This window comes from Haemorhous mexicanus, chromosome 3, assembly GCF_027477595.1.
Source record: "Haemorhous mexicanus isolate bHaeMex1 chromosome 3, bHaeMex1.pri, whole genome shotgun sequence".
Taxonomy (NCBI): domain Eukaryota; kingdom Metazoa; phylum Chordata; class Aves; order Passeriformes; family Fringillidae; genus Haemorhous; species Haemorhous mexicanus.
The window spans coordinates 62,742,301-63,016,112 of record NC_082343.1 but is presented as its reverse complement, the minus strand read 5'-3'; the positions used below and the strand labels follow the sequence as shown (position 1 = coordinate 63,016,112).

Sequence of the window (273,812 nt, the reverse complement as noted above, 5' to 3'; positions counted from 1 at the left end):
GCCACCTTGACTGTCTTGACTGTTATCAATTAGTCACATGCAAATTGCTCAAGTGGGACACTTTATTTTTGTTCCAGCAACAGCCAGGTTTGTCATATTCAAAAGTACTCTTTTGGTACCTCAGTTAGGAATCAGACAGTATTAGATATTATATCTGAAGGCTTCTAACCAGGTAACGGCCACACAGATACAGCTCATGTTCTCATATGTTAAGATTTATTTGCACAATATGGAATTTGCCTACACTTTCGCATTAGGTGTAATATTTATCATTGGATGCAACACAGAAGTGATGGAAAAGATGAAATAAATAATGTTGAAATTGTCTCACAATTCCATATCTGAAAGTAATGCAAAAACCTAATGACCCTTTAGTAGCTGGTCTAATGCTTTTAATCCTTGACAGAAGTCTTGCTGTGGTTGATTTTCTAACACTGGCTTAGTTGTATGTGCTTTGAAGAAATACTGGGACTAATTCACTCTTCATATTAGTCAGAAGATATTTCTTGCTGGTGATTTAAAATTTTAAATAGAAAATAAAAGACAAAAATGTTAAGACTGGGCAGTAGAGCAACTAAAAGCTACAGCTGGGCTGACACACATAGAGGAAAATCCTGCCAGGTTAAAAACAGAAACATGTTCCACCATGGATTAACTTTATATCTAATCCACTCATGTTGTGCCACATGGCACACTACCTATACACACAAACTCTGTGAGGAAAAGAACAAGGGTACAAATTGATGGCAAACCTTACTTCCTTCCCATCCATTTCTATAATTCTGAAGTTAAACAAAGTGCCCAAACATTTTCCAAACTATAGTATCAGTTATCTGCACAGTCATGTTTCTGAAGATTTGCAAGTCAGTTTATTCACTCTCCACAATTATCCCTTCTGACTTCAGTATGCAGCATATGATGCTGAAAATCTTCTGAAGTCTACATCTGTTCAGTGCTATGGATTTACATATTGGGTTTCTCTCTAAAATGACACACATGTATCATTCATGAGAAACAAACTCCTTCTTTTGGGAGTCTTCTGAATGGTACTTCCCACTGTACATGTACTTTCAGTACTGAAACTTAATTGAAAATGTCAAAACTTGCAATAAATTTAAGAATTTGATTAGATCAACAGGGGTCTGGTTCTTCAGAGGCATTATCTATTGAGTGAGATTAAGGCAAATTCAACATTTAGCACTCCTGTGCAAACAGCAATTTATTTTTCCTCTTCTGAACAAACTGCAGTTGAAATCCAATCACTGGATGTCATATTTAAGACTAAGTTGCCTTCTCACGATTTTTCTGTTACAACTTTATTATGATTAAAGACATAAAGAGTAAATTGAAGCCACTACTCCAGTTTGTTTGTTGTTTTTAATTACCACTACCCATAAACTCCCACTTTGGCCACCGGGAGCTGGGGAAAAAAGAAGGGTATGTAGAAAAGTGTGTCAGTAGCATTTGCCTTTCGCCCTTTCAGCACAGCCAGACCTAAATGGGTCAATAGTGGAAGTGAGAATAGCCTGAAGCTTTTGTAGAAAATATTTGCCTGCAGCACCCCTGGAAGCAAAAAGGGTGAACCCAACATTAGGGATTTCATCTCTGCCTCCCGTTGGCTTGGGCAGCTTCTGAGTGCGAGCTTTAAAACGGAATGAGGTGCAGAGATGTGTGCTGTCCAACCATTCTCCTTTGCCAGGAGTTTATCAGTAAAGACTGCTTTAAACCTACACTGATTTATGCCAGATAAGGTGACTTTAAAGTTTTTCAGTGCTTGTGAGAGGTCAGACAGCAGCCTAAGTTAGAGTCAGCATTCCACAAAATACAGCAGATAACAAGCACCCTGAAAGCATTACATTCAAATAAATGTTTTCCTTCTACTTGTAGGATTTTGCAGGAATGTTGCACCATTGCTCTAATCCTCCTTATGGCTTCTTGGTTTTTAAAAAAGAGACAGTGTATCTAATTACTTGATTAATGAAAAATGTACATACAAAGCTGAAAGTGATGAAATTGCCAAAAAACATAAGATACAAGAGGTCTGGTAAGCTAAATATTTACCTTTCAATTAGACAGTTGCTGACTTCGTTTTAATTGCATTCATTAATGAAACAATAGAATTCACATAGATATAAAGTCAAGTTCTAATACTCCTTTTCAAAAGTCATCTAGAATTGGGTAAATGAAGTTGTCTTTGAACAAGCAATATGCCAAAATCTGTCCTCCACAAATCATTGAAATTACTCCAGATCCTGAAAGAAAAGATATGGTTGTTTTGTATTAATTTTTATAGTGGAATACAAACTTTATGATAAAACTTTCAACTGACATTCATTTTATCTTCCATTAAAAAAAAAAAAAACAAAACAGTCCTCCTACTTAAATGTTTTACCCAAGGCTTTAACTACTTACAAAGATATCAGCCTCCTCAACTGGTAATGCAAAATCTGTTGTAGGACAAGGAATTTATTTATCTCTCCCCATCACTTGGGAATTTATTGCAGTGGTTGATCCTTGTTATCCATAATATAAGAAAGAGGAACAGAAGCCAGTCCCTTACTCCATTTTTCCTTAACCATTGTTTTTCAAGATAATCTACTTTTACCCTTTTTCAAGATAATCTACTTTTACCCTTTTCCCTTAACTACTGTTTTTCAAGATAATCTACTTTTCATGTAAAAATCTATGCTTCTAATTTTACAGAAAATTAAACATTCAGAAATGGAGTTTTGCCATTCACTTTGAGGAAATGTGATGACTGAAATTCATCTCATCTTTCATAAGTACTTGTACATAATGTTTCTAAATCTTGCCTCTGAAGGTACCTGGTTTTCTTCATTGATTTTAAAGGGTATCAAGAAAGGCTACGACTTTGGACAACTGTCTTTCTGACACCTGAATTGAGATACATTTCAACTTATTACAAGTTAAATAAGTCATGATTAAGTCCTGACTAATTGAGATTAGTCAGGACTTAATCATGACTTATTTCAAGTCTGCTGTTTTTTTGCAAGACTAATGTAAGATGTGCATATTCTGGCCTTAAAAGAGAAGATTTTTCTAAGGTGAGGCAAATCCTAGTACAGCTTTATTTACCACTGTTATTAAAAGAATTATGAACAAAATGCCTGTACTTCTTCTTTAAATGTTGACAATTCTCAAATTAGTGAGGCAACAATTCATACTAAAAACACTAATTTTCTACACAGATTTTAGCAACATAAACTTTAAAAAAAGAAATTATACCTAATGCCAGCCACCAGTGTAACATCAGGGGAAATTCAGACATAACTGCGAGAAGAAGAAAAGTAGAAATGTAAATTTTAAAACAGTAAGAATGGGGACAAGTAAGCAATGCACTGTGGTATCAAAGGTCTGCTTAGTTATGCTTCATAGATTATATTTTTTACATATATTGAAATGACAAGTGCTTTAGGTCCTGACCAGCACCTGTCCTGGCCACACCCAAGCTGACCCACATCCCCACTGTGGGGTAACTGCAGGGCCATTCTCTGACCCCATATTTCCCCCCAAAGAAAGCTGGCAGGGGCATTAAAGGGGGATGAGAAGCACACTGCATATGCTGGCAGTACTTTAAATTCCAGAAAACCAAATTTAGTAGATGAGAAATTATGCTTAATTTTTTAAGATAAAGTCTCTGTTGGTCTCTAGCTTAATTTGTTAGGGAACTGGGGAATCTCCCACCTCTATAAAGTGCTAAAAGACAAATGGGCAAAGCAATGGAAAATGAAAAATTAATCTCTATACAGTAGGGAGGGTGTCCTAATTTGTCAAAAATATTTTCCTTTTTCTGCATTCTAGAATAAACATATTAACCTCATTGTTTTAGGAGAAAAGAATCTTGTCTGACCCTACATAGGGTATGGCAAGGATGGAGTTAAAATATATTTCCTAATTAGCCATAGAAGCATTCTGCTAAACAGCATGAGAAGAGGGAGCAGATTACTAGGTGCTGGCAAAAAGAGATGATGGGTCTCATTTACAGCAGCTAATTCTTTTCTTTTTCTTTCCTTTAAGGGGTAGAGTGTCATGGGGGAAATGCGTTGCTGTGGTAAAATGCTTCATTTTCCTCGTTGAGATTTAGTTCAAATGATCTGACTTAAAACCTTTGCACTGACTTTGCTGAAGAAACACTCTGTTTTTACTCTGAAGTTGAGCTAAAGTGTTAATGAGTAGTTCTTAAAATATCCTGACATGAACAACTATTAATGTCTTGTTTAGAAAAAAAAACCCCACATCTCCCAGATGCAGAAATTGTATCTAGCCTGGATCTGTTTGATACGAATTGTTAGAATATGAACTAAACCTCTGATTTTTTCATAAGAATATAATGGTTTAAAATTCTGCAACAGATCCAGAATTAAGTTTAAAATGGGAGAATTTAAATAGAGGCCTGAGTCAAATGGATGGAAAATAGAGATACATATGCATTTAGCTTTAGGGAAAATTAAGTTAGTCCAGTAATACATTGGATGAATTCTAGTAGATTTGTCCTTTAACTTGTGATACTAAGCAAATCTTTAGCAGTAAACCTACTTACCGACTGAAGTTATGATGATATGAATAACAGTAACTGTTACAGCATAGTCCCAAACCCATTCTTCCACAACCAGAGCAAACAGCAGACCACAAAGGAAGAAAGTTATTTCCAAGGATATCACAAGAACTGTAAAGGAAAATAGGATATTTTCACCAAACACGGTTTTGAAAGACTTCTTCTTTTATTGCAAACAATAGCAATGAGAAGATAAAATTCCTGAGACAGCCATGCATTTTCATGGATGGACAGAAAGGAGGATGCAATACTAATTGGTGGTGTGAAATAGCTGCTGGCTTTCAGATATAAACATGCTGCATCAAACTAATAAAATTTGGGGGAAAAAAATCCTGTTGAGATACAGTAATTACATTTGGCCCTGAAAAGTAATTCTAATGGAATATGCTTTAATTTTTTTTCCACTGGCATAACATAAATGTTCTTTCTCCATCTGAAATCAGTATTAACACTGTACAAACTTCCATGCATTTTTATTACTCTTTTAAGCTTTGAACCAATTTACTTTTGAGCTTTTTTGAGCTTTTTTGAGCTTATGTATTTTACTGACAGATTATGAGGTTTGCCTTTGTAAAATAGATTACAAATCTGGTAAATTTTTATGTATGCATGTAATTTTTTAGGAATTGCTGTTTAGGAAAAAGAATATATTTTGAGAGCTTCAGAAAAATTACAGAAAATTTTATTGGGATATATAAAGATACTTTTAGGGATTGAGCTACAATCAAATTCTGATATTTTAATGTCCACTGTATTCAAGCATTACCAAAGCAAAATTGCCATTAGTTGAATGTGACCCATTTCTCTGATCTGAATCCAGTGATTCATAAGAAATTTGCTGCAGAAGGAAAATTAAATTAAATGACTTTGTAAAGGAACTTGATGGAGAATAGGTAATTGTTCTGCAATGAAAATGAAGCATCCTGGCAAAGCAGGACATTTTCTTCTGATGATGCAAGATCAGAAGAAGAACTCAACAAAAAGCCTAAAAATCACTCGAATTTAAAATAGCAGTACAGAAATGAGAAGTGCTGGCAAGATGCATAAACATTTAATTGCAGTGTAGTTAAAATACAGAAATCATTACTGAAACAGCTTTAAAATACTATCCATTGGAAGACAAGTTTACATTCATATGCAATATAGTTTCTTGAGTGAGAGGGAAAAAAAAGGTAAAGAAACTTCACTTGCCTAAATAATATGGGTTAATCCATGAGGGATTTGTTTTAAAATCAAAAGGTGCCAAACCATCCAACATTTTAATCCTGTGGAAACAAAATGAATAAATTTAAACAGAGAGTTTTAGTATTTAGTATTTAAAGTTTAGATTACATGACATATTACGAGTGTTTTTAAATAGGATAAATGGAATACTCTGGGTTTTTGCAAGCTCTCCAAGTCCCATTCTGAGTTTTGGTTTTGCCCTTGCTCACTTCGATTTGGTGCTATGCATGATAATCAATAACTTCCTGGGGGGATATAATTTGTGTTTTTCATTGGCTATAAAATCTTTATTTTCCTGTCATTTTTTCATGTCATCTTTTCTCTTACATTCATTAATTTACATGGTGTAACTGCAAGGACAAATATTAGAACCAATATTTTATATTAGTTTTGAGTCTCCACTTGCCAATTTGAAAGAAGGTTCAGCTACAACAATTTGACTGAATTTGAAAAATAATGTTCCTCAGTCTGGATGCTTCCTTCAAACAGGCACATCTCCATCCATGAGTTCCAGTACACCAGCATATAGGACTAAAGACAGGGAAATCTTACCTGAATACTGCAAAGCACACAGAGAGGACCACATAGTACACAGTGTAGAAAACTATTATGCATATCAACAGGTTCACCAGAACAACCTGCAAAAGGGAATGAAACAGTAAAACTTAAAGCCATTTTAACATCAGGCATTCTCAGAAAATAATTCGAGATTTCTATCAAGCATAATATGAAAAAGGTTTGTAAAATAAAATATTTAGGGAGAATTTTTGCTCTTGCTGATTATATATATGTGCTAAAAGCTCTTTGGTAGATTTCAGCTCCTAATGTGTGGCTGTAATGTATGGCTTTTTTTCTATCATATGTTGTTATATACCCACAATATATACAATTTACAAGTGTTCCTAAAAGGAGAAGGACATTTTTTGATGGTGATTAAGAAATTAAGAAGGTACAGAGAAGAGACTCAAAAGGGAGCTGTAGCTAGAAATGTTTGGGGCTTTTCTTCATTAGGGCTACAGCCCTAAAGAGGTCAATCTGTTTAGCTCCAAGGGATGATTTGATTATGATGGATAAGTACCTTCACAGAAAATACCAGATACTTAAGGGGTCTTTAATCTATCAGAGAAGACACAAGAAATAAACAGCTACAAGTTCTAGCTAGACAAATTCGAAAGATGCAGGAAGGACATCTTGACTTGTAAAGGGAACAAACTCCCTTCTGAAATAAGAGATCTTACTAAGCAGTAGTAGATGCTTCTGAGGATGAAACTTCAACTCTAACATTGATTTCTGGCCTTAGTTCTTTGAGTGGTTGTGTGGTAGGTAATGTATTTACAGAAGCATCCAACATTGACAGAAGTGGGAACACTGTGAATATATCAAACCACCTATTTTTATATTGCTAAATGTTGTAAAGTGCTCAATATTGAATACTGCATCTATCTCCCACAAAGTGAGAGACCAAAGAGCTTTAGTTTCTAATGCAACAGGAGATAAACCCATCATGCCTGTACAAACTGATATTTGTCAATAACAAAAAGTTCAGGACAGTCTTAATCTTTTTTTTTTTCCCCCTACATCAAAACAAAGCCAAGCAAAAACTGAGAGCTAAAATCTCTTCAGCCACGTTGGCTGTGGGCTAAGTACAGCTCCTTTGCTCTGTCTGTATTCTTATTCTAAATGAAAATTGGCCAAATAACCTATTTGATTCCTTCCTTTCCACAGCACACACCATGACTGTGGCAATGGTAATCAACTACAATGTCACATGTAAGTTTGGCAGCCATGCTGCCTCCTACTCCCCTGAGCATAACTTCAAGCATTGGAAGTTTAATGTCTGGCACATTTTTGGTGAGAATTTTTTCGTTTCATTGCTCTGGGCAACTGCACTTTTCCTGTGATTGTCCTTTTTTCATTGTCCTTCCTCTTGCAACTGCCTCTGTGACGCCTTATCTGCCCTAGATGGAGATTGGTACAGTAGTAAAAGTGGGGAGAGACGACTGAAGGGAGAATCCCAGAGCTGAAGGAGTGCTGTGAGATGATGACCTATTGACCTGTAATTACAGTAGGTGAATTCCCTGCCTTGAAGTCAGCGACCAACTTTGTTTGGCCTCAAAGGCACAGTGTTTTTCTCTTGGTGCCCAGAATATTCCTAGTCCCTGTCTTAGCCATGTGGTGAGGCATTAGCTATATGTTTGCTTACTTGTAAGCCAAGAAAATGCACACAACATGAAAATAAAAACACTGAAAATTTTCCAGTTTTATCACATTCTACCTATTTTTTTTAATTTGACCTTGCCACAGAAATTTAAACATACTTTTTTTTTAACCTGAGAATGCTTTTTATTTTCAATCTATTTTTCCCTTTCTAGATCTTCTGGTATTTCAAAGCAAAAAACTCACAAGTTAAAATCTACAGGATTATTCATTATATGTCAAAATAACTTGAAAGAAGAATCTTAGGAAATCACTGGTGACATCAAATGTAAAATTTTATGACACTTCCAAGAATTTTATCTCATAAGTGGAACAACATCACATATTTTGAAATCCTTTTTATAAGATGTACTTTGCAGTACTTTCTGCCAGCACGATAGGATAAAGTATCTTTTTAATCTGGGAGGTTTTTTAGGAAGAGAACATTGGAGAACAGTCTGTAAGAATGAAAGCAACAGCTCATTCAAGCCCCACAGCAGTTGTCTAATTCTCTAATACTATCTGCTGACATATACAACACTAAAAAACTCAATTCCCTTTACCTTGGTTTCAGCAGTTTTGACCTTGAGAGCCATGGACACATGATGAGTGAAAGGAAGTGCTCTTGCTATATTCCATATGCCAACTTTAGCAGGAAGAAGCAGCTGGTTTTCACCCCAAAAAACATTCTAACGGGTAAGTATAGGACAGGGTGGGGTGAGGTGAGTTGATTGGATTAAACTGAATTGAGACAGAAGACATCTGTGAGCTACATGTAAGCCGCTAAAGAGCAAAGAGAAAATCCTGCTTGCTCATGCAATGTTCATGCTTTTGGAGCTACAGTCAGCCAAAGCACATCTAAAACATAACTTGCTATTTAGACACAATATTATTATTCTTTTCCTCCTTTTAATTGCTTTTTTTTCAGCATTCATGTGATCACAGTTCCTTGGGGTTATTATAACTTCCTACTTTTAATTATCTTTTACATTTTTCTAGCATTAATTCTATTGACTATAGATGTGGAGTGGTACATTCTTCACAATGTTCTTTGCTAACATTTTTCTTCTGACTATCACTTCATTACATCAAGTATAATTCACATTAAATTAGGTATAATTAAGTTAAGAAATTCCAGACTTGTGTTATGACTCTTTTTTTCCTGAACCGTATTTTGTTCCTTCAGTAGAATGAAATTTAGTGTGCTTTAGAGCACATCCAGCTTCTAGTGAGCAACTCCTTAATGGATTCAAATTTGACTTTTTACAGGCACATTATGATTCAGTATGCTGTATTATTTGGAAAAAGAAGATGGTTCTGAAACTAAACCAAGAATGAACTTCTTCTTTTTCTGCTGACACTAACATAGTATGTGCAAATTTCATTAGGGTTTTTTATGCCTTTCTAGTCATACAAAATAAATGTTATCTGCTCTAAAATGCAGTCTGCACTCGGCAAACAAGAGCTTTCACTCATAGATTTGATAGCTCCAGATTGTGAATACTGCCAGGGAAATTACTGGTAGTATTGTGTGAAATTCCTTTCTGTGCAAAAATGCTAGCATGAAAATCTGTACATCAGTAAAGTCCTATTTTGGGGGCTAAAGTGATGACAAAGGAACATACTGAAACAAAATAAAAAACCCTAAACTAAGTTGCTTCAACAGTTGCAATAGCCAGAGGTAAAAAATGAATGAAGAAATATTTGCTTTAATAATTAAAAAATATTTGGAAAGGAACAAAATGATTCATTCAAAAAGCAGACTATCTACCCCAAAGAATCAGCTGAAAACAGCCATGACCTAAAATTAATCTGCAGAAACGTTTTCAGTGGCTATAATTAGCAAGATAATTGAAAAAGTAATGGATTGCATTAATCTCAGATAACTATTAAACACAACAAGAGTTTACATTCACTGACTTCTTCACAAAGGATGTATTTAACCAGAGACTGATGATAGAAACAAAATCAAAAAGTTTGACTGAAATGTAATTGAAGCTGTAGGCATGGATTTGTTTGGCAGACTGAGTTCTTCCCATTCCTCTTGCACAGTTGAAAACTTTAAATACTCTGAGAGAATAGATAACATTTCTGTCACACCTTTGCTTCAAGATCATAAACACTTAAATTGTGGTAGCCCAGGGAACAGGAGTAAATCAAATTTGGAAGCGGCAGAAAGTGTGTGTGACCCAAAATACTAAGTGACTGAATAGTGAATGTTAACTATAAAGATGATGCTGTTAGCTACATGCTGAAATAATGGAATAATGACTTCTTGTATTTCTTCTTTTCTTAAAATTTACTGGATCAGCTGCAGGAAAAAATGGCAACTCCCATTCAGCAGAGAGAGACAAAAGAGAAGTTTCAATGGAAGTTAAAAATAATTGTCTAATCTGGTTTCGACAAGCCCTACTTTTAAACGCATAGGTTTTTTTTATTCATTACACAATAGAATTTTATTAGGGCTGTGAGGAAAAAGAGTACTCCATTACTTTTGAGCCCCTGGAGTTGGTGCTAGTTTGCTTTGTGGAAACCTACAGGAAACAGTTCCTTAGATAGGATATCAATACCTGACCCTCACATGCTTGACAATTGTTAGTAAAAACTATTTTTTGACATTGGCTCTACACAGATACTCTCTTTGTAGTGATATGTATTGGACAATATCCAAGATACATCCAAAAAACCCTAACAGCAGAAAATCACTGAATGGAGCACACCTTCTGAAAGTAAAATTAAGGATACTTCTATAGGGCAGTAATTCTTTTTAAGAATATGATAATGGCAACTAATAGTACCAAGGCAGTACCTAGTTCCTATCTGCTACCTGTATCTAAACAAAAAGTCAAATGTAATAATGAACCATGAGGAAAATTTTGTAAAGCTTACAGCTAAGTTTGCTGCCCAAGCTTATTGTTTAGGATTTGTTTATCTGGTTTTTGAAGATAAACAAAAATAAATGGTAAAGAATGTTACCATTTACACCCACAATTTGTGATGCTGTCAAATAGTATTACCAAAAAAAAAAAAATTAACAACAAACTGAAGAACTGTATCATACAGCAATATTACAGGAATATCTCATGGAAAAGAACAGGTAATTGTGTTACTGTTAAGATGATTGTTTGCACTACAGCTCTGGGCCTTAAAAAGTAATGCTAGACCAGGAATCACATTTCTTAGGTAATTCCAAAACTTGAAAAAAGTCTTAAAAATCAGAGAAATTAATAAATGCCAAGTTTTAGATTAGTTTAGTTTAGATTTATTATCCTGAAATCTTTAAAAAAATAGAGAGCTCAACCAAATGGTTGCAGACTGGATTGTGTGGTAAGAAATTTTTAGTTTATTGGAGGATGGCATCAAAACACGTGTACTCTGTCTCCATCTGCTGATAGGGAAGAACTACACTTACATTGTGTATGAGGATAGAAGAGCTTGGGAAAACAAATGGTGGCCACTATTTTTGTGTCTGGAAGTGATTGGCAGAATCTGTCAATGCAGGGAATGGAACTACCATTTCTTCACTTGGTGTCAGGGCTAAAAGCAGCTTATCTGTGTCCTACGAAGGACAGCCCCTACAGTTTGGCACTGGTCACATATGCATTGTATGGCCTCAGTAGGACAGCTTGACTCCCACATGGCAGGAGACAGAACCGTGTGAGGTCTAGACTCTACCACCACTAGGATTAAAGCAATTCGCTTCTTTCCTTCTTCAACCTCTGTTGCAGATGGATACATTTTAAGGGGTGAGACATCTGAGAATTAGGTGCAAGCAGGAATGTTCTTTGTATGTTCTATTTTTACTTTCAAATTTGGTTGAATTGCTTTTAACAATGCCCTTATTCCTGGTAATATTATCTGAAAGAACTTACAATATAATTGATTAAATAAGAAGTGAATTTTAGGAACTTTCAGCTTCTGAAAAGTTGTCTCCTTGAATTTCTCTGTTAAAGCTTACAAATTCTAAAATGTTGATAGCACTAAAAGAATTAAACTCAAAAACTGGTATAATTCCTTCTGACTAGCAAACTGAAAATGAATTGGATTCTTTTTAGAAATAATTAACCCCAATGAGCTACTTGTATCTAAGGAGTTGACTTAATTAATAGCAAAAATAGTAAACATCTTTTGTTTTGCTAACTGACACTGTTGGCTTCATGAACAAGTTCAATATAAAGCTTGAAAGTATTGGCAAAGAAACCAATTTAATAGGATTTATTTATTCAAACTAGAAATTAATTTTATTGTTTGTGAATGGTGTGGGATTGATAGAACTGAAAATGAAGTCTTCTATTTATCCAGAGAGAAGCTATAACACAATTGCAGCAATGTAAACTTTCCACTCTGGCCCCACTGTATGTCTAAGAAGAAAGTTTAATTGTCTGTATTAAAAAAAAAAAAAAAAAAAAAAAAAAAAAAAAAAAAATCATCAATATTTGTCCTTTTTGCTGAGAAGCTAAACCTGCTGACAAGCCTATATTTTGAAGATATTCTGGCATTTCCACTAGTGTTAGTGGGAATTTTTGATAAGTACAGTGAAGCACTGAAAAATCCCTTTAGGACTAAGCCCACAAAAACTGAGGAGCTGTGAAATTGCTGGAAAATGCATGATGTGGGATCAAACACTTGCAGTAGGAAAGGCTACTGCACCTCCATGCTTCTAAGATCAAACAGCAGCCAGGCTGTGTGTAAGCACACACACACACACAGAGAGCACATACATATGTGACTACACATCACATGCATGCACATATGTACATGTATACATGGTTACCACAGGGCTCACACACACAGACAACACCCATGGTCTCATTCTGCTCCCACTGTTGTCTGAGTAGGTTGGGAGCTCATCAGTGAGAAGATTGATACATATTTTTACCCACAAAAAGGCATTTGTGACCCAGCTCCAGAACTACTGGATCAGCACACTGTCTGCCCAGTAGCTGGCATCTTGATCCCAGTTTGTCCACTTGCTGAGACCAGGACATACTCCTGTGACTGCAGCCCCACTCCAGTTTCTGGCCCAGACTCTCACAGACAAATACACTTTGCCACACTTCCTCCTTTCCCAATCACCTAAACCCCTCCTTTTCCAGCCTTTGGTTTCACCCTTAAGCACCTCATTACAAATACTGGACAAACCCAAAAACCACTCTTCCCCTGCCTCCCATACTGTGTCCCACCGCTTCAACCTGAAAGGTGATTCAGAGAGAAGCTCCAGGTAACTCATCTTGATGGGTTTCACACCTGGGCAAAGGGGCTGAAGTTCTCTTGACAAAAACCTGGAAGGTGTTTGCTCCTCACAGCTGTGATTTGTGTTCCCACCTGCCACTGAATGTCAGAGCTCCCCTGAACTTGCAGAGATGGGTCAGTGGCTCTCCTTGATGGGCCTGGGATTAGCCCACCATGGTTCTGTTTGAGCTTCCTCTCTGGCACTGACTTTCCCTGCTCTCTCACAGGTATGCCAACAGGCTGCTACCACATCATCTAACAGCTGCCAAGCCTGGTTTTCCACCATTGAAAAAAGCCGAAATCTAGCTGACAGGATATTGCAGGTGATTTTGGAATGGCTCAGCACTTAATGGGACTATCAGCTGTATGTCTGATTCAAGCATGAATTGTGTACTTTACAAAAATCTCAGCAAGTAGCCACCCCCTCTGTGTATACTGGGAACACACCAGTGCCATGGATGCTCCTGGGCCATGAGGCATGGCATGAGTGGTGTGCCCTCACTCCAGCAGATAGAGTGGCTGCCCTCAAGCCACGTGGGAAGCGTGACCAGGGCCTGGGCCATCCTCCCCAGCTGTGCTAGCCAGCAGGGACAAGAACCTTTCCTGTTGCTATTTAATTCAATGTGCCATCCCATTTCTATGCCCATGAATGTTCCCAGTCACTGATTCAATTTACTGTGGTGGATGTAACTGTCAAAGATGTCACTGTTTTAATTTACTGAGGTAGATGTAACTGTAGAGCCTCTACAACATGACCTGTCTCATTTTCATTTGTTGTAGGAAGGTGTCCCCGGCATAGCAATATGTGGAACTAATAAATGATCTCTTTTTGGTGCTCTTAGGAGGCATACTGGGATTGATTGGGCATGGAAACTGAACTCCTTTCTTCATTTGCAAAAGTGTACCTTGTGATTGAAGGGCTGATTCCAGCATGGGCAAGGTAGCAGAAAGAAATTTGCACTGCCAATAGCTATCATAAACCTGTTAATTTACAGCTGGGGTATTCCTGGGGAAAGACTATTGGGACCCCTACATGATCACACATTTCCCTTTGCTCTCTTAAGATGGAGTTCAAATACCCCTCCCTCAGTGCTTTTGCACTGAGCTTCTTAGGATTATGCAGGAAATTGTTGCGCATGCATTTTGTCCTGTTGGTGGAGTATGCTTTTTCTGTTTATCAGTACCTGGGGAAAGTGATAGTTTTAGAAGGAGCAAGCTTGTGAGAAAGAGATATGTGTATAGAGGAGTCAGGATAAATGATGTATTTTCCTATTACATTGAAAATGCCACAAATTTGTGATTTTTGTTATTTGCCATCTTTAGTTTGAACTCATCCTTCTAATATGAGAAAATAGAGGAATTCTAAAACTGATCTGATGTGGAATAAACAACATCTAGGGTGAATTTCCACCTGCACAATTTTCTCATTTATCTTGATTTTTCTGCAGTCATATTTGCACTGCATTTGCCTAGAAAATAAAAATGTGTGCTGTTGAAACAACTGCATTACTCACTCGCTTGAGTTTAGCAGGTTTGAAAATGAGAGTAGAGATGGTGCTGGGGCATTGTCTCATTCTAGAGAGAAATTTCTTCCATTTACAAGTAAAAAGGTACTTTTCCCAACCTTTTACTCCAAAAGCAATTTTGGATCTTCAGGTCAAGCACTTTAATACATCAGACGGCTTCTGCTCTCTGATGTTAGGTTACACCTGTTGCATTTCATTATCATCTGTTCAGCCCTAATTACATATAGACAAACTCATTCACTTGACCCTGTTGACCCTGCCATTAGAACTTTAATTAACTCTTGTGACCATGATTCATGACCCAGAACAGAATGCAAGTCACTTTATCACAACTAGATTGGTAAATGGGGCTAGAGTCTATTTTCAATGAATTGAGCATTTGTCTGTGATCACTGAATAGGAGATTGAGTACAGATGCATACAGTAACCCAATGAAACTTCCATGTATATTTATATTTTTGACAACTACAGTGTAAGCAGACATATCATTAAGCTCTAAAACATGATAAATGTTGTCATCTAAAGAATTTTTACTCAATTTCAGTGCTCCTCTGACATTAAATACAGCTGATATTTGTCAGAAAACAAACAAACAAAATTGTATTTATGACATCTCCAAAATGCACGTCAACAGCTCTTTAGTACAACTCCAGTTTAATAGAATTCATTATTAAATGGTTTTCTGCTTGATAATAGCTAATGACATCCTAATATGAATTTCAGCAGCCTAAAATCTTCCCTGAATCCAATTTTTTACACCACGTTACTCAAATTTCCAGCAGTTTGGGGATTCCCCTGCCAATTCAGGATATTCTAAAACTGGAGGACCTGTGTTCATAGCTGACCTTTTGTCACTCTTTGGTTCCTGCCACTCACTGGGGCTAGGTACTGCTAGCTATTGGCATGCCTTCTAGACAGACTGACATCAGCTGGTTCTTGAGTATTAAATCTCCATCATTATGGAATAGGCTCCCAACAGAGGTTAGACATGCAGGACTTGTATCTTTTCACTATCCTAAAATCAGGTCTAGGAACATTGTATTCTGACACCGGTTTTAATGGTTTTTTTAAAGTTTCTTATTAAATTTATGGAAATCCTTGTGCAGAAAGAAGGGCAGAAGTCTTTGTCACTTCAAGTTTGAAGCAATTGTAAAAGGATAATAGCATTTTTCTATGTCAGGTACATTTCCTATGTCACAATACATATGGTATTAATAGTCAAGGAATAGTACAGAAACAAAGGTCATTAAAGTACTACAAGCAGATAAATGTCCAGTCACTTTTAAGAACAACTGAATTAACATTAAAAGTAGGGAAAATAAACCCACTTACATAAATGCAAAAGTACTACCAGACCACCCACCACCAAAAAGTACATCTTTTTTGCATTTCCTGAGCAGACTCTGGTAGCTGCTTTGGGTTTGGAGGTATGGCATTTGATCTCTAGCTGTGACTAGTCTTTCTATTAGTAACTCATAACCTTAATACAAACAGTCTGACTTGGCCATGTCATTGCTTTTCTCACGTAAGCAGCTGCAGCTCCATCACTGAGACTACTCAGGTAGGGCCAGTTTGACAGTGAAAATTTTCAGGAACAGCATTTTTTTAATCCCAGAGAGACATTGACAGGAGCAGGAGATGGGTGAATTAGAAGGTGTCTAATTATCAGTATGTTGTTCCATCTTCTTTTATGTAAAATGCTACAGGTGATCTATATCCAGTCACATTGTGCAGAAAGTATTAGCACAACTGGAAATGCTTTTGTTAGACAACTTGAGTCAGGATATTTTTCCTGTCTGAATGTACAATTCTGGGTATGCATGCAGTTACCCTTTGAGGCTTCAAAATATGCATTTTTACCTGAAAATGCATATTTTCATTCACCTCGGTTGATTTAACACATCCCGTTATTTAAAGTAATCACATTCCGGTTTAAATTGCTGTCTGTGCTCAAAATAGCTGCCACTAGATGGCAAACTGATTGTGTGCAGCCTTCCACACAAAGGGAACGTCTCTGCTGTGTGCTAGGTGACCAGGTGAACGTATTGCATCGAATTTATCCTGCCCTGATTCCGTTGAAACCAGTGGAATTACACCAGAGAAACAGATGGCTCTTTAACCTTAGGTACTGAAATCGCCTACAGTAAGTAAATATGGTATTTGCTTCTGTTTGCTTCTTTAAATTAAGTCTATTGTACTAAACCTTTTAACTTCACATCACACAGGAAAAATGCCAGAGTTCAGGCCCATCATTCAGTATTAGATACCAGGTATGTTCCATGGGACTCAAGAGATAGTGAGTGGCACATGCCAACAGAGACAAAAGAGACTTGAAAACCAAAATCCCTTTTCATATGTTCCCAGCTGTACAGGACCAGTGCAAATGCTCACATTTTACAGTGCCCAATCCTTCATGTGCCACGAATTTCTGATTTAGAGAGTTTTGTATCCATTGCTTCACACAGAGCCTCAGCTAGGGGCAGAACCCCTTATGGTGTTATCCTTTCCTTTTCCCTCATAATTTTGCAATAGTGGATGGTTTTTCTAAGCAGCTGCTGCACATTTCCATACACAAGTGCTATTTGTGGTCACTTATAAAAACTCATTAACACATTAACATACTCAAGATCTTGTTTATATCCATTTCACACCGGTGACACTTCACTGTTGCTATCATAATGCAAGGAAATAAATATTCTGTGATCTTACATTAGAGACGATTGGCATAGGCCTTGTGTCTGTTAGTGCACTTCTCTATTGTTCATTGGTCTAACATCAAGTGTCAGAGACAGAGATCCCTTTTAAAAGCAGGAGCTAGACAAATACTATCTTGCTTGCCTATTTTACTTTCCTAAAATTCAGATGTGTATATATAAATGTATATCTAAATATTGTGTTCTTGCAGTGACACAAACTGGTGTTGGTATCCCTCCTTGATAAATTTTATTTGAAATCTGAGTTTTCACAAGTTATTTTGTGGATTAGCTTATTTGAGATTTAATGGTTCTTAAGAGCAAAGGATCAACAGCGGTACTGTCATTTTTAAGGAAATAGGCTGGCAATTCTGACTTGGGATATCTTTTAAATGATAGTGTAGCTTACTTGTGCCACAATATCAAAAATAAAATTTGGGTTCTAAATTAATTTTTATTGGTATGGCAAACTGGCAGTTTTAAAAAATATGCAGAGGGTTTAGGACACATCAGAACCTCAAGCAAAATTCATACTAAAAAGATTTGCTTTAACCCAGTTCCTGAGGAGAAGTGTAGTAGGTCCACTGGGCTAGGACTGAATAGGTGTGCAGGTCCCTCTGGTTTTGCTAGGTCTGTGTCCAGTGAAGTGGTGTTTATTGCCACCCTCCAGAGGCCTCAGGGATATGGTAGGCATCGCCCTCTGTGTGCCTGTTAAACTTCAACTGTGCAGTAAAGCAATCATTGCAATGGGATCTCTTGCACAGGGCCAGTAGTTATAAGCCAGAAAGAGCCAGCATGGCATTTTCTGCCTCATGAACAATTAGCAATGTGCAAACAAGCTATCCCAAATTTCTTGATAGTCCTCTAAGTCCAGAGATCAACCACATTGGGATATGGGACCCCAGGCAGAACCAATTCATGCTTGGAGGCATTGTGCAGGATCTCCACTTTTCTTGTCCTCCGTAATATGTCCCCCTTATACATGCAGATTTTACCAGATTTGGAGGTGGAAAAGAGTTAAGTTTGCCAAACACTACAGAGGATTTTTTCTCCCTGTGTTGAGTAAAGTGTGGCTCATCTTCTGAGATCACATCACCTATTGGGCTCTCAGATCTTGCCAAAGCCTTGGGCACAAGTGTTACCTTCCATGTCCTGTTTTTTTACTGTGGCCAACAAATCTCTTACTCTTTTGGGCACTGCAACCTTGTTCATCTAACTTAATAGCTCAATTTTGAACATAATGCAGTAACAGGTCTGGCTTAAACCTAATTGTATCCTACAGGAGCTAAAGCTACAGGGTCTAATGGCTCCTTCTGGCTGTAGGCTGTGAAAACAAAAGATCTTACCTGCTGGAACTTGCAACGTCACCTTATTGCAATGCCATAACCAATGTTTTCAGAGTTTTTTAGCCAAAATGTCAGACCATTGACCTGACTATACAGTTATGAGTTTTTCCCTTGCAAATGAACTACTCTTGAAAATTTAGCCCCTTCATAGGCTTTCCTTTCATGTAGAAGGTAAGGGAATCCAGTTCTTGCACTAAATCACTAAATCATCCCTTTTATGGTTTGAATGGGCTCTTTTAAATAAAATTAAATGAATGCTTAAAAATATATTTAGTGTCTCAGATTTTTTTTTAATTTCATGAACTTGTTTTCAGTACAAGACATTGTCTTGCTCAAAGGAAAATTGCTTGGAGTAAACTCCTGCAGTATTTCAGATCTGTAATTCAAATGCAGTGGCATTCTTACAGTGTAGAAGGTTGAAGTCATTTTTCTGTAACAGATTGTTAACCTTTCTGATGAAAAAGAAAATTTTTTTGAGGTTGTAAGCATACATTCTCATACACTTTTAAAATTTAAAAAAATCCTTATTTTTGAGTGACCTTTTTAAAAGGGGAAGGATTGTCTCTTTTATGCTAACATTTGTATTAAGAAACAGAGCAGGGTCTCAGGAGTTTTCTTATTTCTTGCTTAAACTTTCTCTGTGGAATTTAGGAGGCCTTAGATTTCCAATGCATCTGCCATCAGTCTACATTTATGTGGGAGAATAATATTTCCTGTAGTATGAAGTTTTTTGGCTGTTTGGGGCAGAGGAAGGTGATATGAGACCTGTTAATGCAAGGTGCCACATTGCATATGTTCACAATGGGAAAAAAAAAAAGAAAAAGGAAAAAAAATAGACTTTAGCAAATGACAGGTTCTAGGTTAAGTTTCCACCATTTAATACCCTGAGTGAGTATTATGTTTAAATTCTTCTGTGCTATTTGCAGTTCTGATGCACTCAGTGAATTTCTTTTTGTTTTGCCTTTTTTTCTTTTGTGTGTGTGTGTGTGTGTGTGTGTGTGTGTGTGTGTATTTTTTTTTTTTTTCTAATTGCAGCATCATGAACTGTAAACATCACTTCAGGACTAGGGGTGCCCTGAGTTTGATTTCAGCTGATCTGGGCACACTTATCATTTCCGTCATGCAATTCTTTGCTTTCAGCCCTCTAGCCTGAGAATTTGCACTGCAAACTGTTGTGCTGTTAGGCACTCATCTGAGTGTGCAATACCTGAGTCACTAAAAGATATAAAAGGCTCTTCTGAGTTTCATCCTCCCATGCTACTACAAAAAATATTCCTTTTCTAACCCACGTTTTTGGCTCTGTATCTTCCTCCATTATCTGTCATTTGATGAACTCTGCTTGGGTATGAAAGCATCATAATCTGTGTTTCTTGAGCTTGAAAATAAAATAAATACAATGCTTCAAACTATTGTTCTGTTGAAATTAATTTGTCTACATGATATTCTACTGTAACTCCAAACTGTACTCTGGTTTCTGTCCAAAAGTGGAGGTTCTATTTTAGTTACAAAGCTTAACCACATAGGTTTTTATTCAGTAAATCCAAGATACAGTGATTTTCTCATTCCAAAGCTGTTTATTTTTTTCTCCTTTCGTATTTAATTCAAGAGCACAGTTGACCCTTTGAGATGAATCACAAGCTAATCAAAAAAGTGCCAAAAGCCCTGTAGGACTGAAGTAGATGTGCAAGTTGAAGCAAACAAATCCATGTAGTTTTGCATAAATAAGAGAGTTTTTATTGAAATATTCAACTTGAAATATCTTGGAATACACAAATTAAATTACGTTTCTCTATTTGGAGAATTATCTGGACCTGAAGAACAGTTTGAGGTGAGAAGCATTAACTGCTGTAGAATGGGACAGCCAAAACTTAAACTCAAAACTATTCTGTAATATCCAATGTCCAATGTGCCAAGGACACACCTTCTCAATCCTTTATGTCTGAAGCATTGTTCCAGTAGAATTCAGCTATGATTAGCCCACAGTATTTGAAACTAGTTCTCAGATCTTTGGGTGGCTCTCTGAAAATGAACAATTAGTCACCAGCTGGAAATTACTTGTTTGGTATTATACAAAAACTGTCAGAGGCAAAGAAAGAACCTAATTTTCAGCATCTCCATGCAGGTGGCTTTCCTTCTAGCAATCACTGCTTAATGCATTTCACACCTTCTGACTGCCAGACTCAATGAAGCAGGAGCTCTGTAACCCTCAATATATAACCTTGAGGAGACCCAGCAGAGATTTCTTATAATGGGGTTCCCTGAGTAAGGCTGGGTTTCTGTACAAGAAACTGTCTATCATCATGCCATAGGAGTGTATCATTATGCTTGCGCCCAAGGGTTCAAATTAAAGTTTCAAAAGCAGTGTCAATGCCCACATTTCTTATGTGCTAAAAGTTTACACTTAACCTTGCATTGCAGCTTTTAAATGCTGTTTTGTTTTGTTTGAATCTTATTCTTTGTGCCTGTTACAACACTGTCCTCTTGCCTACCCAATTAGTTCAACTTAACCATTGACCAGCTTCCAAACCACAGGTTAGCCCTCTTGCACCATTTAATCCCTGGTAGAACTGTGTTAATTTTTGACCTTTTCCCTTGGAACCTGCATCTAATTCTCTTCACCAATTTGTCTGGTCCTTTGTTCAGCTAACCTCATTCCCTCCTTTGTGCACCATGATTGTTTGTCATCCTTTAAACCTCATCTTCCACACGAGCTCCCAGTCCCAGTCTCCTGTATATATACTTGGCAATTCATTGTCCCACCCTCTTGCTCATCACACTCCTTCCATTTCTTTCTGCACATATATAACCACTAACTCCTAAATTTCATTTTTGTCTACACTGCATTCAAAGAAATTTGTTTTCTCCTTTGTACCTTGTCAACAGAGAGGTCCCTGAGAGGCACAAACTTTTGTGGAGCTTGGCTGTAATCAGAGGAAGAATTAAGTTACTGCAGCCTTGTGTGGGTCCACAGCAGACAGACTTTTCAGAATTTTCAGCTAAATATCTAGCTAGTATTTTCTGAACACTTGCATAATGAAATTTTTCAAACGTGAACAGATTTAAAGAGGAGCAGCATGAATAATTCTCTAGCATAAAGCTTGTCAAATTTAATATTTTTACCTCAATAACGGAATGGAGTAAAAATTTTAATGTAAAAACCCAGAACATTTTCAACATGGGCAACACGACACACTTTTTGTGTACCCCCTTCCTCATAAAAGCTTACATTATTATATCTGTAAATTGAGAAACAAACAAGAAAATAATAAAGCTAAGAAAAAGCAACTAGCAAGAAATTTTTCAGCTCAAAACTCATTTGACAAAGTAACTCTAAGAGCTGTTTAGAAGTGAACAATGTTGGGACATCTTCACTACAGACTGTGCCATCTGATTCAGTAATACTATATACAGTTGGAAGTATAGTGTATTCATTGTCTCCAGTGGAATATATTCCAAGGTGACCAGCCTCAAAGCAACGGCAAGGTTTTGTGTTTAAAAATATTAATAATATTAAAACAAAAATGTATGCCTAAAAAGTGCCTTCCAAATACCTTTTTACCATCCTCACAGAATTACTCAAGGCAAAGGCCAACCTTTCCAGCAGTTTCCAAAAAATACAGTGTTTATGCTATAAAAGAAAACTGTTACATATTTTGATATATGTAATATTTATATGCATAATAATGATGAAGTCATACTCCTATCTGTTTTAATTTAGGCTGCTCCTCACTCACTTAGATCCAGGTTTCTTAGTAGCTATTCCAGACAGGTCAAAGTGGACTCTTTTTTTCATTCAGCTTCTATTCTTAGGAATGAATAATAATTGCATTGAAGAAGCAAAATGTTTTCTCACCTTGAAGATCAGAACTGCTGATTTTTAAGTGACTTGACAAGACTTAGTATGACTTTTATTTTTTACCTCAAGATATCTGAATGATATAATCTCTAAATTTTCAAAGAATCTAATCACTTGCCATCCAGTGCATGTCACCACAAAATGTCCTGTGACTCCTTTGATGTATTTTCCTATCACAGCAGTGAAGAGCTGGCTGGAAAAGCTCACTGCTCAGGCTCTGCTGAGTCCAAGAGCACCAATACTTCCTGCTTGGATCTGTGGGTATCAGACTTTACTCTTTTTTTTTTTTTTTTTTTTTTTTTTTTGCTTGTAAAAGACCAGGTGATTTATATAATATCCTCACACTCAAGGCAGCATGTGTTTGGACTGCCAGAGGGGTATGAGAGATGTTTGGAAGTGATTCCCACCAATGGGTTTATCAAAAACTAATTTTGTATTTGCTTGTTGGAAATAGTTACTAAGCACTCCTGAACTGCTGGGTTCAGGAGTCAAAAAGGCAGATCTTAGAACAAGCTACTTATTTACCCATGCCCAATGAGCTATCTGTGGCCCACAGCAGCTTTTATACATGGATGACAGAGACATTTTAAGTTTGCCGTCTGAGTCTACAGGCTCTCTTCAGTTACGTGTGATTGGAGTGACTGGGGAGGGTGAGTGGGGATGGGAGCATTACTGGAGCTGGGGAAATCTCCCAGCTGTGCATTCCTGACCTGGGTAAAATTCAGCTGCTCTCTCACAAGCTCCACAGTTGTGCAAAGTCTCTGCAAGTTGCCTGGGCTGACATTATGCTGCATCACACTGGGTGAGCTTTGAGGGATGACCAGCAAGGGAACATTTGAGCTGACATGGTCCCCCAGAACATTTGGAAGTTGAGAACAGATATAGCCAAGGAAATTAAACTTTTGTTATGTGATCTGCAACTTAATACCCCTGCTGTTAAATGGCCATCCTTACATTAAAAAAACCAACATGTGAACACCTATTAAGACTTTGATTCAATTGATTCATTCCTTTCTGCAGTTTGAAAACTATATTTCAAACTAGATTTCCTATGTTTTCCAGTTTCCAGATATGGGATTAATTGCAGGTAAGTTTTAAATCAGCGCAGTGAATGGTGTGTCCTGGTAAGATGAATCTGTCAACAGGGTTCTTACTTCGCTTATAGGTCAGTTTTTGAAATGTTTCCTTTTAGGAAGTTGTTAGTTAAGGTTTCACAAAGCTATTGATAGGAAGTCTAATAGGAAAGATCTGTGTAAGATCAGATGAATCTCTATTGATTGCTGGGGTCTGTAGAGAGAGCTACACTCACCAGTTTTGTATAAACACTACAGTGACTTTGTTTAATGGCTTCAATTCACATAGCTCTGGTCTCAGAGATCAGTCTTTCCAGATGCCAAGTCTATGTAAAACATAATGACTTTTATTTTTCTGAACATTCAATGTCAGAGATATTTCCTCGAGTTCCAGGAGGATGCACTAAGCACATGACATTTTGGCTACAGAAAAAATCTCTTGTGTTTAGACTTGGGCAAAATTTTCAAAATGATGTAAAGGTTTTTGAGCCCAGTTCACATTGCAAACTACTGCCCTATTGATCTCTGTGGGCTTTTGACTGACCAGTCACTGAGTGGATTTAGAAGTGCATTTTATCTTCTGAATTTTATTTTAATTGTAAAAAAATATATAAAACCCACACCATTGCAATCTCACACAGATACACAAAGAATAAGGCAATCACTTTGTCAGAGGGATCAGTGCCCTACTGATTGTAGTGTTGCACTTCTTTTAAAACATCAGCATTGCTATCTAACCCACTAAGCCCCTGAAATATTGGTGTGATTTCCCAATCTGTCTGATCTTATGTGCTAGCAGGACTAATCATCTGTTGTTATGCAAAACTGATCTGCTAAATATCTTACTGATCTTGAACTACTGCAAATTTCTGATGTAAAATTCTTTTTTAATTCAGTCCACTTTGGAACAGAAGCAAGAAAAAAATTGTTTGGATGGTACCAGTGCAAGATTACCTTGTGCTCTTGGTGAATTTAAAGAGATGTGGGTTCTACACCATGGAGAGTTGTTGGGTTTGGCTCTTATTAACAGTCAGCTGAAATAAGTTTGAGTCAATGCATGCTGAAATGAAACTCTCAGCTAAGCTCAGGTAGCAACTGGAGCCTAAGTTTGCCTCAAGTGGCTACTTTTACATCTGTGTTAATGCAGAGAAGCTAAGCAGTGTAAAAAAAGCCCCAGTTTTTGCTCATTCTGTGCTGTACTTGACTGGTTAGATTTATGTGTTATTGGTTAAGCTACCAGGTCTAGGCTGCAGAAACATACACACACACCCTTGGTATTGTGAACTCTATATTTGAGCTAGAAGGAGGCAAATGCAACAAGGTTAGAAATGGTTTTCATTCTAATTCCCGATTTTCAGTGACTTATTACTTAAAGAAGTATTTTAGGCTGAAATTTTCCACACTTAGCTTCTACAAACATTTATTTTTCACCTGTTAGAATATTAGGGAGCAGTTATGAAAGAATAGTGGAGAGACTTTCTCTGTTATGAAAGAATTCTTGTGACATTAATAAATAAATAAATGCTATAGACAATAAAATTAAGAATTTAAAATAGAAATGGAAATATTCATTACCTCAGAGTATATCAGGCTCTTACTGTGAAGGAAAATAATTCTGAGTTAACTAAGCATTAAGGATTCGTAAGTTGGCTTTGAGCACCAGTAATGCCAGCTATAGTTAAAGGAAGTTCTTGCTGTACACAGTCTGTTGGTTTAGGAACAGATATTGCTTGATAAAACTAGTCTGTGAGAATTGTGAAGTATTAAATATTCACAATTACCATGTTATGCTTCCGTCTTTTAGCTTTGAAGAGAACTACAACCTAAAATATTTGGAATATACCGTGTCAGCTTGTGAATTTGCAAGCTGCGCAAGAGAGGGGTGGCAACAGCAGATGTAAATACACATTGGTTTGAATTCCAGCCGAGCACCTACCTTGTCTGCCATGCACATATGCATGTGTCTGTTTCTATAAGCATGTCTTGACATATTAGCTACTACAACAGGAGAAGAAGCATGTGCAGTAAGTTTATATAATGTTTCTTATCCTATTTAAATCTGCAGCTGCTGATTCCCTGATGTGTGCAGAACTGTGCTCAGTAGAGCCTTATTCTGATAGGTTGTAGTAACCTAAACGAAACTGTACAGAACCGTGGCCTATTCCAGAAAAAAAAAATCCTAATTTTGCGTAGAATTACTTGCATGCAGCTTCTTCTTCTTCTCAGACCGTATGATCTTATACCAATCTTCTGATACTAATGCAAATCATGATACTCAGGCCTGAATTCTCATCTTCACTATAGAACAGAACTGCACCAAAAGAGAAACAGTTCATGTTTTGGCTCATATGAATGTAAACCAGCATATAAGCCAAATATAACATGGCATTCCTTATATGAGTCCATTTATATAGGTGATTTCTGCCTTCAGGAAATGATACAAGAAATAGCATTTTATTATAATATGATCCTGTTGTTATAGATGTGGGTCAGTCTATTTTTATGTGTCCTTACATAATGCAATTATTTGTCCCCAACTGAAACTTGGCTTACATTCCATAGAGAAGAACAACCCTACTAGTTACCAAAAGATTAAGTAGTTTAATATATATATATATAGAGAGAGAGAGAGAAAGAGAGAGACAGAGAGAGAGAGAGAGAGAGAGAGAGAGAGAGAGAGAGAATATATACTGTTCTTGCTCATTAAGATATATTTAGGTGGTATCTCTTTTTCACTGGATTGATGCTTACAATTATCTCATCCAAAACAGAAGAAGTCAGGAATATTACAAATGGAAAGATATCATCATAATATGTAGGAGACAGTTTTTGACCAATATTTCTGAACTGAGAATTGCAATTCAGATATTCACATAGGCTGTAATGTAAGGTGCATATCTGAATTCACTGTACATTTAATAAAAGCAATAAACCTTTCATCTACATCTTTGAGTCCCACTCTAAAGGACATTCTTGACAGCACTGGCTTTCTCTAAAGCCTTAGCTCCAAACTCAGCACATAAGAGCGGTGCCATAAGTTAGCCATGGATAACAGCTCCAGGTGAGATTTGTGCCTAGCAGTACACTTACACAACACCATCACTGTGATTATTTCTGTAAGGTGAAGAATATGCATGGTGCTTTCAGGATGAACAAAAATATATTCATGAAACTGCTACTTACATCCATGCTTCCCTGGATGAGTGGTGAGAGGGCAAGAGACTTTCTCTTTGGAGCCAGAAAGGTCTGTTACCCAGTTTTAGCCAATGATCCTAAAGTCTTCTGTGTTTTCCTGGAACTTTTAAATGTTCCCTGAGAACTCATCAGCACCCCCGAATGCAGCATTTGTGCGCTGCAAATCTAAAAGTCCTTCAGTTTAAACTTCATTTTTCCAGTTTAAATACTTGGAGGTTATGTAAAGAAGGGCAGATGTGCTTCCCAGTACAGTATTCTAATGATATTAATGATTATACAGTTGATGTTCCCATGCTGCATCATTTTCTTTCTAAAATTTAAGGCACAGAGGATTTCGATTTGCAAGAATTCCCCGGGGGGTAAGAAGCTAGGAGGGCTTGATGTAAAGTGCCACGCAAAGCTTATCTTGAACATGTGAAAATGAACTCATTTCAGCAAAAGTATCTTTTCTGAAGTTCAGTTCCTCTTGAACGCTTAAGAGCATGCATCAGTTCTGTTATCAGTGAATATTGAAATCAAATCATGTTGTGGGAAACTGCAAATGTAAACCAACATGAGTTGGTTCTTCCACAAATAGGCATCAGCCTGCACAGACTACTAACGTATACAGTTCTGTGCTCAAAGCAAAAAGAATATCCTGCCTGCTTTGTTGTGGTAGCCAGGAGACCGAGTTCTCCATTGAAACGTGTTTGTCGAACCTTGAATTCTACAGCAAACAGGTACTCCCACCTCTTCCTATTGTCTGCAATTATTTTACTAAGAATTTTAGTTCGCACTTGCCATTATTTCCTAGATAATAAATGAGATTTCGGCAGATTGATTTCCTAGCATGACGAGTTAGCACATAGCTTTAAAGTCCAGAACAAAAACTCCCTTTTACTGACTGAAGCTACTCTTTACATTTACATTTACATTTACATATTCACTTACATATATAGATCAATGAGAGTACAATGCCCACTATGCCAGCACAGGAAATGTATGAGTTGACTCCACAAAGCCTGATGACTCAGGATCATTGGCAATGGAATATAAATTTCTCAGAATCTGAATAGTCCATTCCTTGTCAGTTGCAGAAAAAGGCTCCATTAATATTCTCTGTTGCTTGTCAAAGAGGGGAATGCTATTGCTGTGTGTCCACATGACAGAACAGCACTGGAAAAATGTTATAAAGGACTCACTTCTTGTTGTTCTACATGGGTTGGTGGACCTCACAGCAAACAGGAGATGCTTTGTCTGTTGCTTTAATTGCAGTCATGTTTGGCGGGCCTAGTGGATACCTGTTCTGCTGCAATCATAATTCTGAATTCTCAGGTAAGGAAAAACTCTTATCAACGTCCAAAAAAGCTTTGTTCAATGTTTGCTGCATTTCTGGTTTCCTTCTACTGCCTTTAACTGTGGGCATCAGGTTTTTGCATTAGCCTCTACAAGGAGAGATCTGTTTGCTCAGAGAAAACCTCTGCATTATCCCACATACATCAAGCATGTATTGCCTGGTATTTGCAATCTGACACCACCAATACTAAAAAATACAGAAAAAAGGGTGTTATTTACTTGTTTGAACACACTAATAGATAAAAAGTTTTGAAAATAAAGAAAGAAGAGTCCTCATGCATACTTTGAGTCATTTGCTCTTATGTCTAATACAAGCAATATTTGGGATTCTTTCCTCTTCATCTACTGCTGGACCAATTTATATTTTACTAGGAATGTCCACATGTGGCTGTGAGTCACTAAGTCTGACACATGTTGCTCTGAAAACTGTTCTATTGCTCTCCAGGGAGAGCAAGTTAGAGCAAGTTCTCACCCTGCCATTGTGTTTTAAGGACCTTGGATGGGACTTCCTCCTCTTTTCCCCATGCTGTCAGGCTTTGCCATCCAAGCAGATCCACAGGATGAGCTATTTATTCACTTCCAGATATTTTTCAGCAGCAGCTATAGATCTAAAAATTCTACAAACAATTATTAAAATAACCCCTGCTTTTGTTGCCTATTTCAACAGAATTGTTTTCCACCTAAGAAGTGAAGACTGCAACCCTGTCTCATTCAGCTTCTGTTCCCGAGAGTGATGTTTATTTTGTGCTGCCTCATCAACTTGCCTTCTTTGTGCATATTAAAAATACAGCCTTAGCTCTCAGAGTGACTACTAGCTTTTGGATGACAGGTCTGGAGTATCCAGCCTGAACAGTGTCCAAAGTAATGTTCTGCTGCAAGGCTGTTATAATCTTATGCGCAGTTGGAGTCAAAGCCTTCTACTATGCTACTATGGGAAATGATAATGGCCCTCATATGCAGAGTGTGCCCATATACCTTAGGAAAGAGCATGCATGAATACAGTTCTGTGCCAAAAAAAGCCATGTGGTGGTTACCCTCTTACCCACTCATAACCACGATATTACTCATTATTATCCCTTAAAACTACATCAAGGAAACTCCATTTTTAAAGACTGCAAATCTCCTGTTACTTCCAGCTTTGCCTGGTACAGGCTCCCTCCCTTCTTCCCCCTTTCTTTTCTTGACCCACTTACACTCTGCCCCTTTCCATACCACTTCTCCTCTGTGGTGTGTCTCTTTTCCTACTACCCCCTCCATTCCTCTCCCTCAGAACTTTTGATCTTAGCCATTTCTTTTGGCCTATCATCCACTCCAGACCACACAATCTCCGCTGTATCTTCATACCTCTTGTCTCTGGGGCCACCTCCTGCTTCCTTCAACTCATTTAAGATCTGCCAGTGCTCCAAGCTCTCCCCTAAAGAACAACTCACCTGTCCAAGCTTCTAACTTCAGCCTTCTTCTGGTTCAAGAGTCCTCATCAATATTCCTAATTTGCATTTGGTTCACTCTTGCAAATTACTTTTTCTGCTTTTACAACTCATTATTCTGGCCCAATGCTCCCCAAACCCTTAATATGCAACATGGCTCTGATTCATTCCTGAACTGGCAAACCCATAACTTCCCTATCTGCCTTTGAATTTCTTTAGGATGAAGACCAACTCTGGAAAGCTCTGTAGTCTTGCAACTTTATGAAAGAAGGAATTTTCAAAGGCTTCATCAATGTCTCCAGAAATAAGCTCTCCCAGGCTGTTCCTACACCTACAGCCAGGGCACATTGGGTTGAAACCTCTCTAGAAAACACTGCAGTTTCTTTCAAGTACTCATGCTCAAGTTTTCTTCCCAGGAAAAAAGACTTGCTCACCCAAGCCTCACTCTGGTAGGGAGTTGGGAGGCAGACACACAGATCTGAAAGCTAGCAGGTATTACTGGCTCTCCAGTTTAGCATGACATTTGAATCAACTTTGATAAATATTCTGGGATGAGTGGAAAAATCAGTTGATTCAATTGATAATAAGTCAGTCATTATTTCTTAACATCAGTGTGGACATCAAGTTCTCTGGACAGGGTGACAGTACTGCTGGAATCACCATGGACCACAAAATGCTTGCTTCAACAGGAAATAACCACATACACCTTCTCTCTTCATTCCCAACTTCTTAAAGCTTTCAGACTTCCATTTTCCTGGCTTAGAGCTTTAAATAGCGTATACAATTTTTTTTTCCCAGTGATTGCCCTCAAACCCTCTTTTCTCTCCTCCAGGTTGGGGAAGAATCACATGACAGTCTGATGACTGTCACTGGTGGGAAAGGTCACACAATGAGCTGCACAGGTTATTAGAAATGTGATAAAAAGTCCCATTCAGTCTATTTTTGATCAACAAGGCCATCTTTAAGGCATATTAATCTGTATCATAGGAATCAAGATCTCAGAAATGTCAAATTATTTGGTAAAATGTAAATACTGATTCTCTTTTTCTCGGTTTATGTAGATACTTGCTGAGGAGCCATTAGATCACACAAACCCAATATGCAAACTGAATGGATAATGTACATTACTTTACTCTCACCCTCTCAAATGGTACTCAAGATTTGGATTTTGGAAGCCATGGATGTTCATGCACATGCTCTTAGAAAAATAATCAGTATTTGGCTACAGCACAAACACCTATTCAACGAGTTACAAGAATACTCAGAGAGAGACCAAATTTAGCTACTCCAAAATCTGTCATTAAACATACTGCCAAAATCATATTAAATGCCATACTTACATATAGAAAACAAGTGTTCTAAATTCTCTGCCTTTGGAATACAGATGGAATTCTAGTATTAAATAAAATGGCAACAGAACTAATGTTTAAAGAGCATATGTGAATAATGTTTAATCTATTTTTACTCAATAAATTTTTATTGACAAAATAACGGGTTTATTATACATCACGAGCTGACACACTATGATTAGGACAAGGATCGAAGAAGAGACAGAGAACAGAAGGTACCTTTATTAATTTCATATGTCCTTTTATTTTAATCAAAGAGTTATCCATTTGATCCAATTAGGCAGCTATGTGCTGTTTCAAATCCTTGGTTTCAGTTACTACTTCCAATATGCAACCTTCAAGGAGCTTTTCCACCTGTGTCATTGTTTTCTGTAAGGGGCTACACTCTTACAGTCACACATATGACTATGTTTCCCTTTAAGATTTTCAGAAGAAAGGGACAAAGTCTTTCAAGCATAAATAAAATAATGGCAGATTACTAGTTCAGTTGTACTCTTAGAAATGTATTTTCTTAACAGGGTATGTTATACCATCCCCCAAAACATCAATATCATCTGGAGAATAATCAGTACAGGTCAAGCATCCGAAAGAGTTCGAAAGAACACCAAATTGCACCATTCTTTGACCATCTTCTACAGAGCCCAGCTAATTTAATGTTACAATAGAATAATCTAGTTCTTTGGCAACTGTCTGACTTAAAACATTTCAACAACATTGAACATTGGGAACATTGGGAAATAATTTTCAAAAAAGCGCTGAATGACTTCAGTTACAGTTTATTCTTTGTTTCTAACACATAAATTTCTTCAAGTAAGAGTTCACTGGTGGAAAGTAGGAATTTTCTCATCCTTTACTATTTTTTGCATCTGTGTTTTAGAAGAGTTAAAATGTATGTTATCACTAATTATTACAATTAGGTTAATACTGTTTTCTGTAATTAGTTTCTAATGAACATATGTTTATTGATGAAAACTGCAGCCTATATGCAATGCCATTTGAGCTGAAGGGGTGTGAGAAGTCTCATCATTGCTCATAATAAAACAACTATAATATATTTTGCTTAGGCACCAATTCTACAAATACTTAATTATGAGCTCCTTTTTACTGCTGTGAAAAAAAAATCATTTAAATAGACAGAAACTGTCAAGATAGTATGGTAAAAGCCTGATTGTCTGAACTGTTTGAACATGGGCTTAGTTTAAAGGAGCAGAGTTGTCAAGCTTGTTTCTTAAATATTCTAACAGATGATCTAAAGTAAATACTCCACTGAGCAGAAGCTAAGGCTAGCAAGTCTTGTCAGAGATGAAGCATCTCTGTCTCGTGTCCGGTGCAATAATGTCCCCATCATGGGCATCAGAGGGTAACACAGTATGCATCCATTATACCTAAAAGGTAGTACTTAGTCTTGTTATTTGTATTTATTTCTATTGATACTCAACTGACACTTATTACTGGCTGCCTATTAGTATTTATCATTATTTCTGTTCTCGTAATTTGGGCCAAAGTTGGAAGTGTAATTGTAGAAGGGAGCATATATAAAAGCAAGACAAAACTTGATCAGGGATCATTACTGGGATTAACAAAAGATGTATTGAATTTTTAGAGTTATTTTAAGAGATATATAATTATATGCCAAACTATCAAAAATTCAGAATTTACTTTGTCATTTTTTGCCTTTAGGACAGAATGACTTTAGGGAGATGCTGTGTGGTCTGAAAAAAAATAAGGATTAGTATAATTAAGATTGTGTTCTGTGTTCTTTTATACTTTGCCTCAAACTGCACATGCATACACAGTTTTGAAAATATCATATTTGCATCTGATCACAACCCTCCATCCTCCCACTTTCCCAGTACACTTAGGCCTCATACAGGTCCATGTGGTGCAATGTTCTTTTGCTGACATATCTCCTTGCAGCTGAAGTCCATCCTGGCCATTCCCATGAAATAACAAGGGCCTTCGGTTTTCACTGTTTTCTGAACCAGGGACAGAAAATGAATGAAGACGATATTTGTCTTTAGGAATACAGGGCACCGATGGAGAGTATTCAAGCAGGTGGCACATCTGAGACTAGTTTTATTTTGTGAGCTGGCTAGGTTGTAAACGAGACGAGGCCCATCACCAGGAATGTGTCCATACCGAACGCACCCCGTATTTCGGAAGTGCAGGAGGAGCCTGGCTGAGCGATGCCTGGCTCAGACCATCTCCTCGGGGATTCCCTCGCCGGCCGCGGCGAAGGGCAGCCCCTCTCCCGCAGGACCCGCACTTTCCTCACTGGCGCCCAGCTGTTCTGCCTCTGCCCCAGGTCTGTTCTGCGCAGAGGACGGGGCCAAGAGCCACAGACAGGCTTTCCCGGGTTCCCCGGCGCCCACCACCCAACCTCGGCAGCACCTGGCGGGACCCTCGAGGACCGGACCTCCCCCTCCCCGAAAAGTGCAAGGCGTTATTTTTGAAAGCGCCCAAAATAGCACGCGACTGCTGCACAAGTCTCCTTATTATTCCTCCAGCGTCGGCAGTAAATCAGGGGGAGGATGCACCTCCGCCGGAGCCCTTGTCGGCAGCCGCGTTTTCGGTGAGGGCGATGCCCGCCGCCGGTGCCGGCTGCCGGGTGCCGGCTGCGGGCGGCCGGGGCGCAGCGGCAGCGCAGGCGAGGGAGGAAGAGGAGCCGCGGCGGCGGCGGCGGCGGCAGTTTCCCCTTTCCCCAGCCCTGGCTCCGCGGGCGCATGCTCACTGTGCCCGCAGCCCTGGACCATATTTGTCAGGACTACTCGAGAGACGGAGAAAGAGAGAATTTGGGGGGGTAAGGAGCGGCGGGTTCCGATCTGATCCGCAAGCCGTTTAGGGAGCCGCGATGGCAAAGGCTGGTGACGGGTTTTAATTTTCCCCCTAGGTGAGGATGAAAGTTAGAGAGAGCGCGAGAGATAAAGGGAGAGACGCACCTCCTCTCCCTCCCTTACGAAACGTATCTGGGGAAGGGGAGGGGGGCTTCTCCCCGACCACCTCGAGCAGAAAGGATGGAAGTTAATGCCGGGTAAAGTGGGCAAGTGACTCGCAAGTGGCTGGGGAGCGGCCGGGGCACCGGGGATCTCACTAAATCATAAGTGTACGAGTGTGAAAGAGGAACAAAAGAAAGAGAGAGGTGCCTGGTATTTCTTTTTCTCTTCCCAAACACATGAAGGGAGTACATGTATATATATATGCGCTGTATATTTATATACATACACAGGCACGCACGCACGTATGTGTATGTGCATATATATATACACGGGGGAGGGAGCTGTGGAAATGTGTTTGGGGGGGCCTTTTTTTGGGGGGGGGTGGGTAGTGGGTTCCGAAGGGAGGGGGAAGGGAAGGGGAGAGACATTTTGCAGACTTGCCCCACCAATGAGCTTGTCAGTTGGCTCCATTTAATGACACTTACGGGGCACCGCCGTGCTGTTGGGAACAATGTGATGCGGGTGCCGCGGCCGGGCGGCGGGGGGAGAAGGTGGGGGGGCACGGGTGTGCGTGTGAGCGCCGGGCGGGGAGGGAGCGGAGCGGAGCGGAGGGAGGGGGCTCGCTGCCACTCGAGCCCCCCCTCCGCAGCCCCGGCTCTTTGTTCGCACAGGCTGAAGGACGGGGAGAAGTGCGGGCTGCGAGGGGGCAATGCGCAGCGGAGAGGGGTGCGAAAAAGGGTTTTTTGGTCGGAAGCGGCGAGAGGTGGCGGCTGCCGGGATATACCGGTTGAATGTGCCGTGGGTCCCCGTGTGCGAAGGCCTCTACCAGCGCGCAGCAGAGAGTTTGTATTTTCCGTCGCTCCTGCACTTTGTGTGATTGTGTGCGAGAGATATTTAAAATATAATCATCTCCCAATTTCCGCCATTTTGGGGAAAGTTTGCACACACATACACATACAAAAAAAAAAAAAAAGGCAAGCTTGTAGCAATTTTTTTTTTTTTTTTAAGAGACGAAAAAAAAAAGTCTTTTGCTCGAGTGCTCAGTTCCTGCCTCTGTGCGGTGCGTGCGCCGCGCTCGCTGCGGCAGACATGTGAGGCGGCGGGGGAACGGCCCCTGCCCGCTTCGGGCTGCGTGCGGCGGCGGGGGCCGGCGCCTGTCACCGCCGCCGGCTCCGCGGGCCGGCCTCAGGGGGCTGCCGGGGGCTGGCCCCGGGGTGCCGGCGGTGTGTGTGAGCGCACATACACGTGAGTGCGTATTTTGCCGACGACGGGGGCAGGGAGCGGGGGGGGCAGGCAGGGGCAGGGAATAGGACGCGGCTTTTCTGTTAAGTTGCGCGCTCTCGCCTGAAGTGCGGCCGGGGTGGGGGAGCGGCCCCCCGCGCACACGCCCGTCTCTCCCTCCCCGTCTCCGCAGCCGGTGCATATAACAACAGGATATAGGCACACTTGTTCTCGCTAGCGCGTGTGGGGCGGTGTTTTTTCGGTGGGGTGGGGGGGAGGCGGAAAGCGATTTTTTTTTTTTTTCGGGGGGGGGGGAAGGGAGCGGCGGCCGACGGGAAGGCGCTCCAGCGGAGCGGCCGCCCGCCCCCGGCCGGGGCTTCGGAGAGGCTGCCGGGGCTACAGCGCCCGGGGCGGAGGGCGCCGCGTCGGGGCGGCAGCGGCGCCCGCTCCCCACCCCCATGGTTTTCCCCCCTCCCCGTCGGAGCGGGCGCACGCGAGAGCGTGAGAGAAAAAGTTGCAGCGCGGGGCCGGGCGCTGGCGGCTGCGGAGCCGGGCGGGGGCGAGCCCTCCGGGGAGGCGGCGTGTGCCGGCCCCTCCCGCGGGAAGGGGTGACTTCTCTGCCGAGGGATGCCCGAAGATCGGCTGCGAGCGGCCGAGGAGCGAGCCCCCGCAGCCCCCTAGGAAAAAAGAGAGCTCGCCCTCCTCCTCCTCCTCCTCCTTCTCCTCCGCGCTGGGGGAGGGGAGGAGGGAGGAGAAGGTAACATTTTTTTAATTTTTTTTTCCTTTCTACTCAGAGGCAACCTCCTTTTCCCGGATCCCGGTCCCGGGGGGTGGAGGCGAAAGGGGGGGGTGGGAATTAAAAAAAAAAAAAAAAAAAAGCGAGGGACCCGGTAAACAAGCAGAGTCCCTCTCTCGTTGTGCAACTTCCTCAGGAACACTTAACACCCAGTTCCTCTCCCACTCCCGCCCGCACCGCGCTCGCCCCCACCGCCGCCCCCTCGCCGGGGCAGGGGGGCACTCTTCCCCCGCTCTGTTTAATTGCCCGGGGCGGGGGCGAAGGATAAAAAGGCAAATTCGAGAGGGAAACGGAGAGACTCGAGAACCGCTTTCCCCGAGCGCTCCTCCCGAGAAGCCGGGCGGGCGCTTTTGTCTCGGCGGTTCTGCCCGAGCCTGGGGAAGACGCGGACCTGAGCCCGGGTTTTCTCCAGAAAGTTTCAAGTGCAGCAAAAACACGCCGCAAAACTGGCCAAGGAGGGACCTCTGCTGGTAGGCCGCGGGCTGCCGGCGCGGGGAGCGGCGGCCGCGCCCGCCGGGCCTCGCTGCAGCGTTCCGGCCGCCGCCGCGCTCCGCCGCGCCGGGCGCAGGGACAGCGGGCGGGGAGCGGTCCGGGCGGCTCCGGGCGGGCCCCGCCGGGGGCACGGCCTGCGCGGGAGCGGCGGGGGGCGCGCCCTGCAGCCGTGCCGCTTGTCCCACTCGAGAGCGCGGCTGGAGCCCCCGCGGTTTTGAGGCTAGAGGAGCGGTGCGCGCGTTAGGAGGCCCCTGGAGATGCGGCAGCCTCCCCCGGGGCGTGAGGGTCACGGCCTCTTCCGTGTCTTTTAATTACCTGTGCTTTAGCAGCGCGGTGTAAAAGCTTTACAGCGAAAGGCAGCAGGAGTTACGTTTTTAGTTTTGTTCTATTTTCTTTATTTCTTCCGTATAGTTGAGTGGCACTGGACCGATAATTTTTGCTGTTTCTACTCATGAATGGATGCTCGGTCGTGGGTGCTAAAAATCAGGTGGTGAGCATAAATAAAGCTCATGATATAAAAAGTTCAGCCTGTGTCATTTTAGGAAATAGTCTGTGCTCAGGACTGTAACACAGTTTTCTTAGTGCAAATCTTAAAGCTGTTCAGGAACCAGTGCTTTTTACCAAGAAAGTTACCACGTTCCCAGAAGTCTGTGTGATGAACATCTGTATGAGAGAAACTCCCTGAAAGTAGTGGCTGAAGGCAGCAGAGCTTTCTGCTTTTATCTGGGTGGTGCCGGGCAGGCGTGATTTCCCGGTGAGACTTCAGCAGCTTTGGCTGTGGTCCAGTTGGTCTCCTGAACTGGTGCTCTAGTGAAGGTGGATGAAGCAATCATCTTGGATGGTCCTTGTTGTCAGTTGGGCCATGGTAATAAATGCTGGTTTAGTTTGTGGTGTGTGTTTTCCCTTCAGTTTACTGAGGTTTTTTAGAGTATTACTTTAAATGTTTGAATAACTTGTGATGACTTTTCCTCTAACTTGTTGAGGATTTTTTGGCATCACCTGTTCTGTGTAGAGAGATGGTTGAATTTTAGTGGTCTGTTCAATTTAGTCTCATTTGTTTTTTGATACTGCTGGTAAGGAAGATGATGGATTGTGAGTGATGGGTGTGAGGAATCAGTGATGAGCTGGCATGAGGCTTACTGAAGAAAGTGGTAGCGTGTGTGTAGTCATAGCTTGTTAGTGCTCCAGTAGTAGGATCGCTCATCACAATGGGAGATGCCACAGCTCTTTATGAATGGGGGAGAAGGGAAAGTCCATAAATGCAGTAACCTGCTGCATGTGTTTGGGAGCTAGAAAAGGTGAACTAATTGTTTATGAACAGCAGAGCTTATGGGAGTTGATAGTAACTGGCAGCTGAGGAAGAGGAGAACATGAGTCAGACAAAAGGGATGCTCAGACGTATATTGAATTAACTTTGGGTAGGAAATAACAATTTAAAACTGGTCAGGTGATAGGAGGTGTGAAGATTCAGTGCAGGCAGTGTCTTCATAGGGGAAGGAAGAAGGAACAAATAAACAGAGAAGTTTTTTGTAACTTTCTGTGCCTGGTTCAAGCACTTAAGATAATTTCAGGCATAGGATTTAAAGTTGTTGTGTACAACTCTTACTATCTGAGTAGGTTAAATCTCCACTCAGGCTGCATTGACAATAGCAGAAACAAGGGAACCGTGAAAGCTTTGCAGAGGAAATACTTTTCTAGTGTGCGGTACAGGCTGTTTGTAAACAAGGAACGGCTGTCAGTGGTAAGTTTTATTAGATGACAGAATAGCTTTGGTATTGGGTAACTATTGTTGTAGAGTCTCGTGGATATTTGAAAATGAGGCACTAGATGAAGGCTGTGTGTAATTGTTACCCAGTCTCCAGCAATGGTACAGCAATAAGTGTGTTACCTTGCTGACAGAGACCAGACTTGGATGAGGACAGCATAAACCTCCTTTAAGCGCTGGTGCAGACCCAGGCTTCATAGTATTTTTTAATGCTTTTGTGGTCATATTCTTCCTAGGGAAAACAGGTTTAAAGTCAAAATATTGGGAAGCAGGAGTGAACATACCCAATAGCCGTGGAGCATCTAGTAGTCAGAAGAGTAACAACAGATGAAATAAGAGTAAATAATGCTAAGGGGACATCATCAATAGGAACTCTGGTCGTTTTCCTGTTACAGCCTTTGAGAGGCAAAGAATTTTAAGCTGTGTCCCTTTGTGAATACATGTAAAAGCTATATCTCATTTTTAAAATACCTTGCTTGTAATAAACTTCATGAGCAACAGGCAAAATAGTGAAATTTACTCAAACAACTTTTCAATATGGAGAACAGAAACATGGCAGAGCTAGTAGTTTCCAAACAATGAAAAATAAGATTTTTGAAGAAAATGGGTATCTGAAAATACTTCTTTTAGTGAAATATTAAAATAATTGAACCTTTAAACAGTACAAGAAAAAACACATATTAAAATGTGGTGGGTAGCATCAAAGAATTTTACCATTTCCTGCACTGTTCCTGTTGTGGTTGTTTTTCTGTAAGTCTGGTGCAAAAATATGAAGGGTGACAAAGAGGCAAGTGTGAGATGTGCCTAGCTCAAAGACAGGACTGTGAAGAGAGAAGCAGGGCTCACCCCAGTGGGTTTACAGTCAATTGGCTTTGCTTTTGCTGTCATGAAGCTCGAACTCACTACTGTTGTCGAATATAGGGAACTTATATTGCAAGGAGTAATTCTGCTTCATGTGGCTTTAAGAGTGTGACAAGTCAGTGCTGGTAATATTCACATTCTAATATGTTAAATAAAACTAAGCTGAGTATCCACTTGTCCCTGGTGTCTAGAAGTTGGTGCATTTGCATCTCTAGTTCACAGAGTTGTTCCCTTCAGATCCACTTTGTTTTCCTTATTTACTGGGTATGGAAAAATGTGTCTTTTTAGCTCATGAGTGCTACGCCAGTCAGCCTTGGAGATGTCCAAAGTAAATGCATACAATATTAGGACAAAAATGCAAGCCTCTTGCCTTTGTTTCTGAACATCCATCAATGCTGGTGTCAGCCAGTCCAGTGGGGAAGAGGGACTATGGCTTGCCTGTAGAAGGATATTGTCTCTCTTGGGATCTCTTTTTCCATTGAAAACACTCTTGGTGTCACTTGCTGTGATTTCCTCTGGCTCTGTGTTCCCAGTTTTGGGTCTCCTCATAGGAGCTATCAGCTGGGGAGAGGATTTGTATGGGGCAAATCTGCTAGGCTGTCTTGTCATGGCAGCTACAGAAATCCTCAAAAGTACAAACAGAAATACACAGAGATGCATAAGAAGAAATGGCACATTACTGCAGACATGTTATACCAGTCTCGCAGTGATGACTGGTGGCTTTACTGCTGAACTCTTTCTGCTGCCCAGTGACCACTATTGAGTTGACCCCACTGGTTATAAATCATACAAGTATTTCACAGTTAGCATCTTAGATGTTAAAAATTCGGGTAGGGGTCAGGTAGTTTTACAAGGAATGACTAGAAGGAAGACTCCTGTTACTACTTTCTGATGTATTCACTACGTAACCCTATAATTACTTCAAAAACTACTTGTAAGTCTAATTGGGATGTTCTGTCCTGCTTCTTTGCTTTATATCTTTAGACAGTCTCTCACCAGATGAAACTATCTAATTTTTATTGCTGTTATTCTCAGTATCTCCTCTGTGAGGTACACATTAACTGTTGAACTTGTTGGTAAAAATGAAGGTTTTTCTAAAGGATGTGTCTTAATCTTATTAAATGTGCTTGTTTATTGTAGTGGCTTTATTACATATGTCTGAAACAAAGTTAATGTTGAAATATTAATATGCAGCACACTTCTCCTACGGCTGTGAGAACTGAGATAGTTACATCCCTAAAGGCAGATTTTGGAGATGCTTTTGGAAGATGACTGCTCCAAGTACTTGCTATTATGTCCTTTCCTTCACATTAGGTGGCATTCACTGACAGGCCCCTTATTCGTCTGGTATTTTACTACTTTTCTGGCAGTGCAGCAGCAGAAATGATACCAGATGAAATCATTATAGAAGGAGTTATACTAGTTCAAAGAACTACATCAGAGCACTAAAAACAAAAAAATTAAAGGTGCAGATAAGACATTCTTTAGTTTTCTTTGTTCTGAGATTTAGATGTAGCTGTTGCAATGAGTTCTTCCTTTTTTAGTACCTCGGTGCTGTAACAATTTTACTGGTCTGTATCTTGTTTCTTGCTATCATTAGTGGAGGGATATAGGCCTATCTTTCATCTGTTCAAAGTCAGCAAAGCTGGAAATAGATACTTTGTTAAAAGTGATTCATTTTTGTAAATTAATTTCTATCTGCGTTGCCCTGTGACCTTTTTATTCCCACCAAGAACACTTCAGAAGGCTGCAGAATGTGAAGCATACACAGATTATGCCTTTGACGTTGAGTTAATTTCAAAAGGAAAGCAATAATGAATGTCTTTAGACATCTCCAGAATGTATCATTATTGCTGCTTGTTACCTGAGGAAAGTTTCTTAAGTGCAATTAAGTCAGAATTTGTATGTTTTTTCGAGACAAGTATGCCCTGAACATTTCTGTTACCAGTTTTTCATTACCTTTCATGGTTTGCTCCCTGCCTAAGTAGGCTAGCCTCTTTCAGTTTCTCAGCCCCCAAGTAATTTTCGTGTCTGCAATGGGATTGGCACTCTGGGAGATGGCAGCATCCGATGGAGCAGCTGTGCTGTCTGATGCTCCTTGCTCTGTGGTACAGCAGCTGCTGAGAGGTAGCATATCTCCACAGCCTTCCGAGTCTTTTCCCAACTTCTGTCATACCTTCTGCAGAAATCATTGGAGCATGTTTTCCGTAATAAACCACAGGAGAGTTGAGTGAAGGGTCCTCTAGATAGAATGATAATTTAAGATTACTTAGACACTTCAGTCAATGCAGAACACAGCTTTGTGTTTGCTTAGCCGGGCTAATCCTGGGGAGCTTGTTCCACCAACGTGCTTGAACCAGCGTGTTTTGTGTCCTTAAAACTTCACGGGTGCCTGGAGAGATCCCATTTTTTAGCTACTCCTTAGCAGCTTGGGTCTTGTGTTCTTGGGGGAAGGCCTGTGCCTCTGCCACTGTGCTGCACTTCAGTTTGCTCAAGCCTGCTTGAATTGTTTTGCAGTGGTACCTGGTACTCAGATCAAGCAGAGATCCCAAGTTGTGTTAGAGGAGCTTGCCCTGAGGTAGGGTGGTGTATTTGCCTGGGATTATAAAGGATGAGATCTATGGCTTTGGGAAATTTCTCAGTTTGCACTGAATTTGTTTGGATTTATTGATTTCTTTTTAATGAATTTTTGTACGTTTTTGTTATGGTTTTCAATACTTTCTCGCAGAGAATTACCTCAAGATGGGAAAGACACATTCAATCATTTGGTTCTTCTTACTTCAAACTTGTCATGTGAAAAACATGAAGTTTGCTCAAAAAGCATTCTGTGAACCCTGCCTGCCATATGAAATGAAGGGGAATGCAAAGGCTTTTACTCTTAGCAGTGGATACTGACTGAGGTCCAGCTTCTGTTATCTTGTTGATAACTGTGTAGTTGCTGTAGTGTAATGAAAGAACTCATGGAGTAAGGTGTTGCTCAGGATTTTAAAGACTTCTGCTAGAAATGAAGAGGAAACCAAGGAGAAATGAAAGGTAGTTCAAAATGTGTACCCCAAACCAAACCAGTATGTGTCTGTAGTGGTGATATTGCAGTGATTGATACTATTTTTCTGATTAATACAGTGTAAATTCAATTGTTTTTCATGCAGCTAAGTTAAGTACGTGTTTTTCTCCTCAACCTTTCAATAAAATGCTTCTAGATGACCAGAGTTTACTTCTGCTTGGTTTGCATCTTTTTCTGGTATTGGAGTGAACAAATAGTACCTTTTTGGTTGTTTGTTTGTTTGACTTTTTGTTTGTTTGGGTTTTTTGGTTTTTTTTTGGTGAAAAGTCAAGATCTGTGCCTCCATGAAAACTCAAGATCTCCAGAGAGTATTTGCAGATTCAGAGTGGGACCTAAGTTAGAAATTAGGTTTTAGAAAACAAGGTTAAACTTTGAGGATGTTCTCTGTCTGTTTGAATTTCAAATACTGATACTTGCAGCAAAAGTTTGCAGATGGGGTATGGGGCTTAGAAGGTGTTCATTTAAAAATGCAGAGAGTCTAATTCCAAAAAGTTCAGAAAATGCGAATTTTAAAAGTGGTGAGATTTTGCTAATAGTTCACAAGCTAATTGTGCCACAGATTATTTCAGCTGCTAGGCATAGTGCAGCCATTCTTCAGAAACAGGATTAATAAGTCAGATTCCACATTGCACAAATAGTAAATTAGGTGCCAGGCCACAGATTTAAAGATTGCTGGGTTTGTGAGAAGTGGAAAGGAAGAAGTTGGTGGCACTCACAACTGGCTGCTAGAAACACTTGCAGTTCAGTGCAACTGATGGTGTGTTTGTGGTAGTGACAAGTGGTGAGCTGAAGCCAGGGGTCAGAGGCAAGTGCAATGTACTTCTGTTGCTTGTGCAAATTTTTTAACGCAGAATGGGATGTCCAGATGCAGTATTTCTGAAGGTAAATATTATCTTCTCTCCACTCACTGTTCTGGAACAGAGGGATCCAGTAAAGTCAAGTCTTGCAAAGCAGTAGGTTTCTCTGGTGTGCTTCTCTAACATGGAAATAAGTTTTAAGAAATGCAGTTCAAAATTTATCAATATGGAAACAGATAAAGAATAATCAAGTGTCCTGAGTCAAATTAGGAAACTGACAGTTTCAAATTAATTTTGAAATTTTAATTTGAACTTGGGTAAAGCATTCACATCAGCATGCTATCCAGTATTAAGGAAATCCAGTTCTGTTAATCAGTGCTTAATGTATTTATTAGAGGCATGCAGTCATGTCTTGCCTTTCCTAGAACAGATGTTTTTAAGTGTACTTGACATGTTTTCCTCATGTCAATTTATTTGCAGTTTGAAATTTTTCTTTTCTCTCCAGTACAGCCCCATTGCCTCCTAGTGTGTGAAACAGGTATTATTTTCAAAGTTTCAGAAAGATTTCCCCTTACTTTTATTACATAATGTATATTATCAGCCTTGTCTTCAGTTGTCCACGTTGCCAGTGTGCAGAGGGAAGCATTTGATACAAATCTATGAAATGCATTAGAAGAAAGACCTGGTGATATAAGCATTAAACCACTTACAGAATTTTCAGATAACCTTTTTCTTTTTTTTCCCAGTACATGCATCATGAATGAATCTGCGTCTAGTGGAAATGGTCAGGAGTTTGATGTATTTAGTGCAATGGACTGGAAGGATGGCATAGGTACTTTGCCAGGAAGTGACCTAAAGGTAAGATATGTAATTTTTTCAATAAAAATGTTAAATGACAAGAGGATGCATTTGAAAAGCTGGTGTGTAGGTATCTGCTTTTATGAATAAAACATGAATCTGCAGTTCTGAGTTAAGAGACTGTAGCCTGTTAGGTTTTAGCTCTGGAGTTTCTTGATTCAGTTTGTGGTGCTGGCACAGACAGCCGTCATCCCCGTAGGAAGGCATAAATTAGCACTGCCTCACTATACAGACAGAATTAATCAAATGCACAAAATCCCAAAGAAATCTCAAAAGTGTGAAAATGCAGTCCACTTACAGCATTATATTACTGTATCACTAAGAATTTTCATACTGTCATTGACTCTCACAGTCTTACATTCTTAGGTATTTTTATTTCTAAAAATAGTTTATTTTTGCTATGCTTTTGTCATGTGGGTGCCTAGAAAGATGAATAAAGTGAATTCTGAGCCAGTTTCAGTTTAGAAATTTGAATTATATCAGAGTAGCAATTTTGCTTGCATTTCTCACACTGGTTGAGTTTCCTGAAGTAAATCACAACTCTTTTGTTTTCAGTTTCTTTTTATTTATCTGTCGTCAGAAGGTATCCTTTGCTGTGCTTGCAATTTTGATATTAGAGACTGTCTTGTACCTATTTCCTCTTGATTAAAGTCAATATTTTTGTATAATTCAAACAAATGTGTTTTGCTTGTAGTTTATGTTTTGAAAGGAATCTCACAAGAAAATGTGTGGCATTTAAAAGAAATTTTTATCTTTTGTTGCCTGATAAGATTTCTATTGTTGAAGTTAAAAAAAATGTTTGAAATTTGGGACATATATGTTGTGAATGTGTTTTTGTGTTGGTGTTTAGGTGGTTTGTTTGTTTGTTTGGTGTTTGTGGGTTTGTCTGAATTTTTTATTTTAGTCACAGAAAAGTGACTAAAAATTTACAGAATAATTTTCTTTGTAGAGGACTTCAGGCGACCACCCAGACTCAGCATCCCAGACCTCAGGTCGGGTTAGATCAGGTTGCTCAGGATTTGGTTATCTGCAGGGCTGGAGATACCACAGTCTCTCTGGGCAACTTGTTCCAGCATTTGTCTACACTCATAGTAATTTTTTTTCCTTTTATGGATACTTTGTTGGAATTTCTCCTTCTGTAGCTTATGCCTGCTGCCTCTTGTCCTTCTCCCGTGCACATCTGAGAAGAACCTGGCTCTATCCCCTCTATATCCTCCCATTAACTGCTGGAAGACTGCAGTAAAGTCTCTCCTGTTCTTAAGACTGAGCAAACAGATTCACTCAGCTTCTTGCATCTGCCACAGCCCATACCTGCTTTGCTGGACTTGCTGCAGTGTGAGAGTGCCTTTCTTCTAGCAGACACAGCAGCCTGCATGTGCTCTCATCAGTATTCACTGGAGGAGAATGGTGTGTTCCCCTGTCCTGCTCAGGCAGCCTGGGGTGTTCCTGGCCACCTTTGCTGCCAGGGCATATTGCTGACTCATGTTCAGCTCACAGGTTTTCAGCTCACAGGTTTTTTCAGATAGTCTGCCCCTGGTCTGAACTAGTGCACAGAGATGCTCTATTCCAGGTGCCTAGTGCCTGCTTTGGTGGACCTTCATGGCTTCTCATTAGCCCATCTTCTTCAGCTTATTGAGGTCTAGATAGATGAGCAGCCCTGCCCTTCAGTATGTCAAGGTTTCATAGTTTGCTTTTCCTGCCTGTACTCATAGCGAAGTCTTTCTTGTTCCCTTTGCTAGTTTACTCTCTGGCTGAGTTTTGGATTTCCTAATTCCATGACTGTACACTACAGCAATATCACTATGTACCTTGTCTGTGAAGTTTCCTTTTCCACATTCTGCTTACCTCCTTTTCATTTTTGAACAAAGTCGGGAGTCCCTTTTTCATTCAAGTTGGTCTTCATCCACATTTGCCTAACTTCTTGCGCATTGACATGCCTCATTCTCCTGGTGAGAGAGAGAGATTTCTTGGGCCTATTTACCCTTTAAAACAGTCTCCTGTATGATCCTGCCAAGCTCTGAACAAGCCAACATACGCCTCTTCTGAAGTCCAGGGCTGCTGTTTCATTATTTGTTTTTAGCTTCTTTCAGGATTTCAGACTTCATCATGTCATAGTGATGATAATAGCCAAGGCTACGATGACCTTCCACATCCCTGAACAGTTCTGTATTTTTGAGTCCAGGCTTTCAAAATTTCTTTCCATTTTAAAATGCAACATTGTGTGAAAGAGAACCATAGTGTTGCAGTATTTGAGCCATACAAAAGGGAACAGTGCAGGAATATATAATAATCTCATTTAAATCACTGGTTTGTGCTTTTTTCAGTTGTGGTTACCCTGTGTTGTGCAAAACGGAAGCAAAGTTAGAGTCACTAATGAGTAGAGGAACCGAAAAGTTTCCTTGGGAAGAAGTGAGGGAGAGGAGCTGGGAGGTAGCTCAGGATTACTTCAAGAAATCATGTAGATGATTCTTAACTATGTCCTTTTCAGGAAAGCATGAGCTTCATTTTAAGGCTGCTCTTTTGGTTTTTGGGTTTTGTTTGTTTTTTTATAAATTTAGTTTTTATAATTTGGAAACAAACATATTTGATTTTTGGACAGAGTTTCTTTCTTTGGTCCAAACATTAGGGGAGGTGCATTCAGAGGTGCAATAGTAGTCTACCCAGAGTGGTGAAAGATACAGAGTATTGGCCAGTCCAACCCTTTTTGGGTTATTATTTCAGGGTTGGTTTGCTTGTTTGCATTTTGTTAGCTACAAAAGCAAGGGGTTGAAGGGATGAAAGGGATGAAATTGAAATGGAGCTATTTTAAGGCTGACTGAAGGAAGAGTATTTTCTAACAATGCAGAATTATTCCAAGAAGGTCACTGTACTGGGGAACATCAAGATTCAGTGAGAGACTAGGTGTTCACACAGATACCAAAACCAATTTGAGCTGTTAAAATAGTAAGGACTTTTAAGCTTTTATGATAATTGTAGGGACTCATATTTCAGGACTGCTTCTAAATAGTGATGGTTAAAATGGTGACTAATCACTTGAAATTGTAAATGTGATCGTGAAAGATGTGTTATGCTCTATGTGGAATTCTCAGAATAGGTTTACTGAGGATTATTTACCTGAACTCTCCTGGTCACAGAGTATTTTACTATTGTGTCCTGAACCTAAGGAAAATGACCTTATGTAGCAGTAACTTATTGTAAGCTTGTGTGTGTCTTTCAAAAATTGTAACAGACTTGTTCCACTAAAGGTCTCTAACCATTGTTATATTTACATTGAAATGCACTTGAAAAATGTGGTGAAAACACTGTAATAGCAAGATACTTAAACATAAATGTTCTGGTTTTTCAGCTTGGCAATAGATTAGAGTGTCTGAGTCATTTTATAACAAATAATAAGCGATAGCTTAAATATCCATTGTAGACAATGTATTGCTTAATTTCTCACATTTAATCTTTTCTCTTCTTAAAATGTTAGGGGAAATTGAACAGTCAGATTTGATAAACTGTTTTGTATCATCATATTAAGTTAAACATATACCAAAATATTGAAATGCTGCTTTTTAATAGCAACATTTTAGGGAGTTACCTAAATGAAGTCCTTATTTTTAGTTGTATAAATAATATAGCATTTGCTTGTCTTTACTACTTGCATGATGAAGTGTCATGCTTATTTTAATGTATGCATGTTTTAAGAAATCTCTTTTCTTGTATGCTTTATAAAAATCCAGCCTGGGGTTATCAGGCAAGTATATCTGAGCAACCATTCTTTTTAGAACCACTTAATTTTTGTGAATATGAGTTCCTGAATGGTGAAAAGTTGGTAAAACACTATTGTAAGTAGAGCAAAATGTTTTTGAAACATTTAAAAATAACTTTTCTCAATGTTTTCTTAAAATTTCTTAAATCTAACTTTTCTTATGGTACAGAGGAACATCTAAAGCAGGAATAGATACTTGGATTATTTCTTTTTGTTGTTTCCCAGTCTAATCAAAACGAGGGAGCAAATCAGATGCCAAGCTTTCGTTCTCAGCCATGCCACAGTCTCTTATTCCTGAATCTGTTTCTATACCAGTAAAATGCTGAAAATGTTATTTTCCTACGACTTCGGGCACTCTTAATTCTCAGAGTTTTGTCACTTGTAGTTGGAGAAAGCTGTGGAAATACATTCTTATACAGATTTTGTTAAAAAAAATCTTCAGCAAAAATAGTTAACACTCCTTGAACACTGCTTTGAGCATGCTGTGTGACAGATAAGTAGTGAGTAGTTGTGGAAAATGCTAGAATTTCAAATTACATAGGGAATAGGGAGAATTAAAAATTGTACAGTATGATGCACTGAAGACTGTGAACAAAAATTTTAGCATTGTATATTACTTCTTTCAATATGTTTAAATAAAACAGAAAACTTGAATTCCAGTAGAATTTAAAATAGTTTACAAATTACAGAATGCCTTCATGTGGCAGGCAAAGTAATGTATGCTCATCCTAAAAACATCAGTGCTTACCAGTTACTCTGCATGGTGTGAATGTAAATGTGAAACACTCCTCTTTTTTCTCTTGTTTTTTTTTTCTTTTTTCTTTTTTTTTTTAAATCTCTGTGCTGAGTGCACACAGTAACACTATGGCTTCAAGATTTAAATATACTCATTAAATTGGAAAAGCTGCAATAATTTACAGTCACTTCCTACCGCAGTGACAGAAGTTTATGAAGTACTTCTTAATGCATTTTCTAGTGCTGTGTTTGGAAAGTGAGCAGTTATAAACTGCGTGGACAGAATTTTGGTTATTTCCAGATTGCAAATTGTGCTTGAACATTAAGGAAGAAAAAAGATTTAAATTTAATGATGAAGAAATTAACCTGTAAATAAAGTTGGGCAGCAAATGTTGTAGGAAACCTGATAGAGTAGTGGATAGTGACCAGTGGTGTCTGGTATTTCTGGCAGTGCTGTAAAGAAGGTTAGTGTGTTTTGGCTTGCTGTGTTTCTGAATGTAGGGGTGCTGCAGCATCTCAAGGCAGTAAAGTGCATCCTTCCACCTGCCTGTTCTGAAGTTGTGTTCCAGCCTGCCTGGGATAATTAATGATTTTAGAAGAACTGATTTTCTCCCACTGTTTTGGAAACATGGGTAGCATCTCGGGTGGTAACTTTGTACAGTGCTTTTACAGTGCAGCGCTGTTCCTGTTCTCTCATGGTGGCATGGGCTGCACTTGGAATCTGGAGAGGCAGGGAGGGTCCGTGAGAGTGGTGTCCGTGGGAAACATCACTGGTGACTGGTTAAATCACTGCCAGCACTGGGAAGGTGCTGCTCCAGAGAGAGGATGGATTCCCTTCAGGGAAGGTGGTAAGGAGTAGCGTAGGGAGCAGAAAGCAAGGTAGATGGGGACTTCCTCTTACCACGTGCAAGCCCCAGCAGTTCTACCTCATAGCCTGGATTAAATTAACTTTATTCTGTTGCAATCTAATGTAATTAATTAGCTCTTGCTCTACTTCATTGCCATAGATTTCTAGTTAAAACTTTGCAATGTCATAAAACGAGTGAACCTTATGTAAAGAAAAGAAAGACCAAAAAAGGAAATTTCACTATTAAAATTGTTAAAACTGCAAAGGCAAGAAATGCTGCATTTAGGTTTGCCTTTGGATCTCTGTTTGGGTTCCCTCACGTGTATTCATGTTAGTCTTCCCTTAAGTGATCACGTGATATTTTACCACAAAATCTTCTGTGCTGTTTGCTGTAGATGCTGTTAAATTTGCGAACAACTGGGCAGGGGGTTCCAGGAAGAAGAGGAATAGTTTTGTGGCTGTTGCAGGTAAACCCCACACAGGAACACTTAGCACCCCACTCGTTTCTACCACAGCCTTTCTGCGCAATGCTGAACAACTCACTGGAACCAAATTTTTGGCAGGTAGCCATTTTTTATTTGTTTGGCAGCTTGGGCTTCCCATGAGATATTAGTGGTTTGTATCTAGAAATATTCTGGCCAAAATAATACAGAGCCAGGGTTGCCTTGTAGGTCAGCTTCTGGATCAATAAGCATCATCTTGGCAGGCCTTGACTTCTGGCTCTGTTGCTGATTTATGTGTCACCTTAAGAAAGTCTGTTTAGCTGCAATTTCCTACTCAAGTGGAGATAATAAGGCAGACTGAGTTTGCAGTGTAGAGAAATCAGTGGGAAGCCCTCTGGTACTGAGATAATTCTTGAGCACTTGAAGTGGGATGGAAGGGGGTTTGGAGGAGCCTGAGGAGTGTCTAAGAATAAAGTAGATAAACATTACTGCAGACAGGACTGAGGTATTGGTATATACTGGGAAAATGTCAGTCTCTCTTGCTAAAGTGTTATGTTTTCTGATGGTACCTTAGCTTTCTGTTCAGCAGTGATGAGAGAATGCTCCTATTATTTTTATTTTTGGAAGGATATGATTTGATAGCAATTCCTTCCTGCTTGTGCCTGCCCAGATAGGAAAAAACCCTTTCTTTTTGGATGCAAATTGTTCCCTCTTCTTTGTTACTTCAGGATTAGCCTATTGCAGTGTTACTGAAACATCTTAAAATCAGTCTTAAGACTGGTGGAAGTGCCTGCCTCTCTTGCTGACAGCATCTTTCCAGTCGGAGTGGGTCTGGCCTTGCCCCTTGGTGGTGGCAAGGAATTTAATTTCTGCTGATTTGATTTAGGGAGCCTAGATACCCTGTGATCCTGCTTTAGTTTGTCTTTTGCCATACTTGCAGAGTAGCAGTGTGCAGGCAGGATCCCTTCTCATGATTGAAGAAGCAGAATTGGCAGGTGCAGGAACAGCACATTTCCCCAATATTCTCCATCCCTAAAAGAGTCAGAATTTTGTGACGAGGCAAGTGTAAGGGGTCACGTGCTTACTGAGTGCTTTAAAATAAGCTGGGAGCAGAGTACTCAGAAGGATGAAGAGCTACCAAGGGAGGTTTTTTTCTTTTGTAAGTGGCTGAGAACAGAGATTTTGTTTCAGGAGTTACTTTACACTGCATTGTAACAGTAATTGCTAGAGTGCCTAAAGCTTTTTTAGATATGTGTTCTTTGTTGTACATAGGGGTTTTTTAACAAAGAAAATAAACAGTCATTCTGCTTTCAAACCATGTAGAGTAAATAAGACTGGCTTTACTGCTTGAAGAAAGAGTATAAAAATACCAACAGCTGCCTCATTTTTCTGAATGCTATTCAGCCCTCGCCTGGGGCAGGGGTTCTGTGGAAAAAGTAGTATGTGATTGTGCATGTAAAGAGTGTATCACAGACACAGGGAAGAGGGGTCTGGTTAAATGGACAAGCTCTGGCATTTAATAACTTATTCAACTTCAGTAATACGTTATAAATAGTTTGGCGTGTAGCAGGATGTGGTTGGACAATTCAATGGTGACAGGCAATTCCTTCACTTTTAAAAGACAGTGAAATGCCAGGAAAGCTCTGATTTATTTGAGGAGTTCCACTGAAACCACTGTGACTAAATAGGGATTAACATCAAGAATGATGATAACTTTTTGCTAGCTAGAGATCAGAGTGTAGTTCTTGTATCACTGAAGTCCCAGGTGTCAGTCCTCTTGACAAACTGCTGTGGAATTCTGCTGCTTAAAGCTTAGCTACTTCACAGGCATTAAGAGTATTGAACATTTACTCAATTTTCTTGCGTTTTGGTTATTAAAAACTTTGCAGATTTCTTCTGAGAGTGTCCTCAATCACTGTTGTGGTGTCAAGATATGTTTTGTTGCTGAAGTTCCTGTCAGAATGCAGTAGCAATTGTCTTTATTGCAATGAACTCTTTGTCCTTGTCTTGCCCAGTAGATGGTGGTGTTGGCTGATTTTTCTAATTTATTTTAAAGTGGTGCATTAACATATGTGGGGGTTTTGTTCTTTTTTTTTTTTCCTTTGCACCTTTGCACTTCAGTTGTTCTTCCTTTTTTTTTTTTTTTTTTTTTTTTTTTTGGTCTGTCCTCCTAAATAATAATTTTACCATATATAAAACAATAGCAACTTTTATTCTGATTTGATACCTGTGCGAACTGATGAGATCTTTTACATTCTTAAGAGGGCACAAGTAACAGCAAACATTGATAGTTTGATCTGTGTTGCTCTGAACTGGACACATGTAACAGTGGGGGCTTAATTTGAAACTAGATTGTATGCATTTGTTCCCAACAGGTTTGAGTTTTTAAGAATTAATCTACAATATGATAGACATTTTGCATTGTTTGCAATTTTTGTTCGTTCCACAGAGATAGAAATGCTCAAGAGTACTTTCATGAAATGTGGAAAAGAGAGCTGAAAGCCCTTTTAGCATTCAATTAGCCCTATATAAAACTACAGTGTCTTCCAGCCAGCAGGATAAGGCAAAGAACTGCCATTAGAAATGGAAATTTACAGCTATGTAATCCATAGGGTAATGTGGCTTAAGAAAAAATGGGTACAAACTGACAATGAATACTTGGAAATTAAAATATAAAAGGAACTTTTTCAAGAAAGAAATTCAGGACTTTCAGCTCACTGGTGATAGAAAACCTGTCTTTTTCTGAAACATTTATGAAATACTTTGTGTGATACTATTGCTTGTAGTAGACAAAGGCTTCATACCAGTGGCTTATGATACTTGTTTCAGTCCTGTAAATTTTAATATAATTTAAAATTTTAAAAAAATATTTATTAATTTTGGTCCCAGTAGAAAAACTCAGCATATAGATGGACAGAAATGGTTCAGAAAGTATTGATAATGTTTGATTATTATTTATTTAAGCCTTGGATTCCCCCTGTATGTTCATTATCTATTGAATGAATATTAAAATTTTCCTGGGGATAAAATAACAGTCATAAAACCTGAAGTTTTAGCATATCAAGGCATCATTTCCCAAAAACGTGAAAATGTATCTCAGCTCTGAGTGGAAGGAATCTCTAATAATGTTTAAATGGAAGCTACTCTTCTTGATCCTTGTGGAAACTGCAGACAAGGCAGCTGAGTAAGTTCTGTGTTGTATACTAACCTGTTAGCAGCTGGACTCTCCCTGCCCACTCAGTTACAATATGTCTGCATTAGAAGAACTGCAGTTACTTGAGTATTTTCGCCCTCATTGCTTGCCTGTACATGAAACTTTGGAAGTTAAATTTGCTATCCAGATGCTATATTTATTCCTGTTTAACTTCATGTGAATTTGTTCAGGAAAGCTGTTGAGGTTTCTTTCTCTGTTGCTGTCTGATCTTTTAAGACCATTGGCTTCATAGCATGGGACAGAGAATAACCTTAAGAGATTACTTAAAATTTGCCAACAGGCATTTGACAAAAGTCAAGTGGATTGAATTTATACACAATATGCCTTATAATTTATTCTCTTTAAAACATTGAAGTGACAAAAATCAGTTTATTTGTTAAGTGCTTGGTTATGGCCTTTGTTTCCATCAAGGGGATTTTCACTGTTTGATGCAGTGAAGGCAGATTGAAGGGAAATCCCTTTATCCAGTGCAAATTTCTATATTTACTTCAGGAGTTTTGTGACTTGAAAACAAATTTTTACTTCTTAGAAAGCTATGGATCAATCCTCAGAAGTTGGCTGCATGGCACTGTCACCTGCTGTGACATTTCAAAATGTCAAGGTACCTAGGGAAGTGCCTGGGAGGACTGCCCTTAGTGTATTTTGGCTTGGAGGAAATATTGTGATGAAACCTTTACTCTTAGGTTTTCTGTTGCATACACTCTAAGTAGAAGAGGCTTACAAATGTGTTGAATTTTTTTTCATAGGCTCATAAACCACCATTAATCTAGATCCTTTTGTCATGCTTCCAGCGGTATACACTAGTTGGCGTGTTGCTCTGGCAGCTCTTATCCTGTGATGACTTTGTGCAGCATGCTGCTTGGTACACCTATTTATCCTGTTTTTAAGCAGTTAACCTTGTCACAAGCTGTTCATGTCTTTTCCTCCCCAGCTAAAACCAGAGTATTACTTCCCAGGTCTGAGGTGTTGTTCTGGTTAGCCACAAAGGGCTTGGTGTGTACATTAGTGCTGATGCTGTCGCTGGGGAAATAGGGAGTGAGAGCAGTCATGAATTCAAGTTTGCCTCCAAACAGGAGCTGAAGGCCTCTGACACTGGTAAAGGCAAGGCTGCAGGCAAAACCAGGAGTTACAGTGATCAGTGAGGCAGTGCCCATTTGGGCTGTTGTGCCCTCCCCTGTGACAATGTTTGCAAGGGTCCCAGGATGAGGGAAGAGAAGAGAAAGTTGACTCCATGTTTCAGAAGGCTTGGTTTATTATTTTATGATATATAATATATTAAAAACTATACTAAAAGAATAGAAGAAAGGATTTCAGTAGAAGGCTAGCTAAGAATAGAAAAGGAGTGAATAACAAAGGTTTGTCTCTGACCGAGACAGTCTGGACAGCTGGACTGTGATTGGCCATTAATTAGAAACAACCAGATGAGACCAATCCCAGATCCACCTGTTGCATTCCACAGGAGCAGATAAGAATTGTTTACATTTTGTTCCTGAGGCCTCTCAGCCACTCAGGAGGAAAAATCCTAAGGAAAGGATTTTTCATAAAACATGTCGGTGACACTCCCGCCTGCTAAAGCAGTGGCAAGTTGTCACTCCCCATCACTGAGACCATCTTAGCGTGGTTGCCTGGCTTTGAGGAGCTCCTTGAGGAGCTTTTCTTTAATGGTTCAGCTCTTGTGCTGTTAACAGCCTCCAGGGAAAGAGTGGCTGAGAGCTGCCTTCCCTGCAGTCATCTGTCTTCCTTTGTTTGGTGCCTATCAGTCAGCAGTGAGCCCTCTGGAGCCAGAAGGGCTGGCAGGTCACTGCACTGCCTGGGGGGATGTCCTTGCATTCCATGTGGAGGAGGAACATGTGTGTGCTGTCAGGGCTGGCCATTGACTGGACCATGCAGAAACATCCCAGGTATTTAGGTATCCCAGGACTGCTCAGAAATACCTTTGGTGCATGGGTCTTCCAGCTGACACTGTATGAAGGTGTGGGAGAGTGTTTTGAAGAGCTGCTCAGTAACCTCCCTGTGTCCAGCCTGCTGGTAGGCTGCAGCGACCTGCAGGTGTCTTGGCTCATGTTCACAGCTTGCCTGCTGTGAGACAGCTCTTGCAGTGTTGGAGCTCTTGAAAGCAAGGAAGGTTTTCCTTCTGACATCCACCTGTTGCAGAGGCAGCAAAGCACAAATGAGCTTAACCAAAATAGGAACAAGACTGAGTGTGTAAGTCAGCTGTAAGACACTTCTGAATAGTAACTCTACTGCTTTTCTGTGGTTGGAACAGCATGAATGTCTCTCCACACACTGAAGCATCAGCACGTGGTGTTTAGTGCATTTGGTTGCCTTTCAAAGTTGAACTCATGGTGTTTCAGTCCAGATGAATTTATCAGCAGTTTGTCCATGCTTTCATATCTGTTGTGAGCACAGCTCACAACAAGCAAAAATCTTAGCTCCAGACATCTTATGATTGCGTGAGAGCCTCTTCTTCCTTTCCTACCCGCCCCCTGCCCTGCTTATTTCTTAGCTGCTCTCATTCCTTGGGGCTGGAAGGACTGTATATGTGTGTGTATATGGGGGTCACCTTTATATGTGTGTGTATATGGGGGTCACCTTTGCTTGCAGCCAGAATGGCTTATTTTCACTACTGTACCATGGCAGGGTCCAAAGTGAGGGGGTGTGATGTGTTCAGCAGCCTCTGGAGGCACAGAAAGGGTCAGTGCCTGGCAATTGTTCCCATTCTCATTTGCCCGAGGTAAAGTAGCCTGACCAGAGAAACAGAAATAGGCTTCATGCTATGGACTTGAAGGAATATCCTCTCTGGTGGATGCCAGGGAGCTTTGAAGGACTCTCTCAGATGTAATTTTCCATGTAGAAAGCTGTTGGTAAGAGCACCACACTGATAAAGACCTGTTCTCTGTGGCAAAGGCACCCCTTCACTGTTCCTGTCCCTGAGCAGGCGTCAGGGACAAAACACTGCCTTGAGCTAAGCCCAGGTGACCAGCTGGGCCTGCAAACCACGAGTGGCTGGGAAGCAGAATTATTTTCGTGTGGTAGTGCTGTAATCACTACAGCATTGGGAAGAAACTTTTCTTCTGGCAGCAGGACGGCTGTAACTCGCAGTGCTCCAGTGTAAGCACAGCATGTGGGGCATTGTTGAGCCTTGCGTCTGGCTGACAGTAATATCACATTCAGCGTGTAATTAAACACCTCATAAACTGCCTTGAGATGTTTGTTTATGTGTGCTTTTTAGTGGAGAAGTACTGTGTTTTCAGGGGATGCTGAAATTTCTGTACTCTGTGAAGCATTTGGTGTGTGATGTTCATTCAGCTCCCTTGTCCTCAGAAAGAATACTCGGTGCCTGGAGTGTGTTATTTTGCTGGCAGTGAAAAACATATGGTATGGGGATGTGCCCATGAATTTCTGTTACTGGTTGTTTTTCAATATGTGTGTGTTAAGTTAGATATTGGAGGCATCTGTATCAGTATCTATTGCAAATTAATATTTATAGATATCAAAATGAATTCACATTTGGCTTGATCAAAACAAGAATGGCTTGTTTTGAATTCTGTGGGGATAAGCAGAAACACATAGGAAACAGGCAATGTGATGAGGAGACCGTGTAAAAACCATTTTGAATAGAAGATACTTCAATAGACTTCCAGTAAATTTTTACTATGCTCTGTGCCATTTGTTTTGTCTTACAGTTTAGAGTCAATGAATTTGGGGCCCTGGAAGTAATTACAGATGAAACTGAGATGGAAAGTGTTAAAAAGGCAACTGCTACCACAACCTGGATGGTTCCAACTGCTCAAGAAGGTCGGTTAAGAAGCAGTAAACATTTTCTGTGGTAGACTATAGTTTCTTTAATGCATCAACTTTCCTTAAAGCTTGCATCCAAAGTAAAAAAACCCCAAAACTATTTTTTCTTTAATGGACAAAGTATCTCTGATGAAGTAACCTGTTTCTTGGGATGTAAATTAGTATGAAAATAAATTAATTTCAAGTTGAAAGGAATAATTCCGCTGTTAAATATCTGAAGTTCAATTACAGCCACACTTTTTCCTTACAGTAATTTTCTCTAAATTTAGATTTGGTATTTTCCCTCTATTTAATATGCAAAATAGTACATTTCTTTTAATTATTGAGGATTTAAAATTTTAAGTTATTGAATTTTTTGTTGAGCTGGTTCTCCCAGACTGCCCACAGACTTTGCCAACAGCCTAAAGTTGATTTGTGCACTGCAAACTGCCTTGGTATGGCCAGCACAGCTGCCATCACCGATGTAAGTGTTAGATGTGTAGTGTGTACCCCCACAGTGTGCTCCTGCCAACCATGCTTTTCTTGCAGTATTGAAAACAGACTGCAGTAACAGCTAATGTTTATCTTGAATGGTGAAATTCTTAAGAGTTGTAGTATCTATCTACCAGATAAAGTGTTTCCTGGATTTAAAATTCTGAAGTAAGAAACACCTGTTTTCTTCAAGGAAAGTTGGTTTACATGGTCATAAATTACTGAAATCTTTTTACACTGACTCCAGTAATGATGGAGTAGTGTGAAAGAGAATATCACAACTGGTTTTGGGATGATTTACAAGTACCTAGATTTTTTCCTTGTTGGTATTACATTTTATCAAATTTCTTTTAAAATATGTATTCTGTAAGTCCTTTGAAAAGCAGACAGCACAATTTTTGTTTCATAATCTTTTCTGTAAGCACAAGAAGTCAGTGAGAGCTTTCCTGTGCTGCTCCCTCACAGTTAGTTCATAATTGTCATGTGGGACATTAACACTGGTAGGAAAGTGGTTTGGGCCCCCCTGAAGCTGCAGACCACTGTTCATGTGTTCTCTAGCAAGGCAGTGGTAGTTAATTCAGGTTTCAAATCTGTGATGAGAGTAGCATCATTGTAAGAGTGTAGTAGCACAACAGGTTCTCTGCTTAGACTGAGAGATCAGTTGCAGCAAAGGACGCAGCAGCATCCCCTCCAGTCTGACAAACCTAAACAAAAGCTTGTGTTTCTACTGAATTAAACTCTGTTCATGGACATATAGACCTATCAAGTAAGCATTCTGCTACTGCCTTACATCCTCCTTGATTAATTTAGTGCTCCCTAAAAGTAAAAACACTGCTAAAATTTTCTGCTGTGAGAATAAATAGTTATTTTGAACCGCTTATGATGCTGGTGTGTAAATATAACATACATTATATATTCTTCTGGGGGAAATAGCCTGCATGCAAGAGTTCATTTGACTCTGCTTTCAAAGCCAGTAGAGTGCTTAACCAACGTCAATAGTCTGTGACTTGAAGTTTGCCTTTTGGGGAGGTAAAAAGACAACAACATGCACTAGAGGCTGGAGTACTTGACAGTGCTTCATACATGCTTGTGAGGGAAAGTAAGTGCACTCTCTCCTACATATAGCTTCTCCTAGGCTCTGTGCCTCTTGTGGGGAAATTGCAGCTTAGGATCAGTGAGTAACAAGTATTTGAAGGTTGCTTTGTTACAAGTTGAGTGATATTTCACTTCTGGTGGACCCCAGGCAGGTTGAGCAGTAGCTGCTGCTAGAGACTGCAGACTGTAGTCAGCTGTTTGCTTCCAGAAATAATTTCACCTAATGAAAAGATAACTCACCCCAACCCTTTTCTCCAAAATTTTGGTATAGGCATATCAGCAAGAGATGAAGTCATTGATTCTAAACAGTGATGGCTCTGTGAGCAGTCAGTGCCTGTCACAAAATTCAGTCCTTCCACAAGTAGCCACATCACGCCGTGACAGAACCATAGAATAGTGAGTTCCTCTCTCCTGTTGCAGTGTGAAAACCTGACTTGCTTGTCAGCAATCTGGACCTCATACAAACCCTAATTCCTCGTTCTTCATTCTGACAAGAGTCGTGTGACTGATGTTCTTCTGTTTGCTTGGCAAGGCCTGCTAAGGATGTTTAGGAATGTATCACCTCTGCCTAAGTGAAGTTAACTTTTGTCATTGTGCAGCCTTTTCAGAAAAGACAGGGATTCCCACAAGGTTGAAGGAAACTGCAAAAGTGGATGGACTTGTTTTCTGTGAAAACTGTTACCGCTATGGTACCATAGAAGAATTTGTTCCTGAAGGGAAATTTTGCAGCCAGAAATGTGCCCAGCAAATGAAAAACAAGTAGGTACTATAACAGAGCATGGAAACAAAGAATTTGGCATAAATGCAGTATGAGAGTGAAGTGATGGGATAAAATGTTCATGGTGGGGCAGAGGGAGGTAATAAGCAGACAAGTTTCAGTCACCATTGGTTTATAATGTTCTTTCACTGTTTTTTGTGTAAATGCCTTAACAACATTTGGTTTTGTCTAACACTGACATTGAAGGCAGTCTTTTTTACTCAGTGTGCTGTGTTCTGCTGTCAGATGCAAGCAGTAAAACAGTCTATGGGATGCATGAATCAGTGTCAGACTCCCACCCTGTTTCAGTCATTGAAATTAAGATAATCAGTAATGAGATGGTTGGGGTGGTAAGTTAATTATAATTAAGTGCAAGAGCTGTTTTATAGTTGACTGTGAGTGAAAACATGAGCATACTGCAGTTTCTCAGCTCCTTTTTTTCAGTTAGTGCATTTCATCTCATCATAAATGCATGTTTGTGTTAGTGTGTCCATTCTGTATTGCATATTGCTAGATTATGGCAGTTTAAAACGTTTATAATTTTGTACATTTTCCTTCATTTTAGCTAATTGCATCAAAGTTTTCTGTTCTGATTTCTTCTTTAGCAATCTGTACAGTCACATACCAGCTTTCTCCAATTAGATTTGTCAGACTTAACAATTACCTTTGCCTTCCTCTCTCTAAACTGCCCTGCAGTCCTAAACATTTCACAGTTTGCTTCTCTGCGAGACTTGATGGTACATGAAAAAAGACACACTGTTTAAAACATGTAAAACTTGTTCGGCAGAAGCTGACAGCTTTCCTTTTACAGTTGCTACTGTGTGTGTCCCTCAGATTAATTCTTTTGACAGACCTTATTTTCAGTAGTATTTCTAAGAATATATTCGGTGTAATACTGTGGGACCCACACATTTACTTGCTTTTTTACTTGTTTTATGAATATGAGAAGTGAAACAATACTGGCTTTGTGTCATTGTGTTGTTTCTGTGATAGAGAACCAAAGGAGGAAAATCCCAGCATGGAATGCAATGGGGAAGATGATTCTAAAGGCATTCGGAAAAGAAAAGCAAAAGTACCTCTGAGAGAAGAGTCCCGGGATAATGGGGAGAAGAAGGAGAATCCAGATGAAATTGTTAGTATGCATCATAAACCCATTCCTGCAAGTATTTGGGTAGGAGTTTTGCCTTGTATTGCAATGTCAGTAGCTCCATCAGCCCACAAAGAGGAGAGACTTCATCACTCTGTCAGAGCCACAATAAGTGGTTGTTTTGTTTGCCAATTTAATTATGCCTCAGCAGTGAATTGTAATTATTGACAATGAATTTATAAAAGCTAGTTTTGGTCTCTTTTCCCTGCTTTTTTAAGAACAGAACAAAAAGAATTTAAAGGAAAAATGATGTTAACGTTGACTTGCCATGTCTTCAGCAAGGAAAAACAGGAGTACATATTGCCCAACAACCCTGTTACTTTGTCATTCTGCACATGAATAAATAACTATAGACCAATAATTTATTTACAAAGATAGCTATACTGCAGTTAAGAAGGGAATACTTTGGATTTTCTTAGTGTAATTTGCCTTTAAAAATCATATCCCAAAATTTGTTTTGCTTTTGTGTTGCAGTGTAATTTGCTTTGGGGCACCTTTCATTTTTTTGGTTTTTTTTTTCTTTTTGGATTTATTCTTCATTTTAGAAAAAGCTTACCCCACAGTACCTTCCCATAATGCTTGTTTTCTTGCAGTATGTGTTTTCTTCCCAATAGCTGTCACACTACTGGGGGTAGCAGTTTTCAGGGAGAAGGGTAGAGTTCTGCAACTACAGAATTGTCAAAAGGATGAAGACACTAGAGTTGTCAGGAGGGAATTTGCAGCTCTCTGCATAGCAGTATCCTAGGCAAAAGCCAGGGGATACCTTCTTTGTCTCCATGTATCTGCCCTCCCAGATGAGTACTTACCCTGCTCATCTGCTCAGATGCTCTCAAAACTGTTAATACAAAAACAGTGAGAAAAATTGAAAAGATCACAGTGCCACTTTGTATTTAATAAAGCAATTGTACATTTGGAAAAAAATAAAAGAAAACCTCTCACAGTTTTACTCTGTTGGTTTAAATTGTTTTGGAAGCATGAACTGCCAAAGATACTGTTATTTATCAGTGTCTCAGCAAGGCCTGCTGAAGGCTTCATGATCTGTCTCTGGGTCAGGCAAGGCTGGCTGGCTGAGTGCCAAGTGGTGAGAGTCCTTCTGCCTCCCATTTTCTCTGTGTTTGCTGGGATTTGTCACTGATGGCTCACTTTGCTTCTATTAGACTCTGCACGTTTGTTTGACGTAGGAGAGAGCTGGGTCAATAGCCATTTAAATGAAGTCACAGTTTAAACTTCAGTATCTCAACTTTTATCATACTAGACTTCTAAGCTAATGAGGTTTTTTTGGATTTTTTTCTAATTTAGGAGGACAAACCTGAAGGAAGGATCTTGAGAGTCTCGCAGAGAGCCAGGAGAAAAAGAAAAGGGGAGATAACAGTTTTGAAACAAAGTAAGTTATATGATGAAATAAAAATCTCAACCATCAATTCTTCAGGTAATAGCCATATCTGATTGTGAATTGTCAGCATTGTTTCACAAAACTTATATTCCCTATTGAATTTTTTCATTACTGTAAAAAGACAGTGACAGTGTTATTTACAGCAATTAAATTTTTAGGCAGCATAGGGGAGGATCTGGTGAGTGTAAATGCAACTGATGTGCATTTTAAGTTTTTTCTTTTCATCCCTCTAAATAGTGCCAGTATTAGAAGGAATCAGCTCCATTGAGTTCCCAGATGCTGAAAGACATGTATCAAGCAGAAGTGAAAGTTTACTTTTCTTTCCTTGGGGATCAATTTTGCATCTTCATTATGTGCTGGAAATAGACACGTTTATGGAACTGTTTAGGAATAATTGCTATAATCAATCCAAGGGGACATATACTGCATCAAGCAACATAATAAAACATATTTTAAATGAGCGCTGTTCTTGCAAGCTATTTGTATGATAGATAGTTTTAGGAAGAATGGGAGAATCAGCTGCTATTATACCTCAGTGGTACACCAACCACAGACCTACATCTTGCCCTCCAGAGTGCTTCTTATGGTAGATGGGGAGACATTAACAGAGGTTGCCAGGCCACTAATCAACACAGCACTCCAGTTAGCTCTGATGTACACCAGGCAGATGAACTACTGGTTGAAGATGCAACAATACATGTTATGAAAGATCCCCCTCCCAAGATGGAATCACTCCTGAAGTGTTTCTACAGTTGTTTCTAAGGCTGAAGAGATAAGAAGCGTGTGAGACACAAGCACAAAGCTTTGTGGAAATCACTGACAGAATGATTTAGAAACTTCTTCTGTTAGGTTTTTTTTTTAAATTTTTATTTGGGAAAACATCAGTATAAAAGTATAAACTAGTATCAAAGACCAATTTGTTTTCAGAACCAAGCACAATTAATTTCTTTAATGGAATAGATGAAAACAAGGTAAATCCCAAATAAAATTAATGTGGTCTAATAGTGTTGAGCAATTACTATCACTCTGAAATTTATTATCGGTTACATTATTGTAAGCTTTCTTCAGGAGAGTTTGGCATTACTATTGTTATGGTTCATGTTTTAATCATAAAAATGCTAAGCCGGACTGTTACTTAAAGGATTTATTTTTCCTGTTAGTAGCCCACAGTCTGGATCAAGCTGGAATCACAGTGTGGACTGTGATGAATCCTTCTGACAGTGTGAGCTTATGGTCTGAAATGCTAAGCTGCCTGTGCAGAGGAGGCATTTTAGGTGGAGATCGGTAGAGCAGAATAGAGGTGTATGAAAGTAGATACTTGCATGGCCAGCCTCCAGCCCAGCTGTTCTTGAAGTTCCTGGCTATTGCTAGTGCAGGTAGTGCCTTATTTTCGAGGCCTGAAAACTGTGTGACTGTAGCCATTATTAAGATGGACTGTAAGCAATATTGCAGTTACTGTGCAAGTGTTCATACTGTGTGAACAAACCTGAAGCTGGAGGTTTCTGTCATATGCTAATGACATCCTGAGGGGAATAAAGCACTGGTGACAGTTCTGAAGACTTACAGAAAATACTATTAAATCTCTGCCTTTCTACCCAAAACCATCAAACTACAAAGTGATGGAGTAGGTGAGAAACAGCCTGAATACTGTTGAAGAATAGGGTCTTTCAACCCTGATTAAAAAAACTTACTATGAGCAGTATCCACTTGAAAGTGCTTTCCAATTAAAGAAGGACATGGGGGGAAAAGAAACCCCTAAAATACTAAGCTATTGTGGGATTTGAGCTCATCTTTTTACACATTTGCAAATTGTATATCTCAATGCTTCTTAGGAGCAATAAGGAAAAACGCGTTGGAGCAAGACTTTTTAAGTTGTTTTTGTCACCTGAAGGAGCTTTTTCTTGTTACTAATCAAGGTTTGAACTGCTGGAAATGTTTCTGGACAAACCAGGAACCTTCATGTTCCTGGTGCCTTTCAGCCTACAGAACTTCTTTGTCTGAAATAAGGTTTGAACAACATCATGAGTAAATTTCATAAAATGTAAATTCAAGAATATTCTGAAGTTGTGTTGTGGATTTTTTTTCCTTGAAATATTAACAGTTACAGAATTATTTCCTTGTTTTATACTTCTTTATAGCTGTACCCTCTAAAGGAAGGCAAGCATGGTGTTGGGCATCCTATCTGGAGGAAGAAAGGGCCATTGCAGTGCCTACTAAGCTTTTTAAGGAGGTATGACCTTTGAAATTAAGTCAGTCAACCACCTAAGATCATGAAATTCCTAGGAAATCAATAAACAAAAATAATTTGAAGATTTTATTCTTTTCTTGGAAAAACCTGCAGGATGTAAATAATGCTGTATCTGTCAGCAATTATGAAAGCAATTATCTCTCTCTGTTTGTTCAGAGAATTCTGTTGTTGTAGATGAATGCTGTCAAAGCAGACTGCAGAAAGCAGGTGCTCTTCCAAAATCTGCTGTTCTAGCCATTCTTTCTAGTCTCTGAAGCTAAAAAATGTGATGCATACCCACACTTTTTCATGCCATATAATTTTCCTTAAATATGTTTAGAAAGGTGGTACAAAGGTCATCTTTTGTCTTGTTGCTTTGATTATATGACCTGTCTTTTCTTCAGCTTCTGCTGACATTATATTTTGTTACTACATCAGATACTACTTTGTCTTGTTCTCCTTTTGCCTGTCATCTGATTGGATGTCACATCATCATGTCCTGCTTGTCCTTTGCCTGCTATGCTTTGTCATTTCAGTGCTTTCATTAGTGCCACCTCTCTTGCTTGGAAGAGAGTGTGTCCAAATCCACAAGATTTCTGTGCTGTTATCTTCCCTTGTAAAACCTGGTGAAACATGTGAACATGTCCCAGCTGCTGTACTCCTGCTCTATGTTACTTTTTTTTTTTTTTGATAATTCTGTTCTTACTTTTCTGTTCCTTGCATCCATTTCTTTCTGTATGCTTCATACTTCAGCTATTAAATCTTCTCTGAGGGAATTAGTTTTCAGCTTACACATGCCATGTGATGCTGGTCTTTAATTGGTGGTTTAGTTGCTATTGAGCGAGAAAAGTGAAGAACTGGGATTTAGGTTTACAGAATCCATAGATTTGTAGGTGCAAGAACAACAGTCCCCTGACTATCTTCAGTTGTGAACATAGTGCTATGTACTGGTTCAAAAATTAGCAAGCAAACAATCTAAAGAGTGCCCTGGTGGGAAGGTAGATTTACAAAGCATTGCTCTGCCTGTCTGAAGGTCCATGAAATGCAGTACAAAGGCTTTGCAGGGCAGTGCACATGGTGCTAAAGTCTGGAGTTAAGCAATGTTTCCTCCACATTGTACCTTTCTCATTCAGTGCATCTTAATTTAGTATTTTCTTTCAAAGTTTTAGCCCCTGGGTAATGCTTGATTTAGTGTGCAGTATTTAAAGCCTGTAGCAAAAAGAGAATTCTTAATAACACTCAGAATTGGCCAGGTAGTTTTTCTCCATTTTACAGATGAACAAGCAAGCCACATAAACAGATAGGTTAAAAAAAAAGCCCAAATCAAACATCACAACCAATCATGAATCCTTGATTTCTGTTTGGATTTTGAGAATTACTCTTTTTTTCTTTTCATTTTACCATTTCAGAAGTGGGTGTTTCATACCCTTAGTTAGGAATGGTCAGGATGATGGAGTGTCCTTGCCATTTCCTTAGCCCTTAGAGTGATTTCTAAGCTGTGTCTCACAAGGTTTCCCCTTCTTCCAAGTAGGTGATACCTCTCTGAGTATTTCCCTTGGTACCCTTCTCTTCCCTTTGGCTGCAGTGTACTGCAGCTGACTTGGGAGCATGTGTCTCCTAGACAGAAACAGAAGGAAAAGGGAACATTTAAGATGTTTTTCCTGTGTTTTTTTCTGTAACATAAAACTGACTGTGATGTGGAAAGCTGTCTTCAGTTTTGGTTACTTATTTTTTCTGATCTTTCCTCAAATTTAACCTGAATATCTGCTACCTTCTGTTCTCTTTAACAGAGGGTTGATGATGCCTGCTGGTTGAAAAGGTGGTTGATCCATCCTGCTTGGCCTCATTTTCACTTTCTGTTTTTTGACAGATATTCTTCTGGGTTCATTGTAATGTGATGTAAAGGTAGTCATGTGATATAGAAATTCTCCTGGAAGACTACATAGTGTGGACTCAGCATATAAAGGACAGCAAATAGGCCATCTCTACATACAAACAGTGTTTAATATTTCTGCCTTTCAGTTCATCTTTCATGGTCTGAGATGTGGAACTGAAAAGGCAAAACAAAGTCATTGCTGTGATTATTATAGGAATGCTTCACTGTACAGGATGAAAATTAAATAATCAAATTGCTAAGATCTTTTACTGTCAATTAGTGAAAAAAGTTGAAGACAAATGGTGTCATCTTTCCCTTGACTCTCTTGCTAAGTCTTCCTAATTTTCTTACGTACTCTCAAGTCATTGTGTTTTTCAAACAATCATCAATTTCTCTTTTCCTCTCCACGATTTTGAAAACACGGAAATTCAAGTGATTTATTAGTTCCTTCAGAAACGTGGATAAAAAATAATGATTGTTCTATTCCTTATAAAGATATTGTACCTTTCTCTGGTATACTCTCAGAAGTATTGAAACTGTTCTTTTCCATTGCAGTATCAGTCTTTCCCATACAACAAGAACGGATTCAAGGTAGGGATGAAGCTGGAGGGTGTGGATCCTGAGCACCAGTCGATCTACTGTGTTCTCACAGTGGCTGAGGTAAGCAAGCAGCCACAGTGCTGGGTTATAGTAGAGACTGAAATGAAACAGCAGCAGCTGAAAACCCTCACTCTTACCTAACAGGCAAACAGAAACTATATGTAGGAAGATGGTTTTTAAATTAATAATGCTGCATTATTTCTGCCTGATAGGCATATAAAGAATATATCCAGTGTCAATGCAGCAATACATATATTTAACATATACAGCTACAGAAAACAGTATTAGACTAGGTGGATAATCTGTGGTTTTATCTGTAATCCTGTAGTTTGTATTTAAAAGGAAAAATAAATAGAAGACAAACATGACAACTGATACACAGCAGTTTTATAGAAGTTTGATAGTATTTGCAGTTGCTCCATTTACTGATACAAATACCTAAAAGTTTCTCATGTTGCTATTGTGCTACAACTGTTTCATGCAGATGGCCACAGAAACTGCCTGAATTGGCAACAACATTAAATATAAACCCAGTTTTTCTTTTTGCTGTGGTTCATGAAATAGTTTTTCTGATGAACAGCTTCTTTGCTTTCAATAGAGAACCTGCCTTTCAGGCATATTTTGAATATCTTTTAAACACACCTTACTTTATTTTTGGATAGTTTTAATGGGTTTTTGTATTTCATTTGTGAATTAAAATGGGGAAACTGGAAGTTATGTCAGAGTACAAATTAAATATAAAATAGGGTTGATGTTGAGATTTTCACTGATGGCTGCAGTAAATTTATGGCATTTGGCACTCAGGGAGATGTGGAGAACTTCTGTACAGAGACAGTATTGTGTCCTGTTTTTCTCCTCCTCTCAGTGGTTGACTTATTACTTCATGGAATAATGAAGTTCTGGGGAATACCTCCACTGACTTCTCATCTTTACTTAAACAGTTTTCAGTATCTCTCTGGAGAGCCTTTTGAACATACTTATTGTTCACTGCTCCCTTGCATATCAGTTAATCAGGATAGCTTGAGAACCTCATTATCTGCCCTTTGTCCTTGGTAGTATCAGATGTATTCACGCTCTTCTGTAGGGCTTATGCTCTACTTTGATGCTGGGTTGAACCATTGTCAAGTTTTTGAGCACTACTGGCAGTAGCCAGCTTTTAGTTAAATTCTTTTGGCCAGAAGAGGAGGCACTCAGAATGGCTTTGCCTTTTAATTCTCTCCTTTTTATCAAATGAATTTATTCATCCAGTGCTGGATTGGGCAGAAGTAAAAAGCTGACTGAAAACATACAGTTATTATACATAATATTGAATGGAAGTGGTTATGTGTAGGGCAGAGGTTTTAGTGTTGTATGTTGTCAATTCTTGCTTTTAGGTTTGTGGCTACAGAATAAGACTACATTTTGATGGATACCCAGATTGTTACGATTTCTGGGTGAATGCTGATTCTTCAGACATTCATCCTGTTGGATGGTGTGAGAAAACAGGTCACAAGCTTCATCCACCTAAAGGTATTGCTTAGTTTAAATGTCTGTCTTACATAGTTCTGAGATTGAGAGTACCTGTGTAATGCTGTAATTTTTTTTTTGGCAGAAATGTTTTAGTTTGTTTAGTCAAGAGTATTTGAAAATGGCAAATTAAATACATATCTTGCCTAAAATTTCAAGTTCGAAAGCATGCCCCTTTTGTTCAGTGGAAATTCAGAGAAACAAAGAAAACAAAATGGGCCATAAGAGTCATCCATAAGGCATTAGGACAAAAAAAAAAAAACCAAAACTGAGCAGCAAGCCTAGACCCCAGCTTATTTAAGCAAGGAAAATGGCAGCGTACTGGTGACATATTATACGCTTAAACTGAGGTCTCACAGGCAGCTGAGGATCCTTTAGTCTTAGGACATTTTTGCTGCTGCATCGTGATCACTGTTATTGTACAAATGCTGGTACAGACTAATAAAGACTGTGCTATTCCCACGAAGATTAAGTCTGAAATAGAGACAAAAAGAGGAATGAACAGATCAATAGGGAGGAAAAAAAGGTAAGACTGCAAGCCTGAAAGTGTAATTTGTACATGGATTATGTAAATGGTACGCAGGTATTGAAATGTGTATAATTTTCTTGCATAATTTACTTCCACTTCACATTGTGTTACTTCTTTTGGCAATTGGAGGGCATCTGTACTGAACTGTACTATGAAAAATACATAAATGTGGTCCTTTTGGAATATGGAGGGAATATGTGGGGATGAAGGGAGCAAGTCCTGAAGTCTGAAAAGTGAGAAATAAATGAATGTGCCATTTTGGCATACACAATGAGGGCAGTACAGTGTGATTTAGAAGGGCTGGAAAATGAGGAGTGCACAGATTCAAGAGGCTGTGCTTGCAGACAATTATAAAACTGTAGATGTAAGGGCTCAGACATGGGAAACTGACAGTAAAGCCCCTGGAAGTGTAGGGGCAGGGGGCCTGCCAGTGTGTGAGAGGATGGCATTTCTTTGTGTGAGCCTTGAGAGGCATGAACTGCTCTACTGAGTGCTCTGCAAGCTCTACTCTGGCTACAGGATGCTGCTTGCCTTGGGACACGATTCTGCATAACTGCCTGTGTAGAAATAGCAATTTCTTGAACATAAATAAGAATTTCTTAGAAGGTTGGCCTTTGCTGATGTAATAACTTGTACATAGCAAATGGGTAGTTCCCAGTTACAGCCTTCTTGATGTTATTACAGTGTGGTTAGTAAGTTTTATATCCATGACAAGGATTTGTCACCTTTTACATCTTACACGCCTGGTTTAGAAAGCTTTTGTTTACCATGAATGATTGCCCCTGGAAGAACTTTGTGGGGTTCTGCTTTTCCAAGGGGAAGGATAATATGCCAGTTGTAGGTTCTGTTTCAATTGGATTGGACAGATTGGTTGTATTTTGCTGTGTTATGACATTTCAATAATGATTTCTGTAGTGCCCATTGCAAATTTTACAGATGCTAAAGCCAATGAGAGTTATGGCATAGGACACAGTATTTGTATAAAATAGCACCCCAGAGCAGAACTCAAGGGTTTGTGTTAATAGCCTTTAATTTTCCAGCTAAAATACAATTTTATGACCTTCATGACATAAACCCTAAGCAATTTGGAACCTGCTGGTCTGACTTGGTGGGGCAAGGGGTGGGGAGTGAGGGACATGAGACAGGAAGAATATTATTCTAGATATTTTCTGAAATGTATTTCTATCCATGTTCATTAAAATGGAAAGGGTGGGTAACTCTTAGTGCTGCTGGGCAGGACAGGTCTTCTGATGGGATGTCTCCCACCCCCACAACAGAAGAGGCAACAGGCAGTTGCTGCTGGGCTTCCAGCAGGTGTAGGAGAGCTAAGAGGCAAAATCAAACTAAATTTCACAGAAATTAAAAAAAGATGGTGGTCAGGACACTATTCATTTTGTGTAGAAGAGGCCACTTTTTTATCTCACACAGGCAAAATCTGCAGCAAGAGAATGGACGTACATGTATATATATGCATGCAAAAATTGCATTGACTGATCTATATTTGCAGTGAATAAATCAAATTGACCTTCGGTCTTCTTATGAGAGAGAGATCTTAAGCTCCTAACTCATCTTTCTCATTTGGTGACAGGAAGACCCACACTTCCCAGAAACAGTTTCACAGTCTAATAAAACCAATTTTTTTTTCCGTGGGCTTTGTCCTAGTTCAATAACTGATCCCTTCACTCATGCAGTAAGTGGGAGTTTTTTATTGTCTGCTGTGAGCTTGGACTTAGGTTTGAGTAGTCTCTAGAATTACAAAACAAAAATGAAAAGCCTAAATACTGTATTGCTTTTAAAATGGTTTCAAATGATCTACAGCTGTAGTCTATCAAGACAACAGACAATTGGAGGATAAGAAAATGAAAAGTGATAAAGCCCTATGCAGAGGAGGTGAAGGCTTTTAAATTTGCGGTTCCTGGGATAATATGAGAGTATGAGAAGGTTATAATATGAGAAGGTTAATCAAAACAGTTGTCCCTGGCATGTTTGAGTAATACTTCAAAGAGGTGACACATTTCAGTAAAGGCAGTCACTCACTGAAATCTGCTGTGGTTTTGGTCTTACTTTACTGGGTTGTAACATACTGACTAAAAGAGATGTTTCTGCAACTGTTACATGACAGAAAAATGAAGGAGGAAATCTATTTGCTTCCAGCTCCTAGCATTTTTTTTTTATAGATTAGAACTACAAATTTTACTTGGAAGATTATTTTATGCTGTTCCATATATTATGAATTTTTGTATTTTTTTTCCCTAAACATTAACAGAAATACAGATTTCTTTTCAAGTATTGTATTCACAGAATAAAAAATATATAATGTCCATGTGGGGGACAGTTTATATAGTAAATTGAGAAGGGGTCCTGAGGCATTGGTAGTGTAAGCAACTGTTTTGATATAACCTAGGGGGGTTGTTTTAAAGCTAGTAGTGATGATGCTGTGTTAGTGAAAGCCTGATGATGTAATATGGTGAAGTCTGGAGGAGGAGGGATATTTTTTTTTATCTTGGACTGACTGGCATAGTGGGAAGAACTTTGGGATCTGTAGGTCTTTTTCTGATTTTGAAGTAAAAGCAACAGGCTGAAAAGCAGCTGGAGAACACTTGTTGGCTGTGTGTGTGTCAGTGAGACCAACAAAGGAAGTTAGGTGGTGTCTGTGAGGCAGACAGGTGGTGGCAAGATGAGGTTTTCTTCGTGAGAGACAAAGAGGTGACTTTCAGCCTGTGCTTCTTGGAGATGTTCGTTCAAGTGGAAGAAGATAAAAGTATAAAATTGGTCTCTTACTGATGTGTGACTCATGCCCATAATTTCTTGCCCTTCTTTTACAACTCTCATTTAGGATATAAGGAAGAAGAATTCAGCTGGCCCTCCTACTTAAAGGCATGCAAGGCTCAAGCTGCTCCTAAATCACTGTTTGAAAACCAGAATGCAGTAAGTACTCCCTTGTTACTAATGGTGTAGTTGTGAGCATGCTTGTGTGTGGTAGAGACTCATAGCACATTTCAGTGATGGCAGACTTGAGTCTGAAATTAAAACAAAAGTGTTTACAGCAAAATGAATAACATTCTAACATTCTCCATGGCGCAGCTAACCTCTGCAGTTTCAGTTCATTACTCTTCTACTGATCTGTTTAAACTTCTGATGCATTCTTAAATTAAAGATTTGTTGTTTGTACTGTGTCTTGCACCATAATGTTGTGGAACAAGAATGGTCTTTCAGAGAGAGTATCTAAGACAGCGAAAACGAACGCATTTCATTTTAGCAGCATGTTTAAGACTTTTTCTTTCATTAACCAGAAGTCTTTGTGTTTGAGCATCTCTGATGTCAGCTAATTAGGCTGCTGCCACTCTGTTGGGACAGTTAATTGGGAAATTTGGAAATGGCATGAATATATTGATTGTGGACAATGGGGATATTTCTGGATTTATAGTATTTATCTTCAGTTAAATGTCTTCCTCTATGTAGACAGTGATTCCGTCGGGGTTTCGAGTGGGGATGAAGCTGGAAGCTGTAGACAAGAAGAACCCGACTTTCATTTGTGTTGCCACGGTAACAGACATGGTGGACAATCGTTTTCTGGTTCATTTTGACAACTGGGATGAGAGTTATGACTACTGGTATGATGTTTTTGTTTTGTATCCTAGTGAGATGTATCAGAAATGTGTTCACTTTAAGCGCTGTTTTCTGTGATACTTTCCAGACTGGTGATACAGTTACCATTCCAACTTTTGCTGGATTTTTAAGTATGGCCACCAAAGTAGGTCTCAGTGGCTGACGGGAGGAATTAATTTTCCTGTGTCAAGTTGCCCGTAAAAAATGCCAAGGTTGTGCTAAACGAGTGTTCATGTGTGCTGCTGCATCCCGAGCTGTGGATTGATTTCAGTTACATATTATCTCTGAGGTTGATCTCTTCAGTGGAGAATAGACACCATGATAATGAGACTGAGTGTACTTGGAGTTAGTTTTACTTGTAAATTGAACAAGGGGCTCCATGTGTTCATAGGGTTCTTGATCCACTTATGTTGAAACTGTAGTCATGAAACATGTAGTCATGTTCTATAAAGCATCAGGATAGTGACAAAATCTGGTTTTAGTCCTCTGTGTTATATATTCCAGTGGAAAATGAGATCCTGCTATCCTGACCTGTGTTAGAGGTGACCTTTCTGCATGTTTTATGGTGGAGGGGCTGTGTGTATCTTTAGGAAAGTCAGTGGATGGAGCAGGATGTACTAGGAGCATAAAGATAGTGAAGAAGATTTAGGCTGTTATAGTGCAGGTTTGTATTTGCACTTGGATCTTCATTTGACAGATCATTTGGAGCGATATAGTTTAGTTTACATTCTTTGGAGAGTAAGTTACTGTACAACAGGTGAAGAGCATTGTTATGGATCCCCTTTCTGGCCGGGGTTTGGCAGTGGCAGCTTAATTGTATAGCTGAGCCTATAAAATAAATGAAGAAAAACTTCTTCATCTGTATTTGATGACTACTTTGGCACTACGTCAATGAGAATGTCACAAAACTATAAAAGTAACTTCTAATCCTTGTGAGTCCATCTCTTGAAATAATAATTTTGTGGCCAGTGTGACAAATAAACTGAAGTAGAACTGAATTATTGAAGCAGTAGTGAACAGTCAGCTAAGTAAAGTCAAGAACTAAATATCAAGGTAATAGACCATATGAGTGAAAGACCAGAAAGATTAGCAGTTATTTCCACAAAGAAGTAACACAAACCATACATTTTCTCTACAAAGCATCAGGAAACCTGGGAATGGGGAAACTTAGTCTGTATATCTTAGCATTTGACTGTTCACTAATAATAGCTAGGGCATTAATTAATAATTAAAATGGCAGTTAAGGAAAGCTTTTAGGGAAAACACAGTGCAATATAACCCATGGTTTGTTCAGAGGTAGCATAGGAATCTTTCTAAAATACTGCAGTCTATATAGCAGACATATACTGAATTTCAAACTTGTAATATTCCAGTGTCTACAGGAACTTTGTCCACTGGTCTTTTCAGATGAAGGAGAAGCAGTTTTCAAGTACATAACCAAGCTTTACATTTATAGTCTTAGTTATATTATCCTGAAGTGTTTTTTCTGAATTTTATATGTAGAATACATGACATAAAACCCTTCTAAAGGATGAAGAAAAATTGAAGTGGAAAGCTTACAGAAAGGTTTTTCTGTAGGTTTTCAGAAATCATTGGAGCTGTGTTTACACTGAGGTCAAGCTTAAGTTTTGTTCTTTTGGTGAAATTTTGAAATACTTTCTGGAAGCAGCAAGAAGATGCTCCTGGAAGTACTGTACATGGAAATTAAATTTTCAGTAATGTGGTCTACCTCTCAGTATTGCATTGAGAATAGTAAAGAAAGAAAGAAAGAAAGAAAATGAGAGAAAAGAGCAGCAAATGAAAATAGCAGTGGATGTCTGACCAAAAGAGATCCTGAAAATGTAACCTGAATGCATCCCACTCACATTTTTAATTTTAGATATCAGGTTTGTAAGGGCCTTAAAATATCTTAGGTGCATGCATTTCATGTCTACCAACTGCTGTCTCTAACTAAAAACAAAAAGGTTTTTTGAGATTACCCAGAACTGAACCTCACAGTTTCCTTGTGCCTGCATGTAAGTTTCAATCTCAGAATAATAATGAAGGTGAAATGACTTGCTTTGTCTATATTGGTTATTTTCAAACAAGTACCTTTTTTCTCTGTATTCATTTTATGTTTTATTTGGAGTAGACTGAACTTTCTCACTGAGGTTAAAAAAAACCTTTCCTGTTTTTGTATACCTAAAAGAGAGTTGACTAATATTACTGACTTCAGGCAACAGAAACCCATTACGATTGCCTAAGGGTTTTAAGGGTTTTTAGGCTCTAGGCTTTCAGCCTGAAGATAGTCTTCCTTACTTTCTTTCTTAGCATTAGAAAATACATTTTTGGTTGAAAGTAAGTATCCTGGCTGGAATTAGTCATTACAGCAGCTCTTTAATGCATGGTCTTGCTACTTTCAGTGTATTATAAATCCTATTAAATTTTCCTTCGATAGTGGCTTTTAGATGGAACAAAAGTGAACAAAATTGTCAAATTCAAGATTTTACTTAATGAAGAAGAAGTTTGACCAATACAACATAAGCCTCCAGGTCCTTTCCATCTGTTCCATCTCTTTTGATGAAACATAATACTGCTGAAAGCTGAAAGCTGAAGGCATTCTCGTTCAGTGTGACTTCTCAGTTTTCTTACCATTGTCTGAATCTGGAAATGGAATTGGGAATCTTTTGGTATGTCAGAACTATGAATTAACTACAGGTCCATCCTATATTCCTCCATTTTGCTTACACACAGATCGATGTTGCCTCATCTTCCTAATTTTTTTGTGACCAAATGGGGACACAGCCAGAGCTCATGAAAGAGGTGAAGCTGTGCCAGCTTGTTGCTGTTTGCCCACAGGAGAAGTGGTGCAATGGCTGTGCTGCACATACTGCATGCCAGACTTGCTGCATCAGAGGGCTCTGGGTACCCTCATTCATCCTTGGCTTGCTCTGAACTTCCCCTGCACAGAAAGTTGTGCAGGCAGATTTTGGCATCAGCTTACCAGGAGTGTGTTAAAATATAGTGGCCCCTGTGCTGCTCACTGCTCTGTTCCTGTCTGTCTTGCACAGAAAAATGATTTCTGAAGCCTGCTGTGAAAATAAAATAGCTTTTGATTTTTGGAATCATTTTTTGATCTGTATGACTTTTGGAACAGACTGGACTTTGTCATGAGACTAAGACCCCAGCCCTGTTGTCCATGAGTATTTACTACTTTCCTAGCAGCCAAATCCTTAAAAGCTGCACTCTGCTTGTTTAATTTTGAGATCATTAACTTTGCTCCACTCTCTCCTTGAAAGGAGCTGTCTTTTTGGAGGGGTAATATTACATCAAAAAGAAGATAAAACAATCTTAAAGAAGCATGATTCTTTAAGATTGTTTAGTTAAACACAGTGCATGTGTTTAACTATTTAAATGCATCATGAACCATTATCTGACCCTAAGTTTCTTGTGAATCACTGTGCAGCTTTCTTATCAGACTTTAAATAGAATATATGATAATATTTTATGGTAGTGCTATACCACCTCTGGATGCATGCCATAACCTCCTGGATTACATTTTGAGAAGCCCTGACCTAAAATTGTACTTAAAACTTGTCAATGATGAAGTATTCTCAATTATGCACTAGATGGGGCTGCAGGATAGTTTTTATGTTTTTATTTCTTTTTTTTTCTCTGTTGAATGACTGACATGTCACAATCAAGAACTCCTATAAGTAGCATTCTTGAGAGCACATTATTATTTATGGGTGTATGGGGCATGTGTGTGAGTAGTTTTTGATAGATAACATTTTCATTACAGACTGTATCTACACTTAATAAAGTGAATGTCAAAATATTAAAAGGTTTGTTTCTCAAAAGGGAAAATGAGAAATAATTTCAAAATAGAAAATTATTATAACACATATACTTATTGTAAAGACAATGCTGACCATTTAATTAAAAAAATCTGTCCAGAGCACCAGGTGGAGACCTATTTAAGAAAATATTTTGCTGAAATAACTGAGTATTAACTTCTTCAGCAGCAACCATTATCATCCATTTCTCTTGATCTAGTTGGGATGAACTGTATATGTGAAACAGATTTTTGGGAAAAATTAGCAGCACAGGTGAAAGTGATCAGTTGAAGAATATTAAGTTGTCTTCCATGTGTGTCTCCCCCACTGGGATGTGCCCTCCTGCTGTGAGTTCAAGACTACTGAACCTTCCACGTGTTCCTTTCAGGCAAAGTGGTGCACACACCAGGGAATCGTGTTGTCAGCTGCCCTCGGTTTTCCTTATTGCAGAACGAGTTCCTGCCCATTTACATCATGTAGCTCTTCCCTGCTTTGATGTTTTTTTCTGTAGTTAAGATGTCCACAACTTAGGAAGCTGTCACTTGTTCTGTCCCTCTCTTAAAGGTTCAGCTGATGCACTCTGCTGCTTTTGGCTCCACTTCAGCTTTCTGGATTAGCTTCAGCTTCCAGTATGGATGTTAGATTTCTTTTTCTGTCTGCATGTTCTCACACAACAGAAAGAATGGTTCACTAGTGACATGAATTGTGTGTGCATTGTAATCTTGTTTTATTTAGTCTAGCATGCATTTGTCACGTCTCTGCTGCTCAGCAGAAGGTGGTGTTGGTGCTCTGCTGTGGTCCAGGGGTAGGTTGGTTTGGAGGTGCAGAATCCTTCAGCTCCTGCTAGTGTTGGTAACCTTTTTTGGCCTAGTAAGCATCCTCACAATTCATGGATCATCGTGTTTTATGAAGCATGTGAACTGGATGATCTGCCTTCTGTTTTGGAACAAAGGAAATAGAAAGCTGTGGGATGTGGCAAATTGATTGTGAAAGGTCAGCATAGCCTTTAACATTCCAGTTGACAGCTCTTGAGGCTTAGTCTATTGTTGTTCTTCCAAACTAGAGACATGTCCATTAAATAATACACATCAAAGCATAATAGTTTTGCTTAAAATTGTACGTGACTTTTACTGATCTCTACTTTCTATTGTTAAATTAACTGTTAGAAGCTAAAAGGCTGTGTGAAATCAGTAGGTGAAGATGGACTGTATGATCTGATCTTGCTGGAACAGGGATCTTTCTTTTTCCCAGTCCACTGCAGTTGCAGAAGCTGCTCACAGGCTTATCTGTAATGACTGGGTTTTTCTTTAAAACAAATCAAAGTCTGTAGATGTTTCATAGTGCTATTTTGCAATGCTGTTGAATCACCAGTTGCTTTGTGTTCCATGCTCACTGTAATGTCAGAGCATCTTCCAGGAATTCATCTTTCATTGCAACAATCTTTGGTCATTTGCTTCTTCTTGAATCTTCAAGGCAAGAAATGTGTGCAGTCGCATTCACTTTTTAGAGTTTTATTAAAATGTATGTTCAGACTATGCTTGAGAAATCAAAGCAAACTGAATGCATTTAGGAGGTTTGTCCTGAGAAGTGTTTTTACACATCTGCTTGATTATTTTAAGTATAATACTGATAACACCACAGTGATCCTGAGCATGGGACTTGTTCCCAAATTTAACTTGGGAGAGTTTGTGAACTTTACCTCATTTGTGAACTTTACTTCAAAACATTTTAGGAAGTAAGAAGATATGTCTTTTCAGTGCAGAACTATACCTCATACATGTAAAACTCCTAGTGTGAGAAGGATCAAAGAGGGGAGTGCTGCCCCACATTCTTGTTAGCTTCTCTTCAGAGTTACTGTAAAGAGAAAGGAAGAGGCCAGAGGAAGCATGAAGGACTCACTGGTTTTTTCCTTATTTTTTGGAGGCAAAACATTTCTAGGAGTCAGGTGCTGAGTTTTAACAGCGCTAAAATATCACAAAAGGGCTCGTGCTTCCTTGCTTCCTTTTATTGATGGCAACTTCAGCGATTTAGAGAGCACCTGGTGTGATACTATAAATATTAAATGCATACAGTATAGCTTTATATATTATAGAAGGACATAAAGTTGTTATTCATGAACTGAGTTAAAATCCTTGGCTGTTGTCAGAGCCATTACAGAGTCTATCTAATGTAGGTTTTATCTGCTTGGAATTATCTGATTGGCATCATTACAAAGAAATACTAATTGTTTCGTATATATATAGCTGCAAGATAATGATGTAATGTTGGCCAGTATTTTCCATCATTAGTGCTTCACTCTGTTTAGGTAGAAGGCTAGAGGAGTGCTTGTTCTTAGACCATGTTCTGGAGCACCCAGTCTGCATTTCTGTTGTTGAAGTTTATCCATACCAAGTTTTAGACACCATGTAAAATACTTCTCAGATTACAAAAAAAAGGAAAAAGTTACTCTATGTATTTCAATTACTCCTTCATTTTTCTTTTATGCAGTGAAGGTTCAAAACTGCAATGTGATACAGCCCAGGGTCCAGTCTACAATCTTTTCTGTGCTGTGTTTCCTTTTGCAATCCCTAAAGTATGTTTGTGTCCCAGATCTGCAGACCTGGTGTTTTGAATCTTAGGACTATGGAGTGCCTGCATAATTTACCTTTAGTTTTTTCTTCTCTCATGCATGGTTCACTGCACCCTTTTAAGTAGTGCACGTTATCAGCATGTCATATTTTAGAAGTATATTAATTAAGGGAACCTAATTAATTTGGACTTCCAGCATGCTCATACTTTCTGGGTAGATACAGATAACAATTATTTTATAACACTCAGAGAGAGCAGCCCCATGCTGTTTGGTATTTTGCATTAGTCACTCGGGTTGAGGTGAAGTGGAGAGAGTACCTGTTATTATCCATCCTAATGATGGAGACATTGACTTCAGAGAGGGATTAAATAGAAACTGGATCATGAGTGGTTTGGTGTTTTGCTCAGTGATTATTATATGAAGTATGTGTCTTCATGCATGGTTGCTCTCTGTCTTTTCTCATTAATATTTGAGAAGTGTTTGGAAAACACAGGAGGGAGACACGGTGTTTGAGTCTAGAGTATTGCTTGTCTGCTTAAGGTTAGTTTCTTGATCTCACCCTGGGGAATGAAGGCCTTAGCTGCTTCAACTTACTTAGGCTTCACTTTTTTGGCCTTGCTGGGTCCTTGGAGTGAGTGGGACGCTGAGCTCGTGGCCACTGAAGAGATGGAAATGCTGGTGGGGTTCTCCAGAAGAGAGGGGGGCTGCATAGCTGGAAATATTTAATGTCAGCTACTGAAACTCCTTTAAGGATAGGAAATAGTGGAGGAGAGAGGTAGTGCACTGTGATACTGAATTTATTTAACTAAAGAACAACTTAGGTGGGGTAGGCTCCTAAGAGAAGCGAGGTCCTTAAGGGCAGATCTACATGGGTATTACATGGATATAATAGATGAATTTTCAGCTAAATAGAGGCAAACAGTGTAATGCAGTGCCATGCAGAGTGATGCTGGCCTTTTGTGTCAGCAGCATGTTTCTTAGTCATCCTGGCTACATAAATACAATGCCTTTCACTAAAAAAGCACTGTCAGTTGTTCGGCCAACTCAAAAACCATCAGTAAGTATCAATGAACATGTAAATGTACATGTTTCTCAGCAGAGTCTGACAGCTTTTTACTTTTCCTGTAGATCAATCTTACTTTTTTGCCTTTACTAAAAATATTGAGTACTAATATAATATTTGTAGTATATACATACATTATATATTATATACACTGTGTTTTATTGTGCAAAATGTGTTATGTTATGAAATAATATCCTAATATGTAATAAGGATATATAGTTCTATATATAATCATTTATTATTACAGAAGACTTAAACGGGTTTTCTCTTGTCTTCTTTTAGATTAGTTTCTTTACAGTGTGTGTCACTTTTGTTTTGTAAGAGGACTTGATAGCCAGCACTCACTTCTGCTTTGGTCTGTGCACAATGTGACTGACCTAGTGAGAGCAATCTCTCACTGCTTCAGACACACGCCAGCACACAGAGCTCACCCTGCCTCTGCTGATCTTCTGTGGCTCTTTTGGCATGCCACAGGCCAGAGCAGTAGTGCAAAATAGGATGCAATTTACAGAAAATATGGGAAGCTGTTAACCCTTGGAGTGAAAGAGTTTGATCTGTTTCTTAAGAGCAGTTTGCAGTCTTGGATCTCTAATTCTTTCAAGTACTTTGGGACCTAAAATGCTTTTGTCGTTTTTGTTTGTTTGTTTGTTTTGGTTTGGGTTTTTGGTTTTTTGATTTTTTTTTTTTTTAGCGTTTTTCTCATACTTACTTTGCTTATATGCTGCTGGGTTACAGTAGCATGTTTATAGCTCCATTTAAGCCACTCAGAATCTAGTTTTGAATTTTTCTTGCTATTGGCAATGTGTTGAAGTTATATGTGATTTTCTCCTCTGCCTCCAGGTGGCAACATGGACATAAATCAAGATCTTTAAGTTTCTGGTTTCAAATTTTGGTCTTGGCATTGCAAGACTCCATCTGTCTTTGATGGGATTATGGTGTTCTTGCAACTAGCCAACATGATTCTACCAAGAGTGTCTGCCTGTGAATTTTTCGGATCCAGCATCATAGCTTCTCAAAAGAAATCTACCACTAATGTAAAGGACTTGATTGTCTTGATGTTTCAGCAAAATTGTAAATAAAGTCTTATGCTTGTATAGGTGGTAACAAGTCTGTGTCAGATGTGTTTGTGTCTTCAGGTTATGTTTGCAGTTTAAGCTGAAGGTGTTGTGGGTTGTTTGGAATTTAAGTCTCTCTTGTAGGTCCTGGTTTGTAAGCATACTAGGATGTCTGTAGAGCTGCTTTTTCAGGCCCTTTTTTTCTCCACTTCCTCCAGGTGTGAGGCAGCTAGCCCACATATTCATCCTGTTGGATGGTGTAAAGAACATAAAAGAACTCTCATCACTCCACCAGGTTTGTATATTGTTACATGTCTGAAAGATTTAAGGTGGCTATAGTCAGCTAGCATCGTTAAAATTTACAAATTTACATCATTAAAATTTACAATTTACCTCTCCTGAATTTTTTTTTTTTTGGGAATTGAAATTGATTTTAAATTTTTTTTACAAGACTTAATATATTGAAAACAGAAGTATAATAGATGTGTGGCATTAAGTATGCAAATATATACTGATTCAGTAAAGAGACATCTACTCAAGAGCTATCCCTTGAAATCTAAACAAGTTTGTAATCTGTTTGTCAGCTGAATGGCTGACAAGTACTGTGAGACTCACATTCTGAAAATGCTGACAAAGCAAATTCTGGGGGTGTGAGATCATTGCATGAGAGAAACATCTTCATGAGACCTGAGTGTGCAAGGTAATGGATTGATGAGAAAATTGTCTCAATGTGATCAAGGAATCAAACTTTTAAGGGGTCTTTGAAATGAAGGAAAATGCTACGAGAGAGATGATAAAGAAGGAAGAGGTGTATTCATTGGTGTGAAACTTGAGATGTTTTTCAGGACTGTTGTGTATGGCTGGATGGACCTAAATGCCCTGTTGCAGAAACTGGCATCTGGGGTTTGAGAACATGGAAAGTTTTAATTGGTTAAAAATGACTTTGACAAAAATTCTAATAGCCAGCACTCTTGAAAAGTCATAAGCAGTCTGTCTGCCAGGAGGTTAATTGCAGCCTATTATTCAGTGAGTCCCTTGTAAAACAAATTGGAATTGGTTTTGTTCTCTTCTAGCTTATGAATGCTAATTATTTAAACTTCAAGTTTAACTTCTGGTGCAGAGTGAAGTTGAAGGACAGGCACTGCCTTTTCTTTAACAGCCAAGCTGTCTTTGTGTTTCTTCCCTGGAGTGTTAATAAGCTTGACATTTTTTGAGAAAGGCAACATCTTCTTTGATGATGTCTGTAGATTATTCATAATGTCCAGGGTGTTTTGTCAGAAACTTAATAAAAAATTGCTCACTAAAAGACTAACAAGTAGTCAGGTGTGCTCAACCATGGCACAAAGCTATCACTGATTAGATTGTTTACCAGTGAATGACTGTTCATTACTTGAATTAATTTCCTCAGTTAAGTGGACAGATTTTTCCATTCCACATTATTTGTATTGCAAAGGGAATCACAGAATATTCTCATATCCAAAGCAACCACGTACAATAGCTCCTCAGTAGTTTGTATGGGAGGATTGTTGACTCTTTTAACCTGTATGGTGAATTTGTCAGGGACAATTTAGAAGAGCCTTTCTTGCAATGATTTTATAAGTCCAATGTATAAATCAAAACAGTATTATAAAAGTGTAAATGAGACATTAACTTCATTTTTTTGCACTGCTTTGTTTAATTTTGCTTGTGTTTCTTCTGTGACAGATTATCCACACGCTAAGCATTTTTCTTGGGAGAAGTATTTGGAAGAAACCAGTTCATTACCTGCACCTGCAAGGGCTTTTAAAGTGGTGAGAAAATGCTTAAATTTCTTTCATGCTTTTAAGTTCATGTAATTAATTTGTTTAATACTTATATGGTGTTCCTGTGTTTCCAAATGCATCCAGTTAATTAGTTGCATATAGGTGGTTTATTTTTATGCAAGTTTGCAGTTCACTGTTAGAAATCAGATTATTATAAATACCTATTAATGTATTATTTTAATTATTACAAATGGGATTAAATGCTACAAATGTATTACTAATGAGTGTAATTTGCTATGTAAAATTACTACCTACTTATTACAAATAATGAGATAGCTACTGAGTCATGGTAACATATTTGGAAGATTTGTATTTCTGTACATTTTATATGGTGCAGTAGATGCAGTGTAAAAATGAATGTAAGAGGTTAGTCTGCTTGTCCATCTAGTCCACTGTCTTGGGCTTGTTTTCAGTGCCCTTTAGCAGACTTTTTCTTCTGCAGCTAGGGCATGTGGGCAGCATCCACAGGCAGCTCCCCAGCTTAGCTATGGTGTTTGTGGGCAACATCCTTTTCTTTCATCTTTGTACTTGCTGGTTTCTTTCAGTGATCCATCTTTTTGAGCCCCTAAGATTTCAGTGATGGTCACTACTGCAGAAAGGAGTCACACAATGGCTTGAGCTGGAAGGGACCTTAAATATCATCTGGTTCCAATCCCCCTGCTATGGGCAGGGACACCTTTCACTAGACCAGGTTGCTCAGAGCTCCATCCAGCCTGGCCTGGAACACTTCAAGCAGTTGGACATCCACATTTCTAGGCAACCTGTTCAAGTGCCCCACCATCCTCACAATAAAGTATTATTTCCTAATATCTAATCTAAACCTACTCTCTTTTAGTATGGAATAATTTCCCTGTGCCCTGTCACTACATTCCCTTGTAAAAAGGGCATCTTTCTCATAGGCTCCCTTCAGGTACTGGAAGGCTACAATTAGATCAGCCCTAAGCCATCTCTTTTCCAAGCTGAACAAACCCAGTTCTCTCAGGCTTTCCTTACAGAAGAGCTGCTCCATCCCTCTGTTCATCTTGGATTGCTGTTGGGAGCCACACTGGGTGGCCAGTGGCTCCCAGCCCTTGTCTCACAGCACACTGAAGCATGTTTGCCTCACCTTTTCATGTTAGGGACACCAATTCTCAACTTTGCTAAGAGCTGGATTTACAAAAGGCAAAATGTGGTTTGTAGCAGTTCCTGAGGTCGGTAGATTACCAGAGGTTATTCATGACCTGCAGTTTATCACCCCAAGGTGTGTCTGTCTTGGTAATGCTTCTCAATCTTACATTCTCAGCCAAATACCCCAAGCAAGGATTAGGAAGTTATCTGTTTATATCTGAGACAGTAACAGTGCTTTGTGTTGTATTATGGGGGAAAATTGAGTTCTTAAGCTGCAGCTGAAGGAAAAACACCAATACTCTGCGAAGTCCTGGAGCAACAGATACATTATATTCATAAAATTAGAATAAACCTCATCACTTGTCTTGTGAATATGTTCCTTTAAAATGGAAATAATTTTGCTTCAGTTTTCATGACTACAGATGACAACACAAAATCTGATACTCCTACCAAAGACACTAATTTTATCAAAATAGTATTACAAACCCAGGCCTTTGGTCCTGTTTGTCACTGTTATGCTGTGAATTAGTTATGTTTTCAGTAGGAGACTGAAAAAGGGGTTGATTCATTGAAAAAGGGTTTGAATCATGAAACAAAAATACATACCAGAAAACACAGCATGTTTCCTGCAAACAATTTCATAGACATTTCAGGCAGCTGGTATATAATGCCTTATTAAATACTGTAGTGAAACTGTTGGCCAAAACCTCTAGGAAGAAAGGTTTAGGGAAAAAAAAACTGATTCAAACCAAAGATATTGATTTCCTTGGATGGCTTGAATCCAGTCCACTCCAGGAGAACCTGGAATCCCAAAGTAGTTACTTTGTTTCACTATATTGATAACACTAGTTGAATTATGTTTTTATGCTTGAATTTCTAGTAGAGGGAGGGCAGATTTGAAAAAAATAAAGGCATAAAGTTTTTGATGGATTATTATATATTTTATAGCTGCATCAGACTTTGAGGTTTTGTTGTTTCACATAGTATTGTTCTTCTTTTCTAGAAACCTTCTCATGGCTTTCAGAAAAATATGAAACTTGAAGTGGTTGACAAGAGAAATCCAGTATTTATCAGAGTAGCAACCATTGTAGATACTGATGACTATAGAATAAAAGTAAGTTTCTCTGTCTTACTGTACTATCCTACTTAAGTAAATGATGAGGACTTTGTAAAATCCTGTAGTTGTAAAATTAACCATGGAAAGAAATAAGTGGTATTGCTCTATCCTGCTAGCCTTTTGCTCTTGCTTTTATCTGATTAATATATGCATAATTCCTTTGGAATGGGTTGTGTTATTGTCCTCTTAGATCCTTGTGCTGAGGTGGGTAGTTAGAGAGCAGAGTTGAATATACTGGAAAATTGCTGTGGGAATAGGTGATAGAAGACAATTGTCTATTCTGTCAAGAAATGTGATTATTTAATATCAAGTGTCAAAGGGCTGCTTTGATATTTGTATTAGGGACCATAAAATATATGGTCTAGGTTAATTTAATAAGTTTAAATATTACAAGTTTCAATAGGTTTCCAAGGGGAAGAGAGAGATATATGGGAGATATGAAAGAGCCCTGATCTTTTGTCCTTTGTCAGTGATTTCTGCAATTCTGAAGTTTCTGTTAATTATGGGCTTTGTATTGGATTAAGCTAAGTTAGAGTATTTTTAATGTGTTTTGCAGAAGCTGTGTACTTGAATTAATTTTCTTTCATTGTACAAAACCAGTTTCTACTCTGAAGGCCTTAAGTGTTAGAAGGGCTAACATATACCAGATTAGAAATGAAGGATGTGTATGTTTGCAGTTTGTACAGATTTACTAGGCATACCTGTTATTTTAAGTAGGAGATGCAGCTGACATTTCATTTTGAATCATCTGACTTAACTGCTGGTAGGAGGTCATCAGAACTACTATCTTCTCACCTACGCATTTTCTACTTCAAATTGGACATGCAAAATAATAATAAAAAAAAAAAGAAATGGGAAAAAACCTCATCCCAAAATAAAGAAAAATCCCACTCCCCAGTCTAATGTATTAAATGACAGGATTTGTAACTTCTAGGGCAGTAATTTGACTCTGTAGCATCTGTTGAAAGAGCTCTGTTTGTGTGCATGTGTACGTGATCCACACCTGGGTGTGTGAGAGATCTGAAGAGTTTGCTGGTACAGAGGTCATGCAAGATTGGAAGATATTTAGCTTTCATGCGAAAAAATTTGTGCATAACCCATAGTGGTGCTGTCCTGTGAAGTCACATGCTTCATTTTCTCTTCAGTTTCAACTCTTTATCCTGTATAGTCTAATTTTAGCAAAATTGTTGCTTGTGTGATGGGGTGATTGTTTGTCTTTTATAGATAAATTAATTTTTGTAGTCCTTTGCTTTACTGCTCTGCTGTTCTAAAATCCAGTTCAAACAGGAGATTTAAAAACATTTGGATTTTTGTGTGTTTTTTGAGACATGAAAAAGGCATAAATTCAAGCTTTAATATAAGTATTAATGTGAGAACTAATGTGAGAACTGCATTATTTCTGGGATTTGAGCCTGACAACACAGTAAACAACCATATGACATATGGTTGTTTACTGTTTACTTTAGTGAGAGTATGCCTGAGTCCAGAATGCAATGTACAAGTATTTTCTGTGTAACTTAAATAGTTCTCTGAAAGTGGACTTGTCATTTCTAGAGATCATTCAGGTAAACTGATTTTACGGAGAATTTTCCTGATCTAAAATGCACTATTCTCCTTTTTGTATTTTAGGTTCATTTTGATGGCTGGGATAGTATTTATGATTATTGGACTGATGTCGACAGCCCTGATATCCATCCTGCAGGCTGGTGTACAAAAACTGGACACCCTCTTCAGCCCCCACTTAGTAAGGGAAACCACACTCTAATGTAATGATAAATGGTAGAAGGCATGTGTGCTGTGCTGTCTTTTGTCCCTGCCAGTGCTATTCAAAGAAGAGAAGCCACTAGGATATGCAAAATAATTGCAAATGTGACATTTAGTGCCAAATCAACAGTCAGTAATTAATCACTTTTTAGTAGATGGTTTTATTGACCCTTACTGCAATGGAAATACAAGAACCACAGTCAAAACCAGAAGTGATGTAAAAAATCTGTTGTGTAAAATCCTGGCCCTCTCAAAGCCAGCACTGAAACTGCTGTGGCACTCAGTAGGGATGCAGGGTATCACTCTTAAGATCCTTTGTTCCCATTTCTCTTGATGGTTACTATGCTTTTTGGCTCAAAGGAGTCCAGAGTGCACTGAGAAGGCACTGCTTTCAAATGCTGTGGCAAACCCTCAAAAACAATGGACTTCCTTTTCTTCTTCAGCTGAGCAAAGAGGGATTAATGGTGCCCACTTTGAAAATAAATCTAACAGGGCATGGTACCAATAACAACACTGATTTACCAGCTTGTCCTCTCTGGGGATTTTGTTTTACTTGTTGAAGAAGTGGGAGAGGTTGCAGGGAGAAGAGACTTGCTGATAGATATATCCCTGCCTAGTCCACTGTGTTTCTGGATAATGGCAGTGAAATCACTTTAGCCAAACTTTGAACAGATGAGTTTTTGAGTGCTCTTCTCTGACATTGGTTTATGTAGTGACTCTGAGGTGTGGTTTGCACAAGTGCTGAGTATTCACAGCTGTTAGAAGGTCAGAAACAGCTGTGCTTGGGAAATAAAAAATGCTGAGCAATGCCAAGTACTCAAGAAAAAAGAAAAAAAGTAAAATAACTGCGATAAGTCTGAATGTGTAACCTGAAAATCACAATACCTCAAGTCAATGTCTCTGAATGCCAAGAAGAAATTACTCCTATCCAGGGTGTGATCAGAGTATATTCATTAGTTTTCTGAGCACTCCAGCAGTACAGTGATGGCTGCCTGTTAGGAAGTTAATCATTCTGCCTTCAGAATCTGAATAGAGTGCCATAAGTGCCAAAGCACAAAGTGAATAATGAGGAGAAGACAGAATGCTGCATATCTGCTTTTTAATCTGAGATGTGTCGTCCTGTGTGCTGAATGAGCAGCCCAGTGGGAAAAGTAGTCTGTGGCCACATATATGAAAATTGTATCTTATGGCAGAAGAGCTGAATAAGGTTACAACGTTTCTATAATGTAAGATTGATATATAAATAAAAATCTTAGCCTAGGTAGGAGTATAAATATGTAAATTGGGTTTTTTTGAGACATTAAAAGAAACGAGGTAGAAGTGCCCAGTATGTCATCTCCTCTAGGTGGTGCTTTAGGAGGCACTGCTCATCCCTTTTAGGATGTGACTGGTAGAAGGAAATTTCTGTTAAGCTACAAAAATTAAGATGGATGATATGACAGGAGAGGAAGTTGACCATCCTTTAAATAGGAAAAAAGTAATAATCTACACAAATACTTGTAAAATAGAATGATTACTGAATAAAATATTAATCCAACATATGACTTTGTTTTATTACCATGTAGAATATTTTTTAAATGTTAATATTGCTTCCAGGTAAGTTAAAAGGCATTTCCAGACTTCTGCAAGGGTTTCATGAGGAGGGAAGAAAATATTTGCAGGACAGTTTCTGCCTCAGTCTGTATGATAGGACTTTCAATGATGAGGTCCAGATCCCTGCCTTTCACATTAGAAGCTTTCTGTGAATGCTGTGCAATGTTAGCAATATTAGTCTAGAGCAGTTCCCAGTATTCATGTATTCATAGTGTTTTCAGATGTAATGAAGTCATCATGAAAGATTATGACCTTTCTCATAGCAGTTAGGGAATTAAGAGCTAAGTGTTGGTGTTGATTTTAACAACAACAACAACAACATTGTTTCACAGTGATGTGAACAGCAGCTTCTCATGTAAACATGGACAACCAATTGTAGGTCTTTTAAATTACATTTTTAAAGAGTTCAATTTTTTTAAGTGAAGAGAGAATAGTTATAGGAAGTTAATTTTTTCAAAATCAGAACATCAGTGAAGCAAGACTTCTCTTTACAGAAGCATCCCTATTCAGATAAATCCTCCTCTGAGTCCACTTGCTACATTATAAGCATGATTTTTGTATAAAGGTAGAGAAGGTAAAATTCCCTGTTCACTCACCAATTACAGTCATTAAAGGCTATACAAGTCTTTGGACTTCAGTGTAGCGATAGTTTTGTAATTTTTGCATAGCTGGAACATTTGGTAAAAAAGGCTTTTAGACTGCTCTAATTATACATAATAATTCTCTGTCTTTCATTATCCATCTGCGAGCAAGAATCTTTCATCTGGAAATACATTTAAATAGACCTTTTCATGTCTGTATTGTTATCTGTAGGGGGAGATGCAAGTTCATGTGCTGTTCAAGAAGAACTGGTACTAGAGGGGGCCAGTGCATTCCTGCAGAGGCTCAGCAGGTGCTCCCAGCGTCTTGTATTGGAGCAGGGCTGTCTCTCACTTGCTGTGAAACTGTGGGTTATGTATCATGTTTGCTTGGGCCTCAAAGCTCCTTTCGACATCCTTTGATGTCTCTGCAGGCATCATTGTACAGGTTGATGAAAATCGGGTAGACACATATTCAGAGAAGTGAAAAAGTGAAAAATCTGATGGCTTGTTCTTTTTAGTAGTAATTTCAGCCTTCGTTTTCACATCTTTTTTACTGGAAAACTTCAGTTTAAAAATGTGTAAGGACAGTACACATTACAAACACATATCCCTGTCTTCAGGAACAGGGATAGGGTAGCTTACTTTTTCTGTGCTCTTGCAAAACAAACCAGGTTCCAAATAAATGTAGGTAGTGGAAGAGAAATTCAATGTCATGCAGTTCCTCCAAGATTTGTGTTCTTTATATAAATGTAGTTCTGTTGTAGAGATTTACTCGCATGGAATAAGATTATTTCTCCAGTGGATTAGGTTGTTTAAATCTCCATTATGCTTTTACAGAATGTATTATTAAAGTATTTCTGTTTACTTATTTCTTCATGCTTGCTACAATGCACTGGTATTCGTGCATATTTATATAGCTTTTAAATATGAGATAATTTTCTTAACTCTCATTTGTAATTTCACCTGGCATGCAGGTCCCTTGGAACTGGTGGAAGCTTTAGAGCATGGAGGGTGTCCCACAGCAGGATGTAAGGGAGTTGGACACATCAAAAGAGCAAGACATATCGGCCATCATAGGTATGTTCTGTGAAACTGATTTTATTCTTTCAACTGAGGGATGTGTGCAGATGGTTCTTTTAAATTGTTGTTCATAAGAAAACAGATCCAAGCTGGAAAAAAAATAGGAAATCTTGTAAACCTAAATATGCAGTTATTTCAGTTGCCATGGTGAGCGTGCTGAAATAAACATTAGCAATCTGTAACTTCATTTCACCAGGGTGTGCTGAGATTGTGCTGAGATAAGATTTGCTGTACATTACTTTTTGTCACAATTGGTAGATTCAGTTACTCTGTATTTTGTTCCTTTGAGGATTCCAGGGCTTGCTGTCCAGTTGGCAGAATATCACAGACAGATATGTATAAAGCAATAACTTTTGAACCGTTTGAAATATGAGGCCACTGATTTTATTATGGCTTGGGTGTTCTTGTTCTGCTTGGTTGGTAAGGGTAAGGATTTGCTTGTTGGCTTGGAGCAGTGCTAGGAAGGAAATTCCAATTGATACATTTCTGCATGACAACTTGCTACTTCTGTTTAGTGTTTCTAAAGATGCTTTGTTGGACACCTTCTGAAATAAAATTCAGAGATATGGACTTCCCATCCTAGAGAGTAGTTGATATTAGCACTGGAGAATGGAATGGAGGGGACAGAGAGACAATGACCAAGCAAATGGAAAACATTTCCCAAGTTGAAATTTTATTCCTTTAAAAATATTTACAGTGTGGGGTGAATCCAGAATGTTTCAGTAAGGAATGTACAAGTAATATAGTGTGTTAAGTGTAGAATGAAGCACCATAAATATCATCCTGTTACCTTTTCACAAATTAGAGCTTCCTAAAGTTGTCACTTTTCCATTAAACGGTCATAGAATTCTCAAATGTCATATCTCTTTGTTCTTCCTGCTCTCTGATATGGTTTGATGACTATTCTTTGGATATTTATCTACACATTTTTAAAGTATCTTTTCAAACTACCTTGATCCAAGAGTGAGCTCTGCAATCTTTTCATGTTTTTGATGAGATCATTATGTCCTGTTGACTCAAATTACGCTACAAGGTTTTGCTGGTGTATCACCATATGTTAAGGTCCTGACTAATCCCTATCAAAGATACCTGGCCAGCAAAATTCACTGTATTACTACATTTTGATATGCAAAAGGCATCTTCTGCTGCAAGTTCTTCCCTGTCTGCAGCAGAAGCATTGTTTGTGCTGTTAGGAACAGAAGAGCTCCTGATGCTAGGAGGATTTATCCCCAGGAAGGACATAGCTAGGATAGCTTCAGTGACCAAACTTGTTGCAGTATGAACTGTGAAGGGGTTGCTATGACACAGCATGCCACACCACTGTCTTTCATACTATTCTCATATTCTCACCCTATTCCTGTGGTCTTTTTCTATCTGTATTATTTTTCTTTTTTTTTTTTTTCTCCCAGTTTTTCTACCTTCCCTTTTCTGCTTTCCCTTTATTTCACTCAACAAGTAGGGTAACTCCTTAAACAGTCAAGTCAGTCCTTAACAGTATTGTAACCTTCTGCATTCATAGCATTAGTCGACTGCAAATGTGAACTAAACTAGATTTACCTAAAAAGCTTCCTGCTTGTCTGAAACCCATTTAATTTCACATGCTGGTAGACTTAAGGCTTGTATGATTTATCATTGCATCTAATCTGGGAGGCAGTAAATTCGAATTCCTTATCAAGTGCTATCTCAATTGCTTAGAATCAGGTGGACATACCATGGTTTTCAGCCCAAAGTGGAAACTTAAAATGAGAAAAAAAAAAAAGTGTCTGAAAAGCTTTTCATTTATGATCTCTCTAAATAAACATTGGCAATAAAAGTTCTAATGTTTTAGATGGAAAGGATGAGTAAGAGCTATATGTCTATTTACTTTGTGTAGCCTTTGCTTTTATAGCTACCTTTTCCATGCTATTTAAAGGTCGTTATACTTACTCATCCTGAATATTAAGAAAAGAAACAAACTCATGGCATTTCATTGTGCTTCTTTTTTTACTGTAGTCTAAGCAATCCAATTATTTGCACATTAGCTGATAGTTCTAGGGTATAAAAATATAACCAAGGAGATTTTGTTGAACATAAGACAGATATTTGCTGTTTCATAGCAAATATATTTTACCAGTAAGTATCTTACTCACTAGCTATTGTTTTGCCCTCTGTAATGATATTCTAGTTTTGTTCTTGAGTATTTCTGTGGAAAATAATGAGATTTGTTATCTTCTGGAGCCTACTGATTTGAGGGTCCAAGTTATAACAAAAATTCTAACATTGTACCACCACTTTTTTCCTGAATTAACCAAGAGATTTTAAAATTTGTACAATTTTCCACATCAGGTAGCATTCCCATGACTCTTTTATCTTGGCAACCTTGAAATGTATTTAACCACGCTTATCTTGTTTTTTGTGATGAGGTGCAACGCATAAATGCCTGTGTGCAGAAAAGATGATAATTTAAAATGCTAAGTAGTTCTGAGATAATTTTGAGAGCTTGTTCCTTAGGAATTAGATGAAAGCCTCGATGATTAATTATATAGCAGTGCTAAAGCATTTACTTTTTGGAAAAGTTGATGTTACTAAGGACTTGGTATCTATCAACAGTTGATCTAGGGTTATGTGCGGCGCAGCTGAAACAGCCTGACGTACAGATTGTTAGCATTATGCAGAGCACCTGCATATTTCTGCTTGTGAGTTGGATACCCTGATGTTTAAAAAGTGTGCAGTAATTCTCAAGTTCAAGCAGGAGTGTGAAGAGGTCAGTTGTAAGTGGTTCATTAGAGTTTTGAGTCGGTTCTTCATGAGTGAAGATTTTTGCCAGAAACTTTAAGCTTCCCATGCCTTATGTGTAAGTTGAAGCGAAGGGAAGTGCTGTGGTAGAGGCTGTGTTGCAGGAGAACACGTTACATAAGCATGGAACCCGCAGGTCAGTAGGAAGTCACATCTTTTTGTTGAGTGCTTTTTGATGCCAGTCTCAAGGTCATTGGCACCAGCCAAATCCGTTCTAAAGTACTCTTGATTTCTTGATTCATGTTTAGACTGTTGAAGCAGCTTTCTCCTGAAAGATGAATGCTTTGATGATAAACATGCACTGTAATTTGTGAAAGAGAATAGTTGTATTGATTGTTTTGAGACTAGTTAAAAATGTTTTCATAAAGCCTGATGTAAAGAGATCACTTACCAAAATCCATCAGGAAAAAAACCAAAACCCACATCCCTCAGATGCTGTCAGGATCTTTTCTCTGAAGGTTTCTTGCTAATCGTATTTTGCTACCAGCTGATGTGATCACCTGGAGTATTGCATCTGGACTCTGTGCTTCAGAAAATTTGCATACTGCTATGAGATAGGAGCATCTTCAAATGTCTGGAGAAGTCTAAGGTCCATTCCTATCAGCAGCGAAGTTTTATCCTCCTACCCTTGAACTTTACAGACAAGAGAGAGGTGTGTAGCTGCACCTAGAAATAGATCTTGAGTGTGATAGAAGAGCAGTTGCAAATAAACACAGGTGGGGTGTGCTACTCAACACTTTTGTTCCATCAGACAGTTCTGGAAAGGGCTAGGAATGTAAAACCTCTGTTGACTGGAAAATCCCAGGCCTGAAATCAGAATGGTGCATTGCCTTTTTCTCTCTTCGTCTTTCATCGTTCAGTAAAAACAGAAACTTATTTTAATGCTCAATTTTTACTCAGCATATGCAGGACTCTGGAAACAGTGGCTCCCTTTCCTCGGAAAACTGTGTCATGGACACACATATTGCCAGCCAGCCTGCTGCCATTTCAGTGGTGCCCTGCAGACAGCTAATTATTGTGTTGTGCTGATCCTTCAGCATTTGGAGATGGCTGATTACTCTCGTGTGTGGGGGTGTGTGTGTGTCAGGTATCATTAATGTGAATGTTTGTTTACTGAGGCAGCTCCAATGATAATTGAGATCTTCATGTTGGACTGGTTCCAAAGCTCTGGGGCAATGCTGGGGGCTCTACAGCCCTGTCAGAAGAATAGCAGAGGTTTCACATTGAGTACCTGCTGCTTTTGCTTCATGCCATTCTTCCTGAGCCTCTGGCAGACCTTGGTACCCCCAAGCCAAGGACATCTGATCATTTTGGAAACTTGTGCTGTTTTCAAAATGGTGTGCTAAAGCAAAATGTAAGCTGGAGCAGAAATCCAGGTTTAAGGTGACAGAAGAGTTAAAAATCCTTATTTAATATTAAATAACCTAAACACCAAGACTTCTGAGCCCTTGAGATGAGTTATGTTAAAATCTTACAGTCTTATATAAATTGAATGCTTCTATTATGTAGGAATAACAAGATTAATTTTTTTCATTCTTTGTAGTAGACAAGTTAAACTGAACTGAAGGCTGGAGGCTTTGAGATTCAGGAGGATTTACTGATTGATCCAAAGCCATACACAGGTTCATTCATGCTGTGTTTTGTTGTAACCTAGCTAACAGTGGAAACCACATGGGTTCTTTTGTTGCCTTAAGTAACAGTAACATCAAAGGACTATCAAGGTGTTTTTTAAAAATGGTCCAGTAACTTGAATGATTAATTACAGGGAAAAAGTCATCTGAATCTTGTGTTCAGAAGCATTGTTAATATTATAACTATTATTGACTGAAACTGTCATTCAACTTCAGTTTTTCCAGAAAATACTAAAGGGAAAGGTAGTATATAAGCAGGCAAGTTATAATAAAGGACTGAATATTTAGGCTTTTTCTTAGGGTATTTTGTTTGTTGTTGTTTTTGGTTTTTTTTAATTTAAAATGTATTAGTGGTGTTGGTAAACAGAAAACCTGCTGGAGTCTGACAATTATATTGTCAGATTTCATTGGGAGTGTAAGGCTTGCTTAGTAATGCACAACTGAAGTTAAATACCACATTGGTAGTGTTCAGTGTTTCCTTGTGACAGCCCTTTAACTGCTCAGAAAAATTGCTCAAAACACCTCTGTGAGCTTAGGAAGCCAAAAGAAAATTACATGCTTTGCCCTGTAGCAATGGCAGAACTGAGATTAACCAATATATTCATGAATTTCTGAAAACTGTAATTCATCACAGTGGTATGTGTTTGTCACAGCAAGAACTTAAATCACAGTAGCATTGGTGCCTTAAAACCTTTTTCTGAGCAGAAGCCTGTATCTTTTATCTTGTATTTCTTTTGAAAGAGAAAAAAGACATCACTGTGATAGATGCAGCAGTGTAAGTCATCTGGCAGAGGCTAGTCTTAAGACACACAAAACCAGTAGGTTGAGAATAAATGTAAGTAGACATATAGATTTAAAATAAAATGGCCTATTCTGCTTAAGAGAAAGTAGAAATAAAAGGTGAATGTTCCAAGTTAATTTCTATTTGTATAATTTGTTCCATGTCTCTAAAAAATGTCATTAACAAAAGCGTACCATACTTCAAGTTTAGTGTTTTGTAGCAAATTGAGTGGCTGGACTCTATCTGAGCTGGATGTGTAAACAAAAAGTTCCTCATAAGAAGGCAAAAAGATGACTGTTCTGTGCTTCTTTGGATCACCTGGGGATATGGCTGCATGTCCCTTTATAGCACTGTACAGACTGTTACATCTGCTTGGAATAACCCTAAACAGAGATCCCATCTTGATTAGAAAAGCAGAAGCTATTCTATTTCTTTTTTCTTTCATAATTCAAGTTCAGCATAGCTACTCAAGTATTTTAAAATAATAATAGAATATTTAAAAAAAAAAAAAAAGTTGATCCTGTCTTGTTTTCAAATGAGCCAACTGAAGAAATCAAACATACTGTTGATATCCTGTCTTGATAACCCCAGCAAGGGCTGACTGACTTGGTCTTAAGGAATTTTCTCCTTTTATGCAAGTGCTGATAGAAATGTAAATTTCCACCAACTTTTTGTGTGTCTTGGCAACATCAAAATTAGATTACCAATATTGGTCCAGCCTCATTATAGAAACTGTTACATACTCATTGAATCCAGAGCTTTGTTGGTAAGGGAAGAGGAGAGTGTACAGCATATTTTAAACTATTTTAAACCAAAAGGCCTTTTTATTTTTTAATGCTATGGTTTTTAGAAAGAAAACTATAGTAAAAGCTGTTGTTTTTTTATTAATTTTTGAAATTTGGAGGTGGCAGGGCATATAGCTGTCAAGGTAGAGTTGTTTATATTAGACTGTTCTCTTTAGAAATCATGCATGTAACTATCAGTGAAACAAATGAAACATTGCAGTGATTTATGGAAAGATGGGGTAGTTACAGTAGCTTCTTTCTTGAAAAGAAAATAAGCAAAATTGTAGAATGTGGGGTTTTTACCTTTTAAAATTATGGAAGTCATTGTAACAATACAGGTGAGTAGGAAAGCATATTTTCAAAATATAGTTAATGTCATAGCCCATGAGGCACAAATGGAGCATAATATTTAGTACAGTCTGTCCTGCATCTTATATAGTTTTGAAAACTTGAGTGTGATGCTACTCAGTGTTGTAACATGTATATACTATTCAGAGTATAGGACATTATCATTGATATGTTGAGTATGTGGTCTGGCTGACTAATCAGTTGAACACTGCAGAGCATTCTACTGAAGAAAAATCCTAGTTCAGCCCCATGTGGTTTGGTTTGTGTTGCTGTTTTTCCCTTTCCTACTTCTTTTGCAAACACGCGTTTTCTGCCTTTGGCACAACTTTCACATTTCTTGAAGCAGTATTTAAAAGTCATTGTCTCAATGTTCATTGTCAAATTATTTCCCTGTCAGGATTGCAGGGAAATAGGGAGGGTTGAATGTTAAGAAAGACTGTAAAAATATCAGTCTGTTAATGGAGTATCACAAAATGGCATTTGCAAAGTTGGGGCACTCACTGCAGTAAGGGGATGTGCTCCAATCCTCATGTTTTGCCCTTGGAATGCAGCTTCTGTGTAGACATTACATAACAGAAATATCCTCCTTCACATAAATAAATAACCATGGTAATGTGACTTTATTTGGAGAGACATGGGTGTAGTCAAAGGCATCCTGTGTTGTATGTAAAAATACCATTAACATTATGAGGGAGCAGGCTAAACATTTATCAAGCAATTTTCCACAATGGACATTGTAATAGAAATTAATACAGTTTGTGTGACACAAGTTGCTGTCAAAAGGAGATGTGAAATTGAGGGTTTTATTCGATGGATTTATTAACATTTTAAACTATGACTACTTACTACATTTTTTAAAATCTTCTTTATTTGAAGTTATTGCATCTTCTTCTAGGAAATTCCAATGTCATTTTGTTTGAAATCAGTAAAGTGTCTGAGAATAAGAAGTAATTGTTCTTCTTCAACTTCTAGTGCAGTCAGCTGTCCATATTCAGAGATGAACTTGAACAAAGAAAGCCTCTTACCTGACCGATTGAGTGGGGAGATGCCTGCAGCCAGTCCTATCCCCAGAAACAGAAAAGTGGAAACAAATGAAAGATCCACCTCTCCTGTAATCAAGTAATTATGATTGAAGAAATGCCCATGACTAACAGCAGTATTTTATTTCTGTGTTCTCCAGTGTGATTTATAGCTGTGCAATGACTGAATGGTTTCAGAAAGGCCTGCCTATTTATCTACATTTTCATTAACAGGGAAGAAAAATGTTTTTTTCAGTACTTAACAAAAAGGTCATGGAGCTGTCAAAGACTGATACTGATTTTACTGGCTATGATTTAACAAGAGTTCAGTTTCATCTTTGGTGTAACTATCTAGACTACTAAGTGGTTAATTGGAATTTAAAATTGAATGTTGACCAGTTGGTTTCCCTTTAGAAAATTATTTCTGTGTGTTCCTTTTGTTTGCTGTAGTGGTGTTATTATGTGACTGTAAATTAATGTAGCTCTTTGAAGAACAGCCACTATTCTGTCTTTACAGTGGGAGTGGGGAATCAAATTACTGGGACTGAGTTTTGCAAGAACAATGCTGAAGTCTGTAGCTGAAGCTTTTAAACAGGAGCACTGGGAAAAAACAAAGGAGTGTGATACCAAGATGATTGTTTTCAGATGATTATTTTATCTCAGAAATTGTGGATACTGATTCCTGTGCTTATTTTAGACTATAGGGAAAAATAGAGAATTTAAGAAGGAAAGGAGAGAAATTTCCCTTCTTTTCAAGGGTTACATTAATCTAAATGTGAAAGTGTGAATAATGTGAAAATGTGAAGATTTCCAGTTCCCACTGTAATGACCACATATTTTCAATGGATTGTATTTTAAATTGCCCTCTCAAAGATAGTTTCAGCTTCATGCTTTAAAACCTGAAATATTCTGCTAAGAGTTCTGCCTGAATTGATTGTTATAGAGTTTTAGAAATCTGAAGTGACTTAATTACTCCCTGGCAGGTAGCCTGCTCCCATTACAGTGAATCCTCTAGCACTTTGAGCAAAGTCCTCAGTGGCAGGGACTGTGTCAAGTGCTACTTTTTTCATTGTCCCAATTAAGAGGCTGCATAGAACACTTTAAAGGCTGCACAGTGATATGTTATGGGAGAGAAGGAATAGGAGGAAAATAATACCTTAAAGTGTCCTTGTGTAACAAATATTGGAAGTGGATAGCTTGTTATCAGAAGTAATATTAGACAAAATCTGTTCCTGTTGAATTGTCTAATCATTTTACCATTGACTTAATGGAGAAGAGAGTTCTTTATTTTGATTTCTGAAAATGCCAGGTATACAATGTTTTTAGTGGCAAGTAAAAAAACTACTCTGTATTTCTTAACCAAAAAACCACCTTGGATGTTTTCAGTTTACTTTTTGTGCGTAGAGAAAATAAATTAAACAACAGCTTTGCTGCTTCCACTGCTAAACATTTTGTTAATTTGTTTTAAACAGTGACAGAAAATGCCCCAGCCCCGGTCATGTAGGTATGAAATCTTCACCTCACAATCGACCATCAGGGAAAACTGGATCAGAAACAACCAAGCTGGACGATGCAGAAAATAAATCTCCTTGCAAGAAGCCCCTGTTCTGCAGTGTGAAAGAAAAGAAGGCACCTGGGTAACTCTCAGTTCCTTTCAAAGTACTGAGTGTTTGGAGTCAGTTCAAAATGCAACTTACCAGGCAAAGCAGTCCAGTGATTTGGCTGGGGAATTCTTAGAAGCCATGGGGAAGGAGATGGAAGCTCTTCAGCTCTCTTTATCTTAAAAATAGAGGGGAAGGGAGTATCATGGGGTATGTAAGAAATAAATACATGTCAGAGGAGAGGAAAAATACAATTATTGGAAATTGAGATTCTTGTTCCTAGGTTTGTGTCCAAATTATTTTATATATACAAATATGTACAAACATGGAAAAATTAAAAGTAATTCTTTAACTTTCAGCATCTGGCATGCATTTTTGACAGAAAATGACATGAGAACTTTTTTATGCCATAAATATTATTCTCCAGTGCAAGTTTGGAAACTATCTTTGAAGCTAAAAATACACAATTTAGTGTTTTCATGGGGATATGTGAGGCAATAGGATTCCCTACATTTTTAATTAGTTGCAGTATCGCTACATTATTTTATTGACTATTTTCAAACAGAAATAGATGACACCCTTGAAGATGATGTGTCATTTGTTATATATTTACATGAGCTATGTTATTTTGTGTTCCTAATATATGAACTGTGTTAGCAATAACAGTATCTTGAGAGACAGAGACAGGAGAGTTGGTATTTTATGGTAAATAAAATAGCCCACAGTAAAGGTGATGATTGAAATGGAACTGTTCTGTTAAGAGTTGGACTTTGGTGATCTTTATTGGGTCCCTTCTAACTCAGGATAATAAACAGCATTCACTAGTCATACTCTAGTGAATTTAAACAGCGAAGAAAAGATTATGGCTTCAAGTATAATTTTGAAATAACCTGTGCTTAAAAATAATTAATAAAATTATTATTAATAAAATTATTAATCATAAAATAATTAATAATAAAAATAATATTTTTATCATACAGTAAATTCAAAATTTTTTTAGAAATATACTTTGGCTTTACAGACTATCTCTTAAGATTAATTGAAGAAAAAAAATTTTCATCTTTTATTTTTTTGGAGGGTGTTACTTTTGGAAGACTTAGGATGACCAATACTTATTCTATATGTTCACTGTGTTGAGTCAGTTTCATTAAGAGAGTAAGTCTTGTGCCAGCTTTGAACTACCCAGAGACTTTGCAGCTCGTATTTCAACTGTTTGAATACACTGCTGACTGGCTGCATTTTATCATCTAGCTTTCCTCATTCATTATGTATCCAGCAAAGTCATGGAGGACTTTCAGTTGAATAATCTCCCTTTGAAAAAGGCATGAAAAATAATGTTCACAACATTAGGTATATATGAACTGCTGGGGTTATAAAATATTGAGCATCTGCTTATTGCAATACCCAGTGGATCTTTTTAGATGTGTATTCAAAGTACACATGCATAATTGAAGACATAGATACACACACTTGTGTGCTCTTTAGTTGCTGAGCTCACAGTGTGGATTTAATTATGTTTGACTTCAGTTCAATTGTGTATACCTTTGTATTCAAAGGTAATCTTTTGTTTCATAGAAGTCGTTCATTGAGGAACCAACCACAAATGATCCCAAACATGAGTTTTATTTTGTCATGGTAAATCTAAGTGGTGCTCAGCTAATCTCTGGTTCCACTTACTCTTTTCTTTTCTCTATCTCTTTTTTTTTTTTTTTCTCTCTATGCATCAAACCGGCTATGTACATAAATACTGCAGTGTGTCCCTCTAGAATGATCCTGAAATTAAAAGTCATGATAAAAATTACATGCCTACAGCATATTCAGTTTTAAAGTATCTTCAGAGTGGCAAAAAATTTCAGTGTAATAAAAATTCTTTTCTGGAAATCTTTACACTGAAGGAAGCTGAACACTCAGACTTGGGAATCAAATTACTGGCTCTTAAAAAAAAAAATCTATTTGTCTTCCAGCCTCTTACCCAAAACCTTCAATTCATGATACAGACATATTTAACTAATGAGGTCAAATTTCTATATGTATGCTGCTATGAAAATTGCCCTCGAGAAAATAGGGAGGTACTTGTTTCCTCACAGGATTAGGTGAGCTCTCTTCCATAGCTGAATTACAGCTGTCATTTCCTTTGCCTTTGGAATGAATTGCACTAGTTATTTTAGCATGTTACTTTAGAAAGTTTTCTGTGTTTGTGGAGTTTGGAAAATAATTTTTAAGTTAATAAATCTTTCTGAGGAAGATACTGTGGAGAAATCCTTTGTGGCACAAGAAGTTGTGCCTGCTATATGCATTCCACTGGTATTGGTTGTCATACTATTATTATTTGTGTCCTGTCATACTAAAAAGGCTGGATTTCCTGATCTGCATTGTTCATTTTGCACCATTACTAGTGTGATAATTATATTTCTGTTGAAGTCAGTGAACCTGAAGCTCCTACTTGATTTAGTCCCAAATGTTTTATTGTATATAATATAAATGATACTCAACAGTTTAAATGTAAACAGTGGAATTAAATAGGTCTGTTTCTTCTATGGATTTGTGCTTTGAGGTTAGCTAATCTTGATGCCTAACAAAGTGTTAGGTGTGCATCTGCTTTTCATCTGTGATTTTAACATTTGTTAAGGTGTTCTTCTTGACTCCTTCTGTGGTAGACAGTAAAGACTCAGTTCATATAGTAGTGGGACTTCTTGTAGTCTTGACTCTAAGAATCATTCTGTCTGGTGCCTATTTTTAGAAAATGCTCATGTACTTGGTATCTCTGAGTGCTCTGAGTATCTGTGATGGTTTATTAAGAATTGGCCAGAGTGTTCTGAAATTCTTAAAAAGCAGAAGTAAGTAGACAATGTCATCAAATTCCTATCACTTCACATTTGTAAGAAACCAGGAAGTACCAGGAAATCCTTCTGGAAATACCTTCTGAAGGCAGAGTTTGAAAAGGAACTTCCCAAGGGCTGACTTTAAGACAGGAATGTACCCACCCCACACACCCTCACCTTGAGAAATTCTCTTATTTCCAAATTTCTTGCCCGATTTTTCTCCATAGGGGGAAGACATTTCCTCTCTGCAAATTGTTGGGCTGTCAAAGCTTAGGGAGCAGCTGGACAAGAAGTAATGCAAATGCAGATGCAAAGGAATATAGATATTTTTGGTGATATCTTTGGGATCATTAGCAGCTGCACAACAGGGGGTCAGTAACTGTACTGACAAGGAGTTGATGCCCTGTAGAGATGAATGTTGGGCAGAGGAAAAGGAGTAAGAGTTATTTCAGACAGCTCCTGAAAATGGCCTGCATAACCAGCCAGGCTTTGTAGGACAGGCAGCTATATATGTGGGGTTCACTCTTCCCACCTTATCCCACATCCACTGCCTCCATTTGTGTATTTTTCAGTTTCAGTTATTAAGTCAAGTGTGTTGGTATGGTTTACATAATCTCAGCTTGCACTATTCTTGAGCCTTCTTTGCAAAATTCATCTCAGTAGTCATGCCATTCTGTGTAAGTCAGAAATAAGATCCTCTCTCTTTATTTTATAATGATACAGCATCCTTTGTGTGGGAATCCTGGTGTGTCAATAGTATTGCTGGCGAGAGATTTTATCATGCTTAGTGACTTTTATGATGTACTAATAAAAACTGAACATCTTCTTTTCCTCAGTGGGGTACTACAAACAAAGGATGCCATAAAGCACAAAGAGTGTGAAGATGAGGAGACAGAAAATAAGCTGCTCATTTCAAATGAAATCAAAGGTAAATTGGCAGTTCTTAATTTGTTTCAATTTAAAATCTGCGGAACTGAAGAAGTGTGATGTCCCTTGAAATTCTCATGAAAGCTGTATTGTAAATTATTTTCCACATTCACTGTCTGTGTCCAAAAATTTCGTGACAGCAACACTTTCAGCATTATGTCCTGGTTTGGGGCAGATTTGGAAGGAATTTCCAAAGGAATGTTCCTTAAAGGGCAAAATTCAGTGGCCCATACCCCCTCCTGTTCAGGAAATTGTCTTGTAGCCATCAAAGGCTTTTCCAAGAACTTTATCACAGTTGTGAGGATGAGTGCAAAATGAATAGCAATGTAAAAATTCTCATTTCAATGATGTTTTTCTACTGCCTTTTCAAAACAGTTCATTAAACCAGTCTGAATTGTAAAGGTGTAAGATTCACTTATTGCCTTGAAAATGTATTGAAAGTTAAAAGCACTCACACATTACAGATGTAAAGCAAAATTAAGGCGACTTACTTAACCCAGCCTCAGTCTTGTGGAGGGTGATGGCCAGATTGTGGCTTCTCATTGGTGAGACAGGAAAGTTCTCATATGGTCTCCAAAGATTTCTTCCCATGTGTACTTTTCTTCTGTTCAGATTCTGAGTGGTTGTATGTACAGCTGTAGCAAAACTCTTGGCTGTTCACAGATCCAGTTGGACAGATTGTAGCAGCTGTTCATTAATAGTTTTCATCCTCGTTGTTTAGAAAGAATACAGCACAAATCCAGAATATCAGTCTTATATTTGCTCATTTTTTCTTGTGTAAATCTTAGTATCAGGCTTGTTACTAGACTGAGTCTGGGCATTGTTGCAGTGCAGCTTTGCTGCAATAATTTTATTAACTGATACAAGGTCAGTGCAAGTTAAGTATCTTAATTTCCTAATCTCAATTCCTTGTATTTTTAAATTATTTTCTTCAGCAATTTTTTGTACAACGGTTTGAAAGCTTTCATCAAAATTGAGTAATTGACTTGAGTAACTCTGTTTCTTCAAGAGCTACATGTCTTGCCTTTTAAGTGAGCTCATCTCTGTAAAATGCAGGAAATTCTTTGAGACTGGTAGAGCTTGCGTAAAGATAAAATTAAGCTAGTGGTTTATTTTAAGTATTAACCTCATGCATTTTTTTTTTAATCTTAAGACATTATTTATCTGCCAGTGCTTTTCAGATAGATCTGAGGCACTCTGGTGAGTGTGTAAAATTTGAGAGATTCCATCTATTGTAGGAGCTGTGAAAAAACTGTATTAGTGTTTTGAAACATGTACTTCAGAATTCTGTAGAAAAGCATTAAAAGAAGCAAGTCTCTAAAGCAAATAGAAGAGACTTTTTAGTAATTTTAGCTATTTTGTCTCAGCAAGAGGGAAATATGCAGCCTTGATGTTAACTTTTGCATTATTTGACACAAAAAAAATTCAAATAGTTGGGAGCATTTTAAATTGTCCTTTTAATTATAAGAAGACTAGCCTGATTTTGTGAAGCATTGACAAAATTCACTGGTTTTCAACAATCTCTGCTTGCTAGGTTCTTGCATAGTTAGCTTTAGGAAAATAGAACATTTTCTTACATTATTGACTGGAAAAGTTGTCCTTTTTAACCACAAAATGTTATGTTATTATTTATTTAAGTAGGATGGCACATTTAAGCTGTAAGATGAAAATGGATCATTAAGTTCTTGCTATCATAGTCATGGAAACCTCAAGATAAAATAATTGTGCATTTATGAACTGTCACTGTTGGTACCTGTGCTTGTTGCCCTGGTTTTTTGGCATGTCACTTACCTTGTTATTCTTCAGCCTACTTTTGCCATACTCATTTGACTAGTTCCCTACTGATAACTTTATAAAATGTGTACTGCTGTCTTCCCTTTGTTTGAAGAAAGATTATTTGGAGCTAATGAACTCTACTGAAATCACTGCCCCTTCATACTAACTTTTTTTACGGGCATAAATTTTGTGCTTAAAAACCTTATATATGCATATATATATATAAGAACTAGACCCATGCAGGAGGCAATGAGCAGTGTTAATGGTCTCTCATTAATGCTAGAAAGTATTTGCCACTTGCCTTCTATGAAATATAAGTTCTTATTTTGTTCTGTGGTAACTCATTAAGAAGATAGAGATGAACTATCAGAGAGAAGGATAACAAGGTGGCATAAAGTAAGAAGAACAATGTAAAGGCAGGTGGGCTGATGCTGAAGCAAAATGTCAGCAGAGAAGACATGGTTAAGGTTTAAAAGTGTGAACTTTGTGCATGTGGCTGCTATCTTGTGGAGCTGGCAAGCAGATTTTGTTTCTTCACTTCAGTGCTTGAAGAAGCTGTTTGTGGCTCTGTGATGAAACTGGCTAACCTCTGGTGTGCCTCAAGTTACTCTTCTCCTAAATGTCTCAGTTGAGACATAACTTGGAATATATCTCCTGTTTTCTATGGCCCAGAAAGACAGATTGTCTCTCTGTGGGAAGCAGGGGGTTCAGAGTGAGAAACACTCCAGAGCATTCCCTACCTTAGAGGGCAGGGAAAACTTTTAACTGTCTGGTATTAGAGATATAGATTGTAGCCAAAGTGGTGTGTTCTGGACTCCCTGTTACGAGGTTACCCACACTAAATCTAAATTTCCCTTTTTTTGCTGTTGTGGTTATATCTGCCACAGGGCTAGGGACTTTTATTTTAATTTTTCAATCTAGTTTAAATTGGCACTATACATGGTCCATTTGTGCTCTTTGACTTACCTATGAGGCAGATACTACACAGTCTGAGAATGGTGCTCACTATGCCTGTACCTATGTGCTGTTGTGTGTATACATATATTTAAACGTGTGAATACAGGGTGTGATTTGTGTAGTATTTTCTTCACACAGCATTATAGTCTGCTATTTATGTGGCACTATCAATATATTGCATGTTTTGTGAATTAAGGGAAAAAATTGTTGAACACTTAACATTTCCAGCTCTTGAGAGACCTTATCTAGGAGGAAAAGATCAGAGAGTAAGGATAGGGAGGGGATTTGAGGAAACAATTAGAAAGATACTGTTCTGTAAAATATGCTTTACAGTCAGCATAGTTGCTACCTTTCACATTCCTTTCTCACTGAGATTTTTATTAGTATTAGAGGCTCTAAGGAGCATTTGTAAAACAACAGTGAAGTGTAAAAAGACATTTAGGGAACTCTCTTTGAAGAATGAGTGTGTAATGGCAGTAAAATATTAAGGAGTCTATTTTAAAGGAAATGAATGAGTGGGCTGACAGTGCTGACTAAATGGCTTAAGACTCAACTTCAGAATAATAGGCATTAATAGGCATTAATAATAGGAAATGAGGACAAATCTTGAAGGTAACAAAAAACTAGGCTGGAGGAGCAGAACAGCACAAGCAAATGTGATAACATCCTATTAGGTGTATTATAGACCAGCCCCACTGTGCTGGCAAAAGTCCATAATGGGAATTCGTGCCCTAGTTGTTGGTTGCAAATGTGTGAAAACTAGAACATTGTGGTTAATAGCAGCTTCTCAAGAATGAAAGTGGAATGGAACTGCAACAGAAATGAGCAATCCAAACAAAAATAGTATAGGGATTTGTGAGTAACTGCATGAACCATGTCATTAAGGAATATCAGGCATTAAGAGTGTACTTTGTTGGCAGTTCCTTCAAGAAATGAATTTCAGAGGTTCTCCACAATTTTATTTGGCAATTGGGAAGCACTTGGGCCTGAGTTCAGAGAGCAGACATGTTGCTTTTGCATTGCCAATGGATCTAAATGAACAGGGATGTCATATGCAGTTTGGCATCATTCGAGGTATGACTCTTGGCTCTTCCTGCTGCACACATCTGCAGCTGCTGCTTTTCTCCAGACAACAGCAGCAGTGTGTGTCTGAAGGCAGCCTCCCATGAGTGCATTACCTTTGGGGACAGTGGGATGGGAGATCATTCCTTCCATTATGGATGAGTGAGATAAAATGCAGCACGGAGGAGTTTAATGTTATTTTCCAAACAAAACATTCAATTAAAGAAGCAGAGAATTTGCAGACATTTGCGTTTTTTCCTCAGAAGAACTGAAAAACATTTTGTTGTGGATGAGCCATAAATGTTGTGTGGGCTGGGACTGTATAACTGATTCACTTGGAATTTTGTAGCAGTGCAGTGCTGCTTTTGATTTTCGAACAGCTCAACCCCAAAATTAAGTTAATTCTTGTATTGCTGTACTACTATTAAATGTGAGTGTGATTTATTGTACCAAAATAATTAAAATTGTTTGACCTGTGGTTTGTTATGCTAACAGCTCTGATGGCATGGAATTGTGTTGTGTTGAAAGAGACTTCTTCCGTGTAGGAGTAGTTATATTTATAGAGAGCCAATATAATGATAGTCATACTAGTGGAAGAACAGTCATGGCACTTCCAATTCTGGTATGGCATTCATGGCATTTTACTATTCAAGCAAACCTGTACAGCTTGTGTAGGGAGGCCCATGAATAGAAATGAATGTGCTCTTACCGTGACTGATCTCATCATTGACTGAGGGATTTAATTCTTGTTTCTTGCTTCCTGTTGCTGAAGATGTTGAAGAACCCAACACGCAGAGGCTTCTCTCCCAGCCAGTTATCGTGTCTTCGAAGTTGCAAATCCCTGGCCTACCCTTGCGCTGGGAACAGCAGAGCAAGCTCCTTCCAAGTGTAGCTGGGATCCCAGCCAGCAAAGTTTCTAAGTGGAGTACCGATGAGGTAGGTTCCCCCTTTGTCTTCTATCTTACTACCACTGTCCTTGAAGGCTGATTCAGATCTTTAGATTATCTCCATAGATGAAGAATAATACATGACTACTCAGAGGAATAGACTCAGCCAAACCTAATGTAACTGATCCCCAAAATGCTCATTCCACTGCCATCCAGCCCCAGAAGCAGAAGTATCAATTCATATGACTATTGATACAGATAAATATGTGTGTGTGTATGTGTATATATATATATATATATATATATATATATACAAGCATATTCATTGGTTGTAAAGAGAAGTGCTAAATGTATGGCCCAGCATATCAAGTGCTCATGGTCTCCACTACCAACATCTAGTCCCCACACAACTGTTCTGGAAGAATGGACCCCAGTGTAGGGGTCTGCATGAAGCAAGAAGCTGTTCCTGGTGCATAGTTTGGATGTGGCACACTGATTTGGAGACTGAGAATATAGTGCAGAGAGGAACTGTATGGATATGGTCAGGCCATAACACCTGATTTTAAGATTAGAGCCTCTGTTCAGGTATGTAGCAATGCTTGGACAGACAGGATCTTGTCATTACTTTACTTTCACAAGTACCTGTGACTGTTCTCTGCATCTGAGGCAGTTAGATCTCATTTAATCAGAGAAAAAAAGAAGCATGACTCTATGCACTTACAGAAGAAGGTGGAACGCCTAATATGAGACTGTAAAAACAATAGCTAAAAGACTCTAATGATTGTCAGCCTTAAAGACTATTTTGAGAAAACATGAGTCTTACTAAATCTTTTGTTGTATGCTTTGGTGGCAGGTCTCTGAATTTATACGAAGTTTACCAGGATGTGAAGAACATGGCAAGGTGTTTAAAGATGAGGTGCGTAAAAAAAGACAGAGACAAGAAAGCTTGGTAGAAACACATATAAATGAGTAGGATGAAGTGTATGGAATCATGGAATCATCAGGGTTAGAAGAGGTCTTTAAAATATTAGGTCTAACCCTCCAACCTAGCACTATCCCTCTAGCCTCTAAACCTTGCCAACCCAGCACCAGATCCAGATGCCTCTTAAACTCTTCCAGGGATGGTGACTCCACCACCTCCCTGGGCAACCCATTTCAATGCCACATTGTTTAAAGTCAGATGCAAATGTATGGAAGATAAGGTTGTTTCTCAGGTCAGGAGATGGGAAGAATGTAAAGAGAAAACCAGCCAAGTGTTAGCCTGGTATTTTTCCAGCTTGGTTCCTGCCAATTGAAATTACTTACAAACTTTGTGGCTTACTACTGTTTCTCTCTTGGTCTGTTTGGACACAATTTATAAGCAAGGATGTTATTTTTAGTTGTCCCAGATGTTAATAAGTAAAAAAAAGCAGAACAGTGGTTCGAGATAACCATCTCTTAAAACTCACTGCATCTTGTCTTATCACATTTAGCAATTGATGCTCTTCCTCCTAATATAGCCAGTTTATGAATGTGATTTAACTCAGCAGCAAGTGAGAAGATCTGAAGGTTCTGAGGTTCAAGGGAGCATGTACTCACTTTGTGAGCATTCCAGGTGTGCATTTCTGTCATCTGAGAAGATTGTTTTTCCAAAGTTGTCATTAGGAATGGATAGGGCTTTTAGATACATTAGGCCTTACAAACTAGGTTGTCTTATTTTTTTATTCTGCTCAGAGGTTTGTTATTCCTGTTAATGCTTGGCTTCAAGAAAGCAGTTTGATCACAGATGCCAGAGTGATCAGGTGCTTATCCCAGCCAGATGACCTGAATGGGCAGAGTCAGCCAGCCTTTCAAGTGAAGAATAATTTTGTTGCTTAGACCTGGGAAGGCACCTCCTGAGGAAAATGCCTGCAGATGGCCCTGCTAATCTCCTGCAACAGAAGTTTTCAGGCTGTGCTGTAGACTGTAATGACTATTATAGACTGAGAGGCTGCATCTCTGGGCATTTGGCACTAGCTCAGATGCTGAGCATTTTACTCTTCAAGCCTGGATAGTCCCCTATGTCACTTAGGGTGTCTCATCAATGAATTTAGAAATAAAAGTTGGCATATTGCTGATCAAGTCCGCAAACAGCAAGTGCCACAGAGATGCTGAATCCTTAACACTTTAATTCTCAGAGGTGTGAGAAAATATTTCCCTCCTCTAGGATTCAGCCTCTCAGGCTTTGTCTGTGACATTTAATAGTAAATTAAATGTCCCCCACTGAGGTCAGTGAGGTCATTGAGGCATGGACTGGCTGACATCAGTAGAAGTTGCTGGTTCAAACTTCTACTATGGAAATGAACCCTCAGCCTGCTTCTGTTAAGATGCTTCAGCATTTTATTTGGGGGGCCCCAAGTTCACACACTTCAAGTTCTGAGCCCACCAAGTCTGGCTCTGTGTACGAAATGAGTAGAAAGTAATTGTGGGTTACCACATGGTGCTGTCTGACTGCAGTGTTCCTCAACTTAGAATGCTGGAGTGTCCTTTGCAGAATGTCTGATTCAGAAAACTTGTTTCCTAGCCCTACAGGAATTTAGAATGTTTTTAGCTAAGGTTAGTATCTTTAAGGCTAAGCAGTGCTCCTATCTAACCAGAGTTGCATTTTATGTATAGCTATCCCGCTTACACTAAGAGTTTACCTATAGATACCTAAGTGATCCAAAGGTTGCATAGGAAATGTTGCCCCATTAAAGCCCCTGAAGTGAGGACCCTGGGGGCTCTTCCTGTTGGGATTTAGCACTCCTGCTGAGAGAGTGATTTGCTTACAGGAGAATGTTTATTTGTAATGTTTAGTAAAATATCAACAATACAAAGAAAAAATATTCCGTGTTTGAAATGTTCTGTTATGTTTGTGTCGAAGAGGCAGTTTTATTAGCCTGGCCCCTATTTTCATCTGGGATCAAATTAATTTCAGTTTGCTATTTAGTGAGCAGAGAAGTGGTGGCCTGAAGGGGATTCCAGCTCCGTAGCTGGGAGTGGGATCCAGAAGCTTCTCCTATGGATGCTTGCATAAAAGGAATAGCTAAATGTTTAAAAGCATTGCTGTGCTTCAGTATAGTTGAATTACACTTAACTTACCCACTTTACTTTTCAATAGGTTTTATATTGTCAGTATGAAAATGAGAACCATTTAGCTAAAAATTAGCCAGATGGTTGTTTTTGAGCAGGAGGAAAATCATCCTGTTCTCTTAGCCTAGCTGATCTGTCTAAAGGTTGAAATCAAAGCTCTCCTGAAAGCATTTGAAAGTGCTTTGTATTCTGCCAGTCCTTAACTTTGTCTGAAGTTGCTGGGACTTTTCTTTTCATGTTTTCTGAAACTTTTATACTGCTGTACTGTCAGACCTATTAATAGCTTTGTGTGTTTTTCTTTTAAAGCAAATTGATGGAGAAGCATTCCTGCTAATGACCCAATCAGACATAGTCAAAATAATGAGCATTAAACTGGGACCAGCCCTAAAAATCTTTAATTCCATTCTGATGTTCAAAGCTGCAGAGAAAAACTCACACAATGAACTTTGAAGATAATGGAAAATGTGCAGGAACCAGCTTTCTCCACTGGAGCTCATGTTTTATTCAAAGCACAAAGACTCACTAGAAGTGTTGAGTAAGGACTCTCAGAAAGGAAGAAACTGAAGTTCAGCCCTGGTGGACTATTTATATTCTCCTGGAGCCAGTACACATCTGAATCCTTCTGGGAAGTGTTCAAGCTTTTGAGAAGGTACTGTGTGACAACCGAGTCAGCTGGTCTTATTTACCAAACTTATGGCGCTAATTCTCCATGGATGGTTAGGATCCCTAACTCTCTCTGGACATCAAGAAAACCTTCCTTAATTATTTATGCTGTATTATATAAGGGAACGTTAATATTTTCTAAGGATTCTTGAAATGTACTTCATGTACCCATTTTACTTTTCAGAAGCTTTTACTTCATTTTATCAAAATAAAAACTGATCAGCCAAAAATTAGGCTACAGGTAGCCAGATGAGACTGTTATGGCTAATGTGTATTTGTGCCATAGTTTGAAAATGAAACACTTAATGTTACATATGTGACACTTTATGCTACAGCATATTACTTTACAGATAATAAAACTGTCTGTTTGCTTGTAACAAAACAAACCTTGTTGGGGTTGAAATTATAATGCTTTTTTGATAACTGAATGTTTTTACTTTTGCACGATTACAAAAATGTTACGTGAGTTTTGCCACCAGCATCTTTCATGTATTTTATCAAAAGACCAGTATAGAGAAGGCTGCAACTGAAAAATAAAGTTTGAAGATTTTTTTTTTATGCTGCACAATAGAGTCTCAGCCATTTACATGGAGTCTGCTACAGTCCTTCAGAACATGGAAGAAAATAGGAGTATTTTGAGGCAAGGAAATTAGCAGAAAAGAAATTACATTCAATTGTGTCTGCACTTCCCAGTTTTCAGCATAGTTACCACAACAATGGAGAAAAACTGTGCTCGAGCTAGGATTGCTACCCTGGTTTCATATTCAACAGAGGTTTGCTTTCCCAGGGGTGGGAGAATTATTTTACTCACCACTTTCTAGCCGAAAACTCTGACTTGTAAATGAATAAGGCATATGGAGAAAGGCAAAGCACAGGGAAAAGGATACTTAAATGGTTGTGGTGCACTGGCACATGCTAGGTGTAAAATACTCGCAATTCACTAGGTCATTAGCAGGCTGCAGATGTCACCAGCAGGTACTGAGGTGAGGCAACCTTCTTTCTTGGAGGATTATTGTGGGGAAAGTCGTTGCACGTGTTATATATACGTGCAAGATGTAAACCAGATGCACTTTATATGGGAGAAAGCCTAGCTACCTGTATACTGAGGACTGCTCCAGAATTACTTTGCAAGAAGAGAGAGAAGAGTTGGATCAGGTTTTTTGGAAGCCCTCTGTTTAGTGCTGCAGTGGGCAGTTGCTCAGCTGTAGAACTGAGAACAAACAGAACATTCCCATTGCACAGAGCTGGGAGAATGTTACATCTTCCCACAGATTTTGCTAGGCTTTTCTTTGGCTGGAGTTCTGAAGTTTTCACTCTCTGTGTCCCTTCCAGATTGTGTAGGTGACTGGTACCTGCCATAATATGAGGTGAAACAGGGTCAGTATTAAGTAAGTTGCATTGCTCTGTTAATTTCCTCTCATAGCATTGCATAAATAATATTTTTACATTTTGTTCAATATGTGTACGTTCAAATTGCACTCTTATTGTACTACAATACAAATAAAACCTGAACTGGAGCCTCTGTTACCTTTGTGTGTGCCCAGGACTCCCAGATGAACCCAGCTGCTCCTGATGGGTGTGGTATGGAGTGATTACTCACTGTAGCTCAGTGCAGCCAGTAGTTTTAAAAGAGCAACTAAGCTACTGATGTGTGCCCTCTCCCTCAACACTTCCTCCCAAAGCTCACATCCCCCTGGCCATTACAATCAGAATGCCATTTATAGCCCTGGACTTTGTCACCACCTGCCCCTGAAGTTGCACAGGCAGGTCTCTAAAAAGCTAAATTCCGTTTTCTTTCATTCTCTCCTTCTGTGTAGTTTATTTTCCTCTGCCCTCTGTGTCTGTGCCAGGTCTACAGCCTGCAGTGATAACTAACAAAGAGATTTGCAGCTCAACAGAGATTACTTGGGGATGTTAGTACCTCCCTGAATCTTTATATACAACTACTTGCAAAGTACTGTGGTTTAAGAAATGGATTTAAATTAATACTGTTTACAAGATGTAGAATAAACCTCACTTGACCCCAATTTTTTATTCACACAGCTATCCCATACAATAATGAGGACATACATAATCCTTACTTTTGTATCCCATATGATGAGGTAGCTGAGTGTAGCCACCTCTGTTACAAAAACTACAGCCAACAAATTCACTTGGAAATTAAAACCACTGATCAGACCTACTGAATCTCTGAAATGGCATTGGTTTTCGTTTTGTATCAGTGGTAGCTGAGCCCTCACACTGGTAAAGGTTCCCTGCATTCCACAGGAACCCTGTGAAGCCATAGCAGGAGTTTGGCCAGCAAATGCAGCCATCTCCTTTCATCCCGAAGGATCTCCCACTGTAATCACTGCCTTGGAGTCTCCCCTGCACAGCCAAAATTTAACAAACCTTCTGTGATCTTCCAGGCTGTGTGTTTGAGTGTTTAAAGAATCGTGACCACAGGTGCTGCTTTGCCTACACTGACATTTTGGAACTGGTGGGAGATTGGTCTCTAATAAAAAGCAGTGTTTTAATAAAAAGCCAGGTTTTATTTCTGAATAATGCAATGGGTCCTGGCTGCTGTTCCTGTCACCAGGCACTTGCCCAAAGCCGTGCACTACCAGCCAGTATCCCTTGGGATTTTCAGACAGGAGTTAAGAATAGAGTGTTGGGAAAGAGAGAGGCTGTGGAAGAAGAGAGGAGAGGGCTCTACTCTGTGTAGGCAGACAGAGTCACCATGTGGAGAAAGCTGATTTCTTCCAGGGAACAAATTTGGAAAGAAAATGAGGCATTCCCTCTGCAGCACCAAAGCTGTGGTTACCAATGCACATGGCAGCATCCCAGACAAGTCATTCTTGCTGCTTTGAGAGCTCATCTTAGAGTGCCTATTTAGTAAATTCAGGATTAATGTTAAAACAAAACGCTTCATGCAAGAAGAAAACAGAAAAGAGTCATCATCCTGTAAACTGAAAATCAGCCCCACCATTTTAAAACACTAAAATCATTATATTAGGCTCTCAGCAATCATAACATAATAAAGTAATAGTAATAAGTAAATGTTTAATTTGTGCCATTTCAAAACATTAACTGTATTACCATTTAAAGCAGTGAAATGCTCATGTTGCTCAAAATTTTTTTAATTCTTACAATCAAATCAAAATATCTGAATTTTTCAAATGCTACTTATAGAAAAATAAGACATAACACATGAAGTAATCTAGAAAGTTTTATTATCTCTAGACTGCTCTAAAATCTACATTTAAAATAATGAAATTGCTTGAGTTTTAATTTTTTGTTAGAAGTAGCCAGTACAATAAAAAAAGGAGGGCACTACTAAACATAGCTTTTAAATATACATACACTTTCACTAGAAAGAATGGCACAAATGGATTTATTTTGACAAAATATCAAATGCTCCTGAGAGGAGGGCTGGGTGCACCATCAGATACTGGAGGCTTGGGTGCCTGCAACCCTGTCTTTACCGGGGTGGGCAGGGATGCTGGGTTCCTCACCTCAAAGACCAGGGACTCCAGGAAGTTCAGTGTCCTGTGAATTCTCTTTGGGCATGGGATATCAAACACATGGAATGCAGCCACCAGTGCTGCCAGAGCCATGGTGCAGTCATCAAGCTGGGCCAGCTCTTCCCTTTCTATGTACAGGGCAAACTCGCAGGAATTCACGTTGAAGGGATTTTTCACTTCCAACACCGGTGTCACTGCCTTTACCTAAATTTAAAAAAGGGTATTTCAGATGATGCCACAACATTGCTCTGATGAACAGGTCAGAGAATGAAGTAAGTCAGATAACACTCCTTTGAAGTCAGGTAGTATTTCTGTGAGTATTTCTACTCAAAAGGCAGGCTAATGTCCCCTCTTCCCAGAACTAAGCTGAGCCACCAAAAGGCCAGGTGATGTGCATATGCAGGTGATAAAAGGAAGAGAGACCAAGGCTGCTGGTGCTCTGTCTCCTACCTCCTCGTTCACTGCAGCAAACAGACTGGAATCATCTCCAAAGACCTCTGGCAGGAGTAAACATGCAGCAGTCATTTTCATATCTGTCAAAGGCAAGGATTTCTACTAAATTACAAATGAAAACTTTCTGGCACTGCAGTATCATCCTGGAAAAACAGACTGCAGCCTATGTAATAGATAACAGCTCACTAGTGGAGCTGTTGTTCAGTCCACTCTGAAGAGTAGTTTGTACTGCAGTCAATATTTAGGCAACTCATCTGGTAATGAACAGTAGTGTCAAATAATTCATGGGACTCCGCAACTCAACATTACAATTCAATTTTCCTTACAATAGTAAGTTGGCCTTTGGGTTGCTTTTAGTTGAGTTTGTGAGCTGAGTAGTCTTCCTGCTCTCACTGCCCTTCCCCAAACTCCTCTCTCCCCAGTAAACTGGAAGTCTGGGGAGTTCTGTTTCCAGGACTCGGCTTTGAAGACTGTGGTACCAGCTGGTGCTGCAGAACCTCCTGGCACCTGGTACCTGCCATCCCTCTGGCTCACCTGTTACTGACTATAACATCTTTTTTGCAGGTCAGGCTTCTGGTGTCATGTGCTTCACTGAACTTACCTCACCATGCATTTATTATCTAGGTGCCAGGTCAAGTTGTTTGTGAGAGAAAAACAGAGAAGGAAAGGCCTTGGGACTTTACTAAGGCATGAGTCAAAATCTCAGTGGAAATGCTGTATAAGAAAAGGGGAAATTACTTACTGTATCCATAGATTTCCTTGGCCAAAGCTATGAAAAGAAAGTCCATAAGGGCTTTCTGGATTAGACTATTCATTGAAGAATTTTAATCTATCAGGAGTACTTTTGTTTTTAACCTTAGCAAAGGAAATCCCCAGAAATTTCACCTACACTTCCTGCTTCTTTCAAAAATGACCTGGCAATAAATTGAGTGAAACTGCTATAGGACACACATGTCTTCAAATGATGTGACCTTGGATTGACATCCTAGAATTATTATTCCTGTTTGACAGAAAGTGAGTCTAAGGAGGACTTCTCAGAGAGCTAAGCCTGGGCACAGGCAGCGGCAGCTGAGCAAGAATGGCAATTCTGAGTGACTGCTTGAAAAGTTCTGTCCCTGCAGGACCACACTCCCCAGATTTCTCAGACTGAAAGAAGCTGAGTGTCAGCAGGTGCTCCCCCACATCCAGGGTACGTGGACCTCCCCAGAGGTACCACTCTGTGCCCTTTTTCCTGCAGTGTGTCTCTGCAGAGATGAGGTGCCTGAAATGGTTACTGGGAACTACTTCTTTAATTTTACTGGGGTAAAGATTATAACCATAGAAACTTGACTTGTGAAGGAAATTGTGTCTTTTTTATGGGGCTATTTCTAAAGCAGAAAATTCATTTTCTGAGGGTATTTTTAGAAAATAATAAGCACTCATATCTAGAAATACATACTTCTGCTCATCTAGCAATACTTATTTTAAGGTAATTACTTACTTTATCAAACCTGCAGTCTTTTATTCAGTGGAAAAAAAAGTTTCAATGCTTGACTGACTTAATTTTCCCACTAATTTAGTAGCTTTTATTCTCAATGCTTCACCATCACTCTATATTTTCAAAGAAACCATAACATTTTTGAAATGTGTTTGCAGTACAATTGAAACTAGTTTAGTTACATAAGTAAGAACAATAGCTACAACAAAACTCTGATATTCAGAGCATAGGAGATTTGTACTGACATTTCAGAACGTCTTCCTCTGTGTGCTGCTTCAGATTTTCTTGCAGCATAATGTTAATTGGATTATTCCTCACCACATACAGGGACAATATGTTTTCTGAATAAATCTCCAAAATCTCGACTGTTTTCTTATAAATGTCCATGTGTGTGAGAAGCTGGAACTCCCTAAAAAGCTAAAAGAAAAACAAGTATTTGTATTGCAAACCTCAAAACCAAAACTGTAAACAATGCATGCACTTTGAAGACAGAATGAAACTAGCTGAGTTAAATAAGATTATAAACTCGAGAGGGTGATGAAATATTTTTTCAAAGCAGGGAAGGAATGCATCAAGTAACACCAAACAGTGACACTGGTGGTATGTGTGGCACCTTTAACCCAGAATTGAACTGATGAGCCTTTTAAAATGGGATTAGCTTCAATATGAGTTAGATTAAAGAGAACATTGCTGATGAATACTTCAGTGGAAATATCCTGTGAAATACATGCCTACAGATGTATCACATCTATTACACAGGATTCAATGTCATTATTAAAAATAGTTCTGTTACCTGATAAGGGCATCTTAAGAAAGGAAACAGTCTAAGAACATCTTTTAAAGGTGCCTTATCGCTGATCATCTTTCTCCGTATTTCTATTGTCACATTCATTCTGTTATCCACTTCTTCCCAGTTCCTCTGAGTTTTCATGTATTCTCGATTAAGCCACTTTATATGCAAATCCATTGCAGGTTCTCCCTATGAAGAAATTAAAGACAGAATTATAAAAAATCAGCCTTTTTATCTGATTATTCAGCTTTTTTAGCTCATGTCATTTGATGTGACCTCTGTGATTGGAGTGTAGTCAAGCTCAGCAGAAAGAGCAGTGTGGTTTCAGTTCCAGCTCTCTGAACTCACCCTCATATTCTAAGTTAGACTGAGATCCGTTTTCATATAAAACTATACCTGTCAGCCAAGTCCCCCAAGCCCAAATTGCACCTTTGAGGCTACTCATGAAATTCCTGTTCCTGTGTCTGGTTTGTCTCATTGTGGTTTATTGGAAATGAGTAGTCAGTTCTAATGACAACTCAGTATTTAGCAATATTAACTCTTATTACCAAGAGAATTTTAGTATTTTCCTCTTACCCATACAGGTCCTAAAAGCAGGACAACTAACTTTCACATTTATGCAGCTGGAATTTTTATCCCCAAGGACACCAGCTGAACTAAAAACCCTAGTACTGAAAGCCATTATTTGAGCAGTTTAACTGTCAGTGTTTTCAAAAAGTATTTTTGTATGTGAGGATAGTTAACAACCTGCCTCAAAATTATTGTTATTGTCCCTGATGTAATTCCAAACCCAGTAATTACTAAGAGGAGGGGTGGCTATCCAAAGCAGTACACCAGCTGGAGTAGCCTGAGTGTGTGTAGCTTATCCATCAGTGGACCAGTGAATTTGCTCACTGAAACAATCTGAGGGACACAGAGATGCACAGTTGGTACAGTTACCATCCTCAGGCTGCATTGCTGCTGGCTTTTCCTGTCTGTATTGTCACCGATGCAGCTGTGACTACACATGTGGGCGGCCTGTGGGTCAATGCCAGAGGGAGTTGAGACGCTTCAAAATGTTCCCCAGAACATTTCTGACACAGAGCTGTGAAACACACAACATCCCAAACCGCTTTGCAGTGCTCTGCATGTGCAATGAAACTTTCCATTTTAATTATCATCCTTCTTTAAAATCATGCATGCGATATTCCAAGAATGGTTGCACAAAGCACACAGTGAAAAACCTGCCTCTCCTAGTCTATATCCATAGACACCAATAGCCATTGGCATCACAGAAGAAGTAAGATCTGCATGCAGGACAGATACCTAATGTGCCCCCTGCATGACTCCCTGGCCCTTGCTAGGGTTCTGTACTAGCACAGTCTGTGCTCTTTCTAATAGGGGATTACAACAGCAGTGCTTGTTTGTGACCAGCTTGCATAGGCATTCCTGGCCTCTTCCTCAGAATACAGGAGCAGAGGTGGGGAGACAAGTTAGTAGCATACTCTCCCCTACCTGCCTGGGAGAGGTGTTGGGAAAAAGTATAAATGATGAGTATGTGGTGAGTTCGTCAAGACCTCACTACACTGGGGTTTGTGGACTCCCAAAGTTTATATTTAATAGCCTTCAGTCTTTATAGCTACACAGCCTTCAGTAGATTTTTTTCCCCTTCAATTACTTCTCCCAGTTACTTTTCCAACTCTCATAAAATCATGCCTTCCACAAAGTCCTGCCTTAAATGTGGCAGTTTAACTATATGCTGTCAGAGGAAATGCATTTATTTGTTTTTCTCCTGCTACTTCTGCTTCCTAATTATCATACTGGATTCTAAACCTATTCACCATCTCCATGCCACTATAGTTTTACAGATATGTCATATTCTGTCCTCAGCCATCTCTTTTCCAGCCGAGAGCATCCTAAGCTATTTAATCATTCCCTTATGAAAGCTTGTCCATACTTTCAATTATCCTTGTCACTGTCTTTTTAAGTTTTCTAATTTCACTGGAGTTTTTATGAAATAGGTGCAGTGTAACTTAAAGTACTGGCTGAGATACTGAGACACCACAGGGACATAATGGAATAATGCACTGCCTTTTGTTCCTTTCTTAAATAATTCTGTGTAATCAACTTTTTTGTTGGTGGTTTTTTTTTTTTTTTTGACTGCTGCATAGCATTGTGCCAGATATTCTTTGGCCTAGTATAAAAATAGCATTTCTGAATGGCACTAATAAGCTCAGAGCTCATCACAATAAGTGTTGTTAGGACTGGGTTTTCTCCTTGTGCCTTATTTTCCATCTGTCAGTACTGAATTTTACCTGCTGGGTTTTTTCCCCTGGAATGGGGTCCTTCTGCAATTCTTCAGTCTTTGTCTTTAGTATCCTTGGTAGCATCACAAAATCTAATCTGCCGACCAGTTTACTTTTCTCATGTCATTTAGAAATATATTGAACTGCTTAAACTAAGCATTCATAATATTTTTCACTGTAAACCCCAGCCATTTCTGCATAGCCTTGTTTGCTCTATCTTTTAACTGTTTATCCATTCAAGGACCTTCCTGTTTATCCCCTCAGATTATATCCTCTAAAAGCCTTTGAAAGGCATGTGCTAAAATCTCTTCTGAATTTAAAGTAAACCATATCAGCTGGATTGCCTGTGTCCTCAGGGTTGTTGAATACTTCAAAGAACTAATGAATTTGTGAAGAATTAGGTCTGTTTACCAAAACTTTGTTGATTCCTTCCTAATGTGTTAATCTCTTGGGTCTGCATTACAGTTCTTGCCAACTTGGCCAGTGAAGACAGAAAGTTTCTTGGTCCATATGTTCTCTAGCTCTCTCCTGAAATTCTAGAAACTGGCATCAAATTAGTTACCTCCAGTTATCTAATATGAGAAAAATTGTACATCACAATTAAAAAATTACCTGCTTTATCCTTGGACACCACTGAAAATTTTGTGCAAGTACTTGATCCTGGAAATGTGTTACTGCTCATTTTAGTGAATTATTCTGTCTCCTTTAGTGACATGCCAGTCTTGAGACAGATGCCCTGAAGAATGCCTATGAAGAATGGTCCCAGTAATGTGGTCATCTGAACTCACCTACTGAGAATCCTCACAAAATCTATCTCGTTTTTCTGGGATGGCTTTATATTTGCCAGCCATCCTGTACCTAGGGAATGATCCTTGAGCACTCCTGTCCCTTAGCAGCATCAGTTTCTCACCCTGGCTGAGAAAGCCTCTATAACCTAGTGCAGAAAAGGCAGAAAGCCACAAAAAAAAGAAATCTGTGTAAATCAGATCACTCAGAGTCAGAAGAGTTTTGTTTTGCTGCAGGTGTGTCATCTCTGCAAGCTTCCTGCATCAGCCTTTGATGGTTTCTGGTATGTAATTTATATTGGTTACTACTATGAATACCATCCCAGTATTCACATGTTCACAACTGGGTCATTCAGCTATTCCTGAACCTGCCAAGCTATTCCCTGGCTGTCCCTTGATTCACTGTGACCAGTGCACAGAACCAAGGGATGACCCATTCTTGTCAGTCTCAAGATACTCACGCTTTCTCACACACACAAACTTGGGCACTTGTTAGGGCTTTTAAAATTGCATTTATGCTTTTATGCTGTGCAAGAGCTAGCTTGAAGTCTCTGACTCCAAACAGCCCTTTCACTACTGGTTTCTCCTGTGGGTCTGCTTTCAGGCCTCCTGCCCATAAAGCAGGAACTTCAGCCAGCTGATGTGGAACATGGTGGCTCATTCCCCGAGGGGCTGTCACCTTCAGTGTCTTACTTGCAGAGACAAGAAAGCAAAACAACTCCACCCAGTGTGCTGCAACCACAGACTGACTGACTGGGTTGCTTAGAAACAAACACGAGAAGAAGTTGGGACCTTTATGCCAGCTTTTCACCAGCCCCCTTGTCAAGGCAAACACTGCTTGATTTGATGGACTTTCCCTGTGGTCAGCTCTGTCCTTGAGAGCTAGTTTAGGCGATGATATCATCAATTAGCTAAAGGAGACCATTTGCCATTTTCATCAGTGGCGATGGCAAGCTTATGGCAGTAGTATAAGGAAGAATTGCTGTCATAGCTGTTTATTAGGGGGGAAAAATAGCAATGGAAGGCCAAACTTTGTAGTGTAAATCATCTATTACCTGGGAGTAATATAAGCAGAAGCCAGTGTTAGAATTGGCTGCCTTGCAGTGTTCATCCTGCTTAAAACAATCACTATCTGTAATCTTCCCAACTTCTTTGATTGTGAATAAGTTGGCTTTTAAGGTAAGGTGAGAGGTGGCTTTCTTTTGGTGGAAAGAAGTTATCTCAGTGGGGCACCCATTTGATTGGAGAATGACTCCAAGCGTCATTTTAAATATTTTATAACTAACTTTAACATTGCAGGAGGAATCTGGGTTTGAGAAGCTGGTCACTGAACTGGTTTATCAGCCTACCACTTGATTATTTAGGGAGGACTCTAGATCCTCTCCACTTCAGCCATCTCAGCAAGAAAGCCAGCTACAGCACAGCAATATTCCAGTAAAATCTGACCATAAGGTTAAAGCTCAGTTATTTTGATAATGTGCAAAACCAATCTTCTCTAGACCAAAGCTGGGCTCTCTTGTCCAAATACGTGAAGAAGCCACAGCTAACAGTTCAGCATGTATGCTAGACAGAACTAAAAAATAGCCTCATTAAATGAGGAATCTTTGCTTCTTGAGGTCACCCAACCCCTCTGGCCAAATTTTCAGTTGTGTAACCAGCAGCATCCATTTCAGTTGCAACAATAAGAATGTTAAATGGTGATATTTAATTATTTTTATCTTGTTTAGCAATGTGCATGCTTAGTTTATAATGCAAAGGGTTTCCTTTCTTTTTAAACAAAAAAAATTGATTTAAAAAAATATTTCTAGAACAAACAAGACTTTATTTCACCATCTTTAAATAAGAAGCTGCCTTATAATCACAAGCCTATGAGAAGTGCAGCAGAACAGAGAAAAAGGCAAAAGGATGTGGAAAGGAAGTTAATGAGGTAAGCAGAGGATACCCAGTACCTGTCAGAGTAACGTAGCCCTAGCCTGCAGGATGGTCCTGCCAAGGCTCCCACTCATTCTGTTGGATTCACACTCAAAGGGTGACAGCAGTAGGGAGCCCATTCCTTAGTGCCCGTGCCCACAAACACTCTTGACTTCTTGGCATCTCAGGTATCTGTGACTGAAGACTCAAGTCTGGGAGGCACACAGATCATGAGGCTCTTTGCCTTCACTCCAGATGCCTTTTGACTGTGACTCGCCCCCTGCTATTCATGGTTCTACTTGGAACCATATACAAGCAGATTGTGTTAAGATGCTAACATTAAAGTAAGAAAAGATACAAACAAATAACTACTGGACTCCAAATTCCTCATTCCTCCCATCTCCTGAAGCAAGATGATAGTCATTTGATTGGAGGCAGATTTCTAAATAAAGACCTGATTCCTAAATATCCTTTTAATGGATCTTGATTCTTCCCAAGATACAAGATTGTATTCGAACCTTCTTGTAAAAAAGCCCCAGCTAGGAGGACACCTTTATGAATCAGTGTCACAGCCAAGGCAGTGAAACTGCTACATCAGTTTGTGAGGAGGGAGGGAGCAATTCTTATGCATGATGTGATCTCCAAGGTCTAAGCTTTCAGTTACTGTTGAAAGCCAGCACCATAAATCGTAAAGGACACAAATGTTAACACCAAACATGACTGCCTAATCAAAGAGTGATGAAAGCGCCTCTGGTGTTGACAGCAGACAACTCTTTGCTCTTTACATGGGTTTAGACCAACTCCTGAATGGTAAATGCAGCCTCATTGTTGCTAAGGACAAAGATAGAGATCTCTTTTTGATGAATGCCAACAGGACCTACTGGCTCCTCAGTTTGAGAGTGAATTCAAATAGGAGCAATGGAGTTAAAGAGGTATTTATGAGAACATTACTGCATGCTGTCAGTCTGCTCACTGCCAACCAGTGATCCAGGTTCCTCACCTGGGATGCTCTGGAATATTTCTTTGAGGCAACTCCTTTGGATGGAGATTAATCTGCTGGCTGGAAAGCAATGTAGAAAACATGTGATGGTAATGAGACCAATCTCCTGAAACAGCTGTGCTGTGGAGACAGCTTCAGTTATCAGCACTGAATGGGAAGTCCTTTAACATCATACATTAGAACTTGATGCTGATGGGTAGCAGTGTTGGTACAGCCTTTGTCTTTCATTATTATTGCTTTTGTCAGCTCCCAGAAGCTGCTAATAACATTTCCTTTGAAAAATGCATTTCGAATTTTCCTTGCTAGATGCCAATGCATATTCCAAGTCATGGTATTGCTAAGAGCATTGATATTGCTAACACTTCTTGATTGCTGGGTCTACCTGCATTAGTTAGCATCAATGCTCAAGGTACTCAAGGTAAAAGCATTTCAAAATATTAAGTAAGCAACACTACATGCTCAAAGTTTGATGTATGCACATCAAAGTTTTAGTGGAAAAATTACATTACAACACTTCAGTACAGCCATTGAATGATCATTTATATAAGCATGCTCACATTCCAGCTGTGTAAACATTCAAACACCTTATTTAGAGACCATTAATCTTAGAGGGAAAGGTGCCATCACCCCTGTTTCATTTGGGCATGGCATTCTCAGCAGAGATGGTACCTAATGCTGTACCTGCCAATAGTGCCCTAAGACTAATCCAAGAGAATTTCAGCATCTCATACACAAGTTGTTCATCCTCTGGGAATTTTACAGACATTTAGCTCTCTTTTTCCCTTGCTGTTGCCTTATTTTTCTCATTCCTCCCTTTTTCTCCAGCCATCATTTTCTAAATCCTATTCCTTCTAGACCTCTTGAAATCTTGTCTCAAGTTTCTGACTCCTGCAGTGGCATAAGATCATTGACAAACATGATGTTAGTTATCACCTCAAAGAAAGGCATATCCCTAGGAAATGTCTACCTTGCCTAATTTACCTAATCTGAGATAAAAGAGACTCCATCTCAGGGTAGACTCCACTCAGTCCTGATTCCTCCTTTCATCAGAAAAGACAGTTTCCAGATAAAACCAACAGGGTAAATTTCACCATTCCTGTACTGCATGATACCACCAAAGCAAGCACAAATGGTGCACCTCCTTGGCTGGGGGTCTTCTCTGCTTCTCATTTAGTCCTCTTGGCACAGAATTTGCACATTCACCATTTCAAAATTCCTGTTTATCTTCCCTCTACAGGAATATCAATAGATGTCCAACTTCGTGATTTGAAGTTTCTGCAGAATCCTTCTGCTTCTCCCAGTCAAAGTTCTCATCAAAGCATTTCTTGTCTCTATCCCATTGACACAGAAAGAAGACGGTGTGCCAGTTCCCCCTTTATAAACTGTTTTCATTTTGTTATTCCCGGCTCTGCTGGGTGTGGCAAATACTCCCATTTATCTGCAAACATCTACCACTATCTTAGCTGACATCTTGTCAGAGCCTATTTTTCCTTTTCACACCTAACTCCAAATTTATTTGTGTGACAGCTTCAGAGAAACCCTGATGACCTCACAAACAGGCTGTCATAAGATGTAAGAAATCAGAGGCTTTAGAAGAGGGACTGTACTCTCTCTCCATTTTTGTTTAATATCAACTACTAGCAGTCTTATAGCTTCTTATATTCCCTTACATTTCAGGAAGCTTTAGATACCCTTGGGTAGTCCCTTTGCTGAGATATTTTCTTATTTAATGTCTGGGATGGATTGAAGGAGCTTAATCCAGCTGCATAGATACAGCTATTTAATGGCATTTGAGATATAGTAAGAGTATCCCAGAAGCCTCTGGGAACAGAATATGATACTGGACCTGTGGGAAACACACAGCTCTCTGAATTGGCAGGTTAAGCCATGCAGGATATCTGGGGGCTTTTTCATTTCTGTATTCAGCTAACTGAGTTGATAGTGAAGTCACACATTCCATGAACAGCACCGCTTGAGACTGGCAAGATTTCCAAACTTAAAAGTTCTGAAAGGGAAAATTTGCTCTTTGGTCACTACCCCTGGGAGGATTAAAATAGTGTTTGAGCCATAAGCTCTCAAGATATGCAAGCCAACCATCAGCTCTAACCCCATTTCCTTCTCCACCACCTTTTGCCTTCTGACAATCCTTTGGCCAAGGACCAGGAAGGTCCCATCTTTCTGTTTCTTCTGGCTCCCCCAAGTCTAGGGCCCTTCCTATTACAACTGGCAGGAGGTGGTTTCCCTTACAGCTTGAAGGACCATAAATCTAACAAGTCCTTAGGGCAGAGGAAGGGGGCTCGACGCTAAAAAAGTAATGAGACCAGTCAGAACAAGCCACTGAACAGGCTGGTTTAGCAGTAATCCCACCCTCGCTGCAGAGGGGAGACTGGCTTTCTTTTCTTATGTATTTAACAGCGTGATCACCCTTGTCATGGAAAGCACCTTCCGTTTGCAGCAGATGAAGGTCATTATCATTACAAAACACTCTCCCCTGGATTACTGCAGCTCCGAGATATTTGCCTGACTGTGGAAAATGACTGAGAAGGATTCTCACACCGAAGCCATAAAATTTGTTGTTTATGGAGGCCTTCCTGATAAAACTCTGAATATCCCTCAGACACAGAGACTCAAATTAATGTCTGCCAGGCACAGTCCAAGCTTCTTTCCCTGGTGGTGCAACCTGATGGATATTTATAGGGAGCATCATTTAAATAAAAATCTCCTTTAGTGACAGACACCTCTAGCATGGGTTTATGTGCTTACTTACCATCATCCTAATGCCCTGCACTTGGTCAAGACCTTACACGTGATGCTAGTCACCAGAAAAAAAGAGTAGCTGCTCTTCAATCTTATTTGAATATACTGCTCTGTAATGAGGAATACATCAGCAGATGTTTTAAAGAAACTGGAGGAGAAAGACAGATGCTGCATCTGGCAGCAATGCCCTGCGTGGGAGCATACCCTGCCGAGTGTGCTCGAGCTGCTTCTGAAGGAAGAATGCCTGGTTGGAAGGTGAAGGGGCTTGGGCAGTCCAAGGGGCAGACATCATCTGGCTCAAAACACCACAGGAAGATTTTCCTGGCAAGCAGCTGGATTTTCACAAGAAGAAGTAAAAAGATTGGTTAAGGGTTTTAGTAGTAGTAATAACTTTATTACTCTTCTCACACAAAATAAATGCCAGGTGTAACAGTGAGACATTTCCTATCAGTAAATAATCTTTTCATCAGTTTCATGCCATTAACAATCCAAGACTATACTGACACAAAGCACACATGACAGGGTGACAGCTGATGACTGCTCAGAAGCCAAAGCTCCATACAGCAGTCAGCCGTGTGACTGGTAAGTAGGTCATCTGCTGGGAACAGATGTGCTCTCATCTGCATAGCCCTGCCAGTCGGCTTTGACCTGTAATGCCCTAAATGTCCTACTCTGCTTATCTAAAGGAGAGTGCGGTGCCCCAAAGGGACTAAGAATCCTTCACTAACTATTCTCCAAAGGTCTCCTTAACCTCCAATTCATTTCCCCACATTTTACCTCAATTAATTTTGATGTGTTGGCTTCTAGTTCACATAAGGCTGATTCATTCTTCCAGTCTTGGAAAAGGGATGAAGACAAGGGGATCTGGCTAACAGTAATTTGAATATATTATTTGGGTTTGCCTGTGGTATTGGCCTCTAGATAAAATATTCATTTTTTGAGACTAAGACACTTTAACAGTTTCTATTTTTCATAGAGTAATCAGTGCAAAGGATTGGCAGGAAAGTGCCTTTATGTGTGTTCTTAAATGTACAGAATGAAAATCCCCACTGCTTTTTTTAAAAATAATATTAAACATTTTGTTCCATTTTGCAGATATGTAGTGACATAATTTAGGATCTCAGAGTCAGACATCACTGCTTTCAATGTAGAAATACATTTAAAACTAACTTTTGATTTCCTCAAAATTATGGAATACATTCTTAATCCTTAATAGGGCCCACAAGTGTTGATTCTTGCATTTATATTTGTTTTTTTAATATATATATATATATATATATATATATATATATACACGTATATACATATACACACATATACATATACATATATTCATATACATACATATACATACATACATACATACATACATACATATATATATATATATATATATATATATATATATATATGTTCAGGATACCGGAAACATGAGAGAGAGAGAGAAAGTAAAGTTGTTTAGAGATATTCAGCATCCTCTCACCACCTTTAAGTTTAATCCTTAATTTGCTTACAACATTCAGGCTAGCAAAAAAGGCCTAGGCCTTTAGAAGAGATGCAGTATTTGTCTTTAATTTCTAAAGCAAACAAGGGCGACCAGTGCTGGCCTCGGGCAATGCAGTAAAAGAGTGGTGATTCCTGGTCTGCAGAAGCACAGCACAGAGCAGTTACACCCTATCTAGAGATAAATGAATTTTAGCATGCAGTCACTACAGGATCACTCCAAAGCCCTTCTCAATGAGCTCATAAGACAGAAAAGATCCACATGTGCCCTTTCCAAGCTTCAGCAGATAAAGGACGGCTAACTCTTAATGCGAACACAAAACCAGGAGCTTATAATTTCTTCTTTACTGGGTGTGAGACTGTTTATTGTTTTGCACCAAAGTCACAGGTTTCTTACTTCACACATGCTGCAAACCCTTCAACTAAAGCAAGCAAGAAGAGGTGTGTATATTCCTGAACATATTAACCCAAAGGGAATAAACAGAAATTACTGAAATTTCTAAAAACCAATGCAAACATGTATTTGCATTTTGTATAGGAAACTAAAGCCACCTTCAATCACAAGGGCAATATATGCAGAAATGCAGCCAATAAACCACCCTTGTTCCCTAAACACAGGGTCCAATAAACATGGATAAGCTAAAGATAAATATCTACTTACAGATTTTCTATATCACATTTGGACGAAATTGTTTAAATTTTACCATGTTTTAAATTCAGCACAAAGAGGTGGGTGCAGTATTGGCAAACTTGGAACCTTAATGAATTTATGAAACTGTATAAATTTATTAGTATGCTTCAGACACTTACTGGACAGTGATAACTCTCTGAGTTCTCCAACTAAAGGAATACACAGCAACTGCATGCATAGATTTGTAAACATGCCTATGTATATCATGCATCTATCCAAACAGATTTTATATAACAAATGTGACAGTAGAATTTTTGCTACCAGCTCAAATACCTCTTTGCATTCTTACTTGTACAGAGGCTTCAGCTAGCAGACATAATTCTCTGTTGTTTTTCACTCTAATTAAAGGTATATAATCAAAAGCAGAATAGAAACTGTTGCGGTGTGAAGCAATATCCTGTCTCTCTTCAGGTGTGTCAACCTGTCCCTTCCCCTCCCCCTTGCCCCCTTCCTAAATGCTGTCCGTCAAGCTCCACATTCCACCAAGGGTGTCGTATGATTGGCAGGAGTTCAAAAGATGCTTCTCAGACCTGGGGTCATTGGCCTGTCCAGGTGTCATTGTCCCCTGAGACCCTTCCCCTCCCACCTGGTTGGTGGCTCACCTATCCTTTCCCTCCCCCCTCCCTGTGGGCTTAAAAGTCACGGAGGCCATGCAGTCGGGATTCTGTTGGAGCTGTTACCAAGATTCAGAGCTCTGTGACCCTGGAGTAAACTCTGGATTTAACCCTCCAGCGGAATCCTCTCCTTTTCCTCTTCACCGTCGCCTGAACCCTTTCCACCAGAGGTAAACTGAGTGTCTACCATGCCTGGACTTGTTCCGAGTGCCTAACTGCAACCTCCAGCCAGCCAAAGGTGTCCCTGAGGTGAAACATCCACCTGCTACCTTTGGTCAAGAGCAGGGCTGGACGAGCCCAGGCACGTTCCACCCAGCAATATTGGGATTTTATTCTAATAGAAATACTGCATTTAAAAAAACAAACAGTATTTTCTGTCCAGCTTACAACTCTAAATGACAACAAACGTGCAAGGCATCCAGTATCAGGTTTAGTTCTGCTGTTGATACCTTAAAAAGTCAAGGGTCGGGCAATAGGACAAGCTCTATACAAAATGAGTTTAAATGGGATGAGATCAGTTCTTCCCTTTACTGGCTGATGGCCTTATTGTCAGCAGAGGAGCTGAAAGACTGAACTCAGTCAAGCACCAAAAATCTTACCTCTACCTGCCCCTGGACATCATCAAAAGTATTTTCAGCAAAATAAGATTTTCTGCTCTGTCCTCTCCTGTGGCCAAACTTGCATTTGTTCCTCAGGACTTGCTCATCATCCTCAATGGGTCTCCGCACATATTTGAAACGATCTTTAAGGGCCCGTTTCCACAGCAACTACATAGGGGGAAAAAAATAGCTGTCATCACAAGCATCTGTCAAAAATTTGCCCCAGCCTAAAGCAGGTCAGTTTTTTTAACTAACTCTACAAAAAAGTGTTTGCCATTAAGCAGAAAAGGCTCATAGGGCAGCACCACTGCTGGCTTCAGGATGGAAGGAAAGAGAAGCACCTGTGGTAAATGGCTCTACAGCAACCAACAGCTGGGCTAATGGCACTGCTGTGGCTTGCTGTTGACAACAGTAATTGAATCTAAGGGTTACATCTATCCTAGGCTACCAGTGAAACTACACTGTTGTCCCTTCCTCAGCTCTTACTTCATGCTCCATTCATGACATGGGGTAGTGAAACTACATAGTGAAGCAGATCAGCTCACAGGTACAACAGAAACTGCTGTGGGGTTTGGGGAGGGGCGTTTGGTGATATGTTTGGGGTTTTTTTTTAGTTTAGTGTATTCTTTTTCCTTTGCCTATGGCAGTATATGACTGGTTGCACAGTTTCATGATTATTGTGTCTAACAGAGGGGAAAGACACAGTGTGGCATTACCTTTTGCTGAGAGCCTGCAGTTATATTGGATCAAGGGTGTTTTTAAACTGAACTCAAAACTGCTGAATTAGAGAATTATTTAAATAGGTCCTAGCATTTGTAAGACACCTCAAGGTATTCAAAGTTCAACTTAAAGACATTTCTGCATTGCAAGCAGATACAGGTCCTATTTAATGCAGCCATTCATCACTCCTTGGCAGTCAAAGTCAGAGCTTACATGGCCCCAGAGCTTCTGTCACCCTCTTGTATTTCTTTATTCAGTTATTGAAAAGTCACTGCTGAAAGATGTAGGGACAGCCACTTCCTCATGCATCCTTAGGGACCAATGGCCATTTGCATGTGGCCCAAAGCTGGATGTCCCATGGCAGGAGCTAGCCATGCCATTGACACCCCGGGAAGCAATTTCTAAGCAAAGGCTGTTCACCACATCTGCAGGTACAACCTGCAGTTTTGAATAGTTTTGTTATTCCCCAAAATCACTTGCATATTCCAGTTACTGGGGAGTATCCAAGAGTCAGAGGGAAAAAATCAGTCAGAAAAGTGACTGCAAATGAAAGGATGTGGAGAGATTCAAGTATCTGTTACTTCCTTTTCTAATACTGACTCCAATATTACACTTGCTTCATACTATACTCAAGCCTGTACCCACTGACATGCTAAAACACAATATAAACAGAAGAATGATTACCCTAAATTTCTTACCAAAATGGTGTCATTTATTAGTCAAGGTCACATGATATGAAAGCTTAACTTGGTGTAAACCAGAATTCAGTAGAAGTAGACTTAGTACAGTATGTCTCTTTGCAGTGAGTCTGACATGCCTGCCCTTCTCACTCACAGGATACAGATGAGAGAGTTTCTCAAGAGATAGTGGTGAAGGCAGTATGACCTTGCATTTCCCCTGCCAAGCTTATTGTTGCCACTCCCCAGGTTCTAGCTGACCTACAGGCCCTCAATCAAAAAAAGCAAGACCTCCATTAATGGTGAAAAATTAGAATGGAAGAGCTGTGAGAATACAACCCCTGTGGGCTCTACTTCAGCCCTTCTTGAGCAGCCCTGGGCCTACCAGGGCAGGAGTGCCCTTCCTAGGGGGACACTCTCTGCCACCCTCCTCGGTGCCCTTACCAAAGTATCTTTTCACAGCCAGTCACAGTTCAGCACCCAAGAACTGGAAAGAAAGCAAGCCCATCTGCATTTCTAGTATGCAAACTTCAGGCTTAGGATGCTGCCAGAACAGAAGTCACCTCAGCACTAGCCTAAAGATAATGACTAACAATAGAGTTCCACTGCTCACCCAGTCTTCTCACAAGGCACAGTGTCTGCCTCAAGATGAGGATTATACCTCAGCACCATTTTCAGAAGCAGTAAGGTGACTACTTGCCTTGAAAATCCCACTTGTTGTTCACCTGAACCATTAAGGTCCCTAAATACATTTATAGTTCTGGCCTTACACATTTTGATGCAAATACCTCATCATTATAAGCTTAGCAAAATTTATGCCTAGCTTGCTATTTTAAGGCTCCTAAGAAAAGCAAACAAAAACCTTAGTTTAATGCTTCTTTGAAGTGTTTAACAGATGTTATAATATTTTAAAACATGATCATCCCAGAATATATTAGCAGCTGACAATTTAAGCATCCCTGTAGTTGAGCTTCACACAGTTTCTTTCTTTTGAAAATCTTTATTTGGCTACAAGGTATTTTTGCTTATTCTTTCACATGAAAGAATATGCTGACACCTATACAAGGTTTTAAATATCCCACAAAGTTAAAAATTTTCAGCTGTTTCATTCTCCAGTCCCCCCAGTAATTTAAGAATTTTAATTAAATCTATTTCTATAGTAGGATTGTCAGAAACTTAGGCAAGTCCCCTCTCACATACCTATTTCCAGAATGAGACTGCAGGCACATACATTTATGTGGTTTCCCTTGTGGGTAATGCATGCTCTAAAAAGGATGCTTTTGTTACCATTTCTGAACCAACAATTTTATTTTCTTATTGTTTTCCTGCTCTCCCCAGCTTCCCCCAAACACCACCCCAGGAAGGTTTACCTTCCTGGTAAGGAGTGGGAGGATTAGCCTGCGTCTATCTGACATAGGAGGGAAAGGATTACAGACAGATTAAAATCAGTCATTTACTAGCAAACAATCACTTTGTGCACAGCAGTTACATAAATCGGGCATGCCAGCACCGGCACCCTGGGCTTCACAGGCACCACTGGTCAGGCACGAGCTCCAGGGAGCTGCTCATTGCAAAGCCCAGCCAAAAGGGCCAGTGGTGTGGAGCAGGGAGCCCTGTCTCTCCCTTCCTCGTGTCATGTTGTCTTGGGACAATACGATTTTCAAAAGGTTGGCTGAAATGAAATGGAATAAGGGAAATGATTCTTTCCAAATTGTTGGGTTTAAGCCTTGTAAAATGGCTTGTAAAACACAGATCTTGCAAGTCATCAAGAAAACAGTGTCATGCCAATTTGCTTTTGACTGCTGTGTTCATGACCTTCACTTTTTCTATAAAAACTATATGTCTGTAACTTACAAAACACATCACAAATCTAATAAACTATTCCATGATTAAATGAAGACTTTTATTTTTTTTTTAAATATCATATGTTAGTTTAGGAAAGCATTGCTCTGTAAGTAGAAGGAAACACCATAGGAAAATTTCCTTATGTAGTTACTTTAAAGTACTCTTACCAAAAGTTAATCTTGGAATTAATTTCATTCCAGATACCCCACTTCTTAAATGAGTTTTACTATAAGTAGAAATTTTTTTCGAAATCATTATTTAGAATTTTAGATAATTCTTAATCCCTGCTTCTAGACTGACCTCATAAATAATATTCTTTTAAAATTCCTAGAACATAAGTGGCTTATTCATTACTTTATTTGTTAATTAATTTATTAAAGGTCATAATCATTGTCCTGACTATACTGAATTGGATATTCTTTGAAAAAGACTGATGGCACAGAAGCATTTTTTTTTTCATACTGCAAAATTAAATAGGAAAATTTTTAACCAAGAAAACAGAACTGTGAATAATCTACTAATAAACCTTGAAACCACAAATTTTTAATGACCTCTCATTGCAACAGTATGAGATTGAAAATATTAGACTATAGTTCGACATAACACACACATTATTTAAATTATTTGTTGAAAATAACTTGGAGGTGTAAATAAGTATTTTGGGAAACAAAATTCCAGTATTTTGGAAAAATCCCCACAAACAAACCCCACCAAAAAAAAAAAAAGGAATGCTACAAGTTTTGCAAGTAATTTTTTTTTTCTTGTCATGAAAATTCTGATGGTAATTTTAGGTGCTCTTATGTTTGGTTTTAGTTGTTTTTCCTCCATGTTCCTCTATGTTTGACAGAAATCTCTCCCTTTTATACTTGGTCATTTCACTTCATTTCTGCAAAAATGTTGCAATAAAAGTGCTGACATCTACAGTTGAAAGCTTCTCCATCCATGTACATCAATAACATCAAGTTCTTCATATTGTGATTTTCTGTGTTTTGCCAGAAGCAAATGTTAATTCTGGAATCCCAAGATCCCTCATGGGATGAATTTTCCCTTTCCTCATCCAGGAAGCCCAGCTGCCTGCCCCTGCCCAGCCACACAGGCATGCACGCTGGCCAGGGAGGAACTCAGAACAGTTTCTGCAGCACCCTTCCAGCAGCCAACACACATCCATTTCTGGTGGAGGGCTTTAAACTGCAAGACTTGTGAGTAAAAGTTAAATAGCAAGCAGTAAATGAATGTCATTAACAATACAGTGGTATAGAGCCTTTTACATGGCAGAAAGGATAATAACAGCAGAAGTGAGCTCCAGCACATCAGAGAGAATGCAAAACTTGGTACTCCAAACTGCAGTCAGCCCTTTTGGTTTCTAAATGCATGCAACAAGTTATAATTTTTTCTCAAAGTTGTAGGAGAAATAAGTCCAATAATTGAAAACAGACTTGCTGGTATTCTAAACAGTCCCCAATGACTTCATTGCACTACCACTACTGGAAAGCATTATTCTCAGAGGCCTGCCCAGCTGAATTGCCATGTTTGGTGTCTCCCATTCTCCAGCTTTAAAAGACACAAGAAGGAGGTGGTTATCTATCAAACACTGACATTTGTGCACAGCTGGCCACCTGAGGAGTCCACAGGGAGATAAGAACTTACAGAGTGCTATTCCTCCCTTCCCAATGTTGACACCAAAACCACATTATATGAACTGCCTCCCCAGAAGTTTATATATAAATGCTATTTAACAAAGAATGTAACTAGCATTTTTGATTGAAATACTACTCTCATGCTAGTCTTCCTTTCTACTTCCTTTTCACCTATCAGTTCCCTTTCCCTCTGAATTTTATTGATGATTTCTTAAATGTTTTCAATGTACTATTTTAAAAACTGTAATAATAACAACAACTGTTCAATTACTATAGATAAACAGCTTAAAAGTATTAAAAACTTCTCAGTAATCCATATTTTACCTCTTAAATTTTAATACTATTATCAGGAACAGAAAGCAACAATTATAGTCCCTTAATAGCTGGAGGAGTTTTAAAAGAAAAGTCTACAAAAATTTTGCTTTTTTTTAATTTATGAAGATCCTTTCAAGGAAAACAGACTGTTTGTTGTCAAATTTTTTTTGCTGTTCACTTGCTTCTTAAAGGTATATAAATTCAATTTTGCTGCAAGTCTTGAGATAAGTAGCTATGCATATATTGTAGGGTTTGTTTTAAGCTGTTACTGTTGTAACACACAACTGTCAGATCAAGAAAAAAAAATGTATTTATACTGCTTATGATCAAGAAGGAAGAACAGAGTGCCTAACAGTAGGCCCAATTAAAAATACTTATTCAGTCTCACACCTTCCTCCAAACTTAAAAATGCAGGCATACAACTTTTGAGCAGCTTTTTCTCTCTCAACACAGGCAGTGAAGAGGGGCTGGATCAGAAAGTGGTAGACAAGCAATATTGCAAACTGCTAGTTCCAGCTTCCTTGTTTACTTATTGCAGCTATTGCCAGAAAGCTTTCAAGTGAGAAGGGGGGGAAAGATCAAAAGATGAAGAATAACCACTCTGAAATCTCTCACATAACTTCTGCCATCCATGCAACAAGTAATGACTATTTCCTAAAGAACAGAGTTATACAAGTAGTTTCAGTCAGCCTATGGTCCTTCTGCAATTAAAGCCCTTTGAAAACCTAGCTTAAGAATCTCTGTTTTAAAACAGGTTTTAAAAGTTAAATGCTATAAAATTCTCTATAGAACAAACTGAATATCGTTCCAGCTCCTCATCACAGAGGGAGCCAGATGAAGCCACAGCATTACTCTGGACCCTGCCCAAGGACCACCACTGGGGTATTCAGAGAGGTATCCTGATTAAAATGAGGACAGGCTGTTTCTCTCTGGTCCTTTTGCTCCCTCTCTTCTCTTTGACATGTGTTTGTTTTCTTTAGTCCCTTCTGTTCAACAGTGCCTGGGCTCAGGGGAGAACTAGAATAGTTACCCTTAAGCCTCAACATTTTTTTATGCCCAAAATTATTTTGCTTTCTACAGTAATGGCATGTGAGATATATATGAGTCTCCTCTGAGCCTCACAAGCTTTTACAAGATGGTATAAAAGTATCACATGGCAAAGCAATGATGTGAAGTGAAAAGGTGACCACTGTCCTCCAAGACCACAGACAGATATTCTGAATCAGAAGTGAAATAAATGTAGTTCAAATTTAAATCATCTCCTTCCAATGCTCTCTGCTATTTCCCCCAATGATATTCCAAAATTTGTTTTTATTTTTTTTTAAATCAGACCTAGATTCTTTAGACCATAAGTATTACTGCATGCTGTAGTTTCATGTCTGACACACAATCACAATCCATTGCAAGAACATCAGTCACATGTTAGTCCTCACACAGACAATTTTCTAAAGAGCTGGCTTCTTTGTTTTGAAAAATAGAAAAAAAATCAGATTTAATTTCATCCCTGGGCAGATATCAGCCCAGAAAGAAAACACATACCCGACAAGTAACCAGGGGTTTCATCCACAGACAGGTCTGCATGATCTCATGGTAGCTTTGAGGTACAGCTATACCTGCACTAATCTTTAATTGACATAATGAAATAAGAATGTGATTTGCCAAACACAGCCAAGTGTGTGTACCCTGAATAGAGCCAGCATATAAGAAATTGAAATTGATTTCTTCTGAACTAGATTATTTTCTTGTGATTGATTATGTGGGAAAAGCCCACAATACTTACAAAGCCATTCCCATCTTCATCAAGGAATGGGTAAGCCTGGAGCAGAGCATTGACAACAATGTTATATTGCTGACTGTTCGGATACCTGTGCACACAAGATGGAGACAGAAAAGAAACACTTGGTTTTCCAGACAGTATTAAACACAGGAGTCTATACTGATCTAGATTAAATAATTTCTGACTATTTCTCAAGCAATCAATGGCCTTCCAAATAACAAAGGGCTCAGCTTAATGGCTTACATGAAATCTTCCTATTGGTTTCAGTAGGAGTTGGTTTAGTAGGTGTCAGGCCCTTAACCTCTTTTATTTAAACAAATATATCAGAGAATAGCTTTACATTCATTTGAAAATTTATGTCTGCAGACAACAGGTAGTGCCCCCAAATAAATGTAATGGTGTTGACTTACAGTGATCCTTCCAGGTATTTTGTCATGTCTGCTTGTAAAAATTCAATAATTCTTATTCTCATACTGTGATCAGGGCATTTTTTTTCTGCTAATATGCACTTGACATCATAAGGGAAGTCTGGCAAAACATAAGAACTTGTCCACTGCAACATCTTGTGTCTCGCAAAAAATGATTTCAGGTTTTTTCTGTAAAAGAAAAGATTGTATAATCACCATCACACACCTTTCTTCTATGGAAATGCAGGCAGAAGGGAAAGATAAATACATGGGAAAATGCAACACAAGGGAAAGTTATTGCTAGAGAAATTCAAGGCCTGCTGTCTCTGTTTCTGCATAAAGAATACCTACAAAAGCAGCGATCAATACACACAGAGTTAAAAAGCAGATGTCAAATGTGGAATGTTATAACCAGCAGACAGCAGGAGGTGCTTCCTAACTGAAAGCAAAAAACAGAAGTCAGTGGGGGCTTGCTGCTGTTGCAAAACATCTTTTTCTGTCTTCATTTATAATATGTTTCCTCTCTAGTAAGACAAAGAGCTTAATTGAATAAAATACTATACATGGCATTATTTAAGGCTGTCCTCCCACAGGGGAAGGCAAGGAAGGGATGAAGGCAGTTATCATCAGCTCATGGAAACAGAGCAGACACAGCCCAGCAGCTCCTGTCACAAGAACACCATGACCACTGTTTACAGAAGTCACACCCCAGGTGGGGTGTGCTTGAGGCAGGTTATCACCACTGGCTGCCCAAACCCCACTTCTGAAAGAACACGGGCAAAAGTGGGTCCCGACAGCCAGTTACAGTCTCAATACGTCCTTGAGCAGGTTGCTCTATAACTCTCAACCTTTCTGACCTGCTCATGCTGCCACACCACCTTGGCATTTTTTAATGTATCTTGTGGGTTATCAAAAACTCTACATCCCTGGTACAGCTGACCAATGCCAGCCCTACCATGAATGGCAATGCAGTGCTGAGGAAAAAAAAAATAGCTTCAGTGCTGTATTCTGCTCCCAGCATCAGTAGAAGCACTCAGCACTACCATTCCCCCACGCCAAACAGGCACAAAATGGTCAGGGCTGCTGTCTTTTCCAGCTCACTGGATTTCATGGGACACAGATGGTTACCAGTAGATGCAAAGTGCAGTGAAGTTCTGTTTGTATTTTGCAGCCTCAAAAGAAAGCAAAGTTGTGCAGGAAGTGACAACACAGACACATTCATGTCCTTTTTTGGTGATCAATTAATATACAAATAGGAAAATAAAACACAGCTTGGATTCTGAAATCACCTGGAAATCCCTCCTATGCAAACAAAGTGCAGATGTTTGATGTAGCATCAGTGAGCAGCTCTGCAACCCTAAAGTTTGCATCCTGTACCTTCACCAACTCTCCTGATGGAAGTGACGTAGCACGCAGGCTGCAAGTTACTACATAATGTTTTCAACATGCTACCATTTAATATAGCTCAAAAGTGGACAGAAGTTTAAAATTTACAGTATTTTTCATCTAAGCAGCACTGAAATTCCTTTTGTTGTAATATCACTGAAGCCAAAAAGCCATTTCCAAAAGTGGAGGGGTTTATAGCAGGTTCCATTTGGGGACACTGGACTACATTCAGTCACCTGGGAAAATAAAATTTTCTTGCAGTTGGGATGGCTAATAATCAGGGAATCATGGCAACTCTCCCATCCACCAGTCCCTTCACACTCGCCATGGCAACAAAAATACTCCAAGTTTCACTTATCTTCATTTACCTTACCTAACACAAAATAATTCCTTGCTCTCCAAACAAGATCCAAAAATTCCTCTGGTCTCCACAGTACATGAGATTAAGTATTTTACTAGTTTTAGCTGGACTCATGGCTGTTGGGAAGTCATGTTAAACATGTGCTGTAATATTTCACAATGAAATACAAGCTTGTTTGAAAAGAAACACAACTCCACATAAACTTTATCCTCAGAAACACTCACATGCAAACTTGTTTAACTAAAAGAACAGCTCAGTTCAGCTGCAATGCTGTCCTCTACAGTCAAGGAAGGTTTTGGCTCTACACATAAATCCCAGTGCACGTACATTTTTGAGATTTAGGTACAAATACATGTAGCCTGTTTCTGCTCGTACCTCTTCTAGCTAACCTGAGGAAGAAATTAGATCAAAATCTTGAAACTGAAAAAAAAATCTTATCAAAATCCCAAGTTACATCTTTTCCTGTCTCTCAGTTCTTGAGGCTTTTGATTCTACAGCTAAATCAATGCAATGGCTAGCTAAGGCAAAATTTCAGTGTCCCTCTTTCTCCGCTGTCACATGTCTGACTTACTTACACCCCTTTCTCACTGGTACCAGGAATCCTGCAGAAAGTTACAAGGAGCTACAGTGACAAAGTTCTTAATTATTCTTTTCGTTTCGTTTTCTCACAGTTTAAGCCCTCAAAATGACTTCTCACGTGGTGAAACAAATACCAATTCAGATGAAGCAAGCTGGTCTCTCTATGCTTAGCTGCAGTAAGGAATTGCATCCTAAGAAGCACCTCCTCAGCAAAGAGACAACTATTCACAGAGCTTTTACCACTCAGCTTTTGTAGATTTCCACTTTAATGTGCTCAGTCACAGTCTCACACAACTATTTCCTTCTTTGTCTCCATTGTAGCCTTACTCTGCTCACGCACAGCGTGTTTACTGAGACATGAAGCTATAAAACAGCATTATTTTGGGAGGAACCATTTGTCTGCTTCAGATGGAAAAATACCTCACAGCAAACCATCCAACCAAACAAAAAAACAAACACCAAAAAACCTCACAAAGAGCCCTCAAAGACCCATCTATTTGAATTACATAACCCCTGGCATCCCTAAACCCATGGAATACCTTGTTTTACTGCCAAAAAGACAAAGAGTAACACATTTGCAGTGTCACCCAGACCATTCAGTGATGGTTTTAGATTACGCTGGAGAGAAAGAGTGGGGAGTAAACACAGCATCATCCCTCCAAGTTCAGCGCCATGCAACATCACACAAACACACAAAGCCACCTGCATTAACTGCAACGAGTCAGTAAAAATAATCATGGTATCAATACAGACAACTCAATCAAGATAGCTGTGTGAAGTGCCACAGATACCTAGAAACAAGTTCAAATACTAAATCATAATAAGACTTTGTTGTTTTTAAGCTTCCTGAGCATAATGTTAAGAAGGATCTATTTAGATCATTTAGGGCAAAATGTGATTTAAAGGCCAACTGAGCACACATAAATGTGCTGTGTGGCACAAGCTTTTCTTATTGTCTGCTAAAGTCTGTGAGTCAGGCACCCACTGCTGTATCTTGTATCAGCTCAGATCCCATTTAGTCAGAGGACATGGAAGTTAAGAAGAAATTTGCTGACACCGATGAGTTGTTCCCTTTTTTGGTATATCCACATAAAACTCAGTACATTGGTGAAGTCTCAGTAGATTCCCATTATTCACAAATGAAAGTCTAACCTTTCACATGTCTACATCACACATCAGCAAGAGACTCTGGTCTGAAGATTTGTAGCCTGGAAGAAAGTCCATGTCAACAAATCCAAGGAAGAAACAGAGGAGAAAACAAGGAACTTGCAGATGCAAAAGAAAGGAAAAGTCTTCGGCTGTAAAAAAACGTTCAATTTCCCTAACACATGTATAATGTGCTTTCAATTTTATGACAACATTTAAGGTTGCAAAGTCTATTTCCATCAAAAGGAAGAAATTATGAGAGAAGATAAAATAACAAAAAAACTTTTCTGCCTCTCAATAGTCAGATAAAAGAGGGCTCTGTTTTTCTATTCACAATTCTGATGTCTGTGCCTGAAAGATCTTCATGCCATTCTCTTTTAGTGCTTCGTTGTCATTTCCAACTTTTGAGCACAAATACGAGGTTTCCCAGTTATTCCCTCAAGCCTGGGATTTGCAGTCTACCTAGTGCTTGATGATGTCTTCTATTTTTTAGTTCCCACTAAACACAAGGGCAGGTATCCTTTAGACTGAAAAAGAAGTTACCCACAACTTCAGCAAGGCTGGATGTGGGAGCTGTGAGATGTGCCAAAGCTGCCCACTTCCCAGCAAGCTCCCACTTCAGCTTCCCCTGCAGTACCCATTCTGTAGAAACCATCATGCTCAGTATGACCACAAAGTTATAGACAAAGTTAATCTGCTTCCAAAAAAGTTTGTGAGATGCAGACACAACCTTCTTCTAGAAAGAGTCCAGGCTTTTCAAGAGTCTGAGGAGCTACATCAAACAAGGCAAGGCTTTGCACTTTCGCCTTATGCGAGGGCAGCAGCTGTGGGTTGCAGAAAGGGGGAATAAAAATATTCCTTAGGGAATGAGACTGACAAAATTGCCAGTTAAATCCAGCCATTTAAAAGAAACAGGGTTTATTTGTATTCACCCCTGTAAGATATGTTATACTGTAGTCAAAGAATTTTATGGGGTTTTGGAATTTTTGTTGTGCTGCTGTTATGACTTTGCTAGACCTTAATAAGGCAATGCAGGTAGTGTCTTCTGCAAGTCATTTCTAAGACTTGCTCATTTCTGGTGTGGAAGAGACATAGCAATTTATTTCTTTTTTCCTGTAAACTTCTGTGAAAGACTCACAGCACCATGTCAATAAATTCAGCTCTGATGACCTGAGGTGCTCCGAAACCATGAGTCCTGTTGTCTTGACTTTCAAAATATCGAGGCAATAAGAACTGACAATAGCTATTATTATGAGTCTTCTATGTCTTGTAGGTTAGTATCCTTAACTATCCTGCTGCAATAACAGAGACATGAAATGCTGACGTAAAACAAATGTGGCAGAAATTCTTGCATCCACATAAATTGAAAACCTAAATTGAAAGCATCTCCCCCAAGCCCTGAACAAACCAAACCAAAACTCACAGATAAGACAGGTTTCATGAAGATGCAATAACAATTGAAGCGAAATGATCAGAAATCATAAAAATGAAATTGTTCTGCTGGTATGTTATACCAAAGGTATAATCAAACAGCATCTGACAACTGTACTTCTGATCAAAATAGACAGGCAGTACTTCTCTCCTACTATTGACCACTGTCAAAGACTTCACATTTTTTTTCAAGTCAGCTTTTCATGTCCTTATGAGCTAACTGAAAAAAAGATCAGAATTATTTCCGGTATGTGTGATGATATCAAGAATAAGGTCTTTGCTTAGAAACTAAGAAACTCTTCACCTATACATTAAGAAAAAGCATAAAAAGCACAGTTCTGCTGAGTTTTCATTGTAGGATTATTGCTACATGTGTGTGTATATGTATGATATATAAAAGTAATATTTGCCCTGCAAATGGAGGGAAATGATTTGAAGTAATTGACTGGGTGACAATTTTTCAGGCTAGCTACTCTTTTTCTCTTTTCCTTTGAAAATTTTCTTTTCTTTTCTTTTTTTTTTTAAAGCACAAGCATAAGTGTGCTTCTGATAAAACACATCAGAGAGATGAACAATACTGATGTATAGGTTATAGGGGAGGCAAAGGAAGGAGCTCTCTAAAGATCATTAGCAGAATGACAGATCATAATTAAAGACACTTTAGATGCAGCTTCCCAGCAGTCAGGGCAGTTGTTGCAGCCTGACCAAAAAAGATGTGGGACCTGCCTAGTTAAAGACAGTTCCTCCACTGAGGAAATGAATGACCCATGCAGGCCATCATGGCCATCTTAGAGATGGATGCCAGATTTGTAAGGGCAAAGGTAAAGGTAATTGTAAATCTTCCCATTTGCTGTCCTGGCTATCAGCTCAAATTTATGCAGCACCAGCACCAATATTCTGTCAATGCTGGAAATAGCTTTATTGGTATATGAACACTTAGCAGGCCCAGGCTTAGCTGAGCACTGACCACATCTTCCAAACTCACAACAAACAGGGAAGTTCAAACCTGTTGAAGCTGGCTGGAAGATCTGTTATCCTCCTTGTGCTCTGAGCAAATTACCCCAAGGCATTCAGACAGTAAACCTGTTACACAGCACTCAAGAGCTACAGAACAAGTTTTTATAGAAAAAATAAATGTACAAATAAAGATGTACCAGGACATTACTCTTGAGGGAAAACAGCTGGACCATCATAGTGGAAACAGTGGAAAAGGGTTACATTAGAGACGTCATTTTGCTAAGGAAATATGTTGAGGAAAGGCAGACAGAACACATAAACCAACCAATAAAAGGTTGGTTTTCCACAGCAGTATCAGGTATTTACAAATAATAAAAGCCTCTGTCTTAGCAACAAGATAAACCCCAGGCTGTCAGGAGCCATAAGTACTCCGGTACAGAAAAGCAGGACTATGGGAAATGTATTTATTGAATTTTCCTCTGTGTCCATCTTATTGTCTTCACAGACAGGCACTGCCTCAAGATTAATCTTCTTGGGAGATTAAAAAAAAAGATGGGCTGGTTTTACTTCTGTCATTGTGTCAAAGAATTATTCCATTGCAGTAGCTGCAAACCTCATCTGGTTTGATGTATGCCCAATTTCAATACAAGTAAACAAATTATACAATTGCTTCGTCCAGTTAGCCTTTATTTTTATGTTTAAACAATTTTGATATTTTGGTAATATTTAGTAATATAGAAAAGTATATTTAACACCATTGTTACGACTACCTACACAGGAAATACAGAGAAACTTGGAGCTAATTCACCAGCACTAATAATCCATAAAAGCATCCACTAATTCACTTCCAGCAAAATCATACAGTTACCAAAGCTGTGGCTGCATGAATCTTCTGGGATAACAAAACCAAAGCCAAAAACAAACCACAAAAACCCAATACCACAGACAAATTAAAACAAAACAAAAATCCAAAACCAAACAAACAAAAAAAAATCAACCAAAATTTTAAGTTTTTCTTTTCAGATTGGATGAAATGAATGAGGAGACAGAGGCTGTAAGTATAATCCTGGCCAAGTAACAATAACTTAAACTGTGCATTGTGTAATGGTTACTCTGATTTACACAACCCATTTAAAACTCTTTACACAGCACAAGGTAAATTAATTAAAAATAAGCCTCCTCTAGAAGCACAGGCTAAATATTGCAGGATCATATTAGTGGTTTATTCCAAGGGTTCAAGTGATTTGGGTTCGTTTCTTTGATAACAATTCTGACAGGACCTATGGAGTTTTTGGGATGTTTTTTAAAAACAGAAGTACCAAGACATTTAAAAGCATGAAGTCATATCCACAGGGGAGAATGGCAGGGGTAGAAGTTGTAGCAGGTGGAAATAAAGGGGGATAATGATAAGCATACAAAGCTTTGGAAACACGAAAATAATTGCCTTGAAAGAGGAACAGGGCACTCTGTCAACACTGACTGCCCATCTCAAAGAAGAAAATCATGGGTAGGAGAAAAAAAAAAGAAAAAAAAAAGAAAAAGAAAAAGAAAAAAACCACATCACATTGCCTCACCTCCAGTTTCTAGGCAGGCTTATTTTGATAACCAAGGAAAATGAGTGTGCAAATGGAATCAGCATGCCTACCTTCCCAAGTGCTATATTTAAGATGCCTCAAGCACACAATTTATTGAAAAGCCATATTCCACTGTGTAATGACTCATTTGTCAGATTGCTGTTGAAAACACATATGTAAAATACGATTTTTAAAAATCAGATAAATAAAGACAAACCTGTATCTTGCCTTCTGCATGAGGTAACACAAAACAGTGAGGATGGAATCACACCTTCAGGCTATTGCATTCAGTCAAACAAATTTCTGTTCTTGTTGTTTTCTAAATACACCTGGATGTACCTGAACCTGACCTCCAGTAATTAAGATCACTTTTTAAAAAATATAAATGAAGCAAGATGAAGTGTTTATGTAATCTTCAAAAGGCAAGGAAAATTTCATTAATATATTATAAACTCACTTTTGCTTTAGCACTCTATGATCAATTAGTCCTTTTAGGTTTCCATCTGAAGACTGATACTTCTGCTCCACAGGACCAGAAGAAATGAACATCTGTCTGTCAGTAGCCCTAGAAGAAAAAAAGAACAAAAATCACTCTCATGTCTTGTGCAGCTTATAGAAAAGAGGATATTTAGGGTTCTAAAATACCAGTGGCAGAAACAGAAAAGAAGAAAAATCAACATATCAAATATGTCAGGATTTTATACGCTCATGCCTCTTAACCAATTTCTCAGTTCAATTATCAAACTGACAAATTAAAAGGAAAACTGTAGAAGGTTCTGCCTGCTTATATTCTAATTGCTACACAGCTACAAATCCCAAGAAAATCATCCTTCTCAGAGTTGCAGGGTAACATCCATCTTAATGATCTGGCATCCCCAAACTTCTGGGAAAAACTAACCACTGCAATGGAACATGTAAGGGGTGGGCTGAAAGAGCTAATTACACAGCATTTCAATACTTTTCTATTTAACTAGAGTCTTGAAAATTTGTTGTTTTCTGGAGGTTAAGTCAAAAACTTCAAGTCAGTTTTGCATTACTCCAGATCTCCGAGTGCTTCCTGTTCTTACAGTCCACTCGTCCTGGCCATTTGCTCCAGCTCTAGCTCATCACTAGCAACAAAACTCTAGATACCCACTTTGCTATGAGCCAGTCCACTATTTTCCATTTAATCTTTGTGTCCACTTCTCTCCCTCCTCATATTCTTGTTATTTCTTGTTTTGGTAGATGTGTTGGTGGAAGCCAACATCAGCAGTTTTACCCCATACTGGGGGAAAGGCAGAGCTAAGATAGGGGATACTGTTATGCTGCCAAGAATTCATGGCAATCATAAAACACAATTTTTTTTCCCTAAACTCCTCTCTTCAGAACATCAGAACTCTAAAAATGCTTTAGAAACTGTTCCAGCCTCAGCTGCATTCAACACACAAAAGGTTGTTACTGGAAATGACATTAAAGTTTGTCATATTTATAAGGGGAGTTCTCCCTTTCCATGAAACAATATATTTCAGCCATGCAGTTAAACGAAACAACAAAGAAAAACCCTTAGTATATTCTCTGTGTGGCTCTTAGAAACAACTGATTGTGGAAGTGGAAGGCAGCTTAATATTTACCTGGTAATGTCTATGTGTGAGCTCCTCATACACACATAAGCAATTTCTACTGTGTGACTGAGAACACTTCCACTGAACCAGTGACAGACACAGGAAGCTATTTCCATGTCCTAATCCAAACTGCTGGAGATGTAAGCCACATTCTAATTAGCCAAATCTATTACTTCCACCCAGAAAGTGCTCACCACTGCACTCCAAATTCCACATCCAGCCAAGGACTTTGTTTCTGTTTCTATCAGGGAAGAGAGGTCAGCACAATTCACACACAGTCACAGGATGAGCCAAGGACACCAGGATAAAGAGGTGGCAGCCAGGAGTGCACCAAAAAGCACTGAGGAGAGCATTTGTATAAGAAATACAACAGGGAAATACTGCTGACAGCTCTAGGAGGCTCCACAGTGACTTCAGCTGACCCAGAAAGAGACTGTGACAATGATGATTTCTTCCCTGCCCTGAGCCCTCTCAACCCTGTCACTGGTCCTGGCAGGACGAGCAAGTTCTGGGAACTGGCCTGACTGAGAAATAATTCCGCAAAACAGAAAAGATGATTGGTTTTCACCTGGGCTCAAGCACTGCATGATAGGAGCTAGGAGCATGCAAACTCAGATTTCACCGTTGTTCTCTGGCTCCACAGGAGGACCACACACCCAGCTGCGGATGCTACTAGCTGCAAACCTTAACATGGTTTCTCTACTCACTGCAATTCAGTCTAACATCAGGGAGCAATAGAAGAAATGTGAGTTCACATCTACTGTAAACTACCAGAACTGTGAATTTTACATTTGTTCAAAACAGTGTCTCGTACACTTAAGTCATGAGTCCTTGAACTAGACCAAAAGAAATCATTCTTACAGGATTTTGTTCAAGATGTACGGAACAGACAAAAATAATTTTGAACTACATCACCAAGAAAAGCACTGCAGTGTTAAGAAAAGAGGGTCAGAGCTATCTGCATATAAAGATACAACTTTCAGTTTTGTAACAAAATACACTTTTCACTATAGGTGATTTTCCATAATTTTATACCCCAAAATGCACAGAATCTATTGACTTTTTACTCATCCTACATCATGACTGAATGCATCTTAAACTTATTTGAATTTTATCCTGTCTTGCTGACACAAAAAATATTTCAGGAACGGCAGCTTATTTACTCAACTTCCCTATAAATAGAAGGATACCAGCAGCTTATTTTCCAGGAAGGAGACTAGATAGGGAAAGATTTTGATGTAAATAATATTCACTAGGATTTGATATTTTAAGCTTTTTTTTTTTTTTTGAGTCTGCAGAACTTCACAGCAAAAGTGATGCACTCATGCTACTGCAACTGCGTGCTCTTTGTGGGACAGCGTGGCTGACCTGCAAGAGCTGACAAGCAGTCTCATCTGAGACACAGCCTATGCAAGCACCCCTGACAAAGTCAGAAATATCCAAAGCAGCATTCTAACTGCCCTAAACATAAGGACACGTTTTCTTCTGAAGCCCCTGCTGAAATTGTGGTATATCCACCACACTTTGGATGAAGTACAATATACAGAGTAGTCTTCCTCACAGCAGACACCTCCACCCCTAAAGAAGGAGTTTCCTATAAATCAAATAGAAAGGCCCTTGGTGCAGAGAACTGAGACTGGCTGTGATCTCATACTTCAGGCCTGAGATAAATCTTACATGCAGTGACTTGGTCTTCTTCCTGCAATCCCCTTCCCTCCAATGGTGCAGGAGCATTTGCCTCAGGAGTTTCACAAATACTTCCACAAGGACAAGAGGATGTATCTCCCTGTGCAGTTTAGTTCTGCTCATCAGCTCAAGTTGTTTGGAAGTAACTCAGTTATCACTGTTTATCACGCTTTTGTTTGGGCTGTTAATCACCTCAGAGTGCACAACCTGGACTCCTTTTGGATGAAGGCAAATGCTCTGCAGTTCTAATCCTCTGGGATTAATCCTACTGTGACTAATGCAGCCTTAGTGCTAGAGTCCTTTCCTTTGAAAAAATGCATTTTGGATCCATGGCAAGCTGCTCTCTACAGCCAGGATTCTTGGGTTTAAAAGGGACCACTTGGAGGTCAGGATTTCTCTCCTCAGCCAAGACATTAAGAAAAACATAACCCTGCAAGACTTACAATAGAGCAGAAGGGAGGTAAAGGATGGGAGAATCAACACACCCCTCATCCAAATACCTTCGACAAAAACACCCCACAAACTCTGCCCCCACCTCCCTCCCCTAAAAAACCCCAAACAAAGAAAACCTGCTCAACCAAAAGCCAGAGCATAATAATGGAGGACAATCTCCCTGGAATCTGTTTTCCAAATATCTATCTAGTCTCACAATAAATTTCAATAATCCCACGGTGGGATTATTAAATGCTTACATCTGGACCAAATCCAGAGTCTCCTTTGATAAACTGACTTTCAATACACTGGTGACAAATACTGTCTCTGGCTAAATCATTACTTTACTCCAAGACTTGCAAGCATTTAAAAGTAAGTTCTTCAAAAGCTTAATATATTAAACAGAGTAAATCTTAGCTATAATGAAAGTTTGACAGTGCTTCATTCAAATGAAAACTGGCTATGAAGGAAGTTTAAATTAATTCATGGCGTGGTTCAGGAAGTCTGATGCCCTGTTTAAAACCACAAGGTAAGAACCCAATTTTACATTTCACATTTGTTACAGATACTCAAAATATAAAAACCAGGTACAGATGAAGAACTAGTAAATGCCAGTTTTAAAATGCCATGAAAAGAACACAACTATACCCAGACTGATATTTGCTGTGCCACGAACAAACTCACCCACTGAGTACTTCTGGAAATTTTTGAGAAGCTGTTTCACAACAGTATGTAAGGGACTCCATCCCACTCTTCTGTTCCTGGTATTTTTTAATCAGGTCCATCAGCACTGCCTGGTGCCCAATCTTCTTCACCAGCTGCTGCACCATACGATCATTTAGAGCCAGAAGAGCTGCTCCACTTATTTCTTCTTCTGCAGATTGAAGGGGATAAAATCATTACTGTAAAATAGCTTTATAGTTACAGTTACATTCTATATGCCTAAAAACATGGTGATGGAAGATGGGTCAAAGGGAAGGATGCTTTGTACTGCTGACAGTCATCTTCAGCTGCCACCATCCTTTCCCAAGCAGTCCTAATCACTGGCCAGATATCTTCCCCTGACATAGAGCCAAGTCTGAAACACACAGACACAGAGGTGACAATTTTAATGTTTTAAATCAGGCCTTGCTTGAATCACAAGAGAATCTTACTTGCTGATGGAGAAAATAAAGCTTTTTAACAGAGTACACAAGAAATAGGCTGTTCACATTACAGTTTCTTGGGCATTCTTCTGTAGAACATAAAACATTTACACACTACATTTGCATTATTTCAAAAGATTTCTACAACATAAAATAGGCCCTGTCAGGACTTTTAAACTGCCAGCTCTGATTTGAGGTGTGTTTATTTATATACAGGCTTAATCTCATCCCCCAGGATTTCTCAGACTCTGTAACAAATCTGTACACTTATGTTGATTTATCAGATCTATGTCAGTTCTCACCCTAATAAATTTGTATAAAAGTCTGAGGTTAGCATATACACACATGCCCCAAACCAAAACAAGGTAGGCAGTGCCAATAAAATGCATAGCAAGATACACTAAACAAACAGCACCACCCCCCCAAACAATAAAAATGCTTACCACGGAACTTAGGAACTAGTTCTCCTAAATTTCTCTGTTTCAACCAGTTGCAGACTTGCTCAACTGACCAACTTTCCATCTTCAGTTGTTGCAATGCTAAATTTCCCTCTGAAATGAAAATAGGGGATTATTTTTGTGATGAGCTCTTAGTCAAACTCCAACATTTCATCGCAAAAATGCACTTAGCAAATAATATATCTACATGCTCCGAATAAAAATAGTGCAAAATAATCCAGCTAATGCCTGTTGTAAGTGGCAGTTTTCTTGGATCCCTTTCCTCACCACCTTTCCCGTCTCTGGCTTCCCTCTCTTCTGAGGCAGCCTCATTCCTTATAAAACAAGACCTGCTCCGGTACCATTAACACCCAGGTTTCCACACAGAGAAGAAAAAAGGTGTGAAATTCACCACCACCATCAGGCTCATCAGGAAATGGCTGACATTTTACAGAAGGGAAAAAAAAAAAAAAAAAACAACCAACAAACCACCCCACCATCAGATAGGAGTCTGTCACATCCATGCTTACAGTCAATCAAGCACCTTAACCCTCTCCGCACCGCCTGGCAGGGCAGGTACCCAGCAAATACTTAACCCTGAATTACCAACTGCTAGGGACAAGGAAGGGAAAAGGGGGGAGACTGCTCCTGCTGTTATTTGCTGGTTCCTTTCTCCAGGCTCCAGTGGTACCTGGGAGGATGCGGTGGGCGCCCTGGGAAGGCAGAGTCTCTGGGGCAGGCGGAACGGGTGCATCCAGCCTCTGGATGAATCCTGCACACACCGTGTGCCCCCTGCCTGAAGGACTCACTCGGATGACGAGCGGGTGCAACACAGCCCAAACCACCAGTGACCTCCCCAGAGGAAGATTACTTGTAAAGGCACAGCTTGTTCTGCACTGCAAACTTCTCAGCAGCAGCAAACTCTCTAATTAATGTGTTTTAGCTCTGTTAACTAAAGGAGCACCAAGTGCTCCACAACCATGCTCGCAGTCCGCAGCAAAACAACACGATTGGAGTCAGTTTTTCAGACAAGCATGTGAGGATCTGGCATTGTTGGTCAAACATTTCCTTCCATACTCTGAGCCTGCAGCAAACTCCAGGCTAACATGAGGATCCACCGTCACAAACCTATCAGCGTCTGTGCTCAAAAGAAAAGGAAAAAAAAAAAAAAGAAAAAACCTCCTTGAATAAAATAAATTTCCATTTCCATCCTTCAGCAGCAGAGACCCTCCAAAAGACACACATGTCAGCCTACACTCTTATGCCTGTCGACTTCAGCAGCTTAGAAGGGTTAAGTTTAAGAGGAATGCCTTTCTGAATTACATGAGCTGGTTTAATTTGATATGACAACAGTAGCCATACAACTCCTCCCCCAGGCTAAGCAACAAGAACAGGGTGTGAAAAGTCATTATTTGTTGAGAACTCTGGTGTAAATTAAAAATCACACCTTTCTGTCACACTTCTTACTTCCTTGCAAAGAGTAGGGCAGGAAAAAAAGTCTCCAAAAACTTGAAAGATAAAACCTAGTGCAAAGCAGAAAGATACTTCCCTTATCAACCAAGCAGTGTAAAAGGAGAGAGATACATTAAAATGTTGGAAAGGTCACTTCTTCACCCTATAAGAAGACTAACACCCTAGAACAACTCTTCTAAAGCAGACAGGCAGATACCAACACTTCAAAAAGTGTAAAGCAAACTCAGCAACGTGCAGATTTAGCCCTGGGTGGCTAATTCTATAGCAAAATGGCCACTTGCACATGGAAATGCAGGCTGCACACTTTATTGAGGGAAGTGATGATAGCTGAAAGGCTGGGGTATTTTTTTAAGAAAAACAGATTTTATATATTAAGGGTCATGAAACATCAATACCTTGAAATGCTTCTCAAAAGTGATTTCAGTTATTTGCATCTGCTACAGATAAAGCAACCAGAAAGAGAGCACACCAGTCTTCTACCAGTATTATGGAGACAACAAGGACTGAGCACAGATGCTGATATTTGTCTTCATTAATGATTCTATTTATTACAGTAGCATCAAAAGACTATCCAGCAAAGTGTTGCCTGTGTTGAGTGTGGTGAAACCTGTGAATATTTCTATTCCTCTATCAAGTCTTATAAGTCAGAATAACAAAAGCCAATAACAGTAACATTTAGAGAGCAATTTACAGTGGAACTTCAAGTCAAATTCAGAACAGTTCAAAGTGTGAGTGATCTCTGTTTATTAGTAATATAGCCAATCACTGGGACCCATGTCTTCATTCACCTGGGGTCAATAACTATAATTAGGCTTTAACTAGCCCTGGTTACTGAAATTAAGTAATGAAATCAATGAAAATTACTTTTCCCTAGAATGTGACAGGAGAACACTCCTATTTACTATAAAATTCTTAAAAACTGAAGGATAAAAATCTCAGGTTTAAAGACCTATCAGTGGTACAGATTTCAGCTCACATAGCTGGTTACACCATAGCAAGAGATGGGGATCCTGACCAGTGTGCCTGTGCTGGTAGATGCATATTGCCCATGCACCAAATTATTCCACAGCTTGTCCACAGCTGCCATAATCTTGAAGTGACACTTCTAAATGAATAAGCCAATATATCAAAAACACTTGAAACATGACGAGTGAGTTATTATGTTTACCTATGAGAGAGCCTATGGCGCCACAGACTACAAATAGCACAACTTTTGACAGGCCTCTATGAGCTTTTCACCAATGTCAGAGTTATGGTTGATTTTAGCTTATTTTAGTGCTAAAGGAATGTGTAAGGCATGTGATGTGTGCACATCTATACATCACAGCTGTGTGGCACATTTTGTAAAGGGCCAGGTCTCAAAGTTACTGTTGTGATGAGTAGGAGCTGGTGCACACTAAAGATATAAGCAAAGTATCCCATTTGCAATTTTACGTTCTCTTAATTTGGCTTCATCTTCAAATGCACTCCAGAGACTTTATTTTCTTTCCACTTACTACCAACCTACTTTTTGAAACAATTAAAAATAGATTCAAACAAATATATTCAAGACAGAATATGTAATCTCAGATCCAGTGCTGAATTATCATGAAAAGAACATCAGTTGTCCACAGACCTTTTCAGTAACATATAGGAAAAGGCTCTGAGGTAGCACTTCTGTCACCTTCCCCATCCCTTGAAGAAAATGCCCACAACATATTGCTGTCATTTATCATGTGTTTATGCTAGCACGAACCATAGTGCAGAGATGGCTGAAAGAAAGGGAAAAAAAATCCCAATATCAGTGAAGGAGCAAATCTTAAAGTCAACATACCAGTTCTCATTTCTGTGTTACTGTAGAGGAGGACACATGCAGCTGCAAGACAAGGAGAGATGCAAACATACAGCAGATACAAGAGAAAACCCTTATCACCTAGGAGAAAGGCTATATAAGAAGATCTTGGAAGAAAACAAGCACATCCATTAGTCAGCTGTAGATAAAGGGAAACAAGCCAGACAAACCTTTTAAAATTTGATCAGAGCTAAGGGAAGTTTCAAGGGTTCTGAACATGCCCAACCATTGAGCTTATCAAGTAAACAAATCCCTCCGCAAGAATTAACTCTGAAGAATATTATAAAAAGTCATCTCTTTCCTTAATAAATGTGCTTCTGATTAAGTATGCCATTTCTAATATTCAAGTTTGGGCTATATGAAATTTAAAAATATTTTCATCTGTACTATCTGCAGTACCACTGGAAAAATGAGTAGTACTTCAACAGACAGATTCAACACAAGAACCAAGTTCTCTCTATTACAAGTGTGCAAGTTATTTGTCAGTGTGAAAGGAAGAAAGTTAATTTGGCTGTGATTTAAAAGTAATGTAAATGAAACTCCATTCTTGCTATCACTGGCAAGAGTGCACAAGGGGTAAAATGAAACAGCTGTAAATACCTTCCTTTTAAAAAAAAACCAACAAAAAACCTTCTGGAAATGAAGGCCTGGTAAAATCAAATCTTCTTATATTATCCTTTTGTCATGGCTTGACACTGGCCTAACACCAGGCACCCACAAGAGTCGCCCTCTCACCCTTTCCTGCCTCAGCTGGGCAGAGGAGAGGAAAAAAAGGAAATGAAGACTTCATGAGTTGAGATAAGGATTGGGAGAAAAAAACCCCACTTCAACAGCAAAACAGGCTCAACATAAGGTTGCAAAGTGAATTTATGACTAAGAGAATCAGAGGAGGATAATGAGAAGTAAAATAAGCCCTTAAAACACCTTTTCTCCCCCAGCCCCTCCCTCCTTCCCACCAACAGTGTAGGGAGACAGGGCATGGGGGTTTGGTCAGTTCATCCACAAGATTTTCTTTCACTGCTCCAGGAGAAGTCCTCTCCCTGTGAGGCTGTGGGGTCTCTCCCATGGGAGACAGTTCTTTGTGAACTTCTCCTGTGGGTCCACTTCCCACGAGTAGCAGCCCTACCACACCTGTTGCAATGTGAGCTCCCCCCCACAGGCAGTCAGTCCTCCCAAAGCTGCTGCGACATGGGGCTCTCTTTCCACAGGCTGCAGTCCTCCAAGGACAGGCTGCTCCAGCCTGGAAGCAGGGCCCCTCTCTCCACGGGGTCTCTCACTGGATCACAGCCTCCTCCAGGCATCCACCTGCTCCAGCATGGGCTGCAGGTGGATCTCTGCATCCCCTGTGGATCCCCACAGGCTGCAGGGCACAGCTGCTTCACCACAGTCTCACCACGGCCTGCAGAGGAATCTTGGCTCTGGCACCTGGAGCACCTCCTTCCCCTCCTTCTCCACTGACCTTGCTGTCTCCATGTTGTTCCCTTTACATGGTCTCACTTCCTCCTCTTCCCTGACCAGCAGAAACACCTGTTTTGATTTGATTTCCCTCTTAACTCTGCCATCACAGAGGCATTTCCAACCTCTCTCATTGGCCCAGCTTTGGCCAGCAGCACATCCATCTTCACAGCCATCAAGAATTGGCTCTGCTGGACATGGTGGAAGCTTCCAGCAGCTTCCCACTGCAGCCATCTTTGTGGCCCACCTGCTACCAAAAAACATAACCTGCGAAACCAATACATCTTTAATAAAAAAGTATCAAATAAAAATTCATTGTTACTGGACAGTGAGAACAGTAAAAAAAATCAAGTAAAGGTTAAAAATTAATGAATCACAAAAATGAAATTTCATGTACCAAAAAGAAAGCAATCAGACTGAAGATGTTCAGTGTGACATGGACACTGCTCCAGAAGACTAAAGAAAAAAAAATAATTTCATCTTGTAAGTGAAATTATGCTAACTTTTCTCCCCAAAGTACAAATTTCTCACCAGGGCCATGAGTACTGTGTTGATCATGTCACTGCTTGCTGGCTTACCAGAGGACTCCAGCTCTTGTCACTGAGCAATGCAGAAGAAACCTTGGGCACTGCAATTCCCCACTAGCCTGACCTGGCAATCACAATCCAGCCCTCTTCTTTGCAGCCATTCATGTGGTCATGCAATCAGCAGTGCAGGCTGAACTGAAAACATCGTGTTTTGGTGGGTTTTGGATGGATCAGTGTCTTTAACCAACTTGCTGGCCAATTCTGTGAAAATAGATGGTGGAATAATATCTGTAGATTTATCACAGTGTACACTGATCCTTGTTTCAATGCATTGGAACAGTGAAGATTTCTATCTTAATGGCGCATCGGTTTGTAAACATAGAAACCCAAACTGTGAGTAACTAGTTTACCTCCAAAAAAAATGAGATATGTACCTATCTCCTTTCCCTCAAATCATTTTGCTTGAATGATACTGGCTCTGCTTCTTGAAAGGTTCTCTTTCAAGTACCTTTTGAAAGGTTACTCTTCAAGCTTTTCCAGTAAATAAGACTAGTAAGATGTGGAATACTCAACCAACCGAGGCTGATCCTCTGATTGCTGAGAAGGATGGTTACAAAGTTCTATTATTTGCTTGCTCTGCTCTTGATTTAGAACCACAAACCAGTTCAGAGAGCTGAACCAGCAGTCAGTTGTAGTGACCTTACAAAAATATTTAATGCTAACTGAAAATAACAACTTACCAAGTCTATTCTGATGGAAAATGCTTAGTGACTTTTTATAAGTGGTTCAACTGGCAGATCCTCAAAGGTGCTAATGTTCAACAAAGCTGCTTTTTGTTGTTCCCAAGGGAGAGATACAGAAACCTTTTTGGCCTGGGCAACATCTAGAAAGTGATGCATATCCTTAACTGAGTCTGTATAGCTGAACTATTGTGGGAGCTCAGCACATCGCTCCTGATGTCCAGAGCTACCGAGAGAACCCTTGGGGGGCTCGGGAGTCCTGGAATGTTGCCAAAAGCACTTGGTGGCTTGATTTTGATCCATCTAGAGATGTGCCACCGATGTATGAGGAAATGGAACCTGCGAGAACCACTCAGGTGTAAATAGTGAAGGGAAGATATTATTATAGGGTGAATCACAAATTTTGGGGTTTCGGTACAGGGGGGTGGTAGAGACAAGATGGAGGAATCAGGGTGTGCCACCAAGCTTTTCCTTCTTCTTCCTGTCTTCCATCTTCTGGGGTGGTGTTGGCACTTGTGGATTGGTCTGGGATGAGGGTGTACTTGGTGACGAAGATTATAGGTATTGGGGACAAAATGTAAATATGATATACGTAGTTTTTGTTATAAAAGATGCGGCCGCCTTGGGGGTGGGCAGAGTGCCTTTGGCTGCCGTGCTGGTCAGATCCTTCAGGCAGGGAAAAGGACTTTTTAGATAAGAGATAATAAACAAAACTGAAGACCGAAAAAACCTAGCGTCCAGTCTCATCCTTTGAAGCCCAGCGTGCAAGAACCATCCTGAGCGTGTGTGGGGGCAGAGACAGACAGCCGACCCCAGAAACTATGGCATTAAGTTGGGGCTCTCATGTGGATACGTGGCCTTTACATGTTTTTCCCACGAGTAAGTGATCTACACAGCTCTTACACCTTCAGTACACAAAAGGTGTTATAAAATATCCCTTGAATTTTGTTCCCACACTTTAATTGCTCTTATTATATATTACAACTTGTACTCAAAGCTAGATTTTTCAGCTGTGTTTTGCCAATATAAGATTTTGTCAAGCAGTGACTCAATCATGCCCCAAGTCAGGACTGTGCCTCTGGGTGAGAGGGTCTTGGCCAGTCTCTGAGAAATATACCATCACCAGGTACAGCCCAACCTCAAAAAGAGCTACAAGCCATATCTAGAAATGTTTATCAGGCAGGAAAGAAACAAGAACCTCAACAAAATTTTTAAATTCTCCTGCCATTCAATCAGTAGGATGAATCAGCTAGGTAGAAGAGTGAGAGTTACTAGGAAGACATACAAGCAAATCCTGAAATGAACAAAGCGCCCTTGTTGGTAAACACAGTGCCAGTGTACAATCAGCTCTGGCCCAGAGGACACTTCTCAGATGGTCATAGGGAGACTGAGGAATGAGGAACGAGGTCTGACCTACTCAAGCAAAGATACCTTTGGGTTTTGCTTGGCTTGCGCTGGAGACAAACAGTTGTGGGCTGACTGGGGGCATGGCCATCTCTCCTACACTCACCTCCCCTCCTCCTGCAGCAAACTGGGCAAGACACCCCTGAGCAGAACGAGTCATGCACCTCCAGGTAAGAGATACTGAATTCTTTTAGGAATCCCTGAGCTGTGGAGTGGAGCACCACTGCTAAGCAGTGCCTGATGTTACCCGGTGCTTCTGGATTGCAGTTTTAGCAGACTGAGAATTGCTGAATCATATGTTGCTAACCACTGACAGTACTCCTCCAGTTTATTCAGCACATAAATATGAATAAGATGATTAATAATTAAGTTTTAACACATTTCACCATGCACATTTTTCGGTTTGTATGATTCATTAAACAATGACAGCTCCAGACAGTCACAGATTTTTGTGTTAAGGCATTCTGTTGGCGTATGAAGCCAGGTGAGGTGGGTGTAATTGAGCTAGAGGTAAAACCAAACAGGCTGTCTCATGGGCCTATTTTATACACTACCAGCAACAGTTTAACTAATTTGGCATCCATTGGTTCAGATTCTTTTTGTGTTCTCAAGGATGAACTAAGTAATGTAGTATGAATTCAAAAAAGATGTCCCCACACCGTAAATGCATTTTAGTTCCTTGATATTTAGGGCATGTGCAGCCCATTTCTTACAGCATGCCAGACTAAACCAGTGATTTCTGCCCACTGCCTCAGTGCTGTTTGCTCCTCATCATATCCAGATAAGGAAGTCATGTAACCACTGCACAACTGATACAGGATGTTAGTTGAAACCATGAATGGAAAGATAATCAATAATGTCTACCTACACAATGGAGATAGGAAACTGGAAAGTTTGAATGTCTGTAAATTTCTGTTTTGTTGGGAGGATATATAATCATGACAGAAGTAAAAAGATTCAAAGGCCACTTCAGAGGACTGCTTCCTCCTGATATTTGCCTCTATTCCAGCAATGCAAATTTATGATGCCATGAAGAAAACCCCAGTCCAAATAACCCGTACATGTATAAACATTTGTTCTAGTGACATGGGTGCAAGTTTCCTAGTCTAAGGATCTAGCAAGATTGTGTCCTTAGACAGAATATCAATTAGTGGGCCTACATTCTTGTTGATGGCTGTAATTTGTGCTTTTCAGGACTTCTGAATTATTTGTGTGAAGAGGAACCTCCCAGTTTCACTGTGAATCGCCTCAGAGCCTCGTGGTTAGTACACAGGACACATGAAACTGCTTTTAAATCCTTGCTTCAGATAAGACAGAGCAGGGATTTGGGGGAATGCCTTAAGCCTTCAGACCACCACCCATTACAAAATGGGGTGGGATTGTTGTTTGGTGGGGGAGGACACGTCAGGAGTGATACATCAGAAAAGGAGCCATCTCATCTTAAACACCTTCTCCCGGAGAGGGGCCAGAGTGAGGATTTCAAGGGCAAGTAAATATCTTTCTACAGGTTGAAGATACTGTGTCTCAAAGCAGCCACATCATGGTTGTGCTAAGCTTCTGTAGCACATTAATGAAGTTAAACTTCTTTTCCAAAAGCACTTAGAGAAATCTGCTTTGTGATTCAGCCTAAGCAGTTACAATATACGTGGGAAAATGTAAGAGTTTGCCAATTTAGCTTTGTTTCACTTATTCTGTGGCTCCTAAACCTACACATTTTATAAATAAATATTTTCTAACTGTAGATTTTGTTTACATTGCAGGCAGTCAGACTGAAGCAACACAACATCAAAAGAGGTGAGAAATTTTTCTGCATGTGTCTAAAGTAGAGTGCTATAATTTTACTGTTAAAAGGCCAATAATTTTAAGCAAATGTGTGCCCCAAACAGCCATATACATTATTTGTATTTACTTATGCACTGGCTGAACCTGAGAAAACATACTGTGGTGTACATGGTTCATCAGTCAGGGTGTGGCAGAGTTGTAGAGATGAGACTCAGTGAGGCATAAGAATTATGGCACTGATTTTATGGAAGATTACGATAAGATTTATTGCTCCTGCAGTAGCTAAACATTGCCAATACAGTACATAATACAAGCAGGTCTAAAGTGTTACAATAGAAACAGGTTTAGCTAGGGATTACACACAGGGTTACAGGCTTTGGCCTTACAGAATGCACAGCTGCAAAGCATCAAAGTACCCGTGGAGCAACTTCAGGGTTTTATCTCTGTATGTGACTTAGTGCTTTTACTCACTTGGAAAGAATTTGGCTTAAAATATGTATTAAGGGACCAACTAGGGACCATGTAATCATGGGCACTGCAGGCAGGATACCTTCCTTCACCATGGGCTGCTTTTCATAATGAGCCTGACTGAAACTTCAGATGCTGAGTGAGTGAGTCTTTGTCATGGTTAGAGATGCACTGATCTCTGTATTTGCAGCAGTTCTTACAAATCATACTGGTAGGAATGTCTGGTAAGGCCTGAATGTGAGGAAGTAGGTTTTCCTGCAGGTTAGACTTGCCTTTGGGATTCTTCAGATATTTAATTTCATTCACGACTTATTGATCCCGGAGTCCTGGGCAATGGCTAAAACTGTGGTTTCTCTGTTCTTCTGAGGCTGATATTGCTGCTGCTGTTCACTCATGCTCAGTCTTCTGAAAACTGGGTGTTCATCAGATCCAAATTCAGTGCAGAAGAGATTCAGTCTATAGGCTTGGTATGAGCCTCATGGGGCTGCAATTACATCTCTCTGATCATCCTCCTGTCACAGCATGAGGTCTGGGCTTCTGCAATGCTGGAGCTCAGGTGTCCCATCAGAGCTCATGCCAGTCCAGTACCAGGCAAGGCTGTTTCTAGAGCACAGCACAGGACAAGTCTGGGGATTTTTTTCTCACTGAAAAATCTGACCACCTCAGGGTTGCTTTATCCTTCATGTTGCCTTGTTCTACATCCACTAAGGGTTGTTTGTGATCTTAATTGCCAGAGATACACAGATATTTAGATTAGATGGTTGAACGAATCTTTAGTCTTAAAGGGCTAAAAATAATCAACGTGGGCTGTTATTACTTGTATAATTAAAAAATTTAATCAAGGGAATCAAAGGGTAGCACAGTGACTATGAAATGAAGTTTCATATGCTACCATACAACAATACTTCTATCACTCTTATCCTATAATTTCAAGAAATGTCTGTAGAGATACATACTATCAACTGTATTGTCAATTTTGTTTCACAAAGCCGTCCACAAATCTAATTTTACTGAGAGGAAATGATGAGCTGTATTTCCAGTTTTGACTCTTAGGATCTCTTGACATTAAAGTCTTGTCACCAAACTGCTCCAAAGAGATTAACAGTTTTTCACTAACACCTCAATGTCCCTGCTAGGATAGCAAATGAGGAAAGAAGCCACAGTTAATTTGCATTACTTAAAAATAGTGAGCTATAAACTTGGTTAGTTTAAGAACTGTTTTACAATCACCTCATCCTTCTTTGCTGTGCAGACAGCAAATTTGAGAAAACAGACCCCTGAATATACCTCCAGCTGCCTGTGTTTGCGTGTGCGTGCAATGTTGTTATATCATCTTATTTACAGTAGGAGTGTTTGGAAATAACTGGCTATTGTTCCCCATTTGGAAGGATAAAGTAAAAATAATTGTATTGTTGGTATTGATTAAATCAAAGAGTGACTAAACTTTGTAGAATTTTGGCATAGTAAAAATATCGTAGGAGACTGTTGGAGCTAACAGCCTTATTTGACATAAGCAAATGGTAACAAAGCAGGGATTTTACAGCAGTTTTTATTGACAGTGAATTCTTCCTAGTTATTTTCCTCTAGTTCTGATATTGTATGGTTGAAGAATGCCCTTTTGTCTTTTGAAAAAGTCAACAATAATAAACTGTTTGGTTTCATGGACTTTGAAGGAATAAAATAAACTATGTTCTTGTGCTTGTCTGCTGTATCCTCTCCCGCAGTAAACCAGGCCTTATTTTATAAATATTGTTCACAATACAATGTGTAATTGTTCTGTTCACATTTCCCATGTCACTGACTCTGACAATTAGCAAAAATATTTTATATTCAGCTCTTGTTGAAGAAAGGGAGCATCTTGCTAGTCCCTGTACTGCATGTCTTTGATGGTCTATACTTAATGAAGTGCTACAATCAGAAGCTACTTTGGATTACACCTGAGACTTTGGACTCTAGTGTGGCAACACTGAAGCAAACCTGTGTAGTCTCTGTGGCACAGATAAAAACTTTGTCCAAGTTGCTGTGTTCAGCAAATCCCTGACTGTCAGTTCAGTGTGTAACACCTTCAAGAGGTGCTGAATTGATTTGCCTTGGTGAAAAATCATGACAGTTGGTAACAGCATTTCAGTGGGGATAAATTTTCTCCCTTACTTTTATTGAAAGGTTCTCCCCACAATAAAATTATCTGCATCAGAACAAATCAAATATTTCAGTGGCATAAACAGCATCTGATGCCCTGATAATTACAGTACTCCTAAAGTAAAGAAAGAGAGATCTAATTTCTCAAGTACAGATGCTTTAAATATACCCAGAGCAGATCTTTCTTTTAAGTTATGCTTCTCCAATAAAAAGAACACAAGATGTTGCTTGAAAGAATGGAGATACATTCTATAGTTTTATCAGCAGTGATAGCTAAAGGTATCATTTTACTTACACTTATTCTTAACATATATGGGGGTCATGGAAACTGGTCCAGTACACTGGTAAAAGTAAATGTTAACTAAGCTATGTGTTAACTGCTAAAGCTCTGATGCAGGACACTTGCCAGTTATTCTTTCAATGACTGGCATTTTCCTAATTACATGCAAAATGATGTATTAATTGGTTTTGCTATAATCTCAGTAGGTTCTCTTATTAATTAATTTATTTGTATGCATGCTAAGACATCAGCTGCAGTCAAAACAATTTATTATTAGCACAGACTTCCTAATGCTCCTGGGGTTTTGAAGCCTCAAGTTACTGGTTTTATCAGAAAACATGATTCACCTCTAGTCCAAGGATATCATATTTAATTAACTTTGTGCAAAAAAATTCCAGCAATTCTTTGTCTGGAAAAAATGTACACATATGATGTCTACCCACAAATTTTCTGCATGTTAAAGTGAGCAGTGGGATTATATTTATTTCAGATTAAAAAGAAAAAAACAACCCAACTTTGCAAAACCCTGAAATCTATTTCAGAAAATAGACTTGGATCATAGAGTCACAGAGCATTCTGGATTGGAAGGGGCACACAAGGGTCATCAAGTCCGAGTACTGACTGCAAACAGGGCAACCTAAATGTTAAACCAGTGCTGTACAAATGGGTTTTGGAGACCAAAAACTTGAGGCCAAAATAATTTCCCTAGAGGCTTGTTTTAGTGTTCACAAAGAAGACATTAAAATAGGATGATCTGAAATTTGACAGGGTAGTAGTCTTGGTGTTTAAGACCAGCCTTTTCTGTCTCAATTACAAAATGCCTTAAAAGTTATAAACTGCCTAAACTGCTTCTTAAAAAATATTAATTTAGAATTCCTTTGGAACGAATTACTACATTTAAAGGAAAAATAATCAGATGATAAGTTGTTTTAAGTCTTGACATTTCAGTTTGCATGTAGTGTACCCTTTCAATTCAAACACAGCTGATATTTACCTACTTAAAGGGTAGATATATGAAAAGCACCTACCTTCTTTGCCTTTATCTTTGTAAAACCCTTTATTTTGTTGGTGGCAACCATAACTATGTCAGTTTTGTATCACTTGATTACAAAGAGGTTTCTGAATTTACCTCTAATCTTCTAAGCTTTTTGATCAGGTTTTGCTGTCTACATTTATTACAAAACTCTTGTTCCAATTCTCAAAAATTATTACAAAATATTAAACAGTGCAGATATTCTCCAGTCTTGCATCATGGAAGCAATTTCTGCTATTTAACATTATAGCTTTAATATCTATTTTTAAAAAATAGATGAGGAAGGATCATTAGAGTCTAAGTATTTGTTTGCTTTTCTTTTTTAAAATCAGTTTTCATGGTTTAAATGTGTTTTAAGCCACAAAGTGAAATTGGCAGAGCAGAAGTTAGTGATGTGTACTTTTGATATCATTGTGTACAATCAAGTTTACCCCTGGATATGACAAGATGAACTGGTAACACTGATGCAGGGAAGGGAGGACCATGATAGTCTGGGATTAGATCAGTTTAAATGGATCTGGAAATCTCTTTGCTTGCACTGAGTGCTGGTTCTGCTCATGTGCATGACCTGCTTCTGATCACCTGGCAAGAAAGTACAGAGCTCTGTGAGCTGTGGCTGAAGGAATGCAAACTCCACAGCCCATTAAGCTCATACACACTGATGTCCATTTGCATTGCCTGCTGTTTTGGCAGGCTGGCACCCTGAATGACTGTCTGGGTAGTTCATTCATGGGCCTCTACACTTCTGGGTCCAACTAAATACCATTTCCTGATGGAAAGTTTTCTCTGCAGCTGAAAGCACTCTAAATTTAATAGAATCATAAAATCATAGAATGATTTGAGTTGAAAGAGACCTTTGCCTTACAAAGCCCCTGACATTTGCAGGGATACCTTCCAGAACGCCAGGCTGCTCACCTTCAAAACGTATTTCACACAGAGCAACAAGCCACTTGCACCCTTGTTTTCTGGGAAGAGGTGAGGATTTGTTCCTTTGAAAAATCTTCATGGCCATGGTCTTTACAAAGCTCTCAAAACAGTATTTGCCTTGTGAAGTCATGTCTGCCCTGCAATGTGGAACCGCTGGAAAAAATTTAGCACAGTGTTCCAAGAACAAAATGAGAAAAAGTAGCACCTAGCTCTTTGTTTATTATTGTGTGGGGCTGGAAAAGGATTTATTTGTGTGTTGTTCCTGCCTATGGTTTGGAAAAAGGTACTGAGATACTGCAGTATGGAGGTGATCTCAGGATGAGAATGGAGCCTGGTAACAGTCACCTGAAAACCACTCTCCTTGCATTGCAAAGCTCTCTAAGAAGAATACAGACAAGACTTCATCTGTCAGATTTCTGGATGCTAATTCTATTTTGGGATGGGAGTCTGGTCAGATTTGAGTTTTGTTATAAATATTTTGGTTAACTTTTTCAGTAGACATTGAGTATTTTTCACTCTAATCTAGAATATTGCTTATGTCATGGAGGGATCATTCATGCCCACGCATTTAAAGATTTTCTGTAGCTAACCAGGCCACTAGACTGAATCCATTTCCTTCTTGTTCTGCACTAAGTCTTTCTTATGGGGAGCTGGATGCATGGCTGCTCTGCATTCACAAGAGTGGCCTTTTTCCTCTCTGCCCTGTGTACAATGCAGACTTTAAATTATGATCATTATTATATTTAGAAAAATATAAAAACTTGATCCATTCTCTTTTACAAGTGCATAGAAATTTATAGAGTATCTTGTAAAGCTCTGTGGAGTTGAATGGTGGGGGGCCCTTTGGGTTTTATAGCACAAAAAGTTTTGTGTTTCAGCAGGACAACTGGATGGGTTTCTGTATGTGTGTCTGTGGGGCGGGGGGGTGTCTCTCATACAAAACCCACCCATTCCAGCTGGTGTTCTGCTCACTGAATGCCTAAGCATGAACAAATAACAAGGCCCTGAAAAGGCCCTGACAGGCTTAGGTCACCACACCTTCTAATTTCAAAAGTTGATGCAACTCTGTTCATGTCGATGTAGATGTTGTGCATGTCTGCAGGCGGTACAAAATGCAACTTTTGCACATGAAAGCACTCTGTTGTAGTTCCAGCATCAAAATCACTATGTTTTTCATTTCAGAATTGGTAGTTCTGGCCTTTCAAACATGAAGAATGCAAAACGGGAGCATTTTAGTGAATGATGTCAGTACCTACCTTGCTGTGCTCCATTTAGAACTTTTGAAATAAGCATTTGTTCATCAGCCATGTCTCTTCTCACAAAAGGTATAAAACTGTGGCTGCCAAATGCTTCTCCCTCCCACCTTCCTGCCTGTCTTTTGTGATGATAACAACTCTTACTGGGCATTCAGCATCTGGCAAATAACAGGAGCAGAGTGTAGAAAGAGGAATATTTAGTGAGCTACTAAAAGATTGCATGGCACAGAAGTATCTGTGGATTTTCAAGTTTGAGGAGAAGATCATCAGGAGCATGCTGCTGGCAGTCTGCAATGTTCAACGAGAGTGGACAGAAAAGTCTCCAGATAAGGAATGAAGAAATGTGATGTTGTGGAAAGTGTGAATAGTCTGAGAACATGCTGGAAAGCATATAATGCTCCCCCATCCTTTTCCTCTGAAACTGCTCCCCTGCCTTATGGTGCTTCATCTGACTTAGCACTGAACATCTCTTACTCATGTAAGTTTTGGTAACCACAGATCCTCCTACCCAGAATTTCCGCTAAGATAACGCCACATTCTGAGCTGCTGCACCAACACTGATTTCTGCCATATCTTTCCATTTCTCAAGTGTAATCAGGAGAAGACTTGCAATGACACCTCCCTGAGCAATATGGCACAAAGACCTTCTCCATCTTTTCCCCTCAGATTAGTAGCATTGGGCATTACCAGTACCATTACCAGGCAGTGCTGGCAAAGGCAGCTTTTAGGGACCCTGGCAGAACTACTAGTAATAGTAATATGGCTTGGATTCACTTGCAAAGCAGTAGCCTTCCTTTTGCCTCAGTTTACCTGACCTTCAGTGTCCTCTGTGCATTTTCAGTGTAGAACTGACTCTGTGAGGTCTGACTGGTTCTGAGGTCTCACATGATTTGCCATCCTATCTCTCCATTTCTTTAGAGGAATCTGCAGAAATATCACTCAAATTCAACCATTTGGTAATTATAGGACTGGAAACTTCAGGGTGACAAGCACATCACTGTACTGCACAAGAATCTACACCCAATCCTCACTGAAAATTTACCACTGCCAATCCAAACATCTCACCCAGGAAAGACTCAGACATCCCACAGACACAAGAATCACCTGCTCCTGCCAAATGTTGCCCAAATGTTGTTGTTGATTCTGAAGTGCTCTTGATCTTATTTTTGGAAGGCTAGAAATGACACCAGCTGTATGCAGCAGTGTGGCTGGATACTGTTAGAACAAAATAAATATATATAACGTTGTATTTCAGGGAAACAGTAGTAATGCGGCCAAGTGCACACTATCCTTGGAGATAAGCACCTGCAGAACTGCCACTCAGGGATAATATCTGTGCAAGACATTACTGTTAATAACATTACTGTGGAGGCATTATGAAGTAAATAATAGCTGAGATATTGTTCCATACCTTGCTTGGCTACTGCTGCTAATTAGTAGCTTTTCAAAAGTAAAAAAAAAGTAGTTATAAAGTCTCTCTCTCTCTCTAAAGTGAATGTCATGGTGTATGAAATTATTGTAAACCATGTCTTTGGTTCACAGGATGTCACATAATCTTGCATTTAGTATTACATCCAGCATTCTGTACTGATTTACCAGAAATAAAAGCAGATAATTGCCTATTAGAAAGTGGCAGATCTAGAAGAGCTAAAACTAGAAGAGCATTATGCATGAAGGTTCCCAAGTGTTTGACAAACTACACAGGAATTCTTCATTCTCCTATTTCTATTTTTAGCTATCTTGAATGGAAAAGAGCAGCCTTTGCTCACAAGAGCTTTCTTCAATATTTCTTAATACCACAGACATTTTTTAATGAGGATAAGATGAAAAATAACTCTGTGTGTGTGTATGTGATGGGGTGTGTGCTGCAGGCTGTTTGTTTAAGGGGATCCCAGGTGCCAGCAGCTGGGGAGACTGAGAATCCTAGGCTGTGTACCAGGTGGAATGTCTTTAAGTCCAGCACCCTAAGGGATTCCCACTGCACATATACATACACATTTCCACTAGGAAAACTACTTAGAGATGACCCAGAGAGGGGAACAGGATTCTGTGTTGCTCTGTGTGGCTGGCAGCGTGTCTGTCTATCTGAGTTATGTATGTGTGTGCTCACTGCTGGGTCACATGTACTCCTGTCACTACTGCAGACACGTGCTACTGGTCAGCCCTGGGGATGTGGAGCTGTAGCAGCCTTGCTGCTGTCAGGCTGCTGGGTTTGGATACTGTGAACACGTGCTTTTGCAGCTGAGGACACTTTTCACTGAGCTGCACAACTGCAAAGATCAACCCAAAGCAAGGCTGACCATTTAGGCTGATTCCTGCTATAACTGCTGCCAGCCAAATATTCCAGAAACTTCAACACTCAAAATAGTCTGCTTCACTAAAATCTGTTCCTAGAGAAAGTGTTAAGCACTCAGAGTCGGACCCATTAGGATCCATATACTGCAGCCCTAAGACTAAACAAATTTCTCTGGTTGTATAGAAGCACATACATCAGTATGAAGATAACTTACTTGGGAAATAAAACAGAAGGGTTGAAAAGCATGGATTCAGCTCCTCTCAATCTAAATTTCACATGAACTTCAATCTAACTCAAGATTCAGACTGTTAAACCACATGCTGGCTTACACTCTCTGGTTCCTAAATGCTCACTTACTGTAGACATGTTTAAAATCAGCCTTAAAATAATTATAGATGATAAATGGTTTTATTGTGACACACAGATGTGTCTATACTGATGCACACTTTAATGAAACTTAAAGCTCTGGGGAGCTACAGAAGTATTATATATACTTAAATCATCCCAACAGTAAAGGATTATGAAATGAATTGATGATATCAAAATTTGGATTGACCTCCTAGCATTCTAAAATGTTAAAACTCCCAGCATTCTAAGTCTGCTCAGCCTATTCATTAATTATTCTGAATGTCCTTTACTGAATGAAAACCACAGACTGATAGTTCACAATGACTCATCTAGGAAAGAGATTACTTAGACTTAGACCATCTTTAACCTGAGGGTGGTGGGACTACCCTCACATCAGGCAGAACAGCCTGATGTGAGACTCAGGACACATCACCTCCAGCTTCAGCAGCCAGAGCAGACTCCCCTTTGAGAAAGTAGAACAAAATTTTATGGAGACAAAGAACAAACAAGAGGCAACCCTAACTGCAGGGCTGCAAACAAAAAAATTTACCCTGAAAGAAATATATATTATACAGTGCTATGATCAGCTGTCTTTATTCTTCTAGGCTTTTTATATATCATAGGGATAATAAGTGTATAGGATGAGGATTTTCAGGACATATTTCTAGGATTTGAATGGAGCATTAAGATTTCACAAACATTATAAAATCACTCATTTATATGAAAAGACTCTAAATGCTAGATGACAAAGTTTATGTCATAGTTGTTCTTAGAGAATGCTAACTACTGTTAGCGAGAATTGATTTAATTGTGGATCATCTATTGTTATTTTCCAAACATAATCATTTACTCAACATTTTCCTGCAGTAAGATGCGCAACAGACGAAAAAAAAAAATCAAGCCCCCTGAGTTTGTGATTTTTCTTCTATGAAATCTAAGCAGTCTTTCTTCCTTAAAAGAGTATTTGCAAACAGGGATTGATATGCTTTTTGGGCAGGTGATTTTTAAATAAACAGTTTGGCAAACATATGGATTCAGTCTTGTAGCTACAGAAGCACCCATGTTGATTAAGGAAAATGGCAAGTGCCTTGATTTTATTTGAGAAGGAACAAACCCAGGATGGCTGGTAAAATGGTGATGTTTTAACCATTAGAGAGAACACAAAGATTAGAAAAGGATACTTACATGTACAGTGGTGATTTGATTAAGATATTGATTATGATTTTTTTTATTCTGATTTTTTTCATTTCTGTAGGACAATCCTACAGGAAAAAGGTATTTAATGATTAACTATAGTAAAGCCAAATTTTAAACAAAACTTTGCATTTTATACATTTCTAGCCTGTTATTTTATTGAAAACATTCTTTAAAAAAAAAAAAAATTCTGCCTTCAAGAAAAAGGAGCTAAACCTCTTAATGAACAAAAATATTGTCAGAGATGGTACAGATTCACTAGGTGGCAGCATAGCTAGCAATCTTCTGAAAAATCTCTCGTAGTCCGTGTGAGTTTTAGATGCATTTTGGCCAAGCTGGATATAAAAACAGACAGAAAAATAGCCTACTAGGAAGCCAATATTAATAAATGAACTTATTATAATAAGTCATTATATCAGAACATGTACTAATTTAAGGCTATGCTGTGTATCTGATAAATGATGTGCATATAGTATGGTGTGGTAAAAATCTAGAATAAAACAGGAAAAAAAGAAACTCCTAAAAGAGTTCAACCACAGCTTTTAGTCAAGTCTTCAGCAGATTAACTATGAATTCCAGCTTCAAAATGCAATTAAGAAAAAAAATTATAATATGCAGCTGTTAAAAGGTATTAGTTATTTGAGTTGGTCCTAAGCAAGGGACAAATTTAGTAAAAAATTGCAGAGGTATAACCATGGTATAAGCACTGCCTGTACTCTCCAGAACCAGTTGGTATAGGGCAAACAGTGTGGTGCCAAATGGGAGAATAAAGTAAACAGAGAAAGAAGATTACCCCTGCGTCTGACCGTTTTCCAAGCTAAAATGATGCTGTGGACTCAAAACCCAAAGTCTCCTGGTTTTGTATGAGACTGAAAATGGATCTTACCAGTTTGCAAGATTCTCTCTGATTTCATGGTTAGATTGTAAATGACAGCTTTTTCCCCTTCCTTTTAGAGGGAAAAAAATGGCACAAAACATTCTCAGCAGGGAAAATGAATATCAAAATATATTTTTAATCGGACTGAAATAATTCAGTCTTCTCAACTTCAAGGATTCAGATGAACCAATTGATCCTTCTCACCTCTGTACACACCTTACAGTCAACGTTCATAAAATCAGAATGGATAATGACAGTTTACTAAAATATTCTGTAAGGAAGCTCCTTTCTGATACAGATCACCATAATTATCCAATAATCTCAGTTCTGCAATGCGCTCTCAGCCACTTATGCTTAACTATGACAGTGGTGCTGCTGCTGCTGTGAGCTCATGGTCAAGCCAGCCATGGAGTACTTAGTCAGGAAACCTTTTCTTTGTCTAATTTCATTAATGACTGTGAGACTGGTTACTTTTTATCCCAACCTTTGGGATTAATCCTTGCCCTGCTAAGTCGAGGATCTTTTCTTACCAGCTTCTCCAAAGTACCTTTGCAGTGTAGTTTGAGGCTGTTTCTTGTGCCTTTGACAATTTACTTTCTCCTAGGGAAGGGACAAGACTGGTGGATGACAGATAGTGACACAGCCCTGAGCTAAATCCCATTTCTGGTATTTTATCAAAAGGATTGGTTGCCATCCACAAACCGCTTGAGCTGTGCACTTGTGGTTTAGAATCCCAGCATCATCCCCGATGGAATTACAGTTGTGGTCAATCTGGACTGAAGCATGCTTTTAGAATGGCAAGCAGAAGACCTACATCTCTGAAATTACGTATAATATGTTGGAGATACACAGGAGATGTTGCTTTTCATGATTAAATGGAACAGATTTTGTATTTTTATAGTGCTTGCATATATTTTAGAGAGAAGGAATAACAGAAAAAAAAGTGTATTTAGAAAAACTCTGTAACTTTAATTTGAATTAAGCATAACAGAGCCAACTAACAAAAATCATTATTTCTGAGGACCAGTAGAACAAAGATAAACAGTTTATTTTTAGAAACTGTACATATTGGTGTGTAAAATACAAACCTCTATTTATTTGTCCAAATCAATTTTCTTGAGGAAAATTGATACTATCTTCAACCTTTCTTTTTCTGAGTATGAGCTAGAGGACAAGCCATAAAAATGTCAACCCTTGATGATAATCTCACTGAAGAGCATGAAAATCTTGCTGTTGCTGATGCATGAAGCATGAAGTTCCCCCAGTTTCTTTGAGTTTCTTCGAAGTCATCAGGATGTAGACAGAGTCTTGCCTTCTGCATCTCACAAGCCGTTGGCTGGATCTTTGGCCTTGGAGAAGGGAGAGCCAAGGAAGCATGATTCCTCTATCAGCTGTTGGGAAAGCAGATAAAGCCCACCTTGCAAAAGGCTTGCAAAAGGAACAGCTCTAAAGCTGTATAAACAATTTGGATTAAGCAACATTAAACACATTCACACCTGCCCTCATGTTCTGAATATGTAGCTCTGAAAAATGTCATCCATTTGAAGAAAAGCAGATTTTTTTTTCTTTCAGTAAACATCTGCTAGGAAATGATAAACTTATTTTTGTGCTCTTAATTTTCCTGTTGCCTTTGCCCATTTATAGTCCTGTTATTTGAAATATACATCATCAATTACCACTGGAAAACAGCCACAAATAATATTATTTCCTTCTTTGCCTTCTCTTTTTGGCCTATAAGCTTAAGGTTTTTCAAATAATTCTATGTACAATCACTGAGGTTTAAAATACAAACTGGAAATCAGGAACAATCTGCTTCCAAGTAATGAAAGCTGGAAAATGTATTATTCTGTTTTATTGTTAAATACATAAAACTTTGAATTTCATTGGAAAGCAGTCAAATTCAAAATGTGAATGACAGAAAAATCCTTGTTTGAATTACTTACATTATTTAGACACCAATGAAAAGCAATCACTGAACAAGAATATTTGAAGTGAGATTTGATTTTACAAGATATTTAATTACAGGTAAAGTATTGCAGGCTTGATTTGAATCAGTCTGTAATTTAAAAGTCCTGAAGATTTGGAAAAACAGAGGAATGAATTCAGACATTTAGATGAGGAAACAATCAGGTGTATCTTTAGAAAACAATGAACAACGTAGAAAATCAATGAGCCATTTAACCATATAAACACATGTTAATATTTGATTTGTACTTCACACACAGCATTGGGATCTTGGCAACATGACCCAATTCCAGTAATATTTCTGAAGTCAAGGGAATTGCCTGCATAAATAAAGGTCCTTGATCATGGGTAAGGTTCTCTGTTGTTATATGCAAAGCCATTGGGATTGTGTGCTGTATTTAAATCTTTGAAAGGTATATTTAAAGGAATGTAGAATTTTTCTGAAGAAGTTTCTGCAAAATTATCAGTGGTGTGGAAGGCAATGATCACTATTTCAATAAGCCTGGCTACCACACAGTGGTACCACTGTAGTGAAAGTGGTGTTTGGGTTTTGAAAGAACCTGAGAAAACTATAAGGCCAGAGATAACAGGAGTATGATATTTGAGTTTACAACCCAATGGAAAGGCAAATGGCTGTACTAATAAGGTGGCTGCAGCTGTATTGTTGTAATTGCATTATATATTGATAAATTTCACTTAGGGAACATGGTGGATCCATGCTGAGCAAATGCAATTAACTTCAATTGGTATAAAAATGTGTGTTCGAGAACAGACCAAGATAAAATTCAATTTACCATCACTGTGTTTTTGTTTTGTTTTGGTTTGGTTTTGGTTTGTTTTTTTTTTGTTTTTTTTTTTTTTTTTTTTTTTTTTTGTAGTTATTGCAAAGGATAAACCCTGGCTTGCTAGCTTGAGATGAAAGGTGTTAATATCTAAGACCAGAAAACCATCAGGCTTATTATGTAATGTGGACAAAATTCAATTATATCCTCCTTCATCTGATAAATCTGCCTGGAATGAATAAACTTAAATTTTCTAAAAGTCATATCTGTAGACTCACAGAATAGTTGAGGTTTGAAGTGACCTCCAGAGATGATTGCTCCTTGCTCAAGCAGGGCTACCTGACGTCATTTGCCCAAGGCAATGGCTTTTGCGCTTCTCCAAAGATGGAGACTCCACAACCTCCCTGGGCAACCTGTGCCAGTACTCACAGTAAAACAGTGTTTGCTGATGACCAGAGGGACTCTCTTGGGTTACCCTTTGTGCCCATTGCTTCCTGTCCTGTCACTGAGCACCACTGAGATCAATAAACGGCACACTGTCAAGAAGTGATAGAATCAGTAGGGGGCACTGCAATCAATATATATTTTGCAGTAGCTCTGCATGTTGACGCACTCCTGTGAAGTCAGAATATCCTTCCTTTAGAAGAGGACTAAGATGAATGTTGTAGAGGACCTAAATTCAAGATAATTATCTATGTGGAGACTGTGCAAAACAGCAAATGAAGTTTAAATTTATGCCCTACCTTGCCTTACACCAGCCTCTTTATGCACACGTGACCTGAGACTGGATTCCTGGCAACTTTCATGTTATGGAAATAAGATTCCAGATTTCTCCACAGGTCAACAAACTAGAGCCATTTAAATGGAGTCCAGTGCTTTAAAAGTATTTCTGAATGTTTTTCACTGCAAGGCTTTCCTATTTCCAGAATTCACATAACTGTAGACTTCATAGGCATTATCACAAGACCAAAGGTAGGTACTTTGTCAGTATTTCTAACATCCCCTTTTGACTCATCATGACCTGAAAAAGCCACCTGTAAAGAACAGTTATTACATTTTCTCTACTTTTTTTTGGTCAGAAAGGTGCTATAAAAGCAGGGTTAAATCAGAATGGCACAGGTGTTAGAGAATAAGGCTGAGGGTCATGGCACATCAAACTTCTGTTGCCTGGGAAATTCATTTCTTTTATTCCAGAAAGCTAATTTTCAAGCCAAACTCCTCTAATTACTGGTGTGTGTGAAGAACTTACACTTGGACTGACAACTCCCACACTTTGATAATGACAGTTCATTGCTCCACATGGTCCTGAGCCAGCACTCTTGAACCTTTCCTCTGTCATGAGTCTGCATGTGCTAGGGTAGAGGAAGAAATGGCAATAAACATGAAAGCATGCTCATGAAATCATACTCTATCATGTGCTTCCATCCATGACAATCCCTGACTCCAGAGGGAAAAACACAGTAGTAGAAAGAAATATGAGACCTGCCTGGTCAGCAAGCCTGGCATTAATCTCAGCTCGTCGGGCGCTTTTAAAGGCATCAACATCACAGATAAATCACAGGATTTTAGCTGAATTAAACTGGTTAGTGGCAAAGTTCAAATAAAAAAAACCTTTTAAATGTATTATAAATCAGAAGTATTTTTCCCCCCTAAAGATATGGATTTAAGATTCCCTCTGTAGGAATATTAAGATGCTTCAGGTCCCATGGTAAAGAAACAGTAGAGTTGAAACAGAGCTGATGACTAAATGAAAAATGGAAGCTCTTATGTTTCAGTCAGTGTACAGACCTGCTATCTAATAGCTCTGGTGAGAACAGGAGCACTGTGACAATTGGAAACTTAGAGGGAAATTTACTTAAAATACAAAAAAGGTAAATATTCACATAGGAATATAACTGAGACACCAAGGTTAACATCATTACCCTGTCATCTACATGATGCCTTTCATTAAAGGATGAAATGGTAGTAAGAATTAGGCAGTACCTTCCTTTGCCATATCCAAGTCACTAATTTCACATTAAAGTCAATGACATTTTGAGAGCAGATGGGTACATGACAAACTGTCTGCTTATGTATAAATAACTGTACCAGAACTGCTCTCCTGAGGAAGACATTATCCAGCTTTGGTCAAGCTGTGAAGTAAAAGATATTTTCAGAAGAGACAGTAAAATAAACAAACTAGACTGACAAATTTTCATGTGCTTAATTTCAACACAAAGAATGAATTGATATTTTGGAAAACTTCATTAACAGAGGCTCCAGCCAGCCTGCTATGTGCTCATCAGCAGATGTGCTGAAACAATTAGCAGTATGCTCAGGTAGTCAAGCAGAGCTTTTTGTTCCAGAGTATCTCCTTTAAATACAGTTGGAAAATTGCTTAAAAATATCTTTAAAACATCTTAAAAATGAAGTTCTTCTGTTATCAGGTTAATATGTTTTGACATGATCCCTTCCCATCTTTTGCATTTCAGTGAAGGTATCACTGTTTCTCTGAAGAAAATAGTGCTGTACTTAGGATTTTGATATAATAAATCCTGGGAGATGTATGGAAATAATGAATAACAGGCTATCCTTTCTCAAGCTCCAATGTTAATTACCATTTAAACAGATCTCATTTTTGCAAATAACCATTCAGTTATAACCCATTCATAAATGAGATTTGAGGAAGTATTGAGATAAAACAGGCTGAATGGTAGATTGATATGATTGTCATAGAATTATTAATAATGGAAATTTAACACAATAATGAATGACTCCACTGTTAATTTTCTTGTTCTCTTAAGCATTTTATGTCAATAATTTAGTGGAAATAGGCAGCAGATTACATTTTCATATCTAAATCATCCCTTACAGTCATTTAGAATCCTTTAAGCAGTACAGAGAACATTAAAAACATAAATAAAAGCCTTCAATGGTATCTTTGCACAGAGGTTTTCCCTATCCCCCAATTTTTGCTTTTACATTTTAACATAGTTGCTACCTCCACAGTGTCTTCTAAGACAATTTCCTGACAGAAACTATGCTGAGAATCTGCTGTATTCTGGGTTACTGGTTCATAAATAAAAATGTTGTTTACAGGTTTCTAACTCATGTCTACATAAATGACAGACAGCAGAATGCCCTTTTAAACTGGGCTAAAAATGTCAAGGATTTCTTTCTGGGTTTTTTTTTTCATTTTTTGTAGCTGGGACATATCTTTCAGTTTGATTGCTTACAATCCTCTAAAAGCAATGTACCTTCCTGTATATCTTGCTTGATTCTTGTGGGAATGCTTAAATCCCTATGCAGTGCAATATTTCTGAGGAAGGAGGGAAATATGTACTTTTTTCAAGCAGTAATTATAATAGTTTTTGTATGTATGTATTAATAATCCACTATTTATAAGCACAAGTTCCATGCCAGAAAAAAACACCCAAAATATTTTCTAAGGTGATAGGAAAAAATGTAAGTTATTGCAACAGATTATCATGCATATGTTGATGGGGCATATGACTACAGAAATAGCTCTCATGCAGACCCAAATCAAAATGGCATGAAGTCACTCTGTCTTCTTTCCTTCAGGGCTTAGAACATTTCTCCACTGTTTCAGAACACCTCCTGAGGAGGACAAGCAGAGTATCTGAAGACCTTACTGCTGGGCTAAACTGCACTCTGAAAACCACAAAACAGTAAGTTGTATCAAATATTCATATTTTAGAAAAACTCTACTAAGAATTAAGACTCCAATCGTATTATTTTTATAATAAAGACAAAGACCCCAAGTCATCACTGAGTCAGTTTAGCAGAAGACTCAGAACCCTGCCCAAACCCATGGGGTTTTCAGTTTTTTAAACATGTTTACTCATGTTTAAAGTTAAGTATGTCTTGAAATGTTTTTTTTATGGTGTCTGCATCTTTAGGAGGCTCAAGCCACACTTTATTAAGGGAAATATTTTGGGTACTGAATTTAAAGGAATTCATGTCAACAAAAATTGGATATTTCCCTTAATTCTACTGTATTTACTTTTAGTTTTACTCTATTCCCTCAGTTTAAGTCAGACAACACTGCTCCCTGAGTCCATACTCTAGCTTCTAACACCACTGAAATGTAAAAACCCAAAACCAGAGCAATCCTTCTTCTCCAAAAATCTACCTCAGGATTTAAGCTGTAAACTGTCAGTCCCTCCTTAAATCTTCACCATATTTAAAAAAAAAAAAAAAAAAAAAAAGTAGTGGCTAAAACCAGATTTTGAGAGGACTGGTGAGAAAAAAATTTAATCTTTTACACAGGATAAATTCCTTGAAATATTAAGTAACATAGACTATAGACTTGTGTTTTGTTGGAACCAAAATGTTGGATTGGACACAAACACCATTTTCATAATTATCCTCATAGGAAATGTTAATTTTCTGGTGTCATTAAGTAGTCTGCTTTAATTGCCATATTTGGTTGTCTTTGTTATAGAATTATTCATGATTTGTCTCTTGGAAATAAGCATAAAAATTATCGGAACAACAAACTACAATCTGTTTTTCATACAGCTTGAGAATGATGAGTGATATTTTACAGTACATTTCCAGGAAGACCTGATGCTTAGGTTTTGTGCACCTTCTCAGGCTTTCAAAATAAAAGCCAGCTTCTGTCCAGATTCTGAATGGGACAAATTTTTTGGGGAGACTTGCATAATTGCGTCACACAGGAAGACCCTCACAACAGAAAGGACCCTCATGCTTTCTTAACAAAGCAAGCTGTTGCTCCGTTCCAGTTTCTATTTTGTCTACAAACAATAATATTTAGGAACTGCACTGGCAGCAGTTTTAGGTAATTATTTACACATTTTACATAATAAGACTGAATTTACTTACATAGATATTGCTTTTTCTTTATGGATGTATGTGACAGGAATAATTGATCATTTAATGATCCATTTTGGTAGGGATATATGTTTTCAAATGAGTCATCTATTCACCTCTCCTAGTGCTTCATAGTTTTCTCCACGCCAACAATAGCGAGAAAAATTTGGGATGGCATGGGATGGCATGAGAACTGAACTCACTATCACCACAACTGAAACGATCACAAATAATTACTATATGACATATACAACACTTCAGTGGCACCATTCAAAATTGTGAAGCAATTGTGGAGCAACTTTCTACATTACTTATATTTTCATTCAGAAGAGCAACAATACTTTTCCCAAAGATAGTCCTGCTTCACTTGCTTCTAACTTAGAGTAAGTCCCCAGTGGAATTTCATCTGGAGATAGTAGGACTGATGCTCACAACAGCATTTGCATGAGAAGTTTCTTATGAAATTAGTAAGTTAAGTCACACAGTATGTTGCTTTTTGTTAACTTCCCCGAAATAAATGATGAAAAGATGGCAATCCTGTAAGCCATCTTCTATTTTTCTGGCACTACTTCTGGCATTTCGAATGCAGAGAAAATCCTTATGCCAACAAAGGAATACTCACAGGCTGTCCCAGCATCCCACCTTCTTGCCTTGTCTTGAAAGCTCAAACAGAAGAACTGTGTTTTTTGATTCAGTATCAGAGAACCTTACATGTAGGGAAGAAAAAGTGTCTGCTTCAAACAATTCAGTAATCTGTGAAAATACTATATTTTCTGTATATTTTTTCTTTAAAAAACTATTCCACTAGTACTTTATTTATCAAGTGCTTCTGGTATGATGGACATAAAAGCTGTATGTTACTTTCCAACTTTCTTTCAAGAAAGTTCTGCTGTTTAAGGATGCCAACTAGAGAAAGTCTCCCAGACACAGACCAACCTTAAGCTACATGGACTTTAATAATAAAGAAAGGAACACCTTTTTTGAAAAAAAAAATCCCTCACTATCTTATGCATTAGAGTTCCACTTCAAAGGTATTTTACTTCCTGTGTTCTGTGTATAGTTCAGAGCCTGTTCTGAACATTATTATGCACACTTACATGTGCATAATAAATAATGGTTCTATTTATGTGAATTTTATTAGACATCAACACTGTGCATTCTAACATATCCAGGTATTCATAAAATATAATAATGCATCATTCAGATGAACATTTCAAATAAAGCCAAAATAAATTTTTGTTATGTAGAACATGTTTAAGAAAATTTGATTTCTTACACCACTTCAAGACAGATTAAAATCCACTCAATTCAAACACTCGTTTAATACTTCAGCTGTTAATAAGAGAACAGATATTCCAGAAAATTCCTTTTTATATACAAAAAGGTATATACTCTCAATGCTAGCATGGAGAAAACCTTGAGTTTCTACTTAAAGAAATTACCAACATGATTTCCAAAGCTTTACTTTATATATATATAGGCTTTCATCATACTTGGAGTGCTAAGTTTCTATCCTTTTTAAAAAGTTAGACTGTTGCAAAGTATGAAAGGATTAAGTTAAATCAGCATTTTAAGTGCTGTTGACAGCTCACAAATCATTTGGAAGCAGACATTTCTGTCTGTATTCTCACTAGTTTCAGAAACTGGTTGAGGTAAAGTGCAAGCCAGTAAATGGCAAATTACATAGTATTGCATGCTTTGTAGCTATTGTAAAGGTAAATAGTGACACATGCCAAGATTCTCTGTATGATTCTGACATTTTCTTGGCCCTGTGTTTCTTGGCTTTCCTTGCTGTTAACAAATATCTGCGCCATACTTCTGCTGAATAGGATCTCACTGATTTCCCTCGGTGACATACAGCTGCAAACGGAGGAGATGCTATCTGCCCAGAAAAGCTTCCAGCTGAGTACAGACAGTGTGTAACAGACAAGTACCAGAAACTGAACTGGTCAGCATGAGAATCAGTGGTGACAGCGTTGCAGCAGCCGAGTTGTTTTCAAGATTTTTCTAGGCAATATAAAATGAGTTTCACACTGGTGTCACACACACACCAGTGAAGTAGCTTTGCTAGTATTGATGATGAGCTCCTGATAGGCCTAGTGGCACCAGAGGGGGGAAAAAGAATTAATTACCTGTTAACCATCTTCTTGTTTGGTAATAGACACTGGCCTAAGGGGCAAAGGAGCAAAGCAAGCCAATATATAGCATGTATATGATGTATATGTACAAGATAAGTAAAAGCAGTAAGGACACCTCTTCTAGGCTTCTCATGGTGAGGAAAAGTGGGTTTTGTTTGAAGAGAGACAGTGAGATTATTCAGATCATTTATGACTGAATTTTGGTTACTAGCTTGTATGTCCTGAGTGCATGGAACAGGCTTGATATTTAATACTTAAAAAACTGTTTCAGGCTTTGATTGCTTAAGCATTTTCTCATGTACAGATTAAAGAACTTAGATTTTGTACTTTTAGAGGCAGAAATCAGTCATTAAGGCAGAGTTCTGTTTGCAGTTGTTTATTATTTATTGACTAACAAATAATTTATTATCACAAATAAATTATTGACACTCATTCACTGCTTATAAAGACCATATTCTTGTCAATTACACTAAAAAATTGAGTATGAACAAATCTATTAGAAAAATGATGGTTTGAAGATTTCTTTTATGTCTTAATAAGAATTAAAGAGACAACAGATGTAGACTTCCTTTTAATTTATAATATGGAAAAAAGGGTAAGTAAGATGACAGTATCACATAAAATCCACAGTAAGTCTCAGCAAAAATAAAACCTTATGGTGTCATTTATTCTCACTGTAGTGGTCTGGACCTGACCACAGCTCTTTACCTCTAGCGGGGATCCTTTCAATCTTCAGTTCCATTCATGTTCCCAATTCAGGATATTTCACTTTTACCTTATTCTTACACAGGACAGCCAAGTGTCACAATTTCTTGCAAAATTCGAAGTAGAAATGGATCTGGATCTTAGAAAAATATCCTGTCCCAAGATAAAAGAATGCCAGCTTTCTCTTTAATTGGATTAAATTTATGGAAGACACACAGTTTAATCCACCCACTGCCTTGCTTATTACAGTAAATTAATGGGTTTTCATAGCATGAACTGAAAGGTGTAGGTTGGAAGGGAAATTAGTATAATACTTTTGACATACCAAATTTCAAATAAAAATATTCCATGCCTTTCAAAGGGAGAATCTCACTCATGAGGCTAAAATTACTGATTCTTGCTATAACCTGAGAAGTAACCACTTTCATAATTAATGTACTAAAATGTTTGTTTTACTGACTGCTAGCAATATCAGTGTTGACATTTAATGCCTGAAATATTGGTCTTAATATTGTTTGACTCTCCAGAGATGTGCAGATGACTGAGATCTGGAGAGCTTCAGGGCCTTATTCTCCTCTTTCCTTTCTACTGCAGATCAGGTGCAAATTCCTTAAATCAATAGCTTTAAGGTCAGTAGAGAACTGTCATATTTAGGAGAAGGAGAAGACACTACCCATCTTTAAGAATGCACTGGTAGAATTTTAGAAGGCTCCAGGCAACACAGGAAAGTAGCAAATCTGAACTTCATCCGGTTGCAAAACACATCTTCCAAATGTCTGTCACTGCGGTGGGCAGCTCTTGTACTATAATCCACAGAATCTCCCACAAAATGTGTTGCTCACACTAATATAAATTATCACATTTTTCTACATATAACATATGGATCATGTAAAAACCCAACAATTATGTGGTTCACTGACAGTGAGTTTTGCACATACAGCAAATGCAAAGGGAAGTCTACCCTAGAGATGCTTCTCACCCAGTAACAGTACTGAAACCAGTCCTCCAACCTATTCATTCTGTCCCCAAAAACCAAATTCTGTCACTTGCCATGGGTTTTTTTTTTTTAGGATGGGCACTGTTTGGGACAGTGCCCATCCATAAATTATCTGAGGATTTATGAGGATGGTTTCTTCACTGCAAATAGTATGAGGCTGGCTGTTGGGAATTGTGCTGTTGGTAAAATGGGGATGCATTAATTACTGCCAAGCAGGGCTTTTCTAAGAGCCAAGGCCTTTTTTGCTTCTCACTCCAATCCACCAGTGGGGAGCTTGGGGGTGCACAAGGAGCTGGGAGAGGAATGGATAGCTGGGGTAGCTGACCCCAACTGATCACATGGATATTTCATAGTGTACGGAATCATGCTAAGCATATAGAGCTGGAGGAAAGAGGAAGAGGGGTATGTTTGGAGTGATGCCATTTGTCCTCCCAAGTGACTGCTATGTGTGATGGAGCCCTGCTCTCCTGGAGATGCTGAACACCTGCCTGCCCGTAGGAAGTGGTGAATGAATTCCTTGTTTTGCTTCGCTTGCATAGGTGGCTTTTGCTTTACCTATTAAATGTCTCTATCTTAGCTCATGAGTCTTCCTCATTTTTGCTCTTCTGATTCTCTCTGCCATCCCACCAGAGGAGGGCAAGTGAGTGGCTGTGTTGTGTTTAGTTGCCAGCTGGCATTAAACCACATCAAGAAGAAAGGAACGGTGATACTCCACCAAGTCCACTGTTGGAGGGAAAAGAAAGGTCAGTAGCAAGAACCGAACAGTTTTTTTGCCTTTTAGATTTAAAAGCCCTTCCAGAGACAGTACAAGAGCAGTGGTGAAACCAGCAGAGGTTCATGTCACATTCCTGGTCAACACTTCATCATCTACTGACAGCACAGGAGTGTGAAGTTTCCCTATCTATTCCACACCAACATTTTCCATAAATTCTAAAGAAAATTTCTGGTTTTTTACTAGTAGAGATATTTCATCTACTTGGGATTTGGTGGGCATGTATCACCGTTCATCCACTGCCTCTGTGATACACAGCTGGGTCTTTCAAAATTTGACATCTCTGAAGTACACAGCTGCCTGCAGATCTGTCCTCTCAGTAGCTGACATGAAATACATGTTACATCACACACAAACCAAATTACAGATCCAGTAATAGCTGAATGAACAGACAGAAATCTGACACTTGAAAGTGATTCTCCACTTGTTGAAACAAAACATGCCAAACAGCTGAAATGCAATGTTTCAAACTTCTGAGGAATAGTACCCAGTCTGGAATCGCTTGCATGTGTGTTTCCTTGCTACAATAAGGCGACAATGGACGATGTACTTAATGCAGAAGCTACTACAGCTACCAGGTTTATAATCTTTATAAAGCATACCCTGAGAACAGACAACAAACTGTACAACCACAAAACCACTGTAGTCACTTATGATTGGAAGTATCATTTCAGGATGGATGGCAGTTCCTAAGTCACTGTCTTGAGGAAAACACTTCCTGAGAAAAAATTAGATACGATTATACCAAGTTTAGTATTTTTCCTTTGTTTTGGCGATGCATTAGGTAGAATTCTGGTAAAATGAATAAAAGGAAACAGCAACACTTAAGTCCAATCAACTTTAAAAAATGAAATAAAACCTGCCCCCCCCAAAAGACATGTTTGACTTATAAATGTGGAGCTCCCATGCAGGCTGGAGTCCTTCCTTCTCCCAAGCGCATCTGCTGGATTACCTCACCCGACTGCAAGGTGCACCAGGTAGATCACCTTTGCAGTCCCTGGCTGTGCACGAGGGGTGGGCGGGCGGCCTCAAAAGAAACTCCCCAAAATAAAGGGAAAAATGAAAAGCTGAATCATAAAATTTAATTGCATCCGAGGTAAAGAGCCCCCATATTGCGGTGAATCACTCTGCGCTCCCACGGTTTCCGTCCGGCTCTCACACGGGGTCAGGGAAGGCGAGCTCCCCGCCCCACACCCGGAGGGCCCCCGCTGCGCTCTGCACCATAAGAAAAGACCGACCCCGCCGGGAAAGGCCGATTCCCACCCCAAGCGACGCCGTGACCGGCACCCCCGCGCTCCCCTCCTGCGCCGCCGCCCCCGGTGACTCCTCCCTCGCGGCCGCGGCCCCTGAGCCCGGCGGGGCGGAACCGGGCGCGCTACAAATCCGCTGCTCCGGCGGGGCTGCGGGCAGAGCAGCGCGGGGAGGTCCCGCAGAGGAGGCGCTCCGGCCGGCTGGTCCTGGCGGGAGCGGAGCGGGGCGCGGCGCGCCTGCCCGCGCTCTCCCTCGGGGAGCCGGCAAACTTCCCCGGGGGCGGGAGGGAGAGAAGGTGCTGCGTCCCGGTCCCGCGTCTCAGTCCGCCCCTTTCCCCGGCTGCCTGGCTAGACTTGCCTAGCGCCCGCGGGGCTGGTCCCGGCTGCCTCCCATCGCCGCGACTGGCGAGCGGGCTTCCCGCCTCCGCCTCGTCCCGTCGGGAGCGGAGGGAAATCAGGGGGTCGTTTCCATAGAGATGGGACCGGAGTGAAACTTTGCTGCGGGCGGGCTGCGAGGGCCGAGCCCTGGCGGCGCTGAGCGGAGCGGTCGGGCCGGCTGTTGAGAGCGGGGTCCGTCATCTTCCCGCTCCCCCGCAGCGCCGCCGGGGGCGAGCGCCGCCCGGGCACCCTGCAGAGGAGCCGGGAAAGTTTTGCTCCACGGAGTCGCCACCCGCCCACGTCCCCCTGGGCGGCTGCCTGGCGGCCGTTCCCCCGCGGCGGCTCCCGCGGAGCGCTGCTATGGCACCCGCCCGTCGCCGCGGGGCGAGCAGGGGGAGGCCGCCTCCGGCTGGCCCTGCGCTGGCGGCGGGGGAGGGCGCAGCCCCCGGGCGGCGGGCGTCCTCCTCCGGCCGGCAGTGACCGCCCCGGCCCCGCTCCTGCCTGCTCGCCATGCCTGCCCCCGCCCGCCTCTCGCCGAGCACGGTGCCAGGGAAGGGCGAGGGGAGCCACCGCCCTGTCACTCCCTGAGCCAGCCGCCGCCTCACCGGAGAAGCCCCCTGTCTGACGGGCGCGGCGCAGCTCCGCTGCTCGCTGCGCCGGGAGGGCTGCAGGCACCTCGCACCTCCCCACAGGTAAGCGGCGAGGCGAGTGGGGGTGAGGCTGTCGGGGTCTACCCCTCGCCCCCGAACTTTAACCCGCTCGCAGCCGTCACCTCTCCTCGGGAGTGCAGGGGCTGCGACCTGCGCGTTCCTGCCAGCAGTGCTTGGGGGCACGGAGACGCGCCTCTGCCCTCGGCGGTGAGGGACAGCGAGGGAGCGGCACGGGTGGGTGGCCGGGTTTTTCCCTGCCAGAAATGGACTTTCTGCTTCCCGAACGGAGCGGGCTGGCGTGCCGGCGGCTGCCGCGCTCCGCGCAGCTGCTACACACCCTCTTTTGTCTGCGCTGGGTCCGAAATACTTTAGTGCTGCCGTCGCCTGCCCCGCCGGTCGGGATCCCGGCTCGGCACTGCCCCGCCGGGGGTTGCCCCTGGGCTGAGCCCCCCGTGCCGCTCCCCACCCGGAGAGTTGCCCCATTGCCTTTATTTTCACGGGAGCTGGGCTTTCCTTAACCTTTGTTTGCGGGGAAAATGGTGGTGTGCTGGTTATCTGAAAGGATGAGAGACAGATGGGGATGACAAGGGGGTTGCCTTATTCCCTTGCGTGCGAATGTAACTCAGTGCTAAATAAATCGCTCACCGGGTAGACATAATCTTACTGGTGAGGCAGACTTTGAAACAAAAGTACTGCGAACAGCTCGGGTGCATGGCAGATACTCCTGATATCCTACTAACATAAACATTGTTAGTATTAGCGCTTGAATTCAATACATGTGCAGCTGTTGTGCCCATCTGGAATTGCAGTAGCTGTATCTGCTTGACACTTAATAGTCTTTTATGCGTAGTAGTTATGAAAAATAATACGGGTTTTATAGTTCAAAGGCGAACGTACCCAGACAAAAGTATTCCTTTAGTGTAGCATTCTGTGTGACGTGAACTACAAAATAACCTGTAGCGATATAGTGGACTTGCACTTCATAATGCTCTTAGGACATGGAGACTATATTGCTCAATAAAATTCTGTCAGCAAAGGTTTCTCTGGCTTTTCTTGATGCTAGATCAATACACTAGCAACTATTCTGTTATTTTTCTCTAAGTAGATGGTACATACAATCCATGTGGTGGAAACCCAGTGGCCAGATAGGAAGAAGCAGTGCTTTTTTTTTTCTTTCTTTTTTTTTTTTTTTCTTTTCCCCTTTCTTTTAGTAGTTTTGGTGCTGCTTTGTAGAAAGTGGAGGAAAAAAAACCCACTTTTTAAACTAGAAAATTATATTTCCATTGTATGCAACTGAAGTTCCATAATGATGAAGCTAAAGGGCCATTCAGGATGGAATGGTTAGGTGTACTTTTGTTGCCAGGAAATGTACTTCTAGATAAATACTTGTTAGAAGGTAATTGTAAGATAATTTTTAGTAATTCAAAACATGACTTGCAATTAGGTATTTTGTCCTGAAAATAGAAAAACACACTCATGGATAAAGATATGAGGTACTTAACTAGTAATTTGGGAAATAAAATCATATATAATTTATATTTTGTTGGCATAGAAACATTTTATTTGTTGCTCCTTGGTTGGATTGCAACAATGATCCAAATGAAAATTGGACTACTGATGCAATCGTTCAGCACAGTAGAATTATGTTGTTTGATGTACAGAAATGGTTTTGCTCATTACAACGTCACTGGAATTCATTTTTATTGAAGCTTTGTAATCAGATTATAAAAAGTGGGCTCTTGGAATCTAGTCCTGTGAAGTATGGGCTGAGCAAGTCCTGCTCTGACAAAGGACTGAAAAGTTTGCTCACTCTCAAGCAGGTATGCAGTTCCAACTTCATCCCTAATGATCACCCAAGGTCTGAGTTCATTGCACTTGGCAGTAGGTCCTGGTAACTTCAGTGGAACTCTTCATTGTCTTAACTGCACTGCTGGACCTTCCCTGGACCAAGCCCTCTCTCAGTGTGTTCTACCTCTCCTTCCCTGAATGCTGGATCTGCAACACGAAATACTTGTGCTGTGTGCAGGTGCTCACTCAGCTGCATCTCATGGGTTACATATTCTCTGCTGGCTGTCATCTCTCAGAGGCAAAAGGGGAGTGAAAATTGGTTAAGGAGTGAAGTACATCAATGCAACAGCAGGAGGAGACTGCTACTTCTTATGTTTTGTTCAGTACCTTTTAGGAGCCAGAAATCTGAAATGCTGAAAAATCAGTGAAAACTCCCACTAAAATTACTGAAACCAGACAGAGTTATGATATAAAATGTATGAAACCTGTTGTCATGAGTAGTTACCCATTTTTTTAAAATCAACGGTAGAATCCTCAGTCTTGTCTGTAATAGTGGTAGAGATGGTAGTAGAAGGGAGCTTTGTGTCCTAGCTAGTGATGATGCCTCAGTTTAATTTGCTGCCACTGTGCTTTTTAAACAGATCAGTTACTTGCAGTCTCCATGTTTGATCTTATGATACTGGCACAAAGAGGCAGTTGCAAATAATTTTCTAGTTGCAAGATAGGTGAGTGATGGAAGACATGAAACATAAAGGCATAGGTGTCTTATGCCAGTTTAGACATCTTAAGGTGTTTCAGACCTCTGTATAAGGCTGGTGAACAGTCTAAGGAGAGCACTTCTGGAAAGGCAGCTGACAGCCATGTAGAATGCTATTGTTTGTATTAAAGTTCCATGGTAAAAGCCTTTAAGAAGACGAGTCTATTCTCAGAAATCTTGTTAAAAATCCTGGTGCTGCATTATGATGGATACAGGAAGAATTCCCTTGCTGTCAGGATTTAGGGAGGTCCATTCTCAGGTGCCCATTTATCAGCAAAATCTTTGTATGGCTTCCTGTGCTTCTAACTGCCTTTGAGTAACTCAAGGGTACTAATAAATGGTTGAGGAGTAAAAAATCTTTTTGGAGAAGTTGCATATGCTCTCCAAGCCTACTAGAAGTAAATGGAAATTGCAAGTAGTGCTTGAGTTCGTGGTCTAGTTTTAGTTAGTGCATTAGTTGTACAACAAAAACACTGTAAGGAAAAGTTTCTGGTTTTCTTCTTTACTGGGTAAAACATAAGAACCTACTTACCCAGAGATTGTGGGGGTTAAGTGGACTGTTGACTGCATGGAAGGGTAAAATGCTGACAACATAATTGAATTAAACTGGTGAGCAGATGTTTTACACTGCTGTTGCTCTGCCCACTAGTTTTACTCTTCTCTGTGTCCACTGTTTCTGGAGTGTGAGAATAAGCACGGTTCTAAACTTTCATGCTGAGTCTTCAGTCTAGCTCTAAAGCAAGATGTTGTTATCTATTCCATCATTAACTATTTCCACATCAGACAATTCAATATGAGGTGCATAAGCATATATGTAACTGCTCTTCAAATAGGTGAATCTTGTCAGAGGGAGCCCAAGTGACCTGATGACAGAACTTGGTACTGAAATATTGACATTTTTTTGATCTCTTAGTGTAAATGAAATTACATTTTCCTTACTGAACTCTCTTACATGATCAGTGATTTTAAAGTACGTGATTCATAGATGCCTTTTAAAAATCAAGTTTTTCTTTTTTTTTGCACAGCTAGCCAAATGGGATGGATAGCCTGTAGTACAGAGCTACTTGAAACTTTTTATCTGCAGTAGGAGCAGAACATTCTTGTGGTGGTTTTAAAATGATTCTATGTCCAGAAGACCTGAGAAAGAAGGATGTTTATCCTCAGTCATTTCCTATATCCATCAGTGTTTCTAGTTGGGAAAAGTTCTTATTCCTTTTTCTGCATGTTTCAGTACCTAAAAAAGTTGTTATTGCTTTTTCTGCATGTTTTAGTACCTAAAAAATTCCTCTTACTGAATCAGGAAAAACAAGATTTTGTCACTTTAATGGAGAATGCTTTAGATACGCTCAATAATAATCTCAAGAGATGTAAAACATAGTATAGGTTGCTTTTCATAAGAACTAGTTTAAAGGCAAAGAAGCAAAGAAGAAGAATCCCTTTTTATATGAATTTGTTTTTTCTAGTTGCTGTTTCACAGATACTGTTGGGCTAAGCATCCCAGTGTTGTGATTTTAAAACCCATTGATAAAAAAGTGCTGAAATTTGAGTCAGTTGAAACTACATTCCTGCTGACTATGAAATGGGAAGGACATTTTTGACAAAGCATTGATACAGTTGGCTGCTAATAACCTACCAGTTCTGACAATTAGTTAGTTTCACTAAATTCTTTAAGTAGTAGAGGTTTGGGCTTTGATACCTATAAATCTGTAGCATTAGCTCAGAGGGTGAATGTGATATCAGCCAAGTTTTTTAGAGCTTTTCAGCAGTAGTCTTACTTCTTTTTTCTAATAAAGGAAAAATTCCAAAAGTAATTTTCTGTCAATTTAAACCACCATAAAAGCACATTAATTGGAAGCCTGTTATAAATGTCATTTGTATGTTGAATTTGGTGTCATAGTGATAAAGTAATATAGGTTTTTTTTCATGTTCTCCATCTAAATGTGTCTGAATAAATCACTCTGTAAATCTGTAATCAGTTGCACATTGTTGAAAAATGTGTTTGTATCTAGTTAATTTTATTACTTCCATTTTGTTATGTATTAAATGAGGAAAAAGTGTTATTATTTGTCCATCCATCTGGTGTAAAATCATTGCTCAAAATCCCGGCGTTTTCTTTCCTTTGGGTCATTCAAAGTAGCAAAGGCATATCATGTCCTATGTGATGTACGTGTGAGATGTGCAACTTTATTCCTTCATAAAGAGGGATGGAAGCAGCCTTGTGTCTTGGGGCAGCATTTTACTGCAGCAAACAAGCTTTCCCAAGGGCTGTTCCCTGGATCACACAGGGTGTACATAACAGCTGCTCTAGCTGCCGTCTTTTGCATGATCTTGTGCTAGACAAACTTGGTGCATAAGGTGTGAGGCAGCCCTCTGCTTGGAAAAAGGGACACACTCTGCAAGTGTGCTTTCTTGACATGGATGTCATGGTGGGGTCAACAGAATAAACCTGATACAGTTTGAGATTTGGCAGAGGTGTGCTTCTTGCTAAAAATTATTGTGTATTTAACAGTTGGCTTGTTTCACCTGAGGTGTGACTATTATTTTTGTACTAAGAAGTTAGATGACAGAAAACAGACCGAAAAAAAACCCCCAAAACCAACCCAAGGAAGAAAGCAGGAGAGGGAGAAGGGAAGGGAGAGCAAAGAGCAAAACACAAAATGGAAATACTGAAGATAGGAAAAATATGAAGGAAGACAAAGGATGAGATATAGTAAATTGCATTTCTAAAGAGAAATTATGCCACATCCAGTGTTATAGATGGAAAGAAACTCGAATAATGGAGATTAGAATAAAAGTAAGATGTGGTGGTATTTCTTTTTTGAAGCATCTCATGGAAAATCAGACTGGAAAATGGAGAAATTAATTCTTGTCTCACTGAGATGCATTTTAAATGAACTGTCTTTGTTGTGTAGTAAGTAAACTGTTCTGCAAAAATGATGTTAAACACTTCTTCCAGAAGATACGCTGTAAGTAAATCGGTTCAGACAGACATAAGAAAGGAAAGGGAGCTAAGAAGGATAGTTTGCTTGCAAAGATAGAAACTGCATTTTGAAGTACTTGAAAGTTAGGTGAACTGTTGTTTTCATTTTCAGGCAGACTAATACTCTAAACCCAAAGTGTTTAGAGTTATCACCATGTTGATCTATGTAATTTGTCATTTATCTCACAGAAGACCAGTGAGCACAGTAAGCACAATGAGAACATCCTTCAAATGCTGGATAATTAACTGGTATTTATTGTGAATACTTAGCTACCCTCCTTGCACAGATTTTTCTTTCTGATATGTTTTTGCTATATCTGTGTAAAGAAACTAATTAAACCAAGACATGTTTTATGGCCATGAGGTCAGCTAGAGTGGTCTGGCTCTGTGTGAGTGTTAAACTGTCTTTCAGATGGTCATACCCAAGCTGACTGTTTAGAAAGAGCTTCTGGACTGAACCAGCTAAGTGCCTGAGAGCATGCTAGCTGACCTTGACCACAAATGTCCCTGGCATCCATCCTTGTGGTAGTGTGAAAGAGACATGGTGGGTCCCTGAGCCCATACTGAGCACGAGATCCATGACTTGTTGGAATGTTTTTCCATCTCAGCTGAACCTATCTTACTACAATGATTCTAATATACACAGATTTTAAATAGAAGTAGTGTGTTGAAAGCTATATTTGGAAGACATTGTCTGCTTTAATTATGTTAAAAGAAATCTGATGTCAGTTTGCTATCAGACTAGTAACTTCAGTAATATGGAAAATGGAATTTGGAACATTGCTTGGATACACAGAATTTGTGGACATGGCGGAACAACATACTGGGGCAGCAAGAGAGCAGCCACCTTGTGGCAAAGAAGGCCAACAGAATCCTGGGGTGCATTAGGAAGAGCACTGCCAGCAGGACAAGGGAGGGGATCCTGCTCCTCTGCTCAGCTCTGGTGAGGCCTAGTGGGGAGTTCTGGGCTCCTTGGAACAGGAGAGACATGGAGCACCTGGAGCATGTCCAGCTGTGAGGAGGGCTGGGGGACTGGAGCATCTCTCTTTTGAAGAAAGGCTGAAAGGGCTGAGCCTGTTCAGCCTTGAGAAGAGGTGACTGGGAGGGGACTCCATCCATGTGTGTAAACGTCTAAAGGGTGGTGCCAAGAGGATGGAATCAGGCTCTGCTTGGTGCTGCAAACCGCAAGGATGAGAGGCAACGAACAGAAACTGATGCGCAGGAAATTCCAGCTGAATATGAGAAAGAATTTCTTTACTGTGCAGTGACTGTGTGCTGGAATGGATTGTCCAGAGAGGGTGTGGAGTCTCCCTCACTAGAGATACTGAGGAACTGTCAGGACACAAGCCTATGCCATGTTCTCCTGCTTTAGAACGGAGGTTGGAGCAGATGACCTACTGTGGTCACTTCCAACTTGACTGATACTGTGACCAGACTCCCAAATGGATTAGAAGAGATTGCCAAACAAGCACAAAACTTACACACACAATAAACGTCTAGCTGACAGTTTCTTAATGTCACGTTTATTTGCCTGGTAATAATAGCCTGTACAAAAATGGCTAGCAGCTATTAATAATAAACATCCAGAGGCCTTCTCTTGGACTCTTCTTGGAAAGTCCTGTCTTGTCTGTTGATACAGTTTATAGACTTTAGAGCAGTAGAATCACTTTGCATTAATTCAGTGCCAAAGTGCTTTCCCCAAACCCTTCCTATGACCCCTACAAAGTATTTGCTTTGCTCTTTGCCTGGAAGACATTTCTTCTCAAATTACTTTGCAGACGCCTATTCTGAATTTATTGCCATTCTCTTGCTAATTCAATATTGTTCTCCTAGGACGTGGCCTCATTAACTGATGCCCATGGTGGAATATCTGCATACATTGCTGGAACATAGTTCAATAGACTGTATTATATTAGAAAGACACAGGTCCAACCCAAGCCTGCAACCAGTATGCATACCAATTAAATTACACACAGAAACGTTTACTGGTTAAGGACAAGCAATGCTGTGTTTTGCAGAATGCCAGTTTGTAATTTTTTTATTGTCATACTGGCTGTACAGTTGAAATAGTAATGAGAAGAGGTTATAGCTGAGACCATAGTTCTTTTTTAAGTTCTTAATCTTGTGAACTTCTAAATTCAGTTAGATTGGTGGTTGGTTGGTTAGTTTTAACCTGTGAAATTCAGAGATTATGACTAGATGGCATTACATATGTTATATAATTCCTATAAAAAATGTACTCTTATCACAGAATCAGATTTAGACTATGAGAGGCTGGGCCCAGATTAAGTAATACAGCTTTCTGTTAATGTTTTGTTGTGCAGCTTTTATAGCATGTTGTGTGATTATAGGTTAGGAAAAATTCTCTGCTGAAAGGATTGTCATGCATTGTAACAGGCTGCCAGGGAGAGTGGTTGAGTCACCATCCCTGGAGGTACTTAAAAAGCATGTTAATGTGGCATGTAGAAACATGGTCTAGTGGTGTACTTGGAAATCAACACTAAGGTAACAGCTGGACTCACAATCTCTGTGGTCTTCTCCAGTCTGAATGATTCTATGGCTTCATGACATGTGATCATTGTGGTTTTTCCTACTTTCTCTAAAGAATTTTGAGAGTTCCTAATCTTTGCTTTTACAACCATTTTTATCACTGTGCGTGTTACCAAGTATATAGCCTGTGTTAAGGAAGGCTCCAAAGGAAGAATGTGGAGCTGAAAGTAGTCTGTGTGAGCTTTAGTCTCTGCAGTCCTTCCTTCTAGAGTTTAGATCTAGACTAAGGGAAAACTCTTTATCTGTTTTAGAAAAAATTCTAATTGTTACCAGGCAAAACGTTATTGTGAGTAAGGTTTGTGATCTTAGTTTCCAGGTTTGTGCTTAGGAGGTAATTTTCAGCTGAGAATACTGAGTGCTTGGGAAATGGGCCTCACACATTGCTTAAAACTCCTTAAAAAGCCAGGATCAGCATCACCCTCAGGTTAAATATGGCTTTGTTAAACCTTGTGAGTGAAGAGATGGGCTTCAGAATTCAATTTTGAGTTTTTTTCCTAATGTAGCAATTCTCACAGTTGAAGAAGCATTTACTGAGGAAATGGGGAGGAAAAAGAAGGAAAATACAAAAGGTCTGCTACAGCAGACTATGAATTCAGACGGGGAAAGTGAGTCTGGTTAAACCAGTCTGAAATTCAGAAGGCCCCTGGAGAGGGTGCTGATGTTATGGAAATTTGGATTGGAAGACTTTTCTGATGAGTCATGTGCTCTGAAATTAGTTGAGAATGTTGCCCTTCCAACGGTAAGAATACTGTGCTTGGGAATACCCGTATTTCCAAAAGTATGCTGCTGAAAGTCTTCTAGGACTCAGAGGCTTGTGGCTTCTGAGGTTAGACCTAAAGCTTGGAGGTCTGAGTAATGTTATTATGTGGGTTCTTAGATTGCTTTATATTAGTAGTCTTATTTTTGTGCCTACATTTGATTCAGTTACAGGCATTCAGTAGCTGTGTGCTGTAGCAGAAAACTCACACAAATGGGCACAGTTTATTATACTTTGGGAAAAAATTGGAGGTAAACAACTGGAGGTGAATTTTCATTCCTTGACAATAGCAGGACTGTGAATATAATGGTACTAGGAAGGCAAAATGTAGAGAGATGGATAGGTCAGTAGTACAGCAACAACCACAAACATCAATTATTCTATAGCGACAAGACTATAATTTTTGCAAATAATATACTTAGTCAAGTAGTAGGGAGGCTCTTATTTGAGAAGTGGAAGAAGTGGGTCTTATGTAGTGTGGCTAGAAGTATGTGTGGCATTAATAACATAACACTGCTTTCCTTCATGTCTTTCAGTAAATCCATAAGGAATGATGAGGCCAGGTATTTGCATTTACCAAGGCTGGCAATTTAGAAGAGAGAAGACGTGTTAGGAATAACGCTTAGGTCTTCAGCAGTGACAGCAGAGGCTTTGTCAGAGCAGTCAAAGGGCCTTAGAAAGGGGTCTGATCTCTTGTGCCTGCGGTTCTCCTGAGTTTTGTAGCTTTAGAACTCTTTGCAAACGCTTAACTTAAAAGCTTCTCTTCAGCAACTGCATTGCTCTGAAAGATTGCCCTTAGCATGGTCGTATATGGTCATATGCATGTTTGTACTGCTTCTTGTCTTCCTTTTCACCTTGTTTCTGCCTTTTAGACTGTGATGTACTGTGGCTGATGTGCTGTGGGTAGTGTAGCCTGGGGGGGTGGAGTTCCAGCCATGCTCCAGCCTACATACGCTGATTCGCTGATTCGCAATGTGGAAGGTAGACAGAGGGTCTGCAGGATCGGGTGTTCACAGAGGTTGTAAAAATAAGCATGAGGTTCAGGTTTTCAAGATTTTTTTATCTAGATCTTGAGGCAGTTTGTTTTTTTAAAAGCTGAGATTTTGAGCACGTAATTATATGGACCTTGAAGTTAAGGTACTGGGCAGGTTTCTAAAATTCCTGTGCCCAAAATCTCATCTTGATAAAAAATTGCCTTCTCAGATAGCAACATCCATGAGAGGATGAGACAGAAAACGTCTACAGATGTCACTGTATACATTTCTTACTGTTTTAGATACTATGAGGTTTTCCTTAAAAATGTAGGTCAAAACAATAGAAATGGTTGGAGAAGTGTTTAAAATCACTTTCACATACATCACATGTAAAACCATGTGGCTGTGATTAAACAAGCTCATTGTGTGCAAATGCTAGGGGATGACTGTTGCTGAGCATAACTTGCTTTAAACAGATTTTTCAGAAGAATTATCAGTCATCATGATCAGATTGTAAAAACAGAAAATATGAGCTGCAGCAGAGATCTGAAAAACAGACAGAAAAATGATCCTGGATTCCATCAAAACCCAAAAGATTATACAACTTCATGCTACAGCTGTGGGAGAATGATAAAATTAAAGTTGGTGAATGGCTTCTGTTAATAATTTTGTATTTGGCTTGTGTTTTAGTTTTCAGGATACTTTATTGTAAAACTTTTTTATTGCTCATTCTTGATATGGATTTTGTTTGTTTTTACAGAGAGACTGCATATTTATAGTGCAGTAACTCTCCACATTCTGTCTGGCTAGCTCTTGAAGAAGGAGCATGGAAAAAGCATGGCTGTGTAGACAAGCTAGTATTGCATTATTTGAATGTTTGTCTGAATCTGATGTGGCTCTTCTAGCTGATATGACGGTAATTTCTGTTTTCCTCAAGCAAACCTGCCTTTTCATGTATGAGTGTGTATGTATGTTTGTGTGTGGGTGTGTGTATCTATATGTATATCTATATCTTGGGACAAGACTGGGGAATTTCTGCAACTATTGCTCCTCTCTTCCTTAAAGAAATAAAATCAGGTAGTGAATTTGCTTCATATGGAGACCTGTAGGCCCTGCTTTTTTTGTTTGCTTCAAAGAATATTTAAAGAAGCACCTTAATGCTGTAGCCCTGCTTTATGATGTGAACCCAAGCCACTCCTGTATTGTATAGCTGTAGAGAAGATTCCACAGTGTAGTAAAACATGTAACAATCTCATGGACATGGTGTTATGTGTAAGGAGTGCAAAACAGTCCTTAAAATCCTTCCTTTTTTGTGTCCATGTAATGCTCTCTCGTCTCTTTGTAGTGTAGGAGATCTATCCTGTCCTCCTTTGCTTCACATCTTCTCTTTTGCTTTTTCCTACATCGGAGCAGCAAATGCTTCAGGAATCAAATGGTAATTCAGCTTTGCTTATATCTAGGGTGCATACAGCTAGGAGCTGCATACTGAACCACTGAATTACTCCTTCAAAGCTAATTTTTAGAGTTGTATAAATTAAAGAGGTCAGCAAAGATGCAAGAATTTGGATTCTCTGCTATTGTTATCTTTTGCATCAGCATAAATCCTCAATTTTAATGAAAGTTTTAATATATGTCATAATACTGGTGGAGGGTTAGATATTACAGATTGAGTATTGGATGATAACAGTCAAAAATGGCCTTTTCCTTCTGTGAGCTCAGGAACACTGTAAAAAGATTGAATTATTCTTGTTTGGTTACCGTTGCTCTGGTAGTATCTTGAGACCTGCCTGTGTGAAGTCATAGGCAGATTTCTTATGTATTTCAACAAGGTTAGGATGTCATTCAGTCTGTTAGGTAGTCTTGGCTCTAGTGCTGGTTCCTACATGGCCCAAAAACGTCAAAAATGTTTTCTGTGAATTATGCCTTTATTACACGAGTGAGTCAAAACAGCTCTCAGCAGCTAGAAGTGTTTTAGTTCAAAGCCATGACAATCAATTTTTACTAATAAGCTGCCATCCTGGGAAACCCCTAAAGCCTTTCAGAATGTGCTTTCTGCAAAGATGACACTCTTGTTTATTTAAGCCATGTTAAGGTGTTGTTTTTTTGTTGTTATTGTCTTAATGTCCCTGAACAAATGCTTTTACCAGCTGGATTTTAAAATGTCTGTGTTGTAAATTTCTAAATTATATGAGTAACATGCCTGAAGTAGAATGAACTTTGGAAGTTCAGATATAGAAGGAGAGATTTTTTTCAATCTAATTTCTTTTATCATAATAGAATATTATGAACCATATGATAGGTTAATTAAGTTAATCAAGATATTAAGAAGATGTGTAGTTTTCTTATTAGTGATATTCAAACTCTTAATGGCAACATAATGGGGAAGATGTTTCTTCTAGTCCAGAAGAAACACTTTTTAGAAAACTTTTAGAAATGCCTTAACACAGGAAAGGAATACTTTCTGTGGCCAGTAAATTTCAGGAAATGACATTTTCATTCCCAAAAAAAAAAAAAACAAAAAACCAACCCATTCATGAAAACCCATATACCTCGTTTCAAAAATAGCAGTAAAATTTCAGTAACCCTTATATATCTTTGTGCTTTAGCAGTTAAGATTGGCGTTATAGGAAGGTTTATATAGATGTGTTGAGAACTTGCTTTCTTCCTTAGGATTCTGCAACCCTATTTCCTGGGGTTGGAAATGCTAATTTTCTGTGATCTCACTTGCTGCTTTGTATGACATAAGGTTGTGGGAGTAAGAGGTCTATGCCTAATAAAGCTCCTCTCAGAATACACTCTGATAGCTATTGGCTGCATTTTGGGGAAAACCTATTAAGTTCTTTCATCTACTCAGCAGTATTCATTGATCCAGAAAAAAAAATCCTTCCTCCCAGGTTCGGATGTGAAAAGAAGCGACTGAGTGTGCACGCTTCCATTGACACACAGTCACTGGGGACTGAACTGCCAGGCTGAGATCTTCATTTTCTCTGCCACAGGTCAGAGTTTCAGCAGCTGCCAAGGCGAATTTGGGCTTGCTGTGAATATTGGTGTTTGTGATTCATTAGGCTTTAAAGTGTCTTGTATGGAAAGGGGTAAGAGCAGCCAGTTGCTAAAGTGGTGTAAAAGCTGTTGCATTCCTGTGCTGGACACTTTGTACTGCTGCTGTAATTGAAATACCTGTATTCAATCTGTAGTGTATTTCTGAGCTGTTTTTACACACAACTGCGATCTGCATACATTATTTGTAGATACTGTTGTATAAATTTCACACCTGAAATTTATACAACAGTATCTACAAAGAATGTAATCAGATCACAGTTGTGACAGGCAAATCTTGTCAATGAGGGGTTTGTTCCTGGCTTTGCCAGAGTTGGTGTCTGACATTGGACAGCTTGTCTGACCCTGCCTTCCCAGAAATGCCTAGGAACCTTGTTCCCATGTTATTTTCATCCCTTTGGAGAATACGATCTTTAATGTCTTTTCCTTCAGTTTGCCTGGCTGCAAAATGGGGATATTTCTGTAGGAAGTATGTCATTCTTACACACCCATGAGGATTTTTTGAGACATTTGAATGACAGGTGCTATGCAAAATCAAATCAGTATTACATACCATGAGAGGAAAGAGCTCTGTACCTGAGCAGAGTCATTAATCGGAAAAGACATCATGCACCAAAATGTATTGGAAATCAAAATATTGAAACTGCAAATAAAATAAAAATTGAAATTGGAAACATTTCTAACAGTGAAAAGAATGAATTTAAGTATCTTCTAAGAGCCGATTTGTGTCTATTAAAATCAAGACTATCTTTCTGAAATAAGTAATTCATGGAGGAGTTATAGACTTGATTCAGAAATCAGAACTGAATATCCTTGCTTATGTATGCAGAAGAAAATTATCTTTTCTGGCCTAAAATATCCATGCATATACATATTTTTTTTTTTGGCTGAACAGTCAGTCATAAGTTTGTGGCTAAACAGTGCTTTTCTCTAGAGGGATTTAAATTCCATCAAACATATTATTATGAACTGTTTAATGTAAGCTTGTTATATAGACAAACATAATGGCTCAGCTGTTTACTCTAGGCAGCTCTCCCCAACTGTATGGATAAACACATGTTGGAGATACTGCAGTTCTCCAGCATGCACCTCCTTGGATAAAGTTTATTTTGCACACGCTCAATGTAGTGAATGAAACAAATGTTTCTAAGTAGAAGCAACATTCTGCAGACACTTCATGCCTCTAATGCATTTTTTGTGTTTGGCAGAAGCAGGATTGGTGTTGGTAAGCCTGTCAAACAAAATTCAGTACCTTTGGTGATGCCTGAGCTAATGCAGCATGGGACATGATGTCTACTGGCTGTGTGATTGAGATGTTTCCATGTAGGTTGGGATATTTGACACAAACCCTGTAAGTACAGGAGCAGCTGTCATGCCAGGAGTTGTAAGGAGCAAGGTTTATTGTACAGTGTGGCATACAAGCAGTTTGGTAATATTCTTCATCATTTGAACAAAGACTTGAATTGTGTGTCTTACATGACATACAGGGCTAAATAATTTCAGCATTTTCAGAACTGTTTCTCAGTTGAAATAGCAGTCTTTCTTTTGTCTTCCTTTGCAGTTTATAGGAAAATCAATGTGAATTGCATATGTGATCTAACTTTGGAGCTAGTGGTGGAGGTTTTTTCAGCCTACATTATTCCATAGTTCTGTGATTTAAGAATATGTGATTTTGGTTTATATGCATGTAAGAATGAGTCTGAACACTTTGGGGCCAGGTAGTCGGAGACAGATAGATAGATAGATAGATAGATAGATAGATAGATAGATAGATAGATAGATAGATAGATAGATAGATAGAGATTGAGCTATTCTAGAAGTGAAGCAGTGTGTAGATGCCTCTACTGACTGTGGAGGTGAGGTTCACTGTCTGTCTTAACACGTCTGTGAAGGTTGTGACTTCTGCCCTGTTGAATTCCTTGCCTGAATTCCTGGTTGTGCATTGGCTCAGCAGTTCATCAGGAAAGCCTAAGCCTTACTTCTGGGAATTGAAGGAAAAATAGCTGAAAGTTTGACACTCCTTTTTTTTTTTTTGTCTTAAAATAACTTGTTTGTGGAATATAATTTTTTTCATTACCCATGTTGCCTAATATTGCAGGAAGTTAATCAGGACTACCTTTCCAATATATTTTTGACAGATGGAACATTATGTGTGACCTTGGTATTAATTCTGTGCCCTGGCTTGACTTCTGACTATCTGGACACATCTGCCTGTAAGAGGCAGTAATTAACTGCTTGTGTTGTTTAGAAAATGGTACTGGTCAGAAAAACAACTGGTTGCTAGTGCTGGAGCCATTGTATGACTAATTGCCAGGCTAACTTTGAACAAAATAAATCTGTGATTTATTTTATCATCATGGTATTTAGTGACAGAGCTTTTGGGCAGCAAGTTCCTGTATTTCTGTGAGATTCTGGGGACAAGTCTGACTGGGAAGACAGACCACCCTCTCTGCTATGGGGCTAATTGAGAAGTGTGCCCTGGAGGGGAGGGTAGCACATGCAGGACAGTCAGCAGGGATGCTCTTCCTTTCCCTGGAGAATTCCCTTTTTGCTGGCTAGCACCTTTGATAACTCTGTTGCTGGAAGGACACCCAGAAGGAAGAAGTGTCACAGTAAAACTGCTTTTTCTCTTTCTTTACAGGCAACTCCTGTTGGTCAAGTCTCTTATTCTTGTCCACTCTTAAGCCTCAAGTGTGGGATTTGGAGATTCTGGCCAAGGAACTGATGAGGATAGGTCATTAGGACATTATGATATTTGTTCTTGGTGAGGTGTTGAACTGCCCCACTGGTAGACCTGAGGGAAGGAAGGTTAAGACATGCCAGTTTTTCCCAAACGAAAATAAAATAGATGACAATGTGGTCTGGCTAACTGTGAATGAAATACGATTTTTAAACATACTTAATCCCTCTAGTATGTCATGCAAATGCTGTCTCAAATAAACAGTGTAAGAAGGGAATCTGTATTTCACAACCAAAATAATGCTTTGGCTATTTTAACAAAGAAGGTAAAAATTACCAAACACACTGTTGGTGAAGAAATTGGTTTAACTTGTTTACAGGATAAATAACAAATCGAAAAAGTTTGCACTAGCACCTACTGAGAATACTATGGAGAATTACTGTGTTGCTTGTGTATTTGCAAGGTTGGACCAAAATGTGGGTAAGATTTCTCACTTTATTCGCATGTCAAAGCAACCCATGATGTGGTGGTCTCAAAGAATCATTGAGAGTTTGACTGTTAATTTCAGTGGAACCAGAATTTCATATGCATAATTTAATGGCATAAAGATCTTGTTTGTTCTAAAATTCTCATTTGCTAGCCAAAACTCTTGGACCTCAACAAATCCTTTGTATTTGCAGAGTCTAGAACTAGGCTCAAAAGTCTGATTTTCATGATTTAATATGACTAAACTTTGTTATTGCTCAGATTCTTAATATGATTGTGCAGTTCTGACTTATTATTTTTCCCAAGAAAAATAATTTATATGAGAAAGATTGATGGAATATTATGTGAAACAGTCAAAATTATCCCTATTCTTAAATAGGGTTTCTTGGTTAATAATGGAGGACTGAGATGTTAATCTGCAAAATCTGTGTTGCATAAAAAAGGTTTTGTGATACATTTTTCTTTAAATGGTATTTTACAATTTTACACAGAATAGATCATTATTCTGTGTGTGTGTATCCTGTTCTTTCATGTTACTGTAGAGCCTGCACAGATCACAGAACTCACGCCCCAGTTATACCAACAATCAGCCTAGAATTTATATGTATGTAAGAAGTTTCAGATTTTCAAATAAGCAGTTAAAAATATGAATGTCACTGTTGCTATATATTTTCCCCCAATCTCATTTAGCAGTCAAGCAACCAGTTTTTGGTGAAGTTTTCACAAAAACATCAGATGCAGTTTCATAAAAGACCTAAGCTATTGAATTCTGGCAAAATTACAAAGAGGAATTTACAAAAAAACCCCTAAGTAACTGGGTAACTTGGCATTTTAAATGGACTTTGGAAGAGGAACCTACTTCCTTGCAATGATACAGAATACAATGTATCACAGGAAAGAAGAGAGGCAGGGCCATTTAGAATAGTCGTTTTATGAATTCTTGTGGTAGGTGACAATCAGCTAGAACTGCTGGACTAGGTTCTGTCAAGCCATCATGATTCATTCTTGTATGCAGTTTTATGCATTATAAATTGCAGACTGAGATAATTTTTTTAAAGCAAAATATTTGGAAATAATTTAGGTGTGCAGCTACCTAGTTAGTTCTAAATTTCATCTTTCCTGCAAACTGAAGGTGTCAGTGCAGAGTGAGGTACAAGGAAAATACTGAAGCTCAGTATCTTCAGTGGATAATCTTGAAAAATTTTAGTAGGGAAAATACAAGAATTACCAAAGAATGACAGATTTTCATAAGCATTTCTTCATTAAAATGCTTATGGAAAGAGAGGTGAGTCGTAATCTGGATCCATTTTTTTTTTTTTTTGTGAGCTATGGGAGGTTTTATTATGCTCAGTTTGACTTTAACTGCAAAAGCCCTTCATCTGGAGTATATCTGACTGTAGTGATCATTAGCAATGATTACATTTTAAATTGAGATGTTAATGGCAGAGGAAGTGGGAAATTTTACAGAAAGGACATGAAGTAGCCTTAATGTTGAAAGCAGACATGAAAGTTTTTCATAGTGATTAAAAATATACATTCATGGTCTGCTTTAATGCAGGTTTCCTGAAAATGTAAGGATTTATATTTCAGCACATAATTTAAATATTTTGACAGTTGTATACTCTAGTCCATCATTTGTCTGTTAGTGAATGACAAGTCTTTACAGTCAGAAATATTTTGACTCAATACACTTCCCCAAAATGAAATGGAAATGATTTGTTGTCAAATCATTACAAAATAGTAAGTGGGCTGCAGTGGACCTTTCATAAAGATCTTCCCCTAGAACTGTGCACCTCATGTTCAGATTGATCATGTGTTCATTAGAAATTGGGCTCTGTCAGCCACACATACAGTTTTGCTAAAAGATAACTCTCCTTGAATTTATATGGAGAAAAAGCAGCACTGGGTCTCAAAATGTGAGGACAGACATGAGGACTATTTTTCTCTTGTACTTTCCCTAGAATGCAGCTTCCTCAGACAAACAGCAATCCTTGGTACCGGTGCCTGGAGGGCAGGGCTATTGGTTTTCACGAGAGCCCTTCAGCTAATAAGGAGCTGTGCAGCACGAAGCTGATTGTGTCTGCACATTGCAGTGTCAGAGATTTTGTTGGCTGCTTAACCAGCACCATGCCATCTGGGGAAAACAGCACCTCTGCAAAAAGAAATAGAAAAGTGATGTTGCATCCAAGGCAGCAGGATGTGCTTCTCTGCTTTCACAGCCCAAGCAAGCACCATTGCACGGTGCTTTGTTTTGGACTTTGTCTGTAGCTCAGAGTTTAGTTTACTGCTCTTGTTTGTGTGGTGTTAGTATGCTCAGTGGCTGCAATTCTGGCTGATCATGAAAGGGGAGGAGACTATGGTCTGCACAGAAGTTCCTGAGTGTCTGTTCAAAGACTGGACAGCAGAGAATATCCAGTGATTGTTGTAAAAGAAAATACTTAATAATACATGCTGGTTTTATCTGTAAACTCCTTTGTTTTATCTGAAAGTAATAATTTAGTCCCTTTTTATTTGCTGAAAGCTCCACATGCACTGAACAGGTACAGGTGCACTATCCATTAGTACATGTACACTGAACAATACATTTTATTTCTTTCTACTTCTGTAAAACCTATGCACTGTGCATTTATATCATACATTAATGAACTTAAAACAAGTTCAGCTTCTTGACCAAAAATCTATCCAGTGCTGTGCTGAGTAAAACTTCTAAGGCCTTGGAACAAATGAGTGATTTATGAAATAAAAGATGAAGAGAAGTATAGAGAGCTAAGGAAATCAGTGAGAATTTAAGGTTAGTATTTTCATACAATCCTTATTCTCCCTGTAATTGTTTTACTTGGTTGCATATTTCTTTTCATGCAGTCTACCTTATGCTGAACACACATAGTGGACTTCAGTCCTTGCTGTGTGATAAGGTGGCTTTGGATAAAGCCTTTACTGTCACTCTGGAACAGTTTTTGAAGGAAGATGAGGCAGTGGTAGGCATTATCTATAAATGTCAGAATATCATTCTGATACTCAGCATCTTACAGTGATTTTGATAAAACATGAGTTTTCCTGGTTCCTTTAGGGAAGTGAGGAAGTGACCAACCCCATTTCTTGGGCATGAACACATATGGTAACATACTGACAAGTTATCTACCATAGAGAGACCAGGCTTTGTTTCAAGAGAACACTGGGAACAAGCCAAAATAAGGCTTTTAGAGTACAGAAGCATATGACAGGCCTAGATTAAAAGTTATTCAGAGAAAATATTTTTCTCTGGTCATACCATACTTAACTGCAGTCAGCTTGCTGAGCATGAAAATATGCTGCTGAGAGCACCTTTCAATTAATTTTAATATGAAAAACTCCTCAGGATAATTGATGCACCATAATAGAAAATTAAAATCTAGGGGAAGTTCAGGGGAGTGAAGGTAATATTGCATTTGCTGGAAACATATACATAGATGTGCCTGTGGAAAAGAAGAGGCAACATCTGTTCTCTGCAGTCACCAGTTAGGTGAGGCAAAGGCAATTTTTAAAATTGAATTTACTAAGAAAATAAGAAGTATATACAGGCAAGGAAAACCAGTACACTGAAGGTATAACAGGGGCAGGCACTGATCTCTTCTCCCCAGTGCCCAGTGACAGGACCTCAAGGAATGGCCTGAAGTTGTGTCAGGGGAGGTGTAGGTTGGATATCAGGGGAGGTGTAGGTTGGATATCAGGAGAAGGTTCTTCACTCAGAGGATGATTGGGGATGATAACAGGCTGCCTGGGGAAGTGATCACAACACCAGCTTGACAGAGTTCAAGAAGTGTTTGTACAATGCTCTCAGGCACAGGGTATGGCTATTAGGGATGGTCCTGTGCAGGGCCAGGAGCTGGACTCAGTGATCCTTGTGGATTCCTTCCAACTCAGAGTATTCTATGAGTCTGTAGTTCTCTTTTGAGATGTGGATCACTGTGTTTAATTTTTATAGTCTTTGATACTGAAAGGAACTCATAGGTCCTGTTTTTACTGTGTATGTTACTGCTGTTAAAAGCTTAAGACCTGAACTATTTTCATAAACTAAAAATGGAAGAAATTTTACACATCAGGACTACTTATAAAAATAATTTTTCCACTTTTTGGCCACATGTCTCCTATTAATTCCTTATGGTTAATCAAAGTGTCAATCCTACAAATAAACTAAAATACAAGCTTAGAAAAGCATACAGCTAGCATGTTTCTTTGATAAGCAAAACCATATGAAATTACACATATAATCAGATCTACTAGTTTCTGTGGAATGACAATTTTTCCCTAACTGCCAAGCAGCAAAATGAAAAGCTATGGTACTCTGGCCTCAGCTCTGCAAATTTTTGCCAGTTTTAGCAGCCATTTGTCACATGAAAAATCACACTGATTTTAATGGAGGAAATTCCAAGGTACATTAAAGGCATTTTATTTCTGAACAAATTCTTCATCCAGCTTGTAAGATTATGATGTTATTTTGTGTACAAGATGCAATAACTCTGATGAATTTGCTGTAAAATTGTTGTGATTCTAAAATTAAGAAGAAAGTGCAGATAAGCAGATGTTTACAAATCAGGCTGTCTGTAGAAGTTTATGCAAAATTTATAAACATAAAGCATACTTCTATCACTAAAGAAATAACAAATTAAGTTCCCATAATTCCCGTGGGTAAATTAAAATGGAACTTTTACTTTTTAAGGTTATAAAAAGATCTGTGCTTTCAAGTTTCACAATAATGATGATCATATTGTTTAATAAGCCAATTTAATGCTGAAGCATGAATACTTAAGAATAAAAAACAAGACCTGACCTCTCAAGATTTAAGAATACCTCCAAAGATTCCTAAGCATATAAATAATAAACCATAACAGCAATCATCTTGAAAAGCAGCAAGGCACAAATCAAGAATTACTGAGAATAATTTAAAAAATAGTTCTTATTTCCACATAACAGTCTGATCCCATTTAAACTGAGGGCTGTTGTTATGGTATCACAGGGGTTCTATCGTCATTATATTGTAAAGGTTCCATGCTGCAAGCATTTCATACCTCTTCAATGTTTCTCGTAGGCAGCTCCTCTAAGCATTGACTCTTCCTTCTTCTCACATTAGCCAACCGATTCCAGTTCCATTTCAACCAGCCAAGCCACTCTTTTATAACACTCTTCTTCTTATTGGCTACAGCTGCAGACTGTTAAAGTCAGGCCTGTTCCTAATCTCTAATAATTGGTCAGCTGCAACTCCTTAAGGGGTAAGATTACTTTCTATACTACCCTTAGTTTCTTATATTGTATCCCCCTACAGATGGAAACCTCCTGTTGCTTGAACTTAAGATTTAACCTTTTGTCTTTTTGTGTGCTTTTGAAGCACATACAGGCATTTGGATGTCAAATTGATAAAACAAATTACTTGAAAATTATGCAGAGCATGGGGAAAGGAAGGTGAAGCATAGGCAGAAAACCTGGAGAAGAAAGTTAAGACTAGAATTTGATGGCTTCCATACCTCTTCCTTTCCAACCTTTTTTCTCAACTGAAAATTAGTTCATGTAGCACTCCTATAACTAGGTAACTAAACAAAGCATGACCTTATCTTAATTTTTATGGCATGCTTTTACTTATAAAAACTTTAACACTTTATTTACTTTATCACTCTCTTTCTGCTGGGAGGGATAAGATGGATTGCTTCAGTATTTTACTTCAAAATTCTCAGCAGTCTACTAGGAGCAGTGAGCAAAGACTATGAATGTGAATTAAGTTTTTTCTTAATGGGAAGCTGGTAGTATGGGTCATGTAAAGAAGGTCTGTTACTTAAGAAATGTTCATTTCAGTGTAGTATTGCAGGCAATCTACACATCAGCTTTCAGCTAACAGTTCTGGGATGTTATGAGCAGCCATTCCATCCAGCAGCTCCAGAGCCTGACAGTTTTTCCTGGCTGCTGGAGCCCAGCCTGAGGTGCCCTAAAACCTAGAGGTCTCCTTCCCAGATGATGGACACGGCAGCTGCTTTCCTGTTTAAGTTTTGACCAGTAGCAGAGGTAAACAGGTACCCCAGACACTCTCTCACACAGACAGAGGACGTGGCTGCTCAGGCTGCCAGAGAGAGATGCATGTCTTCAACAGCATCCACACACCATGCTTTCAGGAGTGATCTTACAGCCAGGTTCCCTTCCTCCTCTTCCACTGGTAAGGACTGGGATTCAGTTGTGAAAATACACGCACTTGTGTGCATCCCCCAAGCACTGGTGTGGCCCCTCTGCTCGCCCAGCCCTCCTGCCTGGATCCTCTTACCCACCCCATGGCTCTCTGCCCACCAGCTGGTCCCACTAGGTGCTTGTTGCAAACAGCCCCACAGGTACTCCACACTTGTGGATCCCCAGAAATACCAACATGAACTCTGCCCACCTCATACCCCTGCAAGGTCCCAGAGCCCCTCACTGGCTAGTTCAGCTTGAGAATTGTGAGTGAATGCACACCCCACATACCTCATGCACACCCCTCCGTTTCTTAATGGCGCATCAATTAGAATCTGGAGGTTTTTGGCACCGTCTCTGTTTATCCCTTGTCTAAACAGTTTGTGTCCCTGTGCTTTTGTTTATCAGTTCCCCTCTCAGATTGCTCTCCCCTTGAAGAGGTCCTTGATTGGATAAAGTTAATAAAGTTGATACTTTCCACATGCCCTACACAAACAGGCTGTGGCATTGGTGACAGTGACAGCTTGAGCTCTGTAATCTGTTTTCAGCCTACCCAAAGGTTGGGCAGGCATCTGGCTAGTTAGACAGTGCTCCTGGTCTCTGACCCCAGTTCAGTGGCAGGTTTTGCAGTGGTGGTGTAAGATGTTAGTCCTGCAGCTGCCTGTCACTGTGCCTGCCAAAGGCTTCCCTCCATTTCCGAACAGCAGGTGTGAACACCTGACAACTCCTCAGTTGCTACAGGTCATATTTTAGCATATAAACAAATCCCTAATGAAGACTAACAAAGTGTTTGCATGTTCCATTGCAACTTGCAGTAACTTTGGCCCTGGCACATCTGATTCTGCTGTTCCACAAGGGCACTGCAAGACTGAACTGAGAAGTTTTGGGCTTGGATGCAGCACGGCAAAATGCACTTCCCTTGGTGGCAACACTCAACCCTGCTGAACTGGAACATCTTAATTCATATGAGCTCCAGTCACTGTTTTAATAGCTTTGTAAACATAACTTATCTGTGTGTTTCTTAGTCTTTATTAGTGTTCTATCTTGCTAAATTCTGGTGAGTTTTTTTTCAATGTTTTTGTTCTGTTTCCTGGATTTTCAGTTGCCTATTGTACAGAGTTCAGTGTGAGAAACATTGCACTAGATTGAAGAGCTGGTTGGTGCCAGCTCCTAGAATTTTTGGCATAACAGATCTCTATCTCAGATCTTACAATCCTTCCAGTAAAACTGAAATCCAGAATTTCTTCCTAAATAGGAAAAAAAGTGAGAAAGATTGAGGAAAGTGTATGAAGAAAGCATGTAGTGCAGCTAAGATGCAGAAGAGCTAGAGGCACAAAGACCCAAGCGAACAGAGAGTTAGTGGAACTTGCAGTAGTGTATGATTTGTTTTCAAACCTCTTCAAGGATTTTATAGTCTGCAGTGTACTATGTGTTGGAAATAGCGTTTTTTTTAAGAGATGCTGAGACCCCAACTCTTTGATGTGTACCAACAGTAATAAAATCTTGCTCAAATGAGTAGCTCCAGTCTATTCCACTTGAACTGTTTGTAATAGAAGTAAGGCATCTTGGCATCTCTAAGTGCCCCAGAACAATTTCTCTGAGCTACTGTAATACTCCTACATTGAACAGACTGTAGTTCACAACAGGATTTCTCCTGCAGTGTGGTGATATCCCAGATGAGTCACAGCAACAGCATCTAGTCCAGCCAGCAAAATACTGATTATGGCAAGAATGGCCGCAACTACAGGCAGCAAATCTCTGTCCTCAGTTCAAGAACATGTCTGCATTTCAGCTCAAGGTTGCTGCTATGTCTGTTTTAATTCCTTTATTACAGGGCTAAGATTTTTTAGCCTGTTTTCCTTTGTTGGGCCGAGGTTCTTTTTCCCCAGCTCAGCAGATATCCTGAGAGAATGTAGACCACAGGTCTGTAATGCAGCTGTGAATTTTTATGACAGCACAGCAACAGATGTTCTGTATTTGAATTCATTTTCAGATGCTACTATTTTGATAAACAGCATTCAGGGACTTTTTACTTTATTGCCTAAGTGTTTTCTAATTTGGCATTATGGAGTGGAATGTTGAATTCTGAGACTAGAGAAAATGATAAGTTATGATGGCTTTATCATCAACAGAGATGAATTGAATAAGTGAACAATATGAACATTTGTGCAAAAGTAGCTGTATATTTCAAATATTCAATGAGCACCAGGAAAACAAATGTTTACAGAGACAGACATCTCGTTCATTTCTAGGTTTTAGGGCTAATCCAAGGTTATTGTATGGATGCTTTCTTCCTATGAGTAAAAGCTTCATACTGGGCTTTTTTTTCTTCTGATTTCTTTTTTTTTTGTTTTTTTCTGATCAGGTATACTTACTGTTGCAGAGATCTTACTTAATTTCTCATAGCACTTCCCACAGTTACATGTGAATGAAACAGCTTCTGAGTGAAGGAAAACAGCTATCTTGGGAACTGCTAAAGGTCAGGGAGTGTAGGGAGGCAGGATTCAGTCAAAGTCGGCGTGAAGGACCTGGACCCGTCTGTGGAAGATCTGCTTCATAGCTTAAGTGTGCCTGTTTAAGACATCTGGCTGTTAAAATAACAGTTAGACATGGAAATTTAATGAGTTACTTGATGGAAACATAGTGGTGATGGGAGAGAGATTTGATCACTCCCAGTTCTGCTTTCTGGAGCTGACGTGAGACTTGCCATTGCCTTCCAGCAGCAGTCCTTTACGGCCATAAGGGATTTGGAGATCTGACCTTACTGTGGCATCAGGACAATTGGATTTGGCCTTGAGAAGTTAAGAAGTTTGCTGCAATGTCTGGACACCTCTATGAAATCGTTCTGACATGCAGTAAAGAAATTTCAAGTATGCATTTTTTATTTTGGTTTCTTTCTGTGCCCCCACCATAATTTTTCCTCACAAATTTATCTTCTAAAACTAATTATTTTAAAAGCTGGTTCATTTGGCTGCAGAATTTCTAATTGTGATCTTTGGAATTCATGGAAAGTTAATGGAGCTGGGTCTGTGAACAACTTCTAAGACACTTGTGGAAGATGACGAAAAATGTTCATATAAAAATGAAAGGAGGTTGCATTGGAAAGATTTAGGTGTCTACAAACATCAGAAGTTGTAAAATCCATGATGTGGGATATGAATATTTGACTAGGTGAACTACGGCTGCTAAGGCTTGCCCTCTTCTTTGCTTTTAGTCTTTCCTAGGCATTTTGACTGGAAACTGGAATTTGGTATTTGCCTTTTGGCGGGTGGCATCATGCAGTAATCATGAAGTCTTTTCCCAGGAGACATAAACATTTTATTTTTCATTGTCACTTTTAAGGCTGGCTGTTAGGACTGCAAATAGTTCTGAAGTGCTTTTAGCTTCAATCTGTATTACTCAGGTATTAAAGAGTAGTAAGGGAGACAATGTACAGTAGAAATTAGTGCCTAATGTGAGTTTCAAATGCTAGACTACTCTCAGTGCTCCCGAATATGTTATTTATCTCTATTTTCTATATTGCTGTATAATAAATCTCTTACAAAAAACAGTCTAAATGACCACATTAAAAAGAGAACGTGCTGTACAAGAATATTGGCAGATACACAAAATTAAGAAAAAATAAAATGTGTCCTTTGGCTAGCTGCTCCCAGTTGTTCCTGCAACAAGTAAAACAAGGAGTAGAAAATACTTGTAATACTTTGGTTTTATTTTAATTAGCTATGTTTAAATTCTAAGCATGGATTCAAAGCTCCATCAAGGTGTTGGCCTTGCTGTGAGTTGGAAGATTCGTGTGTAGGCCTGAGGATGCAGTGTAACCAACTTCCTCTCCTGATGGTGTATTTGTATCAATATGTGAGGTGGGGGGATTGAGGGAAGCATGGGAGTTGTGGGATCGTGAGTTTAGCCATGGCCTTTCACCTGCGATGAGCAGTGGCATCTGTTGCCACCATCTGTTCTGTTTCACTGCTTATCTTGCCATGTGTGATACCAGGCAGGGAGCCCTAAAAAGGGGAAAAGGGGGTCACTTAGTGAAAGTAAAATGAATGCTGCTCATAAGTCCCCAGGCAACAGTTGGAAGGATATGTGTGGTCTTTTGCCTGGCAGAGGAAGATGCAACAGGATACTAAAAATGTGATTAATATCTTGCAAGGAAGTTTTCCTCACTGAGCTTCTATCCAGGATAAGTACTATGTTGTCTGACAAGTACTGTAGAGAAAATAAAGTTGAGAAACTCCATCACCCATAGAGAATATCCATTTGGTGGAGCTTCCTGATTTAAAATAGCTTTGCAGCTACTGTTTAAAAATCCGTTCTTCATAAAGCCAGCAAGCAGGAATATGTAAAAGTTTTGGAAACCAAGAGCAGATTTCAGTGAGAGAACAATGGAATACATTAAGGGAAAATAACTGGTCGTTGCAATAAACATCTTCAGCTTTTCTAATAAATCTACTCGATTTGGGCAGCAGCTTTTTAGCTCTTGGCAGGCTTGTAGGATGTTCTGTAGCAAAGACAAGAATTTGGAAAACCTCAGGGGGCAATCCTGGCTGCAGTCTGTGACAGCTGGTAATGTATGAATCTAAAAATGGTGTGAGTATTGTTTAAAAGTTTCTTACGAGCAGCATAGTTTGTGGAGATCAGAATCACATTTTATAAATAGATATTTTTTAATAGATGAATTTCAGTTCTAGATGAAGTGTGTCTTTCTTTTGACAGAAGTTGTGTGATTTATGACTCATTCTGTACCTGAAATATTTTTGTTCAAGAAATCACTTTTACGTGTGAAACATTTCATTCCGACTCATATTATTGACAATAATATGAAAGAAGAGTTGCTGTAAAGTTTCTTTTCATCATGTCTTTATTTAATCATTGTTGGAAATTAGAAAGAGGATGGAGCCAAAATACAGGGTATACTACATGTATATCAGAAGAGCAGTTTTGCTAGTACGAAGCGTTTACAGACGATGCAGTAGAGATTGAAAAACTCACAATCCCTCTGTGGGCATCCATACCACATTCAACAGATAGGTTTGGCTAAAGTAAGAAAAATTGAAAACAAAAGTTGAAACAACCAAAATATTTTTTAAGTATTTGGAAAGTGAAACTATTTTTTTTCTCCTCACAAAAGGATGTATTTAGTCAAAATTTGCTCTGAAAAGTAACTTTTTAAACTGGTAATGACACACAGGAAAAAAATGTTATTTGACCCAGAACTAGTTTTGCTTGCTTAAGATTTTGCTAAGAAAGATAAAAGCTATTTATATTCGCATCTAAACAATTCTCTGTATTGTTCCATTTTTGCAATCACTCCTGGGGTACCAGGCCTGGGCAACTAAAAATTCAGAATGCTGAGTTGGTGCACAGGTTGTTACATATCCTCTAGAAATAATAATATTTTATTTTAGAAGGCTAGCACTGTTAGAAAAATTTTCTTCTTGCATGCTACATTTTCTCATTTTCTATGTGGTGTTCCTCACATTTGTGTACCTTCTAAAATATGGTAGTGTGTGTGAAAGGAGTGTGTCAGAATATCCACCCAATAATCTTTTAATTGACAAGTTAAGGTCTCTTTTTTATAAGTCAGTGCAAATTTTTGCAATTCATGTCACTAATTAGAATTTCATGCAGTGCTGTCACAGCCATCTTGATTTTTGTGACCCAGCCATCATACCTGATTTATTGTTTTTCAGTCATGTATCAGAATTTGAGATTACATTCCATAATTGTGGAATGAAAAAATGTTTTGGCAATGATGTGAGAAGTCTTGGAAAGCTGAAACAATTAGAAATTGAATTAAAAGACCTACCTTTGCTCCACTCTGAGAGGACACATCTCAGAAATTTGTGTTCTCAAAATTTGACGTCTCCTCACCAGTATAGTTATTTGGTATTCATAATACTCTTTTTTGGGAGAGGAGCAACTTAAAATCACAGATTCACAAATTCACAGAATATTCTAACTTGGAAGGGACCCACAAGGATCATTGAGTCAAACTCTTTAAGTAAATGGCCCTTATCCTTTAATATAATTTTGTATTCCTTGCACATCTAAAACTTCCACAGAAGCCAATCATAGTATTATATGCAGTTTAAAAAAGTAGGACCAGAACTATAAATGTAGGTGATTTTTTTTCTAATCTAATTTAAATAAATTACGCTAAATGTAATCCCAAAAGACATTTCCAGAAACAATTTTACTTGCCTTACAAATGCAAAGTTTTTGTTGAGAATTGGGCACCAATAAGAGTAGCATTTACTTAGCCATAAATCTTTGAAAAATCTTCTGATACACAGCAAGTTATTTCAGAGATAAAGAAAAGAGGAAAGGAGAGAGAAAAATTGCCTCCATTTCCCCTCCTTCTATTCGGAGATAATTAAGTTCAGAGGTTCTGAAGGAACATTGACTGTGTTCCAGGATGGCCTCCACACCAGAAAATGAAATTAATCAGTCATTGCCATATTAAGTGAAAATGAATTAGTTGAAGACAAAACACTGCACTTTCATTAGTCATGTCAGGATGCAAATGTGAAGATATATATCTTTGCATAAATGTTCACAGATAAACAATATAATTAAATTCACTATTGAAACAAACTAATTAAATTCACTGCTGTTATGCAACAGATATTCTCTTAAGTATATGATGTTTGGCTTACAAGAGTAAGCAGTAGATTCTTTATCTGTGTTTTGTCTTTGATGATAGGAGAATTTAATTTTTGTTAATCTGGGGTGCCTGGATTCAGGCAGTGACTCAGGAAGACATCTGTGTTTATGCTTAGCACAAACAGTCCATCTAAATCTCACTGGCTGCAAGTTTTTCTTTTGTTTTAATAATGTTTCCCTGAGGAGTACAGTATGCAATCTGATCTCACAGTTTTAGAACTGTCCCTCGAGATGGTTCCAATAAGACCACTTTTGTCCAATGACTAGAAGTGAAACAAAAAGTTTTGCTTTACATATTTTCAAGAAATTTTACAAATTAGTGTCAAAGCAATCTTCACTGAGCATTTGCTTTAATTTCTGAAATGTATCTAGTAACAGAAAACACTTAAAAATCACCTGTAAACTAAAAATTATTCAGAAATGAGAATAATTGAATTGAGAGAATGCAAAGTAGGTGAATGGTAGTGATGTACACAACCTGTTGGGCAAGAATTGTGATCTCTACATACTTGCAAAAGAGCAGCAGTTAACAGTGTGTCTACCCCACAGAGAGCACAGTCTGACATAACCTCTTCAGATATCCTTCAGTCATAGGATTGCTTAGGTTGGAAGAGACCTTAAGATCATCCAGCCGAGAGTCCAGCTATTAATCAAAGTCTGCCAAGCCCACCACTAAACCATGTCCTTACCTGCCACATCTTCACGTCTTTTAAATACTTCCAGAGTTGGTGACTCAGCCACTTCCCTGAGTAGTCTTGTTCTAATATCTGACAACCCTCTTGGTGAAGTTTTTCCTAATATCCAATGTGAACCTTTTTTCCTGGTGCAGTTTACGGCCTTTTCCTCTCATTCTGCCACTTGTTACATGGGAGAAGAGGCTGACCTGCAGCACACTACAAACTCATTTCAGGCAGTTGTAGAGAACGATGAGGTCGCCCTGAGACTCCTTCTCTCCAGGCTAAAATCCCCAACTCCCTAAGCTGCTCCACATAGGACTGACTTGTGCTCTTCAGGACTCCATTTATGCTGTTTGACAGCAGCTGGGAGTAGAAGGCTTTGAGAAACAGGATTTAGAGTGGCAGTAAGAGAATTTAATAGGAATAGAATTAATCCCTAGATTTTATATTTGCTTTAAGAATAGCTTTAAAGAGAGAATATTTTAAAAATAATCAAAGAAACATTTTCACTCAGTTGGGGAAGCCTTATGAGGAGTGGCTGAGGTCACTTTGCTCAGCCTGGAGGAGACTGAGGGGAGACCTCATTATAAGCTTCAAAATCCTCATATGAGGGGTAGCAGAGAGGCAGGCACTAATCTTTTCACCCTGATGACCAGTGACAGGACCTGAGGGAATGTCCTGAAATTGTGCCAGAGGGGTTTAGATTGGATATTAGGAAAAGGTTCTTTACCCAGAGAGTGGTTGAGCCCTGGAACAGGCTCCCCAGGAAAGTGGTCACAGCACCAGCCTGACAGAGTTGATGAAGAGTTTGGACAATGCTCTCAGGCACATGGTGTGACTCTTGGGGAATTGTGTTTTAGGGCCAGGAGCTGGACTCAGTGATTCTTGTCAGTGATTCTTGGGTCTCTTCCAAATCAGGATGTGCTACGATTCTCTATTTGTAGAAGTTATTCTGGATGTTGACATGTAACAAAACAGAGGTTTCTTTTAAATTTTGTATAGAGAAAGAACAAAATGCTTTCTGAGCAATTGAATATTAAATGTAATATGTGAAGTGATTTCTATGAAGAGGACTGCATCGCGGGGCCAGCCTCAGTGTTTCAGTATGGCAGACTGTTAAGGCAAAAAAAAATCTTATATAATTTGTTTACACTATTAATATGTTTATTTCTGTTTGTATAAGCTTGAATGCATGGCCATATTCACTAATGTAGTACTTGTGTAATCATTTGATGATCATTTAAGGCTAAGACAAGAGAGAGCTTTTGACTAAACTATTGCTCCTGCCTATGTATGATGATGATACATTGTAATACTGTTTTCTGTGTACATTTATGATATTATTATTTTTCCCCCTCCACTGTAATTTTCTACAGGAGACTTCTTCAGAAGTTCACAGGTGTGCTGTGAACTACAAGGAAACATTTTTTCAAAGAGCAAAATTGAAAGACTTTATAATTTGATCCTTTCAGCAAAAGACTGGTGAATCTTTGATAGTAATTTTGCTAACACCTTATGTATTAATAGGCTTGTTTTTTATACACACAAACAAACCTCCCTGCTGTATAAAGCCTTCTGTAATTTAAAGGAGGAGCTGCTGAATTTATGCATCATTTAAGGTATTTTAAATCTCCTTTCTGTGTACAACTCAAGACCCCAGGCAAACTGGACTGCTATAAATAAAGAGTGAAAAATGCAAAGATTTTGTCCCAAAATAATGACAGGATGATTCCTATAAACACATTAGGGAAGTGAACAGTATGACCTCTGTATTCTTGTTTGATATGGTTTTTCTTCTTTTTGCATTGATAAAGGCTGTTAGGCAGTAAAGCCCTATTGATCTACAGACAGCAAAGGGGGGAATTTATCAGTTAAAAGCTTGTCTGAAAATCTAAAATCCAAGTCTTTATAAGACTAACATATGGGGAGAATGAGGCACAAACAAGGAAGGAACAGCTGACCTAGGGAAACAGTTATAACTTAATTTCTTGGTGATTAGTGAATAGGAATTTGAAGACTGTGTTGTAGGGTCAGAGGAGAAGAGCCATGGCTCAGGTAGCAGATTGAATCTGGGAAGATCTAATGCTCAGATGCTTAAAGAGGAACTTTTTTGTAATTGTAAGTTCAGACCCTAAGGTCTGAACTAACTCTCAAAATCTCATAAGTAATTTGGGAACTCAGTTTCCATTTCGAATGAAGATTCCCAGGTAATTTCTGAAAAAGGTTCTGAATCACTTTTCAAAATTTTGCCCTCAGCTTTTTTATGCATTAATTGCTCCATAAAGGGGAAATGCATATTCGACTTTAGGAAGTGGTTAAATTCTGCTGGTGATAATCTGATGATGTTGATGTCATTTTTATAGCTGTATTCCTGAACATGACTTTGTTGATATTGACTAAGAGTAGGTTTTGGTATGGTGGGATCTGGTTATGATTTTACAGTAAGAAGCATGAGTCAGTACTTTTTAGCTCAGAATAGCATCTCTTTCTTACCCTTTCCACAAGCCAGTACAGTTGGCACTGAATGGATTTAATCTACTTACTTTATCCATGAAATAAAAGGTTCTTAACAATTGAGCTGTAATGCAACCACATGTGCTGTCAAGAGAAAAGGATAAGAAAAAAGATGTTGTGAAGAATATATTCCTTTTGCAGCCTATACAAATCTTAACCTAAATCCCTCCTGACAAACACAGGTTGTTCTCCCTTTGCCTTGTTCTTACTGCCCCTGTTCCTTTTACAGCAACAGGTTTCTGTGATACCAGTTTCAATGAAGTACATGAAGCTGACGTGGGGCATATGGTTAATCAGTGATAAATCAGGGATGCAAATTGTGAACAGCACTCATTGTGAAGGAATGGGAATGGATAAACATATCCTACACTGCAGAAAATCAGAACAGGATTGGATTAATCAGCGCAGCATGTACTAGAAGGAGGCCAGGGCAAGCCCTATTCATTTGAATTTCAGCTTGTCACAGCTCTCCAAGCCAGAGTGTCTGTAATTAAATCAAAAAATCAATGTTAATGCTCGGCTGGGTCACGCAGCTCAAATCAGAAGATAATCAGGAAGTGCTGGAAAATTGAAGGTTTCATACAAATATTCTGTGGGCTGTACTGCACTTCACTAATATTCTTCAGTACTGTTTTTTCAGAGCAAGTGTTACGTGGTGGTGTGATGCAATTAGAGCTGTTTGGCACTTAGCAAGGACAGGTGTCACTATGCTTATTTGTGAGTGTAACAACAGTGGAATGGAATGGAATGGAATGGAATGGAATGGAATGGAATGGAATGGAATGGAATGGAATGGAATAGAATAGAATAGAATAGAATAGAATAGAATAGAATAGAATAGAATAGAATAGAGAAGGGGTGTGGTGCTGTAGCATGTGTGAATTGTTGCATCATGCATGGATTGCAGATTTTCAAGCTAGAAAAACATGGCACATTGGTATCTCAATTTCTGGCCAACTTTCAGAGCTTGCAGGACTTGTGGCTTTTAGAGTGACGTGGATGTCCCAGCAACTCTGAAAGCAGTTTATGTGACACCATGGTCCTGCTTTAGGAGTTGTATGACCTGTGTCATACCTCAGATGAAAAGAAAATTAGATTCTTCTTACAGATACTGATCCTCTGTGAGCAGGATCACATGGAGTATTTATGGCACCAGGGGATGATGATGCTGATGATGTCATTAACATCTGTTAATGATTAATGACTTGTTGAAATGAGTCCAGAGGAAGCTGCAAAGATGGTCAGAGGGTTGGAGCACCCCTCCAATAAATGCAGGCTGAGAGAAGAGAAGGCTCTGGGCAGACCTTACAGCACCTTCATTACCTAAACAGGACCTACAGAAGAGCAGGAGAAGGACTTTTTACGAGGGCATGTAAGGGCATCGGGCAAGGGGAAATCACTTTAAACTGAAAGAGGATGGGTTTAGATTAGATATAAGGAAGAAATCATTTACTATGAGCATGGTGAGGCTCTGGAACTGGTTGTTCAGAAAAGTTGTAGATTCACCATCCCTGGAAGTGTTCAGAGTTGGGTTGGATGAGGCTTTGAGCCATAATCTACTGGAAAATATCCCTGTCCATAGCACGGTGGTTGGAACTAGGAGAACTTGAAGGTCACTTCAACCAAAACTGTTCTGTCAATCTTTGATGATAACAAAAATGCTGTTTACTCACATTTCTATCATGATTTCAATAAAAGTGAGAATATTTTATCAAGAAAGGGTTTTCATGCAAGGGAGTCTTCTTTGGGAAGACCTATGAGCTGGAGAAGCAGTACTTACTTCCAGGCTAGTTTAGAGATCTTACTAGTTCCAAAGCAGGTGGACACATCTGGGTTTGTCTTCTAAGGTCCTGGCTCCATATAATATGCACACACAAACTTCCTGCAAAATGGGTACTTTATTTTGCTGCCCAAGTGGGGATTTTTCCGACTAGGTTTCTGGATCTACATGTCAATTATGAACTGAAAAGTTAGGAAGAGTGCACAGCAGTTGGGTTTGTGTTTGGATATTTAAGTCAGCTTAAATAAAGCAGTTCCTAGTATTGTCTCCCTCCTTTCAGCACGTCTGGCAGTGATGAGCTGAGTGTTGTGCTCCTGTTATGGCAAAGGCATTTAGTAACAGCCCTTAGGAAACCATCAGGGTCAATATTGTCACTGACTGTTCCTAGGATGAGGAAGGCTCCTTCTGTCTGAGTGGCACAAGGCTGCCACGTGTTATCAGTAAGCATGTAATAGAGGTCTACTATACAAGCATCTTTCTGTAGCTTGGAAAATGTGACTTCTAACTATATGGAGGTGGACTGTCCACATGAAAAATCTAGATGCAGCTTTTAACCAATCTGAAGTGCTCAGGGTATTTGTTCGTGGTTGCAGTTTGCAGCAGGATCCTTCAAAGATCCTGTATAAAACATTGCAACAAATAGACATTTGCCAATATTAACAACAACAAAAATACCAAATGGTCTATCCTGTTTTCTGACAGTACAGAAATTATATTTCAAATTATGCAGTAGGCAACTTCTGAATTTAGCTTTCAGTGGCTACAGCAGAAATGTTGAGTGCCCTCTGTTCTGACCCATTCTTTCACCCACTCATCAACTCAGCTGTGAAAAATTGCCAAAGGCTTGTGTTGAACCTTTTCTCAAGTTCACAGTTATTTGAAAGGCAGAAGCATCAGAGTTTGCAGGAACCTGGAATGCTCTCAGTTGGGATATGCCTCTCTTAGAACCACACCCTGGGATGTCAAGGCAGCCTGAGAAGCCACATGCTTGTGTTTCAGGGCAGCCTGGTGGTGTAAGTGTCTGAGGCTGGGGGGCTTGTGACCCACTCTGTCTGGTGGTGGCTGTGCTAGTTGAACTGAACTACTGAACAAGCATAGTCCATGACTTCTGAGAGGACTGCAGCAAGCCTTCTTGCTTCTTGCCGGTGTCTTACTGATACCCTAGGATAAGGAAAATGAAAGAGTAAATGAGACGCCTAAATGAGAAGTACAAATAAAGCACCAGTGAGGTGATTATTTTGGCCTCTGGACAGGTGGTGGTAGATCCTTTCTGTAGAGAAAGAATGGATCTGATGTGATGTGAAAGGAAAAGGAGAATCTTGTTCTGTAAAATCTTGTCCTCCAGCTGAACCTGGAGGATGTGATCAACTGCCAAATCTGCCAGAAGCTGCAAGTGTATCTGACTAGATAACTCCCACAAACCTTACATATTTCCTACAAATCAAACAGTTCTCTAACCAGATGCCTTTTTACTTTCCCTTTTGATTTTATTATCATCTGTCATGTTTTTTCATTGCTTGCATAGGTATCTTTGTTGGTTTCATTTTTTCCTTGCTTTCTAGCATGTTTGCATTTGTTATCTTAACTTTTTTGGCATTTGCCTTGGTTAAATTACATTTTATCTCTGACATTCCAGGCTGTTTGTGCATAGTTGCATGATCTGGTTCATCTTTCTGCATGCTCCTCTACTTCTTTATTCACTTTGTGTGGTCCTCAGTGTTTGCAGCTCTATCAGCCACTATTTCAAATGTCAAGTTCAGTTGTGCAGAACTTTTTTCTTCTGATATTTGCTTTACTAATTCTTGGGCACAGTTTTAGAAAAAAAAACAGTTGTCCTTTTACTTTATCAGCTATCTGGCTTACTGTTACTGCACTTCTTTCATTGCTGTTAAAGTAGTAATCACTTTATTCACATTTTAGTCACATAATGAACTTGAACTCTTGTATAAATATATAAATATGCACACTTATCTAGCTGTCTAACCCATTTACTTTACCCATGGTTTTCTAGGATGTGCCTTTTCTGCAGACTCAGAGGCCTTGAGGTTTTTATAAGGAAAAAGTGAAAGAGCTTAGTAGCTGTGTTCAGAATCAGCACATTATGACAATATCTCACAAAACTGGGGACTGGTTGCACTTCAGGCATGCTCTGGTTGGAGTAATCTGGACAGTCCCAACTGTTCCATAATGTCTGCTATATTTTAAAGCTGCCTCTTACCCCGTACTTACATTAGCTCTGCTGCTGTATTTCCTGTAGGAGGAACATGCGTTGAATCGTGACCTTTGAACACAACTGTGAGAAAAGAGGAATCATAAATAAAGATTTGTTAAAAAGTGTTCTGTATATTTTCTGTGAGTTTTAGTGAATGCCTTCAAATATGCACAGATAATTTTAGTGTTGCTTTTACTTATTGCTTTAACTGCCTAAATAAATCTATTTGAAGTAATTTGGCAATGTGTTGCTAGCCTTCTACTGAAAAAGTAATTAGCTGGTGTCATTGTATTTCACTCTTTCCCCTACACTCTGAACTGAAAACTTTATGGTGAGCTGCTGACAGCTTCCTGTAGCTACACTTTCAGCTTAATCTCCTTCTTCAAATTTCTTTATGCTATTTTTTTACACAGAGTTGGCAGTTTTGCAGTAGTTTGCTAAAAGAAAAAAGAGTAACCCATACTGTATCTGTCGTCATTCAGTAGTCTGCTAAGTTTTACTGACCCTTGCTCTTTTTTCTCTTCAGCAATGTGTTCAGAAATTTGACTAAATGTTTAGACATGCCAGACTGACTGATAGCTACAAATGCTCTGTGATTATCTGAGAAGATTCTAAAGCCAGAAATTTAAATTTTACATTAACTGGAAAATACTGACTATATTTTCTGTGTTTTGGACTTTTGACTTCTTGTTGGAATCATCTCTTAATTGTTTATGCTGTCTATAGTTGTATCACAAATCAACAGTTTTTAACAAGGTGCCTCAAATAATCATGGCTATGCATTCACTTTAGTTTAAATGTTCTGAATTTGTAAGTGCTTGATTCTGAACATTATACTGGCTTTGTGCAAGTCAGGAGAACATTCATTAAGGTAAACTGATATTTATTTCTTTAATTAACAATGACTATGTCCAAGCTAAAGCAAAGTAAGTAAAATATTCATGGCATGAGGTGATGTAGCAGTAAAGTAAATGAGGACCTCAAGGAGCGAAAAAATTACTGCAAGTCTTTGTGAAGAAATTGCAGCCTATAATACATGCTAATAATAGTTTTGCATCTCCTCCTAAATTAAATGTTAGCTAGCATCAGCCAGTGTTGACATCTGTCATGATCACACGAGTCAGCTGAGATAATGTTTTAAATTACAGGGGCAATTACAGGGTAGGTCAAATATGTTAAAACACAGATATATAGGCTTTACAAATGGAGGGCACTGAAAATGCACAATGCACCAGATCAGCCAGCATGTAATCAGCAATGCATCCATTAATAGGTCCTTAACTAGGGCACCACGCCTTAGCTAGCATTACTGGTGATCAGTCCTCATGTGCTAGAAATATTCTAATTTTCCCAAGGCCTGGCAGCCTACTGTTCCACAAGCTGTCTGTTAGGAACTCAGTCTAACTGGAACAACTGAAGGGAAGTGGTTTTCTGCAAAATAGCAGGACTGTAATATGCTGATTCATAGAGGTAAAACGAAGTAAGAGCAATTCAGCCATATAACAGAGGACTAGGTTCTAGGATGAGCTGTGTATGTTTAAAATGTAGGGCAGCAGTATGGAGTGTAGATGTCTGAGGTTAGGGAGGCAGACCTTTTAAGGGTCACAAGTTATGTGCTGTTTGTGATGTCCCTTGTGTGTACAACACTTGGACATTCTGGAAGCAAGTAGAAGTGAGGAGGTAGCAGTTATTCTCTTCTGTTTAGCTGACCTTTCTTCATGTACTACCAAGAAATTGTTTGGCTTTAACCCCCAATTCTGTTCACAGATTTTTGATGGTTAAAGAAAAAAGGGAGTCACTATGCAGGTCACGTGTTGTGTGTAAATGAGTTCTGCTACCAAAGATTCAGTTCCATAAATTTGGCCCACAGTGTTTCAGCATGTCTTTCTCTTAGTGTCTCACTGCTCGTAGGTTACTTTGCTCCCAGTGGGTTCCTTCTGTTCATAGTACCTTTAGGTTTGGGTTCTACAAAGAGAGGGGTTGTTATTATACAAGTGATAATGGAGCTGTTTACAATTACAGAAGAAATTGTTTGTGATGGATAATTTACATAGCAGAAGTGGCTTCATATTTCAAAATTTCTGTTGTTTTACACATGTAAAATAGTAATCTGTGTCTTGAAACTGCTGCCCTTTTGTGTACTTTGTAACTTGTATTTACCCGTCAAAAGGCTAAGTAGCAGTGGATGCTTACAGGTTCTACTGATGCCCCCATGTGGATGTCTGGCAGGATCATTCTAGTCTGCAGTTGAAGACATAATTGAGGTTTACTGTTAATTTACTAATAGTGTATTTCACTGTCATCCATAAATGGACAAAAAAGTTTGACTATGTGGTATACCAGAAGTATTTTTGAACTATGTTTTCTATTCTCTGTGAAATAGTGCTCCACTATCCCTTTTTGTATCTAGCATTTGAAACTATTGTTGACATACTGGAAATAGCATCATACTAACCAGTTTGCTTATTTTTGTGGGATTCTTGAGACCCAAGAAAATTTTCACTCTGTTATTAATGTCCTAATAATAGCTGTGATATAATGATAGCCTAAGTGATTTGATAACAGAGGATAACCTAAACCGCATACACTGATTTTTCTGCCCCTGTGAATGAATATAATGGTATTGTAATTGAGGGCCCACCTGTACCTCTGAATCACCAAAAATTAGTGTTAAGATGCTGGAACTGTCTTTAGATGTGACAGCTCAGGTGCTGTGACCTTGCTAGCGATAACAACAGAGACCTTAGGAGGAGCTGATCTGTGTTGCTACCTGGCAGAGTAGATTAACTTGCATGAAGGTCTGCAGTGTAAGAAACATCCTAATGCTGTGTTTTCAGAAGAGATTTCAGAAGGAAGTGACAGACAGGGTGAGTGTAATGATAGCCTAGGGCCACGGTTGTGCCTTGGCAAATGTTTCTCTTGGCCATATAAGCCCTCACACCTTGTGGCTGGGGTGCTCAGGGACCCCAAATTCCAGTCCTTCTAAAGACCCCTTGCATGGACTTTACTAATGATGTGGAAAGAAGTTTCCTGCTGGTGGAAGGGCCTGGAACTCGGGCCACCTCAATTCCCAGACAAGGATCTTGGCCACTGATTTAAAATCACATTGCCAGGCCTAATGGACAAGTAGCAGGGCTAGGTCTGTGGCTTCCACAGTTACTTTTTGGTCCTAGGTCCTTAAGTTCTGTTGAGCACTTAACATAATTTTTATACTTCTATCACATACTGAGATCTTCTAATACAACTGCTCAGTATAGATAACTAAAGTACTCTTCAGAGTTAGACTCTTGCATTATTTATGGTTAAAAAATTGGTGGTAGGTCTTCTGACAGTAAACACAGCATGCTAACTCCTGCTCCTTTGAGTTTGTGTGTTTTATAGAACAGGAAGTATTTTCTAGGTCAGGGTGAAAGTGCTGCTCAGACATCTTAGTTGTGGAGCATATAGATTTGATTTCGTATCTAATATGGGTATTACTTAAACCTTCTGTGAAATACCTCCTCCATTTTGTTCCTGGTACTGTTTGATCTCAGAGTCATTGGACTTGTATGCAGTGGGCAGTTACAGCTATTAGAACCTATGAATTAACTTGATTAACTGAGCATGTAGTGCAGATAAGGACATTTGTTTGGTGTTTGGTCTTGAGAGCTGCTTGCTGACACATATAAGGTGCATGTCCAGGCTGGAGATTTTGTCTCTGACTAAATCAAGTAACATATTGGTAGTTAAGCTGGAGGATGTGTGAGTGTAAAACAGGAGCCAGAGCACCCCAGCATTGCTGTGCTTTTACCCCCACACCAAGTGTGAGTCACTGTCTTATTCAAAATGTTTTGTTGAAGAATTGAAGAATTGAAGAACCAGCAATTCTAGGGCTTGAAAATTAAGGTATTTCCTAACATTTCCAATCTCGTTTCATGTTTGTTTTTTATTAGGAAACCAAGCTTATCTGGCATGCTAAACCCTTAAGTGTTTAGTCATGCTTTTCCTTTGCAGTAGGCGACAGAGAACAAATCCTTTACTCTGCTTTTGCACATTCAGTCTTTCAGAAACATCTAGAGACCTTTGTAAAATTTATTTCATGAATTGTGGTTGATAACTGGTCTCTGATCTGCATTGTATGAACTTGCTTCACAATTTAGATTAGTTCTGTGCATTTTGGATTTCAGTTTTATGGTTGATAGGTATAGTATTACCTCAGAATTTTCACTTTCTTCTAAAAGAAACTCCTTTTTTTTTTCTTGGTGGTGTCTAAAAGATAAAAACTAAAAAAAACCCAAATTAAAACAAATGCATAAATATCTGCCTGCCTCTTTTACACATTTTAAATTAGTTTGTGCTTATAAAGTGATTATTTCAATAAAATGCTTTACTTTCTCTCGATACTGAAAGTGACAGATTGCATGGCATAAAAGGTTTAAAATAGTTTACTTCTCTTACCTGTAGACTTTTATAAACCAGGATTTCTGTGTACTGAATAGGAATACTATTAATTTGAATGGACAAAAGTATCTAAAATAATTATGAATATTTGGCTAAATAGGCAAGATCTGCTTCCATTTGATTTTCACTAGAAGATGGGTTTACACAAACTAAAGTGCTAAAATAGCTTGGAAACAGATTTTGTCACTTCAGTCATTAAGGGCAGTTGTCACCTTGCTCAGCTTAGGCTAAAAAAATCCTAGCTGTTTTTTAGTTGAAAAACTCTGACAAACTGGATAATGAAAGAAAATAAAAGCAACAGTAAAACCTTGTTATCCGGTTTTTATTTTTCTGTGTGCATATTCTGAGGATTTTTTTTTTCTTCCAGGAAGAACATTTAAAAACTTTATTAATCAATTGCACTTAAAACAACTTTTCTTCAAATAGTGTAAAGCTACTAGCCATTTTTGTTTCCCCAGTCTTTTTTTAGCTCCTTGCTTTTTGCTGTTGGTCTGTAATAGATTTTGGAACAAGATGTGATGTATATGTGCCTAGGAAATGGAAATTTTTATGCATAAGTAAAGGAGTTATAGGTGCACACTTCCAAAAACTAGTTACAGCTCTGAATTTACTGATAATTTAATACAGTGGATACAGAGGTTATGTAAGCATTCCACAAATAAGTAAATGCAGTGCCTGAGATCTTGTATATCTTTAGTTCATCATCTGGGACTTAAACTAAAATGGTGCAGCTAGAGGGAGACGGACAGCTGGGAATTCAGGACGTCACACACGACAGTGGTGGGACAGGTGGGTTCATGCTCTGTGAGACAGGTGTTTTGTGGCCTGAGAACATGTTTGGTTCACTGTATAATGACTGGGAAGCTGTTCTAGGCATAGGAGACTGTGGCAGCCACCTCGTGTTTCCATAGTTTTACATTGGTAAAATCCATGGCTTCTCTAGACTCACACCTGATCTACTGCAGTCTGCCAGTAGACATAGCTGTGGATGGAACAAATTTAAAAGTGAGTTCAGCTGGGCCAGGCAAAAGCTGGCAGACCAAATCTAGGCCAAGTCACAGAGCAGTGTCTTGAAAACAAAATATAGAAACTCAGGTTCCTTCTTTCCCTCTTTGATGTGTGTTCTGTGCTTTTGTGAGTAGCTAACGAGCTCTGTGTAATGCTGCCAGTATTGAATGTTGCTGATTTTGCACAGAATTACAATATATGACCCACTGAAAGGATCAGGCTGAAGGAGAAATAATAGCAAAGAGGATAAGCAGCTCAGGCATTCATCTTTATGCAGTACTGCTGGGTGTTCACCTTACATTTGACCTTGGCATAATAGTTGGAATAATTAATGTATATGGCAGACACTGTAAGTGATGAAGTAATTCAAAAGGGATTTTTTTTTCCCTGTGATTTAAAGTATGGAGTCACAGCACTCCCCAAATCTGACTAACAGGCACTCTCTCTTACCCTACAATTGTATTTATCAGTATTTCTAAGTTTGCAATTTTTAGTTCAAATTCCCTAGTTATTGCTTTATTATTATTTCATGTTAGTTTAGAGCCAAATAAAAGCCCAGGTGGTTTCAAAAAAAGGAGTTTCATATTAATAAAGTGTGAAGAAAGATGTTTGCAGACTGCAGCAAGTTCAGCATGGAGCTCCAGGGAGGCCAGGACCTGAAGCTGTCTTCTGAGAACAGACTGAGCTGAGAAGCTGAATCCTTCAGGGATTCAGCCCTGAAGAAAAGGAGGCTCTGGGAGCACAAACCCCCAGTACCTACAGAGGGGTGATCAAGAAGCCAGAACCAAGCAGATGGTCTTAGGACAGGAGACAGTGACACACACAAGAGGTGCAAACTGGATAAAAGAAGGAACTTTCTCCCCCTGAAGGAGAGAAAAAGATTTCTAAAGGAAATAGAGGGTTGTATTACTGCCAACAGAAATGGAATCCTTGTGATGACTTGGGTATTGATCAGTTGTATCTATGTAAGAATGGTCTGGTCACTGTCCAGCTGAAAGAATTACTTAATATTAATTAAGTATAACTTTGTTAGACTAGTTTGGTGCTTTGGTATGAGTTTCATTTTCTCCTCCTCCAAATAACAGTGGAGAGTCAAGGTTTTCTTATGGTAATTGCTATGGTTTGGTGTAATTTTATAACTTTTCTGATAATAACTGAGTTGTTGTGCAGACACTTACTGTAAGAGCTTGAGGACAGCTAAGTTAGGAAGTTAGGTCACTCACAGGCATACTTGTACTTTCCTTGCCATGCTTTAGTACAAGGCAGTGGACTGTCATAATGATCATGATTAAGAGTGCCGTGGTCCAGTTTTACTAATGAAACACAGTGAATTTGAGTGCAAACAGGTATTTGATATATCCACTGTGGATTCAGTGTGTCTCCTTCAAATACCTGCCACAACTGAAATTTGCATCCAAGTCGCTTTGATAGAAAGAAACTGTGAACCCTTTGTACAATGCAAAGGTACCCTTTGTGTGTACTTCAAAATGACACAGTATAGTTGTAAAAATATGTATAAAAATGAGATCTTGTAACTCTCATTAAAGCCTGGACTTGTGTTTTAAAAATTAATTTTCCCTTCTTAGTTTGTTTGAGTTCCCCAGTCTGTATAGTAGGACAGTGAAAAAGTTCTGATGTGCCGTGTCCAGTTATTTTTCACAGATTCTGCAGAGGTAACTGCTGGGCCTCTGTGGTCTTGCTTTAACCAGTGCAGTGCAGATTTGAAAACCACTGCCAGATCTAGATTTTTAAAATAACTGGATCACTGTCAGACTTCAGATTTCCCAACAGATGTGTCCTTAATAGTAAACTTTTATTTTTCAGTTATGATTGAAAGATGTGGCTGTTTAACATGGCACTATTGTAAAGCAGATCCAGACTGTTGGATACAGCTGCATGGTCTACCAACATCTAGGGAACCTTCTCTTTCAGTGTCTGCAGTGGACTTTCTGCTTACTGCTGCCACTTGGACACCTTGGTGCTCTTGCCTTGCCTGACCTGTGGGCAGCTTGCCTTTCCTCTTTTGTGCTGTGACACTTGCACAATTTGGCCTGCTTCCACAAGCTGATTGGCAACCAGGAGGTTAAAAGGGTGTGATTAGTCCCTAAGCTTATCCCTTTACAGCCTAGAAGAGACACCATTAAAGGGAATTTGAACCCAAATGGGTTGGATTCTCCTGGAGATTTCAAAGCTTTAATGTTTTAAATGTCACATCCTTGGCTTTTGCTAGCATGACTTTGAAATACCAGCTGAAGTTATGAAGATTTTCAGTGCCACATTCCACGTGCTTTCTTCTCACCTATCATCAATTAAAGTGAAATTAAAATACCCCATAATCATGAATGCAAGGTTTTTGTTTGCTTGCTTTGTTTTTTAATCTGTTGAGCCAGGCCATTGATGAATGGATAGGAGAAGGGAGAATCGTTGTAAGGTGGTCCTGTTGGTGTGCTGGGCTGTTGGAGGGGCTGCTTGTTAATCTCTGCTAAATAAAAAATTGCTGATAAATAAAATTGTAAGTTGAGATGGTTTTCTCTGCTTCTTGTGGAACTGCTCTCTGTTTGACTATTGCTGTATAGTCTCTACCAGAACGATTAATCCCTTTGGGCCTATAAAGTTGGATATTTTTACCCTTGGAATAGAACAGATTGTACCAGATAACTTCTGTGCAGAGATAGCATATTGATATGTATACATTGTTCATCAAGAGAAAGTATAGATGTGTTAAATACAACTTAATTTGTTTACTCAGTTGCGTTTTCTCTTATGATTTTGTCATTTGCATTCTTGATTATGAGAAACATTTTATGAGTAAACAGTCTGTCACCTCCATAATTTCTGGGATTCTACGTTTATCAAATGTAAAAGAAAATTTCCCTGATATTAAAATTTGTGTTCTTGTAAAAATTCAAAATTTAGTAACTTAAATTATAACAAATCAAATACTTATTATACAAATTATAATAAATCAAATATTTCCCAAATACTGTTGGGAAATAAATTTCCTAATAAGCTAAAATAGTCAGATAGGAAATGCTACAGTAATAGAAATCAGATTCTGATTTCACACGCTACTTCTTACTGCAGTAATGTTTAATTTTTTTGCTGACACACAAGAATTGAACTTTTCAGAAAGCTTTACATCAAGTTAAACTACAAGGAAATAGCGTGTACAGTTCTGATAATTTCACATAATTCTCAGTCATTTTTCAAAGAATAAATGAGAGAAAAAAAGTTTGCTTTCCGTCTTTGCTGGGAAGAATTTAAAATTAAATGAAAATCTCTGTATAATTCAAATTATTTTGCACATATTCAAAAGACTTAAGTTGTAGGTAGAAGTAAGAACTTATATAATACCAAAATAGTTGAACAAACTAGATAAGGCATTAGTTTTCAGGCATTTAAAGTAGAAGCCTCAAGCTTTTAAGCTTACTGCAAGTAGAGAGTTGGTAATAGTTACTGAGAGATTAATTAGATTTTTAATATTTAGGCCATCTCTGAAAAAAAAGTTATTTGGCAGCAGTCCAGTTGTGGTCATTAGGCAGGGAAGATGCCTATTAAGGTGATGGCCTCTTAGGTCAAAGAGAGAAATAAATGGCACGGGATTGAGAAGTTAGTTGGAACTACTAGAAGATGCTATGAAATCAATTCCTTCCAGTTGCTCTGTGCTCTGCAGCCACCAAAGGGGCTGAGCAGAACACTTGCTGCGCTCCTGCCCCATCAACCACTTGACGCAGTGCCCTGAAGTCCCTTTCAATTGTCCTGACACTCCTTTTTCACTCTGATCCCTGCCAGCCTGGAGTATCAGCCGTGGGCAGTACTCAGAGGGCTGAGTCAGCCCAGGCAGTCTCTCAGCGATGTCCCGTACCCACGCCCCAGGTAGGAAGCAGACTTCCCTGTGGGATGGGTCTGGTTGACATATGGGGCCCTCTGTTCCCTCAGAAGGGAGTCACCCACTACAGCTGCCCTTCTTTTCTTCTTGATGTCAGAGGTGCTGACCCGTGTGACAGACAGAGTGTAATTGGGAGGCTCCCTGGGCAGATACAGTTTTCTTCTGTATCCTCTGGATCCAGGGCCTCATACCTGTTCTGAAGTGGCACCAGGGTAGGGATGGGGATCTGGAGGAATTTTTATTACCTCCCCAAATAGGGACCCCTTTCCACTCCCCTTCATCCACCAGGTGTCCTTCTATTGCCTGGCAGTTGGAGGCATGGGAGTCCTGTGACTCCTGGTGGGCCTCCCTCAAGGATGGAAAGGTGGAACTCCACCAATCTATTTCTATATTAAACAGCATTTGATGAGTAGCACTCATATTATGCCTGGTATGTGACAAAACGAAACAGATTTGCAGAATAAAATCATATGTATCTACAACATCTATTATAAACACAGTATTTTCTAAAATATTGTTTTCTTATTAATATGCACTTCATTGTAATTGGTTTGGTAAAGATGCCAGCATGAAGTGAAACCATCTCATACCAATATGTATTTTAACACTATTGATTTTATTAGCTGCAGAAAAGATCAAAATTGGCTTATTGCAAATTATTATTTACAAACCTGATTGTGATTTTTTTTCTGTGAAAGAAGGTACAATAATATTGATGTGAAGTCAAGAAATAGGAAAGGGACTCTTCCTATGGACAGAATACGCTTGTGTCTTTTGGCAGCCAGACTTTTTTCTCCCCTGAGCCCAATTTCTGATGCAGTTGAAAGGAAGAGAGGATTATGTTCCCCTGAAATCACAGAATCATAGAATGGTTTGGAACCCAGCTGTGTGCCTTGCTTACTTTCTCGCTTTCAGAAACCTCAATTTCTGTCCTTCAAGTAATAGGTAATAATGAATTTGAGATATGGTTTCCCAGTTTCTGCAAAATTTGCAAACAAGAACTTTTTACAGAAAGATATCCCCAGATGTAATGTTTTTATTTGCTCTGCTTTTTGGAATTAGAGGGGAGATCTTGCTAGAGGTACGTTTAAAATATTTAGTAGATGTAGTAGAGGCAAGCTTTTTCTGTTCACCCTTTGGTGCAATTCAGGTAGCTGTGATAAGCACAGAACAGTACATAAAATAAGAAATCCTGCCAACAGGCACTGTGTGAATTTAGCACTAAACTGCTGTACCTGTGCCCTTCCTTGGCAGCCCTGAGAAGGAGCAGAGTGGGTTTGTGTGTGCCTGTAAAATACCACATGAATATGGAAACTCCTTGTTCACCACAAAGGTCTGGCAATTGCAAAAGATTCATGGAAGAAACTAGATTATAGCTAAATGATTTTACATTTCAGTAAAGAGGTGCTGTAATTATTTAAATTTATTTAATAGAGAAAACTAATTATATTTAATTGAGTCATGACAAAATACAACATCTTTTGTAATGACTAAGTCCTGTTTATTTCTGTCCAGACATTCAAAACATTGTTTTACAAAATAATGAGCTTTTGTTTTGGCTGAAACCCATAAACATGTAAGCACATGAGAAAGTTTGAAAGACTATCAATGTCAAATAACTCTCTTAGAAGTATTTAAAAATTTTTGTCTTAAAAAAAATATTGAAGCATTCAAGACATTAATTTGCACTGAAGTATGGAAATTGTCCAGGTAGCATCAAAAAGGAAAAGAATTACAAAGTCTGAAAATTCCCAGAGAGATTATGAACATGAAACCTGAGAGTACAAGTGAAATTTCTGAGATTTTTGGAATAATGTTACGATTTCTCTTACAAAAATTCAGAAAATGCAGTGTACTTATCAGCCTTTTCAAATCTTTTCTTTGTAAAGGAAAGGTTTCCCAGAAAGAGAGGAAGCCCTCTGTCCTTTAATAGGGTGCAAGGAGGGAGTTCAGGTTGTTGGTCTTTCTGTCTGTCATCTGAATTGCTGTTTCCAGTTTCCTTCCATTTAGCCACCTATTTCAAATGCCTTATTAATTTCATAATCCAGTTCATATTTGGTGGGTGGGGCCGACTGCTGTTTGTAGATGTGCTTATGGGACACCTGCTTGCAGTGCTGGAAATCTGTGATAGTGTCATACCATAACAGAGTCTGTCTGCTTCTCCTAAAACAGGAGAGCTAATTTATTTTTTTTTCCCCCCAGAGGTGCCCTGCTAAAATTTAAAACAAAATGACAAGTTTGAGAGACCTAATGAAAAAGGTCACTGCCTGTAAATTGCAAGCAGTCACTGATTTGCTTTGCCTCTGCTTTTCAGCACCTCTCTTTGTTCACTCAGTCCCACTTTGGTTTTGCTTCTTAAACCGCCCCCAGCTTTGACACAGAGCCTTTTCCTCTGCAGCAGGCTGTCAGCCTTTCTTTATCTCTGAGCATAATAACACTACCAAAGAGGACATAATTTTTTCATACCTAACTTATAGTATCTTAATTTTACTCTATAATGTCATCTCTCATTAATTCTAATACTAGTTAATTAAGCATGGAAATGATTTTTGAGTCAAAAATGCCTTGTAAAATAGACTTATCCTGAACTGTGTTGTTTCATTTGTTACTTTTGCTCATAAAAACTATCAAATATGACTTTCTCTTTTAAACCCTTGCTGGTTAATGTTTCTCACGTAACAGGCAACCAGGTACCAAAGTAAGTCTAAAATTAAATAAGATTGCCTCATAAAACTAAGGAAATTTGAAATTATTAATTTGAAATTTATGAAAATTTCTTGTGAGATGAAACTTAACAGAGGTTTTTGACCTATAATCCAAGAGGAACAAACAAAGGGGAAAAAATACCTAGATATGTGAGAATCCACCATTATTAAGAAAGGCAAAAATTATTCATTAGCTGAGATTCAGGAAATCTGAATAGACTTGATAAAAGTCTATTTAAATGCTGTAATAAATATGTATGAATATATGCTGAGATCTATCAGGAACGATCTCTTGAAGGGGAAATGTAGAATGAGCTGTAGTCACAGTTATTGTGTCTCAGAAGTTTTAAAAAGAACTAGTAGCTAAAGTGCTAAAATTACTAACAATAATATATTATTGACTTTGCTGCAGACCAGTTAAGAGATAAATTACCTGATAAGACTTAGGGATATTTTATCTTTATTCCTGATATATCACCGCTAAGAGCACTAGCTTTACTGTCTGCATCACTGATGGAAGCTTTATTATCTATATTTACAGCGAAAAAGGACTTCCAGAAAATAATTTTTTTTAGAAGACCATACGAATCTCAAAACTGCAACTATGTCACAACTGGAGCTATTAGTAGTAGCTTTTTATAGTCAGGAGTGTTTTCATTATCAAGAAATATTTTCATATTAACAAAAAACTATTTATTTTTGTAGAGACAGCCTTTGCTTGCCTCAACATTTCTGCTTCTTTTTTTTCTCCAGGGCACAATATAGAACTATGATAGCAACCGGAGGAGTCATAACAGGACTGGCTGCCTTAAAAAGGCAAGACTCTGCCAGATCTCAGCAACATGTAAATCTTGCTGGAGTACCAGTTCCTGAGGAGAAGAAACCAGTTCGACGCCGGCCCAGGACAGATGTAGTAATTGTCAGGGGCAAAATCCGTCTCTATTCTCCATCGGGATTCTTTCTTGTTTTGGGAGTGCTTATCGCATTCTTTGGAATTGCAATGGCCATCCTTGGATACTGGCCCCAGAAGGAACAGCTGTTAGGCTCTGAAGATAATCCCTCTGTAAATGAAACCCGGACCCCAAGAAGCCAAGGAAGCATTTTGCTTCGCTTCTTTGAGCAGCATGTGCACTCGGATAAGATGAAAATGCTGGGCCCTTTCACCATGGGCATTGGAATCTTCATTTTTATTTGTGCAAATGCCATTCTGCATGAAAACCGTGACAAGGAAACAAAAATAATACACATGAGAGACATATACTCCACTGTAATAGACATCCACACCCTGAGGATCAGGGAACAGAAGCAGCTGAGTGGTGCCTTCACTGGCTTGTTGGGGGAGGCAGAACTCCGGCACAGCGGGAGCTCCTGTGCATCACGGCTGGCTGCGAACACGGTTGCGCCTTTCTCTGGCTTCAAGAGTAATCTTAGAATGGATAGTTCTGCTGAAGAAGATGAGATTACCCTAAATGAAGATAGGACCACTAGTAGCCTCCTGCCACCTCTGCTGGCTGAGCAATCTGGTTCAGTCTTTGGACTTTACCCTCACTCCAGCAAGGCTTCAGATGACAAAAGCACTAACTCTATAAAGTGTGAAACAAAATCCATTGTATCTTCTTCCATTAGTGCTTTCACACTGCCAGTAATTAAACTGAATAACTGTGTTATCGATGAACCCAGTATAGACAACATAACTGAGGACTCAGAGATCACCAGGAGTCAGTCTAGAAATCTGTCAATGGATTCTCTGGCCATTCCACTAACTGATACCAATGAATCCTACAGACCGGCTGCTTCCATGCTGCCACGACACAATTCATTTGTGGACACTCCATCTGATCCCTTCAAATCTTCCATGACTCTTGGACCAAGCACAGGGAAGCTTTTATCTCCTGGTGCTGCCAGGAAGCAGTTTGGTTCCAACACATCTTTGCATCTTCTGTCTTCACATTCTAAGTCCCTGGACTTGGACAGGGGTCCGTCTACGCTCACTGTGCAAGCTGAACAAAGGAAACACCCCAGCTGGCCCAGACTGGATCGGAGCAACAGTAAAGGCTATATGAAACTAGAAAACAAGGAGGACCCAATGGATAGGTTACTTGTGCCACAAGCAGCAGCCAAGAAAGACTTTACTAATAAGGAAAAGCTTCTCATGATATCAAGATCTCATAATAATTTGAGTTTCGAACATGATGAGTTTTTGAGTAACAACCTGAAGCGAGGAACTTCTGAAACAAGATTTTAATATTTAAATTGCAATTTAGAAGATATCATATGGTATTTTTTAAAAAAGCATTTTGACAAGTGTTTCCTTTTCGGTGAGACTGTACAAGCCTGTTCTTAACCAAATGCTTAATAACCCATTAAAATTGGCTTGTGTGAACAGAGATCATCATTGTAAAACCAAGGGTTTCTTGTCTTAGTAACATTCGGCTGCAATACTGTACATTGTCATTGCTCAGACAGTTTTGTTACAACCGATTCCAATTATTCCCAAGTCACTATCTCTTTTGTTCTATATAAGCATGTTACTTTTCACCAAAAGAGACTTCATTAGGAAAAAAAGCTCAATTTGCCCCTAAGTTCTCTTGATTTAAAGACTGCAAGAGACTGAAAGCAGTGGTCTTGTGGTCTAGAATGGGAACTGAACAGGAGCAGGTACTGGAATTGTGAAATCCAGAGCTTTATTCCTAGGTGTTGTCTTTCACATGCAGTACATCTCAGTAACTGCAGTCTTGCCCTTGTCATAGTGAGAAACTTGTTTACATTCTGGGGTGGGTGGACAGAAAAGAGTGGATATAATGAAACCATTTTTGTGAATTCACTGTAATTGATCAAGCTGAATACCAGTGTTGTGAATTATTAACTATGCTTTGTACAATAATCTTTCTACATCCATTATAATTTAATCCTGTAATTTTGGAAAAGCATACATAAAGTAAGAAATCTGAATTTTTTTCTGAGGTTAAGTCTCTAAACCACTTTGATTGGCAGCAGTTTTAAAATCAAAATAGAAGATTCAATAAGATCTTAGGAAGATGATGAATGCCAACAGGATTTTAGAAACATGGTGTATAATAAGATGATATTGTAACTTGCATCTGAAGGCAGTAATGGAGAATGAATATATTGCCTCTCATTACAGTAACAAGATGCTAAATAACTAGACCTCTGTGTTCGAAATACTGATACAAAGCATACAATTCAATACATATACTAACATAGTATGAAAGCCCCTTGCCTAGATTTTGATTTATATATTTCACATAATTATTGGTATGATGGTTTACCGAAGGCTTAGCTGTGTCAATTTGCATTACAAGATTTTGCAAAAGGAATTGACATTTAAAACAATGTTTTTCTCACCAAAGCAAGCTTCACAGTTGACAGTTGTAGGCTATTGCTAAAGAAAAGGAGAATTGGAGTGTGCATATCAGAAGGTTTTCATGTATTTCATTGCTGTTTAGGCCATGATTCTGCTATTACAGCCACGCTAGAGAATGTCCCTTCAAAGCTGCAAGGCTCACCCAACAGGGTGTTGGTCTTAATTGGTCAGATATTGATATATTCACTTACCCTAAGTACTCAGGAATTATTTTTAATGGCTTTTCCCAAAAAGAGTCAAGCTTGTTAAAGTGTTGTAATTTCTCAATTACTTAGATTATGAAAGATCAAGGATAAAATACCTACTCTTTTTTTTTTTTTAATGAAATACTCAGCTCCGTATTTCAACTGCGCAGTGTTTATGTATCAGGAGCATTACTTGCTCAGTGAGTTTAGGCATAGTGTTAACTGTTAGAACCTCAAGCCTATATATTGTAACAGAGTTGGCTAAATATTTTGCTATGAAGCTTTTAATAACTCACTGGTTTGTGTTCTTAAGACATTTGCTATTTTTTGCAATAAAATGTCTCTCTACACAAGTCCGTTGTAAGATCTGTTTTTTCCTCCATGATCTCTAATCTTACATACCAAAGTGTAATTTGGTATCATGACACTGTACACAACATTGTGCCTAAATGACTAGCCTGCCACAAGATATTTCTTCATGAGTAATTGATTTCATGTCTACACATGGAAAGGCTGAATGCTTTTTTTACCAATGAAATGTGAAATGTATTCAAAGTGGTTTTGCTATGAGAAACTTTGTATGAAAAGAACATCGTGCTCTTTTTAGTTTGGCAGTAGGTAGTATTTTAAAAATGGAAAACACAATTAAAGATTTGAGTGATGTAAGCTTTTTATTTCCTTAGTAGCTACATTAAATCACAGCTTAAAAGACTTTTCACATACTATCATATGTGGGACTGGTAGTTCCTTTTAAGTGTAGCAGGGGATGAACTTTTAATTTTAACACAGGTAGTAGGTACTGAAAAATGTACTCACTTGGGAAAAATTGACCAAGGTAAGGCTATCAAAATAGCACCATATAAAGAAACTTCATGCCTGACATACAAACTACAAAAATGTTCCCATATTAGCATAAAATGAAGTATTTCATTCAGATAATCATAGGATTCACTGTTGGGGTTGAAAGTGACTTGTGGAATTCATCTTGTCCACCCCCCTTCCTGTTCAGGCAGGGATGTCTCACAATGTAGAGCTGGTTGCCCAGAACTGTGTTAAGGTGGTTTTTGCATAACCCCAAGGAGAGTGGCTTCACAACCTTACTTTGTGACCTCTGCTGGTGCTTGGTCACCCTCATAGTGGAAAAGATTATCTAATGGTCATAGGCACCCTCCTGTGTTTCATTTTGTGCCCTTGTCCTGACTCTTTCCAGAGCCTGGCTCCTTCTTTTTTGTACCTCCTTTAGGTATTTATACAAGATGGTTCAGCCATTCCTCATAGGTCCCTTCATCTTCTTTGTGGCCCTTCACACAATCAGCTCCAGTGTGTCCATGCCTTTCTTGTTCTGAGGAGACCAGAACTGGCCCAGCACTCCAGATGGGGCCTCACCAGTGCATTGTTGAGGGGAAGGCTCACCTTCCTTCAGGATTCATGTAGGACATTGCATAGTTGCATATTCCTTAGGCAGTTCCAACTCGAGCTCAGGTTGGGAAAACTTGTAAAAGTTCAAGAGGCCTGAACATAGTCAGACATCAGAAACTGAAGTAGGGCAAAGATGTCTGGATGCTTTGCAATACACAGGGGTATACAGGAACCTTAGAGTGGCCAAAATGGGAGCCATGTGCTCTGGGCAAGTAAGGATCTGATAAAGACAAAAGCATGTCTTAAATTGTATCTTTAGTCTATAAATATCTTATTCAGTTTCTGATACTGTTCACAGACCTTTTTTAAAATTTGATTTTCATTATGGATGTGCAGTCCCACAATGAGTTTCTCAGATTCACTGCAGGGTGAAAAAGAAACCAAAGTCACAACAGTTTTGTCATCAGAGGAAATAATTGTGGAGCTACACCACAAACTTTTTCCTAGAATAAGAAGCTAAATCTTACATCTATTCAGAGGACCTATTATGGTTCTGCATCCTTTATATGTAGTAACTAAAAAAAAAATAAAATTTAGATCATACAAAAAATGAGTTTTGTTCTTCCTCCCCCTAAGACTATTAAAAGATGTACTTTCTACTTCTTAGATAAGCTTCTTAATCACTGCCTGTGGATCAGACTGATGGTTACATCTGCCCCTCCTGAACAAAGCACATTTTTTGGGCAAGTTTCATCAGGAAATAAAGAGCAGCACTCTACAAGGATAGGGTTACAATGCTGGGTTACAATCTCTTCCAGAATTGCTTCTGTATTTTACATGAAGTGGTTGCTGGATAAAATCCTTGAAACAGGGCTTGGGTTCTTGACAGGTTGATAGTTTAACTACTCCCTGGTGATTCCAATTTACTCTCCCTGGGAGGCAAGGAACCAATCCCTTCTTGCAGAGCAGAGCCGAGTTGAGCAGGAGGGATTGACAAATGCTTTCAGCTGCTCAGTTGTACATGGCCTAAGGGATGGGAAGGCATGAGTTTTCTCAGCAGCAGAAGGGCTTTGGCACTGTGTTACTCATCCTGATGGCTGTCCTAAGGCTGGAGCTGTGTAAAGGATGGAAGGGTGATCTGGCACCCTCAGGATGGTTTTGGAAGAAAGTGGAATTTTATGTTTTTAACTGAGCAGAATTGTTGAGGTTGCCAGGTTTGGAGGTAGACATCTACAACTGTCCTGCCTCTTACATTACCTAAATAATTTTTTTTTTTTTTTTTTTTTTTTTTTTGCAGCTATATCATATTGCTTTTCTCAGATCCCAAGTTGATTTTGCTCATTCTTAAAATGCAGCATTGGTGTTCCTATAGTTTCTGCTGAGAGAAATTTGGGAAATAGGATTAACCTGCTGCAGCAGCTTCTCTCTGCAAAGAGTTTCATTCTGCTTATGGAGTTTCTGGATTGCTTTAATCTTATACTCTTAAATGATTTCTTTCTATGAACTTTTTTCTAATCCTTTCCAGGAAATTCTGCCTTCATCTTCCCAGCACTTTTTTTTTTTTTTTTGAGGTAATTTTCCTACCAAATATGGTATTGTAATGAGCAAGTATAAATCTTCTAGCAAGACTGTGCATGTGTATATGAGAGTGCAAATGGAATAAGTAGCCTATTACAATGTAGGAGTGCTTCAATTAGTATGATTTGGCTACTCAAGGGCAAGCCCTTTGTCTAAATCTTTTCAAATTAAACTCAGGAGCAAATTGATTGCAGTTAGCACAACTATTCTGTATAACTTTCAAGTGACTCTTATTAATTCCTCCATCCATATTCTGTGTATGGCCATATTGGTTTGTATTTCAGGATTCGGTATCTGAAATAAACCTCAAGTATTTTATACATTCAGTAAAGCCCATTTCTTAATAATATTACTTTTCTGTGTAACAGTTGGCAGAATTGCAGCTCTAAGTCTCATTAGGAATGGAAATGGGATAGTTAGAATACTTTTATTTTAGAATAGCCAGCAGGTCAAGGGAGGGGATTCTGCCCCTCTGCTCTGCTCTGTGAAGTCCCACCTGCAGTGCTGCATCCAGCTCTGGGGTCCCAGCACAGGAAGGACATGGACCTCTTAGAGTGAGTCCAAAGGAGGTCACCAAGTTGATCAGAGGGCTGGAGCACCTCTGAGCACCTTTCCTATGAGGAAAGGCTGAGAGAATTGGGATGGTTCAGCGTGGAAAAGAGAAGGCTTCAGGGTGACCTAGTTGTGGCTTTCCAGTACCCGAAGACAGCACACTAGAAAGATGGAGCAAGACTATTTACAAGAGCACACAGTGATAGGATGATGGGACATGTGTTCAAATTGACAGCGAGTAGGCTTAAATTAATTAGGAAAAAATGTTTACTGTGAGGGTGGTGAGACACTAGCATGTATTGCCAGGAGAAGTTGTGGATGCCTTATTCCTGGAGGTGTTCAAGGCCTGGCTGAATGGTGCTCTGAGCAACCTGGTGAGTTGAAGGTGTCCCTGCCCATGGCAGAGGGTTTGGAACTAGATGATCTTTAAGATTCCCCTCCAAGCCAAATTAAAAAAAAAAAAAAAAAAATTCATTGACATTGAAATAAAGCATCTCACTGTTTTAAATAAAAATCTGTGTGTTTAATCTGTTGTGTTGGTTCTAATTCAGGTAGGTAATGCTTTAGCAGGAGAGTCATCTACAACCACTGTGAGTTGTCCATAGGAAGAAACATAAAGCCATTGTTTCCCCTTATCAGTTTTTATTCCAGCTAGTGTAATTATTCAGGATAGCAGTCACAGAAACATCTAATCCATTTCTGAATCCCACTAAGCCTTTCAGTTCACTGGTATAATTTCAAAAACTACTGCAGATTAATTATGAGTTGCCAGTAAATATATTTCCCTTATCAGCTGGCAATTCTTATCATCACTGTAATTTCATTGCAACAGCCAAAGGCTCCACTATTAAAAAAAAAATTGTTTCAGGAATAACCTCATATCCCATGTAAATATAGTGATATTTCTGGGGGTTTGTTTTTCATATTTAAAAAGAAATTAATCACTTAATTGGTCAGAACTATCCTGTGATTCACCATACAGCTCGTTTAGCACTAGGATCTTTTTGTTCTCAGAATAGGTTCCTACTTTGTAGGCAATACTGTATCTGGTTTTGGCCTCTAAATTACATGGTTTTTTCACTTTTATTATTATATTCCATTTCATTCCAGCTCATTGGACAATTCAGTTTTCCTTCTGATCTTTTTTATATTGATGACACTTAACTACTCAGTGCCGCCCAACAGGAGTAGATCTGTGCTTGTTGCCAAGGGCTCACTGTCCATCCTGGCTTCACTTTACTAGCTCACATTTAGGATGGCTGGACTGAACATCCTTTGATGATTGAAATATGTTATGGGCTTATGGAGGACAGCTTCTCATTTATTTGCCTCTGCAGGGAGTCCAGTGTGTGCTGTGAGACCTCTTTGGGATGAACTGAAGTGTGATACATGAGGCCAACTTGAAGATTTATTTCAAAGGAACACTACCACCTCAAAAAACCATTTTTCTCAGCCACACCCTCAGTGACTTCTGAGAATTGAATCAGCACAAATGTACATTTTCCATAGATCTGATAATAAATGCCATCTGGTAAGATCAGTTTCATGTCATCCTTTAAAAACATCATTGATTATGTCCCTGAAGCCTTATACGCCCCCTACCAGCCCAATCTACCACCTCATCATTTGATACTCAGCATATTTTTCCTCCAAAGTCTCTTTTCCATTTTGGGTAATGATTTCACATGTGCTACTGTATGAAATGCTTTGCTTAAGTCAGAGCAGATGAGCTCTACTGCATGTTTTGTCCAGAAAATTATTTCATAAAGAGATACCACTTTGGTGTAGCGCATCTACTCTATGTCTTACCCTGCTTCCTATTTTCATTCTATTCTTTAGTGCATAGATTTTTTATTTTTCTGAAGCCTTCCATATGACCTGTATCTGACAGGTCTGCAAGTGGATAGATGACTTCTCCTTCTATCTGCAATTTAATAAATAAATAAATTTAGAGGATTTCTACTTTCAGCATACATTGCCTATGTATGCTGAAAGTAGAAATCCTCTAAATTTATTGCCTATCAGGTCAGCTGACTTACTGAAATCCCTTGCTACAATGTGTTTCACATGCCCATTTCTTCTGTCTTCTGTAGTGGAGATTATGTGCCCTCATGCTATGAGAGCTTCCAGGGTTTGAATTTAGCTCTCTCATAGGTGAGGAGTTTCATAGTTTCCATTCTCACAGTTTCTTCCATTTTCCATACTTTTCTATCTCCCATTTCAAGGTTGTTTTTCCTATTGGTGACCTCTTCTTTGCCATTTCCAATACATATTCCTGTGCTTCTACCTACTTATCTTGATTGTCTGGAGGTTTACAATATTTGTCCAATGTAATTCTGAAAACAGTGGACAAACTGTTATCCAAGATGAGAGTACAGTGTTACTATGGGGACTCTATGGAATACAATATTTTCAGTAACAACCTGTATAGTTTCCATTGTACAGTCACGGGAGTTCATTTTTGAGTCTGTTAAACATGGATTTTCATTTATATACTTTCATAAATGCTATTTTGATAACACCATACAGAAGCACTTCACCTAACTCTTTTCAGGGTGCAATTTTTTAGCATTTTTTGGAAATATATTTAGTCATATTTTACTCCACCTGAAAGGAATGTTGCTCCAGTTATTGTTGTGATTACTGTCTCTCTGCAAAGACTAGTATTTCAATATTCCTCATTGATTAAAAAAAAAAAAAGTGAATGTAATATGTGAAGATCACCTTCTATCACACAGAGGGTACAATACAGTTAAACTCATCTGACACCCATAGAGAATTCATTATCATTTTAGCATCAGGAAATGCTCTCATATATGATGTGAGCATATTGTGTTACCTCCAGCAAACAAGTGCTCTTAATTATCTCTTTATGAGGACTAGGAAAGAAATTAGATTTATAACTTTATTACATGGCAGCACCCTTTGATTCTTGCATAGAGGAGTCAGATGAATGCAATAGATTAGGAGGGGTTAGGAATTAATAAAATGGACATTAGATTCTCATTGAACTATACTTTGTAAATCCATATGCCTTATAACTAACACTGAAATGGAGGGCTCTTGCTTACTGTCACAGAAAACAGTCCTGATTATTCTACTGAGGAAGAAACTCCACCTGTTTCTGTTCCACTGAATTTTTGAATGAATGCTTTTATTCATATGGCAGTTACCTGTCTCACTGTTATCTAAGACTGACAGTTTTTTGCAAGGTTTTTGTGCTTTATCGTAGTACCTCATTATAGTCTGCACTTTCCTTTTGCAGGTGGGACAGGTTAGGAAGTCATTAACTAGTCCCTGATATTTGCAGTTTCACCTATATCCCAGACTGCCAGGGGACAAATGGGCCTCAACTGATTGTGCAACTCACCCTCTCTTCATAAAATCACAGTGACTCAGATGAATCGTGATTTTGGACAACACTGACAGTCTAATGGTTATTAGAAACATAACAGGCTGTAGCTTCTAATATCCATTCTGGTAATGAAGCCCTGTGAATCTGTGGCATGCCTCTCTGTGATTTTCTGTCAGTACTTACTCTTGTCATCTTTCAAGCATCCAGTGTCTTGGTGATTGTCTGTGAATGAGCATACCATTTGCAGAAATCAAAATCTCTTCCTGAAAAGAGAAGAGAGCAGAAAGTTTTCTTGATATGGATTATTGATAGGTCATTTATTCAGCTTCTATTCTGTTGCTGAAGGTAGGCTTGGGTGTTTTTTAATGACTGTGTGTTTATGATAGTCAGTTACTTTCTCCTCAGAGATCTGCAGATCTTAATTAGTTCATATTATAAGCAGCTCTCTTGACCTAAGGCAGATGGAAAAGAAATGTCTCCCTGATCCCTTTTATGTCTTACTGACTTCTGGAACACATTGAAAGATTTATTTTCGTAAATTAAATTATTTAATTTGAATCATGTGCTAGATCATATATGCATATGAATTTACAGACATAGTTATGCATGTATGTACACACAATGTTTGTTAGTAGATCTGTAAGCTGATCTGCTTCAGAATGTTCTGCTTTTGTTGCTCATCAGAGAAAACAGCAGGGTGCAGAGGGAGTGGGGAGAGGAAGAACGTGTGTCCAAAATTATGGGCTGCCTTTATTTGTTCCTGCCTCGGTGGAAGTAAGCACAATATAAATCATTAAAGCGAAACTCATAAAGTGTGAAATTTATTAATGAGATTAAAGAACTGTAAAAGGAGTCTAGCATCCTAATTCTGAGTCTGGGACTGTGCAGCTAAAATAGTACCAAACAGAGTCTTGAAGAATTCAGGCTGCTATGTTATTAAATTCTCTGAATTTTAAAAAAACATGGTGACATCTCTGGTTTTATCATTTTTGGAGAACCCCAGAAAAATTCAAAGGTTAGTGCACTGAATCAGAAAGAGGTCTGTTGCTTGCAAAAGACTTGGAAAGTTCATTGCAAACATATTTCTGTTCTTATCACACACTGTTGCCTCCTCTGGGGGCATATGTAAGTAGAGGGAATAGGTAAGCAGCAATATGTTTATTGATATAAACCAGTGATTTAACAAAGTTTGATAGTAAAGGGGACTGTAGTTTAAAAAAATTCAATGGTGCGGTGCATTTTAATATTTACTTCAGAGACAGAGCTAGGCAAAGCTGTCAAGGGGTTCATCCTGATGAGTTCAAGAAGGGCCTCTTTGTGTTCCAAACTCCTTCCCAGAGGGGAGTTTAGGTACAGCTAGATCCAGAATTGATCTAGCCCCCTCCTTCCTACATACAGTTTATGTCTAAAGGATTATATGTACACAACCAGTCCTTTTGTATCACCTTAGCTAATATTTCAAAGAAGATTGGCATCCCTTTCCAAGAATCTGTTGTGGTAAAGAATCTCTCAGCCACAAGAAGTAGCCTGGGAGGCATCCCTACTCACAGGGAGATCCTGGTGTGCAACCATGCAGGAGAACTCAACAGGCTGTCCTCTATTTATGGAGTAAGATGATTGACTTCCAGTCGTATTTGCATGCCAGTAAGATATGTAGGTCGCTATTCCAAAAATAGTCCCTGTCTGCCATGTTGCCATCCATCCCTGAAGTCTGGAGTTAGCTGGATGAAGACATGATAACCCTGACTGGTGGTTATGGCATGAGCAGGGGAGCAGCAAACCATCACACACATAATTCACAAAAAGCAAAACTCTATGAAGACATGATCTCCTTAATAAGTGGTATAAAACTTCTTTAAGATACATGTTTCCAAATTCTCCATGCAACAAGAAATCACTCTTTCCTTTTGACATCCTGGAACTCACACCTGTGTACTGGCTGGAAAGGGGAATGGCCACTGGACTTCCCAACTCAGTTTTGCAGAGATCTTTGAGTCAGATTTTAGAGAAGGTCAGTGGCTGAGACTCCTTACAGAGTGAATATCTATCAACATAAGCAGTAAATTCCATGCAATCGCACTTGTTTCCCTTCTTCCCTTCCTTGACATCAGGAATGCATATCACGGTAAAGAAACACTGTAACTTTTCAGATGGGTTGATACCAGTCTTTGCAAGCATATGTAGGTGTTGGCAGCTTGAAAGGCATTTAAATACATTGTAAGAAAACAATGTTTGGCAGAATAAAAACTGGAATTTATTTAAAAGATAACCACATCAGCTTCAGCCATAGTCCTTACTTCTCAAACGCAGATGCAAAGGATCCCATAGGGATAAGGAATAAGCTTCACCAGAGACAGGTCAGGTATGAGGCTTGCACAGCTTCCTGACAGGAGGGACACTAGCCTGGATCATGGTTATAAACGTGGTTTAGGGAAAAGAAGACTGCTTTTCACTGAACCAAACAAACAATTAATTAGCTATAGAAAACCTTATTTGCAAGGATATTTTTCACATTTGTTTTTGATGATGTCAACACTTAAAAGTACTTTCATCCAGGTGCCAGGATAAGCAACGTGGGAGTACTCCTGGCAAACACATACAGGGATCATGTAGTCCAGCTAATACTAATTTTCTGGTTAGTACCTACAGAAAAGAAAATCTGCCTTGCATTTAGGTTAGAGTTCTTTGTGTTATCAATCTAAGAAAAGCTTTTGTATTTAATAAAATATAGATTCAGAATAAAGCAACTTGCAATGGGAGACAGAAAGGATTTGTGATACTTAAAACCTGAGAACAGTGAGATATGAAGAGAACACTGCTTTTCTTGAAGTGGAAAATTCAATTTGCTGAAGATGACAGATTTTCTGTAGCTACTCATATCATCCAGGCTGAGTAGTATGGCAAGGAAGATGGATCATTTCTAGGTGTTCAGAAAGCTCAGCCATAACCTGAGAAAATGTTTACCTGAATGCTCTCCTAAGGAGCCCAGGGCCTGGTTTAGTGAAGTGCTTTGCTTTTATTGCCTACAGATTACTTTCTTTCTGAATGACTGTCTGCCAGGATAAAGATATAAGTTCTAAGTCACTTTAAAGCTGCAGACATTTGGAGGACAAACATGGCCATGCTGTCATTGCCTTTCCTCATTTTCCCCTTAAGATAATGTAGTCTTTTGTCTTATATTTTCAAGGTTGTAGAAGCAAATGAAACCACAGAGGAGTAAAAGTTATTTAACTTTTAAAACTGGCTTCTCTGTGATGAAACTCTGCCACAGAACTTGCAGAAACTGAATGAAAATGGTTTTGAAAGACTTATGTTTCTTGCCAAAAACCATACTCTTGAATGAATTCTGAATAAGTTTGGTGTAGTGGGAAGACAAAAATATCACCATCTGACAGAACTAATGACATGCCACTTTGGAGAATGGATAAATTATATGGACAAGTGTTTTTCCTCATTTTTCTATTGACAGAAATGAACCTGTTGCAGAAATGTGTTCTGACCCCCTCCTTCCTGAATACAACTTCTTGAAACATGTTTCTGTTCAAATTTTTGGAGCTAGCCAGAAGAGTTAAAATGGCAGTATCTCCTCATAAACGTGTTGGCTTCTCCATATCTGTTAATCATTTAGCATCTGCTCTATTTAAAAGAAAGTATCCCCAGAATACAAATCCAGCTGAAGCAACCTATTTGTTTTAATGCCTCTCTAACAGTAGGAAAAAAATCTTAATAACAAAAGTTAGTGGTGATGTGAATGTGATAAGCAAGAGTCTAAAACAGGTTGAAGACCCTTTAATTACTTCATATATGCAGCTAAGCTGTAAGGGATAATGCTTTATTATCCTAGGAACATTGAGTACATTGGGAACTTTACAAAGGCGACAGAAACTTCAGTATCTGTGTTTTACAATAAGGTTTACATCAGTATTGGTTACATGTCTTTATGTGGTCAACTGTATCTCCTGCAAATCCAGTAGCTGATACTACAACTGGTTCATCTATCTTAAAATGTCATTTTGTTTCCAGTAGAATTGCAGAAAATGTCACTTTCTGGACTTCTGCCTAATAACATGGGAAAAGCTGAACAGAAATACCAACAAGACTAGCAGGATGCAGACCCTGAAATTATCATAAAGTTTCCTTTAATCTTGTCTGTCTGAATCAGCATAGTTCAATTTACAATAAATTCCTTCAGGATTCTTTTGTTATTCAAGGCTGTGGGTATCATCCTGAAGCTCAGAATGTAGTACATGCCTTTTTCAGTGTGAAGGAACCATCTGTTTTTTCTCCTACTCAAGTAATACTGACAAAGGACATATATAACTGCTGAAATGTTATCTCAAAGGAAAACAACATTTGCTTTCTCCAAGCAACATAAATAACATATTGAAAAGTATATGAACATCCACAGCATATATGTGGTGGGATATAGCAGAATTTAATTAGTTAACAAAATTTCAGTGGTTTATTGGTCAGAATTGAAATTTATATTTCTTTTTCTCTTTGCCCTGTCACCTTTCTGTTTCCCATCACAGTGAAAGATTGGCTTTAACAGATAAGAAAATGAGAGGGAAACATTTGCCCAGCAGATTGTCTAAATCCTTCCTGTTTCAGACACTTGCCATTCCAATTTTTGTGCTTAAATTAACTGTCTTTTCCTTCTGACTCTGTCCATCATTTTCAAACTGTGGATGTTTCCAGTAGGAACAGCAGCATCCTTAGTTGCTCATGGAGGCGAATTTCTAGTTTTGGTTCCATGCAAAACTACTAAATAAAAAGATACTTTGCATTTTTTTTCTTTTCTTTACTTTTTGCCTGGGCACAGAAGCTGCAGTCCTCTGATCTCTCACATCCTCTTCATTCATCCAGATTCAATACACATTTTTCTACAAATGCCACAGCAGGTAACAAATGGAGCTGGACATGAAACTTCATGCTGGACCTGAAACTGCAGCAGCCAGCCAAGGAGTGAGATGCTTGTTGTGTGGGGAGACTGCAGGGAAAATGGAGGGAAAATTTCCAGACAGGATCAGAAGTATATGTAAAAATGAACAAACAGACCAATTGCAGAAAATGTCCATTTCTTTTCCTTAAAGTTTAGCAGCATTCCCCAAGAGGGAAAGCAGGCAACTGAGACAAAAGGAAGGTAGGATATTTCTCCTCCCAGTCCTTGTAACCCAGAAGAACTTCGTGACAAACATCCAGGGATAGCTACTCCGTGAAGAACTACATCTCTCCCACCCAGTAAGCCTGAGGAATCAGCAGAGATAGCACAGACTACTGCAGAAACTGAGCCTGAAAAAAATCAGCATCAGGAGATGATTTAAAGTCTAGAGATAGCAGAAGTGCCTGAGGTCTTGGCTGCCCTAGATTATGAACCAGGTAGGAGTCTGGTGACAAGAAACTGGACAGGTTGCTGAGCAAGCAAGAAAGCTGTCAGAGGAGTGACTCTCCGCAGGAGGGGTGCAGGCTGGCCCAGAACAGAGCTAAAGGGGCTCTGTCAAAGACAGTGACCCAGCAGAGAGTTGGAAATTGTGTATTTTGGGAAGTGGGGGGTTGAAGACTGCTGGAAGGAGTCCTGGAAAGCAGTAGGTGCCAAAGAACTGTCTGCTGTAAACATATTGCCAATTGCCATGGTTTGATTGTAAGTCTTGCACTATTTGGAGACTAATTTTCTTTGTCTTTGTGGGAATAGATGCTCTTACTGGAGGGGAAAACAAAGCCAAGAAAATCCCTTCGTTCTTTACCCTCTGTCCTACCAAGACTCCTGTGATTGTTGTTTGAGCATATTCTGCATATTCACAAGAGAGAAAATTATGGAAAAAAGCTTACATTTGAAAATTTAATACGTTATTTGTAAAATATCTGTATTTTTTGGACACTGTTGATTCTTGACTCTTGACTCTTTTTTGAACTTTATTTTGATGATCTGGGCCTGGAGAGAATTGAGGTAGCTATAAAAGCTTGTGGGAGTTTAGCTCCTTGTGGAAACAGGGAAATCCTTGCAGAGCCATGTGCACCCAACAGAAACATACAGTTCATCTAATGTGAAACAGGTTATAGGCATCCCAGCAGCGAGTTTGAATCTGTCTTGTGGCTGCATATGGAGCTGGCAAATGGGTGAATGAATTTATACCACCTTAATTAACCACATGATTGTAGGTGTATCTGGATAAACTCCTGCAATAATAATTTTTTGTGCTTTTTTTTCTTCAGTGTTCTTACAAGGTAACATAAAATACAGAGCAGAAAATAAGAGAATTTTAATTTCAAAAGTGTAATTTCTGTAGCTTTTTGTATAGAGGTGGGGAGAAAAAAGTGATGCTTATTTCAGAACTGGATTTCTGAATGATCTGCTTCATTCCTCAGAAGTGACTGATGGCAGGATTTGGCAGGAATTGAGACCTGTATAAGAACATTTAATTCAGTGGGTGTCAGATCAAAACACAGAGCAGAAGAACAGAAGAGGGTGAAAGAAGAAAATTTCCTAAATGTGTAAGGTATTCTCATTCTCTTTCTTTGTCTTCTTGATCACTTAAATCTTTTTACAACAAAGCAATGTCAAAAGGGGATATTTGACTTGTGGGATAGAAAAGGGATAGAAAACCTTTTGCTCCCAGGTATAAGGATTGTTTACACAACTCCAATGATCAGCAGAAATATTTAAGTAGCTACAGACCCTTCACTCACCAGGGTTTTAAATAAGATGTCACCTTATTTGATTTAACACTGCCTGGACACAGGAATCTGCAGAAACCCTATGGACTCATATGCCTATGACATTTTATGGGATATATTCTGCCTGGACCAGCTGTGTGACCCTTGGAGGCTGCCATAATGCATTCTTGATGCACTCACCAGCTGTATGCAAGCACACCAGCCTGCAAAGGGCCCCACCTGAGGAAACAAGAGGCTCTGTTCGGCTTCTGTCCTTGCTCACAAGTCAAATGACTGCATTAGCTGGTGCTGGTGGCTGGAGGCTGAGGAAATGAAATAAGAACTCCTAAATAGATGCATTCACTGGCGTTTTTTTTCTACACTGCCCTGAAATCTGGCTGTCCTTGACTTGTGAGAGACAGGAAGGCTCCAAAGCAGCTGCTGCTTGATGGCTAAATATACATTTTTACCCACAAAGATTACCATCCTCCCTTGCAGGCTGGAGCAGAGCCTTTAAATGCCCTGCGGACAGAGATAACAACACCACACAGAGGCATCACATAGATTATAGAAATAGTTGAGAGACCCTGGGGCAGAAAGGATAAAGTACATGCTGGCTCTTGGGACAACCATCACTGGAAAGAATGGTTCTTATGGAAGAAGATACAGGATAAATACACTTGTATGTTGATTTTCCCTGCAAATATAAAACACAAGAAAACACCATTTATAGAAGGAGTCTACTGTCATCATCTGGGGAGTGTAACATCAAACACAGTCCAGAGTGAGGCACAGAATGGAGACTGCTTTCCTCTGTGGCAGACCCCTGTGGGGGTCACAGGCTCTTGCAGGACCCAGAGACAACACCTCCACCTCAGGGTGGTGTTCCCTGCAATCACCTGCTTGAGGCTGATTGTCCTGCAGGTTGCAGAGCAAAAATCATAAGAAAGACAGCAAAGCCTAATTATTAGTAGTAAATGAATGAAACATTGAAAGATCAGAAAGAAGACTGCTTTCACCAGTTAAAAAGGACATTTGTTTTCTGCTAAACATATGCATGCCTTTGACATCTTGTTCTCATGACCAAGGCAAGTGAGCAATTTTGGTACGATCCTAAAATCCTCAGGGGAGAAACCAGCTTCAGCCTGTCAGTTAAGGCAGAGCTCTGTTTAAAAGGCCATGTTAGTGATCTGGGTGAGGAACAATACAAATAGGTGGCTTGACAGCCTATTGATCAGCTGGTCCCATGGCAAATTGCCTTTCTGTCTTTTAGGAATGGAGCCACTGGGCTCCTTTCTCAAAGACTCCCTCTCACTGCTGTTCTTCAGTGTTTGCATGGACTTCTCAAGCAGTCACCTTATAGTTTAACTGGATGTACACACTGATCTGCTATCTAATTGCTGGCCCTCTTTGCCAATTTTCCTAAGTCTGACTAGGCAACAACCATAGCATTCCTACTGCTGATCTCAAGCAACAAGAAAAAATGCTTTATTCTTCCATTGTTCTTTGTTTTCTCAAGCAAATGAATATTTTGTACCACTTCTGCAATCTCTTTGAACATGAGGTTTTAAGTGACTCAGACACTAAGATTTATGCTGATAAGACAAGGACCTGGGGCTATACTTTTGTCATTCACAGCTGAGGCCAGAGACCTCTTCTTAGCCCATGGAAGGGTGTTTGATGTGCAAGTGCTACAGCAGAACTGCAATGGCATATTTTACATTTTATCAGCACTTTTTATCAGAAGCTTTTCTACATTATTGAGCCTCTGGGAACACAGCTGGAATTAAGAGACATGCCACTGGAAAAGTACTTACAGATCTGATGTCCCATAAGCAAAATTGCCTGTATGTGGGTGAAGCCAATTTTATATGGTTCACTCTAGTTTTTTAAGGCAGCAAGGAGAGATAGGAACCTAAATACTTTCAAAAATTTAGGTCGTGGTTAAATTTTACTGTTTAAGCTGTGGTCTGGAATTTGAACTTAAGCTCTTCAAGAGCAAGTGCGAAGATTTACTCCGAGTCTTTAGCCAGGGTACCTGTCAATAGTAAAGGCAGAATTAAGGACATTTCTACTCTTGTGCAAGGAATTTTTAGGTCTATTCCTGACCAATAATTCAGGCTGGTGCAGCAATCTAGGCAAGAATATGTTTTTATGCTCACAGAAGAGGTAGCATGAGCTTGATGCAGTTCACATACATTCAAACATTGTGCATGAAGAACATAAAATTGCCACACACACTCTGGTTGCTACAGAGTCTGTTGTGCTGGGAAGATGTGTTTCTTTCCTGGACAGTTCTATGAAATTTCCCAAAGCCAGAAAACTGCTTTATTTTGTGCTGAGAAAAGTTTGCTTTCTCTTTTTGTCTTTTATAGATATGAATTAAAAATATTATTTTATGTCTGATTAAAGAAACATAGAAAGTGGAGAAAACACTGGTTATGATGCTGTTTGCCAATGTTTTTCTTTCCTGTAGGGCTATATTGTTTCTTCAGGTAATTAGAGGAGAGAAAAATCAATGCAGAGAGGAAAGCATCATGAGACACCTCCTCTGCTCTCCCTCCTGCCCATACAGCACGAGCTATTCCTTTTTATGGCATCTTGGTTTTGTGTTCTGTGTATTTGTTTAATTTTGTGCCATTCCTCTTTCTTTCTTCTGTGTGGAAAATTTTACTTTGATGAGTAACACTATGTAGCATTTAACTGTGAGCAGTATCAGCTGCCAGTGGCATCTCAGGCTGTGAGATCCACAAATAATAATGAAGTCATATAGAACTGAGAGAGTGAAGTAAAAACACTTTTTTATTGAATTTAATAGGGGGGAAAAAGTATAAAGAGGCACAAAGAATTTAAACACTAAAGGTATAACAGAGGAAGCACTGATCTCTTCTTTCTGTGGATCAGTGAGGGGACTCAAGGAAACAGACTGAAGCTGAGACAGGTGTGGTTTAGATTGGATATCAAGAAAAGGTTTTTCACCCAGAAGATGGTCAAGCACTGTAACAGACTCTTCAGGACAGTGGGGACAGCATCAAGCCTGGCAGAGTTCAGAAAGTGTTTGGACAAGGCTCACAGGCACATGATGTAACTCTTGGGGTGTCCTGTGCAGGGCCAGGACCAGGAGTTGGACTTGATGATCCTGATGGGTCCCTTTCAACTCAGCTTATTCTATGGTTCTATGGTTCTATGACAAGAGAAATTGGTTTCAAGCTGTGCCAGTGGAACTTTAGATTAAATATTAAGAAAAATTTCTTCACTGAGACATTTGTCAAGAATTAGAATAGGCTGCCCAGGGAACTGGTGAAGGAGCTGGTGAAGGAATTGAAAAGATATATAGATGTGGCACTTGGGAAGCTGGTTTAGGGGTGGAATTGGCTATGCTGATTTAATGGTTAGACTTGATGACTTCAGAAGCCTTTTCCAACCTAAATGATTCTGTGAGTTTATGTGGTGGTATAAAGAACATTGGAATTTGCTGCCTTGCAGCTGAGGCTCCCTATTGCTTCTGATATTAGCTTATTCTTGATTACATACTTATTAAAAACTGAGAAGCACCATGCTGAGGCAGAACTTTTAAAGAAAGCTGGAAGGATCATAAAGTGCTGGATGGATTTTTTGCTGCTCAAGTTACGTGTGGGCAACAGTAGACAGTGGGTAGTAGGCAACAATGGACTTTTCACATAAATGAATACTGTACCAGAATGTTGATTGGTGGCAGCACTACTCCCATTAAGCAGTTTCTTGCTGGTTTTGGGCAAAAAGGTTTTATGTAATTAGAGTTCTAATTAGAAGTGCCAGATCTAGTGTTCTATTGCCTACTTTGGTTTGAGTGCTATAGGAAAATATTAACTTTTGACAGAAGTTTGTATCCACCAATTACTCATGAAAAGATTTGGATGGAAAGCAGAGCCTCAATCTTTCAGCAAAATGAAAAGCAATTAAAAGAAAAAGCGAACCATTATGCTATTAATTTCTCTCAATGATGTGTGCCATTACTGTATTGTTATCGCTGACAACATTCCCTTATTAGCAGCAGTCAGCCTGACATTTATTTATTCTATCATACCTGAACATAGCTCTACCATAAGAATGCTGAAATGTAGGAATAAGTCATATTATAATGATGAGGGTAAACTTGGATCCCAACTGACCAATATTTCAATCCATCTTTTTAAAGATTATCCAAAGTGGTTAGAAAAGACAGATTTGGATGTTATTTTTCTGGGCAAACCTTCATAAATTTCCCACTTCCTCCTGAATCAGCAGCTCCTGCTAACAGTTACAGAAGTTAGTTAACACACACTGTCATACAAAACTACTGTGACTCAGCTGTGCAATGGAGAGGGAAACCTTTTCCTTTCCCTTCCATATAAACACACAGACATATATTAGCTGTGCTTGAAACAAACTTGGAAGTGAGGGTAAGTTGCCCACTGCCTCTTTACGTTTAACAATTCAAATAAAAAAAGAATCTCTGTAGTAAGTGAACCAGCACACCTAAAACACCTCTAGCCTTCTGGAGGAGTCTATTTCTCTCTGCTTATAAGGAAAGGAGCCTTGGGAAATTATTCTCCATAATTAGGCAACGTGGGAGTTTAAAAATAATTACAACTCAGAGCATATGTGATAATCTAACCACTGAGAATAGCACGGGGGCAAGAGTTCTGTCCACCTAACACACTGGGTTTTTCCATCTGTGAGACCAGTGAGGGAATGATGATGTACTGCATTTAGGCCATAGTACTGCATTTTTTCCTAGAACTTAGAGTGACCTGCTACTATGACAGTGGAAGCACATTTCTCTAGCCGTGACCACGTGCATCTTCCACTGCTACATCTAGTTATGCCTCTACTGAAAAAATAGTGCAGTATTAATTAGTTATATATGTTTGATTATTTAGGGTCCAACCTTAAGCTATAAGCCAATATACATTTGCCTTAAACCTATACACTTCATTCAGTAACTAAATTAATTTAAATAATTTTATTTGGCCAATTCTTGGAGTTCTTTCCTCCAACAGCAACATACTACTGTTCTAAAAACTAGTCCTGGAAGGTAAGCCTTGCACAAGTCTTTCCACAGGAAAATTTGACAAGCCCTTTTCTCTGCCCAAGAGGCAAGGATGTGGGACATAGCATAGGTGCAACCTCATGTTTTGCCTCAGTTCAAGTAAATCTTTAAAACTGCTGATGTTGAAACATGACCTGTTCACCTGAAGAGGTACTTCACAGGTTGCTAATCTTCTGCAGCTTCATATAGTTACAGAGTGTAGTGAGTATCTTAATTAATTAATGAAAACGTGGCTGTCCAGGAGGTTGCATGAAGAGCTTGGGGCCTCTGAGGCGCATCCTGGGGTGAGCACCTCGCCTCAGGTGAAGCAGGCAGTTGAATTCACCAGGCTGTCTTTGGTTTAATTTTTCTGCTTTATCAAGTTGGCATTCATTGTAATGCAATGCTGGACTTTGCTGAGAACAGTAAACGATCCCTATGGAGGGAAGAAATCAGAACAAAAGCCTGATATCTGGGCTGTCTTGCTGCATTTGCAGAAGACTTAATGTTTTCATTTTTATTACCACTATGGTTGCTTGTGGTGAGTTTAATTTTTCATCTAGTACTTTTTTGGCACAGTTCCACTTGCAGGACTGAAATGACATTTCCATCTATCTTTTTAGTTCCTGGGTGATAAAAGTACAATAAAAAAAGCAAATCTTAAGTTAGTTTTCTGTCATGAACAGAAATAAATCATAACTAAATCTTAACTCCTCCTTCTCCTCCAGCCTGTACTCAAGCAAACTCTTCTTATAGGCTTTCTGCTAGTTTTTAAACAATACTCCATTTTATTTCCCAGTTATTCAGCTTTTATCTTTAAAATATTTTTACTGCAATGAGATATGCTAGCTGTTTCATAATGTGTGATTTTACTGTAAAATATTGATTTGGAAAAGAAATATCCAGAGAAATACTCAAGCTTATGGTAGGCATTCACCTGGTTCACCATTGCTAATCTAAAAGTAGGCTAATCCAAATTAAATTCTGTTTGTACCTATGTGTTTAGAACCAAAGCAGAGTTTGAGTTTCCTTTTCGTTGCCTGTTGTTGTGCAATAGTTTAGACATTTAAATGCTTCTTGGTGCTGGCATTCTTAATAGAGTGCACGAGAGTTTGCAGATTCCCATGTCAGTCAAACTATTAACTGCTGAGATGCCTTTAGAAACCCCACATTTCATAATATTTCCTTTGTTGACTGCCCTGGAGACAGAAACCTATTAAACAGAAGAGCAATAAAAACCAAATGCTGAATAATCTTATTTATACATGAGTTTTGTTATATGTGGAGATACTGGCATTTATGAAGAGTAACTCCCAAATGTTTTTGTATCCATCCAAAGCTTTTTTTACATTTGCCTTGTATTGCTAGTTAGCCTTGAAAGCAGGTTCAAATTTCTATACTAAAGTTAATAGCTCTCACACACTGCTGTTGATGTGACAGTGGAAACTGCTGTGTCCACTTTGTGAGCTGCACAAAGGCAAGCTGACAACATCTGCTGATGGAGAGGCTGAACTGCACTGTTGTCTTTAAAGGTGCTTGTTCTGAGAAGCAAGGCACACTGCCAGATTCTTGTAGGGGAATTTGGGCATTCCTATGAGGCTGGTAGGCAGTTCTGAAGACCTTTTCGTCTGATATACTTCACTCAAAGTAAATTCATTATGAAAGGATTAAGCAGCTTAGGTATCATCCCCCTCACAACTGCTTCTTTCCCTGAAGAGGTGCCAGGAAAAGGTTGTTTTTCATAAGGGTATTTTGTATGAATGGTGTGTAGAGAGTGGTCTCACCCTGTGGACAGCATGCATTTTAAAACAGTTGTGACCCCAGGATCGCCTTTCTTCCATAGGTCCCTCTAAACTACACAGGGCTGGTACTCCTCTAAGGAACAAGAGCTAATTTCAGTCACATCATTATTCATATAATTGGCTTTTTCATTTATCATGAGGAAGGATATCCTCTTAAATGAGTCTGAAAACCCTGTTTTACTGAACACACGCAGAAATTATGGTAGGCTGAGCAAAGAATAACCCAAATTTCTAGTTTTTTATGCTGTGGCATCCACTGAGAAAAACTTGAAAACTAGTTTGTTTTTCTTTTTAACATTTGCTTTGATTTATGGCATGCTCTGTGTTACTAAGGGTCACACAGAGAGCAGCTGAGTGGTGCTTAGTTGCTGTCTGGGGTTAAAACACAACAGATCTTAATTAATTCTTGCATGATCCTATCTACATGTCTGACTCACATACTGTAGCTAAGTTTAAAGTGGTTGTGATTGGACTGAAGTTCTGATGTTGAGAATACTTTGGTACAAACCTTTGGCATTTCTTTGGTGCATGCAACTACGGGTTGAGCTGTTGCTAGCACAAAGTTCTGTGAATTGTGACTGTGAGGATGCTTTGCCTTGCCAAATTAAGAATGTCAGAAATTCTTACTTATTACATCTACATGAAGTGTAGTATGCCATAACATTAGATTAGTTATTGGACTAGGTCAGGACCCTTGGATTAAGTCCCAGTGGGACTATTGCTTTTTTTCATTTTTGGAGACCTCCAAGTAAAAGGGCAAATTAAATCAAACTTATTTTCATTAGGTATTTTGGTAGAAACAAAGCAAACAAAAAAGGAAGATTACAATTGTGAATTTGTTACAATAAAATAATAAAAAAATTTAAAATAAACTAAAATAGTAAAATAATCTTTCTGATGAGTACTTGGTAAGAGTAAAGAACAGCCCCCATAATATGTGGCAGACATAACTGGAGAAATGTAAACTATGTATCTATAAACTCTGTAACATTATCTACCCTTGGTAATAAATCTGAGGTTTTGGTAATAATTTATGTCAGAAAATATTCTCTGTGATATGCAAAGGAGCAATATTCTCAGAACTCTATGTTTATATATTGGGTTTTACAAATGAGTAAAACCTTTGTGAGCAATACTTTTGTCGGCTATTTCCCTTTGTAAATGGTCACGGGTGTTTTTCTATGATGTTACAAAGTTGATGTAAACATTTGCAGTGTGATTCTTACTGAATGTCTGGAACTTGTGCTGTCTAACAAGCTCCTGGTTAGTTTTGGGTTTTTTTAACAGCCTTGGAAACTTTTTTTTTTTGTCTGAATAACAGAAAAATTGGGGTAGTATTTTTGTTCTCAAACTCTCAAAGAAAGTTTCCAACCTGAAGTGTGGCCAGGGTGAAACAGTGTTATGACTAAAGCCCACTTTCTTGAGGCCTTATAGACAGCAACCCAAAATGAGACCTTTGAGCTCTCCTGGCCCACAGCAGGCTTTGACTTGCAACCTCCCCCTGAGTGGGGCCTCTCAGAGCCAGGGAATTCCGGAGTTTTCTGTAGCTGGAGGATTGATGAACGATGACAATGGATCCTGGTCCCATACCTCCACTCCTTGAGTCTTGACCTTTCACCTCTTGACTGGGGCCATTACTGCAAAAAGTCTTCTTAGTGAGCCCCCTGAACTTCTGTTCTTGGCTCAGATCAAAAGAAATTGATGCTGAACCCAGCCTGTTAAAGGAAAAAAAAGAAATGACAATAAGAAGAGGAGGGGAAACTTCTTAATGATAAGCGTGTCCTGTTGGAAAAAAGTATAAGGACACCAGGCACTGTGATACCTCTGTACTTTGCCATGAAAATGAAGGGGTCTTTGAGAGTTTATATTGCTTCATAGCGAAGGGAGACCTGATTTTCTGCATGAATCAAGTGGAACTGACTTTATAAAGGCTGTCTGCTTCCCTCCTATCAAAATAAAAAGGGAAGCAAAGCATGGCATCTCCACATAGGAAAGATATAAATTGAGGCAGGAAAGTATTTCTAAAAGTCATGGGAAAAAACAAATGGTGAGGAGTTTACACATTTTTGAAAGAGCTTAGCAAGTGAAAAAATGAGCTTTCTTTGCTTGACAAAATTGAAAAGGGTTTAAACAGCTTGGTTACAAAAGGGCAGGTTTAGCATAGGCAACCTTTCCCATTTGAACACAGAGCAGGATTTATTAATTAGTAATTACTTTTATAAAGGACAGTGTCATGCTGACAGCAGTAATGAAAAATTCATGATGGAGACTTAACATTCTAATCTGCTGGATTACTATTAGGAGGCTGCCAAACTTGGGCGACCAGCCAGGGCTAGGAACACAAACAAATATCATAGTTCCCATAGAAACTGGGATCACCTTGGAGATGATTAATACCAGTCTGACTTAAAATGGGTGTTCCAGAGATATCACTCTCGACTGATTTAATTATGACCTGGTGTAATATAGTTGAGCATCTGTGAAGAAAAATAACTCTCTATTTCCCAAATTCTTCCTCCTACTCCTTGATGGAAGTCTAAGAAGGATATTATTTTATTTTGTTTCTTTGCTGTTGAGAGAGGACAGAAGACCACTAGGATACATCCCAGAGCCATGCATGTCACACTGGAACATAAACAGATATACTGAAGACTGTTTAGAATATTTAGAAACTTTTTTTTTTTTTTTGTATTTGTTTGCTTGTAGTCTTGTAAAAGCATACATTGCTTATATCTTGCAGTACTCTGAGCAATAAAAACCCTTACCAGTTTTCACACTTAAATGGAGCATATCAGGTGGTGCTAGGGGAACTTGTACAATCCATTACAGAAATGGAACTTTGTGAATAGAATACTAGTCCTAGGTTTTACAGTGTAGGCAAAAATAAAATGTTGATTTCACAAGAGACTGTGAAAAAAAAGATTGTAAAAACAAAAACTCAAAAAAGAAAAATGGATCTTTTTAGCATTGTCATCAGAGAATCTAGGTATTCTATAAATAAAATACTCTGTGCTTGCATCACCACATCTAACACTCATAGTGTCATTCAATCTCTGTCTCTCAGTGAACAAAAAGTGAATATTAAATCTATGTTAGCATGTTTTTCTAAAAGACCTAAACCTCCAAAAGTGCTAGATCTGTAAGAACTTCTACCATTATCATTGAATTAGCATAAAATTCAGTTTTCCTTGCATTTATTCTTGATGATCAATTTTTCATGCGCATTTCTGATACATGAAAAGTTTAAAATGTAACAGCAATTTGTGAGAGATGACATCAAACAGCTCATTTACAAAAATGAACTCTTATCTCATATTTGCATATAGCATTATTATTGACAGCAATACTCAATTTGGTTGAAATACCATAAATTTTTCAATTCTGAAACTTAGTTTTGGGCAAATATTCACAATGTGATTTATTCCTTCTTTTAATGTTAAAAATGCTTCCATGCTTATCTGTTTGTAGAATGCTAAAAATAATTTAAATATTTCTCCCCATTCATGTATAAAATTAGGAAACATTTCCCCATCCAGAATCAGAAGTAAAATAGCCTCGGTTTTCCTCCACTTCTGGATGTGGTCTTATATGTGTCAAGTGAGAAGAGGATGGAGACATTTTACAATATCAAAATAACCATGATGACTTTCAGCTTGTATTCTTCATGAGTGAAGCTGCTGGGTAGACCAGATTCTGGGAAACTGATTGTTCCAGAAAGTAGTAACACAGAACTGCAAATTCTAACTGTCCCAATGAGAGTAGCAATGGAAAAGTAATAGAAAACTAAGCTAACTGTACCAAGAGCTCTGCAATGGCCTCACAGGGAAAAAGGGAAAGTGCAGATGAATCAGAAACAACATCAGATTTGAAAGCTGAATTTAAAAAGTAAGTTGTTGTAGTATGCAAAGGAAAAATGGAAGGATATGAAAGTGTATGCAAAGTGACAGGCTAAGAAAAATGAAAAATAATTAATTTTAAGTCTTAACAGAAAGACAAAGTACTTTTTCTAGCTCTTCAACAAAGGATGGCTGATATTAACAGGTGAAGGAAAGAAGTCTGAATTGGTTGATATATTTTTGAAACACTAACCATAAACAGTCAACTTATATAAACAGTGTTGTAGCTGAAAGAGTACAAAGCCAGGCTAGAATTTTGGATTAAAAGTTCAGATCCTTGGGTTAGTTTCTGTAAGATATTTTCAAATTGTTTAGCAGTTCTCAGATGAGTTACAAGAGCCTGAGAGCAGGTAAAGGCCATTTCGGGACAGAGTTGGTGATATGAAGAACTGTGGCCCTTGGGTAGGTTTTTGGAAGGAGGGAAAAGTCTAGACATACTAACCTCTGAAGAAGTTGAAAAAAAAGAGCTGGAGCTTTGGCTCTGGTCAACTAAATATCTTGAAAATTCTGGAATAAATAAGCAAAGCATGTGTGAAAATTAGCAGATAATGAGAAAAAGAGATTTTTCAAGAGCAAATCATGTTAGACATCTAGGACAAGAAAATATGCTTTTCAAGTGGCAGAAAAGTGGTAGATGTCTTATATGTACTGAAATTGTTTCATTACATGCTCATACAACTCATCCAAGAAAATACATGCTCACTGAAATTAACAGCTATACAAGAAAACAGGAGCAAGCATATGCTGCATGTCTATGGTTGTGAAACATGAAGTCCAATTAAACTGAACCCAGCAGTGAGAATCCTCATCAGAAAAGACTGAAAGCATGGATGGAATAAAAAGCAACAGGTTAAACTGAAGCAAGTGTGATATGTATTACAATTCAGAGGAAAAGAATGGCTAGAGATCTGCACAGAAAATAGATATGCAAAACCAGTGCTTCTCCAAGTTTTTGGAAATTTGAGTTCTTTCTGAATCATTTGCTCTCATGCGATGCTTTGCATTGAAAATATTCATTCCTTCCCAGGAAGAATTTCCATCATGTTCATAATCAGCTCCTTTCTTCTCATGAGAGGTTACAACCAAGGGTCACAACCTGTTCTCACTTTCAGGTGAAAAATTCTGCTGCTCAGTTCTTTGTGGTCTACTTGACAACCTGTTCTCACTTTCAGGTGAAAAATTCTGCTGCTCAGTTCTTTGTGGTCTACTTGATGCCTTTTCATGAATTCCCCACTTTCTTCCCCGGCACTGTATCCAAAGGACACTGCTCAAAGGTTTTCAGCAGGAGGTGATTTTAAGAAAGGAATACTTAATTTTTGTCATGAATGATGTTGGTGTATCTTTTTGTACTACAGAGCAGGAGGATGGATGACTCTGTACATTCCACTCCTTTCCAATCCCTTCCACCTCTATTTTTCTTTAGTTCCACGTGAACAGGATGAACTGGCTGATATAATTCTTCATTAAACTGGAAAGCTCTTTGATGAAAAAGTAAACACTTAGGAAGGGCTGTAGGTCCATGATTTGTCTCTTTCTTCTTCCTATCAATTTTTAAATTTAATTCTATCCAAAAATGCTGAATTCTCTGGAGGAGAATACGACTAGTTTCTTCCTGTACTAAAAAACTTCCTAAGTTCTTAAATTCAGTTTTTATCTTTTACCTTTGCTTAGACTTTCAACTACCAAAATATTTTATGGCAAGAATGAAGACTAGATTTTTTTTAAGAGAATAAAGTATCTATCCTGAATTTTTTGGTGAATGTCTACATGTTATTATGAATCATAACAGGTTACATCTACCTCGATGTTTTCTACTAATGCAACCACTGATCTAATTTTGCAGGTGGGCATGGCAGAACAAGGTGGTAGATCACTTCTGACTGCCTTTTTATATGCACTCGTCTTATTGATTTATTTCAGTGGAGTTGCCCTGATGCAATCTACAATGATAAGCCAGCCATGTGTTCTATATCTGGAGCAATTTTCAAGTTTGACTTTGCTAATTTAAGGTCTCTAAGCATAATTTAAGGCGTGCATTTTATTTTTCACGTGTTTGCATTTCCTTAGCTATGTAATGAATACATAGGATCCCACACTGAGGCATGCATGTACTGCAGCAGTTTGTTGGAAGTGTGGAGTCAGAGAACTTCTACACAAGAGCCTTTTCTTCTTCCTTCAGCTTCCACTAGGACAAATCACAGATTTTCTAGTTTTGTGAAGGCCAGAGCATCTTCTCCTCCCTCCAAAATCAGGGGAAATCTATCTCCAGCACAGAGAATGCTTTAGAAATTCTTCTTTCATCTTGTATGGTGGAAAGAACACTCCCTTCACTTTTTAAAAATCATGTAATTTATCTTAAAACAGCCTTGCTAAATGCTTTCCTTGAGGACATAGAGACAACACAAAGGATGTACTCAGAGTTGCAAATACATCTCTGAGTTGAAATTCAGAAATGCAATTCCAAAACTATTTCTGACTAGGGAACATGATATCTTTTGACACCTGTGTCCTAATCTCCTCCCAAGCCCCCTCCAGTTCCTGTCTGAATCTAAGTGCAGCCTGGATCCCTGTTAACACCTACATTTTTGTGCATATTTAACTTTGCTGATGAGAACAGCTTCACTGGCCTCAGCAGGGTCACTTGTGGCAGAAAATTAGACACAAGCATAAACATCTGTAAGTTTGCTACAAATTATGCTCTTCTCAATAGTGCCTGTACTACAAACATTGGCTAGTCTGAGAGTTTAATTGTGACATGATATACTTAGTCAAAGGAAGAAATATAAAAATTTTGGTCATAATTTGCATGCTAAGTGTTGAAACATAAACAATTTTATAGTTTAATCAAAAGAGATTAAGCCAGATCAAAACTGAAATTTTTCAAACATTTTGTCAACAAAATTCCTGTCATGACACTCTGCCATCCATCTCACACAGAGAACAATTTCTGGTATGTTGGTGCACATATATATAGTGTCAATGCTTCAAAGGCTTGTGTTCATTTCTCTGTTCTTTAATGTATTACTAGGGAAGCATACTCTCTATTTTTCTCCCTGCCTTGAGTGACAAGAATCTATTGGCTTGTCTTCTGTAGTATTTTTTTTGAATAATTATGCTACATACTGGAAATGCCAAAGAATAATTCAGCAATCTGCTCATATGTTCCTCATAGCTCCCTTGCTGAGTAATGGAATAATACTATGTTGATAGTAGTTCAAATTATATAACTAATGGATAGATAGCATATTAAAGAGAAATCAAGTCTTTGTGCAATGTTCTGCGTTTCCTAATGCCATCCTAGAACTCATATCAATGACAAAAATATAACAAAAAGCAATTTGTTGGATTCCGTGTCTTAGTTTGAAAAATAGGAGGGAAACTGCTCAGAGAAATACAACCATATGTCAATATGAGAATGTGTTCTAAAGGCTGATAAACTCTTCCCATATAAGTATGATTTATAAACTGGAAGTTGAATGAATCTTCTCTCTTCCAAGAATACCGTCAGCAGATGGTCCAAATGCTCCAAAGAGCAGTCCTCAGCTACTTTCAAGGGGGTTTAAATAGGTTTTGTGGTCCACCCATGTGAAATCTCAGTGACTTTAAAAAAAATAAGCTGTACTGGGGCAGATGTCAGTGCTCAAACCATGGTTTCTACACGATTATATTTTATCAACAGATCACTTGGGTGCGGAAATATTTTGTTCGTATTTTTTTGACTAAAATGATTTTCTCACAGTACTTTCCATTCTTTTGTGTCCTGATACTGTCTTACAGAATACTTTTTATTTACTGATAGAGCTGATAAGGACTAGCAGTAATTATCTGAGTAAGTGTGAAATGTGTGTATTCAACTGGCTGACATTTAAACACAATTTTATTTTCCTAGGGTAACTTTTATCCATGCCAGCATTGAACTGCAACAAATCTTAATGAAGCCACAGTCAATTAAAAAATATTATCATCATTACCTCTAATACCCACCCAGGTGTAAAATAATAAGTATATGTGTGAGGGGTTAAAGACTTGTTTTGCAGCAGAAATGGCTGAATGTGGTATCAAGCATATCTGGTGGTATTCCACTGTAAATAAGTGCCACAGGAGAAGGCAGAACCCATTACTCCTCTCTCTGGCATCTTAATTTGCTCACATTTGACAAATTTGACTTCTAGTTTAAGAGAGAAAATAAAAGTACACTGGGTATCTTATTGATCCATTTCTATGTGCATGCAATCTAGCTTCAGGCGAGGGTTTTAATCACTTATGCCTTCTTCTGGAGACACATAGTGGTAACTTCTGCTGCTAAAAACCCAACAATGCATCCCAGCACTAGATTTGTAATAATCATTGCACAGACTAAGAAATGAATTTATGAGTGAAAGCCCATTTAGAAGGGAGAAGATGAAGAAAAATGGTGATATTTTGCAATTACAGAGCTCCTAAGACAGACATTCTCTTAAGCTGGCAGGAAGATTCTTTTCCTTCTATATGTACAGGCTTCACTTGCACAAATTTGAGTGATTATCAATTTTAGCAGGGTCTGTGTTTCACAGTGCATTGTTACTTTCATGACACATAAAACCCATGGAAACTTTGGTGCTGATAATAAGGAGGCCCATTATAGGAAGGCTAATAAGATTTTGGAGATGTTAAGGCTATGTGCATTACTCATGCACATGCATGGAAAGCACTGAAGTCCTCAGCTGACTGTGGAAGCCTTGGAGGCTCTAATAGATGGTTAAATATTTTACAAAGTAGTCATAGGGTTAGAAGTGTCAAGTGAAATCCATATATTTTCACAAAGTTGTAACACTAATATTATAAGAAATGGGTTCTACAGCAGGTTTCTTAACAATGACAGCTTTAGTAGTTGGATTTCTACTCCCTCTGCCTGGTTCCCTAGATCAGCAGTGGCAGTTCTGCCTGTATTTGTGTCTCTCCTCATGCATCTCCTGCTGCCCAGTGACCTCAATGGTCCTTAGAGAGGAAAGTGTCCTGAATTTCTCTACTGGAAGGAATAATTGATGACCATGAAAACTAACAGTGCTTAGTACTTCTCAGGAGACACTTCAAGACTTAAAGAATAGTGCCCTTTAAAAACTGTTTAAGAAAAATACCTGATGAGAATCAGGTTGGCTTGGCATTTAAAGTGTTTTCTAGACAAAACTTTCTTGACATATCTTTGAAGTCCCACCTCAGAACTGCAATGGGTAAAGTGAACATTCATCTCAACTCACCCCATTGTAGCTGATGTTTTTATTTGCAGGTCTTAGACTAAGGAGTGATGACTCCAGGAGTAATGGAGGCCCTACACTTCTGATAAAGGAAGGGTACTGGAATTTATCTCACTCTTTCCAGGGAGAAAAGTGCTTTTTGCTATGATAATAATCCAGGGAGCACTAATACCATACACAGCCCCATGAGTTAGTCTATTCTGCTTTCAAGCTATGTAGCAGACTTCCAGAACACACTTTAAATACCCTTTTCCTACTCTTTTAAAACAACATATATTCTGATCCTGATTCTGATAAAAGGGCACATTTTAAATCTCCAAATATAGCTTCAAAGATCAATTTGCATTATTTGATAATAGTTAATCAGCTGTATTTTTCATAACTAGTGGCATAAGACCTCTGGCTGATGACTAAGCTGGAATGTCTTCAGGAGTGGGATTTTATTTGATGCACTCTGACTAGGGTTACCATTGCAAGAGATACCTGGGGCTTTAAGCCTATATTTTGAGGTGCTTAGACCATGAATGCCAGAAGCTGATGGAATTTAGACATCAGACTCCAAATCACAGGGTTAGTTACTCCTTTGCCTTTGGTCTCATGGGCATCAGAAGGATCACTGAGGTGAAGCTGCTGTGTCAGACAGCATGTGAGAGAGTCAGAGCCACTGCATCCCTCACTGGAGAGAGTGCAGACTTCAGAGAAGTTTGAAGGGGAACAAAATTTAGGAAGTCATTAAGTTCTGACTGCTGGCCAGACTGGCAAAACCAAGGTTGTCTATTGACCAGGTCAGGTGGGCAGGAGGAGGTGGCTTGGTCACTGACTGAGCCTTGCCTGGCTGCCCTTGGTCAGGGAGAGGGGCAGCTGGGGGCAGCCTCAGACTCAGCCACCTTTGTTTAGTAGTAGTCTGATGTTTTCCTACTATGTTTGTGTCACTTTTACATCCTCCTTTTCTGTCTCTGTCTCTCTTGCTGCATGGGATCTTGTAGCTTTCCTCCAAGAGAAAGTTGACAGAGGACCTGTCCTTCCCCTTGTCTAAACCTTTTGCTGACTTCCCCTCATACAACTCTCTTCTCTCACTTTCTGGCATACACAGGGATGGAGATTTCTGGGCTGCTTTCCTTTGCTCCCCTCATCTGCACTTGAACAAGTAATTTTCAGTTCCCCTTTAATACTCACAGTTACTTCTTTGGGCACTTTTTACTTCCAAGTCAAACCTAACAAAAATTGACCAGTGAGTGTGCTTCTCCCTTCAGACTCTTCTGCTCTTCTCCATTTCATGTATCAGCTCCTTGGCTGTGCTGTGCACTGCTGTCCTGGCCCTCACACATCTCCATCTGGCTTCCATGTCTTGCTGCTTTCATTAACCATTATAAAATTTTTCTTGAACAGCGTGGGACAGCACAGTTCTCATTCAATACTCAGGTGCTTTCAGTGGTTTGATTCTTGGTGTCCTGAAACCACTCTCTTCTGTGGAAAATATTTTCTCATGTGATCTGTATATTCACCCATACTTGGAGCCTGGTTGTCACAGGTCAAGAATGATCCTTTTCCTGCAGTTGCAAAGCATTTGACCCAATGGCATGATCTTCAGTTCTTTACAAGGGCTCCTGAGAGCTGCAGAAGCACAGCCTGTGCTCAAAATTGACTGATCTGTGTTAGCATTTTGCTTAGCATGGCCTAGGGAGGCAAGTTATATCCCTGAGATTTTCTCTTTATGGTTGTAGGAAGTTGCTGCTGCAATGTTTCCTAAAATCTGGAACTGAGAAAATATTTTTACAATTTAAATATTTAAACCACCATTAACTACACTACATCCTCAGTAGTCATAGATACTTCCTTTGAACTCCTCCAGATTAAACCAAACCTAATTTACAAGAAACTTTTCAGGTTGTTTGCTCATTACTGCAGAATTAGCTCCTTTTGAAATTTTGACAATGAGGATTCAAAGTACATGAATGCTGCTGTGATTTTTGAAACAGTGCTGGTGCTTGTATTGATCATACAATAGAACAAAGTGTGTCTAAGCCTTAGCTCATTGTGAAAGTCTCTGAAACTCTGGAATTTATTACTCCCATGTTGCCTAATTAGCTGGTATGTAAAATTTTAGCTTTCATTACTGTCTTCTTAGGCACCAAAGTTTGCCTTACCACAATAACCATATTAAGTGGATTTTGTAATGCTTGACTACAAACAGAGCATTTCCTGATTTTATGCTTCTGTGTTTAAACATTTGCTCAGCACTGAGTATAATTTCACCAGCAGTTTTAGAACTTCAGCCAACCCCAGGCAGTTGTTTGAAGCCATTTACTTTTTCAGCTGAGTGTACTGACAGTACACAAAGGAAAGAGAAGCAGGGTTCCAGTGAGAGCTGTTTCTAAATGGTTTGCCAGGCTTTGAAGGTGGCTGCCTCCTGTGGACTGCTGTCTGTGGGGAATCTGAGAGGGTGGCAGATACATACAGCCTTCCTGCATAATTTCCAGCTCTACCTCTTTGGCTCCTTCTCCTGTTTACTTATCTTACTGGATCCATGAAACTCAGGAAACACTTCTGGCAGACCTGAGTTTCTTGGAGGCTTACAGCCTCCTCCCAGCTCTAGTAGTTATTACAACAGGCCTTCCAAAATAATTCAGCCACCTGCAGGCCATTTTCTGTAGCATTTGCATTTTCAACACACCATGCCTGATTCCTCCCATTTTCACAATTATTGGTACTGCAGCCCTTTAATTTTAAAAGCAAAAAGTTTTGATTTGAGCTTTTTGATTATGCTGGGAGTTAGTCAGCAGCAGCAGGTGTCAGGATCAAATCTGCTCCATCTTCTCATGGCTATCTGCTGTTGCCTGGCAGCATCATCTTTAGGCATGTCAGTATTCCAGCTGTAAGTACCAGCTTCTCCATGCCTGCACTTGCCACTGTGGAAGAATGAGAATATTTTGTTGGAACAAAATGGAAAGAAGTATGCATTCTTCTTTTTTGGTTCGAAAGAATGTAAAACTTAGCTCAGTTTCTCTGTTTGTTCTACAAATAGACCACAACATTTACTTTACCAGCAACAGTTATGTTTTGGTCTTGTATTTAAACAAAAATACTAATCAAAACTTTAATTGTATTTTTCTAACATTCAAGTGGTTTATTCTTATAGACAGAGTGAAACTGGGAAAAGAATGATGAAAACTAATTATGGAGTTTGGTTAAAAACTTACCTAATGAAACAGCTAAGAGGTATGGTTAGCAAAATTGTTAGGTATAAGCCAGTTTTAAGCAATTTCTGTCATTAACCCAGTCTGAAGTAAAGATTCTCATTTGTGGGCTCTGTGGCATGGTAGGTCTGGTCTTAATTTGATATTAATCAGCATTAAGTGTGTAATTTACTAACACATCTTCAGATAAGAGTCTGACTCTGATGTCCTGAAAATAAAATTGTTTCTGTCTTGAGGAACAGGCTGACTTACAGGAAAAATAATATAAGTAATGGGTTGAAGAAGTCTAATTTGAACTGAGGCACCACTGTCAGTGTGTGTGTGTTTGTAGCATCTGATGAACCAAAGCCCTTGTCCTGAACAGGAATCTGCAATCACTATTAATATTAATTCTATTAGCAACAGGTAAATGAACACCATCCTAAGAAAGAAGCTCTAATCCTATCACTATCAATATGTGTATAATTGAGAGATGAAACCATTAATTCTTTGCAATTCAAATGATCTGTTTCATTCCTTGTGTTAAACCAGGTCCTTTTTCTCCTAAGTTTACTTTAGTGACATTTTCCCTTTCCTGCCTGAGGAACTGCAAGGTCTTGTAATAGAATTGTATCCAACTTTGATTTTTTTTTTTTAATCAGGTGAAACCTTTCAGTTTTAACATCATGTTCAGGGATGAAACTATGCAATTTCTGGTCAAATATGTTCTTCATGTAGTTGTTGGTAAACCAAGGCTTTATAAACAGAATAACACTAAGAACAATTTCTGTTCAGAATTCTTCAGAATTTTACCCAGGATGTAGAATGTTTTACTTCTGCAAAGTGATATGTGTACATTTTATTTACATTACTTGTAATTAGAAATGTGATTTTTCTAATTAGTAGAAATGTTTCACCAGCACCAAGCTAGAAGTGTTGCGTACTGTGTTATGTTGTATACTAAATTAACTGTTTCTTAATTTACACTGAGTAGACAAATCTGTTCTAAGGCTTTCTCTTTCCTGATTTGCTGACTAAATTATCTCTACATTTTCCCTTGCTACTATAAACTGACCATAAATACAAGGGTAATTTCTCTACAAAAAGCCTCTCAGAGGTAACCAAGTGACTTGAAACATTTATTTTCTACTCCCACAGGCAACAGATGCAATGCATGTAAAATTTAAAAGGTGCCTATATAGTCACCTAGCAAAACCCAAAACCTTATGAAGCAAGACTGAGATCTAAGTTGCTTGCTGCAAGCATGTTTCCTTTCAGGCCCAACTTATTCTGAGTTAATATTGAGTTTTCTGAATCATTGTAACAAGCTACAGGGATGTGTTTTCAGGGTGATGATGGATGCCAAGTGGTTTGCAATTTTTTTTGTTTCTTGATAAAACTGTCAAGATTTCCCTGAAACATTCTAGTTGCATAAGGCAATTCTCTTTGATATCAAGCAAAGTATGGGTTTAATAAGTGCTACAAACTGTCATTCTGTCCAACTCATGCAATAGCTGGACACAGGCAAAAAATAGAAGCGAGCTTGATTTTTTTTTTTCTTTTCCACTGGAATCATTGTTGATGCAGTCCAATATGTCTAGCTGGCTTTTCTAAAAATGTGTCTGGCTAATATATCTTCTCATACATGGCTGTGCATTTATGTCAAGATGGAGAAAAAATACATGTGAATTTGTTGGTGTTTTCAAAGTTAAATAACTCAAAAATTCCTCTTTCAACAATTGCATTTTCCTTGAACTGCGCACATGGCAGCAAAATGAAATTTATCACAACAAAATATACCTTCCACTTCCTTTATTTAATGTGGTTACCAGAATTCCCTAAAAAGCTTGTTTTGATGGTGTCCAGAGTGATAACTGTATCTGTAGGGAACATACTATGGATATGACATAAACCTGACATGAAATGTTGATTTTTTTGGGAAGGAATTTTTTCAGACCTATATGCTAGCACAATTAAAAATTGCAACTTCAGGCAAAATGCTTCTGAGGTGTTGTCTCAGGACTTTTCTGAATATTGTTGCATTGCAGGTATGAGGGAACCTGAGAAAAACAGCTGTCATGCAGAGACATGTTCAGTGGCTTTCCCCCTACACTTCCAGTGGTAGTAAAGGCAGAAGCTTTAAATTATTTATATCCCATTCCTCCTCTCTTGGTTTAGAAGATAAGCTAGGTCAAGATGTGAAAATGAAACACTGCTTTGATTGAGGAAGGAATAATATTGCAACTGTGTTCTTGTTTGCTCTACACATCAACTCAAAATTTCCCTACACTGCAGCCTTCTTTATAACCTTCCTGGCATCTCAGCACATGTGAAACCTATTTCAGACTCTGAAAAATGTCTTTTATATTAACTAGCAGACTGTCTGGTTTTAGAAAAGGGGAAATTCATTCCAAGGATGCCCTCTATGACTTTATTTCAAAAGGAAAAAAAAAATCTTAAAAGGGAAAAAGTCCTTGGCACTGGGCACAGTTAAAACACGTGATCTGTTTTTTTGATGTTTGCTATCCTGAAAGAGCATGATCCAAAGGCCCCCAAAGTTCATGAACATTTTTTCGTTATCTTCAGTGCACTCAGACTAGGTTCTAAGTATAGAAAATAGCTACAATATTTTTCCTTAAAATAGTTTGTTACTGTGTATTAAGTGTCTGAAACACATGCTCAGCGCGTCCTTTGTCCTAAACATAGTAAAATGCCATATGTTCTTGTCTGCTCCAGAGAGTGAATCCTTTTCAGTCTTAGAGCTCTAGCCTCTTTTCTTGCAGGCTGCTTATTTCAGATTTTGTTGATCAATGTACCTACAGCCTCCCTTTTCCAGGGATCTGCCTTTCTGAGAGGAAGATAAAACTGCATCTTCTGTCTCATCACTGAGAACACTAAAGTACATCAGCATCTAGACAGAACTCCAGCCAGAGGTTTGGTGGTCAGATTGCTTAACTATTAAGAAGGGAGAGATATCTGGGAGTCAGATCTTCAAAAACTCTGTAGGCAAGATTTACCATTGTGGCTATTTCTGGTGTGATGGTAGAGCCAAACTTCAGTGTATAATTTTCTTCTTGAGCAGGTTGTGATTTTCACCTTCTCATGTTCAGGCTGTTGCACACCATAGATTACAAGTACATGCAGAGTACTAATAGAAGTAACCAACAGCAAATGCCTCAAGACAAGTAAAAAAACTAGAGCAAAAGGTACCTTCTTGAAACACTCTCCCAGCCTTTGATACTTCGCAGGTCACTCAGAGGTGATGTCTTTAATAGATGTCAATGATTTCACTTCCATGGATTTGTCCAGTCACACACAAAACCCAGTTTAGCTCCCTGCAAACCCAGATGGGCAAAACCAGTACAATCTACAGAAGGGCAACTCAGGACAGCTCAGAAAGCTCCTCTGTTTACAGAGATCAGTAGAAGGATACTAGGCCTAAACTTAGCATTCCCAGCTTTTTCTTAACATCCTGAACTTGACTCCATCCGATCAAAGCACACATCAGAGAATAAATAGCAGCTCTGGCTTCTCATGCTTATCTGACGACAGAGATCTTGAAGTGTTAGATCAATGAAAGGATCTGGTGGGGACAAGAGTATAAACAAACAGACGAGGTTACTATGAGATTGAGATGAGATGAGATGAGATGAGATGAGATGAGATGAGATGAGATGAGATGAGATGAGATGAGATGAGATGACATGGGAAGAGATCTCTTTCTGGTTAGGAATAATAGCTTGAGCATTTCTCTTTGAGAACATCTAGTGTGAGAAGTCCAGCAGTACTTATATGTGACCGTGTTCCTACTGTGATGGCTGTAGCTGGAAGGAAAACAAAGTGAGAAAAATCTACTTAGTAGTTTCATCCAAAGAGGTTGGTATAATATAGCAAAAGGACTGAACATATATTTTGCTGCCCAAAAGATCAAATTTATGTTTTGCTCAGGTACCGACAGAGCTGTAAAGCTATTTCTGTGTGAAGAACTGGCCATTCTAGTGGAGTCTAAGTTTGTAAGCAATAAGTTAAAACTTCCGATTTCTCTGCTAACAAAGCATAAATCCACTTACTTGGCCAGTTCATCTAATAGATATGTGGAAACATCAATTTTCTTTTTCTCTGATTGATTTTATATTTTCTAAAGCAAAGCACATCACACAGCTTTTTTCAGAACAACCTGTGAGGAAAAAAATCAAACAAACCATTAATCCAACAGAAGGATGCTGAATGGAAATGTTTCAAAAGCTGAAAATATCTGGTATCCCTCAATACTCTAAAAAAAAGTATTATAGGGGGCTTTGAATCATCCTCCCACAGTACAGCTATTGCAGAACAAATGTTTGTTCATCTTTCCCTTTCAGCTGTTACTATTTTGACTAGTTGCGCAGAAAATCTGAACAATCACCTGAGCCAAATTTAGTTCAAATGCAGAGGGAGTGTGTGCTGGGAATGTGAGAAGGCCCAATTTCATTAAACTACCTTTTTTTCAGAGCAATTTCTGTTTCAAAAAGAGAAGAATACAGAATAAGGGGACAAGAGAATTTCAGCATTTCTCCCTACTGTTGACATAGGTCCTCCTTTCTCTTGCTATCACTGATGTTCCTACTTATTCAATAAATAGGACATCCTGTTTTCCAGCTGAAGTGGAAAATAGAGAGGCCTTTTGCCTTTGGCCTAAAGATCCAAGTGCTGACAACTTATCTGAGCAGTTGCTATTAGGATGAAATTTGTGTTTTACAAGAATAACCTTGCTATGAAGCTCTTGGATTGAAAGGGCAGAGGAGATCCAGGGATGAATAAGTTTGCTCTGAAAAACCACCTTTCAAGCAATTTGTATTTGCATAGCTTGGCCTCTCTGTTGCCTTTTTCAGGATGTCTGGCCAGATACTGATTAATAATATTTCACTAATGATTTTGCCCTAATAAGAAAAAAATATCCCTCCTTGCCTGCCAGGAATACCACCTCCCAGTTCACACTTAGTGGTCTGAAACTTCAAGGGAGAAGCATCAAGACTCCTAAAATTTGGTAACAGAAGTAAACTTACATCAATTTGGTCTCACTCATACACTGGGGATTGCTTATGGGCCACTCAGACTCTGAGCTGTCTCTCCAGTGCTGCCACTCCTGATTTCTGCAACTCACATCAGCATGAATGCACGCAGGAGCTCTCTTCCTGCCTGCTTCTGTGTCTTCCTTCTATTCAATTTGTATGAATAAGAATGTGCTAATGATGCCAAGCCAAAAGCTGCTAAACCTTTATACATCCTCTGAAGGTTCCCAGTCTTCCCTCGTTCTTACATTTCCCAACATGTATAATGGAGACAAAATTGCATTGACCCCAATTTATTCTTTCTCTATGAAAAAGCTCATCTCTTACATGTGTTAATTTCAGAAGTAACCCAAGTAACATCACTCAAAGCCTCTTTGAAATGTAAAAAGTTCTTTCAACAATATCATTGGAGGATTGATTTATTTTAATAATAACAGATACTGATACTGATATGCAGTAGGAGTCAGTTATGGCTGGTCCAAATGGCTTTTAGAACACAGACAAGTAATTTAAGTAATAATTTGTGATAAGAGTGGCTTTGAGTAAAATTCTCACATTTGCAGATTGTCACTTATATTAACTGCTCTCCTCTGTTTTCTGAAAAGTGATTGCTGTTGCTGTCTTAAATACCAGAATATCATTGTTTATCATTTTTTTCCTCATTATAAATTTTTTATAAGTTTGATATCTGAAGGATTTTAATACAAAGCAAATATATAGTTTGAACTGAACTCAGAGATGCTATTCTTGGGACTCCTTTCAAAGCTGCAGTGGGACCCCATCTCCTGGAGGAAAAGCACCCACATGGTCAAAACCATCATGAAAACTGGCACAAATTGGGAGACCTTCTGGAAGTTTGAGCAAAGACCAAGGTTTTAATAAGCAAGTAGTATGAAACACCCACTCAACACCTTGTGCTGGGCTTCTCCATGGCAGTGTTAGACACATTGTCA

At 38.9% G+C, this 273,812-nt stretch overlaps 4 protein-coding genes across 16 annotated transcripts; 2 read left to right on the top strand and 2 right to left on the bottom strand.

Annotated features, from left to right (window-relative positions):
- Positions 1-2,157: 2,157 nt before the first annotated feature.
- Positions 2,158-8,592, bottom strand: TMEM244 (transmembrane protein 244). Its single transcript, XM_059843378.1, has 6 exons — positions 8,560-8,592; positions 6,353-6,438; positions 5,768-5,841; positions 4,562-4,687; positions 3,247-3,291; positions 2,158-2,252 (listed from the first exon to the last, which is right to left on the bottom strand). The coding sequence occupies exons 1-6, from the start codon at positions 8,590-8,592 to the stop codon at positions 2,158-2,160; spliced, it is 459 nt and encodes a 152-aa protein (XP_059699361.1).
- Positions 8,593-33,712: 25,120 nt separating this feature from the next.
- L3MBTL3 (L3MBTL histone methyl-lysine binding protein 3) lies at positions 33,713-112,009 on the top strand. Of its 7 annotated transcripts, none has more exons than XM_059842115.1 (22): positions 33,713-33,828; positions 43,707-43,818; positions 56,498-56,609; positions 58,778-58,937; positions 59,929-60,067; positions 61,382-61,466; positions 63,614-63,705; positions 66,134-66,238; positions 67,552-67,687; positions 71,050-71,141; positions 71,676-71,827; positions 80,543-80,619; positions 82,029-82,114; positions 84,237-84,347; positions 85,980-86,094; positions 89,263-89,365; positions 96,661-96,807; positions 98,180-98,344; positions 101,967-102,058; positions 106,625-106,788; positions 107,593-107,655; positions 110,136-112,009. In XM_059842115.1, exons 1-22 carry the CDS (start codon positions 33,752-33,754, stop codon positions 110,277-110,279), a joined length of 2,529 nt encoding a protein of 842 aa, XP_059698098.1. In that variant the 5' UTR covers positions 33,713-33,751; the 3' UTR covers positions 110,280-112,009. The 7 variants fall into 7 exon arrangements, with proteins under 7 accessions (XP_059698098.1, XP_059698100.1, XP_059698103.1 ...); XM_059842117.1 differs by having other exon boundaries at positions 33,779-33,918; XM_059842120.1 differs by lacking the exon at positions 33,713-33,828 and adding an exon at positions 35,056-35,209.
- A 1,678-nt stretch (positions 112,010-113,687) lies between these two features.
- On the bottom strand, positions 113,688-154,403 carry SAMD3 (sterile alpha motif domain containing 3). Of its 3 annotated transcripts, XM_059842122.1 has the most exons (12): positions 154,264-154,403; positions 152,062-152,197; positions 148,980-149,087; positions 148,076-148,265; positions 144,130-144,237; positions 136,242-136,427; positions 135,835-135,919; positions 128,861-129,028; positions 116,719-116,904; positions 116,171-116,342; positions 114,446-114,528; positions 113,688-114,199 (listed from the first exon to the last, which is right to left on the bottom strand). In XM_059842122.1, the coding sequence occupies exons 3-12, from the start codon at positions 149,056-149,058 to the stop codon at positions 113,882-113,884; spliced, it is 1,575 nt and encodes a 524-aa protein (XP_059698105.1). In that variant the 5' UTR covers positions 149,059-149,087; positions 152,062-152,197; positions 154,264-154,403; the 3' UTR covers positions 113,688-113,881. The 3 variants fall into 3 exon arrangements, with proteins under 3 accessions (XP_059698105.1, XP_059698104.1, XP_059698106.1); XM_059842121.1 differs by lacking the exons at positions 152,062-152,197; positions 154,264-154,403 and adding an exon at positions 149,262-149,435; XM_059842123.1 differs by lacking the exons at positions 128,861-129,028; positions 152,062-152,197; positions 154,264-154,403 and adding an exon at positions 149,262-149,436.
- A 1,969-nt stretch (positions 154,404-156,372) lies between these two features.
- TMEM200A (transmembrane protein 200A) lies at positions 156,373-235,505 on the top strand. 5 transcript variants are annotated; one of them, XR_009485841.1, is made up of 5 exons: positions 156,373-156,573; positions 157,598-157,664; positions 158,164-158,197; positions 175,312-175,418; positions 178,413-179,465. XR_009485841.1 is itself a non-coding variant. In XM_059842110.1 (5 exons), exon 5 carries the CDS (start codon positions 232,352-232,354, stop codon positions 233,825-233,827), a length of 1,476 nt encoding a protein of 491 aa, XP_059698093.1. In that variant the 5' UTR covers positions 156,423-156,573; positions 157,598-157,664; positions 158,164-158,197; positions 175,312-175,418; positions 232,336-232,351; the 3' UTR covers positions 233,828-235,505. The 5 variants fall into 5 exon arrangements, 4 of the variants coding, with proteins under 4 accessions (XP_059698093.1, XP_059698092.1, XP_059698095.1 ...); XM_059842110.1 differs by lacking the exon at positions 178,413-179,465 and adding an exon at positions 232,336-235,505 and having other exon boundaries at positions 156,423-156,573; XM_059842109.1 differs by lacking the exons at positions 156,373-156,573; positions 157,598-157,664; positions 158,164-158,197; positions 175,312-175,418; positions 178,413-179,465 and adding exons at positions 183,217-183,515; positions 232,336-235,505.
- Positions 235,506-273,812: the final 38,307 nt, after the last annotated feature.

Excerpts from the sequence above, each read along its gene's own strand:
- TMEM244 (XM_059843378.1), bottom strand. The coding sequence starts at position 8,592 with ATGGCTCTCAAGGTCAAAACTGCTGAAACCAAG. Across the intron at positions 5,842-6,352 it reads GTGTGCTTTGCAGTATTCAG|GATTAAAATGTTGGATGGTT; the intron begins GTAAGATTTCCC and ends TTGTTTCCACAG. Across the intron at positions 4,688-5,767 it reads GATTAACCCATATTATTTAG|TTCTTGTGATATCCTTGGAA; the intron begins GCAAGTGAAGTT and ends TTTCCTTTACAG.
- L3MBTL3 (XM_059842115.1), top strand. The coding sequence starts at position 33,752 with ATGCTCACTGTGCCCGCAGCCCTGGACCATATTTGTCAGGACTACTCG. Across the intron at positions 58,938-59,928 it reads GCCCAGCAAATGAAAAACAA|AGAACCAAAGGAGGAAAATC; the intron begins GTAGGTACTATA and ends TTTCTGTGATAG. Across the intron at positions 102,059-106,624 it reads CATTTCAAATGAAATCAAAG|ATGTTGAAGAACCCAACACG; the intron begins GTAAATTGGCAG and ends CTGTTGCTGAAG.
- SAMD3 (XM_059842122.1), bottom strand. The coding sequence starts at position 149,058 with ATGGAAAGTTGGTCAGTTGAGCAAGTCTGCAACTGGTTGAAACAGAGA. Across the intron at positions 136,428-144,129 it reads CATAGAGTGCTAAAGCAAAA|AAAAAACCTGAAATCATTTT; the intron begins GTGAGTTTATAA and ends TTTCTTTTACAG. Across the intron at positions 129,029-135,834 it reads ATGAAGATGGGAATGGCTTT|TTGCTGTGGAAACGGGCCCT; the intron begins GTAAGTATTGTG and ends CCCCCTATGTAG.
- TMEM200A (XM_059842110.1), top strand. The coding sequence starts at position 232,352 with ATGATAGCAACCGGAGGAGTCATAACAGGACTGGCTGCCTTAAAAAGG.